General features: G+C 42.4%; 4 protein-coding genes, 2 long non-coding RNA genes and 2 other non-coding genes across 36 annotated transcripts; 3 read left to right on the top strand and 5 right to left on the bottom strand.

The window, feature by feature from the left end:
• Positions 1-25,688: 25,688 nt before the first annotated feature.
• Positions 25,689-42,710, top strand: PDC (phosducin). Its single transcript, XM_017347892.4, has 4 exons — positions 25,689-25,747; positions 37,571-37,655; positions 38,952-39,103; positions 41,793-42,710. Exons 2-4 carry the CDS (start codon positions 37,595-37,597, stop codon positions 42,315-42,317), a joined length of 738 nt encoding a protein of 245 aa, XP_017203381.1. The 5' UTR covers positions 25,689-25,747; positions 37,571-37,594; the 3' UTR covers positions 42,318-42,710.
• LOC103351062 (uncharacterized) lies at positions 27,733-56,274 on the bottom strand. Of its 2 annotated transcripts, none has more exons than XR_518856.5 (5): positions 54,266-56,274; positions 52,930-53,064; positions 52,097-52,177; positions 51,865-51,951; positions 27,733-27,851 (listed from the first exon to the last, which is right to left on the bottom strand). It is a non-coding gene; the product is annotated as an uncharacterized LOC103351062 (long non-coding RNA). The 2 variants fall into 2 exon arrangements; XR_016219457.1 differs by having other exon boundaries at positions 52,097-52,173; positions 54,266-54,402.
• Positions 56,275-67,596: 11,322 nt separating this feature from the next.
• Positions 67,597-113,839, bottom strand: ODR4 (odr-4 GPCR localization factor homolog). Of its 7 annotated transcripts, none has more exons than XM_089311997.1 (15): positions 113,486-113,624; positions 113,124-113,248; positions 111,044-111,164; positions 103,332-103,466; positions 99,073-99,168; positions 96,620-96,726; positions 95,612-95,648; positions 94,697-94,837; positions 93,944-94,039; positions 93,149-93,217; positions 83,265-83,393; positions 82,677-82,765; positions 79,961-80,148; positions 71,810-71,914; positions 67,597-70,452 (listed from the first exon to the last, which is right to left on the bottom strand). In XM_089311997.1, the coding sequence occupies exons 3-15, from the start codon at positions 111,140-111,142 to the stop codon at positions 70,385-70,387; spliced, it is 1,359 nt and encodes a 452-aa protein (XP_089168123.1). In that variant the 5' UTR covers positions 111,143-111,164; positions 113,124-113,248; positions 113,486-113,624; the 3' UTR covers positions 67,597-70,384. The 7 variants fall into 7 exon arrangements, with proteins under 7 accessions (XP_089168123.1, XP_089168122.1, XP_051677011.1 ...); XM_089311996.1 differs by having other exon boundaries at positions 113,128-113,248; XM_051821051.3 differs by lacking the exon at positions 113,124-113,248 and having other exon boundaries at positions 113,486-113,666.
• On the bottom strand, positions 100,563-100,681 carry LOC127483631 (small nucleolar RNA SNORA26). The gene has a single exon (XR_007910069.1). It is a non-coding gene; the product is annotated as a small nucleolar RNA SNORA26 (small nucleolar RNA).
• On the bottom strand, positions 103,790-103,933 carry LOC127483629 (small nucleolar RNA SNORA48). The gene has a single exon (XR_007910067.1). It is a non-coding gene; the product is annotated as a small nucleolar RNA SNORA48 (small nucleolar RNA).
• On the top strand, positions 113,727-177,566 carry TPR (translocated promoter region, nuclear basket protein). 3 transcript variants are annotated; one of them, XM_070056234.2, is made up of 52 exons: positions 113,727-113,859; positions 114,155-114,448; positions 115,203-115,307; positions 116,510-116,583; positions 121,114-121,210; positions 122,293-122,396; positions 123,360-123,524; positions 123,977-124,069; positions 124,459-124,539; positions 124,619-124,706; positions 126,397-126,537; positions 126,747-126,838; positions 127,093-127,290; positions 129,945-130,052; positions 130,869-131,095; positions 131,698-131,861; positions 132,311-132,444; positions 132,522-132,670; positions 133,573-133,735; positions 135,620-135,754; positions 137,209-137,349; positions 138,229-138,388; positions 140,807-140,973; positions 142,205-142,357; positions 142,760-142,876; positions 145,383-145,586; positions 145,689-145,873; positions 146,297-146,444; positions 148,242-148,379; positions 148,464-148,595; positions 149,678-149,808; positions 150,688-150,898; positions 153,070-153,213; positions 153,521-153,719; positions 155,198-155,403; positions 155,606-155,667; positions 156,895-157,103; positions 158,971-159,243; positions 159,863-160,011; positions 160,496-160,579; positions 163,084-163,284; positions 163,959-164,090; positions 164,316-164,406; positions 166,854-167,035; positions 168,561-168,629; positions 168,741-168,835; positions 170,578-170,684; positions 172,584-172,679; positions 172,781-172,937; positions 174,594-174,712; positions 176,399-176,494; positions 177,369-177,566. In XM_070056234.2, the coding sequence occupies exons 1-52, from the start codon at positions 113,790-113,792 to the stop codon at positions 177,422-177,424; spliced, it is 7,296 nt and encodes a 2,431-aa protein (XP_069912335.2). In that variant the 5' UTR covers positions 113,727-113,789; the 3' UTR covers positions 177,425-177,566. The 3 variants fall into 3 exon arrangements, with proteins under 3 accessions (XP_069912335.2, XP_069912332.2, XP_069912331.2); XM_070056231.2 differs by having other exon boundaries at positions 138,229-138,394; positions 168,744-168,835; XM_070056230.2 differs by having other exon boundaries at positions 138,229-138,394.
• PRG4 (proteoglycan 4) lies at positions 177,312-193,149 on the bottom strand. Of its 6 annotated transcripts, none has more exons than XM_089311993.1 (12): positions 192,851-192,981; positions 192,435-192,535; positions 189,996-190,118; positions 188,714-188,833; positions 186,620-186,769; positions 181,752-184,619; positions 181,128-181,205; positions 180,215-180,351; positions 179,806-179,962; positions 178,972-179,163; positions 178,424-178,549; positions 177,312-177,717 (listed from the first exon to the last, which is right to left on the bottom strand). In XM_089311993.1, exons 2-12 carry the CDS (start codon positions 192,508-192,510, stop codon positions 177,620-177,622), a joined length of 4,125 nt encoding a protein of 1,374 aa, XP_089168119.1. In that variant the 5' UTR covers positions 192,511-192,535; positions 192,851-192,981; the 3' UTR covers positions 177,312-177,619. The 6 variants fall into 6 exon arrangements, with proteins under 6 accessions (XP_089168119.1, XP_089168118.1, XP_051676354.1 ...); XM_089311992.1 differs by having other exon boundaries at positions 177,499-177,717; positions 181,128-181,211; XM_051820394.3 differs by lacking the exon at positions 186,620-186,769 and having other exon boundaries at positions 177,499-177,717; positions 181,128-181,211; positions 192,851-193,087.
• A 29,376-nt stretch (positions 193,150-222,525) lies between these two features.
• Positions 222,526-286,982, top strand: LOC149122464 (uncharacterized). 15 transcript variants are annotated; one of them, XR_016219439.1, is made up of 4 exons: positions 222,526-222,708; positions 227,325-227,568; positions 285,860-286,069; positions 286,801-286,982. It is a non-coding gene; the product is annotated as an uncharacterized LOC149122464 (long non-coding RNA). The 15 variants fall into 15 exon arrangements; XR_016219437.1 differs by having other exon boundaries at positions 286,819-286,981; XR_016219440.1 differs by lacking the exon at positions 286,801-286,982 and adding an exon at positions 286,751-286,765.
• The last annotated feature ends 1,376 nt before the right edge of the window (positions 286,983-288,358 follow it).

Below are 288,358 nucleotides of genomic sequence, written 5' to 3'. Positions count from 1 at the left end.
TTTCACACCCAGCAAACCCTTTGTCCAGGAGAAAGAGAGGTGAGGAGGAGAAACGGTGGGAAGAAGTAGATCCCTTTCCTTTATAAGTGCATGTCTGAATACAGACTGCGCACTCAACTCAGCTCTTTCCTTATCCTCCCACCTGGTGTCAGGAGTATTCTTTCCTTAAACTATGTATCCTTGCTTACTCCATTCTGAATGGCTAGGCACTCTCAGATTCTGTCTGGGGAGGTGCCCACCCATTCTGATGGATGCCCTCTCCCATTAAACCTTGTTAACTTGCTACCTTGCTGACCACTTCTGTCTCACATCTGAATTCTTTCTTGCATGAAGGTAAGAACCTATTCGGCTCATCTCTGCTAACAAAATCAGGACAGTGAAAATATTTTGTAAACTGTTAAAAGTGATTCAGATGTGCTTAAGCATTAAATTATATTATTAATAAGCCAGATCTTAAAACAGTTTCACATTTCTTTCAAGAAAAGTTACTTTCTTCATGAACTATTCCTTACAACGTCACAAATGTGACACGTACGTAAGAGCTTGAAAAATGCACTAGGCACTAACCCTGGATTAAGAAGGCTGGTAGGCAATCTCTTATCACCATGACTACACCTCTGCACTCCACTCTTGAAAATGAATGCTATTTATAGATAAAGCCGCCCAGTTAATTCTCACAAGAGGATTACAAGACTGCCAATCTGAACCAACGGCAAACAGAAGACCTTTCTCTCTGTCTCTCTCTCTCTCTCACTGTCCACTCTGCCTGTCAAAAATTTAAAAAAAAAGACTGCCAATCAAACAAAAGCTGGAGCTGATGTGGGCTGATAAAAACAGGTTCTAGCAAAGTGCCTGTAGAAGTGAGTTCCAAGATAGTCTCTTCAACAAACAGTGCTGGGAAAAATGGATGTCTGCATACAGAAATATGAGACAAGACCCTTATCTTACACTTTATACAAAAATCCACCCAAAATGGACCAAGGATCTAAATATACAACCTAATACCATCAAATTACTGGAGGAGAACATTGGGTAAACTCTGCAAGACATTGGCATAGGAAAAGGCCCCAGAAACACAGGCAATCAAAGCAAAAATAGACAAATGGGATTACATCGAGCTAAGAAGTTTCTGCACTGCAAAGAAAACACTCAGCAAAGTGAAGAGGCAACTGACAGAAAGGAAGGAAATATTTGCAAAATATGCAACTGATAAAGGATTAGTACCCAGAATCTATGAAGAGCTCAAGAAACTCAACAACAACACAATCTAGTTAAGAAATGGGCAAAGAACTTGAACAGGCATTTTACAAAAGATAAAATTCAAATGGCCAACAGATACGTGAAAAAATGCTCAAGATCACTAGCCATCAGAGAAATACAAATAAAAACCACAAGGAGGGGCCAGTGCTGTGGGGTAGTGGGTTAAGTCTCCACCTGCAGCTCTGGTGGAACTGGCATGCCAGTTCCAGTTCCACTCCTGGCTGCTCCTCTTCCAATCCAGCTCTCTGTTATGGCCTGGGAAAGCAGTAGAAGAGGTCCCAAGTGCTTGCACCCCTGCACCTGTGTAGGAAACCTGGAAGAAGCTTCTGGCTACTGGCTTCAGACTGGCCCATCTCCAGCCATTGCAGCCATTTGGGGAGTGAACCAGCAGATGGAAAACCTCTCTCTGTGTCTCTTCCTCTGTAACTATGCTTCTCAAGTAAATAAATAAATCTCTAAAAAACAAAACAGAACAAAAAAACCACAATGAGGTTTCATTTTACCCCAGTTAGAATGGCTATCACACAGAAATCAAAAAAACAATAAATGCTGGTGAGGATGTGGAGGAAAAGGTAGTCTAATTCACTGTTGGTGGGAATATAAACAAGTACATTTATTATGGAAAGCAGTATGCAGCTTGTTCAGAAATCTGAAAATAGATATACCCAATTGAAATGAAATCAGCTTATGAAAGAGTTATCTGTACCCTCATATTTACTACAGCTTAATTCACAACTGGTAAATATGGAATCAACCCAGAGGTCCATCAACAGATGACTAGATAAATAAAATGTTGTATATATACACTATGAAATAGCACTCAGCTGTAAAAAAGACTGAAATGCTGTTTTTCATAACAAAATGGATGCAGCTGGAAACCATTATACTTAGTGAAATAATCCAGTCCCAAAAAGACAAATATCATATGTTTTTTTCTGATCTGTGTTAACTAATAGAATACAAAAAAGGTAATGTGTATGAGCAAAACTGACATTTTGAGATCTGATTATTGTTTACAGCCCTTGTCCCTACTGTTGAAGAACAGTGTTTTTTTTTTTTCTTCTAACTACTGTTGAATTCTTTACTTAGTGGTGGGTTAAGCTTATGATTATAAAATAAACTGAAAGTATGTCACTGTAAAAATTAAAAGAAAGAATAAGAAATAAAGGGAGGTTGGGAGCATGGGTAAGAGGGGTGGGAAGTATCGCTATTCTCCCAAATCTGTATATATGAAATTTGTTCACCTTATATAAATAAGAAATTATTTAAAAATAGAAGTGAGTTCCAGAATCACTGACCCTCCCATACTCTTTGTTTATATCTCACCCCAAAAGTGAGGGGAGGATCCCCCAGGTTAGAACAAAAAATAAGAGGCTGGTATTAAACAGATGGAGTCTACCTGAAATCCTTTGCAGGTTATACAGAGAGCATGTGTGTTTCTCTAAACCTAGATTTTGGAAATTGTACTAAGAATTCAAAAGGCCACCCAGTGTTTTCAGAGATCTCAAATTATCTTTCTCAATTGTAACATCAAATACTAGGTTCTTCACTTAAGTTCCAGACCCAATTTCCATCTGTATTCACAGCATCCTTATCAGAACTACTCAAAGGTGCTTCATACTCAGTAAAACCAGAAACATCGCTGCCCCAAACTTCCCTCAAGAGTGTTTGTCTCAGTGAATAGTATCAGTATCATTCTAGCCACCTGATTAGACTTTCTATGTTCTTTCTATGACTCTTCCCTCATCTCCACTCCTACCACATTCATGAATTCATTGCCTTTGGCTTATAGCTCTGAAGTGTCTTTTGTATTAATTCCTTCCTCTATTCCATTCCTTTTTCCTCTGCCCTTGTCCAAGGACTCATCATATTTCAAATAAACTAAACTCTCTCACCTGTTCAAATGTACTTTCCATACTCCTCATTCAGGAGTTTTCTAAACCTTAAGATAGTATCCTTAAAACTCCTTAGCAAGGCATTGAACAAACTAGGCTACACTGGTCTTTCAGTCTTATTTACAAACTGACGTCTCCACAAATCCTATTCCCCAGACACACACCACACCATAGTAGTCACCATTCTCTGAGTACTGGACTTTGTAGTTAGGCTTTTATTTATACCATTCTCCACAAATAGGAAGCCTATAAATAGTAGCATGGTATTTATTTTTCAAGACACAGCTTGAATATCACTTTTTCCAAGATTTTTTATTTGAGCTGCATCCCAAACTTAGGATTTACCACTACTTCTTATACTTTCACAAAGTCCTGGTTTCATTTCTGAAAGCATACTTCTTCTACACACACATATTCTTTACTCAGTAAATATTAAGTCCAAATACAGTAAGCATGTCACTTTTAGCTTTGTATCCCCCATGGTCCCTGTCAGTGTGTGTATGTTTGTGTATTATTTTATTCATCAGTGACATGTTTCTTGCATGTTTACCTACAATAATGACCACTATTTAATAAGTGCTTCTTATGAACTGGACTCTAACATTTCACACTATGTTAACTAAGTCATTTAATCTCCAAAATAAATCTTTGAAGTTGGGCAGCATTAGCTCCATTTTATAAGTGAAGTAATAAACACCTTAAGAAGTGAAATAGCTTACCCAAGGCAAGGTCTTTCATAATTCACATCTTTTGCCTCAACCAACTCACAGCCATCCACATAGGTCTCTGGATACTCACTGCAAGACAAATGTGATTACTGACTTAAAAAATAAAACACTCATAGAGAAGCTTTGCTCCAGAACATTGGTGCCTAAAAGTTAATATGGTTAGAATGCACAAGTGTTAACTCTCTGCTAGAAGATTTCCTGCTTCACAAGATTATTTTGAAGATGAAATGAAATGAAGTATGTAATATGACCAGCACAGTACTTTAAATACAGTAAAAACTCAAACAAGTCTGTAATATTTTAAGAGTTGTGAATAGTGGCCGGCGCCACGGCTCACTTGGCTAATCCTCCACCTGCGGCACCAGCACCCCAGGTTCTAGAGCCTTCGGATCGGAGTGAACCAATGGAAGGAAGACCTTTCTCTCTGTCTCTCTCTCATTGTCTATAACTCTCTCTGTCTCTCTATCTCTCTCACTGTCTAATTCTGCCTGGCCAAAAAAAAATGTGAATAGTACAGAAAGACTAATCCCCTAAATCACAAAATTCTAGAGCAGGAGATAAGATGTAAATTTGGTCATCTGTCAGACAAGAGAAAGTATTGTTTTAAACTTACATTTAAGAGATTTATAAGATTTTTAAGAGATTTATAAGATGTTCCCCAGTATATTTGTTATAGACAGAAAATACACATGGATTTACAATTATTTGGAAACTATTATAAGTGGTGGCCTTATAGGCGACAAGACCAAGACACTGACTTAGCTTTTGAGGCTGATGACAAGACAAAACATCATTTACCACAACACATTCCACCCCTCTTTGCTGGAAAAAGAGTGCTGGAGTCTGTGGTACCTGGACCACAGAGTAGATCCAGCAACAATAACCATAATAACCACTATTCACTGAGCCGTTATGCACCAGACACTGGGCAATGCAGTTCACATGAATGAACATATTCACTTCTCACCAGACACCTATAAGCAAGGATGGTGCTGTCATTATGACCACTGTTGTTGTTAAAAAGGAAACCAGAGTGTGAATATGTAATATAGTTTGCCTAAAATTGCCCTACTGTAAGTGGCATGGCCAGGATTTAAGTTTGCATCTGTCTGACTCTGAAGCTTGACCTTCTACCCACTTAAGCCAATTTCACTCCACTTGTAGTTGAGTTGTCACTTCAGATTTTTCTTTTACAAAGGGAAAATGTTTTAGTGTGATTCATGATACCACAAATACTAGCTTCTTTAAAAAAAAACTCATTCAAGCAAAACACTCATTGTCTAGGCAATTCCACTTCTTTAACAAAAACAGCAGACATTACAAATTATAATTTATGTAGTCTACATTTCAACACCATGAAGCCAGAAGGCATAGTGTACATTTATATTTCCACAGTCTTTTCCTAGACTGGTCTGAAACCAGCATGACATCACTGGGGGCATTCTAACCTCCTACTGTATGACTCTGCTGATGTGTTCTTACATTGTTATCTTGCTTTTTGAAAAGGTCATTAGGGTAGTACATCAAGTAAGATATTTTTAAAACTTCAGCTCTCCCCAAGTCAACCATATTGCCCAGTCTTTATATCTACATATTGCATTGCTGTTTCCTAGGTGATTCTCTTTTTCTAGTTTGATACCATTGTCTCCTCTTCTAAAAAAGTTCCCTGCGAAGAATGGTTCACTTGAAAATTCCAACCCCTGTAGGAGAATTTGTGTTTTGAATGGTTATGGCAGACCCAAACACTGAAACAAAAGCCTGTCCAAGGCAGACAAGCATTGGGGCTTGACCCTAACTGGTTCTGAAGTCCCTCCTCTCCTCCACATAGAGAAGCACAAATACGAACACGGAATTCAGAGGGTTTCCTCTAACATGATGGTGGTTTGGGGGCCCCAGAATCTGATGACACTGATTATAGACTCTTTCTGCCAAATTTAGCATTCTGAAGCTGTGACAAAGCTTTTTTTATTTAACCTACCTTGCAATTATTGATAGTTTGAAGTTATTTTCACTGTTCTGTCACACATTTCACATTTAACATTTCACATAGTTTCTCAGTGATTACAGCATCTTAAAACTCCAAAGATAGCCACTTAAAAAATTCTTTTCTCCTTACAGGCTTTGAAGAGTTAATTTCCGTGCCACAACTCTTACATCTTTTTCATTCTTTGGCCACATCTAAGATCATTACAGTCAAGAGCTCTTCCAAAGGGAATTAAGATTCTAGGCAAGTCATTCCACATACTCTTTTCAGCTACTCTTCCCTAAAATATTTTATTTAGATGAAGCATTTATGTTAACACTTATTTAAACTGGAAAGTTGCAAAATGACATACCATTCAGAAAGGGATATGTGGAGGACAGGATGGGTAATGCCTTTCTGAACATGGACAAGCTTAATTCTGGTTATCTATGTGGGGACTCTCCCACCAATTTCTTTTTTTTTTTTTAACCAACTAAAGAAATACAGAACCCCAAACAAACATCTACCAAAATGTGTGCATATCAATTTACTCCGTTGTTGCTGTGAGAATCAAGGTTCTGATTTAATTTGAACAACCCTTTGGCTGGAGGCGGCGCTGTGACATAGTGGGCTAAGCCTCCGCCTGTAGCACCAGCATCCAATATGGGTGCTGGTTCTAGTCTCAGCTGCTCCTCTTCTGAGCCAGCTCTCTGCAATGGCCTGGGAGAGCAGGGGAAGATGGCCCAAGTCCTTGGGCCCCTGCACCCACATGGGAGACCCAAAGAAGTCCTGGCTTCGGATTGGCCCAGTTCCAGCTGTTGTGGCCCTTTAGGGGGTGAACTGCAGGTGGCAGCTTTACCTGCTACAGTGACTTTTACACTTAGATTTACACAGCTCCAGTCCCTGCAGATATAATTAAATCAAAGGACTTGGGGACAGAGAGCTTTTACCTGGATAATCCAGGGGGCCTGAATCCTAAATATGAGGGAAAGGCTATACCATTGCTGAAGCAGACCCTGGGGAACTATAGCTAGTAAAAGAGGAATGCTGGCCACCTCCCAGAACTTTGAGAAGCAAGGAACACACACTCCCGCGGGGCTGCAGTGGGAACCGTCCCTACTGACAACTTAATTCTAGCTCCCTAAGACTCATTTCAGACTTCCTGCCTTCATATATGTAAAAGGAATCATTTCTGTTCTTCTGGAACAGTGGGTATGGGATAACTCACTATAGCAGCAAGAAAAAACTAAGACAGCCTTTTACTTGCAGGGCTATGATGGGTAAGCAGGAGAATTATTAACAAATACATTCAAGTCAATTTACTTATCATTCAAAAGCAGCACCCTCAAAGGTAAGACATGAAGTCGGGGACATCTCTCCGCTTCAAGCCTCCAACAGCCACCAATTTACCCTCAATTCCGTGAGATCAGCCTTTTAGATTCCACGTGCGAGGGAGCATGTGGCAGCTCACAGTTAGACAGGAAGATGTTTTAAAGTGCCTGGAATCAGCAAACAGCGAGAAACAGAAAGCAGGTAAATGATAACCTGATGCCAGGGAATAGGGAAAGGAGGAAAGGAAATGAGGGATGGGTACCATAGCTAGGAGTATCTTGAGGGGAGCATAAAATGTTCTAGAGTTGACTGTCATGATGGCTGCACAAATCTATGAGCATAATAAAAACCACTGAATCAGGCACTTTAAATAGGTGGATTGTAGGGTATGCAAAATACATCTCAAAGCTGTACAGACAAAAAGAGAAATGAAGTGAAGGAAGTTGCAGTGTGTTATGGAAGTCACCACTGTGTCCTATACAAAGCAAAGTGGACAACTGACAACTCCTCTTAGATCTGTTATAGAAAGGAGGTCACAGGCAATGACCATATATAAATTTGTTGACATGGATTAACTTACTGCAATGGATTAATGCAACTGTCAAGACACAGAAATGCTTAGCAACTTGCTAGACCACACAAAAAGTCAAGCCAGGCAACCTGGAATTGATCATATAGATAGGATTAAATGTCAAAGGGATCACATAAATAAGACCAAGTGTCTGCTAATAACATGAGATAGAATTATAAAGGAGAGAAAGTTCCAACATGGGAAGCAGTCCACACAGCAGACTCACAGAATGGCAAACACCTTAAAAGCACTCTGATCTCAGAACCAGCCCCTGAGGCATTTGGATCTGGCTGAAAAGCCCATGAGAGCATTTCAGGCATGGAAAGTCAAGACATAGTGGCAAAAAAAGTTCTGCATGAAGGATCTCTGTGAGTAAGAGCCCAGTGGAAAGAAGGAGCCATCAAAGAAGGATGTACTTTTCTCTGAAGGAAAGAGAGAACTTCCACTTTGCATATGACCCTGCCTAAATACCGACGGAGTTTGTGGATTCAAAAGGCTTCCATAGCCTTGGCAGCTCATGACAATTGTCTCAGGTGGTCACTGGTATCAAAAATAAGTGTTACTCCTGCCTCAGAATCAACCCTTGGGACATTCGGATCTGACTAAAAGGTCCATGAGAATCTCACAGGCATGGAAAGCCATGACACGGTGGCAAAAAACAATATAAATGAAAGATCCTGATGAACAAGACCGCAGCAGAAGTATCAGGCCATCAAGGAGAGAGGCGCCTTTCTCTGAAGGGAGGAAGGAACCTCCACTGTGATACGGCCTTGACTAAACAAATTCAGAGTTGGTGAACTCAAGGGGCTTCCATAGCCTAGACAGCTCATAGAAAGAGTCTTGGGTGACTGCTGACATCATAAACAAGAGTGCCAATTGTTAAATCAACAACAGGAGTCACGTAGGATCTCTGTTCTTAATGTGTTTAACTATGAAACTCAAAAACAACACTACTAGTCAAACAATACCCTATACCTGGTTCGGTTGTGTGAGTGCAGCCTGTTGAAATCCCTGCTTAGTATATACTAAGTTGATCTTCAGTATATGAAGGTAATTGAAAATGAAACGTGATGAAGGGCGGGATGGGAGAGGGAGTGCGAGAGGGGAGGGCCACTGGAGGGAGGGAGGTTGGGGGGGGAAGCCACAACAATACAAAAGTTGCATTTTATATTCTACTTAAACTATTGGTTGAACTCTGTAATTAATACACAATTACTCTTACGTGTTTAATTAATGCTATAACTAGTACTCAAATAGTATTTTTTTTTTTGACAGGCAGAGTGGACAGTGAGAGAGAGAGAGAGAGAGAAAGGTCTTCCTTTGCCATTGGTTCACCCTCCAATGGCCACCACGGCTGGCGCGCTGTAGCCGGCGCAGCGCGCTGATCCAAAGCCAGGAGCCAGGTGCTTCTCCTGGTCTCCCATGGGGTGCAGGGCCCAAGCACTTGGGCCATCCTCCACTGCACTACCGGGCCACAGCAGAGAGCTGGCCTGGAAGAGGGGCAACCGGGGCAGAATCCGGCGCCCCGACCGGGACTAGAACCCGGTGTGCTGGCGCCGCAAGGCGGAGGATTAGCCTAGTAAGCTGCGGTGCCGGCCTCAAATAGTATTTTACACTTTGTGTTTCTGTGTGGGAGCAAAATGTGGAAATGTTTACTTAATATACGCTAAATTGATCTTTTGTATATAAAAATAATTGAAAATTAATCTTGATGTGAAGGGAAGGGGAGAGGGAGTGGGAGAGGGGAGCGTTGTGGGTGGGAGGGAAGTTACGGGGGGGAGGAAGCTATTGTAATTCATAAGCTGTACTTTGGAAATTTATGCTCATTGAATAAAAAAATCAAAAAAAAGTGTTAATTATTAAAACAACAATAGGAGTCACTGTGCACTTATTCCCCATGTAGGATCTCTGTCCTTAATGAGTTGTACTATGAGAATTAACAGTAAAACTTGTCTTCAAACTGTACTTTATACTTTGTGTGTCTGTGTGGGTGCAAACTGTTGAAATCTTTACTTAGTATAGAGTTGGTCTTCTGTATGTAAACATAATTAAAAACAAACCTTAATAAAGAATGGGATGAGAGATGGAGTAGGAGTTGGGATGGGAGAGGGGGTGAGAGGGCGGGAATGAGGGGAGAAACCACTACATTCCTAAAAGCTGCATATATGAAATTTGTATTCATTAAATAAAAGCCTTTTTTAAAAAAAAAGTTAATTGAATATAGATCTTAGTGAAAAAAATAAAGAATGGGAATAGGAGAGGGAGGAGGAGGAAGGAGGGGAGTGCAGGTGGGAGGGCAGGTGGGGTTGAAGAATTACTATGTTCCTAAAGTTGTACTTATGAATGCATGAAGTCTGTATACCTTAAATAGAAAGCTTCTGGCAGGGGACGGACTTGGAGCACACACTGAGCAAAATGGAAATCTGTAAGTATGAAAACAACTCCTTAAACAGTTAACCCAGATTTTACTTAAACATAGCTCAGTGTTGAATGCATTACATTCCTAAGGTTCATAAAATTATGATTAACATGTAATAATTGTACATTTCATGGGAGACACTGTAATATTTCAACACATGCAAACAGCATAAAGTGATCAAAGCAAGGAACGAGCCTTTCTGTTTCTTTTTATATTTGGAATCTACCACCTCTTCCTCCCCAGTCAATTTTACAGTTTATAAGACAGTGTCGCCACATTTTACGGGTCCACCAAGATTAATGTTTTCGTATTAGTGCATTTTATTAAGTTCTGTAAACATCTGCTCATTCTCTCAACACTTCTGTAGATAGAATCATTCACCCAGCAAACTTCTACAGGAAAGGCACTGTGCCACAGTGAATACTAGTGACTTAAAGATCACTTTTTCTGGCTTTCATGGCCTCACAGTCTAGTAAGGGAAATGGAGATGCTCAAAAAAGAGACTGGTATATAAATATAACTGATAAAATGTTCTTAACAACTACCTTCGCCTCCTACACAGGAAGCAAAAAGAAATAGAAAGAAGTTGAAAGAATTTACTTGTTTAATATTCTCTGAATTTTTATTTTGAAATAATTTCAAAGCTAGAAGTTCCAAGAAAATTAGAGAAAATGATTAAACCAATCCAATAAAATAGTAACAATTGGGACAGTCTTAGAGTAGGGTATACTTGTACAATACTGATGAAACTTTTAGGTATGTTTGAAATTATTTCAAATTTAAAAGTCACAAAATTTTTTAGTATTTACACATACACTTTGCCCTAATCCAAATCATTATACAGATGTGATACCCTGTTAATTCTAAATACTTCCATGTACATTTTCTTTTATAAAATTATTTATTTATTTGAAGGGCAGAGTGACATAAAGAAGTGAGAGACAGAGAGATCTTCCATTAACTGGTTCACTTCCCAAAGGGCTGAAACAGCCAGGGCTGGGCCAAGCTGAAACCAACAACCAGGAACTCCACTTGGAACTCCCACACGAGTAGTAGGGATCCAAGCAATTGGGCCATCATCCTCTGCTTTCCCAAGTACATTAGCAAGATGCTGGATTAAATGTGGACTAGTTGGGACTCAAACCAGCATTCCAATATAGGATGCATGCAGTGCCTGCAGCAGCTTAACACTCTGTACCACACCAATTTCCCAGTGTTTATTTTCTAAGAACAAGAACATTCTTTTTCATAATTATACTATAGTTATCAAAATCAGGGAACTAATACTGTGTAATATTATCAAAACTGAAGACTTTAAACAAATTGCAATAATTATCTTTATAATAACCATAAGAGATAAAAATATGTAATCCTAAGGCCCATAATCTAACATTATATATTGCATTAGCAGCCATATCTCTCCTTTAATCTGTTTTTCATTGTCTTTCACAACTTTCTCATGATGGTTACTTTAATTTCCTTTTGGCCTGATATTTCTTCATGATTACATATAGATGGTGCATTTTTGGTCAAAATACCACAGAAGTGACGCTGCGTCTTCCTCAGCATTAGAAGACACATGACATCAGTTTGTCTCATTGCTAGGGGTTTCAACTAACCACTTCACTGCGTGGTTTCTATCAGGTTTGTCTACTGTAAATCTGTTTTTTCCCTTTGTAATTGACATGTAATTTGTGGGATGTACTGCGAGACTTTGTAAACATCCTGCTTCTCATCAGACTGCCCCACAATAGTTTGTCTCCATTAATAAGATGAGGCCATACCAAAAGACACAATCCAGAACGCCATAATCCTGAATATTGAAATCCCAAACATCAAACTCTCTTATATCCTATATCCCTAAAGTCAAAAATCCAAAATGACCAAAATCCCAAAAATATAATTCTGAAAAAATTAGCTTGCAAAAACATTTAAAAGACATTTATTTACATTTTAAAGGGAGATTTCATTTGAGAAGTACATAAAAACACAACAGAACACTTTATACAATGTAACAGCTAATAATATACATATTTTTGCAAGCATAATCATTCAAGTACACTAACAACAGATCTGTAGGCATAATGGCTATAAGCAGATGAACCATACTTATAAAGACAGAGGTCAAGTGAAATGTACATACACATATGACTATGACTAATAATGTGTGCATCAAGCTTTGCAACTGGTAATCTAAAAACAAGATGGACAACGTAAGTCTTTTGACATGATCAGTCAAAATGCACAGAGTTACCACTACAGTCCATCTAATGATCAAATATACATGTGTAGGGAATTCCTGAAGGAATGGAGAACCAGAATATGTTAGAAAACTAACTCAGTGAAGTAACAGCAGAAAATTTCCCCAATTTGGAGGAAGATGTAGACATCTAAGTAGAGGAAGTACCCAGAACCCCAAATAGGCATGATCAGAAAAGATCTTCAGACACATTACAGTCAAACTTTCAAAAGTAAAATATTAAAAAAAAACTAAAATGCACAAGAAATATCAGAGTACCCTTAAAGGATTGCCAATCAGACTGACAGCAGATTTCTCATTAGAAATCCTGCAGCCTGGATAGAATGGAAAGATATATAGTCTAAGACCTAAACAAACAAAAAATCAATCCAGAATACTATACTCAGTGAAGGTATTTTTTTTAAAGATTTATTTATTTACTTGAAAGTCAGAGTTACACAGAGAAAGGAGAAGAGGCACACACACACAGAGAGAGAAAGAGAGGTCTTCCATCTGATGGTTTACTCCCCAGTTGGCCGCAACAGCCAGAGCTGCACCGATCTGAAGCCAGGAGCCGGGGCTTCTTCCAGGTCTCCCACATGGGTACAGGGGCCCAAGGACTTGGGCCATCCTCTGCCGCTTTCCCAGGACATAGCAGAGAGCCAGATCGAAAATGGAGCAGCCGGGACTCGAACCAGCGCCCATATGGGATGCTGGCACTGCAAATGACAGCTTTATCCGCTACACCACAGTGCTGGCCTGAAGGTATCGTTTATAAGTGAAGGTTAAATAAAAACCTTCAAGACAAACAAAATTGGAAAGAATTTGTCACCACAAATGATATTACCGATGTACTACTCACAGAAAGACAGAAAGATAATCAGCATCATGAAAGAATGTGGGATACAAATTGGAAGGAAGAAGTCAAACTATCCCTCTTTGCAGATGATATGATTCTTTATTTAGGGGATCCAAAGAACTCTACTAAGAGACTACTGGAACTCATAGAAGAGTTTGGCAAAGTAGCAGGATATAAAATCAATGCACAAAAATCAACAGCCTTTGTATACACAGGCAATTCCTCAGCTGAGAAAGAACTTCTAAGATCAATCCCATTCACAATAGCTACAAAAACAATCAAATACCTTGGAATAAACTTAACCAAGGACGTTAAAGATCTCTATGATGAAAATTACAAAATCTTAAAGAAATAAATAGAAGAGGATACCAAAAACTGGAAAAATCTTCCATGCTCATGGATTGGAAGAATCACTACCATCAAAATGTCCATTCACCCAAAAGCAATTTATAGATTCAATAAGATACCAATCAAAATACCAAAGACCTTCTTCTCAGATCTGGAAAAAATGATGCTGAAATTCATATGGAGACACAGGAAACCCTGAATAGCTAAAGCAATCTTGTACAACAAAAACAAAGCTGGAGGCATCACAATACCCGATTTCAGGACATACTACAGGGCAGATGTAATCAAAACAGCATGGTACTGGTATAAAAACAGAAGGATAGACCAATGGAACAGAACAGAAACACCAGAAATCAATCTAAACATATACAGCCAACTTATATTTGATCAAGGATCCACAACCAATCCCTGGAGTAAGCATAGTCTATTCAATAAATGGTGCTGGGAAAATTGGATTTCCACATGCAGAAGCATGAAGCAAGCCCCCTACCTTCCACCTTACACAAAAATTCACTCAACATGGATTAAAGACTTAAATCTACGACCTGACACCCTCAAATTATTAGAGAACTTTGGAGTAACCCTGCAAGATATTGGCACCAAAAAGACTTCTTGGAAAAGACCTCGAAGGCACAGGCAGTCAAAGCCAAAATTAACAATTGGGATTGCATTAAATTGAGAAGTTTATGTACTACAAAAGAAACAGTCAGGAAAGTAAAGAGGCAACCAATTGAATGGGAAAAAATATTTGCAAACTATGCAACTGATAAAGGGTTGATAACCAGAATCTACAAAGAGATCAAGAAACTCCACAACAACAAAACAAACAACCTACTTAAGAGATGGGCCAAGGACATGTCAATAGACATTATTCAAAAGAGGAAATCCAAATGGCCAACAGACACATGAAAAAATGTTCGGGATCACTAACCATAAAGGAAATGCAAATCAAAACCACAATGAGTTTTCACCTTATCCCGGTGAGAATGGCTCACATTCAGAAATCTACCAACAACAGATGCTGGCGAGGATGTTGGGGGGAAAGGGACACTAACCCACTGTTGGTGGGAATACAAACTGGTTAAACCACTATGGAAGCCAGTTTGGAGATTCTTCAGAAACCTGAATATAACCCTACCATACAACCCAGCCATCCCACTCCTTGGAATTTATCCAAAGGAAATTAAATTGGCAAACAAAAAAGCAATCTGCACCTTAATGTTTCTTGCAGCTCAATTCACAATAGCTAAGACCTGGAATCAACCCAAATACTCATCAACAGTAGACTGGATAAAGAAGTAATGGGACATGTACTCTATAGAATACTATACAGCAGTAAAAAACAATGAAATCCGGTCATTTGCAACAAAATGGAGGAATCTGGAAAACATCATGCTGAGTGAAATAAGCCAGTTCCAAAGGGACAAATATCATATGTTCTACCTGATCGGTGACAACTAACCAAGCACCAAAAAGGAGACCTGTTGAAGTGAAAGGGATACTATGAGAAACAGTGACTTGATCAGCTCTTGTCCTGACTGTTGATGTACAATTTAATACTTTATCCCTTTTAGTATTTTTTTTGTTCTAGTTAATACTATTGATTGAACTCTATAATTAACACACAATTATTCTTACATGTTTAAATTTAACTGAAAAGTGATCCCTGTTAAATATAAGAGTGGGAATAAGAGAGGGAAGAGATGTACAATTTGGGACATGCTCTATCGGATTTGCCCCAAATGGTGGAATTAGAAATGTGCCAGGGGATTCCAATTCAATCCCATCAAGGTGGCATGTACCAATGCCATCTTACTAGTCAAAGTGATCAATTTCTGTTCACAATTGATCATACTGATAGGTCTAAGAGTCAAAGGGATCACACAAACAAGACTAGTGTCTGCTAATACTAACTGATAGAGTAAAAAAGGGAGAGAACGATCCACCATGGGAAGCGGGATACACAGCTTACTCATAGAATGGCAGATGTCCTAAACAGCACTCTGGCCCCAGAATTAGCCCTTAAGGCATTTGGATCTGGCTCAAGAATCCATGAGAGTATTTTAGGCATGGAAAGCCAAGACACTCTGGCAAAAAAAAAAAAAAAAAAAAAAAAAAAAACTAAATGAAAGATCTCTGTGAGTGAGATCCCAGCAGAAATAACAGGACATCCGGGCCAGCGCCCCAGCTCAATAGGCTAATCCTCCGCCTGCAGCACTGGCATACCAGGTTCTAGTCTCAGTCGGGACACCGGATTCTGTCCCAGTTGCCCCTCTTCCAGGCCAGCTTTCTGCTGTGGCCAGAAAGTGCAGTGGAGGATGACCCAAGTGCTTGGGCCCTGCACCCCATGGGAGACCAGGAGAAGCACCTGACTCCTGCCTTCAGATCAGCGCAGTGCGCCAGCCACGGCGGCCATTGGAGGGTAAAACAACAGCAAAGGAAGACCTTTCTCTCTCTCTCTCTCTCACTGTCCACTCTGCCTGTCAAAAAAAATAAATAAATAAGAAAGAAAGAACAGGCCATCAAAGAAGGAGGTACCTTTCTCGAAGGGAGGAGAGAACTTCCACTTTGACTATGACCTTGTCGAAATAAGATCGAAGTCGGCAAATTCAAAAGGCTTCCATAGCCTTGGCAACTCATGACTAGAGCCTAGGGAGATTACTGACGCCATAAACAAGAGTGTCAAATTGTTAAGTCAACAACAGGAGTCACTGTGCACTTACTCCTCATGTAGGATCTCTGTCCTTATTGTGTTGTCCAATGTGAATTAATGCTATAACTAGTACTGAAACAGTATTTTACACTTTATGCTCTGTGTGATTGCAAACTGATGAAATCTTTACTTAATATATACTAAATCGATCTTCTGTATATAAAGAGAATTGAAAATGAATCTTGATGTGAATGGAAGGGGAAAGGGAGTGGGAGATGGGAGGGGTGCTGGTGGGAGGGAAGTTATGGGGGGAAAAAGCCATTGTAATCCATAAACTGTACTTTGGATATTTATATTTACTAAATAAAAGTTTAAAAAAAAAAGAATGTGAAGGCAGGAACCCTCCTGGTAAAAAAAAAAACAAAGGAGACACAAAACAAAAACTAGGAATATGGAAAAATGGTAGGACCAAGTCATTACTTACCAGTAATAACCTTGAATGTAAATGGACTAAACTCTCCAATTAAAAGACAAACTGGCTAAAACAAAATCTATCTATATGTTGTCTACAAGAAACACACCTAATTGGCCAGCGCTGCAGCTCACTTGGCTAATCCTCCGCCTGCGGCACCAGCACCCTGGGTTCTAGTCCCAGTTGGGGCGCCAGATTCTGTTCCGGTTGCTCCTCTTCCAGGCCAGCTCTCTGCTGTGGCCCGGGAAGGCAGTGGAAGATGGCCCAAGTGCTTGGGCCCCTGCACCCACATGGGACACCAGGATGAAGCACCTGGCTCCTGGCTTCAGATCGGTGCAGTGCGCTTGCCGCATTGCGCCATCTGTAGCGGTCATTTGGGGGGGTGAACCAACGGAAAAGGAAGACCTTTCTGTCTCTCTCTCTCTCTCTCACTGTCTAACTCTGCCTGTCAACAACAACAATAAAAATACACCTAGGCAACAAAGATACACACAGAATGAAAGTGAAAGGATGGAAAAAGATATTCCGTCCAAATGGAAATCAAAAATCAGCAGGATTAGCTATCTTCATCTAAGACAAAATAGACTTTAAGGGAAAAATTGGTTAAAGAGAAAAAGAATGTCAGTATATAATGATTAAGGGATCAATTCAATAGGAAGAAGTGACTATACTAAATATATATGCACCCAAAGCTAGGGCTTCTAGCTATTTAAAACAAATGTTAATGAACCTGAAGGGAGACATACATTCCAATATAATAATGGGGGACTTCAACAGACTTCAACACTCCATTTTCATCAATGGATAGATCAACCAGACAAAAACATGAACAGCCCATAACCAAAACTGAGTTGAACCAGTATAAAGACCATCCAAACAAAGAAAAGCCCAGGACCTGATGGATTCACTGTTGAATTCTACCTGACTTATAAAGAAGAACTAATTCAAATTATTCTCAAATGATTAAAAATTTGAAAGGGGGAGTGGAATCCTCCCAAACTCCTTCTACGAGGCCACCATCATCTCAATGCCAAAACCAGAAAAAGATACAATGAAAGAGAACTATAAACCAATATCCCTGATGAACATAGATGCAGAAATCCTCAACAAAATACTACCTATAAGATCCAACAACATATCAGGAAGACCAGTCACTTAAACCAAGTGAGATTTATCCCTGGTATGCAAAGGTAGATCAACATTCTCAAATAAATAAATGTAATACATCTCATTAACAAACTGAAGAAAAAATCATATGATTATCTCAATAGATGCAGAGAAAGCATTTGATAAAATACAACATCCTTTCATTATAAAAACTTTAAAAGATTGGGTATAGAATAAACATAGCTCAACACAATCAAGGCAATATATGACAAACCCACAACCAGCATCATATTGAATGGGAAAAAGCCGGAAGCATTTTCCCTAAGATACAGAACCAGAAAAGGATACCCACTCTCACCATTAGTGTTCAATATAGTTCTGTAAGTGTTAGCCAGAGCCACTAGGCAAGCAAAAGAAATCACAGGGATACAAATTGGAAAGGAGGAAGTCAAATATCCCTCTTTGCAGATGACATATCTCATATATAGAGAAGAACCAAAAAACTCCAATAAGAGACTATTGGAACTCGAATTTGGCAAAGTTTCAGGATATAAAATTAACACAGAAAAATTGATAGCATTCACATATACTAAATGCCAATGCCATGGCTGAAAAATAACTTGTATGTCAGTCCCATTCACAATAGGCACAACAAAATTTAAATACTTTGGGATAACTTTAACCAAAGACATGAAAGATCTCTACAATGAGTATTATAAAACATTAAGGAAAGATATAGAAGATATAAAAAATGGAAAAATCTTCCATGTTCATGGATTGGAAGAATTAATATCACCAAAAATGTCTAGGGACCAGCACTGTGGCACAGTGGGTTAAAGCCCCAGCCTGCAGTGCCTGCATCCCATAGGAGCACCAATTCAAGTCCTGGCTGCTCCACTTCCAATCCAGCTCCCTGCTAATGGCCTGGGAAAGCAGTGGAGGATGGACCAAGTCCTTGGGCCCCTGCACCAAAGTGGGAGACCCAGAAAAAACTCCTGACTTCAGATCAGTTCAGCTCCAGCCATTGTAGCCATTTGGGAAGTGAACCAATGGATAGAAGACCTTTCTCTCTGTCTCTCCCTCTCTCTAATTCCACCTCTCAAACAAATAAATAAAATCTTTTAAAGAATGTCTATACTAGCCAAAGCAATTTATGGATTCAATGTGATTTCAATCAAAATATCACATAACTAGAAAAAAATCATAAAATTCATATGGAAATACAAAAGACCTGAAATAACCAAAGCAATATTAAAAAATAAAAGCAAAATGAAGGCATTGCAATACCAGATGGCAAGATGTACTACAGGTGGCTGACACTGTAGCATAGTGGGTAAAGCTATCATCTGCAACACCGGCATCCAATATGGGTGCCGGTTCAAGTCCTGCCTGATCCACTTCTGATCCAGCTCCCTGCTAATGTGCCTGGAAAAGCAGCAGAACACTGGCCAAGTACTTGAGCACCTGTACCCATGTGGGAGACAAGGATGAAGCTCCTGGTTCCTGGCTTCAGCCTGGCTCAGCTTCCACCATTGTGGCCATTTGGGGAGTAAAACAGTGAATGGAAGATCTCTCTCTCTCTCTCTCTCTCTCTTCTCTTTCTCTTTCTCTTTCTCCTTCTCTTTCTCTCCCTCCCTCTTCCTCTCCCTCTCCCTCTCCATCTCTATAACTCTGCCTTTCAAATAAATTTATTAATTAAAAAAGACATACTATAGTGCAGTTATAATCAAAGCAGCCAGATACTGGCACAGAAATAGACATGTAGACCAAAGGAACAGAACAGAAACCCCAGATACAAACCCATGCATCTATAATCAACTAATCTTTGACACAGGAGCTAAAATCAATCCCTGAAAGAAGGACAGTCTTTTCAACAAATGGTGTTGGGAAAATTGAATCTCTGGATGCAAAAGTATGAAACAAGACCCCTACCTAATACCCTACACAAAAGTCAACTCACAATGGATCAAGGATCTGAACCTAAGACTTGAAAGTATCATATTACTAGAGGAAAACATGGGGGAAATGCCGCATTGGCCTACACAAAGACTTCTTGGATAAGACCCGAGAAACACAGGTAATAAAAGCAAAAACAGAGAAATGGAATTATATCAAATGAAGAAGTTTATGCACATCAAAGGAAACAAGTAACAAAGAGAGGACCAACAGAATTCAAGAAAATATTTGCAAGCTATGCACCAGAAAAAGAATTGATATGCAGAGTATGCAAAGAGCTGAAGAAACTCAACAATAACAAGACAAATAATCCAGTTAAGAAATGAGCAAAAGATATGGACAGGCATTTTTCAAAGGATTAAATACAAATGGCCAACAGACACATAAAAAATTATTAGGATTACTAACCATCAGGAAATGCAATATCACAATGAGGTACATCTACATGTATCTTCACAGTTAGTATCTGTCCTCCAAAACCACAAAATAACAATGTTTGCAAGGATGTGGAGGAAAAGTAACATAATACACTGTTGGCTGGAATGGTACAACCATTATGGAAGACCTATGGAGAACTAAAATTAGAACTACAAAGTGATAGAGTTATCCCACCCCTGGTAATATACTCAAAGGAAATGAAATCAGCATATAAAAGAATTACATGCACTCTCATGTTCCTATCAGCTCAATTCACAATAGCTAAGATACGCAATAAATGTAGATGTCCATCAAGTGATACCTGGATAAAGAAAATGTAGTATATATATACACAATGGAATAATACTCAGCCATAAAAAATGAAATTCTATCTGCAACAAAATGGATGCAACTGGACATTATGATGATAAATGAAATAAGCCAGACCAAAAAGAAAAATATCATTTTTTTCTTATTTGTGGGAGTTAACAAATAGAAGATTAAAACTGTATGGAGAGGGGCCAGTGCTGTGGTGCAGTAGGTTAATCCTCCACCGGCGGTGCTGGCATCCCATATGGGCGCTGGTTCGAGTCCCAGCTGCTCCTCTTCCAATCCAGCTCTCTGCTATGGCCTGGGAAAGCAGTAGAAGATGGCCCAAGTCCTTGGGTCCCTGCACCCACATGGGAGACAAGAAGCTCTTGGCTCCAATCGGTGCAGCTCCGGCCATTGCGGCCATTTGGGGAGTGAACCAGTAGATGGAAGACCTATATACATATATATATAGACCTATCTATCTCCTCTATCCCTCATTGTCTTTAACTCTACCTCTCAAATAAATAAATAAAATCTTTTAAAAAGTGCATTTCAATCCACAGTGAGTACCAAAACAAAAACTATTAGGTACTTTGCTGGCTCCTGGCATCAGATCAGTGCAGCGCCAGCCATTGCGGCCATTTGGGGAATGAACCAGTGGATGGAAGATCTTTCTCTCTGTCTCTTCTCGCTGTCTGTAATTCTGACTCTCAAATAAATAAATAAATAAAATCTTTTAAAAAAAACTGTATAGATGTCAGGTCATTTAGTATATAGCTATAAATATCAATGAATCATACTATATAATTTACTACATATTCTTATTTCACATACTATCTAAAAAAAAAAAAAAAATGGGGCCGGCACTGTGGCATAGCAGGTAAAGCCACCACCTGCAGTGCCGGCATCCCATATGGGCACTGGTTCAGTCCTGGCTGCTCCATTTCAAATCTCTCTCCTCCAAGCTCTTCCCAGGACCAGAGGGCATAGTTGTCCTCAAGTGCCCAAAAAACTCACGCTTCTCCTTACATCAAAACTTCTCAGACTTGAAAAAGTAGAGGAGGTAGATATTTATGACAGATATGGAACCAGAAAATCTACGTGGGAGAATGTTTATAATTTAAAGAAAATCTGATGATTTTATCCTTGTAAAGCGTGTTTAATCTGCCTCATGCAGGAGAGTTCACTGGTTAATAGTGTCGGCAATGGAATTAAGTCATGCTTGCATTTCAACTCTGGCTTCTTCATAGACATACTGTCAACATATTGACCATGAGAGTTTTGCTTTCTTGCTGCTGAATTCCTTGTCCACAGAAAAGTGTTTGTTCCATTGTAGGCCTTCCACAAATGTTGGAGAATAAATGCATGAAACTGCACAAATTACAAAATCTATCTAAGCCTGCCTCCTCCTTTATAAAATTATGCTTGACCTCCCTCAGAGGACAGTCACAATGATTGAGGTAAAACACTAATTATTAATATTGCTACACCTGTTCTATAAGACGTTTTCAGTTCATCTATAATGTATTTGTTTTGTAAATTGCCATATTCAAATATTCTTAATATTAGATGTAAAGTCTCAATATTTACTTGTAAGACTTTTAAATAATTTCACATCAGGAACCAAAGGTGTGAAATAAAGGACATTTTGAGCTTTGATTCTTTTTAGAACATATTTTTATGATCTACAGAAATCACTCAATTCATTATTGAAGCAATTGACTCAAACATGTTGTCAAACTGGAGACAAGTATGTGATGTCCATTCGTAATGTCTCCAAAACCCCACCAGAGACAGCACACAGTAAACAGCAAATTATAAAAGTATGTGCTGGACACTCATAGAATGGCAAATGCCCTAAACAGATCTCTGGCCTCAGAATCAGCCCTTAAGGCATTCGGATCTGGCTAAAAAGAATTTCTTGGGCATGGAAAGCCAAGGCACTGTGGCAAAAAATTACCTAAATAAAAGATCTCTGTGAGTGAGATCCCAGTGGAAAGAACGGGCCATCAAAGAAGGAGGTACCTTTCTCTGAAGGGAGGAGAGAACTTCCAATTCGATTATGGCCTTGTCTAAATAAGGTCAGAGTTGTGAACTCAAAAGGCTTCCATAGCCTTGGCAGCTCATGACAAGAGCCTCGGGTGATTACTTATGTCATAAATAAGAGTGTCAGTTGTTAAATCAACAACAGGAGTCACTGTGCACTTACTCCCCATGTAGGATCTCTGTCCTCAATGTGTTGTACTATGAGAATTAATAGTAAAAATAGTCTTCAAACAGTACTTTATACTTTGTGTGTCTGTGTGGGTGCAAACTGTTGAAATCTTTACTTAGTATATACTAAGTTGATTTTCTGCCTTCCAAATAAATAAATAAATCTTTTTAAAAAAGAAAGAAAGGAAAACAACTCTCATAACAGCTGGATGTCAGTCGGTCTGAGAAACCTTGTTGAAATTCAACTTGTTCCTGAGATTGTTAATAAAAGTGCAAGTAGTGACCTCTACAGGTTGCAGCTATGAACTACACAATCAACAAACTGCTGAAATGTGAAATATTTACCTCTGCTAGCAAAGAAAGTAAATTTCAAATTAATTTTGAATAACAGGACATAAATATTAGAATGTGTTTAGACATTATCACTGTTTAAATTCACAAAGACCCATTGAAAGTTTCTGAATGAAGATACATTTGATTAAACTTTACAAATATAGATGCTTTCATTTTAATTACCATTAATAAAGCTTTTTTCTCCTTGCTGATTAAAAACTTCTGGCTTTATGCTTAGAGAAAATTAAAACTTCTATTTTGAGAAGTTAGATGAGACTTTTGCCCATGATGATTGAAGATATAAGGAAAAGATTGCAGATTCAACACAGCCATCTATTTTCTCTATTACAAAAAATATTGGGAAAAGGATATTAAGTGATCAAAAAAAAACCAGAAACAATAAGGAGAAATGGAAAAAAAAACACTAAGAAAATTCTAAAATCTAGAAAAAAAATAGACCATAAATGACAGCCAACTTGAAAGTTTTATTAAAATCCTATAATAAGAGAAATGAAAGCCAACTCTATTTACATCAAAGAATCTCTTATGTATTCCCACTTAAAGGAATCATGCTTTTTCATTGTGATTATCTTTTGTTTTTTTCCCCCACTGGACTCTGAACCCCCAACATAAGAATAGGGCATATTTTGCTTTGCTTCCCCAGTGCCTAACCACTGCTCACTTAACACAAATTAGGTTTCAATATATGTTTATGTGACTAATTTTATTGTAATAATCTTTTTAAAAATTACATATATTAATATATATTATATAGTACATATATAATTATATATACACAAAATATATACAATATATGTGTGTATAAATACACATATTATACATATATGTATATGTATATACATATGTAATTATATAATATTGCATTTATTATATAATATAATAAATATATATTAAATATATTTATTTGAAAGGCAGAGCCACAGAGAAGTAGAGGCTGAGACAGAGAGAGAGGTCTTCCATCCACTGGTTCACTCCCCAAATGGCAGCAACAGCCATAGCTGGGCCGATCCGAAGCCAGGAGCCAGGAGCTGCTTCTAGGTCTCCTATGTGGGCGCAGGGGCCCAAAGGCTTGGGTCATCTTCTGATTTCCCAGGCCATAGCAGAGAGCTGGATCGGAAGTACAGCAGCCAGGACTCCAACCGGCGCCCATATGGGATTCCAGAACTGCAGGCAGCGGCTTTGCCCGCTATGCCACAGTGCAGGCCCTGTAATAATCTTTATGTAATTGCTTTCTATCACCCATTCAACCTTTCCCGTGAACTATAAACCACTCTTAGATCATAAAATATACAACCTATTGGGCAGCCTTGAACCAATGGCCTCATTGATAAGGTCTAATTTCTCTTGTATTAACAATATCTTTTAAAAGTTATTATTTACTTGAAAGGCAGACAGACCGAAAGACAAGCAGGCAGGTTACAGTTGGGGCGAGGTGAGGCTGAAGTCAGAGAAACAACCTGGGTCTCAGATGTGGTGGCAGGGACCCGACGACTGAGTTACCACCTGCTGCCTCCCACGGTGCACATTGCAGCAAGCTGGAATCAAGAACAGAACCCACGCACTCCAAGAAAGGATGTGGGTGTTCCATGTGGTATGGTGACCCCTATGCCAAAGGCTACCCCAAAAGACTAATTTCTGCTAAACTTTACCTTAGGATAAAGAACAGTGATTTCAGGGTTTACACATCATTGAATACTCTAAAAATATGTAAAATATTTCTGAAGACCACAGCTGCATTTTTGGTAAGCACTCCCCAGCAAAGAAAGGCAAGGCAGTTGGTAAAATGCTACTGAATGGAAGCTCATTGTTTAGAATGGCACAAGGAAGAAAAGTGAATAAAACAAGACAGAACACAGCAAAGTGTATTTTTATGTTTATTGAACTCTTATTAACAGAGTTAATCATATGTGTATAAAGTTAACTGAAAATAGATCTTAGTTTAAAAAAAAAAAGAGTGGGTATAGGAGAAGGAGGAGGAAGTGGAGTAGAAGAGTGGGTGGGAGGGTAAGTACAGTGTGAAAAATCACATGTTCCTAAAATTGTAATTATGAAATGTATGAAGTTTGTATTCCTAAAAAAAAGGTTTCTGGGTGGAAAAACAGAAGAATCACTCAATTAAAAAAAAAGACCACAGAGCAGAGATCATTAACATTACTAAACATTTCATTCATAAAGGGGAAGAAGTAGCCAGCTGGTGAATCTAAAAGGGCAAAATAGACCAGGACACATCATGCTGAGGAGGACACTTAATATTGAACAAGAAAGATTTTATGGTCAGAAAAATTTTAACTTTTTCTTTTAGATAACAGCAAATAAATTTCTAAGAATAACTGAAGTCCATGCTAGAAAGAGAAATTTTTTTCCTGAAATAACAAAAATAGGTGGACAAAGATTATAATAACCACAGGATCTAAAGTTCTTTGTATGCTAGTTTGCTAGTTTGTTTTTGCCCTAGTATTAATGAATAGGCTTTGTTAATTCTCTTATGTCAATCCTATTATGTTTTCAGAGCTATTTCTGCAAGGGTCATCAATACCCAGGGATCCTAAGTCTGAGCTTAAACCTTTCCAAGTTCAAAAGGAGTTTAGTAGACAGAGATTCTCACCAACTGAACATAAGCAAGGACACCAGGCACAGAGATACAAACTGTGAGTCTGCAAGTAGTTTTCTTGATAATATAATTCGTTAAATTTTACTTTATAAGAATGGTGATTTTATATGGTATTATTATCTACTTTTAAAATATTTCAATGTTGTATATAGACTTCCTGCTCTTCAAATACTATGTATTTTTCCCTCATAAAATGATATGTACTAGTCATTCAGAGCGAGCACACAATTTTGAGTGATATTCTAGTTAAAATAAGATTACACGTGAGTGGGAAACTAATTTTTAAACATTTAATTCTTCAGGGCTCCCTTTTACTGAAAGGAGAACTGAAGGGAAGAATTAGGTTCTTTATATTTCCTGTGTGAGGCTTTGGCTCCATGTTCTGAAAGGGAAGATTGCATTCAGGCTAATACATTCTCAGATCTCTGGGGCCTTCTACTTATACTGTTGTTGGTATTGTCATTATCATCTTTAGAGTGAGGATAATATCTGTTTTGAAAGGCTAGTTTAAAACTTAATGAGTTAGAAGTAATGTTTTTAAAAGAAAAAAGTATTGAGAGTTTATTATTAGTGAAGTTTGGGTACTTTTTTCTCAAATTGGTTTTATTTTTCTTCTATTTTTCCCCAATAGAAGTGGTTGTTATCACTAATAAACTTTACAGCTTATATCATGAAAATGAGTGTAACAGGTTTCCCCATTGTTTTGCAATGCACTGTTTTTATTAACTGCAAAAACAGCTTTTAATTATAACATTCATTTTAAATACTTTTTCGGTCCATTATATATGCTACTTACAGTCACATAATCTTAGAGCCAGAAAAAACTTTAAATATCATCTAATTTATCATGGGAAAATTTTGTCAAAAAACTATGTTTACAAATTGAATATAATATAGTATCAAGTACTATAGAATCATATATATGGACGATTAATGGTAATATCTGTAATGGAATTCGAACAATACATACTGGAATAAGTATATTTATAAATAAAGATACTCGAAAAAGATAGCTGTCCTAAGTCTCATGCAAGATCTTTTACTTCTGTTTTCTCCAGAAGAACTAAGAGAGTATCTGTAACTGCACACAACCTGAATAGGTTGATGTCTCTTCATTAGGAGTTAAGAATTACAATTTTAAAAACTCATGTTTCCCAGAACAAATATTTCTTACTGATGCCTCAGGATGATAGAGAAGAAAGTGCAATTTACTATGGATTTCTGACACACAAATTTTTCAAAAGGTTCTCTTCATCTTCCATCTGCCAGTCTCTTTTATTAAAAAAGAAAAATGATTTGTGTAGGTTGATGCTAAGGAAACTCATCTGCTTGGCAGTGTCTCCTATCAAAGTTGCTGTGAACTTTACCTACACACATGGAGGAGAGTAGGAGAGTAGGTAATACATAAAGGAATGTTTTCAATAGCATCACGGTGTGTGTTTTGGATGTAAAGAAAAATAAACTAATACATGCTGAGTGCAGACCATTTACTTGGCAATTTCTTACTTGATACAACCATCCTGAAGATTGTGTATTCTGTATTCTATGTATCCTTCCGGGGATTTATTTTTAAAGAAAACTCACTTTACGACACCACAAAAATGTAAAAAGTTGACCTATCCCAAAATTAACAACTAGAATAACAGACGTTGGCAAAAAAAAAAAAAAAAAAAAAAAAAAACCTGAATGTTGTTATTGTCTCTGCAAGTCCTACCCCACCAGGAAACTGAAATTCAAAAAGACACAGAAGGTCCAATACATAAATGCAAAATCTAATGGAAAAATCATTTCTGGTTTGCAAAATCATGAACAGTTGGGCAGGTGCCACAGCTCACTAGGCTAATCCTCCGCGTGCGGTGCCGGCACCCTGGGTTCTAGTCCCGGTCGGGGCACTGGATTCTGTCCCGGTTGCTCCTCTTCCAGTCCAGCTCTCTGCTATGGCCAAGCAAGGCAGTGGAGGATGGCCCAAGTGCTTGGGCCCCTGCACCCACATGGGAGACCAGGAGAAAGCACCTGGCTCCTGGCTTCGGATCAGTGCAGCGCACTGGCCACAACACGCCAACCATAGCGGCCACTTGGGGGTGAACCAACGGAAAAAGGAAGCTCTCTCTCTCTCTCTCTCTCTCTCTGTTTAACTCTGCCTGTCAAAAAAAAAAAAAAATCATGAACAGTCAATTCACTGAAACCAAGTATGTTATATTCAAATTAAATCATTCCTCCCACTTCTCACTTAGACACATATCTTCAGAAAGTCTTTGTATTGTTTTTGAGCAACTCCATGCATGTTTTATTAGTCCTGTATTTCTGATTCCAAAAAAAAGTCCTTTGGGGCCAGCGCTATGGCGCAGCGGGTTAAAGCCCTGGCCTGAAGTGCCAGCATCCCATATGGGCACTGGTTCTAGTCTTGGCTGCTCCTCTTCCTATCCAGCTCTCTGCTGTGGCCTGGGAGAGCAGTGGAGGATGGCCCAGGTCCTTGAGCCCTTACACCCGTGTGGGAGACCTGGAGGAGGCTCCTGGCTCCTAGCATCGGATTGGCGCAGCTCCAGCCACTGCAGCCATCTGTCTCTACCTCTTTGTCTGTCTCAACCTCTCTCTGTAACTCTGTCCTTCAAATAAATAAATCTTTTTTAAAAAATCCCTATTTTATATGTTCTGAAAACCCTTGTGGCAAATAGATCTTACTAGAAGTAAACCATATTATGATAAAGATTTATTTAAAAAATAAAGTATCTATGAAATTATCTTATAAAAATAAGATAATGGGTAGGACAGAAAAAGAGGAAAGTAAGACTTGGATAAAATAATTAGAACCATCTCTAGGATCTGAGTGGCAGTGGAGGTCTCCACAGGTACAGTAATACTTCAGTGATCTGATTCAGCGCCCTCAGAACTACCTTATATGAAATTCCTAAACTTGTCTTACAGGAAAGAAAAGAATTGCTGGCCACAGTTCAGTATGACATTGGGAAGATATCATGGCAGTGGCTGAAACATCCCACATTAATACGTGTGTACTAGTATTGGTGAGCCCATTAGCTTGGCTTAGTTGGTGAGATTAGCTCACAGTCACCTTGAAAAACACAGGAAACAATGACCTAAGATGTGTGGTTAGAGGTAGGAAAAGAGAGAACAGGCAGCCCTGCAGGGTGAGGAGTACAAAGTGACTCCCCAGGAATGCAGAAGCAGACAGAGCCTGGCATGAAGCGCAGAGCAGAGTCCAGTGTGAAGTTCACGTCCAGGCAGAGCTCACATGGAGCACAAATCCAGAGCCTGGTGTGGCGCTGAGATGCAGACAGAGCCCAACCGGCGCTGCACAGCCAGAGCCCGGTGGGTGTGGAGATGGGATCCAGACAGAGCCCAACCGGCGCTGCACAGCCAGAGCCCGGTGTGGAGATGGGATCCAGACAGAGCCCAACCGGCGCTGCACAGCCAGAGCCCGGTGTGGAGATGGGATCCAGACAGAGCCTAGCCGGTGCTGCACAGCCAGAGCCCAGTGGGTGTGGAGATGGGATCCAGACAGAGCCTAGCCGGCGCTGCACAGCCAGAGCCCGGTGTGGAGATGGGATCCAGACAGAGCCTAGCCGGCGCTGCACAGCCAGAGCCCGGTGGGTGTGGAGATGTGACCCAGACAGAGCCTAGCCGGCGCTGCACAGCCAGAGCCTGGTGTGGAGATGGGATCCAGACAGAGCCTAGCCGGTGCTGCACAGCCAGAGCCCAGTGGGTGTGGAGATGGGATCCAGACAGAGCCTAGCCGGTGCTGCACAGCCAGAGCCCAGTGGGTGTGGAGATGGGATCCAGACAGAGCCTAGCCGGCGCTGCACAGCCAGAGCCCAGTGGGTGTGGAGATGGGATCCAGACAGAGCCTAGCCGGCGCTGCACAGCCAGAGCCTGGTGGGTGTGGAGATGGGATCCAGACAGAGCCTAGCCGGCGCTGCACAGCCAGAGCCCGGTGGGTGTGGAGATGGGATCCAGACAGAGCCTAGCTGGCGCTGCACAGCCAGAGCCCGGTGGGTGTGGAGATGGGATCCAGACAGAGCCTAGCTGGCTCATTAACTGAGGTTAATGAGATTTAATACAAGATAGAAATACACCATTCACATAAATACTGTCTTAAAAAAATTTAGGAAGGGGCCAGCATTGTGGCATTAAGAGGTTAAGCTGTCACCTACAACACTGGCATTCCATATGGTGCTAGTTTAAATCCTGGCTGTTCCATTTCCAATTCAGCTTCCTGCACATGGCCTGGGAAAAGCAGCAAAAGATGGCACAAGTCCTTGGGCCCCAGCACCCACATGGGAGACCCAGAAGAAGCTCCTGGCTGCTGGCTTCAGCCTGGCTGACACAGCCATTTGGGGATTGAACCAGCAGACAGATGAGCTCTCTCTCTGTGTGTGTGTGTGTCTCTCTCTCTGCCTTTCAAATAAATAAAATAAATCTTGAAGAAAAAATTTAGGAACATGGTGACTTACTGATTTATTATCTTGCATATTCTAATTTTTTAATGCACACACAACATATTTGGTTAGCCTGTGTGTTTAATATATTCATTAATTAAGATTTTTATCAATAAGCAGAAATAATAAATAGTAGAAAAAAATAAGCATTTAGGAGATTGAAGAGTCAGAGACTTGAAATATGGCTCTATCTACTCCATCCTACCTCTCTGAGTTTTGGCAAGTCACTGGCTCTCTCAGAGTCTGATAATCAGCATATGAAAAATAAGAGTATTTATTTTGTGAGAATTAAAGATAGTCTGTATGAACTACCTAGCATACAATGTATGAAACAAGTATAAGAAAACAATCACAAGTGCAAAACAATTCCAAAGAACTTGCAGTGTTGGAGAAAACTGGTGAAAGTAGATGCTGTCAGCTGTTGTGAATGATAACAAGTCAGCTGAGGGTACAGTGATGAAATGATCCCACTATTTGAAAACCTACCAATAAACTACCAAGAGACTTAAAGCAAAACTCTTCTGAAAGAACTCTAGGATACTCCCAGCTGTACTGTATGCTCTGGTTAAATTAGATCAACACATTTGAAATTCTTAACAATTGCCATTATCACAGTGTGTATAAAGAAGGATAATTAAAATTAAATGGTTAGAGGTGGATTTGAGTATTTAAAGAGTCTTGTAAAACTAATGTTTAAGAATATTACTCACTTGCTTTCTATTCTAGACCACCTGAAACAGAAACAACAAACAAAACTAACTAGATTCATCTATTTTATTTCTTGGCATCACTAAACCATGATTAGGAAGTGTTAGAGTTTTGAAGGTAAAGTTTTTAAAATGTTATTCCACAAAATCCATGCTTTTAAAATCATTAAAATCTCAAATTAAGAGAAAAATAAAACCTTAATTTGGTAAATTTATGCTTTAAAATCTTGAGGGGTCTGGTAATGCCCTTTTAAGTGAATGACAGTCTATCAAAGTCCATCCAAATAAAATTTTTACGTAACACAGATATGAGTAATTAAAACATTATTAGACTCACCTAAATTAAAAAAAAAAAAAAGGAACATCGCATTTTATAACTATATAAGATGAGCAACCGGCGCCCAGCTCACTAGGCTAATCCTCCGCCTGCAGCGCCGGCGCCACGGGTTCTGATCCAGGTTGGGGCGCTGGATTCTGTCCCAGTTGCTCCTCTTCCAGTCCAGCTCTCTGCTGTGGCCCGGGAGTGCAGTGGAGGATGGCCTAGATCCTTGGGTCCTGCACCCGCATGGGAGACCGGGAGCAAGTACCCAGTTCCTGGCTTCGTATAGGCACAGCACCGGCTGTAGCAGCCATTAGGGGAGTGAACCAACGGAAGGAAGACCTTTCTCTCTGCCTCTCTCTCTAACTCTGCCTGGCAAAAATAAATAAATAAATAAATTATATATATATGTGTGTGTGTGTGTATATATATACATATACATATATATATATATATATATATATATATATATATATATGATGAGAAATACAGAGCTTCTTCCAGGTCTACCACACAGGTCCAGGGCCTAAGGACTTTGGCAATCTTCCACAGCTTTCCCAGGCTATAGCAGAGAGCTGGATCAGGAGCAGAGCAACCAGGACTCGAACTGGTGCCCATATGAGATGCTGGCACTGAAGGCAGCAGCTTTACCTGCTTCAGCCACAGTGCCAGCCCCAATAGTAACTCTTCTGGACCACTGTGAAGCAGCAGTTTTTTCTGTCATCTTGCCTTATTTTATCACCAATTTCCAGTCACACAAAAGGCATGCTTACTATCACTCAAAGTCTTAGAATAGTCCTATTGTTGTTTTAAAGCCTTTGACCTAAAGCAGACATGGAATTTTTATTTTTGTTTGTTTGTTGACAGGCAGAGCTAGACAGTGAGAGAGAGAGAGAAACAGAGAGAAAGGTCTTCCATTGGTTCACCCCCCAGATAGCCACTACAGCTGGAGCGCTGCGCCGATCCGAAACCAGGAGCCAGGTGCTTCCTCCTGGTCTCCCATGCGGGTGCAGGGCCCAAGCACTTGGGCCATCCTCCACTGCCCTCCCGGGCCACAGCAGAAAGCTGGACTGGAAGAGGAGCAACTGGGACAGAACCGGCACCCCAACTGGGACTAGAAACCAGGGTGCCGGCACCGCAGGCGGAGGACCAGCCCAGTGAGCCACGGCACTGGCCAACATGGAATTTTTAAACCACTAATAATTTCAACCAGTATTAACTTTTAGCCACTTGAAAATCAAATGTTGATATTTTTAAATACACATTACATACACTTATATAAAAGATAAATTATTTTTTCTCACACAAACACATGAGAGTACTTGCTATACACTAGGTTCTAAACACTGTACAAATATCAATTCATTATTTTAATGATACTAATGTAAATTTTGGAGAAGATAAATTATTTGGGATAATTAGAAAATTCCAGAAGAAGTTGGTGGCAAAGGAAATTAACAGAAATGTAGCGGGGCCAGCGCTGTGACAGAGCGGACAAGGCCTCGCCTGTGGTGCTGGCATCTCATATGGGCGCCTGGTTCAGGCCAGCTACTCCACTTCCGGTCCTGCTCCCTGATAATGTACCCGGGAAAGCAGTGAAAGACGGCCTAAGTGTTTGGCCCCAGTGCCCATGTGGAAGACCCAGGTGAAGCTCCTGGCTCCTGGGTTTGGGCCGGCCCAGCCCCAGTTCTTGAGGCCCTTTGCGGAGTGAACAAGCAAATGAACGATATTCTCCCTCTCATTCTCTATCTCTGGCTCTCTCTCTTCCCCCACCCCTCCCTTGCCCTCTCTTTTACTCTGCCTTTCATATAATTAAAAAATATTTAAAAATTAGAAATGTAGCAATCTATCAATAGCTAATGATTCTCTACTCGTGTCCTCTACAGAAGCTTCAAGCAGAGCAAGCAAGCACACTCATATTGTAATATTTTTCTTTCAGTTTGTTCACTTTTTACCCTGGCAGTAAACAGTAGGAAATTTTCCTAATCCTTGTGTTACGGACTCTAATTTTTTCTTAAGCAACCCAATCAAATTAAGCCTTGGTATTAATCAGAACCACACTGCAAGAGTTTTACTCTTCATTTACTGTAGTGGCCAACATACACTAATCCAATCAACAAACCACGTTTGTCCTAAATAATCAGATTATCTTTTCAGTAAGTTTCTAGAAATTGGTAAAAGAAAGACTTTTCTGAAAAGTGAGGTTTTTTTCTCAGATTGTCAACTACATTAGCAATAAGAAAAAATATACGCTTCTGTCTCTTCAACATTTAAATAAAATCATATTCCTATCTTCTAAAACCTTATATATGTTCATTGACAATAATAAATAACCCACGGTAACAATGTAGTCTAGAAAAATAAAATGGACTTGAGTCTACTGTTCTAGGAATTAAGCAGCTATTAAAGTTATCAAGTAAGTTTCCATTTCTTTGTTCTATAATTTGCTTTTGAAGCAAAATTTTTCATATTTTCTTAGATGCAAAATTTTTTATAAATAACTGTAGTAAATAATTAAATGACTTTTTTTTTTTTTTTTTTGGACAGGAGAGTTAGACAGTGAGAGAGAGAAACAGCGAGAAAGGTCTTCCTTTCATCCCCCAAATGGCCGCTATGGCCGCGCACTGCACCCATCCGAAGCCAGGAGCCAGGTGCTTCCTTCTGGTCTCCCATGTGGGTGCAGGGGCCCAAGCACTTGGGCCATCCTCCACTGCCTTCCTTGGCCACAGCAAAGAGCTGGACTGGAAGAGGAGCAACTGGGACTAGAACCTGGAGCCCATATGGGATGCCGGTGCCGCAGGCAGAGGATTAACCAAGTGAGCCATGGGTCCAGCCCCTTAAATGACTTGTTTTGTTCAACCTTATTTACTTATTTCCATGTTTCATCAATCTTTTTTGTTGTAAATTCATTCAAATTTTATACTTCTTATCACATTTACCATTAAATAAATCTTGTGAAATGGATTGATTTTTCCTTGACAGCCTTTCTTGTTCATGCAGGAAAAATCAAATAAGCAAAATGTTTGCAGTCCACTGATTCTGGATAGGGACTGTGGTAAGGAAAATAAAATTAGAGAACTAGTCCAAGTGTTAGGAACACAAGTCATGAAGAAAAGGAAATCAAGAATTAAGACAAACAGTTCTAGTTTACCATCCTGTGTCTTGGGAAAGCATCAAATAGACTGCATCAGGGACTTAAAGATAAACGTTTATCAAAAATTTTAAAATAAGCATTTTTTAAATATAAGCTCTCATATGTTCAAAACACTTTTGTACGGGATGATAGCAACCATTTACTCCATCACTAAACAATTAAGGGTCCTGGGAATTTAGTCATGTCAAAGTGGTCATTTTTACTACATTTTTTTTTTGACAGGCAGAGTTAGAGAGAGAGAGACAGAGAGAGACAGAGAGAAAGGTCTTCCCTCCATTGGTTCACCCCCAAAATGGTCACTACAGCCGGCGTGCTGCGCCGATCTGAAGCCAGAAGCCAGGCGCTTCCTCCTGGTCTCCCATGCGGGTGCAGGGACCCAAGCACGGACCATCCTCCACTGCCTTCCCGGTCCACAGCTGGACTGGAAGAGGAACAACCGGAACAGAATCCGGTGCCCCAACCGGGACTAGAACCCGGGGTGCCAGCGCTGCAAGCGGAGGATTAGCCTAGTAAGCCGCGGTGCCAGCCCATTTTTACATTATTAACCACAGGGGAAAAGGTAACATTTACAGGTTTTGTAAGATTGGGAAACAAAAAGAAGTCTGGAGTCAAATCAGGGCTGTTAGGAGGACGGTTAATGATTTCTCACTGGAACTCTCATTAAATTTCCCTTATTTTGGCCGGCACCATGGCTCAATAGGCTAATCCTCCACCTAGCAGCGCCAGCACACCAGGTTCTAGTCCCGGTCAGGGCGCCGGATTCTGTCCAGGTTGCCCCTCTTCCAGGCCAGCTCTCTACTATGGCCAGGGAGTGCAGTGGAGGATGGCCCAAGTGCTTGGGCCCTGCACCCCATGGGAGACCAGGAGAAGCACCTGACTCCTGCCTTCGGATCAGCGCGGTGCGCCGGCCGCAGCGCACCAGCCATGGCGGCCATTGGAGGGTGAACCAACGGCAAAAAGGAAGACCTTTCTCTCTGTCTCTCTCACTGTCCACTCTGCCTGTCAAAACAAAAAAAAAAAAATTTCCTTATTTGATGAGAAAAGAATGAGGAGAAGCAATGTCATGTTGGAGAAGGGCTCTGTACTGAAACTTTGTTGGGCATTTTTCTGCTAAGGCTTTAGCTAATTCTCTCTAAACTCTCATAATTAACAATTTTTATCATTTTTGTTCTCCTATAAAAGTCAAGAAAAATGCCTTGAGCATGGCAAAAAAACAAACAAACAAACAAACAAAAAAAAAAAAAACACACAACCTGTAACCACGATCTTTGCTCTTGACAGGGCTACTTGTATCTCTTAATAGTTATTGCTTTGATTGTGTTTTGTCTTCAGGATTATACTGGTAAAGCCATGCTTCATCTCCAATAATAATTATTTGAAGGAATTCTTTGGGATCTTAATCACACTTGTTTAAAGTTTCCATGAAAAACTCTGCTCTTGTCTAACACTGACAGAGGCACAACAGATTTGGTACCTATCAAAAAAAAAGTCTGCTCAATTTCAATTCTTCAGTTGGAATTGTGTAAGCTGAAACCAGTTGAGATGTCTGTGGTGCTGACTACTGTTTCTGCTGTTAATTGTCAGTCCTCCTCAGTTGAAGCTTAAACAAGATCAATATTTTCTTCACAAATTTATATGGATGGTCTGCCACTCAAGGTTTAATCTTCAACACCATCTCATCCGTTCTTAAAATAAGTCATTAATTTGTAAACTGCTAAATTCTGTGGGGCACACTATCACCATAAGCTTTTAGTAAACATCAGTGATTCCACCATTCTTCCACACAAGCTTTTTTAGTTTCATATTTGTTCTTGCTTCAATTTTGGGAGAATTCATGTTGCTCCAACAGGACCTCTTTTCAAACTGATGTCTTATCTTTCTTTGTACCTCAAACCAGATCCTTTTCAGACATGTCATAACAAGTTAGTGTACACGCTGATTGTGAAACAAAAATTTTTTTCAATGCATGCGGTTTTTTTCATATGTATTTTCCATTAACTTTGTGACGAGTCCTCATACAAGTTACAAAAAAAAAAAAGAAGAAATTAAAAGCACAAGCTGAATGACATTAATGCTTAAAGTTGACTTAGAAAGAAAGACACAAAGGGAAACAAGTAAAAGAAGACAGTATAAAAAGATACTATACTCACGGTTAGACTATCTCCCTGACTTGAACATTTCAGAATAATCCTAACCATGTGTATACCTTAGAGAACATATCCATGCATATAACAATTTAGTTTTTCAGATAACTAAATTGTTATCTGAAATTTAAGTAAGCAATTAAGTTGGGATGTGAACTAAGAATAAACAGGGTCTTCAAGAGGTCATTAAGAAGTTCCCTTCAAATAAAAGTCCAATGCTTTTAATAGGTTTTAGTTTCTCAAAGGTACTACAATTCTACTTACTTGATGGGTAACATTTTAATTTGCTTGATGAGTAACACTGCCATCAAAACTTGCTTTATGGTATGAAGAGAAGTTATGGTGTTAGGTATTGAATTGCAGTGTTCCTTAGACCATTATTCTTCAATGCCAACTCAGAGATTGGATTTACCAAGTCACACTGGGAAAAATGACTGTGATATAGTATGTTAACTTCCATAGTAGTTTAACAGTTAAGAGTGGGTTCCAAAGGTATACAATCGAAGTTCAAATCCATTATAGCATTCTCTGTGTGATCATAGATGAGTAAATTTCTCCTACTTCAGCTTCTTAAAGTTGTAAAATAACATTAACAGTTGTCCCTACCACACACAGCTGTGTGAGAACTAAATAATTCTGACAACTAAAATTATTAAAACAATGCCAGGCACCTACTAAGTATTCATAGTAAGTATATACTCATTAGATTAAAATTTCTTGTTATGTAAGATATTGGGCTAGAATTTTATGAAATATAGTAATACACAATAATAAAATCAGTAATAAATAATGTTCATTATGTTCATGGACTTAAAATCAAAGCATAAATAAAAAATGAATTATGTCAAATTATTAGGTCTAGACACCATTAATGACAAAAGGGTTAAATTAATGTCCCATTACAATGCATTCTAAACACTTTATCACTTAGAGGTAAGTCTTCACCTGCCACGGAACCTGTCAGCAGAAGACTATGTACATTTGTGAATATGCATATATAGTAAATGCAAATATAAGTGTATATGCAAGTATGTATATACTGAAATTTATCTGTCCTTATTACTTCTTTGGTTATCCTATAGATTATATCAAATCCAGTCCCTAAAATGGAAGAAGCCAAAAGCCATAGTTTAGAGGAAGATTTCGAAGGACAAGCCACACACACAGGTCAGTGAAGTTAGAAAAAAATGTAATTATTAAGCCAAAACTAAGTGTGGAAATATGTAGTATTCTTTTTTGATACTATTTATCATGGAATTTCAGTAATATTTTCATATAGTCTGATAGAACAATCTAAAAATATTTCAATAAATTAATTTGAAACAGACTCTTAAAGTGGTTTTATCTGATGTCAAACAGCAAGAAAAACACCAACTATTATTTCTTGCTGCCCAAATATCATTAGACCTCTCTGTCTGCGCTATAATTAAACCACTTTCCTCTTTACTTATCCACTCCACCCTCCCAATGAGCTTCCTTTGGTATTTTATAAACAACAGCAGACCAGAGGTAAATAAATGGCCCTTAGTGTTAATTTTTTTGAATCTGAACAAAATAAAGAGAATGATAAAAACATTCTTGAATCAGATGGGTTTCTAAATTCCTTGAAAACACCGAAGACTTCAATTCATTTTCTCCAGAGCCTGTTTTCCTAATCTGTTAAATTTTCTCTGGATAACTCTGTGACATTTCTGAGAGCTCTAAGCTTAAAATCTATGACTTAAATTTTAAAATTCAAATTTCTTTAAGTCTGTTGAATCTTATTTGTCTAGTGGTCCCCTCTCTCTTTTAATAGGGACTAGAGCCTTTATATTTAGCCAGAAGTTTGAATGAATTCATCTAAGTACTAGAAAAGAATGCATAGGTATTCATTTTATAATGAACCATGTGGGGAATATCTTTCTAAATGTAACAAAATCAATGACTATTAAAGACTGATAAATGCAGCTATTTGTTTCTATTTCAGAGAACACTCAGAAGAGATTAGATGGTTTACAAAGATTTTTTCAAAGCCATTTCAGCTTTGCTAACTGAAGAGCAGGCTTCCTTCTCATTGGTTGCCCTGGGTACTATTGTCCTTGTTTCTCCAACCATCCTCGCTTCCTTGATTAACAGTGTAGTGCCAATCTTAGTTTACTATTTCTTCTGCAATAAAAGTGCTCTTTCCTAAAATCTGAGTTGCTTCACTATATTCTAGTTTTTTAATAATTTAAAGTGCATAATTTATATTTTCATTAATGCAGATGTTTCTGAAAGATTCATTACCAAACCTCATTTAGCAAAATTAATGTGGAACAACAATTTTTTATGAGCAGAGCAGTTGGAAATTTCTAGCCAAAACAAGATGTTGGCTTCAGATGCAGAGATGACAAATCTATTCCCATGGCAACATGTATACACATTTCGGTTGTGCAAATAGTTCTTTTAAAATTAAGAAATAATTTTTTAAACTTTTTATTCCAGGACCCAAAGGAGTAATAAATGATTGGAGAAAGTTTAAATTAGAGAGTGAAGACAGTGATTCAGTCCCACCTAGCAAGAAGGAGATTCTCAGGCAAATGTCTTCTCCTCAGAGCAAAGATGACAAGGACGCGAAAGACAGACTGGGGAGGAAGGTGAGATAATGCAAAGTTGATCACAAGCCATTGAGAATACATTGTCTAGTCTGAGTCACACCAAAGAATATACTCAGAATATTACAAAATACAGTGCAGTACTGTTTACACTGGCAAAACCAGAAAATGAACCAAATCCCCATAGAAAACCATTCCATATTAGCATGCAGTTACTAAAGGAATGGATTATAAAAACGAGTTAATTTTAGAGGTCATTTCACAACATGAGAAAGCAAATCACAGAGAATTTTAAATTATATATCTGATGCTATAGAGCAATAAAATGACCTCAGAATATGCATATACAAATATATGGCAGGTGTGTGTATGGAGAGAAACACACAAGGACACTCATCAACTTGACAATATTGGTAATTTGAAAGGATGATATTGGTTGGGAAGTAGAAGGCAGGCAGGATGACCCACAACTCCTTTTTTATAAAAGGTATTAATATTTTTGTACTTTTAAAAACTATCTCAATTACGTTACGTAATATATATTTCTATGTATACTAAGGGATGCCTTAAAACAGGATCTCTAAAGTGTTAGTGAACATTTTCTGAGTATTAGAGTGGCCACATTTCAGTATTTGCTACTTCCTGCTTCAAGCTTTTAGGCCATTTCTGAACCTTTATAATTAGAGTGTATGGTTTATATAATGATGATGACGACAATGACAAAAGAAACCATAGTGATTTTCATTGTGGGGAAAATCAGCTGAGTGGATTGCTTATTTCCCTATCAGCAGGTATGACCTGTGTATTGATTTTTAACAGACTAGATCAGAAGCACGCCTTAGTCCCACGCTTCTGACCATTGGAAAGATCTTCAAGTCACAGATTTTTGGGGAGGCAGTGGCAGAGGTTTGGTTTCTTCACCAACACACTATGTGATGTGGAGAGACAAATTTTCCCATGTGAGGAACTGTAACAACACCTCCCCACTTTGTTTTAAAGAGATATGATGAGAAAATAAATCTGAAAGTGTCTTGAATATGTCAAACACCCATACTATACAAATGTGTGATGTGATGATTACTAAAAGTTTTAAACTAAAATTGAGTTTGGAAATGTATCTGAATGCCTAAGTATTTGTATGCCTGAATATATGAATGAAACAGGTTCATATATGAATGCTCAAATGCATCTCTAAATCAGTATTTGTGTGGTTTGGTATGTGAAATGTCCAGAAGTAGGATAGCAACTTAAAAATTATATAAAACATTTTAACAACATTTAGAGTTAAAACAAGTTAAATTTGGGCTATGATGATAAAATATAAAGAATAAAATAAATAAATAAATAACACATAAGAAGAAGAATGAGGACACTAGGAAGATAAACGTAGGAAGCAGAAACAAGAGAAGGACGCTGAAAGCTTCAGATGCTGTGCTTAATGTAAATCTCAGCATCTTCTGTAAAACGGCTCCTCCCTCAGAGGTTATGGGCTAATATGTAAAATAGTCTATGCAAAGTGCCTAAAACACGGCAGTTCCCCACAAACACTAGTTTCTGGGCTTCTCAATTCTCTACATTACAAACTGACAACACTCGCTGTTTTGAGAGATTACATGATAAGGCAGCCACAGATGACTCAGCTTGGGGCCTCTCCAGCTTCCACGGTTCCAAGTTGTTCCACATTTATTAATCACATTACATCCCATTGCGCCTTTATGTCCTTTTTATTTTTGGTTGGTTGAAGAAGTGCTTAATATTCAGTTGAACACATCAGGAGTGGAGGTAGTGCTATAGTTCAGCTGCAACGAAAACTGTCCCAGAAGATGGGATTCCGCATTTTCTCACTTTTGCCTAAACTAGTGGATAAGAATTACTTGAAGGGCCTGTTAAAACATGGGTTACTAGGCCTCACCCCTACAGGTCCTGATTCAGTTGATCTGGGGCACTGTCCAAACCATCTGCATTCCCAAGTTCCCAAGTGATGCAAATGCAGCTGGGCCTCTTGACTAAATCGAGGAGCATCAGAGCAGGAAAAGCTGTCTTGTACTCAACTTCCATCCTATGCGTTCCAGGAAGTCTGTAACTTACATGATAGAACCCTTTTAACAGCTTTTGTTGAGAGGACACTGATGTCCAGAGGCATTTTCTGGGGCACATTTAAATGTATGTGAATATGTGTACGCGTGTGCTTCTTTTTGTTGAAAGTTACTCCAGAGCAGATCTTGCTGGCTTTTTTCCATGCAAAGTAGTAGTAATTAAGTGGCATATTTCTGACAGACATTGTAAACATCTTGTGGATCAACCACATTCAGCAAGCGTTACATATTCACCAAATCATGAAATGGTCACTGAACTCCAATTATGTACCAGACACCAGGGCAGACAGTAAAGATAAATGAGACCAATAAAACCCCTGCTTCCATGGAGTACAGTTAAAAAGCTATCAGTAAACAAGCAAACACAGGGCCAGCAACGTCGATTGCTCTGAAGGAAGATAAATCTGTATAAAGAATAGAGAGAACGCCGAGGAGAGACTCTCAGGTAGAGTAATCAAGGAGAGTGACATTTGAGTACGAGCTTGAAGGAGACAGAGGAGGACATGTCAGGACTTGAAGAAGGGGTCCAGGTTGAGAGGACGGTAAAGGCCTTGACTTGAGAATGGATTTAGTGTGTGGAAGGAGTACACATTTCTGACTGGACTGTTTCTATTGTTTTTCGCATCTGTTCTCAGATGAGCATTCAAGAATATGAACTGATCCATCAAGACAAAGAGGACGAAAACTGCCTTCGTAGATACCGTAGACAGTGTATGCAGGACATGCACCAGAAGCTGAGTTTTGGGCCTAGATATGGCTTTGTGTATGAGCTGGAAACGGGGGAGCAATTCCTGGAAACCATTGAAAAGGAACAAAAGATAACCACGATCGTCGTTCACATTTACGAAGATGGCATAAAGGGCTGCGACGCTCTCAACAGCAGCTTAACTTGCCTTGCAGCAGAGTACCCGATGGTCAAATTCTGTAAAATAAAAGCTTCCAACACAGGCGCTGGGGACCGCTTTTCCTCAGATGTTCTCCCTACACTGCTCGTCTACAAAGGGGGAGAACTGATAAGCAATTTCATTAGTGTTGCTGAGCAGTTTGCAGAAGAATTTTTTGCAGGGGATGTGGAGTCTTTCCTCAATGAATATGGGTTACTACCTGAGAGAGAGATGCAAGCCCTAGAGCAGACAAATACGGACGAGGACATGGAGTAAGGATTCACTATGTCAATATCTCATATTTACCCTGCACACACTGAATGCTGATTTCAGTAGTATCCATATTCCTTTAGAGAACACCAAGTATGGCCATGCCTGCTCTAATTCAGAAAATAACACTAGTGACACTAAAATTGTGTTATTAGCATTTCTTAGCATTAGTTTATTAAACTAATACAATGTTTTACTACAAAAATATTTTAGTCTTCAGTGATTATTGTCTTTGTTAGCAGACATGGATAATATTGTGACATTCTTAAAAAACTCCTTCAAATTATGTGTTGGCTTTTTTATTCTTTTTTTCTTCAAGATTATTATTATATGTACATTTTAAATTACATTATTAATTTTGCTTGCATAGTAACAATAAAATCTCATGAGGAAATAAAATTTCTTTTTAGTCTCTTGTTTTTCAAGTATTCACAGAAATATAAAGGCCAAAACTCTAAAGTCATCACTAAGTAAAATACTTTATATTTCAAGCAAATCAATGCATAAGAAAACAGAAATATTAGGCTGCATTAAAGTCATAAAAATTTGTATTTGTTAAGGGAGAATGGAGGCAATAATTTTTTTTTTTTTGACAGGCAGAGTGGACAGTGAGAGAGAGACAGAGAGAAAGGTCTTCCTTTGCCGTTGGTTCACCCTCCAATGGCCACCGCGGCCGGCGCACCGTGCTAATCCAAAGGCAGGAGCCAGGTACTTCTCCTGGTCTCCCATGGGGTGCAGGGCTCAAGCACTTGGGCCATCCTCCACTGCACTCCCTGGCCACAGCAGAGAGCTGGCCTGAAAGAGGGGCAACCGGGACAGAATCCGGCACCCTGACCTGGACTAGAACCTGGTGTGCCAATGCCACAAGGCGGAGGATTAACCTAGTGAGCCGCGGCGCCAGCCAAGAATTTTTTAATTATAGTAATTGAAATAATATTTAGCAGTAGCAATTATTACAATGACCACTTATTGATTACCTATTATGGACCAGATGTTATGCCCAACTTCTCTAATTAGTGACTGTAAGTCTACATGTAGATAGTATTATTCCTGTCTTATATACAATGAAACAGACTTAGAGAATGAAATGGATGTTCTACTCCCATTTTCCTTGAGAACATCTGCAAGTCTTTCTTCCTACACAAACACATAGATGTGCAAAATAAAATGTGATTTTAAGCTGTTTTTAAACTAACTGAAGAGCAGGCAGGATAAAAGAATTTCCAAGTGTCTGAATCAGAGTGGAAACAAAATTGATGTGTGAGACCTGGCCTACTGTTGAAGACAACATGCTTCAAAAGCACCAGAAGTGGAGTCCCTGAAAGATACCCACTTAAAGCAGGTTTGCACATTTCCCAATTGGTAGCCCAGGTTTGTCACAAGTTCTAGTCTCTACTCTCCTAAAGGATTATTTTATAGCTTCTCTTCTTTCCTTAAAATTTCTATACCCCTTGATCCCCTCTTAACATTTCAACATTTCACCTTGTTCATATTTCACTGAGAAAACAGAAGTTATCAGTCTTCCCACCACCACATCTGAAACGTGCACCTGTGTGTGAACACTGCACTGCATCATGATAGAGAAAGTGTCCATGCCCCTGTGCTGCGGGGGGTCCTGTCCTTATCCACACAGCAATTTCCTCCCTCCCCAACACTGCAGCATCTCTCCCTCCCTTTCTCCATATTGCATTACTCATACTGACTTATACATGGACTTTTATTGTTCTAAGCTGTGTGTGTGTCTGTGTGCAAATTGTTGAAATCTGTACTTAGTATAGAGTTGGTCTTCTTGTATAAAGTTAATTGAAAATGAATATTAATGGGGAATGGGACTGGGAATGGGAGAGGAGAGGTGGGATGGGAGTGGGGGTGGGAGGGTGGGTATGGTGGGAAGAATCACTATATTCCTAAAATTCTACTTATGAAATTTGTACTCCTTAAATAAAAGATTTCTTTGGGGGGAAAATGAATTTTTAAATAGCCAACTATTTAGAATATTTCAGCCCATGATTTAAAATTGCCAGCCATTATTCCCTTCCCTGCTCTCCCTTAAAATTCCATTTTTCAAAAGAAGTATCTAAGTTCCATCTTTATTCCAACTTCCAATTTTTTTCCTCCCACTCCAATCTGGGCTTTGTGGTGATTTTTTGGTGATTTTTTTTCTCTTTTTCTTTCAATTTTATTTAATAAATATAAATTTCCAAAGTACAGCTTATGGATTACAGTGGCTTCCCCCTTCCCATAACTTCCCTCCCACCCGCTACCCTCCCATCTCCTGCTCACTCTCACATTCCATTCACATCAAGATTCATTTTCAATTCTCTTTATATACAGGAGATTGACTTAGTATATATTAAGTAAAGATTTCAAGTTTGCACCCACACAGAAACATAAAGTGTAAAATACTGTTTCAGTACTAGTTATAGCATTAATTCACATTGAACAACACAATAAGGACAGAGATCCTACATGAGGAGTAAGTGCACAGTGACTCCTGTTGTTGACTTAACAAATTGACACTTTTGTTTATGGCAGCAGTAATCACCTGATAATCTTGTCATGAGTTGCCAAGGCTGTGGAAGCCTTCTGAGTTCGCCAACTTCAATCTTATTTTGACAAGGTCACAGTCAAAGTGGAAGTTCTCTCCTCCCTTCAGAGAAAGGTACCTCCTTCTTTGATGGCCCGTTCTTTCCACTGGGATCTCACTCACAGAGATCTTTAATTTAGTTGTGTTTTGTTTGTTTGTTTTTTGCCAGAGTGTCTTGGCTTTCCATGCCTAAAATACTCTCATGGATTCTTGAGCCAGATCCAAATGCCTTAAGGGCTAATTCTGGGGCCAGAGTGCTGTTTAGGACATCTGCCATTCTATGAGTAAGCTGTGTATCCCGCTTCCCATGGTGGATCGTTCTCTCCCTTTTTTACTCTATCAGTTAGTATTAGCAGACACTAGTCTTGTTTGTGTGATCCCTTTGACTCTTAGACCTATCAGTATGATCAATTGTGAACAGAAATTGATCACTTTGACTAGTAAGATGGCATTGGTACATGCCACCTTGATGGGATTGAATTGGAATCCCCTGGCACGTTTCTAACTCTACCATTTGGGGCAAGTCAGCTTGAGCTTGTCCCAAATTGTACATCTTCTCCCTCTCTTATTCCCACTCTTATATTTAACAGAGATCACTTTTCAGTTAAATTTAAACATGTAAGAATAATTGTGTGTTAATTATAGAGTTCAATCAATAGTATTAAGTAGAACAAAAAAATACTAAAAGGGATAAAGTATTAAGTTGTATATCAACAGTCATGACAAGGGCTGATCAAGTCACTGTTTCTCATAGTATCCCTTTCACTTCAACAGGTCTCCTTTTTGGTGCTTGGTTAGTTGTCACCGATCAGGGAGAACATATATTTGTCCCTTTGGAACTGGCTTATTTCACTCAGCATGATGTTTTCCAGATTCCTCCATTTTGTTACAAATGACCGGATTTCATTGTTTTTTTAGTGCTGTATTCTCTAGAGTACATGTCCCATAACTTCTTCATCCAGTCTACTGTTGATGGGCATTTAGGTTGATTCCAGGTCCTAGCTATTGTGAATTGAGCTGCAATAAACATTAAGGTGCAGACAGCTTTTTTGTTTGCCAATTTAATTTCCCTTGGGTAAATTCCAAGGAGTGGGATGGCTGGGTTGTATGGTAGGGTTATATGCAGGTTTCTGAGGAATCTCCAGACTGACTTCCATAGTGGCTTGACCAGTTTGCATTCCCACCAACAGTGGGTTAGTGTCCCTTTTTCCCCACATCCTCGCCAGCATCTGTTGTTGGTAGATTTCTGAATGTGAGCCATTCTAACCGGGGTGAGGTGAAACCTCATTGTGGTTTTGATTTGCATTTCCCTGATTGCTAGTGATCTTGAACATTTTTTCATGTGCCTGTTGGCCATTTGGATTTCCTCTTTTGACAAATGTCTATTGACAGCTAATCCTCTGCCTGGCGGCGCTAGCACACCAGGTTCTAGTCCCGGTCGGGGCGCCGGATTCTGTCCCAGTTGCCCCTCTTCCAGGCCAGCTCTCTGCTGTGGCCTGGGAGTGCAGTGGAGGATGGCCCAAGTGCTTGGGCCCTGCACCCCATGGGAGACCAGGAGAAGCACCTGGCTCCTGCCTTTGGATAGGCGCGGTGCGCCGGCCACGGCAGCCATTGGAGGGTGAACCAACGGCAAAAGGAAGACCTTTCTTTCTGTCTCTCTCTCACTGTCCACTCTGCCTGTCAAAAAATAAATAAATAAAACTTTAAAAAAGAAAAATGTCTATTGACATGACCTTGGGCCATCTCTTAAGTAGGTTGTTTGTTTTGTTGTTGTGGAGTTTCTTGATCTCTTTGTAGATCCTGGTTATTAATCCTTTATCTGTAGCATAGTTTGCAAATATTTTTTCCCATTATGTCAGTTGCCTCTTCACTCACCTGTTTCTTTTGCTGTTCAGAAACTTCTCAATTTGATGCAATCCCAATTGTTAATTTTGGTTTGACTGCCTGTGCTTCTGGAGTCTTTTCCAAGAAGTCTTTGCCGGTGAGTTCTCTCCCGCACCTTCAGTTTTTCACAGTCTCAGTTTATTAGCTCCACACATTCACTAGGTCCTAACATAATGGGGGTTGTTGGAGGAGAAGTGGGTGGAGACAGTGTGCAGAGGGTTAAGCCATCACCTGTGAAGCCAGGATCCCATATGGTTGCTTGGTCAAGTCCAGGCTGCTCCACTTCCAATACAGCTCCCTGCTAATGTGCCCTGCACCTGTGTGGGAAACCTGGAAGAAGCTCCTGGCTCCTGGCTTCGGTCTAGCCCAGCCCCGCTGTTGCGGCCATTGAGGAGTCAACCAGCAGATGGAAGACTGTCATTGTCATTCTTGTGTGTGTGTGTGTGTGTGTGTGTGTGACTCTGCCTTTCAAATAAATAATAGTTTAAAAAACATGACGACAATTATTGTTCCTTATTTTATTCCCTCTTCTACTAGCATGTAACAGAGTTGACTATTTCATTGTCATTGTTGTTGTTGTTTTTGTTTCTTGGCAACACAAAGCTTGTCTGACTTCTATTCTACTGATTGTTCCTTCTAAGTTCCCTGTGCTGACTTTGCTAAAGCCTTACTCTACGTAGATTTCTCTATTCCATAGTCTGAAATATCATTTTGATTCAGACTACTCTCAAATTCATATGTCCAGCTCTACCTCTTTCTCCAAAATCCTATGTCTGAAGTGGAAGAAGGGAAGAAAAAAGGACAAAAAGAAATGGAAAGAAGAATTTATGCAATTGTACTAGATATTAGTGATACAAAATGGATAAGACAAAATCCTTAATTATGACTAGCTTACATTGACCATTCTCCAACATATGGTCACTGGGTAGTTTTGTTCATGAATCTAAAGCCCCATCCTCTTTTCCTCTTTATAAATTTGGAAAGGCATTTTAAATATACTTTGGCCTATTTGAAAGTTAATGAGAAACAGGTGTATCACATAGAGGAAAACTGCTAGGAGGGGGATAGGCAAGGAATGTTTAAAAATAATCCAATATGTTTTCTCCTACCAAATAACTGCCAACAAGAGTATTAATCCTTTATAGAGTTTTTGCTAATGACTGGACTTTAAAACTATAACATAAAACGGTGTCTCTGTATGAGATAGTTATAATTCAAAAACACAGTAGAACATCTTAAATTGATAATTAATTGTGTGGACTGGAAGTAAACACTTAAAAGGGTAGTGGCAAGGCTGTAAGGTAGGATAATCATAGATCTCAAAAGAGAACAATACTTTAAGAATTTGAAGAATTCAGAATACAATTTTATTGAAAGCTGCAGAGTAGTAAAAACAAATTAGACAGTGAAAGAAAACTCTTATATAAGGAAAAGAAGAATAAAAATGAGTGCTTTGAAAGATTCCTGCTAGAAGAAAGCTTTACTTTTATAAGATATTTCCACCATGCCTTAATTTAGAATAGAGCTAGCAAGATTAAGCAAGATTAAGCCCAGGAATGTATTTAACCCATAATTGTCAAAACAAAAGTAACTAGGTGGCTCCTGTATGGAGAGTAAGTGATGATAGCAACCATCCTCAAAATAAGCACTTGGTGACTAAGGGATGCCAGAGTGAAGCTTTGATCGTAACACTCACCCGTAAGAGTTACACAAAAGGCAGGACTTGACTAGAACATCTGAAGCCACTGCTGCAGAAATCTTGGATGTAAACACTTAATCCACTATTTTATTTGGTAGGAGGAAAGGAATAGTTCATTTTTGTTCAGCAGAAGAATGAAGTTTTAAATGTAAAGGTTTACAATGTTATAACATGTCTCAGAACAAACCACCCAAATAACAACTGGAATAGGCTTGAAAGAAAAGCCAAGAGTGTTGGTTGTAAAATAACAGGAAAATTAGTAAGGAATAGCAAATTTATTTTGTAAGTTGAGAAGCTCATTCATTCATTTGTTCACAGAATATGTACTGATAAGCTGTAATGTACCATGAGTGTCCCTGACCTCTGGGAGCTCACGATGAAGAAAACTGACATTTAAACAAGCAACAGATGATGCATGCATCCGTATTTGTGTGTCTACATATCTGCCGTACAGAGACAGTCAGTATCTCGAGCACTGTTGGCAGACATCTTAGGTTGGAATCCACTTCCTAACTTGGGACCTTGGGTAAAAAAATTAGTTAACCTCTCTGTATCTCTGTTTCCTTGTCTATAAAGGATAATAATGGCAGACTGAGTTGCTGTGGCGGAAAAAAGTAAATCATGCCAACTATTGGGAACAGTACCTGACACTAATTACTCAAATGTTAGTTATTGTGATTTTTAATAGATGTGCATGGGGTCCGGCACAGTGGCGCAGCAGGTTAACACCCTGGACTAAAACGCCGGCATCCCATATTGATGCCGGTTCGAGACCCAGCTGCTCCACTTCCGATTCAGCTCTCTACTGTGGCCTGGGAAAGCAGTAGAAGATGGCCCAAGTCCTTGGGCCCCTGTACCCATGTGAGAGACCCAGAAGTAGCTCCTGGCTCCGGATTGGTGCAGTTCCAGCTGTTGCAGCCAATTGGGGAGTGAACCATCGGATGGAAGACCTCTCTCTCTGCCTCTCCTCTCTCTGTGTAACTCTTTCAAATAAATAAATAAATCTTTAAAAAATAGATATGCATGGAGTTAGATACTACAAATGGATTACAGATGACAGAGTAATGATCATATACTTATCTATTTGAATACATCTAGCAAATTCTTATAATGAAAATTTTATTTTTTTCTCTTTTTCAAATATTCTACAAATGTTTGAGTATCTAACACATATAAGGAATGAGGTTAGATAATGGATAGGGTAATAAAGGTGTATGAGACATAATCATCTTTCTTATGGGAAATTAAATTTCTGAAATTAAAATTAAATTCTGAAATTAATTAAATTTCTGAAATTAAAAAATATAGGGGATATTCTGCTTGCTAATGTTTGAGATCTTACATAGTAGTTCAGTGAAGAAGCTGATACCTGCTCAGGCCCTTCTGATTGGCCAATATACACTCAAAGATCTATCCCATTTTTCTCTTACTGTCACTATCAATGCCCTTTTTGAAATCTTCAGTTTCAGCATACTCTCCTCTGATGACAGCCATTTGCTCTCCCAGTTCTCTGTCCTTTATTCGCAAGACACATGCTCATTAAGGCTACAAATTGTTCAGCTCTGCTTTGTGATGCTGCCTTTTCTCCACTTTCACGGTTTCTGTCCTTACTACGCAGCCTGGATTAACAGGTGACATCAATGACTATCTACAGGCACCTGCCATATTCTCATCCCTTTATTCTTCCTAAGTCCTAATTTTTTTAATCTCCAAACTTCTGATCATTTCAGTTTTCTGTTCCCAAACCACTTTCTGGTAAGTCCTACTCATGAAATAGTAGTTTTCTGCCTGTGATCTTCAGTGGGGTATGTGGCTCATTCAGTAAACAGCTCCCTCTTCCATTTCCCACAGTAGCGTCTCCGAACTGTCACTATTCTCCTTGGTCTCCTCCAAACCTTTTTGTTCTCAATAAATGAAAACACTTTCAATGTCACAGAAGAAACTGAACCCACAGGACATGAATATTCCTAATTCCTTACTCTACATACAGTAACTCATCTATTTTCATTGTGGGAGGTTGATCCTACCATGTGTGCTTTTAACAATATTGTCACATTCAAATCTCACAGCTTTTGTGCTCATATTATATAATTTTAGCATCTCCCTCTATACAGTCATCCCTCTGTGTACATGGTGGATTGCTTCCAGGACCCTCCACAGACACCAAAGTCTGCAGATTCTCAATCTCTTCTATTAAATGGTGTAGTTCCTGAACATAACCTATGCACACCCTACATCTAGATTATTTATAATGCCTACTACAATGTAAATGCTATGTAATCAGTTGTACACAGTATTATTTAGGGAATAATGGCAAAGACAAAAAAGTTAGTACTTGTTTAGTATAGATGCAATATTTTTTTTTGACAGGCAGAGTTAGACAGTGAGGGAGACAGAGAGAAAGGTCTTCCTTCCGTTGTTGGTTCACCCCCCCAAAATGGCCACTACAGTCGGTGTGCTGTGCAGATCTGAAGCCAGGAGCCAGATGCAATATTTTTTAAAAAAATTCTGACCTCGGGTTGGTTGAACCCACATATGTGCAGCTCATTCTTATAGAAAGCCAAGAGTATAAGCATCTTATCCACATCCTAAAAACAAGTTTACATCCTCAATTAAAAACTGTCTCTAGGCCAGCACCGCAGCTCAATAGGCTAATCCTCTGCCTGCGGCGCCGGCACACGGGGTTCAAGTCCTGGTCGGGGCGCTGGATTCTGTCCCAGTTGCCCCTCTTCCAGGCCAGCTCTTTGCTATGGCCCGAGAAGGCAGTGGAGGATGGCCCAAGTGCTTGGGCCCTGCACCCCATGGGAGACCAGGAGAAGCACCTGGCTCCTGGCTTCGGATCAGCGAGGTGCGCCGGCTGCGGCAGCCATTGTGGGGTGAACCAACGGCAAAGGAAGACCTTTCTCTCTGTCTCTTTCACTGTCCACTCTGTCAAAAAAAAAAAAAAAAGAACCGTCTCTGGTTCTTCAAAATTCTCACTAGGTCATCCTCTTTAGCATGTTCCTTCGTTTAATTGACAAACTGCAGGGAAAAAAAAAAGTGTATGTCCTTAATTTTCTCCCCTTTTTGCTGTTTACTTCTCTTCCTGTCAGCCTCAGCTACTCCACTAAAAATGGCGCTGACAAAGATCAGCAACATCTCTATGTCAGGCAGGTCCCTGGCAGGAGACAGACAGCAGACAGCAAAGCTATGACTGAAGGGAGGTAAATGAAGAGTCTAACAAGGGAAGGTTTAGGACAAACAGCAGGACAGAGTGACTACAAACCACAGGCCCTGAGAGGCCCAAGGAAGCTTTAGCTTTTAAGAGAGAAACATTGGCCCTGCCCATCCGTGGCCCGGAAGATAGAGAGCTGGTGTAGTAAATAAGCTGGGCTCCCTCTTACCCTGCTTGCCTATTTTTCCTCAGTCTCTCATTGTCCAAACCAAATGGATGTCAGAGGGCAAGGCATCTCTCCTGATGATCAGCATTGCTTGGACACAAAGCAAGATGGAAAAGTCAGAAAGTGGATCTCGAGAGGCAAACACAGGACACCCACACAATCACCTCACCACAGCACACATCAGACCGACAGTCCACATCTTACATGACCACTCCCAAACTCAGTCTTTCCTCACCTGGCTTTCAGGATACCAGTCCAGATTCTTCTCTGCTTCTGTGACCATTCTTTCTTAGTTATTATCTTCTGACCTTTCTTTCTTGGCCAAGAAAGAAAAAGTGTATTATGAAAAGAACTATCCAGAGATTTTTTTTTAATTTTGCATCAAAATAAACTTATTTTAATTCCATTTTCCATGAACTTTTTGAAGTCCCCTTCTGAAACTCACCACTATTGACATTTTGGGCCAGTTAACTCTTTGTTGTGGGGAGTTGTACTATACATTGTAGGGTCTTAGCAGTATCCCTGGCCTCTGCCCACTAGGTAGCTGCCAGTGGCACTCCTCCCCCAATTATGACAATTAAAACTGTTTTCAGACATGGTCAAGCCAGACATGGTCTTCCGGGAGGTAAAATCACCCCTAATCAAGAATCATTTACCGCTATATACAAATATGTATCATCTGCTTCCTGAGTTACATGTGAATGGGATTTAATTGCCATCAGCAGAGGCAGGCATTGTGGTGCAGCAAATTAAGCTCACATCCCACATCAGAATGCTGGGATCAAGCCCCACCTCTGCTTCCAATCTAGCTTTCAGCTAATGCACTGGGGAGGCAACAGTTGATGGCCCAAGTATTTGGGTTCCTTTCACCCGCAGGGGAAGTCCAAATGGAGTTTCTGGCTCCTAGCTTTAGCCTGGCCCAGCCTGCACTGTAGCAGGCATTTGGAGAGTGAACCAGAAGATGGAAGACCTCTCTCTCTCCACCCTTTTCTCCTCTCTCTGTGTCTCTCCTTCCATTCTTGTCACTCTGCCTTTCAAATAAATAAATAAATCATCAAAAATAATTACCATCATCAGTCACTAGGACTATTGCAAGCATTTCCTGGCTTCACAAGAACACCAGACTGATCTATAACAGATTGTCCAGTGGGTGAGGGAATCCCAAGGCTATCAGCCGCAGAGCTGAAAGTCTTCTTGGAATATCTATAAGACAAATGAAGAGAAGTGGAACTGTACGAATGTTCTGCCTACCTTCCAAAATAGTTGGGGATAAAGACACCCTTCTGATGACCTATGACTTATGGGTGTGAATTAACTATTTACAGAAATACTGGGTCTCCCATTGTAAAGATATTCTTTCAAAAGAACATAAATGCAACAGCAACATTTCTTTAGTCAATATTCAAGACTTTGATCTGTAATTAAAAGTTTTAAACCTTAAAGAGACATAAAGACTACAACAGTATTGACAAATTAAAGATATGCAGCTTTTATTTAAAAAGTTATTATTTTCTAAAACAATTGGACTTCAAAATTTTTAATATAGAATAATTATTTTCCCTTTCTTTTTCAAGATAGGCAATTTTTCAACAACCCTTGTGCCTTAATATGAAAATTTTGAAAATTTATTTAAGAACAAGTACATTTGTATCAGGTAGTTGTTTATATGCCTTGTTATGAAAATAAAATACTTCATGAGTAAGATAAATATTAAATATAAAATTCCTGAAAAAGCATAAAAAGCCAAATACTACATAAGTTTTGTATTATTAAAGAATTTGTGTGAAGGCCATCAGTACTGTGGAACACCAGCTTCGGAGGTCCCAAACACCATCAAGACATTTTTTATAGTGTGTACACAAGCAAATATTCCTTGACGTATGGTGGGGTTACATCCCAAAAACACTTCACAGGCTGAAAACCATAGCTGAAGCGCATCAAGTACATTTAACCTACCAAACACCACAGCTTAGCAACACGGTGCCCTGCAGAATGTCTGTCAGCGTTCCCCTCACCCCGACATGGCTCTCGAGCAGCTGTGCTGCACAGCATCACACTGCAAATCACCAGTCCAGGGAAGATCAAAAGCATGGTTTCTACTGAACACCTATCACTTTCACACCATTATAAATAAAAAACTGTTAAGTTTAATCATCATTAAGTTGGGGACCATCTTATAACAATTTCATAAGTTTCCTCACTTGGAAGAACTGTGGGGACACAAGTGTCCTATCAGGTAAGCAGGGCAGTGTTTTTAATATGTTCTAGTCAAAGATGGAGAAATTGAAGTGTGTGTGGTTAGCTGACTTGTCCAGATTTACGCAAATAAAAAGATGTGGATTCCAACCTAACCTTGGGCCTCCCAGTCCTACTAGCTATGCTTTCTACATTACATCATACTTACCTAGCAGTTACCAACACAAAGAATTCATTAAGAAACGAAGCTGGAATTCTCTATATCTGAATTAATAAACTTCAGATCTGTATGTAAATTCTGCAGGAAAAACAAAACAAAACAAAGTTGCTGGCATCAGTAAATCCAACAACCAGTACAATGGGCTGTTGAAGACAGCAAAACCAGGTTTAGTAATTTCAGTTTTCAATTATGGATTTTTATTATTTGGGCATAACAACTGAAAAAAGCATTAAATTTGATCTTTACTGAAACTCTCAGCCATACCATAACAATTTCAAAAGTCTGTTTATCTTTCAGGGATTTTTTTGCCAATATACAAGAAAATATTCATAAAAATTCATTTTTCATAAAACCAAGTATTTCATCCCAGTCTGTTTTCTCAAAGTGTTCATTCCCTTCTCTCAATCCTATAGCCAATACTAGCTTGATTTAATTATCTCAAAAAACAATTGCTTATTTTTAAATGTTTCCATCTATTCATTGCTGACAATACATAATTATCTCCCCTACAGGAATCCTATTCTGACAAATTGGATGCCCTTTCAACAAACAATGATACGGGCTGGCGCAGTGCATAGAGTGTAAAGCTGCAGCCTGCAGTGCCAGCATCCCACATGGGCACCAGTTTGAGTCCTGGCTGCTCCACTTACGATTCAGCTCTCTGCTATGGCCTGGGGAAGCAGTAGAAGATGTGTGTCCTAAAATATGTACAGTAAAAATTGATAGAACACAGAAACTGCCCATCTACCACCAGAAATTTCAGGACAGTTCTTTCCATCTATGTGATAACAAGTAACAAAAACTAGTGTCTATGTGAGTATTGACCATATAAAAGCTTGAAGTAAATGAATGGCATATATAAAACGCTATAACCAATAATTAGTGAAATAACCACTTTTTTCCCCTCTAAAACACAAGGAATATTTTCAGAAGTTAATAATAAAGGAGGACACTATAACACATCACATTTTAGCGCCATAATGCAATTAAGTACAAATAATATGCATATTTGTTATTAATAACAAATAAATACATACCCCTCAATAATTTGTTAAAACTGAAAATTTTAAAAAACATTTATAAAAACTTCTGTGACACAGCAAAAAGAAAAACATTATTTAAAACACAAATTAAGAAATGGGTATTTGGCTTAGCAGTTAAGATGCCAGTTGAGATGTCTGTGAAATAAATTGTAGAGCCTGAGTTCCAATATTGACTGTGGCTCCTAACTCTAGCTGACTCATGCTAACGCAGACAGATTCTAAGGAGGATTCTAAGGAGTAGCAGAAACTTGATGGCTCAAGTCATTGAGTTCTTGCCTCCCATGAGAGACTGGCATTTGAGTTCCCAGATCTCAGCTTCAGCTGGCCAAGCTCAAGCTATTTATGGGCATTCAGAAGAGTAAACTGGAGTTCTCTGTATCTCTATCTATCTCTATCTCCATCATCTCTATCTCTATCTTTATTTCTATCTGTATCTCAAAATTCAGGGTGCTCAAATAAGTAAATAAAAATTTTTTAAATGTCTAAAAAACATAAATTACAAAAGAAGACTTAAAATAAGTGTCCTGGGTGTCTAACTTCCAAAGTTAGGAAAATAAGATAAACCAACAAAATTTTAAAAATGAAGAAATAAGCCGGCGCCGTGGCTCAATAGGCTAATCCTCCACCTTGCGGCGCCGGCACACCGGGTTCGAGTCCCGGTTGGGGCGCCGGATTCTGTCCCGGTTGCCCCTCTTCCAGGCCAGCTCTCTGCTATGGCCAGGGAGTGCAGTGGAGGATGGCCCAGGTGCTTGGGCCCTGCACCCCATGGGAGACCAGGAAAAGCACCTGGCTCCTGGCTCCTGCCAGGATCAGCGCGGTGCGCCGGCTGCAGCGGCGGCCATTGGAGGGTGAACCAACGGCAAAAAGGAAGACCTTTCTCTCTCTGTCTCTCTCTCACTGTCCACTCTGCCTGTCAAAAAAAAAAAAAAAAAAAAAAAAAAAAAAAATGAAGAAATAAATATAAGCATAAATCAATGATATATAACTTGATAGGCAGATTCCACAATGCCAAAGGTGGGTCTTTAAAAGACTAAAAGAGTAGAGAAATACCTGCTAGATTGATGGGGCATAGTGAAGGTAGGAGTGGGAGAGGAGAGATGTAAATAAACATAAGGAATGGCCAGCGCCACGGCTTACTAGGCTAATCATCCGCCTTGCGGCGCCAGCACATCGGGTTCTAGTCCCAGTCGGGGTGCCGGATTCTGTCCCAGTTGCCCCTCTTCCAGGCCAGCTCTCTGCTATGGCCAGGGAGTGCAGTGGAGGATGGCCCAAGTGCTTGGGCCCTGAACCCCATGGGAGACCAGGAGAAGCACCCGGTTCCTGCCTTCGGATCGGCGCAGTGCCCCGACCACGGCGGCCATTGGAGGGTGAACCAACAGCAAAAAGGAAGACCTTTCTCTCTGTCTCTCTCTCTCACTGTCCACTCTGCGTGTCAAAATAAATAAATAAATAAACAAACAAACATAAGGAATTTAAAAAATATATGCACAGATGAAGGTGAGACTAAAAAATGAAGATACATTATAAGCAACTTAACACCAACAAACTTGAAAATAGACAATGTGGGATATTTTCTAGAAAAATACAACCATACTAATTTAAGAAAAAAAGAAATTCTGAGACTAGAAAAGAAACCAGAACAGAACATTTTAAAATACTACTTCCCAAAAAATACATCTAGATGTATTCAAAAGTTAATTCTATCAAGCTGATAAGAAATAAATCATTTTGTAAAGTGTTGTTCAGAGAACAAAAACAATAATCACAGCTCATTACTAAACTTGCATAACTGTGGGGCCAGTGCTGTAGGGCAGAGGATTAGGCTGACATCTGCAGCACTGGCATCCTACATGGGCACCAGTTCAAGTCCCAGCTGCTCCACTTCCGATTCAACTCCCTGCTAATGGCCTGGAAAAGCAGATGGCCCCATTGCTTCAGTGCTTGCACCCATGTGGGAGACCTAGAAGAACCTCCTGGTTCCTAGCTTGGGCCTGGGCCAGCCTTGGCTATTGTGGTCATTTGGGGAGTGAACCAGCAGGTAAGATCTCTCTCTTCTCCTCCCCTCCCCTCCCCTCCCCTCTCTTCCTGTCCTGTCCTCTCCTCTCTTCTCCTCCCCTCCCCTCCCCTCTCCTCTCTTCTCTTCTCTTCTCTCTCTTTCAAACAAGTAAGTAAATCTTTGAACTAGTATAATCTTGATACCAAAACTGGGAAATGACAGACTAATGTCACTTCTGATACAGATGCCAAGATTCTAAATAAAATATTAGCAAATAAAATGCAACACTTTATGTAAAAGATGAAACCTGACCAAGTTGGATTTATTGCAGGAATACAAGGCCACAGCTACAGTTTGTGTTCCTCCTCTAGTAGTGATGTCTTTTGCTGCTGGCAGCACTGCCTAGGCCCCCTCCAAGAGCAGCTACCCAAAGCTTTCACAAATGCAGTAACTACTCTCTCAGACTACATGAGCCAAATCGTCTGTCCATCATGCGCAGAAACCAACCATCTCAACTACAATGAGACTAAAGCAGCCCTGATTCTTAACCTTGCACTTCTTTATCACAGCATCCAACATGCAAGCTTTCCTGCCACCCCTTCTCTGCCCCTTCCCACAACCTGCTCCTTGCCCATTCCCAGTTAGCCCTTTGCCATAAAACTCTGCTGAGCCCTAATCCCCATCACAATCTGCAATGCCAAGCTCTCTGAAATCAGCACATTTCCCGTAATTTTTACCGTTTTCTCTGAGGATTCCTTCCATAGTTCTACCATAACTAAAACCCGGCTCTTCAAAGAAAGTACATTTTTTTCCCTTTAATAGCTTTCAAATGGTGACTGTGTATTATTTCACTCTGAACACTCTCCCTTGCCATGGATCATTATTCCCACGGACTCTATAAAGATCTTTTGTATATTTAAGGCTCATGCTATTTGTGTGTAGCACTTTCTTCTCACCTTATGTCAACTCTTGGCCAATAGCTCCCTTGCTTTAGAGTCCAATTTCCCATCTCTGAGGAATCTTACACTCATATGTTCTTAGTTCTGTACAGTCATCCTCTCTTACTTCTACATGATTGTTTCATCCTTATCATTCGCTTTAATATGTATATGCCAACAGCCAGTAGGTATAGCAAGTCCCTTTCCTGAACTTCAGCTTCTCAATTGTTAAAGGTCTGATAAAAGTGAAATTACTTTGTAAATTATAAAGCAACATTTAATAAGATTTAACATTGTTAGAATTCATTCCAAGCTAAAGATCAAGAGAATTAACTGACTTCCCAAGGGTTTATTATATCTTATTTGGCAGACCTAGGGATATAACTCAAATATCCATAATTAATAATTAAAAACTTGAAATATTTTCAGTAATGCTACCTTGAAAGCACAGAAAAATTTTACTAAAACGTTTAACTATTTTTGTTCAGAGAAATACTGCAATCTATCATCTCAGCTTATTGACATTCAGAATTTTAATCACAGGGTTAGGCATCTGGTGTATCTAAACGAAATTGGATTTGACTAAAATAGAACATAAGACCTGATTAAACTACCTTCATCCCTATCATTAAGATCTCCTTCACAATTATGTAAACGAAATATCTCCTCAACACACTGAACAAACCAAGTGAAGGAGATTTTTTTCCTAAAATGTCACATTTTTTAACTAAGAAGTTTTCTACAGGGCTCTTTTGAAATCAGAATTTCAGAAGTTCCATGGTATAGTAAAAAAAATAGCTTTATTTGATGGCTCTAAGTATATTTTTAAGATGTTTTTCAAACATGAAAAAATAAGGAGTAATATATTCTGATTATTGAGACAAAAATAATTACTGGTTCATATATCTACCGTTCTTAACTATATGTGCTTCTGGATAATACTTAATGAGTATTTCAATCCTATCCATCAAATTTGAATCTACTTAATAAAACTTTGCTCTGCTTACAATGTATTATATAAATGCAATGGGATAATGAACATGAAGACACTTCTAAAATGGCAAAAGCAGAAACAAATTATCACTTTTACTCACCTTTTATCCTTTGTCCTTCATAATTACTAAGTGAAAACCGATTAACATTAGTTTACTTTTGTGTAAAGATTATAAACTTTGTAAGAACTCAGTGCATATTTATTAGCATACTTGATTTTCCCAGTGTATCAGCATAAAGATAAAATGAAGGACAATTTGTACAAATTTATTGTGTATTACTTTAGACAAACTTAATGAAGTTCCTTTTAATGGAATTCAACCATGATGTTCATATTGTGAGAAATGCATGCACATGTTGTACAGTCATGTGAGGGGGAATCAGATAAACTGTTAAACTTGTGGACAAGCAGAAGTCTCAGTCAACATGTGGCACAGAAGTATCTCCCAGCTAAGTCAGCAGATTTCCATCTATCCACAGAATCATGCAATTTAATGATTATGGAAAGCCACTACATTTTGAGGTTGTTCTAGAGTACAATTAGCCAAAATAGAAAATGGTACCAAGAAGTAGGATTCTCCAGGCACAAACTCAGAATATGTAGCCTTAACTTTGGAAGTGAGTAGGATATGGGAAGCTTTAGGGCTTTCTGGAAACAGTGGTAGCCAGAAGAATGGGGAGGAAATTAAAAGGCAACCCTTGTTATGAAAGGCAACACTTCAGATCTGCTAGAATGTAAAAGGCAAAGCCAATTAGTTTGTGGAAATTGCTTAAGAGATAAACTAATAAGTTTGCTTATCCAGTTAATCCTGAAAATGTCAATTGACTTTCTATGATCAAACAAGAGAAGAGAAAAATGAACTAAAGAAATCGTTTCATGTTGGAGCAAAATTTATAAGAGCTATAAATGTCCAGAACATCTTTTCCCTGAAAAAAGACAAACCTGAGGGCAAAGACTAAACCCAGGGAGTTCCTAATCATAGAATATAAGGATGCAACTGTAATACTCTCTTAAGACCTCAGAAATATGTAAGTTAGTAGCTTACGGATCTCATAGGTAAAGACTTTTAAGAATCTTATAGACACAGTTTGCAAATCACTCAGCTAGACAATGAATAGATACGTTTCTTAGGAGTATTGTTCCTCAACTACTGACTCCTAGATCAAAGCAGACTTTTGAAGATCCATAGGTTTGGCTACACTGGAATGTATTACAATTCAATTCAAAGGAAACAAGAGATGTCTTAAAAGGAATTACGTCATCTTAACTAAAGGGATAGACTCAGTTTAAAAATGAAGACACTCTGACCCCTGACCTTCATAAAATACAAAGCAGTTTGGGGGCCGGTGCTGGGTTGTAGTGGGTAAAGCTGCTGCCAGCAGTGCCGGCATCCCATATGGGCACTGGTTCAAAACCCTGCTGCTCCTCTTCCGATCCAGCTCTCTGCTATGGCCAGGGAAAGCAGTGGAAAATGGCCCAAGGCCTTGGGCCCTTGAACCCTTGTGGGAGACCCGGAAGAAACTCCTTTCCTGGTTTCAGATCAGTGCAGCTCTGGCCCTTGTGGCCAACTGGGGAGTGAACCAACGGATGGAAGACACCCCTCTCTGTCTGTCTCTCTCTGCCTCTCCTTCTGTATGACTTTCAAATAAATCAATCTTAAAAAAAAAGAGAAAGCAGTTTGACAAAAACTAATTTTTCAAGGAAAAAAATTTGACAAAAAGTCAAAATCCTTCTATACCCAATTTGCTTAAGGTTTTCATCATGAAAGGATGTTGTGTTTTATAAAATGCTTTTTATGCATCTATTGAGATAATCATATAGTTTTGTTCTTCAGTTTGTTAATGGGATGTATCACATTAATTGATTTGCAAATGTTAAATCATTCCTGCATGCCAGGGATAAATCCAACTTGGTCTAGGTGAATGATCTTTCTGATATGCTGTTGGATCTGATTAGCTAGTATTTTGTTGAGGATTTTTGCACCTATGTCCATCAGGGATACTGGTCTACAGTTCTCTCTATTCTATCTTTGGTTTCACAGAATGTGGAAGGACTCCCTCCCTTTCAATTGTTTTGAATTGTTTGAGAAGAATTGGAATTAGTTCTTCTTTGAATGTTGGATAGAATTCAGCAGTGAAGCCATTCGGTCCTGGATTTTTCTTTGTTGAGTCTTTATTACTAATTCAAAGTCGGTCTTCATTATTAGTCTATTTAGGTTTTCTATGTCTTCATGACTCAATTTTAGTAGACTGAATGTGTCCAGGAATCTATTTCTTCTATTTATTTATTTAATTAGTTAGTTTTGGTTAGTTGGGCCAATGGTCAATCAATTTTATTTTTCAAAAATGAAATTCTTCATCTTACTGATTTTTGTTTCAATTTTATGACTTCTCTAATTTTAATTATTTCTTTTCTCCTACTAATTTTGGGTTTGGCTTGTTGTTGCTTTTCTAGGTCCTTGAGATGCATTCATTCAGTGCTTTTCCAATTTCTTGATGTAAGCAACAAACTCTATAAACTTCCCTCTTAACACTGCTTTTGCTGTATTTCAATAACTTTTGATATGTTAACTTCATTTGTTTCAAGAAATTTTTTGATTTCTCTTTTGATTTCTTCTATGATCCACTGCTCACTCAGGTGCATGTTGTTCAGTGTCCAATGTGTGTGCATATGATCTAGAGATTGAGTTGACATTCCAGCTACATTCCACAGTGGTCAGAAAAGATGCATGGTGTGAATTCAATTATTTTGAATTTGCTGAGACTTGCTTTATGGCCTAGCATATGGTCTATCCTAGACAAAGTCCCATGCACTGATGCAAAGAATGTGTATTCTGCAACTGAAGGGTGAAAAGTTTTGTAGATATGTTAAGTCCTTTAAGTCCATAGTGTAGATTAGCTCTTTTATTTCTTTGTTGATTTTCTGTCCAGATCATTTGTCCATTGTTAAAAGTGAGGTCCCCCATTACTAATGTATTGGCATTTGTCTCCCTTTAGATCCATTAACATCTGTTTTAAATAGCCATATGCCCTGGCATTGGGTGCCTATACATTTACTATAGTCACATCTTCCTGTTGAATTGATTCCTTAATCATTACATAGTGCCCTTGTCTCTTTAAACAATTTTTGAGTTAAAGTCTATTTTGTCTGATATTGGATGACTGTTCTTCATTTTTTGCTTTCCATTAGTATGAATGGGGAAAAGTTAGAAGCATTCCCACTAAGATCCAGAACCAGAGAAGGATACCCATACTCACCACTGGTATTTAATATAGTCCTGGGAAGTTCTAGTGAGAGCCATTTGAGGCATGGAAAAGAAATCAAAGGTATACAAATTGGAAATGAAGAAGTCAAAATACCTCTATTTGCAGATGGCATGTTCTATATATATAGGGTAACCATAAGACTCCACTATGAGACTACTGGAACTCATAAAAGAATTGGTAAAGTGGCAGGATATAAAATTACACACAAAAATTAACAGCCTCAGTAAACATAGCCAATGCCATGGTAGAGATGAGAAATAACTTCTAAGATCAATCCCATTCAAAATAGCTATAAAAATTAAATATCTTGGAATAAATTTAATATAGGATGTCAAAGATCTCTACAACGAAAATTACAAAACAGTGGAGAAAGAAATAGAAGACACAAAAAAGTTGACTTATCTTCCATGTTCACGAATTGGAAGAATATCAAAACGTCCCTAATACTGAAAGTAATTTTTTTTTTGACAGGCAGAGTTAGACAGTGAGAGAGAGAGAGAGAGACAGAGAGAAAGGTCTTCCTTTGCTGTTGGTTCACCCCCCAAGTGGCCGCTACGACCAGCGTGTTGCAGCCAGCGTGCTGCGCCGATCCGAAGCCAGGAGCCAGGTGCTTCATCCTGGTCTCCCATGCGGGTGCAGGGCCCAAGGACTTGGGCCATCCTCCACTGCACTCCCGGCCCACAGCAGAGAGCTGGACTGGAAGAGGAGCAACTGGGACAGAATCCAGCACCCCGACCAGGACTAGAAACCGGGGTGCCAGCGCCGCAGGTGGAGGATTAGCCTAGTGAGCCGTGGCACCAGCCATAAAAGTAAATGTTCAGAATCTTTGTTATCCCAAACAAAATACCAATGATATTCTATTCAGAACCAGAAAAAACAATACTAAAATTTATCTGGAAACACAGGAAAATTTGAATAGCTAAAGCAATCTTATACAACAAATAAAAAGCTGGAGGTATCACAATATGAGATTTCAAGACATACTACAGGGCAGTTATAATCAAAACAGCCTAGTATTGGCAAAAAAAAAAAAATAGACATTAGATCAATGGAACAGAATAGAAACTCCAATCTACACATCTACAACCAATTGAACTTTGATAAAGGAGCTAAAATCAATTCCTGGAGCAACGACATTCTCTTCAACAAATGGTGCTGGGAAAACTGGAGCTCAGTGTGTAGAAATATGAAACAAGACTCCTACCTTACACCTTACACAAAAATCCACTCAAAAGAGATCAAGGACCTAAATCTATGACTCAATACCATCAAATTACTACAGAACATTGGGGAAACTTCAAGATATTAGCATAGGCAAAAACTTCATGAAAGACACCAGAAGCAAGGTAATTGAAGCCAAAATTGACAAATGGTATTACATCAAATTGAAAAGCTTCTGCCCTGCAAAAGAAACACTCCACAAAGTGAAGACACAACTAACAGAATGGGAGAAAATATTTGCAAACAAAACAGCTGATAAAATATTAATATCCAGAATCTGTGAAGATCTCAAGAAACTCAACAACAAAACAAACAATCCAGTTAAGAAATGGGTAAAGAACATGAACAGCATTTTTCAAGAGAGGAAATTCAAATAGTCAACAAACACATGAAAAAATGCTTAGGATCATTAGCCAGCCATCAGAGAAATGCAATCAAAACCACAATGAGGTTTCACCTCATCCCATTTAGAATGGGTCTCATACAGAAATCAACAAATGCTGGCAAGGACATGGGGAAAAAGTAACCCTAATCCACTGTTGGTGGGAATGTAAGCTGGTGGAGCCATCATGGAAGACAGTACAGAGATACCGTAGAAATCTGAATGCAGACCTACCATAAGACCCAGCCATCCATTCCTGGGAATTTACCCAAATGAAATGAAATCGAAATATGAAAGTAATCTGTACCCCCTGCTCACTGCAGCTCAATTAACAATAGCCAAGATATGGAATCAGCTCAGATATCAACATCAGCTGATGACTAGATTAAGAAATTAAGATATATGATGTGTATACACACACACACACACACACACACACACACAATGGACTACTCAGTGGTGAAAGAAAAAGAGAAAGAGAGAAGGAAGGAAGGAGGGAGGGAGGAAGGAAGGAATTTTGTTGCAACAAAATGGATACAATTGGAAAGCATTATATTTAGTGAAAGAAACCGCTCCCAAAAGACAAATACCATATGTTATCCCTGATCTGTGGTAACTAACAGAGTACCTACAAGGTAACGTATAGGAGTGAAATTAATGTTTGGGATTCAATGATTGTTTATAGCCCTTGTCTCAACTGTTGAGGCAGAGTGATTTTTTTTTTCTTCACACTATTTGTCAAACTCTTACTGTAGGGTTAATCTTATGAATATAAAATAAATTGAAAATAGATCTTTGTAAAAATTAAGAGTGAGAACAGGAGAGGGAGGAAGAATGGGAGCATGGGTGGGAGGGAAGAAGGGTAGGGAAGTATAACTATGTTCCTTAAGCTGTCTATTGAAATACATGAAATTTGTATACCTTAAAAATTTTAAGAAAAATCTTTCGGGAAGAACCAGCAGATAAGAGCCACTCTTAGGAAGAAATTAGGCCTCAATCTGCATAATTTCTCTATTGCCAGAATCACATGGAATATGTGCCCAGTTGGGAGTTCAAAATTGCTATGGAACATTCACCACTCTGCTCCTCTTATGTACTCCCCTTTTTTAAAAAAATATTTATTTGAAAAGCAGATTTACAGAGAGGTGAGGCAGAGAGAGAGAGAGAAACGTCTTTCATCTGCTGGTTCACTCCCAATATGGCTGCAATGGCTGGAGTTGCGTCCATCCAAAGCCAGGAGCCAGGAGCTTCTTCTGGATCTCCTATGTGAGTGCAGGGGCCCAAGCACTTGGGCCATCTTCAACTGCTTTCCCAGGCCATAGCAGAGAGCTGGATTGGAAGTGGAGCAGCCAGGACTAGAACTGGAGCCCAGATGGGATGTCAGCACTTAAACAGTGGCTTTACCCGCTACACCACAATGTTGGCCCTCTTATGTTACCTTTTTATTTTAAATAGTACTGTCTGTTGACTGCTTTGTACCCTGGGTAAATATAGGGAAGAAAATTTTCATTTATCTTCAGATTGACAGGCATCTCGGATGTATCCATAACAGATTTAGATAATGAGATTCTGGGCCTTGAGCTTGAGCTTGGTGCCAAACTGAGATGAGACTTTAAGGTTTCTTGAGGGGTGGTGAGGAGCACGAATTGCTATGGTCAGTGCATTACAGCTAATCCAAGATGGCTACCATCAATCCCTTCCCTTTTCATTAGAAGGTAAAGATTTTTTTTTTTCTTTTGTTTTTCTTACGTTTCCTTTTGTCAAGGCTGACCCTGTGGATTACTTTGTCCAATACAATGTAGTGGAAATGTTCTGAGACATCCAAATCAGGGCCCCAAGAGGACCCAGCTTGTCTTCCAATTCCTGGTATACTCACATTTAGGATGCTACTTCTTGCATCCCAGCCATTATGACAGAAAGTACAACCACCATGATGAAAGAACTCTAAGCCACATACTGAGAGAATATATAGCTCAGCTATTGGCTATGATCAACTGCCAACCAACCACATAAGTTGTCTTTGATGTTTCAAATTCAATCAAATCTCTAGAAAACTAGCTCCAGACCCTACAGAAACAGTTCAAAACTGAAGAGACATCTGGACCTTTGTTCACTTGGAGTAATACTTTTCCTTGAGAAATGGCTTGTTTAAAGCTGAGTACCTTTTTCAAACATCTTCCTGATTTTTGGAGGTGCAGAACTACCAAGCTAGTATCTATCAACTCAGAATTATAAGAAAAATGAAATGGCTGGGTTGTCAGCTAAGTTTGGTATTAACAGACAACTAAATCAATATACATTATTAAGTAAATAAAACATCAAGAAACCCATTACTCAAGAACAAAACCATCACAGTACTGTCTCCATTCTCTTAAAATACCTGGTTTCTGTCTTCTGCTCATTTTTCTACAGAATAATAACAGAAGTCTTCCTGATATTTAATGTATAAATTTAGTCTTAATGCATCACCCTATGTGCTGAATTCCATTTACTAAGTGCTTTTGACTTCTACATGTTAGTGCTGCTAACCTAGAGTGATTTCTGCTAGTGGATGTATTCTCTTTTTAGTAAGGTGTACCAGCCCCAAACAATACAAAGGAAAATAGTCCCTCTTTATCTGTTCTTTAAAAATGTTTGCATACAATGTCAGAATACTATGATTCTATTCCGGTAGGGGTAAAACATACCTGAAAAGGGGTAAAACATACCTGGGCTAGGTGTTGCAAAAAAACTTTAAGTGTTCCATTGCTCAAATTAACTTTTCAAATCTTCATGTTATGCAGTTAGTCTTTTTCCTTAATTTAAGCATTTAAAGCCATTTCCCTTAAAGTGGCAAGTCTGCTGCATCACCTAATTCTAAAGTATTTGATTTCTTCTTTCAGCTACAAAGATTTTTAAACTTGTTCAACACATTATTCTAAACATTCATTTAACCTACACAAGTACTCTTGGTGTTTGTGGGATGCATCTTTATCATACTTTTCACTTTCAACTTCCTCATGTCTTATATTTTCAGTGTCTTAAACAGTCTTTACAAGCAGTTACAGAAACTTGACAATCTGGGTAATTCAGCCTATTCATATTAACTTTTAATATTAGATATAACTATTATTTTCTAATCCTCCCACCCTTCCCTACATATTTTCTTTCCTTATCTGCAATGAGTTATTGCCTTCTCACTCCGCATTTTAAACTTCTTTTCCTCTGGAATGATTCATCCTCTATTCTTTAGTAGTTAACCTTGAATGTGACTAGATATAGTTAACAATCAATTTTAAAGTTAAGCAGTTCTTCAAGAGTTTCTCAGAACTATTTAAATCTATTCCTCCTCCTACCATCTGAAAAGCTGTTTGGTTTTAAAATTACAATCTCATTTTAAAATTCCTAAATATTAATGTTACATGTTTGTTTAGTTTTACTTTTTTCATAACTTTATAAAGTTTTATGATTGTTCTATACAAACAACACTTGAAATTCATATATATATACCACTTTATTTGTTCATTAATTTTATTAAAAACATTTTATTTATTTGAAAGAGAGATAAGTAACAGAGACAGGTTATCTTCCATCTGCTTTTTCATTCCCCCAATGCCCATAACAGCCAGGAATAGACCAGGAGCTTGGAACTCAATCTGGGTCTCCCACATGGGTGGCAGGAAACTTTGTATTTGGGCCATCAACCTGCAGCCTCCAAGGGTGCACATTAACAGGAAGCTGGAATTGGAAGTGCAGCCATGACAGGAACCCAGGCACTCTGAAATGGGATGTGGGCATTGCAAGTGGTTCCTTAACTGCTGCACCAAACTTCCACGCCAGCTCATTAACTCTTCAATTTCATATAATCCTCTTGGAGATGTTTTTCTAAACCTTTTTATTTTTCCTTTTGAAAGGCAGCAACAGAGAGAGAGAACATCTCTCATCCACTGGTTCACTCCCTAGATGTCCACAACAGCCAGGGCTGGGTCATGCCAAACCTGAGAACCAAAAACAATCCAGGTCTCCCTCTTGGGTGGAAGACATCCAAATACTTGAGTCACCACCTACTGCCTTCAGTATGCATTAGCAGGAACTTGGAATTGCGAGTGGAGCCAGGGCTCCTACCAAGGCACTCTGATGTGGCCTCTGATCTTCCCAAGCAGCATCTTAACCATCCTCCAAACACCTCCATTCTTCTTCTTGAACATCACTCTTTTGTAGTTTCCAGTGGTCTCTCCACAGTTAAACCTGTTTTTCACCTGAACATGTTCATTTCAGTTTTACGTGGTGCAAATTCTCAAGCTAATTAGTTTATCTCAGAATTCTGAGGATAAATTCTATTACCTTTTGAGTACACTGCTGCTACTAAGAAGCCTATTTCAGTATCCTGCCTTCAAGAGTCTTTTTTTTTTTCTCTCTCTCTTTGGTTGCTCTGTAAAAGCTTGTTACTGCAATGTACTACATCTGGTCTCAGCATGGATTTTACTTAAATGTTTGGGATATACTATGCTTTCTGAATTTATGAATTCATGATTTTCAAATAAAGCAAAACTTCTGTCATCTCTTCACATATTGCCTCTCCTCCACTCTCTGCACCAAGCCCTCCTCAGCTTTTATAGTTCTTCCACCTTTCTGAACTTTCTAGTATTTTCTAGTTCCTTGCATCTCCTTGCTGCTCAATGGAAAATTTCTTTAGATACAGCTTCCATGTCACAGTCTCTTCAGCTGAGTCTAATATTTTAGTCAACATGTTTGATAGTTTCCTTTTTCTGATTTCAATAAAGATATTCTGAACAGCTAGGAGTTTCAGCTGGTTCCTTTTCAGATCTGCCCAATGCAGTTCCATCTCTCGCTTTACATTGGTGGTGAGACCTTAGAAAACTGAATCCAGTGTTTTGTTGTTTTTTTTTTAAACGGGTTCTTTCAACTTGCGCCTGGTAGTTTTCAGTCATGACATAATACTGCTGGATCACAACATGAGAATCTTGGGTCTAGGTCAGGAATGCTTCCCGTTTCTTTCCACCAGCAGTGATAGAGAACTACACACTGAAGTTATTTAACTTCAATTGTCCCAGCCAGAACAGCATCTCAGATTTAGTTCTCTCTCCTTGTTTTGGCTTGAGGTGCAGTGCATTTTATTTTTTTAAAGATTTATTAATCTATTTATTTGAAAGGCAGAACAACAGAGAGCAGTGGAGAGAGAAAGACCTGTCTTCATCCACTGGGTTCACTCCCTAAATGGCCACAACAGCCAGGTCTGAGTCAAGTCAAAGCCAAGAGCCAGGGAATCCATCCTGGTCTCCCACTTGGGTGGTAGGACCCAAGTTCTTGGGACATCCTCCATTGCCTTCTCAGGCACATTAGCAGGAAGCTGGTTCAGAATCACTGTACTTGGAACTCAAACTAGCACTTTGATATGGGATGCAACATGGCAAACAGGGCTTAATCTGCTTCACCACATCAGTCCCAAAGTATAGTGCATACAGGGCACTGCCATTGGTATTAGCCATCTGAGAAACTTGGATGCTTGATACAATATTCAATGATTCTCAACTTGAAATAGGTTCACTTTTCTAGGGGGAGAAGATGGTGGTGTAGGATTGAAGATTTCTCCTACTTCCTTAGCGCCTATTCAAAAGTAGACTTTACCCAGGATTTAGTTCTTTTACAGTGTCTGGTCTAACACACAGCTGGAAGCAAAAGTCTTAGGTAGCAGATTAAAATAGCTATGACACACTAACCTGAGAAGCATATGATTTTGGCATTTTTTATGGATTCAAACCTCTCTAGAAAGGTTTCTTACTCCTCAGTCAGAATAAAATACACAGTATACTGGACTAGTATAAATTAGAAAGATCTTAGAGGATGAACTTACCCATAAGTTGGTAGAAATTTCTCCTGATGTCCTGTTACTAAGATATTGTAATCAACCCTCACTGCTCAAATTTTTAACATCTTGATCAATGTATGATCCAGATCAACAGGATTAAAATCTACAATAATATTGTATTATTTTGAATCCTTTTAAAAAGAGGTAATAATGATTTGTTACATGGAATCTCCATCTGGATGCATAACTTTATTTTTATGGAAACCTGGGCCACCTATAATATAAGCAGAGCTAAAAAGGGCAATTGGTGACTTAATTTTAGTCTGAAACACACCTAACAGGCATTATGGCAGATCAGACTGTTTTGTATTAAATGCAGATGAGCTGTTTATATCTTTATTATTCATTACTGTTGGTCAGTGTTCTCTGGATGGTCAGGAAGCTCTTTGTGCCTCACCCTAATCACTGAAGTAATGAAAGGAGATACCAGCAGCAAGAACTGCAACTGCAAATGCGGCGATCACACCTAAAAGTAAAACAAACACAAAACAAAAGCAAATGTAGTAAGCAGGAGAAAAGTTTAACTGATCCTAGATTCTGAAATGTGGGTAATCAATAGGCACCAACATAATAAGCATGCATATATGTACATGTATACACACATACACACACATATATATGGTGTACACACACACACACACACACACACAAAAAGCCAGTAAAGTTTTAGAGGAAAATGTAGCAAAGTTGAAAATTTAGACTGCAAATGTTGGACTAATGTTGGACAAAGTGTTTCTCTTAGATGTGTATTCAGATATAACTAAGGGAAAAACTAACAAACATTTGTAAAGCTTTCTATAATTACTTACATTGGCATAGGAGCGGTTACATGCTATTTAGCTTAAACCCAAAAGACAGCTCCAATAGGAAGTGGCTATCTACCATTATAAATGGAAAGTCACTGTGTAGCTATTGAAACCTGCAGAAGTCCAGGTTCTACTGTTATAAAATCTAAGAATTAGTTAAAACTGGGTTGCTAACTTTCATTTTTTTCTCTGATGATAGCAATTTAACAAGAGAAACTAACCATAGTAGTCCAGGAAAGCACACATTCATGCTGACCCAAAGACACACACACACAGAATTTAGGAAACGAACTTACGCTTAATAATGAGCAACAGGAGCTACAACTATATCTTCCATCTTCTCTCAGTCAAGTCTTAATACTTACTGTTTCTCAAATTTTTACTCCACTAAACAACAGCCTACATGTTCATTCTTCAGAAAGTCAGAAAAATATCACTGCGACATTTCTTAGAAACTCTGAAAGCATTTTATGTTTCCAGACTTGAGTCTGACTTTATTTCATAGAATGCATACAAGGCTACTTCCAAAAAGTTCATGGAAAACGGAATCAAAAGACAAGTTTATTTCGGTGCAAAAAAAATTTGAAATCCATGCAGTTTTTACAGAATCATGCATTTTCCACGAACTTTCTACAAAACAATTACAAAATTTTCTTATGGCCAAATAATCTTTTAATTTCATTTTCCATAAACTTCTTGAAGTATACTCATATAAAAATCTCCCACAACAGTAATTACAGGAATATGAGCTTGGAAACGATCCCCTTACTACTATAATAATCTCTAAAACTGCACGTTTATCCTCTAAAAACAACAAAAATATTAATAAGGATGAGTCATCATGGTGGGTACCTGAACAATGACAATGCACTGCTATAAATGTTTCTCTATCTCTGTGGCTTGGCACTTTCCCAAACAGTCAATATTTGCTTAATCTAGTGCTTTTAAGAAAGCAAAATGAAATGAAAACTCAGATCCAAAATGTTATCTTTTCAATGTTGTGAAAGAAGTAAATACCTATGTTTTGCTGAATTTTCAATATTGTACTTTTAATTGGCTGTTTTGGCTGCTCTTCATCCGTGTTGTCCATTAAGGCTTCATTATTCACAGAACTCACACAAGCTATAAGGGAACGTAATAAATCTTATATAAAATGAGGATTACCATTTTAAACTCAGTTTCAAAAAATACTATAATGAAAATATACAATCAATGCCATTTCTCTTATACCTGTCTTTTTATAATCAACAAATTTGCTCATTATCAAATGTAGGTGAATTTCATGGAATATATGTCAAATTGATAGTTTTCAAAATACTTACTGTAGTCTTATCTCTGACCCAAACCAGAGAGCCACAGGGTCAGTTCTGACAGACTCCTAAAAACTATAAATTTGTTTACCATGGAATAGTAAAGACAAATACTAAAAAATCAACCAGACAGTAGCAAGATAAATTTCACTCACTTGAGATCAACTTGTGTTATTCTTACTGGTGGCTTTGGTAATTAATAATTTGAAATAATTAGTTATTAATCATAAAACAGGGATCAGCCAATTGCAGTCCAAGGATCAAACCTGGTTGATGGCTTGCCTTTGTACAAGCACTTGCATTAATAATGCATTTTAAAAAAGATATATAAAAGAGAACTTATATGGCCTAAGAAAACTAAAATATTTACTATTTGGTTCCATACAAAAAGTCTGCTTACTTCTGAGTGTACCTGAAATTTGTAATACGTAAGTAAAATATGATCCAAACTTTTGACGTTAAAATAACTCTAAATATTAAACAAAGAAAATACATCAGCCCAATTTAAACACAGAAAACAGGGGCTGTCACCGTGATTGTAGGTTAAGCCTCTGCCTGTGATGCCTGCATCCCATATGGGCACTGGATCAAGAGCCGGTTGCTCCACTTCCAGTCCACCTCCCTGCTAATGCACCTTGGAAAGCAGAAAATGGCCCAACTCCTTGGGTCCCTGTACCCATGTGGGAGATCCAGAAAAACCTCTGAGCTACTAGCTTTGGCCTGGCCCAGTCCCAGCTGTTGTGGTCATTTGCAAAGTGAACTAGCAGGCAGAAGATCTCTCTCTGTATAACTCTGCCTTTCAAATAAATAAAAAATAAATCTAAAAAAAAAAAAAAAGAAAATGAAACCTGGGAGGATAAGTGCATATTTGCGGGTCATGGGCAGTTGACTGAGGACTCAAACAGTAATCTTTCTACACAATTATGATGATAGCAATTTATGTAGGTTGGCTTATCTGAATTTACTTAACGATGCTTACAAGTGAGCTGAGAACATCCTTAGAAATCACACAGACCACCAGTTTTCAATTTTTTTTCTAGTGCTAAAGAATCCTATGAAGATAAATAAAATCTGACAGAAAATGTCAGTAGGTGAACAGAAAAAAGTGGTACTAAACAAGGAGGAGCAGGAATGGAGAGCTCCTGGAGCCAGAACAGCTAGCTCCTCCTCACCCCAACCCTCACTACGCTGGAGGAGGTAGTGGAGAGCTGCTCTGTAAAGCCTATGGATTGAGGTTGGAAAACTACTTCAGACAGATCCCTTTTCTTCCAAAAGAGAGAGAAACAAGATTGACTGATGGTATATCCTACAGTTTAAATTCACAGTCTTTTGTACGAATTTAAAGTGCCTTGACCGACTTTATTGCATCCCACTATATCCAAACACAGGCTTACAAGGATGACAAATAAACCTGTTGAAATACGTGCTTATGGAACCAAACTGGATAAAAGAAAAAAAAAAATACCTACTTCTGATTAGTTTACTATAATTCTCAGAAATACTTCATTAGATCAAGGGAGACACTGTTCTTTTTTCTCCTTCTTCAAGTGTATAATGAAAGTCATTTAAAAACAAACAAGCAGCCGGTGCCACGGCTCACTAGGCTAATCCTCCACCTGCGGCGCCGGCACTCCAGGTTCTAGTCCCGGTTGCTCCTCTTCCAGTCCAGCTCTCTGCTGTGGCCCAGGAAGGCAGTGGAGGATGGCCCAAGTGCTTGGGCCCTGCACCTGCATGGGAGACCAGGAGGAAGCAACTGGCTCCTGGCTTTGGATCGGAGCAGTGCGCCAGCCATGGCGGCCATTTTGGGGGTAAACCAACGGAAAAAGGAAGACCTTTGTTTCTGTCTCTCTCTGTCAATGGCCGTAGCAGCCATTGGGGGATGAACCAACAGAAAAAGGAAGATCTTTCTCTCTCTCTCTCTCTCACTGTCTAATTCTGCCTGTCAACAACAACACACACACACACACACACACACAAAACTGCTCAGTCATAATGGTCAAAAAATTTCTATGAACGGTCTAGAACTATCTGGTCTTTGGTATTTCAAGTTATAGTTATATGAAGGGATATCAACACTGTAGTTTTAGATTATGTTAGTTTATGGGCTTTGAATTTCATTCACTTCGCTCTATAAATCTGAAAATGAATACAATTTTTTTTTTGACAGGCAGAGTTAGACAGTGAGAGAGAGAAAGAGACAGAGAGAAAGGTCTTCCTTTTTCCTTTGGTTCGCCCCCCAATGGCCGCTGCGGCCAGCGCACCACGCTGATCCGAAGCCAGGAGCCAGGTGCTTCTCCTGGTCTCCCATGCAGGTGCAGGGCCCAAGGACCTGGGCCATCCTCCACTGCACTCCCAGGCCACAGCAGAGAGCTGGACTGGAAGAGGAGCAACCGGGACAGAATCCGGCATCCCGACCGGGACTAGAACCCGGGGTGCCGGTGCTGCAGGCGGAGGATTAGCCTATTTAGCCGCAGCGTTGGCCATATAATTTTATATTAAAAAAAAAATTCGGGTGGACATCTGGTGCATCAGTTAAGATGCCAGACACCTGCATTCCATCAAAGTTCCTGGATTCAAGTCCTGGCTGTACTTTTGATTCCACCTTCCTCCTAATGTAGACCCTGGAAAGCAGAAGGAATTTGTTCAAGTACTTGAGTCCTTGCCACCCACATGAGAAACCTAATTGAGTTCCAGGCTCCTGGCTTGGGCCTGGCCCAGCCGTTGTTACTGTGGACATTTGGAGAATGAACCAACAAACCAATAGTCAGATGATCTCTCTGCCTTTCAAAAATAAAATGAAAATAAAATTTTTAAAAATAATTCTTTAATATAAATCAAACAAGAAACACTGACTCTTCTATTAGCAAATATCTAATAGTTTTTTTTTTTTCATCTTCAGGTCAATAGAATTCTATTATCACCAACAAAAATAGAGGATGAACTATCAAACCTATTTGTTGTAGGAAAGTTTTTTCTTGTCTACAAAGAGTACAAAACTTTATATTTGCCTTGATATGTTACTTATACATTTAACATATTATAAATAAAGATTATACTCATGAAGGTCAAGTCTTCTACACAAGGAATTTATTCTATAAGAGATATTCTACTACCCTTCTATTTCTGGTTTTAAATCTGCCATACAAAATCACGTGATCTGACACAAATTCAAGATAATTTTCAGAAGAAAAATATTTTTCAAGGATGAATAAGGCTTTGCTACAAAATTTATTTGTCTATTTTGGGTTGGGGCTTATAGTGTTTTAAGCCTCAGAAGCTGTGTCATTTCACCAATATTTCACTATGTTAACTTAAATACAAAAAACATGATGATTCAATAGGAAATTAGATCTTAACCATCACTTAAAACCAAGTAATTTTAAATTCAACAAATTCAAAATTAATCATGTAAGAAAGTCATGTTCTTTAGCAATTGTTAGTATGAGAAAAACAAGGGCCATGGAGAGTGAGAGCAACATTGTAGCCTTGCTTGGGATTCATCCCAGGCTGCTGAAAGGTAGATGGGACTATTTAGAAGCTTAGAAAGAAATGTTAGGACTTGAACTCCTTAGCTGGTTGTCCTCCCTATCCCTGAGACCTAAATTAATGATACATCATGACAGTCAGCAATTTAGCCCTAAAATCACATCTTCAGAAACACCTGTTTTTCTTTATAATTAAATTATCAATATTCAAACAAAAATTAACATCAGCTCCGATATCAAGACACAATTAGCAAAGATAAATTTCACCAGATTTTAAAGGTGTGTCTCCAAATGTTTTAGTTGATACTGTGGATAAAGTACATTTGAATTATTAAGTTAATGTCTACTAGGAGATGACTAATACATCTAAGAAATGTTAAAGCCATCGTTATCCCTCACCTTTAGTGAGTCATTTTGACAAACACATTTTTCTTCATCTCTTAAGTCACATAAAAGTATGTTATTTTAAGATACTTACTAGGCAAAATATGTATTTTAAACATAGCAACTATTTGGCAACTATATTTTAAAACAGAAATAATTAAATAATATTCCAGCAAATAATGTCAAATATTGAAAAAATAAAGTCAGACATGTGTAATGAGTTCCCAAATATGTAAGTGATTTCAAGTTTTGAATTTGAACATGTGAACATACTTTTTATGGTTGGTTTATCGTACCTGGAAATCCTAATTTCAGATATGTAGGAAAACCTACATGTAACTACTTTTATACCTTCATGCTTTTTCATTGTAATTCAGAGGGTTCATAATTTAAAAGTCTAATAAAAATGTTAACATCACCCTCAACTTACGTATCTCTTTCTGTTTACAAGGTATATTCCCTGGAGTGGGTGGTTAGCCTAGTAAAGACATCTGGGTCCCACATCAGATCACCCAGGTTTAATTTGTGGCTCTGGGCCGGCGCCGCAGCTCAACAGGCTAATCCTCTGCCTGTGGCACCAGCACACCGGGTTCTAGTCCTGGTTGGGGCACCAGATTCTGTCCCGATTGCCCCTCTTCCAGGCCAGCTCTCTGGAGGTTGCACAGAGGATGCCCAAGTGCTTGGGCCCTGCACCTGCATGGGAGACCAGGAGAAGCAGGAGAAGACGAGAAGACCAGGAGACCAGGGGAAGACCTGGCTTCGGATCAGCGCGATGCATCGGCTGCAGCGCGCCGGCCGCAGCGGCCATTGGAGGGTGAACCAACAGCAAAAAGGAAGACCTTTCTCTCTGTCTCTCTCTCTGTCTACTCTGTCAAAAATAAATAAATAAATAAATAAAAAATAAAAAAAATAATTTGTGGCTCTGGTTCAAGACTCCAGCTCCCTACTAATGCAGACCACACGAGGCAACACTGGGGGTTCCAACAACTGGATTCCTATCACACATGTGGGAAGGAAGCTTGTACTGCATTCCTGACTTCATCCCTGGCCCAGCCCTAGCTGTTATAGACACTTGAGAAGTGATCCGATGGACAGGAGCTCTCTATATATTTGTCTCTCTCTCTCTCTCTAATACGTGTATGTGTGTGTGTGTGTGTGTGTGTGTGTGTGTGTGTGTTTTAAATGTAGATTATCTAACAGTTTAACCAAATTCTATCTTCAACTCCAAGACAAGGTGGGATTTGGAGTGAACCTGTCTAAGGTTATGTATCTGTAAATGGCAAACCTGGACTCAAGCTAAAACATGCATTTTCCAGAAACTTTTTAAACATCCTCTCTTCATCGATTTCAAAAATGTTTTACTTCCAAACTTATCCTTTTAATACCCTCACATTTTAACTTGGAATCCTAATTCCTAACACATAGCCAGCGCCGCGGCTCACTAGGCTAATCCTCCGCCTTGCGGCGCCGGCACACCGGGTTCTAGTCCCGGTCGGGGCGCCGGATTCTGTCCCGGTTGCCCCTCTTCCAGTCCAGCTCTCTGCTGTGGCCAGGGAGTGCAGTGGAGGATGGCCCAAGTCCTTGGGCCCTGCACCCCATGGGAGACCAGGATAAGCACCTGGCTCCTGCCATCGGATCAGCGCGGTGCGCTGGCCGCAGCACGCCGGCCACGGCGGCCATTGGAGGGTGAACCAACGGCAAAGGAAGACCTTTCTCTCTCTCTCTCACTGTCCACTCTGCCTGTCAAAAATAAATAAATAAATAAAATAAAAATAATTCCTAACACATAATAGAAAATAAAGAGTAATCAATCACACACGAGAGTCATGTGAGTTTCAAAAACAGCACGGAGTTCAGAAAGGATCATCCATATGGTACTGACGCATGTATCTTCAGTACATTTTATTCTATTAGAGAAATATTTAATGTAATACCATCCAGAAACCACAAAGCTGATACAGCTTGCATAAGCATACACCCCTCAGCTTTCCAAATCTTGTTTCCTTTGTTCTTACAAAGGAACTCTCCCTACTAGTTAATTATCTCTGTATTAGACTGTCAGCTTAAAATAAAGAAATAGAGGCAATAAATATAGTGTAAAACATACACCTAAATTAGTATTAAAAGCACATGAAAATAAACAGACATGGATTAATATTTATATATTAAGATTTTTTTTTAAACTTCCTATTTACTGGTTCATGCTAATATTTAACACAGTTCTAAAAATGGCAATGATAAAGCTTACTGAAGGAAAACCAAGAAACAAGATTAAAAAGTACTTGATGTACATGTAAATAATAAGTCATTAGAAAATAGCATTTAAATGAAATGTTAATGGATAACTAGTATATTGTTGAAACTAAAAAGTTATTGATTTGCAAACTGACCATCATTCAAAACTACAAGCTTTTTAACATAATTGGGACTATTCCCTGGATTTATATTTATTTAATTTATTTGACAAGCAGAAAGACACACACACACACACACACACACACACACAGGGGCGGGGAGAGAGGGAGGGAGGGAGGGAAGGGTAGGGAGAGAGAGAGAGAGAAAATGAGAATAAGAATGAATATATATATATATATATATATATATATATATATATCTCCCATCTACTGGTTTATTTCCCAAATGCTTACAACAGCCAGGGTTGGGTCAGGCCCACCAGGAACTCAAACTTGGTGTCCAATGTGGGTGACAAGGGCCACTACCTGCTTCTTCCCAAGGTGCACAAAGGCAGGAAACTAAAATAGGGAATGAATCTGAGACTCAAACTCTGGCCCTCCATTATGGGATGTGGCTGTCCCAAGTGGTATCTCAACCCCAAAGTTAAACACCTGCTCCATGTGCTGCAAACAACAGTGTATCCATTTATAAAACAGGTATGGAACACTAAGGAAAAATAATCAATAAATGTTTGGTGACAAAGAAAAATGACTGAGAAATTAGAAACGGGACCTAAAATTGCTATATTCTGATTTTACAAACACACATATTCAAAAGTAACCTGAAGATTGCTAAGAGACTAAATTTCAAGAATGATAAATACCCATTTACCATTTACAGATATTTACGAAGAATTGCTTTTAATTTACTTGAGAGAGAAGATAGAACTGGTATTCAATGGTTCACTCCCCAAATGCCCAAAACTTGTGCCAAGCTGAAACCAAGAATCTGAAACTCAATCCAGGTCTGCCATATCTGTAGCAGGAATCCAAGTAACTAAGCTAATACTGTTAACTCCGAGGGTCTGCACTGGCAGGAAAGTGGAGTCAAGAGCCAGAGCAAGGAATCACACCCAAGCACTCCGCTGTGAAACACAGGGTCTCTCAACCACTAGTCTACATGCTTGCTCCCAAATTATTTTATCACATATTTTTAAATGTTTCAAATTATCACTACTTACATATTTATTTATAGATATGTTTCCATATCTTGCACTCAGAAAAATAAAAACAAAGCAAAGTCAAACAACAAATAAACACAGCTCTCCAAATAAACTGATGGCCAGGGGAAGAGAATATGTTATTCAGTTGGATGGTGTACAAATCTACACTCTGCAAAAATAATCTTGATCTAATTTTTAGAACTACCCATTTTTAGCTTGGTGTCCCAATTATACGACAGAGACATGAAAAAAAGGCAAATAATATGGAGACAATGTTTAGTAAATAATGCTTAAAAACTTTATGACCTGAAACTTAACCAAATAATTAAGATAATTTTTATATTAAAAGAACCATCTTAAAGACATGAGTATATTTCCATCTATTTAAGGGTAACCCTGTTTTATGAAGATCTTTCAAGACTGGAAAAACACCTGCAGTAACTTATATTTAAAAATTTTTAAATGCGTCAATTACATTTTGAAATGTCAAGCAGAATTAAAGGAAATCTAAAGTTATGATCTTGAGACCAGACTTCTCATTGGTAATCTCAGCTGTTGTCAAACCAGGCTTTAAATAACATCATGTAATTACCTGTGTTTATATCCTCTGCAATTTCCAGATCTTCTATTTTAATCATATGATCTAACATCTCTATAAAATGATCTCTGATTTCCTCAGCTGATTCATCACCAAATTTATAATCACATAACATGACAGCAGACCCAGGAATGGGGACAAAAACTCGATGAGGGAGGATGTGGAATTCTTTTTCAGAATCTAAAAAGAGAAGGAATGTAATCAATATTTAGACAGGTCCGTCACTGGTATCTGTACGTATTTTAGAAGTGTATGACAAATCTTACAGAAATTAAGCTAAAAAGTCAATGCTTTTTCATTGCTGACTGGCCACCCACAATGTTGCTCTTACTGAATTCTACCTGAACTCAACAGCCCTGGCCTCTGCAAGGGACCCAAATGAAACTCCTATGAAACTTACAAACATATCACTGCCTTCAAATAAGGACCCATTTTGTTCTATCATAGAACACTTGGCGTTGTTCTAGATATTATTGTCCTACTTGTTTAACTTTCTGAGAACATTGAATTTTATAACCAAGTTTTCCCTTCTTCATACAAGTGTGGAGAAAAATTAGTGGCTTGCCTACCTCAAAGGTACAGGACAGGAAAGCAAACATTTTTGGACAACTGTCACTGCTGACTTCATCCTACTAACTGTAGCCCCCTCCCAATATCGAGCGTGTTTCGGACACCTTCTGGGTAGCAACCTCATCTTGCTTTGCTTTTCATCTTCCCTTTGCCTCTTTGTTTTGTTTACTTTTCTCTTACACACTTGTAGTATCTCTTCATAAACTGCCTTTAAGTCATTTTTAGCAAAAAGAATCTGAATCTAAATAATGAAAAGTGTATTTCATGATCCTCTTTAAATATTTATAAACTAGAATATATTCCCCCAATTTCTGTCACTAGTTCACATGAACACATAATATTATTTAGTTCAAAACTATGATTCCAATGGAACTATAAGATAAAGATATGTGTATAGAATGGCCTCTGTCAGCAACTTGTAAGATTTAAAAGCTACAAATACAAAGATTAAGTAAAAAATAAGAGTTCATCTTAATCTGTCAAGAATCTAGTGGTAATGTCATGGTTACAAACAGAGGAAGATGTACAATGCTTAAAGCGTCCTAAGAAATGCCATGACTTATACTTAGTTTTCCTTCCAGTCTGTACATTATCTTGTTTGCATATGAGGAATGGAGATTAATGTTACTCTTTGACCAGACTGCCTCCCAGCTGTGGAATTAAGTACTACAACTTGTACTACAGCACATAAGTTGTCTATAGACTGAAATTACAATATTTTATTTTGAGCCAGTCACTTGAAACAGAAATAGTGCTATGATGTGCATGTGTGATTGGCAGGAAAAACTTCAAACCATTTCAAACACTATCAACTCTACATTTTCCTATAAAAGAGTAACATGCTATGAAATCAAACACTGAAGAATTGGTGACAATATACTTCAACTACTCATTGAAAAAGAAGCAGTACTTTTTACTTTCAAATTAAAAAGTTAAGTTAGCAACTCAGTACCTAAATAAAACCAAATTTTCTAGTTGGTTTGAAGTTGAAAGTGGAAGGAGGGATCATTTGGAAAAACACATCTCAAAATCAAAATAGTATTCCAAAGAATATTCTTTTAGGGAATTCCCCATAGAGGAGTACCTCAATTGAACATCACTTCAGGAAGTTCAAAACAGAGAAAGGAATTTTCAGCCTAAGTCAGTGTGGTAAGAACTGGGTTTCTGCTGGCTAGAAAGAGAATTCTGGCTCACACTGCAGTATTACAGAAACTTTATAGACTAGGCAACACCTGAGCTGAATCTCAAAAGCACCTGCACACAGCAGTGGTGCCCAGAGCAAAACCACAGGCACAGGCAAGGAGGATTACAAACGTTCTCAGAGGACAAGTGGCGGGAACGGATTTTGATGCAGGGACGCAGGAGATAAGATATTCCACAATTAGTGACGTCAATTTTCACAATGAGTAGGTCATTGCTGACAGTAAGCTGGGCAGGACTGAACGGCTTACAGTGCATAATTAAGGTCTGTAACACGAGCTTAGGGAAATCATGTGGTTAGTAAATGGAATCGCAGCATTCTTTCTGAATTATGAGGGTATAGCTTCAAAAAATAGTCATTATTATAATTCTCTTTTCAAGTAAAAAATATTTTCAATACAAATTGTTGATATGGTATAAATTGATAATATTTCCCAAAAAATCGAATAGTTATTAAAGGGTAAAACATTATGACTCAGCCTTTTTTAAGCCAAATAAAGTCTGTTTAGAGTAATAGCTGAGAAGTATATAAAATATTATGGTCTACAGAGAATCTGCTATAAAATGTTCAACACTAATAAACTAATAAATATTTTGATTATGCCTAAATTCTTGAAAAAACTCATTTAAAAAAAATTTGCTTTAAACCGCCACCATAGTTTACTCATTCTAGCAGGGGCAGTTCACTCAGAATTAATGCTTTAAAAATTCTCCCTGGAAATGTTAAATTTTGGCAGATTTGCTATTATCAAGTGCTCAAAAAATTTTTGGAGGGCAGAAGCAAATGAAAAGTTTTCATTTAATAACAAAGACAAAAGATGACACCGTTTTAAATGATAGGTATACAGCTATAAAATATGATATATCCAGTATATCTTCACATCCAATACTACATCAATTGAACACATGCAAAAAAAGTACTTATGTTATACTCATAACTTTTTTTTCTGGCATTTCATTCAAAAGCAGATCTTCAAATAGTATTTCACAACGATCGGCAACTGTGTTCAATATGTCTCTCTTCACTGCCTAAGGAAAACACAAAAACAAGCATAAACACAGGAATAAATAAAATACTTCAGATTTATGGTACTTAATTTCCAAAAAACACACAACTTGTTTCCCAGTACAATCATATCCACTAAATAACTGATACATATCATTTTTATTATCATTTATTTAGTATGATTAATACAATTTAATGACAAATCTGCCCAGACATCTCAACAGTAAAAGAAAACCAAGTGAATGAAGCTTCATTTAACTTTTGTTTTCATTTAAACAAATGATGCTACTGCTCTAAATTAAGAAATATATTACTATGATAGAAATGCCAGTAATTTTTTAAACTTATGAATTATATAGTTTATAGAATACTACCCTAATAAACTAGTTCCTATTAATACTTTCATTTTTATTTAAAAAGTTCAATTTCTCACAAAAGAAATAACATGTGCTAGTACATAACAATTAAGGAGCACGTACTACAAGCTCTCATTTGTCTTATTCCAGTTATTCCCTTTTGTACCTGCACAGCATCTTTAACCTTGGGCTTACTGCTGTGAAGGTAAGCTCTGCACTTAACCGCACCCTTCAGGTTTACAGAACCACTGCAGATCTGGACTGCGGCCGTCGATCTGTGGTCTGAACTCAGCAGCTGAAAGACAAAATCTGTTTAAGTCCTAACAAACATCAATTACTGACTATAGGAAACATTTAAACATTATATAAGCCTCTTCTGGATAGGACTGTAACTACTCCAAGTATTTGAAAATATTCTCCATAAATTATTCAAAGGCCTTCATAACATTCTTTATGAATTATTTTACTGTACACTAAAAAAATTACATGACTACATATAAATTTTTTACTAATATAACCATCTAAAATACCAGTGTTCATTCAAGATATTCATTAAAATGCATTTTCTGAAGATTACTCAGATAAGTACTGTGAAGATAAATAAACTAGAGTACTTCAAAAATTTGTAGGAAGTGAAATTAAAAGAAGTTTATTTTGGTACAAAAACATTTTGAAATCCATGAATGATTTTTTCACATTATACATGTTCCATAAATTTTTTGAAGATCCCTTGTATACATGGATTTCAAAAAAATTTTTTTAAAGATTTATTTATTTTATTTGAAAGATCTACAGAGAAACAGAGAGAGCCAGAGAGATCTTCCATCCACTGGTTCACTCCCCAAACGGCCACAACAGCGGGAGCTGGGCCACACCAAACCCAGGAGCCAGGAGCTTCTTCCAGGTCTCCCACATGGGTGCAGGCGCTCAAGCACTTCTGCCATCTTCCGCTGCTTTCCCAGGTGCATTAGCAGGGAGCTGGACCAGAAGTGGAGCAGCCGGGAATCGAACTAGCGCCCATATGGGATGACATCACTGCTGGTGGTGGCTTAAACTACTACACCACAGCACAGGTCCCCAAAAATTTTTACACCAAGATAAACTTATCTTTTAATTCTATTTTCTATGAGCTTTTTGAAGTCTCCTGGTATAATCAATGTAGTAAGAGACACCAGGTGTCCAAAAGAAGAAATATATGCCCCAAAATAACCAGAATACAAGGTAATATGTAATAAATATGGTAAAATCACAAAACATGCACTTGCATTTATTTATACATGTCCAACTCATAATTTTCATATACTCATCTCAGAGCAAAGACAAAGCAAACCAACAAAGGCACCATAAAAATGTTATCAGTAAGTATAAGCAGCCACTTTTTTTTAAAGATTTTATTTCTTTATCTGAAAGGCAGAGTTAGGGAGAAGGAGAGATACAAGAGAGAGATCTTCCATCGACTGGTTCACTCTCCAAATGGCTGCAATAGCAAGGGCTGAGCCAGGCTGAGCTCAGCAGGCAGAGGCTTCATCCAGGTCTCCCATGTGGCACAGGCGCCCAACCACTTGGGCCATCTTGTGCTGCTTTCCCAGGTGCATTAGCAGGGAGCTGTATCAGAAGTGGAGCAGCTGGGACTTGAACCAGGGCCCATATGGGATGCTAGCATCGCAGGCAGCAGCTTTACCTGCTATACCACAGTGCCAGCCCCAAGCAGTCACTTTTCACCTCACAAACCCATCTCTTGTGGTCTGAGAAGTGTTAGTGCCTGCTTGGTTTTCTGGTATTACATAGATATTTTTAACCTGATCATCCTAGTAAGTGCCTAAGCAGAGAGCACTGGAACTTTATAGGTACTACTAGAGAGGCCAGTACTGTGGTGCAGCAGGTTAAGCTGTTGCCTGTGACACTGGCATCCCATATGAATGCTGGTTCGAGTCCTGGATGCTGTACTTCTAATCTAGCTCCTTGCTAATGTGTATGGGAAAGCAGTGGAAAATGATCCAAGTGCTTGGGCCCCTGCCACCCATGTGGCAGACTCAGATGGAGTTACAGGCTCCTGGCTTCAGCCTAGCTAGCCCTGGCTTTTATGCCCATTTGGAGAGTGAACCAGCAGATGAAAGATCTTTCTCCCTCTCTCCTTGTCTTTCAAATAAATCTTTAAAAATAAATAAAAGTACTACTAGATGCTGATAATCACAATGGAAACAAAAACTATAAAATTTTAATTATAACTATAATTATAAAAAACTAAAAAAACAAAAACTATAAAATTTTAATTATAATTTTGATTCAAAAAAAACAAAACAGAATATAAGAAAGTAATTTAAGTATACTTGGAAATCATTCTACAATATGGTCAATCCTGAAGAACAAAAAGAAACTCCTACAACTAGTCAAGATAAAATAAGAAAAAATAGTGAAGGTTGCAATAGGAAGCATCTGAATACTAATCACAGCACCAATAGTCAACGTCTAAGGTAATTCAGACAAAGGCTAGTTTTTTAAAATATCAAGGTCTTGTTGGCAAAAATGTGTCACAGATCAAATAGGTCCCAGATCCATTACAAAAATGTCTATCATCAAACCAAGCAGCAAGGTGGCAATGCTGACCCTGTATCTGGAATAAGCATCCTATGACGCTGCAGAGTTCACCAATAATGAATAAGGTTGGGGTGATAGAGGGGTATGGGCTTCCCTTACACACCCTACCAATATTTTCTGGAAACAAAGATCTATTTTGATAAGTAATATCCCCTTTTAACTACCCAATATACAATTTACAATATATAAGATTCATAATACTTATGAGAACCCAAAAGTCAATGAGAAAATGGAATTATCCTAAATATGGGGGGGCAGGCATTTGGTACAGCAGTTATAACAGACACTAGTGCCTGGGGTACAGTTCCAGCTCTACTTTCAATTCCAGTCAGCTAATGGGTAGCCTGGGAAACAGCAATGAAGGCTCAAATAGTTGGGTGCTACCACCCACATGGGAGACCTGGACTAGGTTCAAGGCTCTTGGCTCTGGTCTAGCCAAGCCCCATGTGTTGCAGGCAGTTGAGGAGTAAACTAGCAGATAAAAGATCTTTTTTTCTGCCCCTCTCTCTCTCTCTCTCTCTCTCGGTTTCTTGTCTTTCAAATAAAAATGAAAGCATACACACACACACACACACACACACACGCCTATAGGCAGGTGTTTGGCCTAAAGATAAAGCTACCGCTGAGGGACACTCCACATCGGAGTTCCTAGGTTTCAGTCCTGGCTCTGCTCTGGATTCTAACTTTCTGCAAATGCACACCCTGGAAGGGAGCAGTGGTAACTCAGCAACTGGGTCCCTGCCACTCACATGGGAGACCTGGATTGAGTTCCGAGTTCCCAGATCCAGCCTGGCCCAGACCTAGCTATTGGGAACACCTGGAACTCAAGAGTGAACTGGGAGATGTCTGTTGTCTCTCTGCCTCTCAAATTAATCAACCACAAATAAATATAAACTTCATTTCACAACATAAACTACGAAAGTTCAAGACACTTTCAAGACAATAATATCATGTAGTCTATCCCTAAAGAACTACATGTCCTGGAAATTAAACCATGTCAATCAAGTTGTAAGATTTTTTAAAATTAGAAAACCAGGGGCCAGCGTAGTGGCATAACAGGTTAAGCTGCCACCTGCAATGCCAGCATCCCACATCAGCGCTAGTTTGACTACCAGCTGTTCCACTTACAATCCATCTCTCTACTAATGTGGCTGGGAAAGCCCAAGCATTTGGGCCCTTGTCACCCACATGGGAGACCCGGAAGAAGCTCCTGGCTTCTGCCTGGCTCAGCCCCAGCTGTTCTGACAATTTGGAGAGCAAACCAGCGGAAGGAAGATCTCTCTCTGTGTGTCTCCTCTCTCTAACTCTGCCTTTCAAATAAAAAGAAATCTTAAAAACAAAACAATTTTTAAAAAAGATTAGGAAATAAAAGAAATCAGAAGGAGTCAAATCAGGACTAAGGTGGACACCTGCTGATTTCCCATAGAACCTCTCACAAACATTGCCCTTGTTCACCAAGAACATTGTTGTGGTGGAGACAGACTCTGAGTGACACTTTCCTGGTAGCGTCTCTGCCAGAATCTTGGCTAATTCTCTCCAAACACTCTCATAAGAAGCAGATGCTACTGTTCTTTGACCTCCAGGAAGTCAACAAGCAAAATGCCTTGAGTATTCCCAAAAACTGGTGCCATGATCTTTGTTCTTGACAGCTGTTTTTGCTTTGACTAGACCAATTCCACCCTCGGTAGCCACTGATTTATGTTTTGTCTTCTGGATCACAGTGGTAAAGCCAAGGTTCATCTCTGGTTACAACGATTTGAAGAAACTCTTCAGGATCTTGATCTCACGTGTTTAAAACTGTAACTGAAAGCTCTGCACTTTTCTGCAGCTGATCTGTGTGCAGCAGTTTTGGTAGCCACAAAGCAGAAGTTTGCACCACTTTCTCAGTAAGAGTTGGATAAGCTGAACCACCTGAGATGTCTATGGTGCTGGCTATTCTGCTTAAATCACCAGTCCTCTTCAACTGGGCCATGAACAAGATTAAGCTTTTCCTCACAAACTGATGTGTATGGTCTGCCACTGTGGGCTTTGTCTTCAACATCACTTCAAACCTTCTTAAAACAGGTTATTTGTTTGTAAGCTGCACCTTTCTTTGGGGCACTGTCCCAATAAACATTTAGTAAATTTCAATGACTTCACCATTCTTCCGATCGATGTTTGTTCTTGCTTCAGTTTTAACAGAAGACAAGTTGCCTGTGGGGAGCAACTGAGACTAGACTAAGTTACTGGAATTAAGACTTATTCTGTGCATCTGCTCTCCCACAATATGGCGCTGGGAGGAGCAAACAACTACACAGCTGCCTCATCAGTTTGACTGATAAGCTGCAGGAGCTGATCCTGCTCCTGATTGGAGGAGAGCAGCGTGCTCGGCGTGTGGGTAGCAGAGTTGGGATTGGTGGAAGAGGACTATAAAGGAGGAGAGAGACAACATGCACCAAGAACATCTGAAGGAACATCCGGATAACATCTGAGCAGCCCCCGAGAGAGCCGGCCGGCGGTGTGTCACTCCTCCGCGGAAGCGGGGAAAGCGGCGGGGGGGTGCCGCCCCTCCACGGAGGTGGAGGGGCTGACAGCCAACCCGGGAAGGGCCAAGCAGACAAAAGAACAGCGCAGGGTCCTGTGTCGTTCCTCCGCGAATGGGGGAGCGACAGTCGCTCAATAAGGGGTTATATTCAAACTGAAGTCCTATCTTAGTGCCTCAAATTACATCCTTTTCAGACATGTTATAACAAGCTAATATACACTTATTTGGGTGCAAAAAACTTTTGAAATCCATGAAATTTCTTTTCTTAATAGACATTTTCCATAAACATTTTTTAAAAGATTTATTTTATTTATCTGAAAGAGTTACAGAGTGAGGTAGAGACAGAGAGGTCTTCCATCCGCTGGTTCACTCCCAAGAACTGCACTGATCTGAAGCCAGGAGCCAGGAGCTTCTCCAGGTCTTCCACGTGGATGCAGGGGCTCAAGGACTTGGGCCATCTACTACTGCTTTCCCAGGCCACAGCAGAGAGCTAGATCGGAAGTGGAACAGCCGGGACTAGAACCGGCATCCATATGGGATGCCGACACTTCAGGCCAGGGCGTTAAGCCGCTGTCCAACAGCACTGGCCCACCATAAACTTTTTAAGATCCCTCATATATAATAACATTATGTATTGATTGGGCACTGATTTCCAAAATAGACTAAAATAAGACTACGAACATGTCTCATACTCACACACACACACACGCAAACACCAAGTAAAAGAGTTTTAAAGAACATAGGACTTGGGGCCAATGCTGTGGCACAGCAAGTTAACGCCCTGGCCTGCAGTGCCAGCATCCCATATGGGTGCTGGTTCAAGACCTGGCTGCTCCACTTCCGATCCAGCTCTCTGCTGTGGCCTGTGAAAGCAGTGGAGGATGGCCCAAGGCCTTGGGCCCCTGTACCCATGTAGGAGACCCCGAGGAAGCTCCTGGCTTCAGATTGGTGCAGCTCCAGCCATTGTAGCCAGTTGGAGAGTGAACCATCGGATGGAAGACCTCTCTCTCTCTCTGCCTCTCCTCTCTGTGTAACTCTTTCAGATAAATAAATAAATCTTAAAAAAAAAAAAAAATTGGACTCATTCTTTTTTTCTGTTGAAAAAGTAGTTGGATTATATAAATGCAAACTCCTCCTGGTTACTTGGACATGGGAACAATTGTCTTAGAAATGAAAATTCTATGAGACTGATAAGGTATTCTGTAAAAGTAAAGATTCCTGTGGCTATGGTGAACAAATGGAATAGCAAAAGTGGTGGCAATTGAGCTAGATCTTAATGTACGGTAGATTTTAACTATCTTGGCATTAGAATCACAATGGCAAGACTCTTGGTTCAAGAAAAAGTGTAAACAGAAAATGAACAGTAAGAGAAAATAAGAATGAAAAGCTATTCTGAGACTCTAAAGAGCCTAACTAGTCAATATAGAGCAATTAAGGAAATCTGAGCAAGAATAACACCATCTGTGCATGACCCTTATATATACTCAATCGTTTATGAAAAAAATTAATGAATAAATGAATGGTAATTGATTTTGAAAAAACTTGAGGTTATATACAGGATAAAGCATAAACGTGAAGAAATTCCAAGAAATGTAACAATTAACAACATAAAGGTTTTCAGAGAAAATAATCATTTTGGGCAAGAATGTATACATGGAGCAAGCCCAGGTAAGAGTCAATCGTGGGAGCAGCATTGTGGCACAGTGGGGTAAGCCACCACCTGTGCTGCCAACACCCTGTATCAGAGCACCAGTTCGAGTCTGGTCTGCTCCACTTCCAATTCAGCTCCCTGCTAACTGCAAGGCAGAAGAAGATGGCCCGAGTACTTGGGCCTTTGCCACCCACGTGGGCAACCCAGATGGAGTTCCTGCTTTCTGGATTTGGCCTTGCCCAGTTCTGGCTGTTGTAGCCATTTGAGAAGTGAACAAGCAAATCAAAATTTCTCTCTTTCCCTTCTGTTCTGTCACTCTGCCTTTCAAATAAATAAAAGAAAATTTTAAAAAGTAGTAAACTGAGGACCCGAGCCGTGGCATAGTGGGTAAAGCCACCACCTGCAGTAGGCATCCCATATGGGTACCGGTTCAAGATCCGGCTACCACACTTCTGATCCAGCACTCTGCTGTGGCCTGAGAAATCAGCAGAAGATGGCCCACATGCTTGGGTCCCTGCACCCCTGTGGGAGACCTGCAAGAAGCTCCAGGCTCCTGGTTTTGGATTGGCCCAGCTCTGGCCATTGCGACCATTTCAAGGAGTGAACCAGCAGTTAGAAGAGCTCTCTCTCTGTTTCTGCCTCTCTATAACTTTGCCTTCCAAATAAATAAATTAAAAAAATGTAGAAAACTGCAATTAAAAGACATATATTTTTAAAAAGAGTTACTTGTGTTAGTCTAGGTAAAATAATACTGTTGTAAGGCTAGTAACAGAAGGAATGTAAGGGAAATAAAAGATATGTGTAACACTGAAAGAATCAGTAAGACTATAGTAGAAGGAAAGTGGCACCAAGTATTTAGGATACTACTATGACTTGGATTGGGTGTGGTTCCCAAGGATCCATGAATTAAATGGAGATGTAGTCCTCACTGTGGCTTTGGCAGTATTGAGGTAGGACCTTTCAATAAGAGATGAGGACAGGTGGGAGGCTCTTAAGGCAATGGGGAATGTGCCCTCCATCCTATTGTCTGGTTTCCTGTTTTAAGATGTGATCCTCCCACCAATGCCATCCACCAGAGTCTGATGCACGCCAAGAGGGCTTCTCAAGTACTGAGCCAATGCCAGCACCCTGTCCTCCAATCTTCAGAGCTGAGAGCTATATAAACCTCTTTCCTTCATAAAGTTAGACTGCCTCAGGCATTTCATACGGCAACAAAAAAACTTCAAAATTTCCATCTAGGTGACCAATGGAATCAGACGAAAAATATATTACACTATATCATATTAAACTTTACTACAACAATTTCTCTCTCACACTACTGACTTGTATTCTTCTCTCTATATTCTCATATTCTGTATGTTCCCCAATAGTAATTTTATCACTAAAATAATTACAACCAAACTTTAATAAACCAAAAGGTAAGCCTGAAAAATAAAGAGCATGTAAGCAGAGGAATAGGCAGCCCTAAAACAAAACACATTTCTAAAATCAAAACAAAGGTATATCATAAGCCAAACTGCTTTTAACTCTAAAAACATACAAGTCTTGGTAGTATTTCTCTGCTTCAAAGTTCAGTATAATACTGACTTTAAAAGCTTCTTACAGGCCGGCGCCATGGCTCAATAGGCTAATCCTCCGCCTAGCGGCGCCGGCACACCGGGTTCTAGTCCCGGTCGGGGCGCCAGATTCTCTCCCGGTTGCCCCTCTTCCAGGCCAGCTCTCTGCTGTGGCCCGGGAAGGCAGTGGAGGATGGCCCAAGTGCTTGGGCCCTGCACCCCATGGGAGACCAGGAGAAGCACCTGGCTCCTGCCTTCGGATCGGCGCAGTGCGCCGGCCGCAGCACACCAGCCGTGGCGGCCATTGGAGGGTGAACCAACGGCAAAAGGAAGACCTTTCTCTCTGTCTCTCTCTCTCACTGTCCACTCTGCCTGTCAAAAAAAAAAAAAAAAAAAAGCTTCTTACAGACACAGTTCTGTTATTTCAACTCTGGTTTGTTCCCTATGATAATTTTGGGTAGGATTAAACACAAAGGCATGCATACTGTTAGGAATAATTAGTTTTTGTTTTTGTTTTTGTTTTTTATAATTTGAAAGGCAGAGGGAGAAGGGTGGAGAGAGAGAAAGAGAAAGAGACAGAGAGAGAGCACACGACAGAGAGCGCTCTATCCAATGGTTCACTCCCAAATGCCTCCAATAGCTAGGGTTGGGCCAAGTTACAGCCAGGAGCTCAGAACTCCACCAAGGTCTGCCACATAGATGGCAGGAACCCAAGCACTTGAACCATCATATGCTGCCTCCTTGGTGTGCACTAACAGGAAGCTGGATCTGAAATGGAGTAGCCAGAACTCAAAACAGCACTCTGATATGGGATGCAGGCACCCCAAGCGGCAACTTAACCTGCTGTGCCAAATACTTGCCCCTAATTAATGCTCCTAAGTTCTTATTCTTCAAATTACTGAGCTTTAAATTTCCAAAGAAATTTATAATATAAAACAATAGTAGGAAACATAAAACTTGTTAATTAGTACTTTGTGATTTTTATCCAAAGACAGTATAAATCTATTTCAAATTAAGGATATAACTCTTGACATACCTGTGTACATATTTTATTTTTAAGTTTTTAAGAATTGCAACTGTACTTATAAAACCCACAACTCAGGGGCAGCTGTTGTGGCACAACACCTGCATTCCACATCACAGTGCCAATCCAGGTGCTGGCTACCCCATTTCTGATTCAGCTTCCTGCTAATACATCCTAGGAGGCAACAGAGGATGGCTCAGGTACTTGGGCACCTGTCACCAACATGGGAGATCTGGATGGAGTCCCAGGCTCCTGGCTTTGGCCTGACCCAGCCCTGGATATTGCTGGCATTTGAGGAAGGAACTAGTAGACAGAAGGTCTTTCTCTAGTGGATAGGTCTTTCTCTTTCTGTCTGTCTCTCTCTCTCTCTCTTTCAGGTAAATGAATAAAAAAAAACTTTTAAAAAATCCCAGAATTAAAAATATTTACATACAAGTACGTGCACATATACATATGTGTGTATATATATTTAGAATTGCTATTTACTTGATATTAAAGTATTAATAGACTTGAGGCAAAAGATCCAAAAAGGCTTCATTAAAATTACTTGGGGATATTTTTCCACTAACTGGAGACTATACATTCTCTTACGTCTCTAAAATTGTTTTATTCTCTAATTACAACCATTAAAACAGAATCAAATTCTTTAGTTATTCTAAGAAATGTATTTTAAAAAGTGCAATTTTAAAATATTTACCAGCTGTGTTAGCACTCTGACATCAAAAGAATGACCAGATGCTTGGGTATTTCCTCTAGATGACTTTTTCTGAAGAAACACAAAAACAAGACTGTTGAGATTTTAAGCAGAACATGAAAGACAATTTAGGAACCACCCTATATGTACACTAAATAACAGAGTAAAAATAAGCCATAATTTATTTTGTTTAGTTTCTTATACGGGTATGTTACTTTACAATATATTCCATATTAATCAATATGTACTCTGTGGGCCAAATCCACATTGCCAGCTGTCTTTGTAAATAAATTTTTACTGAACACAAACATGATCATGCATTCACACATCATCTCTGCCAGTTTTTGTGCTACAAGAGGAAAGATATAGACCACACAGCCTCCAAAGTCTAAAATACTCGCCGCTTCACTCTAGGGAGCTTTCTAGCCCCTGCACTAAAGGGAGAGATCACCAAAGCCTGTTCCTGCAAGTCAAAGCCGTTTCAGAAGCCCTCAGATGCCACGCTATCAAACGGCTGCAGTCACCCTCCAAAACACTATCAGGGAAGCACAATACGCAGGCTTTAGTTTTAAGTTAGCAATTCACAATATGGAGGTAAGGTGGCATTTAGATGACATTCTGATGTAACATCCTAGTTATATCAGAAATCCCACCAATTTCTGGGAAAAACATTTGTCCTTTAAAAAGACTTCAGAAATGAAAAGTAGATGAAATCTATTCTCATGCAGGCGAGAATTAAAAAGGAGTCTTTTTCTTTAAGTATAAATAATTGTATAAAATTATTTTCTCTTAATTCACCTGTCCTTCTAATAGGTCACAATCTTCATCTTTCACTTGTCCATTTATCAAATATACTCCATTTTCTATTTGCTTGGCCCAGCGTGTGAGTCCATTCTTAAAAGAAACACAACATGGAAAGCTTTCAGGTATGATACCATCTCAATCAAACTCCTCAGATTCTACTTTTTTCCATCTAATACATTAAATATTAAACAGCCCTTAGTATCACTAATGCAGTACTTAAAACCAGTCTCATAAATTAAAAAAGAGTAGCTCCAATACTTTGCACTTTTTCCATATTTATTAATAGTTTTTCTGATCTTTATCCCAAACCAACATTTACTCCAGACTCAGGACATTGATTAACTATATGATTTCAATAAAATAAAATTCAATATGCCCCAGTATCTTTTTTTAAACAAAAGGTGAGAATAGGAATCTCTAACAAGTTTATAAAGTAGCATACATGATTACAGAAGAAAAATAAGGAACCAACAGAAAGCCAGATGACTGAAAAATATAGCTCCATACATAACTATATTTTACATAGGCTAATAAACACTTACTGAGCGGTTATTATGCTAAATATATTAGTATTATGACATCTCTAAAAATTCATAATTAGGGTATGATAGTAAGCTACTCACTCATATAACACCATAATAAAGAGAATGTAATTTTGGAGGAGTATAAAATGAATGGCACTGACAACCAGAGTAAGAGCAGATCTCCCACTCAGCAATCATTGAAGCAATCATTTTACTCTGATACCTTCATATTTTTTTCCAGAGTGTAGCTGATAGAAGTGGTAGAAAGTGGGATGTGAATATTAATGTGAACAGTACCCTCCAAGGAAAGCCAGGAGGCTGACAGTCCATTTTGATACTTCCAATCTGCAGGCCTTGCTGAACTCTAGCAATAAAGGGAAAAAACAAAATATGATGTGGTTTAGATAAAATATATGGATTAATAAAACATTATTAAGTATACAAACTAACAATTCATTCAAGCTGATATTCAACATATTTGGCCTGGCCAAATTCCTTGATCCCAGGGCTGCAGATTAGAACTGAATAAAAAGTAAAGGGTACATTAAGCTCAGTCCTCCTCAGTAAAACCTAAGCAACCCTCCTCCTGCCCCTACCACAAGCAGTAGGCAGAAAAAGAAGAGGTTTCATGGCTAGGATTCTGACGTGTCCTCTGGGCCTCTAGCTGAAGCGGAAGCTTCAGCAGTGTCACTTCTGAAGGTTCTGATGTGAAGCAAATGGTCACGGTGCCACTACCCACGGCCAGAGGGTCAGTTTTATCTCATCCTTGCCGGAAGTACTTCATAGACACTTTTTCCCTGTCTTCAGACACCTTAACAAAATGCTAATCTAGGTTCTGTGGCATCCCTATAGCGCATTTTTACCAGTCAGTGCAGCTCTCAAATGTCCTCAGTCACTTTCAACTATTAGTCTCCCACATATAAAGCCAAACACAAAAGCAAGGCAAAAAGAGCTTAACACAAATATTTTAACAACTGAAGAAAAAAGTTCATTATCTGTAATCAAATTAATCAGATTTCAAATAAAAACTACAGGTGGCTGAGGATACCAACAGCAAATGATGGCACTGGAAATTACTAAAACAAATTTGAATTTGAATTTAAAAGTAGAAACCTCTATAAGGAGTCATTTTTCTTACCTTTGGATCGTGGACATCGTAAGTTCGACAAACTATTCTTTATTAATTAAGGACAGAAATGACCTTAATTTTTGGTAATCAACAGAGTATAACCCATCAAAACATAAATGCTTGTGTCCAAGAGTTCCTACAAAATCATAACTTTATTAACTTCAAGACATATAAACATGTGTATACATGTGTACAATTATATATGTGCATTCACACATACATAAATCGTTCTGACTATACTGCTTGAAAGCAATTACCTGCTGTTTATCAACCCTGTTAATCATAATGATAGAATGGAAGCACTTGTGAAACTTTCTTCAAATATGCACCCTCCAAAACAAAACAGGGTGCTATCTTAGACAGCATCAACTTCACGAATGCTGACTGGGTCGAAAGGCTTGCAAACCAAACATTCCACTTAGTACCAAAGAAGCTAACAAGCCATTTTCTGCAGGCATGACTGCTTTCTGAATTTTGTCTCCTGACACTCTAGGTACTGAGCACTTGGACTGCGTCACTCTCTTGGTGAGGCTGTGCTGGCCAAGTGCAGAACCAGAGAGGCCCTGAAAATGATTTCAGTGGTACAGCAACAGAGACAAAAGCCTAAGAACTCCTTGGATGTCCTACACCTTAAAGCACAGCACACCCGTGCTTTGAACTGCATATTCTATCTATAAGTGAAGGTGAGGACTTCAATATAAAACATGATTTTGCCAAAACTATCATCTGGGATTTTCTCTTTTTGTGCCTAGAACATACAGGAGTAGAAACCTAGGAAAGGATCCAGAAGCCTAAATCCTCTGCTTTCTCTCAAACTCTTTATAACACTGGAACTCAACTTAATAGCCAATATTATTACTTTTTATTACTGGCAGCATTAATTATATGTTATGGAAACCTATGCCTATTTTAAAAACAAAGATGATTTAAATAATATGTATGGAGGAGAAAAACCCTTGAGGACACACTGTTTTGTTACCATACACTCTTAACCATAAGCACCTAAACAAAAGATACTTTTTTGTAGAAGAGCAAATGTGCAGGGCTACTCTTTCTGAGACCTCCTCCTCTGTGAAATTCCACAGTCTCTTTCTACACACGGACTTTTCCACAGCAAATATGAGCTGAAAGAGAGAAAAACACACATCAACTGAATGCAGAAATGAAAAAAAAAAAATCAAAGATGAGTGTGGAAAAAGGTAACTGCAATGTCCCTAAGCTCCCATCTAGCTATAAAACATAAAACTTGGGTTTTAAATAGAGAAACATAATTCAGTGTCGTTAATGACTAACTGAACATGAAAAATCAATGGCAGGCAACTAGCATTTACATGAAATGTAGACATTTTATTTTATTTAGAAGGAGAAAATGTTATCTACCCAAAACTTCTGGTGAGTTCAATCAAGAAATTCACCAAAAGGAAATGTCACGAAGTTATTTATTTGTAGCAAATAAGACCATGGGGAATGGTTTCCAGCCCTGTGGCTCCCCAAGCCAAAGGAAACAGGTATCTTTTATTCTAGGGGAAAATGAATACATAAGAGGGAAAGCTTTTGTCATTGCATTTAGGGGTGGTTACGAGTTCAAGCACGCCCAGCTGAGAAACATACCTTGACAGGGATCACGTGTTACGCTAGTATGGTTTAAGCTCAATTGGAATGAAGCTCTTACTACTAAAATGAAGCAAACAGCCACCCTTCAATGTTTTTCTACCCATCTGTGCAGGCCTTGCCCATACAGTAGGGATCCCTCCCTGAACGCTAACGGAAAATCCGACAAACAACTTCGGGGAACATCAGGTGCTTTAGAAGCTTTAGGGTCTGGAAGCAGAAATGAGTCATGACAAGAACATTAGCAGGTGATAAAATGACAACTGATTTTAAGTACAATAACAGAGCCTGTCACCACCCAGCATTTCAGATTTAAATGTCACAAAAAACTAAGGCAATAGGTGAAGACACACAAAATATATTAATCACATAAATGAAAAGTAAAAAAGTCCTAACAATTATAAATTTGTCAGAAATAAGAATTATAAAATACATATTTGATACAGGGGAGCACATAAACTTGGTTCTAATCTATTACCTAATTCACATGGTCAAAAAAAAAAAAAAACTTTTCAGAAGAGATACAATTTTCTTGTTAATATCAAAAGAAATTTCTCATGCTAGCCTAACGGTGGGTGCCAGTTCATGCCACAGTTTCAATCTCGCTCCCTGCTAATTGCCTGGGAAAGCAGCAAAAGATGGCCCAAGTGTTTGCACCGTTGCCACCTACGTGGGAGACCTGGATGAAGCTCCTGGCTTTGGCCTGGCCCAGCTCCAGCTGTTGTGGCCATCTGGGGAGTGAACAAGCAGATGCAAGAGCTCTCCCTCCCTCTCTCTCTGTCTCTCTGTAACTATGACTTTCAATAAATCAATCGTAAGAAGAAAAGAAATTTCTCCTCAAAAGAAAATAACTACTAAGGGGGAGAAAAGTCATTCAGAATTAAAATCTGAAAATAAACAGGTTGTAGAACTTAAAAAAGGGAGAGAACATAAACACAATATTATATAATACAAAAAAACCAAGTTCTTAATCATAAACCTTTTAGGCTAAACTGGTAAGCACTACCAGTTATTACGGTCATTTCTTATAGCGTCTGTTAATGCCAGGGCAATGTTTCCTCTTTCTTCCTTCCCTCCCATTGCTGCAAATATCAAGGGCTTTAGGGTAGGATAGAAGTTACAAAACTAGAAGAATCAAGCATGTGGGTTCTACACTGCACACTTTGTATCTGCAAAAGTTATTGGGCAACTTTATGAGGTTTTGTACTTCTCAAGATGATCCGGCCCCCTCTCTAGGGGTGTGACATTCTTTGGAAGGCTCACTGGGGTCCTGAGGGATAAGAAGTGAAAGCTGACTACACACAGTTGGTACTAGATTCGAGTTTCAGGAAAAACAGCTTCTGGGCCTTTGCATTTACTTTTAGACTAAGCTATTCAATTTTCTGGTACAATAATAAAACAAGACATGAAACAGTTACTCTGTCCAAGAGTAAGTATTCAATTGTTGTTTATGTTTTACTCTCAGAGTCTTGAGAGAATTTAACAGAAGGTGAAGAATATCAGCAACTATTAATGTCTCTCACATTACAACAATCACTTGGTACTAAATGGAAGATATAGCAGAAAACTATCACAGGAGAAAAACTGTTAAACTACCATAACTCGTTTCATACTGCTAAGGAATGACCTTTAAAATAAAGACAACTTTAAAATATGTAGTTTTGAAAATAAATATTTACATTTATGACATTCGAGATATTCAAGCACCTGGATGGGAAAAGCTGTTTTAACAAAATCACAGCATGAAAAACACATAATGGAGCACTAACCTGACAAGGCTAAGATCACTACAAAGTCACATAATCAATTAAAAACAGCAACTCTGATCGTATTAAGAATTTTTAGTGTAGTAAACTTACTCTGCGCAGGGCATTTTGAAAATCATTTGCCAGTTCTAAAGTTGTAATAATAAAAACTCCAAGAACTAAAAGTCCCCCTGGTAGCATTCTGGACACCTAAAAACAGAAGCGAGCATTAGCTAAGATAAGCATTCTATATGAAACTTTCTGTTTGAGAAACTAAGTATCAAATCAGCAAACACCTACTGAGCACAAACTACATGCAGAGCAGGAGGCTGGGGCTTTCATAAGGACTTAGGTTAAAATACTAATAGGGGCCGGCACTGTGGTGCAGCAGGGAAAGCCACTGCCTACAGTGCCAGCATCCCAGATGGGCACCGGTTCAAGTCTCGGCAGCTCCAAGTCTGATCCAGCTCTCTGCTATGGCATGGGAAAGCAGTGGAAGATGGCCCAAGTCTTTGGGTCCCTGCACCCACGTGGGAGATCTAGAAAAAGCTCTGGGCTCCAGGCTTCGGACTGGCCCAACTCTGGCCACTGCGGCCGCCTGGGGAGTAAACCAGAGAATAGAAGACCTCTCTCTCACTCTGCCTCTGCCTGTGTAACTCCGCCTTTCATTTGAAATAAATAAATCTTTCAAAAAATACCAAGTAACAGATGATAATGAATAAAGAATGAGCAATCTTCCCAGACTCTTTAACTTTTTACCTTAAAACTACTTTATCTTCTAAAATGTTTCAACAGCTATCCATTATCAGCTAATAGAATAAAGGTTTTACCTTAGACTGATGTTTCAGATTTTCTAAAACCTTGGCCATTCTGATGTTAAGAGGTTCATTAGACATTACTTTTCCTGAGATATTTAAGTATCAGTCAAAAAATACTGCTTTCCACACATTTCCTGACTTTTCTCTCTTCTTTTATTTATTTATTTGAAAGGCAGAGTTCCAGAGAGTGAGACACAGAGAGAGAGAGAGATCTGAGATCTTCCATCTACTGGTTCACTCCCCAAATGACCGCAACAGCCAGAGCTGGGCTGATCAGAAGCCAGGAGCTTCCTCTGGGTCTCCTACAAGAATGCAGGGGCCCGAGCACTTGGGCCATCCTCGGCTGCTTTACCAGGCTCACTAACAGGGAGCTGCATCAGAAGTGGAACAGCCAGGTCTCAAACTGGTGCCCACAGGGGATGCCAGCAGCTTCAACTGCTATGCCAAAGGGCCAGCCCCAATCTGACGTTTCATAACTCTGTGCCTTTATTCTCCTGTTTTTTTCTCTTCTACTCATCTGAACTCCATTGGAAACCTCAAACTCAGCTTCAGGAAGCTGCTCCCATAACCTGTTGATCTCTGAGCTCCCACTGGACTTTGGTAGTTTTTCCCATGCACCTAACCACATAACCTTGTGTTATAGTTCTTTGTGACTTTACTAACTGGTCAAGGAGCTCCTTGAGGGAAGAAGTAATTCTTACTCACCTTTGTAGCCTTAATGGAGGAACTCTGACTTGAAAATTGTTTTCTATTGTTGAGGTTTACCTCAAAAAAATTCTTTTGTTCAGCTGTGACTCGACAGGAACCAAAGAAGAGGTGACAATCTCTTCTCTGCATTTTATGGAGACTTACTTTCCCCACCTGTGTTAGCCTCTTAAAGCACTCCATCAGTTCTAAAAGGTCACAGGAAATGGTGACCTCAAAAATTTTAAACTATATACAGAAATTGGGCATTTATGCTGTATTCAGTCTTTCTTCACATTAAAGTAAGACTGAGGTGGGCATCATGGCACAGCAAACCACCAATTGGGATGCCTGCATATTAGATGCCTGGGCTCGGCCGGCACTGCGGCTCACTAGGCTAATCCTCCGCCTTGCGGCGCCGGCACACCGGGTTCTAGTCCCGGTCGGGGCGCCGGATTCTGTCCCGGTTGCCCCTCTTCCAGTCCAGCTCTCTGCTGTGGCCAGGGAGTGCAGTGGAGGATGGCCCAAGTGCTTGGGCCCTGCACCCCATGGGAGACCAGGAGAAGCACCTGGCTCCTGCCATCGGATCAGCGCAGTGTGCCGGCTGCGGCAGCCATTGGAGGGAGAACCAACAGCAAAGGAAGACCTTTCTGTCTCTCTCTCTCACTGTCCACTCTGCCTGTCAAAAAAAATAAAAATAAAAAAATAAAAAATAAATAGATGCCTGGGCTCAAGACCTGCCTCTGCTTCTGACCCAGCTTCCTGCTCATGTACACCCTGGGGGTAGGGATCAGATGATGGTTCAAGTACTTGGGGTCCCTGCCACACACAAGGGAGACCTGACAGAGTTCCTGGTTCTTGGCTTCAGTCTTGCCCAGTCCCAGCTGTTGCAGGAATTAGGGGAGTGAACCAGGAAGAGAAAGATGCTGCTCTTTCTCTCTCTCTCTGTTACTCTTTCAAATGAATGAATGTTAAAAATAAATAAGACTAGCCGGCGCTGCGGCTGACTAGGCTAATCCTCCACCTAGCAGCGCCGGCACACCGGGTTCTAGTCCCAGTCGGGGCGCCGGATTCTTTCCCGGTTGCCCCTCTTCCAGGCCAGCTCTCTGCTGTGGCCAGGGAGTGCAGTGGAGGATGGCTCAAGTCCTTGGGCCCTGCACTCGCATGGGAGACCAGAAGCACATGGCTCCTGGCTTCGGATCAGTGTGGTGCGCAGGCCGCAGCGCGCCGACTGCAGTGGCCACTGGAGGGTGAACTAATGGTAAAGGAAGATCTTTCTCTCTGTCTCTCTCTCTCACTGTCCACTCTGCCTGTCAAAAAAAAATAAAAAAAAAAAGGATTGTGATTTATCTATTGTCAAGATTGTAATTGATATTAGTTTCCCTTAGGTCTCAGGTCAGCTTGACCCTAGTAACCACATATTCCCCCTTCCCACAACCCTTGTGGTTTTTGCATTTATAAACCCTGTTGCTTTGAGCTTCAGGGTCAAGAGTTCTTTAGAGTACGAGCCATCTCTCTACTGCCGACAATAAAGGACCATCAAATTTTATCAATGTGTGGTGCTCCTCTGTTTGCACTTGCTAAGATACACCATACGTATATAAATTCATAGTGGATCAAAAGCAAATTAGAGTAAAAATGATTTATAAACTTATAAGAATTCAACTTAAAATATTCAAGACTGAAAAGGTGAAGAACACAATCTCAGGAAGAGTTAGGGAGAAAACTGCAGAGGAAACTCCACACAAATTAGAGGGACACTGTGGATCTATGTGGAGGGTGTAGATGTGCACAACTCAGTACCCTAGCAGCCAAGAGCCTTAGCACCAGCCTGGAGGGTAAGTGAGACCAGACTGCACCAGCACAAGCTACCAGTGATACAGATGTATAAAGAGACTGTCAGAGTCTGGCTTGTAGCCCTGTAGGGGACAGTATACCTACCAATTTATAGAGAGAATAAAAAGGGGCACATTTCTCTCTCCCCAACCACCCAGCACCAGCATCTTCTAATTAGCCGAGAGTGTACTGGTGCCATTTTGGACATACGTAACAGCTGTGTCAGCTTGTATCTGTGTGCCCAGCAACCAGCTGAGAGGAGATGCTGAGTCTGGCTGGGAGAACTGACGGGGGCTGGGTGTTCATGACTCTGGGAGCCTTGTGTGCTGGGACTGTGAAAACAGTGTGGCTGCATGGAAGGGCACAGGGTGTAGCTGGGTCAAAGCCACCACTTGCAAAGCTGGTATCCGATATGGATGCCAGTTCAAGTCTGGCTGTTCCACTTTTGATCCAGCTCGCTGATAATGTGCCTGGGAAAGCAACAGAGGATGGCCTGAGTCCTTGGGCCCCTGCTGCCTATGTGGGAGATCCAGAAGAAACTCCTGGCTTCTGGCTTTGGCATGGCCCAGTTTGGGCCATTACAATCATCTGGGGAGTGAACCAGCAGATGGAAGATCTCTCTTTATGTATCTCTCCCTCTCTCTTTCTGTAACTCTTTCAAATAAACAAATGCTTTAAAAATATGCTTTTTAAAAATAGTAACAGGGGCCGGCACTGTGGCACAGCAGGTTAAAGTCCCAGCCTGAAGTGCTGGCATCCCATATGCGTGCCGGTTCTGGTCCCAGCTGCTCCTCTTCTGTTCTAGCACTCTGCTATGGCCTGGGAAAGCAGTAGAAGATGGCCCAAGTCCTTGGACCCCCACACCCATATGGGAGACCCTGAAGAAGCTCCTGGCTCCTGATTTCGGATCAGCTCAGTTCTGGCCATTGTGGCCATTTGGGAAGTGAATCAGTGGATGGAAGAAGAATTCTATGTCTCTACCTCTCTGTAACTCTGTCTCTCAAATAAATAAAAATAAATCTTAAAAAAGATAACCTGGTTGGCATGTTCTGTGGCCCATTCTTCATCCACGTTATCCAACTGAGCTTTGGGATGTTTGGGATTCTCATTCTGTTCTTCTTTGGGTGGCGTTCTTGAGGCAAGAATCACATAATCCTTTTGGGAAGAACACTTTGAAACAAATTATGAACGCTTGTTAGAGCAGTATCTTGTTGAGGAGTTTGGCATCTTAGCTCTTACACAAAAACACAGCAATATTTGTAGCAGGCTAAATTGTTGAAACCCATATTATAACAGAATCTGAAGCAAAACTAATTTGCAGAGAGCTTATCCTATTCCCCTCACGTGTTGTTTATCTTGTAAGGCATTTAACATCAGCTTCTTATGTATTTGGGCATCCTACATGTAAACCACACAGTGGTCCTTAAAAATGGTTTACTAGATGAGTGAGCAAACTACATGAATTAAAATATAATATGCTTAGTGAATTTTTCTTTTGTGCCCTAGGCATGAAACAGCTCTGGCCACCAACAAGCCATCAAGCTAGGATGAACAAAGGACTGTGCATCTGCCCTGGCCCTGACTGATATAAGAGCAATACCACAAATGAGATGTCTCTTTGCCCATTGCCAGGGTAAAGTAAATTTACCAAATAATTTAAACACATTGGATGTTTACTGACTGTAAAATCTCAATAAAATAAAGCAACAAATGACCTTGGGTTTCTTACTGTAATTGAAATGAGAATAGTAGAGAGCTTGCACATATGCATCTAGTAAAAAACACAGGGCATGTGAGACATACAATCCCAAGTCTTAAGTTTACTTTTATTTTAATTAGAGAGAGAGAGAGAGAGAGAGGGAGGGAGGGAGGGAGGACTGAGCTGAGAGAGAGAAGGAATCCCATGCCCAGTTCCCTTGGTTCTCTCGAAATGCCTTTAACAGCCAGGACCAGAGCCAGGAACACAATCCACATTTCCCACCTGGATAGCAAAGACCCAGCCACTTGCACCATCACCAGCTGCCTTCCAGAGTGCACATTAACAGGTAACTGAAATTAGGAGCTGGGGCCAGGTAACACACCCAGGAGCTAAGATATGGAACGTGGCATGTTAACCACATGCCTGCTTGTACATTCTCCAGTTTATAGTAGTTATATGGTAACCAAAGGTGGGAGATCTAAAGATAAATGTGGGGAAACATTTGACAGCCCTGTTTTAGCACAGTGAATGTGTCTTTGAAGAGCAAAAATAATGCTGATGATGCTAGCTAGCACGGTGTCAACCTCAAACATGACTCAGAGCTCACATCATTACTGCCATTTCATGCACAAACCACAAAGGTATATAATTTCTCCAAAAGTAAATGCCAGTAATCTATGTTCAGAGGAACACAAGAAAGCAGATCCTGATTAAGAAGACTCCTCCTATATCCTAAAAGAGAACTCTGACAGAAAAATTGACAAAAGTGATGAACCACTAAAAAACAAGAAAAGCACAATGATGCTGAAGGGATAAAAAAAGGCAGGATGAAGATACTGGGAGGAAGGCTGACTCATGAGGCAATGGCTGTGCCTCCACCTGGTCAGCAGGTGTGGAAGAGGGTCCGCCTCACTGACCTCTACTCTACTCATCATACATTTCTCTAAGGCTGGTTCCTACAAACTTTTTAAATAAAGGAAGGGGGGAAAAACTGAAAAATAAAAATTCCTTAAAAAAAAAAAAGAGCTCCACATTGGAATCCTAAAAAAGTCTGATTCACTGTTAAAAAAGTGGTCTGGTTGCTTAATGCGAGGCAGCACAGGATGGTACTTCTGGTGAACCATGGAGACCTTCCCCAGTCTTTCAAATTAAGAAATCTGACTTGGGCCAGCGCCGCGGCTCACTTGGCTAACCCTCCACCTGCGGCGCCGGCATCTCAGGTTCTAGTCCCGGTTGGGGCGCCAGATCCTGTCCTGGCTGCTCCTCTTCCAATCCAGCTCTCTGCTGTGGCCCGGGAAGGCAGTGCAGGGCCCTGCACCCTCTTGGGAGACCAGGAGGAAGCACCTGGCTCCTGGCTTCGGATCGGCATAGCACCGGCCGTAGCAGCCATCTGGGGAGTGAACCAATGGAAAGGAAGACCTTTCTCTCTCTCTCTCTCTCATTGTCTAACTCTGCCTGTCAAAAAAAAAAAAAAAAAAATCTGACTTGTGAAATCTCTAAAAAGTAAATTTGTCTTTTAGTGCTGGACTGTCATTAACTAAGCTCACCCAGAATGATGCAGAAAACAAGAATGCATGGAGGGGTCTAAAAATGTGAGACCTCTGGGCCATGTGTTCTTAGCAAGCAGGAAATGTCAGACATCACATTATAATGGAAAGTGGCTTGGGAACATGAATGGAGTCAGAACAAAGTTAATTATGCAATTTGAAGTTCATAAGGCATCAGAATATGACACCCAGAAAGAAAATTTATGACAACAATTTGCCACAAGGTCTTAAAATCAAGTCCTTGGGTCACAGTGCACTCTCCCCTCAGTGTCCAGATGGATGCAGCCAGTTGGCCTACATGAGGTTCCTATTTTTCTGCATATACTGCTGACCAGCCCTTCCTGCTGAATAACACACTGACACAACATGTAACAAAATATGACCATGTTGGCTACAAGTTTAAGATCCTACAAGACAAACTAGAATGGGAATAAATTTGTAAAAAGTTTCTTTTATTAAGAACTGGAAAACCAGGAATTAATGGGAGTACTTCAAAAAGTCTGTGGAAGAAATGGAATGAAAAGATAAGAATTTTGGTACAAATTTTTTTGAAATCCATGCACTTTTTTTTTAATAATATACATTTCCCATGAACTTTCTGAAGGCCCTTGGTAAAGATCAGAAAGGAATACAAAGCACTCTGTAAAGATGACAAGGGTAAATAACCTGGTAAGTAAAAATGTTAATTATGAATTCCTTCATGATAAATAACACTGTCAAAAAAGAATGTCAAACGAGATTTCAAGATGGTGGAATATGGAGGGAGCTTACTGCTCTAGTCTAGGGGAAGACAATTTAAAAAAAAGAGGAGAGAGTGCAATCTAAGGGAAAAGTTAGGGATAAAACTACAAGTAAGAGGGACACTGTGGATCTCCACGGATGGTGTGGATGTGCAGCACCAACATGGGCACAACACAAGACTCCAGCGACCAAGAGCGCAGCACCAGCTTTACAGAGTGAGGGGAGACCAGACTGCAGCAGCCCAAGCCACTGGCAATCCAACTGTGGCAAGAACCTGGATTGAGTTCACTTTGGAGCCCTTTGGAGGAAGAGTTTACCTCTCCCCAACCACCCAGCACCAGCACCCTGTAACTAGCTGAGAGAGGGCAGGTGCCATTTTGGACATACATTAACAGCTGTACCAGCTTGTGTCCACACACAGCAACCACCCAAGAGGAGACACATGAATCTGGTTGAGAGAACTGACAGGGGGCTGGGCTCCTGTGACTTTGAGAATCTTGTGTGCCAGGACTGTTAAAACACTGTGGCTTCACGTGAGGGCACAGGATGTGGCTGGGTCTTTGGGCAGGGACTGTGGGCAGCTCCACATGCTCGGGGCACCCTGATTCCTTGGTGAGGGTCACTGCTATGGGTTCTGTGCTCACAGTGAAGACTGCAAGAATCTTTTGTGTGGTTCCTGTGGCAGCGTGGATGAATACTGCACCCACAGGGGATAGCTCCCGGGCATTGGTCACCCTGGAGGAGAGGAGGTGAGCATGAGACTACACCAACAGAGCTGATCAAACCTACCCTCTGATTAAAAAGAAAAAACAGCAGATTTACCATGCACAACTTGGGTGTCACCTTGGACACTCCTTACACCCTGCAGCACTGAACAGAGCTCCCTGGCCACACCCACTATATGAAAGAGCAGACATCCCACTAAGCCACAGAGGCATAATCCAAATAAAGCCATCACAGGGAAACAAAAAACAAAAAACCAACAAGTATCTCCACAAATGCCTAAAACTAAATGCAGCAATACAAGAAATACAAATAAGGAAGACAAAATGACACTCCAAAAGGAACATATAACACTTCAATACTAGAATGTAAAAATGATGAGACTGAAGAAGTGCCAGAAATGGAATTCAAAAAATTAATGACAGTATTACTTAGAAGCAATCAGAAGCAAATCCATGAATTAAAGAAATCCATACATGACATGGAGATTTTAAAGAAAAATCAAGATGAAATATTGGACATGAAGAATTCAACAGATCAAATAAAAGTGCAGTGGAAGGCCTTAACAACAGACTCAGTGAGGCAGAAGAATATTCAAGTTAGAATACAAATCTCTGGAAATTTTATAGTCAGACCAAAATAAAGAAGAAATTAGAAAACTAAAAAACAGTGTTGGAGACTGTTAATGCTACCAAATGACCCAGCATTCAGGTCTTACGAGTTCCTAAAGGCGTGAGAAGACAATGGATTAGAATGCCTTTTTAATGAAATGACTACAGAAATCTTGCCTAATTTGGAGAAACAATAGAGACCTCCAAGTACAGGAAGCACACCAGAAAAGATCTTCACCAGGATACATTGTAGTGAAACTCTCCACAGGAAAACATTTAAAAAAAAGATTCTAAGAAAGTGCAGGAGAGAAATTATTAGATTACTTTCAGAGGATCTCTAATTAGACTCACAGAAGACTTCTCATCAGAACTAGGAGAAAATGGTGAGATATATTCCAACTCTTAAGAGAAAAAAACTGTCAACCCAGAATACTGTAACCTGCAAAGCTTTCATTTATGAATGAAGGTGAAATAAGACCTTCCATAATGAACAGAAATTGAAAAAATTTGTCACCATTCATCCAGCCTTCCAAGAGATGCTTAACGATGTTCTACACACAGAAACACAGAAACATAGTCATCACTATGCTAGAAGGTGAAGGAAGAAAATCTCCCAGTAAAAGTACAAAGGAAATCCAAAGCAAACAATAGGAATATTAACGGAAAAATAGCAGGGCCAAGTCATTACTTATCAACAGTCACCTTCAATATAAATGGCCTCAACTCTCCAATTAAAAGGTATAGACTTCCTGAATGGATTAAAAAACAAGACCTATCAATTTGCTGCCAACAAGAAACACATCTCACCAATACAGACACATGCAGATCAAAAGTGAAAAGATGGAAAAACATTCCTTGCTAACAGACACCAAAAAAAGCTGGGATAGCCATCCTAATATCAGACAAAATAGACTTTAACACAAAACTGTAAAAAGAGAGAAAGGGAATTATGCAATGATTAAGGGATCAATTCATTAGGAAGATGTGACTATAATAAACGTACCTAATTACAGGACACCTGGCTATTTAAAAGAAATGTTAATGGATCTAAGGGATACATAGACTCCAATACAATAGTAATGGGGGACTTCAATATCCCACTTTCAGCAATGGACAAATCAACCAGACAGAAACAGTTAATCAAAATTATAGAACAAATGAACCTAACATACTATATCTACAGAACTTTTCTTTCTACAGTTGCAAAAAAACACGTTCTTCTCAACAATGCATGGAACTTTCTCTAGGATAGACCACATATTAGCCCATAAAGCAAGTCTCAGCAAATTCAAAAAAATCAAAATCACACAACACATCTTCTCAGACCATAATGAAATGTAGCTAAAATTAACAACTCAAGAATCTGTAGAACATATACAAATAGACAGGGACTGAACAACATGCTCCTGAATTAACTGTGGGTCAGAGAAAAAAATCAAAAGAGAAATAAAAAATTTTCTGGAAACAAATGAAGATGACAATACAACATATCAAAACTCATGACATGTAGCAAAAGTAGTGTTAAGAAAGTTTATAGCAATTGGTGCATATATCAACAATTTGGAAAGGCATCAAATTAAGGAGCTATCAATGCATCTCAAGGATCCAGGAAAACAATAGCAAATCAAACCCAAAATTAGCAGAAGAAAAGAAATAATTAAAAATAGGGAAGGGCCAGCGCTGCGGCTCACTTGGCTAATCCTCCACCTGCAGCGTAGGCACTCCAGGTTCTAGTCCCGGTTGCTCCTCTTCCAGTCCAGCTCTCTGCTATGGCCCAGAAAGCCAGTGGAGGATGGCCCAAGTGCTTGGGCCCTGCACCTGCATGGGAGACCAGGAGGAAGCACCTGGCTCCTGTCTTTGGATCGGCGCAGCGCGCCAGCTGTGGTGGCCATTTGGGGGGTGAACCAAAGAAAGACCTTTCTCTCTGTCTCTAACTCTGCCTGTCAAAAAAAAAAAAAAAAAATAGGGAAGGAATAAACAAACATGAAACCAAAAAAACAATACAAGAGTTCAGCGAAACAAAAAGCTGGTTTTTTTAATAAATAAATTTGATGCACCACTGGCCTAACAAAAACAATTAATTAATTAAAAAAAGCCCCTACCTTACACCTTACACAAAAATGCACTGAAAATAGATCAAAGACCGAAATCTACAAACCAATATTCTCAAATTAGAGAACATAGGGGAAACCTTGCAAGACACTGGCACAGGCAAAGACTTCTTGGAAAAGCCTCCAGAGGCACAGGCATTCAAAGCCAAAAATCAACAAATGGGATTACATCAAATTGAGAAGCTTCTGAACTGCAAAAGAAACACTCAGCAAAGAAATTATTTGCAAACTACTCAACTTTTAAAGGACTGATAACCAGAATACATAAAGAGCTCAAGAAACTCAACAACACCAAAACAACTCAGTTAAGAAATGGACAAATTACTCAAACAGGCATTTTTCAAAAGTGGAAATCCAAATGACCAACAGACATATTAAAAAATGCTCAGGATCACTAGACACCAGAGAAATGCAAATCAGAACCACAGTGAGGTTCCATGTCATCCCTGTTAGAACGGCTCTCATACAGAATTCAACAAACAACAAATGCTGGTGAGGATGTGTAGAAAATGGTACTCTAATCCACTTTTGGTGGGATTAGCATATGAGAGTTATCTGCAACCCCAAGTATACTGGTGCTTAATTCACAATGGCTAAGGTATGGAATCAACCCAAATGTTCGTCAACTGAAGACTGGATAAAGAAATTATGGGATATGTACACCTTGGAATACTACACAGCATTTACAAAAATGAAATCCTTTTGTTTGCAACAAAATGGATGAAACTGGAAAACATTACACTTAGTGAATATCATATGTTCTCTCTGATGTGTGGTAAGAATAGAGTACCTAAAAGGTAGTCTGCAGAAGTGAAACTGACACTTTGAGATGCAAAGACTTTGAACAGTCCTTGTCTCGACTGCTGAGACACAGTATTGTTTTCATACTGTTTGTTGAATTCTTTACTTAGTGTAAGGTATCTTATGTGTATAAAGTTAACTGAAAATAGATCTTAGTAAAATAAATACAAATGGGAATAGGAGAGGGAAAAGGAAGAAGGGAGGGAAGTAGGTAGGGTGGAAGAACCATTATGTTCCCAATTTTGTATTTATGAAATTCATGAAGTTTGTATACATTAAATAAAAGGTTAAAAGGTAAAATAAATAAAGTAAAATAATTTTTTCTGACTTAAGCAGACTGGATCTAGGTTTGTCTTACTTCTCCACATTTCCTCAAAGATCCACTTTAAATTTACTTGTTCTGCATCCCATTTGTCTGTCCTTCAATCTTGAGTTTATTACTAAGGAGCATCTTTTAACCTTAAATAAACAGGCCGACTGCTTTATTAAATAATGTAGGGTAAAGGATACATACCTGTCCTATTAAAAGCCCAGAGACAAAAGCCTTTCCTTGGAGACTGATGTTTGAAAGATACTGGCCAACAGTCTCTTCTACAATGTAGGTTCTTCCCATTATTGAGATTTAATGCAGCCTCCTAAATTATAAGAAAAACATATATAGCATTTTTAGGTAAATATACAATTGTGATATTTTCAACATGCGTAGTATAGCAAGTGAAGTGGAATCATCCTATGTTTATAGTGACTGCTTATTCAAAGGAATTTTTCCTTGCAAAGTTCAAATGTGGCTTCAGAATCCTTTTCCACAAAGTGCCACAGAAAATAGCTACCAGAGTTCATGAGATGTCAAACCTATCTCACGCTTAGGATAAGGGAGAGGACACTGAACTCAGAGTCAGCACACCTGATTTGTTATTTAGATGTGCACCTTTAGATCATGTTTGATCAACTGCTGAGCTGCCGTGTCATGAATTTCTGAATAGTTCATTCGAAGTAGAGAGAATCAATCCATTTACTCAATAAGCATATACTGAAGAATTATTATTTGCTGAAAACTGCACCAGATGGGATGACACGTTTTATCTCTGCCCTTGAGTACTTCAGAAGTGGTATATAGGCAAATAACAGTAATAGCAATGTTTATACATCTTGTCTTGTACAGGTACTTCATATATGTATAACATTTAACAGATGCACAGACTCCATGAAGTAGGTACTACCATGATCCTAATTTTATAGATTAAGAAACTGAAGTAAAAAATGTTGGTTAAGTAACTCTCCTGTATGACAAGGCTGGTAAGTGGACAAGGCGGGACTTACATTCAGGCAGTCTGCCTCTAAAATCCAAGGTCTTCAATATTGCTCTCACCTGAGAAATTGCACAGAGTCCCTCAATTAACTCATTACTAACAGTAGTTCTTATTCTGCACTATCCCTCAGTCTGCAGATGGAAGTCAGTATGTTCCTCTCACTGGCCAGTTTAGAAGTAAGAGCCGTGGCCGGCGCTGCGGCTCACTAGGCTAATCCTCCGCCTTGCGGCGCCGGCACACCGGGTTCTAGTCCCGGTCGGGGCGCCGGATTCTGTCCCGGTTGCCCCTCTTCCAGGCCAGCTCTCTGCTGTGGCCAGGGAGTGCAGTGGAGGATGGCCCAGGTCCTTGGGCCCTGCACCCCATGGGAGACCAGGAGAAGCACCTGGCTCCTGCCATCGGATCAGCGCGGTGCGCCGGCCGCGGCGGCCATTGGAGGGTGAACCAATGGCAAAGGAAGACCTTTCTCTCTGTCTCTCTCTCTCACTGTCCACTCTGCCTGTCAAAAAAAAAAAAAAAAAAAAGGTAAGCGTTACAGAGAGAGCCATCTTCTATCTGCAAGTTCACTCCCCAGATGGCTACAACAGTCAGGGCTGGGCCTGGCAAAAGCCAGGAGCCAGGAGCTTCTTCCAGGTCTCCCATATGGGTGCAGAGGCCCAAGCACTTGGGCCATCTTCTACTGCTCCTCCAGGAGCCGGATCAGAAGTGGAGCAGCCGGGACTCCAACCGGTGTCCATATGGGATGCGCGCGTCGCAGGCCCGCGGCCCAACGCTCTCTGTCCGCCCCATGGATGATGGGTTGGGGGCCTCAGTGCCGGGATCCGAGACGAGTTAGCCTCCTGGACTCCAGTATCCTAATCCAGGAATCAAAGGGCCCGGACCCTGGTGTCCGCCGCGGGCGGCTCTCAGCACAGCGCCCAGGTCGGATCCTGAAGCCCCTTACTCACCTACCTCAACCCCCACAGGCCGTCTTCTGAGCACCCGGGGGTGGGGGCGGGGTGGGGGCACACGTCTCCGGTGAGCGCTCACTCAGCCAGGCGGGGGCCGGACCCTGGTGTCCGCCGCGGGCGGCTCTCAGCACAGCGCCCAGGTCGGATCCTGAAGCCCCTTACTCACCTACCTCGACCCCCACAGGCCGTCTTCAGAGCACCCAGTGTGGGGGCGGGGTGGGGGGGTACACGTCTCTGGTGAGCGCTCACTCAGCCAGGCGGGGGCCCGGACCCTGGTGTCCGCCGCGGGCGGCTCTCAGCACAGCGCCCAGGTCGGATCCTGAAGCCCCTTACTCACCTACCTCGACCCGCACAGGCCGTCTTCTGAGCACCCAGTGTGGGGGCGGGGTGGGGGGGCACACGTCTCCGGTGAGCGAGCACTCAGCCAGGCGGGGGCCCGGACCGCGGCGACGCCGGGAGCACCTGAGGAACGCCCGGGCTCAAGAAAGACAACCCGACAAATTCTGCCAGAAGAGCAACCAGCCCGAAGCGGTTCCTACTCCCGCTGCCCGAGCCCCAGCGCGCCCGCCCGCCAGCCCGCCCCGGCCGTCGGGTCCGCGGTTGCCCGCAAGGCGCCTCCCTCGGCAGCGGACCCGAGCGAGCACCGGCGGGAGTCCGCCCGCTCCCTACGCCTCTCCGGACACCCTCAGGCTGACTGACCTCCCGCAGAACGTGCACGCGTGGCGCTCGAGCCCGACCGACTTGGCTCCGCCGCGGCCGTGCGCTCGCGTGCCGGGACCGGCTTCTAGCGGCCAGACTCCTTCCAGGTGCCAACTCCACGGCCCCTGAGTTCATCAGCAAGCGACTCACGCCTATCCCCGGGGGGTCTCGGTCAGGCGGCGCAGATTGATGACGCGCGCCTCCGCCGGAGCGACAGCGGTCGCCACCCCGCCCCCTTGCGGACGCCATTGAGAGCGTGGCGGTAGCCCGGCGCCGGCCCGCCGACTCGGCCCGGGACCGACCGATGCCCTCTAGTGGCTCAGTGTCTCGAAGCCGCCCTAGAGGACGACCCATGGCCAGCCGCGGCTGGGACGGTAAGGACTCCCCGCGTTGCGGGGAGGGAGGTGGGTTGACGAGTCCGAGTGTGGCGCCACCGCGCGGACAGTGGGCTCCGCAGCTGAGAGAAGAGCCCGGGGCGAGGAGGAAGGAAGAAGCGGAACGGGCGGTACGGGACGGCGTTTGCGGCAGGAAGGGAAAGAGCGAGACACCACTTCCCCGGGGGCTGCGAGGCCGGAAGCGGCCCGGATCCGGAAACCGGCGCGCTGCCGCAGTCGGGCCGCGGGCGCTGGGGGCGTTTCGGGCCGCGGCTCACGGGACTCGCCTTCCCAGGTTGCCGCCGCGGGACCCTCCGGCGGGCGGGCGCTCGAGAGCCGCCGAGCGAGACGGCGGAGGCGGCCCAGGCGCCCGGGCCGTGCGGGTCGTCGCCCTTCTCCTCGGACGCCGCCGCCGCCGCGGCCCCCGGCGCGGTCGACATGGCGGCCGTGCTGCAGCAAGTCCTGGAGCGCGCGGAGCTCAACAAGCTGCCCAAGGCCGTGCAGAGCAAACTGGAGAAGTTTCTCGCCGACCAGCAGTCGGAGATCGACGGCCTGAAGGGGCGGCACGAGAAGTTCAAGGTGGAGAGCGGTGAGTCCTCGGGCCCCGGGTTTGCGGACGGCGCGGCCGTTCGTGCCGGGAGGGGTGGTCGCGGGACCCCGGCCGGCCTCCGAGGAGTGGGGTTCGTGGACGGCGGCGCGGCGGGGCTCGGGTGCGCTCGCTGGGCGCCGCGGCGGTCCGCGGCGGTCCGCGGGGGCGGGCAGCGGCCGGGGCGCCGCCGCCGCGAGCGGAGACCGGGACGGGCAGTGCCTGCCGCCGCCGCGCGCTGCGAGGGGTCGGCTCCGGCTTTTGTGCTCGCTGCCCGGGAGCTCTGAGTGAGTGGCGCCCCCGGGGTCGGCTCGCGCCCACGGCTGGTCTCGCGACCCCGCGCGTTCCGGCCGCGGCTGCGTGCCCGGCGCGCCGCCGGCCCCTCGCCTTGGGACTCCGGCCATTTCACTTCCACCTCCGTGTGGTCACTTGATGTGTTTGGCGGGCGTTGCGTGGACTGTCTTACCGCAGGTTTTTCTAAGCAAAGCAGTTTCAGTCTGAACGGTTCTTCCCTGCACTGGGTTTTCTCTCCGGTCGGCTGCGTGCTGGGCACTCTGGACGCGCGGGGAGCCCGCCTCGGGGTCCTTCCTTCTTGGAGGCCTTCGTCTCTGTCGTGTGAGATAGGGTAGAGAAGTGCTCTGTCAGTTCTCAGTCCATATTTATTCAGTTTCTGCTAGCCTGCGCTTTAAAGTCAAGGCTGTTAGACGTATGTACTGGCTGCACGGACCGGTGTTTGAAGCCGTCTCTTCTTCTGCAGAACAACAGTACTTTGAGATAGAGAAGAGGCTGTCCCACAGTCAGGAGAGACTTGTGCATGAGACCCGAGAGTGCCAGAGCCTAAGGACGGAGCTGGAGAAGCTGAGTAAGTATTGGGTGGCATCTTTCTACGTGTTGTTAGAGCTTTGGCGTCTTCAGACTTGCTTTATTTGCTTTGGGAACGTTTACTTACTGTTTGTGAAAATGCTGCTTAGGCATCACTGGTTTTGTTTAGAGCAGCATTTTGATTTTTCACTTCAGCAGTAAGGACTTGGTATGCATGTATAGTCGGGAGACCTGGGGTCTAATTTTGACTTTGCTATTAAATAGAGCAGTTTCGCTGGGGCTGGCGTTGCATCGCATTGAGTTAGGCTGCCACTAGTGACGGCAGCATCCTGTGGCAGACACCAGGTCAGGTCCCAGCTGCTCTCCCTCCAATCCGGCTTCCTACTGATGTGCCTGAGAAAGCAGCGGAAGATGGCCCACACACTTGGGTCCCTGCCACGCATGTGGGAGACCTGCAGAGCGTTCTGGGCTTCCAGCTTTGACCTGGCCCAACTCTGGAGCCCCTGACATTTGGGTAGTGAATGGGTGGATGGGAGATCTCGTCTTACCCTCTCTGTCACTCTGCTTTTCAAATAAATAAATTTAAAATTTAAGGGCAGTTTTTCGATATGTAGATCATAGGTATGTGATTGGAGTTTATAAGGTAGCCTGACCCACAGGCCCATCTAATACAGCTTTGCATATCAAATAAGATGATATATTTTCTTCAGAGATTTATTTATTTGAAAGGCAGTGTTACAGAGAGGCAGAGGCAGTGAGAGAGATCTTCCATCTGCTGGTTCACTCCCCAAATGGCCTCAATGGCCAGGGCTGGGCCAGTTCAAAGCATGGAGCCAGGAGCTTCAGCCAATCTCACACGTGGGTAGAGGGCTCCAAGCACTTGGGCCATCTTCTGATGCTTTCCCAGGCACATTAGCAGGGAACTGGATCGGAAGTGGAGCAGCCAGGACTAGAACCAGTGCCCATATGAGATACCAGCAGTGTGGGCAGTGGCTTTACCCATTATGTCACAGTGCCAGCCCCCATAAGATGATATTTTTGAAAGCATTTTGGGAAAGTGTAAGTGTTATGCTATTGAAGAACATTCTGGAGACAGGGCAGCGTATTTTAAATGTTGCTGTATAATACAGTAGATGAGGAATGCATTCATGAAGTTCAGTGTTTTGGGTAGCTGTTGAGTAAAAACATCCATTGTAAGTTTTAAGCTAATGTGTGCATGTTTATAAAACTCCATTTATCTAGACAATCAACTGAAGGTACTGACTGAGAAAAACAAAGAGTTGGAAAGTGCTCAAGACCGCACTACTGCCATTCAGGTGAGTTATTTCTATGAATTTAAATTAATTGTAACTGTGGTACTTAAGATTTTATATTCAAATTGTCTTATCAATTAGTAGTAGGAAGATGCATGAAGTGTTCTATTAGAAGAAGCTACCAATGAAAACATGTCTATACAAGTTCCTTAATTAGGTCCTTTAAGTTTTATCAATAGATTGGACATTGCTTTTATTCAGTAGAAATTATCTATGAATAGTTACTATAGTCCAGGCATTGTTCCAAGTGTTTTGATATCGTTAATATTGAGTGCATCCACATTGGCCACCATTTCCTTAGAGCAGCAGTGAGGGTAACAGGTTGAATATAATCACCAGGATTGCTGACTAACTGATTTAGTGAGTGGTTATGACCAGTGATTTGTTAACCAGATAGAACGTTAGGTTCTACTATATTCATAGATACGGATATAGATATATGTTTTAATTTGTATTTGATTTAAGGTGTAGAGGTAGCAATTTCTTCAGATTTCTAAAATAAAGAGAAAAAATTTCTCCTTCCAGAATCTTGCAACATGAAAGCCCTATAATATACCTAGAAATAACTTTGCAAGAGAGGTAAATTGCTTACAGAAAGAAAACCTTTCAAGACACTCCTCAATTTTACTAAAAACATTAACAGTACGAGTATGCATTTATAGATGGAGGTGTATAGCATGCTCCTAGATGGAGACATTGTCAAGATTAGTATGTTTTTGATATCAAACGTTTGACTCCTCTCTCTTTTTTTTTTTTTTTTTTTTTTTTTTTTTTAAGATTTATAGATTTATTTGAATAGTTACAAAGAAAGAACTTGCATCTACTGGTTCACTCCCCAAGGTGGTCATGATGGCCAGAGCTGGGGCATTCTGAAGCCAGGAGCCAGATCCAAGTCTCCCACATGGGTGGCAGGGGCCCAAGCACTTGGGCCATCTTACATTGCTTTCCTAGACCATTAGTAGGGAGTCGGATCAGAAGTAGAGCAGCTGGACCACGAACTAGCATCCAAATGGAATGCCAGTATGGCAGGCAGCAGCCTCACCTGCTATACCACAGCACCAGACCGCACTCATTTGACTCCTAAACCAAGTGAGAGAGATTAGGACTTGGTAACATAGCTTTAAAGGTGTTGGGAAAATAACCAAAATAACTAGATAATTTTGAAAAAGAGTATCATTTTAAAAGTGCTTACTGTCCATGCATTAAAATATTTTAAAGTTGTGTTTGGTAAAACATGGATGTAAGAATCCGTGTAGAGAACAATAGAACAGATAGGCCAGAAGTAAAACCCAGAGTTTTAACCTCTTGTGTAAGATTACTGTCATAAATTCTTTGTAAATCTGATAACAGCTGTGAGTCGGCAGCACAGGAAAATAAGCATCCAAATACCCAAATAAAATTTTGGGGGGAAAAAGGCAAGAAAGAAACTGTGAAGCTACTAGAAAGTAATAAAACACATCTAAATCAGAAAAAGGAAAAAGTGACCTATATTTACAAATAATGTGAACCCGTTTAGTAAACTCCAGAGATTCCATAAAAAGACCATTAGAACGAGAAGATGAATTCCATACAGTTGCAGGGTACATAACGAAAAGCAGTAGCCTTTCTACTCACAAATGATGACATAGCTGAAAAGAAACCAGGAAATAATCCCTTTTATGATAAAACCCAAAAACAAATTTAGAAATAAATTTACTAAACAGGTGAAAGATTTGTTCACTGAAAATTATAAAACATTGATGGAAAAAGTTGAAGACAGTACTGTGTGCATGGGCCAGAGAAATTACTGTTAAAATGTAAAATGTCCATACAACCCAAAGCAGTGTATAGCTTCCACACAAAATTACAATGACAGTCTTTGTAGTAATAGAAAAACAAATCCCCAAATTCATGACGTAACTGCAGAAATCTCTGAAAATAAAGCACAACTGAAGGGGGATAAAATGGGAGCATCACATTTCCTGATGTAAACGATGACGAAGATAACAGCAATCAAAGCAGTGTGGTGTTGGCATGAAAACAGAAACATACCGATGGGAATGGACCAGAGAGCCCCGAAATCCAAATCTTTGCGATCAAGTAACTTTTGGCCAGGGACCATGAGGACTCTGAGAGGAGGAAAAGCTCTTTAACAAATAGTGTTAGGGAAACTAGATTTCTACATGCAAAAAAATGAAGGCAGACCCTTGTCATTTATCGGAGCACGAAACTTAGACCAAAGTGGGTAAGAGACCTGAATGTAAGTCCTGAAATCATAAAACTCCTTGAGGGAAATGTAGAGGAAAAGCTCATTGACATCAGCTGTAACTGGTTTTTTTGGATATTACACTAACAGTTAAGCTGCAAAAGTCAGTAAAAGAGACTACAGTCTAGTAAAAGAGCTGCCGCACAGCAGTCAAGAAGTCAGCAAAGTGAAAAGGCAGCCGTGGTCTTAGGAAAAAATAGTTGCAAGCCATGTATCTGAAAAGGAGTCAGCATCCAAAATTCATAAAGAATTCTTATATCTTAATGGCGGAAAAATGACCTGACTTGAAGATGGCAAAGAACTTGAATAGACACTCAGATAACCACTGTGAGATACTTTGTATACCCATTTAGGAAGGCTGTTATCAAAAAGACAGGAGTTCATAAGTGCTGGCAAAAATAGGGGAAAGGGGGAAACCAAATGACAGTGGGAATCTAGATTGGTACAGCCATGGTGGAGAAAGTGTGGAGGTTCTCAAACCAGCTAGGAACATATGACCCAGCAGTCCTAGAAGAGAGAAAGTTCACACCTTGTTGGTCTACCACATTCATTGAAGCATAACTTACAGTAAGTCAAGATATAAAATGTGTCAACAAATGGCTAAAGAAAATGTATATAAGTATTCAGTGGAATAGCAGTCAGACTCAAGGAAATCCTACCATATACTGCAGCATGAATGGTACTACTAGAAAACGTGAGGTAAGCCAGGCCCAGAAAGAAAACTGCTACATGATCTCACGTGAGAGTTATCTTTTAAAATATATTCAGAGAGAAAATAAAATGCTGGGGAGACACAGGTCAAAGCTTACAAAGTAGCAGATTTGTAGAATAAGTGGTAGGGATCTAATCTAATCTATAGCATGAAAATTATACTTAGTAAAATGAGGGTGTGTGTTTTGTTTTGTTTTGTTTTGGGCTGTTGTGAATGAGATTGATCTTGGAAGCTCTTTCTCAGCCATGGCATTGTCTATGTATACAAAGGCTATTGATTTTGTGTGTTGATTTTTTTGTTTGTTTGTTAGGTAGAGTTATAGACAGTGAGAGAGGGAGAGAGAGAAAGGTCTTCCTTCCGTTGGTTCACTCCCCAAATGGCCGCCATGGCCAGCACTGTGCCGATCCAAAGCCAGGAGAGCCATGAGCCAGGTGCTTCCTCCTGGTCTCCCGTGAGGGTGCAGGAGCCCAAACACTTGAGTCATCCTCCACTGCCCTCTCGTGCCACAGCAGAGAGCTAGACTGGAAAGGAGCAGCCAGGACTAGAACCCGGCGCCCATATGGGATGCTGGCGCCACAGGCAGAGGATTAACCAAGTGAGCCATGGCACCGGCCCCAGGGATTTTTATTAAATAGATAATATTTGCTAGTGTAAAAACAATTGTGAAATAAGTTAATTTCACTGTTGTGAGCATTCTCTGCATATGTATTATGTAAACCTCATACGCAATAAAATTTATCTTAAAAATAATTCTAAGCCTAAAAACAGTGCAAGACTTATAATGGGAAAGAATGGTAGACTCAGTCCAAGAAAAATTCAAAATTTTATACATAAAAATGGCGAAAAGGAAGTTACTATTAAATATTCAGTAAAAATATGTAGTGTTCATATGCTTGATATATAACTACTTAAAAAAAGAAAATCATCAAAGAAGTAAACAAAGGACATTTTAAGTCAGAGAGAAGTCTGTATAAATGGCCAATGGCAGCGTGAAACATTTTTGTACTTTGCTTGTAATCAGACAAATGTAGACTACATAAACTGGTAAAGTAATCATTGTTTACCTCCCCATGTTAGAATTGATTTTGTTCTCTCTTGCCGCACCCCAATGCATTCTGGGATGAATGGCTTTAGGTTGGTACTTAAAACTCAAAGACAAGCTCTGAAAGTCCATTGTCCTGTTGCAAAGCAAATTTGCTGAATACATTAAGAGTTTCAAGTAATTCCATCTCTAGGGATCTTTTTTAAGATGTAATTTGAACTAAGGTATAAATGCAGTGATTTTTATGAGGGAAAATTCTTAAAAGTACATCAAGTGTCCTATAACAACTTGTTTCAATAATAACATTTTCCCATAGTGTGACAGAAAACTTTTGTGAGCATATAGAAAGTATTTTAAAGATTCAAAATATGAATGGAAGTGTCCAGAGTGTGAGTAATCTTTAAACTTTTTGATACATAAAAGGAAATCAACCATGTTTAAACTATAACATTAACTGTTAAGTGACAGCTGCATGTTCATGTATTGATAGCACAACTTGATTTTCTCGTCTAAAGTTATTACTTTGTATGACAGAACCAACTTACAAGAACAAAGGAAGAATTAGAAGCTGAGAAAAGAGACTTGATTAGAACCAATGAAAGACTATCTCAAGAACTTGAATATTTATCAGGTATGAACAAGTGCTTTAGCCTTTAAGTCCGTTGTTTCCCTTCTGTTCTGATTGTGCCAGGAATATACCCCAGTCTGTTCCTCCTTTGATGTTTTTTTGTTTCCACTTACCGTAGAGTTCAGTGTGGTGTCTCAAAGGTTTAAAGAAGTAAAAGGGCACAAATGAAAAACATCTCAAAAAAGCAGTAATTTGGACCAAAGTTTATATACAAGGATTTTTACTATGGTTATAATAAATTGGAAGCAGTTTAAATACTCAATCGTAAAGGCTGAACTCCCATTCTTCAGTTTACACAGACATCCTTGCTGTCCATAACATTTAATATAAAAACCTAAAAATGGAGCCCATATTTAAAAACAGACTGAATGGAGTTTAGGAGATAGGAATGTAAACTGTGTAAGACCAGAGTAAACTCTAGTGTGTACTGTAGCTGATATTCTTAAGTGAATGTGATTCCCGAGGTGTTAATGCTATTCTTTGTTTGCTGCTATTTCATTTTTGAAGGTTTTTGGAAATTTTTATTAATGTAAAATAAAGGAGAATTTTCAAATGTTTGTATTAACATACAATAATGTTCAGCTAACTATACTTTTTCAGGGTCATTTTGCAGTACTGGCTGATAAAAATTAAAGGACTTATTTTCATAAAAATCTAGATGTTAAGGAATATTTGAAAAGACATGTATATTCTAAGTGAAGATTTTTATCTTAACAAGTGGTTATTTGTTAAAATTTAATAGCTCTTTGGCTATGTATCAGGCAAATTAAGGTTAAATGCGGAATGTTTAGCTTAAGATACTGTATTTAAAACAAAGTAACGCATATAATTCACATGTTTGGTTAGATACACAAATTTCAGTTATTTATACTCTGGTTTCTCTTTAGATTACATAAGTCTTTCACCTTTTATTTATCTATCATCTGTTGGTTAAAATTTGTAACTGAATGTAACAGGAACAGATTAAAATAAGGGACTTGAGAATGACTTCTTTGTATTTAAAAGATTTATATTTCTGGAGATGGGTTTTTCATGTTTGGTTCCTCTGAGTGTTGTCATTTCAAATTCTCTTTTGATCTTTCTAGAGGACATTAAACGTGTAAATGAAAAACTGAAAGAAAGCAATACTACAAAGGGTGAACTTCAGTTAAAATTGGATGAGCTTCAAGCTTCTGATGTTTCTGTTAAGGCAAGTAACAGATGATTCCTAATGAATAAAGTATAATTTTTGCTTAAAACTCACCTAAATTAAATTTTAAATATAGGCAAATTGCCTGTAAAGTAATTAAAAGTTGTGGTTTTGTTTTTAATCTTACGGAGTTGAGCATTAGGACAGTGTGGTTTTTTTTTTTTTTTTTTTTTTTTTTGACAGGCAGAGTGGACAGTGAGAGAGAGAGACAGAGAGAAAGGTCTTCCTTTGCCGTTGGTTCACCCTCCAATGGCCGCCGCGGCCGGCGCGTTGCGGCCAGCGCACCGCGCTGATCCGATGGCAGGAGCCAGGAGCCAGGTGCTTTTCCTGGTCTCCCATGGGGTGCAGGGCCCAAGCACCTGGGCCATCCTCCACTGCACTCCCTGGCCACAGCAGAGAGCTGGCCTGGAAGAGGGGCAACCGGGACAGAATCCGGCGCCCCGACCGGGACTAGAACCCGGTGTGCCGGCGCCGCTAGGTGGAGGATTAGCCTAGTGAGCCGCGGCGCCGGCCTAGGACAGTTTTAATTTAACTTTTTTTTTTTTTTTTTAATTCAAGTCTGTTGTAGTTCTTTATGATACATATTTCTGTTTTAAAATTAAAAATATGCTTCTGTCCCTTACCTACAATCTTAAAAAACATACTCATTTTTATTTGCAAGAAGCAAGCTTCCATCTCTCTGCTGCTTCATTTTCCAAATGCCACAGTAGCCAATGCTAGGCACTGCCAAAACCGTAAATGTAGTCCAGGTCTTCCACATGTATGGCAGGTACCAATTTCTTGAGCCATCACTACAGCCTCCCATGTCTGCATTAGTAGGAAGCTGGCAACAGAGACCAGAGTCAGACTCACACTCTGATGGGAAATACACACATCTTAACTGCTAGGCTAAATGCCCACCCCTCCAGACAATTTTTGAATAACTGTATGCTATCTTCATAACACTTTCTTGGATTTCTTTAGTATCGGGAAAAGCGCTTGGAGCAAGAAAAGGAATTGCTACATAATCAGAATACATGGCTAAATACAGAGTTGAAAACCAAAACTGATGAACTTCTGGCTCTTGGAAGAGAAAAAGGAAATGAGATTCTAGAGCTTAAGTGTAATCTTGAAAATAAAAAAGAGGAGGTAAATTTAATAAAATAGAGTCTGTCTTAATGTTGAATATAACTTGGGTTTGTTTTTTAGTTTTGTGTTCAGTGGTGTTTTTTAGATGTGTATTCAGTGGTGGTAAAATCAGTGGTTGAAATGGAAGATAGAACTGATTAAATTTGTTGTAAGGGAGCTACATTGCTTTATATAAAGAATTCTAAGGTCATCTTTTGATGACTCCTGACACAGTCTACTATAGTGTATCTATCCTAAGTTAGCATCTCTAAGAAATACTGAGTGTTTAAAAGCTAAATCTAAACACGATGTTCCATGAGCTATTTTCATTTTCTTAAATATGTAGATTTTTTGTAAATTACTTTTTGGGGTAGGAAGATTATTTTGTGTTTTCTTAACAGTGTAAACTTTGTATCAGATTAATGTCAGTCGATATGATAACCACTCCACCTCCACCCCCTTTTTGTTTCTAGGTTTCCAGGCTGGAAGAACAGATGAATGGCTTGAAAACATCAAATGAGCATCTCCAAAAGCATGTGGAAGATCTGTTGACCAAATCGAAAGAGGTACAGATGAGTGTTTTGTGATTTATTCATGTTACTGAAGTGTTAATGCACTTAGGACACTATTAGTTCACAAAATCATGCTGTGTTATAATCTAGCCCTAGAACTACATAGCTACCAGAAGTCTTCTATATGTTGTAGTTTGGCTAAAATCATATATATGTGTATGTGTGTGTGTATAATTAACTGCTAAACTTTAAGATAAAAATATCAGTAACATTTTATAGTAATTCATTTTCATCATGAAAACTGATTTTTATTTTAGTCATTCTCTTCACAAAAAATGAATTTTTTGAATCTTGACATTAGGTAACAATGCAAAATTCAGTTCAAACTAGACTACTAAATTGGGTTTCTTTCTGTTTTGTTTTTTGGTGGTGGTTTTTTCCAGGCCAAGGAACAACAGGCCAGCATGGAAGAGAAATTCCACAATGAATTAAATGCTCACATAAAACTCTCTAACCTATACAAGGTAAATATCTTACCACATATGTTGGAATCCTAATGTTACATTAATGGCTGTCAGCTAACTTTTTCACATTAATGTTTAGAGTGCTGCTGATGACTCAGAAGCAAAGAGCAATGAACTAACCCGTGCGGTAGATGAACTGCACAAACTTTTGAAAGAAGCGGGAGAAGGTGAGTGTTTTTTTTACAGGAAGACTGTTTTGGTTGTAAATAGAGGTTAATATCTTCTTGGGGCCGGTGCTGTGGTGCAGCAAGTTAAACCTCTGCCTGCAAAGACAGCATCTCATATGAGTGCCTGTTAGAGTCTTAGCTGCTGCACTTCCAGTCTCGTTCCCTGCTAATGGCCTAGGAAAGCAGCAGCAGATGACACAAAAGCTTGGGCCTCTGCCACCCACGTGGCAGACCTGGATCTGGCTCCTGACTCTTAGCTATGGCCTGGTCCAGCCCCAGTCATTGCAGTCATATGGGAAGTGAAAAAGTGGATGGAAGATCTCGCACTCCTTTTCTAACTCTACCATTCAAATAAATACACGAACCTTAAGGGGAAAAAATATAATTTTTGATTCCCTTTGGACAGATTGTTGGATTTAGAAGTTTAATTTTATGAGGGACAAAATTTGGAATAAAGATCCCTTGGATTAAGGAACTGAGAATTGTACTTTAATCAGACATCATATTTTAAGATATAAGTAACAGTTTTCCTACTTATTTCACCCAATAGCTATAATTTCCTGATTTCTAATGATAAAAATTCCATTTTTAATACATTTATTTTGCAGAGTACATGCAAATTTATAATTGTGTACTGTCAGCTCCATAAATAAGCCACCCTTTCTAAGTTGTCACTAGAATATTGTGAAGTCTTTTTCTGAAATCTTCCTCTGCTTTAGTGTAGTAGATTTACAGTTGTCCCATAATGCCCACAGGGAATTCATTGGTTCCAGGGACCCTGAAGGATATTGAAACTTGAGGATACTCAAATCCCTTATGTAAATTGGCATAGTGTTTACATATAAGTTATACACATTGTCCCATATACTGTAAATCATCTCTATAGATTAATTTAACACAGTGTAAATGCTATGTAAGTAGTTGTTGAACTGTTTGGTTTAGGAAATGATAACAAAGTCTGTGCATGTTCTGTACAAACCCAACTTTTTTGTCTGAATATTTTCTGTCCAGTTGATTGAATACACAAATGCAGAACCCATGGATGTGGACAGCCAATAGTATTTTTTTGTTTTAAAGATTTATTTATTTATTTGAGAGGCAAAGAGAAAGAGAAATCTTCCATCCGCTGGTTCACTCACCAGACGGCCACAATGACCAGACGTGTGCCGATCCTAAGCCAGGAGCTGGGAGCTTCTGGGTCTCCCACACAATGGGTGCAGGGGCCCAAGGACTTTGCCATCCTCTACTGCCATCCCAGGCCACAGCAGAGAGCTGGATCGGAAGTGGAGCAGCTGGGACTTGAACCAGTGGCATATGGGATGCCAGCACTGCAGGCAGCAGCTTTACCCACTATGCCTCGGTGCCGACCCCACCAGTATTTTTAGTCTTATACAGACTAAATCAAGGTTGAAATCAAAGGTGTGCTTAGAGCCACTTTTTTACCATTTGAGTTTCCTTATTTATATGGTAGATAAGAGATACCAAAAAGAAAAACTCAACAGAAAATACTCACCAGGCCAGCACATTTCAAAAATTACTAGTGAAGGAAGAGCTCTCAGTAGAAAACAACTCTCAGGTGCAGCATCTCTGGAAATCAGTTTTGTCTGTGAGCAAGAGAAAAAGGCCATTCTGCTAGGATTTATAAACTGCAGTGTAGTAACTGGATATTCTGTCTTTAATAATATTTTAGCCAACAAAGCAATACAAGATCATCTTCTAGAGGTGGAGGAATCTAAAGATCAAATGGAAAAAGAACTGCTTGAGAAAATAGGGAAATTGGAGAAGGAACTGGAAAATGCAAATGACCTCCTGTCTGCCACAAAACGTAAAGGTATGACTGACAGTTGATTTTTAATATCTTGAAATACTAGAAATTCCTTGTATTTTAGACATTTTGTTTCACAATATTTATCATGCTGTGATAGGAAACTCCATTAAGTTATAGCATACGAATTTATTCTTACAGAAGCTTCAGCTATAAATACCTTTAGCATGGAGTTTAGAAAACTGTAATAGTTTTATTTGTATGTATTCACACAGGAGCTATACTGTCTGAAGAAGAGCTTGCAGCCATGTCTCCTACTGCAGCAGCCGTAGCTAAGATAGTGAAACCTGGCATGAAATTAACTGAGGTAAAAATCATATTAGAGCTTATTAGAAAAGTACTCAAATCTCTCTGAAACATAATTTCTCCCCCAAAATGACATTTAAAATAATCTGGTGATGGATTGATTATTCTGGGAAGGGCTTTTGTTCATTCCTAATTCTGTATAACATGTAGCAAGCATTTCCCCTCCTGTGTAAATGCTAAAGAATATTAAGAAATTCAGTAAACTACAGACTTCTGTTAGGTTTCAGATTGAAATGACCCCTCTTCTACTTTCAGCTGTATAATGCTTACGTGGAAGCTCAAGATCAGTTGCTTTTGGAGAAACTAGAAAACAAAAGAATTAATAAGTATCTAGATGAAATAGTGAAGGAAGTTGAAGCTAAAGCACCAATTTTGAAACGCCAGCGTGAGGAGTATGAACGTGCACAGAAGGCTGTGGCAAGTTTATCTGTTAAGCTTGAACAAGCTATGAAGGTTGGTTCCATTCCTTGATTTCAGCTATGAGGAAGACACAAATAAAAGATCATTCATTGGGTAGTTCTTAAGGTGTTTGAGTCAGATAAGGCTAAATCGCTCTCAGTGATTATTAATTACTAATTAGTAATTACAGTTTGATACTTCCCATTACATTCAACATTTAATCACAGAATGTTCTGCCTTTGTTCAGCTAAGATTGTGACAGCCTTTTGCATTTCCTTAAGCGCTTGGTATGTTTTCTTCAGGAACCTGTGGTAGAGGATAATAGCCAAATCTTCTCTTCAAATCTCAGTAATAGAACTCTCCTCGCTTTATTTAGTATTATTCTTGGACAGACAGTTGTGATTATCTGTCTAAAATGATGTTTTCTGACACAGGTAAAGAGTTGGTTTTTTAAACCATTTTACAATTTCGCATATCCAATAGACATTATTTTGTTACTGCTCCTTTATGTATTGAAGGTATCAGGGAAATTTGGGAATATTGTTTTTCTTTGAAAATTGTTTTTTAATAGTGATTAAATAGTGTTTATACCTAAATATTTTGCTTTTAGGGTACAACTATTAATATATTTAGAAAACCTTTCGCCTGCACCGCGGCTCACTAGGCTAATCCTCCACCTGCGGCGCTGGCACACCAGGTTCTAGTCCCAGTTGGAGCGCCAGATTCTGTCCCAGTCGCTCCTCTTCCAGTCCAGCTCTCTGCTATGGCCTGGGAGTGCAGTGGAGGATGGCCCAAGTGCTTGGGCCCTGCACCCGCATGGGAGACCAGGAGAAGCGCCTGGCTCCTAGCTTCGGATCAGCGTGGTGTGCCAGCCGCAGTGCGCTGCCCGCAGCGGCCATTGTGGGGTGAACCAATGGAAAAGGAAGACCTTTCTCTCTACCTCCCTTTCTCACTGTCCACTCTGCCTGTCAAAAAAAAAAAAAAAAAAAAGAATAGAAAACCTTTCAAAGTTTATCAAACAAATTTTCTTGAAGAAATTTAACTATGAATTGGTATCCACTATTCTTTTTTTTTTTTTTTTTTTTTTTTTTGGACAGGCAGAGTGGATAGTGAGAGAGACAGACATAGAGAAAGGTCTTCCTTTTGCCGTTGGTTCACCCTCCAATGGCCGCCATGGCTGGTGCGCTGCAGCCGGCGCAACGCGCTGATCCAAAGGCAGGAGCCAGGTGCTTCTCCTGGTCTCCATGGGGTGCAGGGCCCAAGCACTTGGGCCATCCTCCACTGCCTTCCCGGGCCATAGCAGAGGGCTGGCCTGGAAGATGGGCAACCAGGACAGAATCCGGCGCCCCGACCAGGACTAGAACCCGGTGTGCCGGTGCCGCTAGGTGGAGGATTAGCCTATTGAGCCGCGGCGCTGGCCGATATCCACTATTCTAAAATGATAAGTTTCTTTGTCTTTTGGGATAAGAATCTAAATAAATTATGTCCGAAATTCAAAATTAAATCTCTGCTGATAGTGCAATTTAATTGAAATACACAGATACTGTAGCTAATGACTTCCTCCCCTGAATCAGCCTGCAGCCCAGATGGTTTGCTGAGCTGTCCAATCTTCAGAGTCTCACTATATAGAGAGAGAGTGAGTTTGTCCTGGAGTTTGGGTTTTCTGAAGCAGAATAGTGAGTTGGGTGCCTCAAGTTAGGTAACGGCAACCATTCTTTAGTGTACAGTAACAGTAATAAAAATTCTAACTACTAAAGAATTCAGACATAATTCTGCATCTTAGAGCTGAATTTTCTGCCCATTACACTTCATGCTGTCTTCCAGTCTAGATTCTATAATGTTAATTTGTAAAGTTCTAACAGTTTTATAACCAGATTGCTTTGTCATCGGAATCTTGTTTTAACCCCAGCAGAGTTGTATCATTGCCATCTTTCATGAATGGTTACCTACTTGATTTCTGTCACATATCTGTTCTTACTAAAATCAGTTTATGCATACCTGTAGAGTGTTCATTGTGCTCAGAGGTACTTGAAACACCAGCAGCAATACTTTGAATAATATTTAAAACATTATCATTGAAAATACATTAAGAAATAAAATTGGATGAATTTGATACAAAGATGTAAGATTTCAAAGTTTTAATTCTTTGTGTATGTAGCAGGCTCTGTAAAACTGTACACCTGTAGTGTGGTGTAGCACAACTTTGCAAAACACTGCATAGCCTCTGTCACCATTTAGCAGCCTTGTACATTGACTGTTACTTCTTTAGCATTAATTACTGATGCATTTTTAAGTAAGTCTTTTTTGAATCTTAAAATATTTTACTTTTGATGTTTATTTCCATGTTGTCATTGTAATAATAGTTATCTCAATGTAGTCCTTTGATTTTGTCTTATAACAGCTTTTAAGAGAATTTGTATGACATTGTTTGGTAATACACTGGATTCGGTGTGGCTTCTAAGATTGTAGTTGACAGTGAATCTGATGGAGGATTGCAACCTCCCCGTTATCATGTAGTGATAAATTTATAATGATCAGTATTCACAATAATAAATAATATGTTCATATTTGTAAAGAATTTTTACTTTAGATACCACAGTGTTTTTAGTTTATAACTTGATTACTGTAGTTTTGAGTGTGACGTATCTGTTATCTATGTAAGTCCTAGAAGAAAGTACAGAATTGACACTTGACATTACGTTTTATAGGAGATTCAACGATTGCAGGAGGATACTGATAAGGCCAATAAACATTCATCTGTACTTGAAAGAGACAATCAAAGAATGGAAATACAAGTAAAAGATCTTTCACAGCAGGTTAGACATTTTTGTTTCTTTTCCTGTTTTTTTTTTTTTATTTGGTTGCCCAGTAACATTTCAGTCCCTTTTAAGGTAGCCAAAACAGAACTACAACCACATAAGAAATTCTAATCAATTAGAAATACTACTCTGGTAGAGTTATAGCCTAGTCATTGATTTGGTTTGATTTTGTTTCGTTTTCTAGCAGTTTTTTTGAAGTATTTGATGAATTTTCAAATTTTAGGTATACATTGGGATAAGAGAACAAGCAGTTCAATGATAAATAAAAGTTGTGTTAAGTTCCTTCTCTCTAGCCCCCAAATCTTAGAGGGTAACCAGTATTAAGAGACTTGTATATTCTTTCTCTTCCTCTTTACATCTACAAACACATGTGACATATGTAAACATATGTTGATTTTTTTTTCCAGAAATAACAATCATGTGATGTAAACTACCCTGCCACTTGTTTTATTTTCAGATGAGCACATCAGTAAATAGATCTCATCCTCAGGTTTTACTCAGTTTTTTGTGTATGTGTATATTCAGTACACATACATAAAAATGTCCCACGAGTGGCATTATGTGCACGCTTTTGTTTGCAGCTATATCCTCCTGGTCTCCCTTTGCCATTCATTATAGTACACACATAAATTGCACTGTGTATCTGTGAAGCTTACTTAATCATTGTTTTACAGATGGGGAACTGTGTTTCTTTTGTTGTAATTTGGGTGCGTTTTAATAGATAACTGCCTTCAATATGTACGTAAAAATAACCTAAGTATTTCCAGAATCAAACCCTGATATTATTAGTAACATATTATACTTTGTTTTTAGATTAGAGTGCTTCTGATGGAACTTGAAGAAGCAAGGGGCAACCATGTGATCCGTGATGAGGAAGTGAGTTCTGCTGACATAAGCAGTTCATCAGAAGTGATATCACAGCACCTGGTGTCCTACAGAAACATTGAAGAGCTCCAGCAGCAAAACCAGCGGCTCTTAGTGGCTCTTAGGGAACTTGGGGAAACCAGAGAAAGAGAAGAACAAGAAACTACGTCATCCAAGTGAGCCACTGTCTACTTCAGTTTCCTAACAGACTTCTATTGAAGCTTCTTATGTGCCCCCAGAAGTACCTTCAGCAATAACAGTGATTTGGGAGGGAAGGGGGAGATTGAGCAGCAATACAAAAATGATAATTTTGTTCATAGGACCCTCAATTTATGAGATATAAAAGATAGGGGTAATAGGCAATAAAATGGATGCATAAGTAGATAATTTTTTCTGTGGGAACATTGAGGTAGAGGACACAACCTAAATTTCAAAGAACAGACCAGGTATCTTGGAGAGAATAGGTAGCAATTAAGCAGAATGAAGAGTTTTTCGAAAAATTTGTATGATGCTAGAGTTGGAGAAATACTGTGAAAGCAAGAAAGAGCTCAGTGGAATTGGTACAATTTTTGCAAACACATTTTTGAGATTACAGCGATGAATCTGTGAGTTTTGGGAATTACAGAGTGCTTAAAATATTAGCAGTAGGAGACAAAAGGAGGCGTGAATTGACAGAAATAGTGTGCTGGGGGGTAGACGTTGCTGAGGTAATTCATGGTAGAAATCACGCATCCTCTCAGTGCAGTCTTGCAGCTGAACGATGGCTGTTTTCCCACAGGATCACTGAGCTTCAGCTCAGACTTGAGAGCTCCCTCACGGAGCTGGAGCAGCTCCGCGAGTCGCGACAGCATCAGATGCAGCTGGTCGATTCCATAGTTCGTCAGCGAGACATGTACCGTATTTTATTGTCGCAGACAACAGGAGTTGTCATTCCTTTACAAGGTGGGTTTTCTATGTTGTTTTAAGGGGGCATTTCAGAAACATATTTTAGGGAATGGGTTTTGCAATATAAGCAATAAGTAAGCACACTGATGCTGGAAGCTTCAGATTTCACTGCCTCCCATTATTCATTCGAACATGTCTCCAGTTCTGAGCACCATTATTTTGTATATTACTAAGGAAGAACAAAAGCTGACTTTAGAAAAATGTACATCTTGGAATTAATGAGTTCCAGTGTTTGATTACATTTAAACATTTAATCTGTTATTTCTAATCATAAATCAAAAACAATATATTGCTTAATAGGCTTTGCTTCAAAACTTCTCTAACCTTACGATTTCTTTTAGTAGAGCCTGTTAACTTGGTAATAGTGTGTTTACAAGGGAATATCAGATTACTGCTGACTCAGGAGTGCCTGCAAGCATTTGATGAGTCTTTTTACTTTCCCAAAGCTTCCAGTTTGGAAGATATTTCTCTCATGTCCACTCCGAAACGGTCAAGCACCTCACAGACTGTTTCTACTCCTGCTCCTGGGCCTGTTATTGAATCAACAGAGGCTATAGAAGCCAAGGCTGCTCTCAAACAGGTAAGATCATATCTGTTAGGGATCACAGATTGGATTGAGTTTTTAGAGAAAAGTGTCCTCTAATCTCTAATATTTAGTTGCAGGAAATTTTTGAGAACTACAAAAAAGAAAAAGCAGATAATGAGAAAGTACAAAATGAACAACTTGAGAAACTTCAAGAACAAGTTACAGATTTGCGATCACAAAACACCAAAATTTCTACCCAGCTAGATTTTGCTTCTAAACGGTAAATTTCCTTTTGTTGAAAAATTAGTAAGGCCCAAGTGTTACATATATCTGTATATATCAGCATTCAAATCAGTCAAATCCAAGGATTAACATTCAGTGGTGTGATTTCGAGGGTTGTGTTCCAGGCTGAGTTTCAGTGTTGTTTAATGATTCTCCTACGCAGTGCTGAGGTGCTTTTTAGTGGGTTGAAGTCCATGTGAGAGATGTTCCTGGCTTTCCTTCTTGAGACATAGAGACTTGTTACAGTTGGACTTCATTCTTTGGTGCCCCAGAGGATGAGAGAGAAGTAGCAACATCTTTTATCCATTCTTTGTTCTAGGTGAGAGAGATGCCAAGTGCCAGTAATTATAGGAAAATTTAGTTTCTCAGTCATTTTACTATGGTTTACTGTGGTTGTCTGCTACAAGATTCATTGTTAATTTAGCATTTATTTTTTTATGGAACATGATAAATTTGTTTTTTGTAAGGAAATAGCAGTTACCCCTGTCTAATAGTTGAACACTTGAATTGGAGCATCCAAGAAAACAAGATAAAGGATTAAGGAGGGGAAGAGGTTTAGCAATCTCAAACTATACATGAGTATCTTAAATTATAACCTGCATTATGTGTGTGTTCGAGGAGGCGTGCTGTGATGTGATCTCTCAATATTGTATTGGTACTTCTTTAAATATGATTAAAAAATGAATAAGATTAAAAATTATTGTGAACTACATGTTTCTTTAGAACTTGAATTTAACTGCTAAATTTGGGGGGGAGGGGTGAAGGATTTAGGTTATGATAGAGGCCAGTTTTTCATATTATTAAATAATGTAAAATTAAGCTGTTACAAAATTCTTTAGTAACCTGGACACTATATATAGTATTTCAGTTGTTTATTGAATTCTCTTTCTTTTATGTAAGTTATGAAATGCTACAAGATAATGTTGAAGGATATCGTCGAGAAATAACATCCCTCCATGAGAGAAATCAAAAACTCACTGCAACAACTCAAAAGCAGGAGCAGATCATCAATACGATGACTCAAGACTTGAGAGGAGCAAATGAAAAGCTCGCTGTTGCAGAAGTGAGATCAGTATTCCTCCTGCATTATAAATTGCAGTTTACATTTTAATTATTACTTTGAGATTACTGATTGATATGACTTAGATATTTGAGAGCTTTGTCTTTGATTACATAGTTTGCATATAGCTAGCTAGCTATTCATTAATGGGTGGGTCTTCAATTCTCTTAAGATTGAAGAGTGGTAGCAGTGTTGTGGTGCAACAGGTTAAGCAACACCATAATCCCGTATCAGAGCACACATTGGAGTCTGAGCTGCTCTGCTTCCAGTCCAGCTCTGCTGGGCTTCCTGGGAAGACAGCAGAAGGTGGCCCAAGTACTTGGGCCCCTGTAACCACAGGAGTTTGAGGCTCCTGGCTTTGGCCTGTCATACCCTTGACTGCGTGACCGTTTGTTTGACAGTGATTTAGCAGATGGCAAATCTCTATCTCCCCCTCTCTGACGTTCTACCTTTCAAATAAATAAATAAATTTCATGGGAAAATGGAATTGAAATATAAGCTTAAATTTGAACACAATTTTAAAAAAACAATTGAAGAGGGAAAAAATAATAAGATTTCTTTACAAGGCTTCCATTTCAGAATTAAACTGAAACCATTGGGCTGTAATATCAACTGGTACTTATCCATTTTTGCCCATGTCCAATAAGAGAATATTCACATTAGCTTAAATTAGATTTCTGAATTTTAATTTGAATGTAAATGTCTATCTGAAATTAACAATGCTTTGAATTAAATACTAAATTCAGTGATGATAAACTTTTTATATAGTGTTTTACTTTTTTAAAAAGTTCCCCTCTCATTTTTTTTTACTGCTTTTGAGCTCAGTGTGATTGTTCCACATTTAATGTGTGAGAAATCGACTTAAATTAATAAGTAATCTGCCCATTTTCAATCACTCAAAAGAGATGAATAGGTTGGTTCTTGAACCCAAGTTTTGTTTTGTTTTGTTTTGTTTTGTTTTGTTTTTTTACCAAACAGAGGTAGACAGTGAGAGAGAGAGTTACAGACAGTGAGAGAGAAACAGAGAGAAAGGTCTTCCTTCCATTGGTTCACTCCCCGCAAATGGCCACCACAGCCGGCACTGTGCCGATCACGAAGCCAGGAGCCAGGTGCTTCCTCCTGGTCTCCCATGGGGTGCAGGGCCCAAGCACTTGGGCCATCCTCCACTGCACTCCCAGGCCACAGCAGAGAGCTGGACTGGAAGAGGAGCAACCGGGACAGAATCCAGCACACCGACCGGGACTAGAACCTGGGGTGCCGACGCCATAGGTGGAGGATTAGCCTAGTGAGCCGCGGTGCTAGATTTGAACCCGAGTTTTCTAACTCTACCTGCTCTGTTTTACCATTAGATCTTGTTCCCACTCATCATAAGCCATAAATATCAAGCATGAGTGTTCTGGTTAGTAATTGATGTGATACATCAACTGTAAATTTGAATCCTTTGTTGAATTACACCCTCCATTGGGAAGTTGAAGGAGGGAGGCACTTTAAAAAAATCAGTCACCATTTTTAGTCAGGTACTTAGAAACCAATTTGGACACAAACTTGAATTGTTTAATAGTGTGCATGTGTGGCTGTAGGTGTGGCTGTAGCATAGGTTTGCAATTTTGGTTTTTTACTGTCATTGTAGTGGGGTTTTTGTTTTGTTTTGTTTTTTGCTGTTCTTGTTAACGTGGAACATGAGTAATTGTGGTGGTTGAAATAATTTTCCTTCATATTTCAGCACACAAAACTAACAGCTATATTTACTTACAACAAAGAAATAGTCTCCAAGTAGCATTAAGGAAAAATGTAGTAATAATGGTATCATTTTAATTTGTAACTATATTACTAAACTTGGCACCATGTCATCCAGCATTCTTTTCTTTCACTTGTATATGCCTCAAGGTAAGAGCAGAAAATTTGAAGAAGGAAAAGGAAATGCTTAAATTATCAGAAGTTCGTCTTTCCCAGCAAAGAGAGTCTCTGTTAGCTGAACAAAGAGGGCAAAACCTGCTGCTAACTAATCTGCAGACAATTCAGGTAACCAAATAAAAATCGTGTGGGGGAAAAAATTGATAAAAGTTGAATTTGGGTAGTTTGTTCCTTTTGTTTTCTCAGTTTTTTTACTTTGAAAAGTGTTTTTGTCACTTTTATCATCCATTATGATCAGTGAGTTTGGGAGCTTTTTAAGACATTTTAATGGTTTTTTTAAAAAACCTGTTAAGTGGGGCCGGCAAGTGGGGCCGGCACTGTGGTGTAGCAGATAAAGCTGCCACCTGCATTACCGACATCCCATATGGGCGTTCACTCGAGTCTTGGCTGCTCCACTTCCATCCAGCTCTCTGCTATGGCCTGGGAAAGCAGCAGAAGATGCCCAAGTCCTTGGACCCTGCACCCACATGGGAGACCCAGAAGCAGCTCCTGGCTCCTCTCCCTCTCCCCCTCCCTGCCTCCTTCTCCTTCTCCTTCTCTCTCTGTGTAACTCTGACTTTCAAATAAATCTTTTTACAAAAAAAAAAAAAACCTGTAAGTGAATGGATTGAGAGACCAGCCCTGTGGTCTAGAGGGTAGAGCTACTACCTGTGACGTTGGTATCCCATGTTAGCACTGGTCCACTTTCCACCCAGCTCCCTGTTAATGGCCTGAGAAAAGCAATGTAAGATAGTCCAAATGCTAGGGTTCCTGTCACAAATGTGGGAGACCTAGAAAAAGTTCCTGGCTCCAGGCTTTGGCCTGGTCCTGGCCCTGACCATTGCAGCCTTCTGGAGAATGAACCAGTGGAATGAAGATGTCTCTATGTTTGACTTTAAAATAAATAACTGTTAAAAAAAGAGAGAGAGAGAGAATGGATTGAAATCATGGAATTGGCAAGTTTGATATTCAGATCTATAATTACAAGATCCTATGCAGCTTAACTTTTTCCAGATTAATATTTTGGGTTTTGTTTTTCATTAAAACTTGAAAATCTGAATGAGTATTAAAACTTGTTTTTTTTCCCTGTTATATAAATATTTTCTTGATTAATACTTTATACTGTTCATGTAGAAAAATGGATTATGGGCCAGTGCCATGGCTTACTTGGTTAATCCTCCGCCTGTGGCACCAGCATCCCATAGGGGCGCCGGGTTCTAGTCCCGGTTCCTCCTCTTCCAGTCCAGCTCTCTGCTATGGCCTGGGAGGACAGTGGAGGATGGCCCAAGGTTTGGGCCCTGCACTTACATGGGAGACCAGAAAGAAGCAGCTGGCTGCTCCTGACTTCGGATCAGCACAGCGCTGGCCGTAGTAGCCATTTGGGGGTTGAACCAACAGAAGGAAGACCTTTCTCTCTGTCTCTCTCTCTCACTGTCTAACACTATCTGTCAAATAAATTAAAAAAAAAAAAAAGGAAAGAAAAATGGATTATTATCCCCTAAATCCCTACAGCTTATAATTATCTTTGTATTGCTTCTTTTACTTTGTTGGTAAACTTAACTAAACTCTCTCTTTTACCGTAGGGAATACTAGAGCGATCTGAAACAGAAACCAAACAAAGACTTAGTAACCAGATTGAAAAACTCGAACATGAGATCTCTCATCTAAAGAAGAAGTTAGAAAATGAGGTGGAACAAAGGCATACACTCACTAGGAATCTAGATGTGAGTCCATAACCATCGTGAGTTTCTGTAGCTTCTTCATGTTTCATAATAAACCTGGAGTGTGGACATATATGCAAGTTGAAGCATGGTTTTGAAAAAAATTACTTAAAAACTCTGTTACCCTTTATTCTTTGTTTGCAGCTAAATTTTGTTTGGGTGCCATATATTGTGAGTTTTGCCCCGTTAGGTGCTGGGTAATTTTGTATTCCTTTGAATCTGCTTAAGCTGTGTTCTAGGATTTTAATAAAGTTAATTAGACATAGTTTGAGTCCTACTTTTGGTGATGTATTAGGCAGGCCCAGAGCAGTGCTTAGCCTAGGACGTGTTTCCCACTGCTGAGGCAAGACCTTCATGAGGACTGGGCCCAGTGTCCAGTGGATTGTGATTTCTTCCAGGCGGGCTGCTGAAACAGAAGTTATTCTGAGTGCCAGCACCCTTCACTCTAGTCACTCTGGGTGATTCTTTCCCCTGCCTGGAGTCATTTTCTCACGTGTGTGCACAGATCACTCCTAATGTTCAAGGGGCACAGTGCAGAGTGTTCTGTCTTTGCCAAGTCTTCTATGAACTCGAGCTGCTGTAGTCCCTGTGTTACTGATGCAAGGAGTTGGCAGGCCTGTGCCTCATTTCCCTTTCCTTGTGTCATAACGTGGGAATTTGTAAGTCCGTACATCTGGAGCAATCCCAGAGATCACCTCTTTTGTTTCCCTTCTCTGGAATTGGAGTTGTTTAATGTCTGTTCTGCTTTCTTGGTTGCTTTGGGAGAGGAGCAGAAGTCCATTCACTTGACTCTGAGCGAGTTCTGGGGGTCTGTAAAAAAACCTCTGGTTTCTTACGAACCTGAAAAAGGTTTTATAGGGATAATGTATTTTTTTCTTACAGGTTCAACTTTTAGATACAAAGAGACAGTTGGATACTGAGATAAATCTTCACCTGAACACAAAAGAGCTATTAAAAAATGCTCAGAAGGAAATTGCTACATTGAAACAGCACCTCAGTAACGTGGAAGTCCAGCTTGCTTCTCAGTCCTCACAGAGAACTGGTAAAGGTAGAAATGAGTGGAGCTTGAAATACTAAGTAAACGAAACATTGCTTCAATTCTGTAATGTATGCTGTAAATAAATAGCCTTATTCGTTGTGGATGCCAGTAACAGAGTTTTTACTGTTTATATATCAAAGATTAATTTTGTTTTAAATGAACAGATTTGTAGTCTTCTAACATCCAAAATAGTTCTCATGATACCAAAGAAGGGATGTTCTGAGTTTTTCATTTCTTGAACCATTTATGAGGCTTTCAAAATTGTTCACTTTACATAAAGCTAAGGGGTTTGGGGTTTTCACCCTTTCCTTTTAGAGAGAAAATTTTTTAAATCTATAATGATAGTGTTCACTTAAGGAAATAATTGTTTGGTGTTTTTTGTTTGTTTGTTTGTTTGACAGGCAGAGTGGATAGTGAGAGAGACAAAGGTCTTACTTTGCCATTGGTTTACCCTCCAATGGCCACTGCGGCCTGCGCACTGCGCTGATCCGATGGCAGGAGCCAGGTACTTATCCTGGTCTCCCATGGGGTGTAGGGCCCAAGCACCTGGGCCATCCTCCACTGCATTCCCATGCCATGGCAGAGAGCTGGCCTGGAAGGGGGGCAACCGGGACAGAATCTGGCGCCCCGACCGGGACTAAACCCGGTGTGCCGGTGCCGCAAGGTAGAGGATTAGCCTAGTGAGCCGCAGCGCGGGCCAATAATTTAGTTTTATGTAAAGCAGTATTCGTAATCTGTACTTGTTGATAACCTTAGGTAAAATATTTGTTGCATCAGATTTTCTCTCCTTTTTATTATACTATTTCAAATTCAGAATGTATCCAGATAATCTTTCATACAAGGTTTTATTTCTTAATGGAATGGAAAAAAAGTTTGGATTTAAGTGTGTGTATAGCTGTAGATTTCTAATACATGTAATAGATATGTAATTACTCAATAGTCCTTTCTTATTAACTTATGATATAAAAACTTTTCAACCTCAACTTTCTTCCTTTTCTATACATTTTTAATAACAAAATTTAGGTTGAATTTTTTAGACTTTGTATTTTAGAGTGATGTTTAAACAGTAAATCAAGAATCTAGTTAGTTCTTCAAATAACAACCTCAATTTAGGAGAAATGCTTGATATTCTCTAAATATACTTTTCAAATAGTTGAAATTTTTTGTAATAGTAACATAATAGCAAAGTACCTAATAGTTTTTGTTTTGGTATTCAGTATGGATTGAAATGTACTTTTTTAAAGATTTTATTCATTTATTTGAGAGGTAGAGTTAAAGACAGTGAGGGGTAGAGGAGATAGAGAGGTCTTCCATCTGCTGGGTTCACTCCCCAAATGGCCACAATGGCCAGAGCTGCGCTGATCCAAACAAAGCCGGGAGCCAGGAGCTTCTGCGGGGTCTCCCACACAGGTGCAGGGGCCCAAGCACTTGAGCCATCCTCCACTGCTTTCCCAGGCCACAACAGAGAGCTGGGTTGAAAGAAGACAGCTGTGGCCAGTGCCACAGCTCACTAGGATTAGTCCTTCGCCTGCAGCACTGGCACCACGGGTTCTAGTCCCGGTCAGGGCACTGGATTCTGTCCTGGTTGCTCCTCTTCCATTCCAGCTCTCTGCTGTGGCCCAGGAAGGCAGTGGAGGATGGCCCAAGTCTTTGGGCCCCTGCACCCGCATGGGAGACAAGGAGGAAGCACCTGGCTCCTAGCTTCATGATCGGCGTAGCGCACCAGCAGTAGTGGCCATTTGGAGGGTGAACCAATGGAAGGAAGACCTTTCTCTCTCTCTCTCTCTCTCTCACTGTCTAACTTTGCTTGTTAAAAAAACAAAAGCAGGGCCGGCGCCGTGGCTCAATAGGCTAATCCTCCACCTTGCGGCGCCGGCACACCGGGTTCTAGTCCCGGTCGGGGCGCCGGATTCTGTCCCGGTTGCCCCTCTTCCAGGCCAGCCCTCTGCTATGGCCAGGGAGTGCAGTGGAGGATGGCCCAGGTGCTTGGGCCCTGCACCCCATGGGAGACCAGGAAAAGCACCTGGATCCTGGCTCCTGCCATCGGATCAGCGCGGTGCGCCGGCTGCAGCAGCGGCCATTGGAGGGTGAACCAACGGCAAAGGAAGACCTTTCTCTCTCTGTCTCTCTCTCTCACTGTCCACTCTGCCTATCAAAAAATAAATAAATAAATAAATAAATAAATAAATAAATAAATAAAAAATATATTTAAAAAAAAAAAAAACAAAAGCAGCAGTGACTCGAACCAGCGCCCATATGGGATGCCAGTGCCACACGCGGAGGATTAACCTACTGTGCCATAGCGCCCACCCAGAAATGTACTTTATAGATAATTCAGTACTTCTGTATTTGAGCTTTAATTCTAATTGCACAAGTGTTTGGAGAACAGTTACCTGTAATACTATTTATTGTATCTTCTAGGTCAGTCTAGTGACAAAGAAGATGTAGACGATCTTCTAAGTCAGCTTAGGCAGGCAGAAGAGCAATTGAATGACTTGAAGGAGAGACTCAAAACAAGTGCAAGTAATGTGGAACAGTATCGAGCAATGGTTACAAGTTTAGAAGAATCCCTGAACAAGGAAAAGCAGGTATGAACTATTCCAAGTTAAATGTGAATATGTATACTAACTTTTATGTGTATGAAGTACTGTGGTATGAACTGTACTGATATCATTACACTGACAGTAATTTGAATCTAATATGCCAGGTAAAACAAAAGCACACAAAGTCTATACAGAAGGGGAAGTTGTAATTGAAAGATAAAGATAAATGCTAAAAATTAGAAGCTTTTAGAAAAGGTTATTTGTCTCCTGGATGTACATGGCTTTTTAGGAGAGACAGGATTTGTGCAGTGACTTGAATGAAAGTCAGATAGTAGAAAGAGGTAGTTGACCCCCAGCCAATGTAGAATGGCTTCAGATATTGATAGTGTGGCTGTTGTACTGAATTTGCAATCAGTCCCTGAGGAGTGCAATTACAAAAGTAATCCTGAACCAAATGTGAAAGGTTTTCAATATCATGTTAAAGTACACTCCATATCCTTATTTAGAACCAATCTGGTTTTTAACATATGACCAGAATTTGTTACTCATTTGAAAAAGATTAATGTAGATTGGACAACACAAGTTTATTTTTGGAAGCTGTAGCAGTAGGGGCCGCAGTTTTAAAAGATCCTTTTGTGGTTAGTATCAGTGGAAATCAAAATATATATGGAAAATAACTTCAGTTAGGTAGATGTAAGAGTTGAAGGTGAGGTGACAGATTGGAATTCTGAAGCCAGAGTTGTGGTGCCGCGAGTTAAGCCACTGTTTGGGACATTGACATCCCATATCATAAAGCCGGTTCAAGACCTGGCTACTCTGCTTCCAGTCCAGCTCCCTGTGTTTGATCCTGGAAAGCAGCAAGTAACAGGTCGAGTACTTAGGACCCAACCACCCACATGAGAGACTTGGATGGAGTTCCAGGCTTCTGGCTTCCACGTGGCTCAGCCCCAGCCATTGTAGCCATTTGAGGAGTGAACCAACAGTTGGAAGATTGATTCTCTCTCTCTGTCACTCTGCCTTTCAGTAAATAGTCTTTTTTTAAAAAATTCAAATTCCACTTCAAAGGAGAAAAATGGCCAGTAGGCATGTTGAGAGCAAACAACCCTGTAGTTTTGTGTGTGGTGTCCTTACTTGTTTTGCATCTTTTAATCAGCATTAATGGATGCTTTTTCTGATATAATGCAAATATTAATTTTAATGCCTCTTTTGAGAAACTAATCATCTACTTTGAAGTGTATATAATTTTTGTGTCTTACTGTTTTCTAATACGGTGAAGGTGACAGAAGAAGTACGTAAGAACATTGAAGTTCGTTTAAAAGAATCAGCTGAGTTTCAGACACAGTTGGAAAAGAAGTTGATGGAAGTAGAAAAGGAAAAACAAGAACTTCAGGATGACAAGAGAAAAGCTATAGAAAGCATGGAACAACAGGTAAGTTACTAGCATTGTTCATCTTTTTTTTTTTTTTCCTTTGTATAAAGACTTGGATTCTTTTAATGAGCTCTTTAGTTCACATTCAGTTCATCGTGACAAATTGATGAACACAGAGGAAACAAAACAGTTTTCGTTTTCTTTTACCCTGTGCTGTATATGTGGCTGTTGCCTCTGGTGTCCTTGTTTCTTTGATGAAGTCTCTGCCTAAGGTGTGACTTTTGCTAACAGCAGAGAGTACATCCAGATTTGCAAAGCTTGCATAGTAGATTATACCGAGTTATAACAGTTTTTAAGTTTAGCAGCAGTCCTTTGGGTTAGTTAGGCTGTTAAAATTTTGTCTTCAGTATTTTCCAAATAAGTTAACAGTTAACTGATGTTAATCTTATTCTCACTGTCTAGTTATCTGAGTTGAAGAAAACACTTTCTAGTGTGCAGAATGAAGTGCAGGAAGCTCTTCAGAGAGCCAGCACAGCTTTAAGTAATGAACAGCAGGCCAGACGTGACTGCCAGGAGCAGGTAAGTGCTGCTGTCCCTGCTGCTTTGAGACAGGAGCCTCAGTCCCGAGGCTGCTTCTTGGAGTAGGTGCACGGGAAGAATATTTCCAAGGTTACAGAACTTGGATTAAGATACATTGCAAAGCGTAGGTAAAGGCTAAAAGTAAATTCTGCAATGTCTCTAACAAAGGAATCTGGGAAATGGAAAAAAGGATAGAAACAGGATTAGCAGATCAACTGTGCACTTGTTCTCATTCATAAGCATTTTCTTGCTGTTGCTGTTCTTTTCTGGTGTGATTGTGAACCTGTGTTGTAGACAGCATAGTCACAGAAACCTTCCCTCAACTCAGCAAGCTTTTTTTTTTTTTTTTTTTTTTTTTTGTGGGACGTACAGCAACTTCATTGCTGTTCAGTACCTGAAAACACAGTTCGGGGATGGGTGACAGTGGGCAGGGGACGGGGTGTGGGCAGCAACAGAAACGGCCACAACGGCGAGGGTTTCTTTGACACTGGCCACAGGGCGTTTATTGGCGCGCCACTCTTGAACACGGGGGGTTCTCGCAGGTCAGTCCCCGAACGGTCCCGTGTGGGTTACCGGGCGAGAGTCACATATGTACAGGGAAGGCAGCCGGCCAGGACGATCATGCTCGGTCCGCGTCGCCTGTCTTGTGCCACTGACTCACCAGCATTGAGAGTAGAATACACAAGAAAGTCTTAAGTTAGATAAAAATGAATTATCCTTGGCCATAATGTATAGGTAGAAATATATCTAGAGACCAGTGTTGTAGTGTAGTGAGTAAAGCCACCACCTGCGATGCCAGCCTCCCATATGGGTGCTGGCTTATGGCCCAGCTGCTCCACTTCTGATGCAGCTCCCTGATAATGGCCTGGGGAAAGCAGCTGAAGGTGCCCCCAGTGCTTGGGCCCCTGCACCCACGTGGGAGACCTGGAAGAAGCTCCTGGCTTTAGCCTAGTTCAGCCCTAACTGTTGCAGCCACTTAGGGAGTGACCTAATGGGTGGAAAATATCTCTCTTTTTCTCTTTCTGTCTCTGTCTCTGATTCTCTAACTCTGCCTTTCAAATAAATAAATTTTTAAAGTTATTTATTTAGGCCGGCGCCGCGGCTCACTAGGCTAATCCTCCGCCTAGCGGCGCCGGCACACCGGGTTCTAGTCCCGGTCGGGGCGCCGGATTCTGTCCCGGTTGCCCCTCTTCCAGGCCAGCCCTCTGCTGTGGCCCGGGAGTGCAGTGGAGGATGGCCCAGGTGCTTGGGCCCTGCACCCCATGGGAGACCAGGAAAAGCACCTGGCTCCTGGCTCCTGCCATCGGATCAGCGCGGTGCGCCGGCCACATCGCGCTGGCCGCGGCGGCCATTGGAGGGTGAACCAACGGCAAAGGAAGACCTTTCTCTCTGTCTCTCTCTCTCACTGTCCACTCTGCCTGTCAAAAATAAAAAAAATAAAAAAAATAAAATAAAAAATAAAATAAAGTTATTTATTTATTTATCTGAAAGGCAGAGTTACAGAGAGCAGAGAAAGAGATCTTCCATTTGCTGGTTCACTCCCCTAGATGACCACAACGACTGGTGCTATGCTGATCCAAAGCCAAGAGGAGCCAGGAGCTTCTTCTGGGTCTCCCACACGGGTACAGGGCCCAAGGACTTGGGCTATCTTCCACTGCTTTCCCAGGCCACAGCGGAGAGCTGAATCGAAAGTGGAGCAGCTGAGACTCGAACCAGTGCCCATATGGGATGCCAACACTGCAAGTGGAGGCTTTACCCACTGTGCCACAGTGCCAGCCCCAATACATAAATCTTTAAAAAAAAAAATCTATCTGGGGCCAGCACCATGGCACAGTAAGTTAATTCTCCGCGTATGGTGTCGGCATCCCATATGTGCGCCGGTGCTGTTCCCAGCTGCCCTTCTTCCAGGAGGCTTTGGATGGGCGCAGCCTCAGCTGTTGCAGCCACCTGGGGAGTAAACCAACAGAAGGAAGACCTTTCTCTCTGTCTCTCCCTCTCAATATCTGTAACTCTACTTCTCAAATAAATAAAATCTTTATAAAATATATCTAATCTGAATTTCAGAATGCTGCTACACCCTGTTGTTTCTTGTGCAGTTTTAGATTAAGGGACATTATGGATTTTCAGCTTAGAGATGGTCAGCCCATAAAATCTGTGCATATAGTCCAAGACCCAAGAAATCCGAACTGTGAAATACTTCCCAGGCATTTCAGATAAGGGATGTTCAATCTGTATCTAATTCGCCATCAAGTCTCGTTTCCTTTGTTCTCTTTAAGTATGTATATATGGCTATATTCTACATAGCTGAGTCACATTTGGTTTTTTATTCCAAATTGCTATATAGTATTGTTTTAACAGTTTTTAAATATTTTCTTAAGTGGATACAGTATAGCATTTAGATAGTCTTCACTTGTTTTAAAAAGCACAGTATGTGTATTTTCTGAAAGCACTGCCCAGCTTTGAGGATTGTCAGTCTCGTGTGTCCCTGGGCAATGACGTCTTGCAGGCCAAGATGGCTGTGGAGGCCCAGAACAAGTACGAGAGAGAGCTCATGCTGCATGCCGCGGATGTGGAGGCTCTGCAGGCTGCCAAGGAGCAAGTTTCAAAAATGGCCTCAGCCCGTCAGCATCTGGAAGAAACAACCCAGAAAGCGGAATCACAGTTGCTGGAGTGTAAAGCATCTTGGGAGGAGAGAGAGAGAATGTTAAAGGTATTTTAACGGAGCATAATAGAATGGTGTGGAGAATTGGGAGAGCTGGGGTCTTTATCATGCATTGGAAACCTGCTGTTGTGATACCCTCCTGGATTACAGGATGAAGTTTCTAAGTGCATGTCTCGCTGTGAGGATCTGGAGAAACAAAATAGATTACTTCATGATCAGATTGAAAATTTAAGTGACAAGGTTGTTGCCTCGATGAAGGAGGGTGCACAGGGTCCATTGAATGTCTCTCTCAGTGAAGAAGGAAAATCACAAGAGCAGATTCTAGAAATCCTCAGGTAAGTCAGGTGTCAATACTAATGTCTCTAGTGCAGTTATGAAATGAAAATATAAATGTATAAATTGGGAATTTTATCTGTAGGTTACATATGGATATTACAGTTTTCTCTCTTAGTGACCAACAAATGCACTACTATCCAATTAGTGGTCACTGTTAGCATATTAAATGCCTTGACAGTCAAATCTGATAGTAAGAACTTACGTGAATTCTTCCTGAAGCACTAAATGCCTCCAGGCCACTTTAAGTATATCAATTTCTAAAGATACTGTCTAATAAAAAACAAAAATGTTGTCTCCCATTGTTTATAATTAGTCAAAACAGTCATTCATTTGATTTTTGTATTTTAAAAATTACCCATGTTTTGAAGTGTTGTGTTGGCCTTATTTCTTAATTCAAATAAAATCTTAACATATTCTTGTAGATTTATACGAAGAGAAAAAGAAATTGCTGAAACTAGATTTGAAGTGGCTCAGGTGGAAAGTCTACGTTATCGACAAAGGGTTGAACTGTTAGAAAGAGAGCTGCAGGAACTGCAAGACAGTCTAAATGCTGAGAGGGAGAAAGTCCAGGTATGTGTACTAAGCTTTCAGAATGTGATTGTTGAAAGAAAAGAGCTCATTTATATAAAATTTAATTTGTACAACATTCTTTTTTTGACAGGCAGAGTGGACAGTGAGAGAGAGACAGAGGGAAAGGTCTTCCTTTTGCCGTTGGTTCACCCTCCAATGGCCGCCACGGCTGGCGCGCTGCGACCGGTGCACTGCACTGATCCGATGGCAGGAGCCAGGTACTTCTCCTGGTCTCCCATGGGGTGCAGGGCCCAAGCACTTGGGCCATCCTCCACTGCACTCCCTGGCCACAGCAGAGAGCTGGCCTGGAAGAGGGGCAACCGGGACAGAATCCGGCGCCCCGACCGGGACTAGAACCCGGTATGCCGGCGCCGCAAGGTGGAGGATTAGCCTAGTGAGCCGTGGCGCCGGCCCAATTTGTACAACATTCTTACTGAACCAAAATGCTTGGTTTCAGATTTAGCTTCATACCATTACCTATATGCGCTTGGGTATATTGTTTAACTTGCTTGCCCTTGGTTTCATCTATAAAATTTGAATAATAGTAGTAAAGATTTAGTTAGTGCACATGGAACGTTTGGAACCATTGCTAATGGGTAGTATGTGCTTAATAAATTCCAGCCATCTTAATTATTTATAGTTGCCAGACACATCTGGAAGTCATTCTAGAATGGAATGATGTATTGCAACGGTTACAGAATTTCACACAAAGGGACAGTATATTGTCAGAAAACAAAAGGTACTGCAGTGGGACTATAAGGTGAAACCAAATAGGGCCTCCAGTTCATGGCACTAACTTGGAACAAAAAGAGTGGAATCAGAATTTCTGAGAAAGATTATATGTTATCTGAGTCTGTCTTGTTTCCTTTGCTGTTCCTTTGGGAAAAGCAAGTACTAGAAAATGTCCAGCCCACAAGCAAGTTCAGAGGAGAAAACCAACTTTTAGATACAGGAGAAAGAAGGTCAGCTAATCCATGTCACATCAGAAATAATATGACATCTGACCAAGAATGAACTATGTAGCATGGCACCATGAAAACTATTGTACTTTTAAAACTGGTGTGGGGAACAGTGGCATCACGTGCAAAAGATGGATAATTTTACCCACAATAAAAGAGATCAGAGTTCAATAGATACTCAGTAAAATTCCTTGAAACCAACTGATCAAACAACAGAAACAAATAATGAGGGATATCTGAACCACAGGGTAAAAAGTGAGCATCAAGATGATAGCAGTTTATCACAGCGGTTAAGTTGCTGGTTTAGATGCCTACATCCCGTATCAGATTGCCTGGTTCAGGTCCAAACTCCTCTGCTTCCTGTCCTGCTTTCTGTTTATGTGCACCCTTGAAGGGGGCAGGTGATATCTCAAATATCTGAGTCCCTGTTACCCACATGAGAGACTCATGGAATTCTGGACTCTTGGCTTTGGCCTGGAACATCTCTCCACCTTTCAAATGCTTTTTTTTGTTTTTTGTTTTTTTAAAGTAGCATCACTTTAGAAACATTAATAAAAGCATCGTAGCAAGATAAAAAATAAACAGTGTTTTGATATAGTGTTAGTACTGCTTATTTTTGGGATGATTTGTAGTGTCTTTCTTTGTAATTTCTTGTATTTTTTTAAACTTTCAGTAACATCACAGAAAAAACAAACTATAAATTTTTAAAAGTGCTAATTTTGAAAGTTGACTTAACTAAAAGTTGAAAATGAAACCCTTTATACTGTCAGGAGAGGTAGAACTAGTAAAAAGCAGCTTTTTTTCAGCTATTAGATGTGTATGTGTTTACAACCTTCAGGTGACTGCAAAAACGATGGCTCAGCATGAAGAACTGATGAAGAAAACTGAAACGATGAATGTAGTTATGGAGACCAATAAGATGCTACGAGAAGAAAAGGAGAGGCTAGAACAGGATCTGCAGCAAATGCAAGCAAAGGTTTGTAGTCAGAGTGCAAGCATTTACTGATTTTAGGGTTGTTATAAATTAATGTTTACAAGAAAATACTGGCTCTGTTTTCAGGTGAGGAAACTTGAGCTAGATATTTTACCCTTACAAGAAGCAAATGCCGAGCTCAGTGAGAAGAGTGGTATGTTGCAGGCAGAGAAGAAGTTGTTGGAAGAGGACGTCAAACGTTGGAAAGCACGTAACCAGGTAAATGAAGGTAGCACCCATCCCAAAACATGGAAACACTGATTTTAAATAATGGAGTAAGTTACAGGAGATAAATAGTTGTGGAACTAGTGTTTATCAATGAATATGTCATGCATATATCTGTGATAGATAGTAAACTCAATTTTGAAAAAAAAAATTTTGGTTACATTCTCTATTTTTTTTAAAAAATAGGTATTTATTTCCCTCAAATTCCAAAGTTTTAGCTAGTACGCTATTTCCACAGTGTTTTTTATGAAACATTATATAAGAACTTGAAGCTTACTGAAGCACTGTAGGAAGACCTGTCCTTTGGAGAAATGAAACCATCTAGCATGGTATAGCTGGAAACTGTGGTTCCTGTAATTTGACAGAAGGCTGGAAATCTGCCTGACCCATACCAGTTTGGTGACTTGTGAGAGTTCTTCACATTTCTGAGCTTCAGTTTTCCTTATTTATAAAATGATAGAATATCTCTCTTCATGTGACAAAAGTAGACAAATGTAGAGCAGTTTACCTAGTACCTGGCACCTAGAAAATGCTCTAGAATGGTGACCATTATTGCTACCTGCATAGAATTGTAGAGTTACAGAGTCTAAGTTATTTCTGTTTTTATTACACAAACTATAAAAATCAAGAAGTGAGGATAATCTGTCCTTATCCTGATACATTTGTGTTACATTGTTCTGCCTTTCCTGGTTAGTGGAATCAGGAATCATGTGTTAAATTGTAATGCATTATACATTTTTCATTATAAAGTTATTTGTATGAAATTAGATATTTAAAATTAAAAGCTTTTAGATTCTTTGGATCCTTTTATTTGGCTTCATTGAACTAACCTAAAACGTTTGTTCATAACTCTGAAAAAATAATCAACAGTTAATGACATTTGATTTTTTATCCCTCTTCCTTTTTTCCTAGACTTCTTAGCTTAAAAAAAAAAATGTTTTATCTTAACATCTCAGAATTTGGTACTTGCTCATTTTATATGCAGAGCACCTGATGTAAATAAGCATAATTATTCTGTTAAAGCACATTTATTTCATAAAATCTAAAAAGCCAAAATATAAATTTTTGCCATCCAGCATCTAGTAAGTCAACAGAAAGATCCAGATACAGAAGAATATCGGAAGCTCCTTTCTGAAAAGGAAGTTCATACTAAGCGTATTCAACAGTTGACTGAAGAAGTTGGGAGACTGAAAGCTGAAATTGCAAGGTATGTGGAAATAAGCTTTAAATCGTATATGAAATCCTTGAAAAGTTGATTTCTGCTCTTTATACGATTCCCCAGATGCTTCATGACTTTCAAGTTTTAGAAAACATGAAATTCCTCATATGTGGCTCTCACTCTATTTCCATGGTATTTGTGAAGCCATGATTTAATACTATGCCTAGCCACATAGTATAAATCTAAAAGTAAATTTATTTTCTAAACACTCAATAACTTTTATGACTAGGTTTTCTTATTTTCCTTTTGGTAATTAGCTTGTATTCATCAGTCTTTAAGGCAAGTTTTCAGTTCAAAATTTTCTGATAGGCATACAGTTAAGTATTACTCTTTAAAATATAAGAATTAAATATTAAGATTAATGTTTCTGTTTTTACCTTTTTAAGTTTAGTGTTACTTGTCCACATCATGGCTCATGAGTTGTTTTTATACAACCTGTAGGCAAAGAATAATTTCTACATTTTTAAACCTTTGTTTAAAAAAAATACAGCGAAGATTAGTATTTATTGCATCTGACCCTTTACAGAAAAAGTTTAACAACACCCAGTGTAGCAGAAAGAGTGCAGCTTTTGCTCTCAAGCCTATCAGAATTTAAATTTGGGTGCTGTTATTTGATTGACTGTAAAGTTTCAAATGTTAGTTGACCACTTACAGCGCAGTTATTCTCGCCTCTAAAATGGACATGTAAACTTAATGTAATGTGATCTTCCTGAAGGAAGTGTCTGTAGATTGAGTTTTGGTGTTTTTTTAAGAATTTTTTATTAATAAAAACTTACTTAAGCAAAGCAATTTAAGCATAAATTGAGGTATTTTAAATTTTGAAGCAAAGTCTCATTTAGTCTTTTTCCTTTACTCCATTTGTTAAAGATCGAATGCATCCTTAACTAACAACCAGAATTTAATCCAGAGTCTGAAGGAGGATTTAAATAAAATAAGAACTGAAAAGGAAACTATTCAGAAGGATTTAGATGCCAAAATAATTGATATCCAAGAAAAAGTTAAAACTATTACTCAAGTGAAGAAAATTGGACGCAGATATAAGACTCAGTACGAAGAACTGAAAGCACAGCAGGATAAGGTATTTTGGAGGGTTTGTTTAAAAAATGAGTTAATGTTACAAAAATCCTTTTTCTTATAGAATTTTGAATATTACTGTTTTTTAGAGTCTAAACTCATTTTTGAGCTTACATGATAATCTTTATTTGGTTTCACATTAGTTCTATAATATATCGAAAAGTACATTATAAGCACAAACAAATTTTGGTAAATGCTAGGTGCTTTAGTTCAATTTCCAAATTTTTATACTGTCCCTTTTCAGAATTACATTCTCATAAACTCATTGCTAATTTAAATTTTATACCTCAAAAAGTGGTACATTTTGGTGTGTTTTTTTTTTATTTGAGAAAATTACAAAGAGTGGGGGACAGGCAAGAAGAAATCTCTCGTACACCGATTCTCTCCTCAGAGGGCTTGCAAGGTCCAGGGCTTGGCCAGGCTGAACCAGGAGCCAGGAGCTATGAGCTATGAGCTACATTTCGGTCTTCTATGTGGGTGGCAGGGACTCAAACACATGGACCATCTTCTGCTTTTCACAGACCATTAGCAGGGAGCTGGATTGGAAGTGGGGCAGTTGGAACATGAACTGGTGCCCATATGTGATGCTGATGTCACGGGGAGCTACTCTACCTGCCATGCCACATTGGCACCAAAAAGTGGTAGCTTTTTATAATTAATCAAGCTCTGTGAAGTTTTGTTTATGTTTAGGGCCTATCAAAAAGAGCTTTAAAGTCTTTGTTACATTTTGATTCTTACATCTTGTTTTCAATTCCTAAAAGTAAGGAACCTGGGCATTTTTCATACATTAGATTAGAAAATAAAGAAAAAAATGCAAAATGTTTACCTTGTAGTGCTAACAAGTTAGCACTTTTATGCTTTTCTTTACATGTATTTGTTGTTTTTCTAGAGAAAACATGTTTGCATGTATTTTTTAAGAGGTTTTTATTTTATTTATTTGAAAGGCAAAGTTACAGAGAGGGAGAGACAGATCTTCCGTCTGCTGGTTCACCCACCAAATGACTGCAGTAGCCAGGGCTCAGCCATGCAGAAGTCAGGAGCTTTATCCAGGTCTCCCACGTGGGTACAGGGGCCCGGGGACCTGGGCCTTCGGCTGCTGCTTTCCCAGGCACATCAGCAGGGAGCTGGATCACAAGTGGAGCAGCCAGGATTTGAACTGGCCCATATGGGATGCTGGCATTGCAGGATGTGGCTTAACTTGCTACACAATTCTAGCCCTTGCATGTGTTCTTTTATACTCTAAATTTTCACTTGATTCATTATTATGAAAATATAATCCTATCACAAATTGTAGTGCATCATCAGTTTGATTAACTAATAACTTAAGTGGGAGACCATTTTGGGACAATAAAGTTCCATGGAAAATTCATTTTGTGGGTAGAGTGAACATTCAGCCTAACAGTTAACCTGTATTCCATATTGGGGAACTTAATTTGAATACCTGCTCTGGCTCATGACTCTAGCTTCCTGCCAATGCTGACACTAAGAGGCACCAGGTGATTTCTCAAGTAATTGAGTTCCTGCCACACAGTTGGTCGACCTGAACTATGTTATTTCCTCCCAGCTGTATCTTGGCCTAGCTGGAAGACCTTTGGGGAATGAACCAATGATTCTCTTTCTCTTTTCTCTCCCCTCCTCCCCACCTCTTTTTTTTTTTTTTTTTCAGGCAGAGTGGACAGTGAGAGAGAGAGACGGAGACAAAGGTCTTCCTTTTGCCGTTGGTTCACCCTCCAGTGGCTGCCGCAGCTGGCGCACTGCGCTGATCCAAAGGCAGGAGCCAGGTACTTATCCTGGTCTCCCATGGGGTGCAGGGCCCAAGCACTTGGGCCATCCTCCATTGCACTCCCTGGCCACAGCAGAGAGTTGGCCTGGAAGAGGGGCAACCGGGACAGAATCCGGCGCCCCAACCAGGACTAGAACCCGGTGTGCCAGCGCCGCAAGGCGGAGGATTAGCCTAGTGAGCCACAGCGCCGGCCGTCCCTTTCTCTTTCATTCAACCAGAGGACTGGAGTTCTTTCCCTCTCTCTCCCTTTCAGAATAATTAAGTAATTTTTAAATAGAAAATTCCTTTTTTAGTACCCTCAAAGCAAATATCTACTTAATAGTGATTATTTTCTTAGATAAGCATGCAGAAATAAAATTTTGTAGGTACATAATTACTGTTCGTCATCTTAGGTCATGGAGACTTCAGCTCAGTCTTCTGGAGACCATCAGGAACAGCATGTCTCAATGCAGGAAATGCAGGAGCTCAAGGAAACCCTCAACCAAGCTGAAACAAAGTCAAAATCACTTGAGAATCAAGTAGAGAATCTGCAGAAGGTATGGGTGTGAGAGCAATGAAAAGCATCAGTCCCTAATCTTTCCATCTTACATACCTAAAGAAATGTGGGTTGAACACTGGCACTTTACCTTATCATATGGGAATGGAAATCTTTCAACCGTCTTAACTTTGAATGGCTCACACTTATAAACAGTGTTCAGTCATCTTCAGGTATCCACTTTTTGATTTGAACCATTTTTATGGAAGTATTTATTATATTTCAATGTAATTTAAGATTAGTGATAAATTTTAAATCTATAGGACACAGTTACATTCCATGGTTAATGCTTTCTTTTCCTTTAAAAGACATTATCAGAAAAAGAGACAGAGGCAAGAAATCTTCAGGAGCAGACTGTTCAGCTTCAGTCTGAACTGTCCCGACTCCGTCAGGATCTTCAGGACAGAACCACACAGGAAGAGCAGCTCCGACAGCAGATAACTGAAAAGGAAGAAAAAACAAGAAAGGCTATTGTAGCAGCAAAATCAAAAATTGCACACTTAGCTGGTAAATTTCTATTTACTTCAAGTATTGAAATTGATAGTAAAAATTGGATCATGTGACACAGGCTAAAGATTAAACTGGCATTGTGGCATAGCAGGTTAAGCCTCTGGCTGCTCCACTTGCAGTACAGCTCCCTGCTAATGAAACTGGGAAAAGCAGCAGAAGATGGCCCATGTGCTGGGCCCTTGCACCCACATGGGAGTCCTGGAAGAAGTAAAGATCCAGGCTCCTGGCTCAGCCAAGGCCCGCCCTAGCCCTTGCAACAGCCATTTGGGGAGTAAACCAGCAAAAGATCTCTGTGTCTGTTCTCCTCTCTCTCTAACTGCACTTCAAATAAAAAAATCTTTTTTAAAAATGTTTTTATAAATAGGAAAGAAAAAAGTAAATGCTGTAAATGGTTTTTGTGTGTGTATGGTTTAAATGTTAGGTTTATTAGCAGTCTTCAGATGATGAATATTCCTTGGTATTTTTTTTTTATTTGACAGATAGAGTTAGAGAGAGAGAGACAGAGAGAAAGGTCTTCTTCCTTCCATTGGTTCAACCCCCAAATGGCCTCTATGGCTGGAGCTACGCCAATCCGAAGCCAGGAGCTAGATGCTTCCTCCTGGTCTCCCATGTGGGTGCAGGGGCCCAGGCACTTGGACCATCCTCCACTGCCTTCCCAGGCCACAGCAGAGAGCTGGACTGGAAGAGGAGCAACCGGGACTAGAACCCGGCACACAGATGGGATGCTGGCGCCTCAGGCAGAGGATTAATCAAGTGAGCCATGGCGCCAGCCCCTCCTTGGTATATTTTATTGTGAACTGTTTTTATTTATTTGAAAGGCAGAGTGGCAGAGAAAAAGATCCTCCATTTACCAGTTCACTCTCCAAATGGCCACAACAGCCAAGGCTAGGCCAGGAACCAGGCAGGAACTCCAATGGGTCTCCCATGTGTGTAGCAGGGACCCAAGTACTTGGGCCTTCATCTACTATTCCCCAGCACATTGGCAGGAAGCTGGATTGGAAGCAGAGGAGCTAGAACTGGAACCAGCCCTTGGATGTGGGTTGCAGGTGTCCCAGGCCGCTTAACCTGCACCATTGCACTTGCCCCATGATCTCCAGGATAGTGTCCCAACTGCTTATTTCAAGAAATAGTTATTGAACATTTAATAAATCCTATTATATGAAATGAAAAATTAATAACCCGTTATAATAATAGAGATATTAAAGTCCAAATAAAAACTACTGCCAATTAAGATTCTTCAGCTTTTTGAAATTTTAATTAGGAAAAGTAATTAGAATTACTTTGTGTTGGAATAAGTATACTTTAGATAGAAGTAATCAACATGGTTGTGTTTAGAACTTTGTTCATTGAGATGCCTAATATATGAACTAGTACAGATGGTGAGGTCTAGTTGTAGAAGGTTTGTGTGCCAAGTAAACATGTAAATGTTTCCAGTGTTTGGTTATAGTATTAATATAATCATATTGTTGCTTTAGGTGTGAAAGATCAGTTAACTAAAGAAAATGAGGAACTTAAACAAAGGAATGGAGCCTTAGATCAGCAGAAAGATGAATTGGACGTTCGCATGACTGCCCTTAAGTCCCAGTATGAAGGTCGAATTAGTCGCCTGGAAAGAGAACTCAGGGAGCATCAGGAGAGACACCTTGAGCAGCGGGATGAGCCTCAGGAACCCACTAATAAGGTGAGTATGGCATTCTGCTGAAAGGGCAGGTCTTTGTACATTTTAACTAAAAGTGCTGGTGACTTGGGCGGCTTTGTCGCAGTGAATTTTGCCTGAAGTTCAAAGTATACAGGGAGAATTGGCAATTATAAAAGATCTTGATGGCATTATTTAGTGACTTTTTCTGGAATAGACACAAAAATCAGTATTTTTCCCCTTATAGGTCCCAGAACAACAGAGGCAGATCACATTGAAAACGACTCCAGCTTCTGGCGAAAGAGGAATGTGAGTTTTAGTTCTTTTCACTGTTTCTGAAGTTCAAGGAAGACCTGTGATCATTAGGGAGAAAATAGAGAAGGATGTATTATAAAACTAGATCCTGAAGAACTGTTTATCCAAAAGCTATGTCAGTTAGTTGCTGCTCTTGTGTTCAGCCTACCGTGTGCCCTATGGGGTAGACCTTTGTCACAGAGAAAATCTCATCTTGGAGTTTGTGATTGGTTTCTGAGATAGGTTACTACCAATTGCCCTGTGATATTGCATGATGACAATTATGAAAAACAGGCTGATGAGGTTGAGGTTCAGGCTTTTAACAGTCAGATACATTCTACTTTGTAAGGATACACACCAGAACATTCTCTGCACAGGTTTTTTTTTTTTTTTTTTTTTTTTTTTTTTTTTTTTTATGTTTGTTTATTTCAAAGAAATACGTTTTCCGTCTGCTGGTTCATTCCCAGATTCTTGTAACATAGGGCTGGACCAGGCGGAAGTCAGGGACCAGCAGCTCCATCTAGGTTTCCCACATGATTGTCATCATGTGCTGCCTTCCAAGGTGCGTGGATCTGAAACAGGCTGGACTCACATACAAACACTTGATTGTGGAATGTGGGCATCTCAAACCCCAGCTTACACCACTGCACTACAACACCCTCCCTCAACCCATTTTTAATGCTTAAATTCAAACGTTTTGAAACAGTTTGCTTTTTTTGGTAAAGATTGATTTATTTATGTTGAAAGCAGTCAGAGTAGCAGAGAAATCTTTTATCCTCCTGTTCACTCCCCAAGTGGCCTGGACAGCCAGGGCTTAGCCAGGCAGAAGCCAAGAGCTTCATCCAGGTCTCCATGTGGATGGAAGGGAGCCAAACATGGGCCATCTTCTGCTGCTTTTCCCAGGCTATTAGCAGGGAGCTGGGTTGGAAGTGGAGCAGCCAGGATATGAACCAGCACCCATATAGGATGCTGGGGTTGCAAGCAGTAGCTTTACCTGTTAAACCACAACGCCAGCCCCTTTCACTAAATTTGTCAGGTACTCACTTTAAATCTGCCAGAAATCTGCCCAAAACAATGTTTAGAAAAATTTCATAAGGTCTGAACTCTGTTAAACCTTAACCTGGCCATAAACCTACTTTAGGAAAATATTAATGTTTTGTTTTTGGTAGAGTGTGTGTATTTTATAAGCAATATTTTAGTAGTTTTTATGAGTCACTACTCTTCCATTTTCTCCTCTGTAAGTGCCAGCACGTCAGACCCACCAACAGCCAATATTAAGCCAACTCCTGTTGTGTCTACTCCAAGTAAAGTGACAGCTGCAGCTATGGCTGGGAATAAGTCAACACCCAGGGCTAGCATCCGTCCAATGGTCACACCTGCGACCGTCACAAACCCTACTACCACCCCAACAGCTACAGTGATGCCCACCACACAGGTGGAATCACAAGAAGGTTAGTACAGATGATTGACCAACTGTTTTAGATTTCAGAGAAAAGATGACAGTAACCTCGGGGGTACATGAAGCATCCACTGAAGCTTAAGTCAGGCACTGTAAAAATGAGTTGGTGATATTTTGAAGTACATGATTCCTGAGATACTTGTTAATGCATCAGATTATGTCCTTCACTACCTTTCTTGCTATGTTTGTTTTTAAACAGAAAAGGAAAAATACACTCTGATTTTTTTTTTTAATTAGTAATTATTTATTTGAAAGACTTAGGGAGAGAGAGATCTCTTCCATCCGCTGGTTCACTCCCAAAATGGCAACAACAAATAGGGCTGGGCCAAGCCAATGTCAGGAACCAGGAACTTCTTCCTAGTCTTCCACATGGGTGGCAGGAGTGTAAACACTTGTGCCATCTTCCATTGCTTTTCTCAGGCCATTAGCAGGCAACTGGATCAGAAGTGGGGCAGCTGGGACTCAAACCAGCACCCTTGTGGGATGCCAGAGTCATAGGAGGTGGTTTTACCTGCTATATCTCAATGCCAACTCCCACCCCTATAAGTTTATAGCATGCTCTTCTAGGAACAGTATTTTTTTCGCTTCTAATAAAGATGATATGAAATCCACTTTGAAAAACCATATTAAATCATTGGTTCAACCCAAGTGTCATTTTTCACTGAATCTGACCGTTTTGTTGGTTGCTTTCTCTGGCTTGTTCCCATGGCATTTTGTTATTCATCATAGACATTGAAAGAGAAATAAAGATCACCCATCTGTTGGCTCACTCCCCTAAATGCCTAAAGTAGCCGAGGATGTGCCAGGCCCGAGCACAGAACCTGGAACTCATCCAAGTCTCCCATGTGCGTGGCAGGGACCCAAGTAATGGAGCCATCACCACCTCCCAAGGTGCACATTAGCAGGAAGCTAGATTGGGAACAGAGGAGCCAGGACTCAAACTCTGATACAGGATGCAGGCACCTGAAGTCCGCAGCCTGCTGCACCGCATGCCCATCCAAGTGTCAGAGTCCAGTACATTTTTCATGTGTAAGATACGTGTGTGTGCTGTGAAAGTACAGCAGGTGCATTCATTAAAATAATTATCAGTCAAAAATGTCATGGAACAATGAGTTACGTGAAAAAACAGGTATTATAAGTTTTTTGCCAAAATAAGAAAAACTTTTAATTCCATTTTTCCAGAAACTTTTTCAAGGACCTGTGTATTCCAGTTTAAGCTTAATGTTTGTTTTATGTCAATTAAAAATAAAATGTTGCTTAATAAAAACTTCAGGTTTGACTTTGGGTTTTTCAATTTGATTAGTTTTATTTGGTCATGCTTTAAGTGGGATAATGCATGCAAAAAATAGTTCCGGATACTTACTTAGTTAATGTAGTCAGCAATTTACTACATGATACTGGGGCAGGCATTTGGCCTAATGGGTAAGACACCAGCATCCCATATTGTAGTGCCTGGGTTCAAGCTTATTTCCGGTTCCTGACTCTTATAACTTGTGTGGTGACCCAGTTAATTGGATTCTGCCATCCCATGTAAAACCTTTGGCTTCAGTTCCCAGCTCTCAACTTGGGCTTTAGGTCGGCCACAGCTGTCAGAGGCATTTAGAAGTGAGCAAACAGATGGAACCCCTCTCTTGCTCACATGCGCATGCACTGTCTTTCTCTTTTCTCCTATTTTTGTGTCTCTGCCTCAAAAAAATAAAAAATAAATAGTTTTAAAAATGACTAATACATTACCTTTACCCATAGTATTTTTGTCTGATAAGTGGTGAGAAATGTAAACAAATAGCTACAAAATATAAGAGGATAGGGAAAAATAATCTGTGGTAAAAGTAGGTGACATACTAAATATTGTTTTTCAGCTATGCAGTCAGAGGGGCCTGTTGAACATGTTCCAGTATTTGGCAGCACAAGTGGATCTGTTCGTTCCACAAGCCCTAATGTCCAGCCTTCCATCTCTCAGCCCATTTTAACTGTTCAGCAACAGACACAGGCTACAGCCTTCGTACAACCCACTCAACAGAGTCATCCTCAAATTGAACCTGCAAATCAGGAGCTGTCTCCCAACATAGTAGAGGTTGTTCAGAGTTCACCAGTTGAGCGGCCTTCTACTTCCACAGCAGTGTTTGGCACTGGTAAGATTAATTTTAAAATGAATTTAAGGGTAGGCATTTGGTACAGTGGTTAAGACACCACTTAGGACACCGACATCCCATATCGTGTGTGTGGGTTTGAGTGTGCCTGGGTTTGAGTCCTAGATCTGCTCTGAATTCCAGCATTTCTTCTATTGCACACTGTGGGAGGCAGCTAAGTGATGAATTCAGCAACCCAAAATATACTGGTAACTTAATGCAGGTCCTGGGTCTGAGAGACACCCATGTAACAATTTATAGTGTGACTTATTCATTCAAGTAGCCCTAGGTTTTATGTATTGAAACTTGTGAATAGCAGTTACCAGTACAATCATAGTGAATCAGATTTTTACTGTAAAAGTGGTTTTATTAACCACAGTTTAGGTTTTATAAAACCACTGACTCAGAATATAAGCTGCCCTTTGTTTACACATTATTAGCAAGAACAGATTATGATAATGGACATTGATCCAGGATCTCAATAACCAGTAACCTGGTTACTATGTCCTCTTTTAGTTAAATGACCACCTTTGCTAATTTTAAAAATGTTTTTGAAATTCTTTGTGTAAAATGCAGTTGTTATCATGCTCTAATTCAAGATTTCAATTATGTAACTTCAAAGTTTCGGCCACTCCAAGTTCTTCTTTGCCAAAGCGCACACGTGAAGAAGAAGAGGATAATGCCATAGAAGCACCAGACCAAGTCTCTGATGATACAGTAGAAATGCCTCTTCCGAAGAAGCTGAAAAGCGTGACACCTGTGGGAACTGAGGTATGCTGACTTTCTGCTGACTCATGCTTTCAGTGATAATTCAGTGCAAAAAACACTCTGGGGTAAAAATGCCTTGTCTGGAAAACTCTCACTGTCTTGAACTTATTGCAGTTTCCACTGACATCCCCATTCCCATTTCAGTAAAAAACTTAGAAAAATATAAGTTGAATCCCATTTCAAAGTTACTTCTTAATTCAAAGCAAGTTCATGCATGCACATTTTAGACTATTATCTACCATCTTTTTCTAAGATTATCCAGAATTACATTCTTTTACTTTGTTTGTTAAACGTAAATTATAATTAGGTTTTCAAATCAAATATTTAGGACTTAAGATATGAAATTTTATGTGTGTTATTTTAATATTTCTGATACATAGCTTCATAAAATTATCAGTTTGAGTTTTGTTTTATTGAGAATTCTCACAGAATGGGTAACTGTCCACTGCATTGGTACTGTTAATCATACTTATGTATTGTGATTCAGGAAGAAGCTATGGCAGAAGAAAGTACTGATGGGGAGGTAGAGCCACAAGTGTATAACCAGGATTCTCAAGATTCCATTGGAGAAGTAAGAACAAACATTGACAATAACAAATTTTTGATTAATGAAATTAGCTTTAACAAATTGAAACCTTTTAACTTGTTTTAGATCAGTGAAATATTTAAAATGAACCGGTACACTTTCTGCTTTATTTTACTCCTATAGGTATACTGCCTTTAAAGGAATGATTTTGCTCCTACAAAGCACAGATTTCCAAGTGCAGAGTTGTAGTTATTCGGAAGGCCCAGAGTGCTGATTGAACACTGAGTTAATCCATGATGCCCCACTGGCTGTCCAGTATTGTGTTCCTTACAAAATGAACCCGTGGAAGCAGATGCATTTGTACACTTCTTCAGCTTTTGAACTCTCCTTTCAGGCTCCTCCAAAGGCTAAGAGCGTAGACTCTGAAGCTGCAAAACACTGGGTTCTTAGTTCTACCACTTGAAGCTGTGTGGCTATATCTCACTCATTCTCAGTTGTTCTACTTGTTGCAAAAATGTAACTTAAATTTTAGTATTATAATGTACCTGAAGAAGTTATCAGCGATAAATTAGACTTTTGAAATGTTGCTCCTTTTTTTTCTCATCATCTGCCTTGCAAGATGAGAGAATTCATACATAATACTAATTATTAACTTTTAATACTTACCACAGAACTCATAAATACCAGTTTTGTTCTAAGACATTTGTATTTAATAGCTAATATAGACCCAAGTTCACACAGCATCTGAGCTCAGGCTGTTTAGTTTCTAGCTCTACTCTTAAGCTTAAATGAATAGTTTCTGAATAACTTGAGGATAATTTTATTCTGATCTTGTGTAAAATTAAACAATTATCTGAAGCTACTCATTTCTTAAGTTATTTTTCTTGACTAAAAACACAAAAGAAAATTCTTGATGACATCATACATGATGACATCTGTCTTATACATCTGAGGAACATAAAAACAATTTGAGATCATATGTGAATTTCTATTGTATTTCCAGACTTTACTAAATTATTCTAAAATCTTACAGGAAAAGCATTTTCTTGAGATTGGCAGTAGTCTGTGACTTGTGCCACTTGGCTTCCCACTCCACCATGCTCACACTACTGAATGAGTTGCAGCTATGTCTTCTGTTTTCTGATGATGAAGCATATGTTCTTCATAAATGTTGCTTTTCATGAAATAAGCATGTCAGTTTGAGGCACATTTTTTATTAGGATATGACTTACTCATCTCTTCCATTATGATATACATAATTTTCTGGAATGTCTTAGTTCAAAAGACACTGTTGCTGGCTTATGTAAAAATTTGATTTGTATGGAGTACTTAGCCAAAAAGAAGATACAGTATAAAGCTTTATAGTAACTATCAGGAAAAAAGTAAAAATAATAGTGTATAAAATGGATAGAACTGGAGGTCATTATCATATCATAAGTGGAAACAGAGACAGACAATTAACTGCATATTCTGTCTCTTACGGAATATTCTTTAAAGTCCAGCTGAACTTAGAGTAGAAATTTATGGATACCGGGAAGGGGTTGGGAGACAAGGAAGTTAGATAATGGGTACCAAAACACAATTACATCAAAGACTTTCTAGTGTTCAGCAGCACGGTGGGTTGACTACTGTTCATGATCATGTACTCTATGAAGAACTAGAAGAGAAGGAAATCAAAGTGCCAATTCCCTGATTTAAAAGTTTATGCTGCCTGGGTGTTGAAATACTACACTATACCCTATAAAAATATACAGGTATAAATGTTAGTTGAAATTTTTAATGCATAAGGGGCCGGTGCTGTGACACAGCGGGTTAACACCCTGGCCTGAAGCTTCAGCATCCCTTATGGGCGCTGGTTCAAGACCCGGCTGCTCCACTTCCGATCCATCTCTCTGCTATGGCCTGGGAAAGCAGCAGAAGGTGGCCCAAGTCCTTGGGCCCCTGCACCTGAGTGGGAGACCTGGAAGAAGCTCCTGGCTCCTGGCTTTGGATTGGCGCAGCTCTGACCATTGCAGCCAGTTGGGGAATGAACCATCGGATGGAAGACCCCTCCCTTCCTCCCTCACTCGCTCGCTCTCGCGCGCGCGCGCTCTCTCTCTCTCTCTCTCTCTCTCTCTCTCTCTCTCTCTGCCTCTCCTCTCTCTGTGTAACTCTGACTTTCAAATAAATAAATCTTTAAAGAAAAAAAATTTTTAAGACATAAAAATAGAAACAATGGTTTATTTTAGTAGCTAACAAGATAGAATTATGGGAATAGATTGAGCAAGAATTACTTTAATAGTAAATATAGGTATATGTACATAATGTTTTCTCATTGGAGTGTTATCCAGTAAGATTTAGAAAATACTCTTTTGTAGGAAGACAATGAAGAAATCAAAAAGCTTATCTGCATTAGTGTATATTTCAAATTCTATTTTTGCAGTTGTATATATAAAATGCTACCAATCCATTCTTTAGTCTTTACTTTGACCTATAATATCTCACCAAAACTTTTAAGTATATTTGATTTCTTCCTATCTAATTTTCAAATTTTTGGTGTATTTACAAAGGGAGTCACCCAGGGAGATTATACACCCATGGAAGACAGCGAAGAAACCTCTCAATCTCTCCAAATAGATCTGGGCCCACTTCAGACAGATCAGCAGACAACTACTTCATCCCAGGATGGTCAAGGCAAAGGAGATGATGTCATTGTAATTGATAGTGATGATGAAGAGGAGGAGGAGGATGAAAATGATGGAGAACATGAGGTAATATAAATTTAGTTTAAAATTATCCAGTGTTTTTAAACTGTTTGATGAAAGTGCCCAAATCCTGGCGTTCATACATTGACTACTAAATCCTGAGTCTGTTTCAATACATCATTTTTTTTTCTATGTCCTGATAAATCAACACAATCTCATTTTTAAGTGAAATTGAAAGCACTATAGTTTTTGGAGATAAAGAAGAAAAAACTGGATGTTTTAGGTTTTTTGTTTGTTTGTTTTTCCTTAAAACCCCATAGTCCACTTCAGAAGTAATTTGTAGCATACGTAGCTTAATGAAGTATATTTTTGTTAAAATTTTGTATCTTATTTTAGAATTCAGTCTTATGTTGACAGCTTCTATTTGAGATTTTCATTAATAAAGCAACCTTTTAAAAAACTGTAAAATATAATTGTGCCATTTTTCCCTCAACTCTTTAAATTTGGAATTAAAAATGGACTCCTTGATACTTTGATCTCATGCAAATAATTAGCATTCAGAAGTGATTGTTGTTGTGCTAATTCTGGTGGGTGTACAAGTTGAGGTATTTGGTGCCACTGACCTGATCACACACAACTCTCGGGACAACTCTGTCCTGACGGAAGTGTGTTGTCACGATGTGCAGGACGTATGGGCCACATCCTACATCTTTATTTATACTTGGGGATTTTTCTACCAGGACTATGAAGAGGATGAGGAAGATGATGATGATGATGAAGATGACACAGGGATGGGAGACGAGGGTGAAGATAGTAATGAAGGAACTGGTAGTGCAGACGGTAATGACGGCTATGAAGCTGATGATGCCGAGGTAACAGGCTAGAATTCTGACCATTTTCTTCAAGAGCTTGCCTAGAAAACTTGTTATTTTCCAGAGATATAGAAAGGCCTTTATTTTCAGGACACTAAAATTTTTTATAGTTTTGAAGTTTGTTTTATTGGTTTTTGCTGTGGTTTGGTTTTGTTTGTTATTGCGTCTTTTCTTAAAAGATACTCGTGATGTATTTAAGCTTAAGTCATCACATTTTGTTCTTAGGGTGGTGAGGGGACTGATCCGGGTACAGAAACAGAAGAAAGTATGGGTGGAGGTGAGAGTAATCAGAGAGCTGCTGATTCTCAAAACAGCGGTGAGATATTTGCATTTTGTATAATTCAACATTTTTGGTAATGTTTTCTAAACTAGAATTGCATTGTTACTATTTAGGTAATAAAACACAGTGGGTAGGTGTTCGCCCTGGTGACTAAGATGCTCTTGGGATGCCCACATGCCATACTACAGTGTCTGGGTTTGAGTCTCGCTCTGCTGCTGCTTCCGGCTTCGCTGGGAGGCAGCAGTGATGGCTCCAGTACTCGCTTCCCTGCCACCCACATAGGAGACCCATGCTGGGTTCCTGGCTCCTGGCTTTGGCCTAGTGCAGCGCCAGCTGTTGCAGGCATTGGGGAAGTGTGAAACAGCAGATGGGAGCTGACTCTTTGTATCTCTTTCACACTTTGTCTCTCTGCCTCTCAAATAAACAAACAATTTTTGTTAGAGAGAGAGAGGGGGAGGGAGGGAGGGAGGGAGGGAGGAGGGAGGAAGGGAGGGAGGGAGGTCTTCCATCCGATGATTCACTCCCCAATTGGCCGCAATGGCCAGAGCTGCGCCAATCTGAAACCAGGAGCCAGGAGCTTCTTCTGGGTCTCCCACGCAGGTGCAGGAGCTCAAGGATTTGAGCCACCTTCTGCTGCTTTCCCAGGCCATAGCAGAAAGCTGGATCAGAAGTGGAGCAATCGGGATTCAAACCAGCACCCATATGAGATGCTGGCGCTGCAGACAGTGGCTTTACACACTAGCCACAGTGCTGGCCCCAATAAGCAATTTTTTTAAAAATTTAAAAACCATATTTAATAAAAATTGGCAAACAGGATTGATTCTTAACTCACTTTTATTGCCATTCTGCTCATAGAAGTCTATATTTATGGCTGTTAGGTATCATTATATTAACTCATTGAATGGCTGTAAAATTCAAACATTTTGAGATCTCTAAATTATTTTAAGTGCCATATGTTACTGTTGCTATTAGTGAGTGGGAAAATTAAATCAAGGGCTTCTAACAGGAATAACAGCTTACAACCAGAAGAGGTCAGTCTCATCAAGCTGCATGTTTCAAAATTTGTGAATATTGAAGCTTTCCAATATTGCCTGGTTTTCTAGTAGGGGAAAAACAATTTTATTATCAGTGTAGTATGAATGTTGTTAAATCTTTGAAAAAATAGGTCCTACAGGTTCACTGAAAATTAGTAGGTATTGGGGGGTTATGAAAATTAGGGAAAATTATTTTATTTTCTATTATTTTAAAATATGTTTTATATGTTTAAGAATATATTTATTTATTTGGAAGGCAGAGTTAGAGGGAGAGACTGACAGACCTTCCACCCTCTGGTTCTCTCTGTAAATAGCTACAACAGCTGGGACTGGTCCAGAACTCCATTCAGGTCTCCCAGGGAGACCGAGTGCTTGCCCCCTTCCAGTGCTTTCCCATGCACCTTAGTAGGGAGCTTAATCAGAAGTGGAGTGACCAGAACTCGAACCAGTGCTCATAGGATGCCAATCTAAAGCATTTGCTTACCCCCACTGTAGCCAAGCACTGACCCTTCAAATGTGTTTTAAAGAATTACTGATCATCTGGTACAGCATTGTTGGTTTCATGGGTAATAGTACTGAGTCAGCATCAGTAGTGATTCAATAGTAAAACTATATAGATAGACTAATGGGAAGACATTGAGTTTTTTGGGTTTTTTCCAGATACAGGATAGGAGCTTACTGCATACTTGGAGGAGACTTTGTCTTCCTCTCTCCCTGCTCTCCCTTCTTTCGTTTTTTTCTTCTTTTTTAGGGGGAGTCAGTGTATCAAACAATAGATGTAGTAGTTTAGTTAGTGGATGGATTTGGCACATTGCTAAAGGTTACTTGAATGCTTTTATGAGCAACTTGTAATGTGTTACAACCCTAAACCTAGGTTTAGGTATCAGTGAAGAATCTAAATCACATTATAGTGGCTTCACCAAGGTCATTCATATTATACCAAGGATCTGATTCTGTGATACCCTGTTCAACTTTTCATCATGGAAGACAGCTTCTGTTGTTTCTGCAGTGTGCATAGAAGCTGTTAACATTTGAAGAGCCATTGAAATTTGAATTCAGGAAAACTAGAATATAAAGTTTCCTCGGAAAGCATTTGCCCAATCTCCTCCTCCCTGTTTGTTAATTAAGGCCTCGTTGGCCCGACTTCTGGGTAATTTGCCCACTCTATAAAGGAGGATAGAAGCCACCATTATTAAATGCTGGTCACTTGTTGAGGTAAGTGCTTTATGTCCAGCATTTGAAATCTTCAGGTACTTGCCTGAGGCCCCACAGCTGATCGTGGGAGACTCCACTGTCTGTGAGTCTGGAGCCTGTGTTCTTTCCCCCCACACCTTGTAGTCGTGAAAATAGTTGTGAGGTGAACATTCCTAACGGTGAGATTCACACTTGCAGGGTTTCTCTTAAGCTATTTTGTGGTCAGTGTAAAAGTGAGCATCTCTTCTCCCGTAGGTGATGGGAATACAGGTCCGGCAGAGTCCTTTTCCCAGGAGATTTCTAGAGAACAGCAGCCGTCATCCGCATCTGAAAGACAAGCCCCTCGAGCACCCCAGTCCCCACGACGCCCACCACACCCCCTCCCCCCTCGACTGACCATTCATGCTCCCCCACAGGAGCTGGGACCACCAGTCCAGGTAGTGGAAGTACTGGGTGCTGGTCATCCAAGAGAATGAGCTCTTTAAAAATCTTGATTTGTCCCTTTCCGAGACACTCCTGTTTCTTTTTTTTTTTTTTTCTTGGTTTTTTTTTTTTTTTTCCAGAATGAAATAAACTTTTTTTTTTTTTTTTTTTAAGATTCATTTATTTATTTGAGAGGTAGGGTTACAGAGAAAGAGAGAGAGAGGTCTTCCATCTTCTGGTTCACTCCCCATATGGCCACAACAGCTGGGACTGGGCCAATCTGAAGCCAGAAGCTTTTTCTGGGTCTCCCACATGGGTGCAGGGGACCAAGAACTTGGACCATCTTCCACTGCTTTCCCAGGCCATACGCAGAGAGCTGGATCAGAAGAGGAGCAGCTGGGACTTCAACCAGCATCCATATGGGATGCTGGTGCTGCAGGCAGTGGCTTAACCCACTACACCACGGCGCTGGCCCCTGAATGAACTTTTTAATGTTTGACATGGCTTTATAAAATGTGTTGAACTGAAACTAATCTGATATCCTTGAAACTTATTTCATACATTGAGTGCACTGTAAAGGCAAAGTTATTAAACGTTAAATACAAATTAAAATGAATAGGTCACAGCAAATAAAATTATGGTTAGTATTTCTACAGGTGACGTGCTCGCAGCTCACTACTTGTTTTGACAACTTGTTTCTCCAAGAAGCACATATAAAAGCACATACAAAAAAAATAAGGACATTTCTGTTCTACTTAAGGAACTCATTTGATCACAGATTATTTCCATTTTTTAAATTAATGAATGAGGTCAGGCATTTGGCACAGCAGTTAAGATGTATGCTCTTTGAGATGCCTGCCTTCCATATTGAAGTGCCTGGGTTTGAGTCCTGGCTCCACTTCTAATTCCAGCTTCCTGCTAATGCACACCCTCAGAGGCGGCAGCTGGTGCTGGCTCAAGTGCTTGGGTCCCCTGGGAGACCTGGATCAGTTCCTAGCGGCTGGCATCTGCTGACAACGCCTTGGTGTTTTGGACATTTGTGAAGTGAGCCAGCTAGCCGATGGAAGATAATCACTTTGTCCTTCTTTCTTTCTGTAACAAATAAAAAGTATTTACGAAATTAATGAGTTGTATATAATTGGATAAATTTAGAAATAACCAGGAAACAATTTATGAGAAGTCAAACACTGCCATTTGAATGTCGAAGTTTAATCACCCCTTAAGATCCACAAGCATCTGTCCACATTTTCAGTGAGATAGGAAATGAATCCCTTCACATCCATAGATTGTTTTTCATTTAAATATCAGTTAATGTTTTATCTGTTGGTTAGTAAAATGTTTTCTGTTAATATTGTAGTCTGTGTGATTAAAAATTTCTCACTGATTTTGTGGCAGTTATTCTTGAGAAAATAACCTGATGATCACGTATCTGCTCAGATTTCCAGTTACTTTTATTGCCAACATAGTAAGCTGTATCTTTTGATACTGTTTCATTGCCTAATTCCTTAAAACAAATGTGATTCCTTTCTTGGCATACAGAGAATTCAGATGACACGGAGGCAGTCTGTAGGGCGTGGGCTTCAGTTGACTCCAGGAATAGGTGGCATGGTAAGTGCCTACCCGCCTTGTGGAAGTAATTCATTTGTTCAGCATGTGTTTGCGTGGCTCACAGCATGCTCTGGAATGCACCTGGAACTCCTGCCCTGTCTCTCTGTTTAGCAGCAGCATTTTTTTGACGACGAAGACAGAACTGTTCCAAGTACTCCAACTCTTGTGGTGCCACATCGCACTGATGGATTTGCTGAAGCGATTCAGTAAGTTAGTGAAAGAAAAACATATAATCTTCCTACTTCCATGTTCATTTTATTGATTTCATTATTTGTTCTGCCAAACACTAATATCCCCTTGGGGTAGGAGGGCTGAGGGTGTCACGTTAGGGAAAATTATTCAGAAATGAATGAAACATTTGTATCACAAAAATAGGTACTAGAGATGACTTTGAATGTTCCCAACACAAATGATAAATGTTTTGAAGTGACAGATAACACCAGTTACCCTGATCTGATCATTTAAAATTGTTTACAAGTGTTAAAATGTCACATTGCACATTTAAAATTTTTTAAATTTTAAAATTCTCTGGACATGTCCATAGACCAATGGATAAAAAGTCATAAAAGATTAATTTTTATTTTTAAAAAAATTATATTTAGGGGCCAGCACTGTGGCATAGCGGGTTGAGCCACCGCCTGCAGTGTTGGCATCCCATATGGGCACCAGTCCAAGACCTGGCTGCTCTACATCCAATCCAGCTCTCTGCTGTGGCCTGGGATAGCAGCAGAAGGTGGCCCAAGTGCTTGGGCCCCTACACCTACGTGGAAGACCTGGAAGAAGCTTCTGGCTTCGGATAGGCACAGCTCCAGCCATTGTGGCTAATTGGGGAGTGAACTAGCAGGTGGAAGACCTACCCACCTCCCTCCCTCCCTCTCTTTCTTTCTCTCTTTCTCTACCTCTCTTTCTCCCTCTCCGTAACTCTTTCAAATAAAGAATCTTTAAAAAAAAAATTTTAGATTTAAAAGCAATATAACAGTTGTTAAGAGCAGGTTCTTTAGAGTCAAAATGCTTTGTAGACCCTGGGTTCTGCCATTTACCAGTGTACCAAGCTCCTTAGGTTCTCTGTTCCTGGGTACCCTCATTTTTTTTTTTTTTTTTAAGATTTATTTTTATTTATTTGAAAGCTTACAGAAAGAGGTAGAGTCAGGTCGATCTTCCATCTGCTGGTTCACTCCTCAGATGGCGCAATGGCTGGAGCTGATCCGATCCGAAGTCAGGAGCCAGGAGCTTCTGGGTCTCCCACATGTGTTCAGAGGCCCAAGGAGCCAGGAGCCAGGAGCCAGGAGCTTCTTCCAGGTCTCCCATGCAGGTGCAATGGCCCAAAGACTGTGTTCCCAGGCCATAGCAGAGAACTGGATTGGAAGTGGAGCAGGCAGTGGCTTTACCTGCCTGCTATGCCACAGCGCCAGCCCTGGTACCCTCATTTTTAAAACGGAAGTAACAGTGCCATAATTCCTGCCCCATAAATTGTGAGAATCAAAGAGCTTAATTTGTATTAACACATTTAGAGTATAGATGTTGGTAGTTTTATTGATCACCATTTATGGTGTTATTATGAAAGCCAACTTGAAAGCAGCTAACTACAACCTAAACACCTGGAAGTCATGCTGGAGACATAAACAGTGGACTTGTTAATTCAAATGAAGAACTAATTTATTCCTAACAGTTACAGAAGTGGAATCAGAATCAGGTAATATCTCAAGTACATTAGCATAAATTAATTAATTTCACTAATTTGTCTCATGATGTTACTCCTATCTCTATTCTACCTACTTCATATTAAGTTTGTGTTGCTTCCAGCAAATTCAAGAAATGAGGCATAGTTTAGGAGAACTGAAAGTTATTTTTATAAAAATCACAGGTTTGCTTCCTATATTATTTACATCACTGAGATTTAAACAGAGTTAAGTTTAAATTTATCTTAAATTAATTTTTATCCATTTAGTTCCCCACAGGTTGCTGGTGTTCCTAGATTCCGGTTTGGGCCACCTGAAGATATGCCACAAACAAGTTCTAGTCACTCCGATCTTGGCCAGCTCGCTTCTCAAGGAGGTGAATACCATAAATAAGCTCTTAGAGTTCCTGGATTTGTATGTTTGCTAATAAGCTGTTGTGATGAGATTTTAAAGGAGGTAGGAACAATTAAAAAAATTTTTTAGAGGTGATATGAAAATAATCCCTATGCTAAATTATGGAGAATTTTGTTTTATGCTTACTACTACTAAGTGTTATATCTTAGATAGGATTCTTATCTTCCCAACAGTTGTAACTTCTGTGAGCATAAGGACTGGCTTTTACATTTGTATCCCTGCTCCTGGTGTGATGTCACATGTAGCATGTGTTCAGGAGTATATGTTGCACCCATCAGTATACATAGGCACTGCCAGCTGTTTTAAAGGTGAGAGATGCAGCCTATAGTTTGGTACTTAGAACATTTCTAGTTCAACATGTAAGACTGGTAGGATTTTCTTCCCTTAATATTATTCATTTTATTTTATTTATTTAAGGTTTATTTGTTTTATTTGAAAGGCAGAGAGATAGAGATACATCTTCCATCAGCTGGTTCATTCCCCAAATGCCACAAAAGCCGGAGCTGGGCTAGACTGAAGCCAAGAACCTCTTCCTGGTCTCCGACATGAGTACAAGGGCCCAAAGACTTGGGCAATTTTCTACTTCCTTCCCAGGCACATTAGCAGGGAGCTGGATCAGAAGTGGAACAGCTGGGAAGTGAACCGGCACCCATAGGGGGTGCTGGCACTGCAGGTGGTGGTTGAACCCACTACTCCACAGCACCAGCCCCAGCATTATTCCATTTAAAAATATGTGGAATAAAAGGATCCCTGAATTAAGAAAGAGGAGTTGATTATTTGCATATGAATGATGCTGGTTGTGGAATTGGTTACCTTTTAATCCTCAGCTGGGGTTGATATAACCCTCTGTATTTCTGTGATGCTAACGTTCTGTGCGTTGATTATGCATGAGATTTATATATAAAATGCATATGTTTTACATTATCTCAAAATGAAAGATTAATCTGCATCCCTCAATAAATACATGTGATGTAAACTACTCCCAATCATTTGGGATGCTAATTCTAACATAGCAAGCCTCTGTTAGTGTGAAATTGGGAGTTAACTTTATATAAAATTAAAATGTTACATGACTTTGTATGTTAGGATGATTTCTTGGACTTGAGATATGGGCTTAAATTGGAGTATTACCATTGATTTTTTGTGACTTTAAGGAAAGTTAACTTTCTTAAGTTTCAGTTTTATTACCAAAAGGGGGAAATAATAATATATTGCAGTTTGAGTAAGAGGTAGATTCTCACATCATACCTAGTTCGTAGTTACTCAATAAAGTTAGCATGTACGAAACTGCTGAGAGCATCTTTAATAATTGCTTTTTGAAGAATACGTGCTGGGGCCAGCGCCGTGGCGTAGCAGGTAAAGCTGCCACCCGCAGTGCCGGCATTCCATATGAGCACCGGTTCAAGTCCCGGCTGCTCCACTTCCAATCCAGCTCTCTGCTATGGCCTGGGAAAGCAGTGGAAGATGACCCAAGTCCTTGGGCCACTGCACCTACATTGGAGACCTGGAAGAAGCTCCTGGCTTCGGATCGGATCGGTTCAGCACCAGCATTTGTGGCCATCTGGGGAGTGAACCAGCTGATGGAGGATCTCTCTCTCTCTCTCTTTCTTTCTCTCTCTCTCTCTGCCTCTGCCTCTCTGTAACTCTCTTTCAAATTAAAAAAAAATCTAAAAAAAAAAAAAAAAGAATAGCCTGCTTTAAATAGTGTTAGGGCGTTTAAAGAATGGATGTAAATCCTGTTTGAAATTTTGAGAGGTAGACTTGTTTTACAGAATAAATTGTGGGTTTCAACAAACTTTACATCTCTAATTTTTTTTCTTTCTGATAGCTGGCATTCATTAACATTCAGAATTATCTTTAGGTTTAGGAATGTATGAAACACCCCTCTTCCTGGCTCACGAAGAAGAGTCAGGGGGCCGAAGTGTTCCCACGACTCCTCTGCAAGTAGCAGCCCCAGGTGGGTCTTGAAGGCACATCAGTAGATCTCGCGTTTCATGAAATACCTTCTGGGTAAAAATTCAATGAACCACGAAGTTAAAGCTTCTTTCCTTTCTAAAGTGACTGTGTTTACTGAGAGTACCACCTCTGATGCCTCGGAACATGCTTCCCAGTCTGTCCCAATGGTGACAACATCCACTGGTGCTTTATCCACCACAAATGAAACTGCTGCAGCTGATGATGGAGATGAAGTATTTGTGGAGGCAGAATCGGAAGGGTAAAAGTTCATTTGTACTCTTTTCTTTCTTTGGATGTATCTAACTGTTTTCCTTGAGCCAGGGAGCAGTCTGTTATGCTTAATTCTCAGTAGCATTCTCCTGAGAAGTTAAACCATACATTAGAAAACTACTTTGAATATAGTAACACAGTTTAGAACTTTGAGATCTTAATTGAGGATAGTTCTTAGAACTGTTATATCCCTGAAAAACACATGAATATATGCTAAAACAAGGTATTTCACTAAAAATACTGGTACCCTTCCATTGATACAGCTGCTTGAACTTTTCCCCTCAAGGAAAGAGTCTTTCTATAAAAATCAGGAATGTTAAGAAATGACTTACTTTCTACTTAGTGGGCTCACAAGTAATTCTCACCCTTATTTATGTATATGAAGACTTTGATGCCTGAAATACTGACTTTGTACAAATTAGATATTTTTCTGGTATTTTTCAGGATAACTTAATAAAACAGAGACATTGGTCTGCTCCATGGTCAGAGGCAGGCTAGAAGTAGGACCCAAACTTCCTAGGTAGAGGTCCAGGATTTACTTGCTTAGTAACATCTTAGAAAAATTGTAGGTCAACTCTAGCATATAAGGGGAAATGCAGGTCTGTTAGTGCCTGATGTTTGGTAGGTTACAAACCTTGGGGAGAATGCTGTCTGCTATTAATTCTATACCGTGTGTGGAGGACATTTTACATATATTATTACTAAGCCACACAGTATTCCTGCAACAGATTCTCCCATAAATTATACGAACGGTAACAGTTGGACTCAGAGCTTAGACTGTGCTACTGATAACCAGCTCAACCTGGATTTGAAACTCTGGCATCCGTCCCACACTCTTTACACTCTCCTGTACTCAACTGCAGCCCACAATTCTGAGATGCCCTCTGCTGATTGTTACCAGTAACTGTTAGCGTTTATGTATGCTTGAAAAAACTGAGCAGATTCCAGCTCTTCATACCCATAGCCTGTTAATCTAACTCTGTGGCAAGGGTCTGGTGACCTGTTAATAATTGTGACTATATGAATTACTTTAGTACTCTGCTCCCCTAAAAGTTGTTCTGGGATTTATGAAAATCTAGATAACGTGTTTCCTGTGAGTAGCAAGAATGTGAACATCCTTGTTAACAGGAAGAAAGTAACCAATAAAAGTAAAATAAAAACTAAATTGAAACGTCTACAATTGAGATAAGAGTTACCAGTATCAGAGCGTGTAATTTTTAGTTAGAAGGGAGTTGGAGTAATTTTTTTATTGCTTTCTATTTGGAAGACACATATTACCCATCTACTGTTCACTCCCCAAAATGCCCTTTATGTCTGGGGCTGGGCCAAGCCAAAGCTGGGGACCTCATATGGGTCTCCCACACGAGTGGAAGGGACGCACCTATTTGAGCCATCACTTGCTGCTTCCCAGGGTGTGCATCAGTAGGAAGCTGGAATCAGAAGCAGAGCCAGGACTCAAATCCAAATCCAGACATTTTAGTATGTGATGCGGGCATCCAAGCTTCTTAACCAGTGTGCCAAACAGCCCTGGCTGCTATGGGTCATATAAGTAATAAGCCATACCGAAAAGAGTTTGAGAACAATTTAAGATGCATTCTAAAGCCAGTTTTATATTTTCTTATCAAATTTTGTTCTCCTTTCTTAGTATTAGCTCAGAAGCCGGCCTAGAAATCGATAGCCAGCAAGAAGAGGAACCCGTTCAGGCATCTGATGAGTCAGATCTCCCGTCCACCAGCCAGGACCCTCCTTCCAGTTCTTCCGTAGGTAAGGCTGCAGTGCTGCTTTTAGAAATCAAAGTTGTGTGAGAAGACAGTTTTATTGGTAACAAATCAATGATTTTTTTTCCTCTGAGTTTTAAGATACATTACATAAAGGAGAAGTTTTGTTATTAAAGGAAACTTGCTTTATATTTACATCGTTTCATATTGACACTGGCAGTCAGAAATGCAGACACCACACCTCCACCTGTTTGATTCAGACAGCGGATTGTTAGTATGTCTCCCGTAGAGCTGCCGGGCCTTCAGAGGTACTACAGGAATAGTGGGGGTGGGTGCTCCAGAAGGAGGATAAAGAGCCATACTGCTGTCTCTGTTGGAACCAGAGTAGCTTCTATTTTTATGTGTTCTACAGGTCAGGGTCGCGCATGAGATTCGATTTGGAAGGTTGAAAGGTGGGGCACCATTGCTTCATAAAAATGTTGAACTTTACTGATATAAACCGTTTCAGAGTTTGGCGTTTCAAATTTTTGAGCCAACTTTGAACAGGGTTATCATGTATCTTTCTATACCCTTTACATACATTGATTCATTGGGTTGTCACCAGCAGTTTCTTGTGGTAGATACGCATCCCCATTGTGTAGATTTGCAGACAGAGGCACAGAAAGGTTCTCCAAGGTGACATAGCTAATAAGTAATAATAAAATGACTGCTGTTCTGTGCCCCTAATTATAGTCTGACATCCTATGAGAATTATCTTTCCTCAGAAGGAGAATTGGTACCAATTTTATCTTACTAAAGCCTGCATGAGAAATGGTATTGTCTGTTGAAATTATAATGCCTTTAAATTTATTTGAAAATATTAAACACTCTACCTTCCCATATGAGCAATAGGCTAGCTAATATTTGAGTATCTATACTAGCCATGCAGTTTCATCAAAAGCGTCACCAAGAAGATAACATTAGAGGCCAGCATTGTGGCGCATTTGGGATACAGCACCACCTGCAATGCCTGCATCCCGTGTGACCACCAGATAGAGTTCCAGCTGCTCCACTTCTGATCCAGCTCCCGGCTAACGTGCTTAGGAAAACAGTAAAAGATGACCCAAGTGCTTGGGCTTGTCGCCCTTATGGGGAAACCCTGATGGAGTTTCTGGCTTCAGCCCAGCCTTTGCTGTCATAGAGAAAGACTGAAATAAGCAATGCACAGAAAAAAGAAAATTTGGAGGCCATTGCAGTGCTTTGCACTAAGAGATGACAGTGGTTTAGACAAGATGGTAGAGTTAAGGTTATAAGAAATGGTCAGATCTGGGATACAGATTTAAAGTTGCGCTAGCAGGCTTTGCTAATGATTGGATATGGGGTGTCCAAAGAAAGAGCAGACTCAGATACCGCCAGTGTGGTGTGCTCACAAGTACCCGCTGTGAGGCCTGCCAAGTTCCCCTCACTTAGCACCATGTCTGATGCACGTGTAATCACCAAGTAAATATTCATTAAATTAGTGGAATGAATAAGTGAAAGCAGCAAGCATTTTTATTTCCTTAAATAAGAGTTTGGGGTTTTTTTTTTAACCTTTTACCCTTTTTTTGTTAAATGACCTTCATTTAAGGGGGAAAAAAAGCTTAAATACTGAAAGCAAATGGGCATATCTCATTTTACCCATGCAGATTTTTTGGCCTTGTAACTGCTTTTCTGTTTTTTGATTGTTTTTCTTGTATCTTAATGTTTTTCTTAGATACCAGCAGTAGTCAACCAAAGCCTTTCAGACGAGTCAGACTTCAGACAACGTTGAGACAAGGTGTCCGTGGTCGTCAGTTTAACAGACAGAGAGGTAAATTTCTGACATAGTGAGTACCTGATAGAGTGTGGGATAATAATAAATGAAATAAATTTTCTAATCCTTAGGCTTACCACTTTTTTTTTTAATGTTCCAGGGATTGATTAATAATATATTGAGTATATACCCACTAGTCAGTAAGCCTCTTGTAAAGATACAGTTGTACACCATTGGTACATAATGAATGTATGCTTATGCTTTGTATTTACTGGTTCTTCCTTAAGTCTAGAGTAAGAATTAGAAGATCTGAAGTGTTCCAGTGCTGCATGTTCATTTATTACACTCTACCTGTTGATACTATTTTGTTAAATATTTTTATGCAACAGAAAGAAGCTTTGTGACTTTTTGTTAGTAAGAAAATATAAATTATAATATTTTCATTTTCTCCTGTAACGGTTAGGTTTCATTCTTACCATAAAATATTAATCTAACTTATAGTGATTTCCATCAAGGATGTGGAATATTTTAATGGTTTTATATCCGTGTTGCTGAGATACTTCACATTGAAAATAAAAGATACATTCAGGGCTGGTGTTGTGGCATAGCGGATAAAGCAACCTGTGATGCCAGCATACTTATGGGTGCTGGTTCATGGCCCAGCTGCTCCTGAATAGTGGCCTGGGAAGGGCAGCAGAAGATGCCCCAAGTATTTAGGCCCTTGCTACTCATGTGGGAGACCCAGATAAAGCTCCTTGCTCTTGCCTTCATCCTGGCCATTGTGACCATCTGGGAAGTGAAACAGCAGATGGAAAATCTCTCTGTCTCACTCTTTCTCTCCACTTAACTCTGACTTTCAAATAAATAATAAATCTTTTTAAAAAAGAAAGATACACTCAATTTATTTCGTTTGTTTTTTGTTTTCTCATAGGTGTGAGCCATGCAATGGGAGGAAGAGGAGGAATAAATAGAGGAAATATTAATTAAATGATCTGTAAACTATAAGTGTGAATAAGATCATCAAATCTCTTTTAGTGTAATGACTGTCAAGTTTAAAAACATTTTTATATTTAAATTGGTATGCTTGTCTCAACATGCTTTATTAATAAAATGTATTTGAATGTCAAAATGTATCATTCTTTTCTTCATTTTCATTAGTTGACTGTTCCTTTGCCCATCAGTCTAAGGACAGTTGTACCAGATCTTGGATAGGGTCTGCCCAGAACGAGTGGTAATTGCTCTTGCAGTTCTGGTAGGCACATCAATGTTGTAGTATTGATCTAAATGAAAGAGAAATTGTTTTTTAATTAGAAAAACACATGAATTCAAAATAACTGGTACTGCATTCATTGTTTATCATTTTAATATCAGATATATTTTTATTACTAGATTTCAACTTTCTGACGAAAACAGTTACCTTGACAAAGTGATCTTTCAGTAAAAGTCATGTTTGAATCTTTTTATAGTAAGCATTTAAGAATAACCAAGTTGGTCTAAAAAATTTCACTTGGATTTTATCCATTTTTAAAAAGTACATTCTGATGTCATTTATATTATAGACTCATAAGCAAAATAATAATTTCTAAGCTTTCCAGAGAAATATCCTGAATAATAAATTCAATTAAAATTTCTCAGAGCATCTTTTATCTTAAGAACTCTGTAATGCAGCAAGTCAGTGTAACTGTGGCAAACAAGGCAACCGTTGGATGCCATGGTTGAGACAAGTAAAGGACCGCCTTCAGCAGCAGTTTTGCTCGAGTAATTGGATGCTTTATTATAATCCCATGAAGATGAGAGCAGAATGGGCTACAGTATCATCTGGTTTAATTGAAATGAAAGCAGAAATCTAAACTGGCTTCACAGCAACTATGTAACTCCCCACTCAATCACCATTGCACATTTCATGTTTGCGCTTTCCTTAACATTCATGTTTTCAAAAGTGAGATTCCCTTGGGATGCTGTTAAAATGTTAACTTGAGAACTTACCCTTAGAAAAAGCATAGTAATCGTAGCCATCAGGTTTTCTGATGTTGGGCAGTGATATAGCTGAGGTGACCACACTTGGAAGCCCTCTCCATATTGTACTCACTTTAACTTCATTATGGAGGAAACCTACAAATGACATTTTTAATAAAAGGCAGATTTAAGAGTATCTTGTCATTCATCTTACAAAGAACCAGGTAAACCTGCATATTGATCTCACTGTGTTCACTTATCACTGTTACATAGTGAGTTGATTTCTGTGCTACAGTTTTTGCCCTCTGATGTAGCACTAATCCCCGAGTATTGAAATATTGAGAAATAATTTTGAAAGTGACAGATTTGTATTCAGTGCTGTTGGTAAGAGGTACTTGATAAGTAGTATTTTTTATAGTGAACAAACTTAAGAAAACTGCTTTTACCCACCCAAAAATAAAAGATTGATCTTTGTTTACTCACTCAAATTGATGTGTTTTACATTAGAAAGCTTAAAAATATTACAGCAATTTGATGAATAGTCATGTGTAAGAATCTATAAATCAGTTAAATGTTACCTTTGTCTTGGTAAGCAACTCTGACTGGTGAGTAGTGGATTCTGATGGTATGTGTCTGTGGTCCCAGGGCCCGCTCGAAGCGCCGCCTCCTAATCTGGGCCGTTTCTCCATACACGGAATAATTTATAGGCGTCCGTCTCGTACACTTTCTGACAGGTTCCTGCTTGTAAGTGTACTGCTGGATGCTGCCACCTATTACGTATTAGGAAATAGAATGCGAAAATGAATTTTAATCCTCTAAGAAAAGATAGTTTTACAATGTGAAGTAAATGGTCAGTATTTTTTCTAATTTTGCATAAAAATATTTCCAGATATTAATAATGGGTATTGAACAAGTGTGTTACTCAGTACTAAGCCCTGAAATACAGGTTGAGTAAATTCAGCAAATTGCAAAATCATGTATTTAAACTTTATTGAAAGTAAATGATGATATTCTTTTATTAGTGACCTAAAAACTCAGAAGAATTGATATGCATGTCAAGAAATGAAGTCACTACTCCGAAGGCAACAACTCTTGCACCCAAAGTAACCACGTCAACCAAAAAGACAACTACCACTGAAGAGTCCGCGAATAAATCTGAAGTAGTAACACCTGCACCGAAAGACACAGCTACTGGTGCTAAAGCAACTCCTAGCCCCCCCAAACCAACCAAACCATCCAAAAAGCCCACTTCTACTAAAAAGCCAACCAAAGCCCTTCATTTTTATTTTCATTGGAAATATTTGATTCCAGCTCTTAAAGATACCCTTTGATAGTAAACCCAAGTAATAAAATATTAAATAAAAATCAATTTGTAAAAAGCTTTGTAATTGTTTCAATTATATAACACATACCTCTCTTGAAAAAATACACAGATTCAGGCCTGTTCTTGTATTTAGCTATTGAAAGAGCTGCCACTATTTTTCCAGTTAGTCCTCCAAATCCTTTCACAATTTGTTTGGGATACCCTGCATCTTTTATATCATTGGTGAATCGCCAGTATTGAGAATCCTGATATTTTAAAAGAAAAAATTATGTTAACAGTTTTTTGGGGAAAAAGAGATCCTTAGATCTAAGTGTAGGGGGAAAGCATTAACTTAGATGTTTGAATTAGTTAATCATTAATGTTACCAAATTAAGTGTTAACTAAGCTTTGAACAGTTTGTTAAAATAGGATACTTCTAAATTGTAGATTAGAGTGATTTATGCTGGCATAATAAACTGCAGTTACTGTTTGCTACCACCCCTCAGTATTTTTGTTACCTTAAAGAAGAAAGTTTTTCCTTCACAGTTGCATCTGGTAAAAACAGTATCAATGGGGGAAGGTATGCCCCAGACATCGGTAATTCTGCGAGGTGGAGATGGTGGACTGAATGGGTTCAGCATCCAGAAATAATGACCTGAGAGAAAGATACGTCAGCCTACAAGCTGAATATTAAAACTTCTCTCCCAAGGAAGCCAAAACAAGAACATTTTTAATGGTTATCATAGAGAAATACAGGCTTAATGTGTTCATGAGCATCATATTTCTAGAAGCATAGGCAGACACAGAAGGTAGTATTGGAGCATTTCTGAGAACAGGTATTAAGTCAAATTTAGCATAACCTTTGAAAGAAAAACCTTTAGCCTGTAATTTACAGAAAGTCATTCACTAAACCTCAGTTTCTTTTTTAAATTAGGCAGATATAAAAGCCTCCAGCCACTACTGTGTAAGTATGATTTGTTTCTGTACAGGTTTAACCCAAATGTTTCAGGACTGGACCAGCAGAATACAGGAAAGAATTAACATGAAATGACTGCTGTTTGTTTCTCTCCCACAGCATGATGCTTCCCAATAGCGATGTTATTTTCAAACAGCAAGGAACACAAACCCTGAAGTCCTATTTTTTTTCTTTTTTGTAAGAAATTAAAGCTTGAACTAACTGCCTTTTAAATCCTAATAGTAGGAAAAACCTCAAGAATTCGTTCAAGGTCTTTATTTTTTTGGTGTTTTATTTAATGTGTCTCATTTTGCTAACCTGTTATTTTAGTTACTCTCAGGTTCTCATGGTTAAATCAAGGTCATCTGTCAATTGCCCTGCAGAAAGTTCGCCCTGACTAGCACCCTCTCACTGCTTGGTTTTTACAAACACTTGGGCAGAATGACAGCAGGAACGCAAGGGTGCACCCAGCTCACCTCGAAATGCAACCAGTGTCCCGTTGCGCAGCGTAGTCAGCCCGTCTACTGGCTTACCATTGCACAAATTGGTCTCATCTAAAACTGATAAAAAAAATTCATGCAGAACAGAATTATCTTTTTGAATCCTCCACAGAGTTCCACTTCTTGTTCATCTTTTCCTAAGTTCTTTAAGGGCACAGTTTGAAGTTTTTGAATTCCAGAGGTTGAAAGAGAAGAGATGGTACTACTCAAAGGTATTAGATGAAAGTAAGTTATGAATTGGAGTGGGCCAGGTTACCTTGGTCATGTAAATTAGATTTTCATGTCAGAATGTGAACACGTGTTCAGTCTGAGTCCCTTTGGAATGGTTTGGAAAAGGAAGTAATAGGAATTTTTGATTTGCATTGTACTTTGAGGATAGACTCCCAGCTAAATTTGACTGACACTCTGTGTCATCTCTGCACCTTACAGGCACAAATGGACTGAATTCCTACCCCCAATTATTACTCCACTTCCTGAAGACTGAGTAAGCTTACATGACTAGTCTTTGGCTTGCTTACAAGGCCAGGGTTCTAGGTAATGTATCTGGTGAGTGGTAGTAAGACATTATCAATTTTAAAAATATAAGTAGCTGGTGATTACCTGAGAGCATGGGGTTGGTGATGATGCCGTCACTGGGTCCTCTCACTATGTACTCAGTGCCTGGGACAAGTATAGGGATGAAGCCAGGGGGCCTGGGGATCACATAAGGCTTCTCTTGCTCCTCTGCACCTTCGTTCTTTGGGTGTGCTTCGACGGTTTCTGTGTCTCGAGTTGGGGTGGGGCTTCTGGTGGCTTGGAGCATGGCTTCTGCCACAGAGGCAGGGTTCAGTTCAGACAGGGTTGGTGTAGTTGTCTTTGGCAGGGGTGGGGTAGTCTTTGGTTTCTTCACTTTTGGTGTGTTTGGCTTCTTGGTAGAAGTGGGCTTTTTGGGCACTTTGGTTGGCTTTTTAGTAGAAGTGGGCTTTTTGGATGGTTTGGTTGGTTTGGGGGGGCTAGGAGTTGCTTTAGCACCAGTAGCTGTGTCTTTCGGTGCAGGTGTTACTACTTCAGATTTATTCGCGGACTCTTCAGTGGTAGTTGTCTTTTTGGTTGACGTGGTTACTTTGGGTGCAAGAGTTGTTGCCTTCGGAGTAGTGACTTTGAATGACGTGGTGTCTTGAGTTGTGGCAGATGTCACTTGCCTGATTGTGCTTGTGATTTTGGCTTCGGGAGTCTTGTCTTCTGTTTTAGTTGCAGCTGTTGTCATTTCAGGTGTAGTGTGTATGTCTTTTTCTGTGTTCTTGTCTTTAGCTGTTGTGATCATTTCAGATTGGATCACTCCAGGAGTCTTAGTTGTAGGTACAGCAGGCTGCTTGGGGCTGTTTTCAAGAACCTTTGGTGTGGGTCCTGTGGAAGACTCAGGAGTTGATTCAGCAGGAGTCTTGGTAGTGGGAGCCCCCATGGTGGTAGTAGGAGCAGGTGTCAGAGGCGTAGTTGGAACAGGCTCCTTGGGGGTGGTGGGGGCAGGTTTCTTGGGGTTTGTGGGTGCTGCTACCTTGGGGGTGGTTGGAACAGGTTCCTTGGGGTTGATGGGAGCAGGCTCCTTGGAGGTAGTGGGTGCCAGTTCCTTGGGGTTTGCGGGTGCTGGTTCGTTGGGTGTGGTTGGAGCAGGTTCCTTGGGGTTGGTGGGGGCTGGTTCCTTAGCACTGGTGGGTACTGGTTCATTTGGTGTGGTTGGAGCAGGTTGCTTGGGGTTGGTGGGTGCTGGTTCCTTGGGTGTGGTTGGAGCAGGTTCCTTGGGGGTGGTAGGTTCTTGTTCTTTGGGGGTTTTAGGTGCTGGTTCTTTGGGAGTAGTGGGTGCTGCTGGCTCTTTGGAAGTAGTGGGTGCTGGTTCCTTGGTGGTGGTGGGAGTAGGCTCCTTGGGGATGGTGGGTGCTGGTTCTTTGGGGATGGTGGGTACTGGCTCCTTGGAGGTGGTGGGTGCTGGCTCCCTGGGCGTGGTGGGTGCTGGCTCCCTGGGCATGGTGGGTGCTGGCTCCTTGGGGGTGGTAGGTTCTGGCTCTTTGGGAGTGGTGGGTGCTGGTTCCTTGGGCGTGGTGGGTGCTGGTTCCTTGGGCATAGTGGGTGCTGGCTCCTTGGGGGTAGTGGGTGCTGGCTCCTTGGGGGTGGTGGGTGCTGATTCCTTGGGCGTAGTGGGTTCTGGCTCTTTGGGAGTGGTAGGTGCTGGTTCCTTGGGCATAGTGGGTGCTGGCTCCTTGGGGGTGGTGGGTGCTGATTCCTTGGGCGTAGTGGGTTCTGGCTCTTTGGGAGTGGTAGGTGCTGGTTCCTTGGGCATAGTGGGTGCTGGCTCCTTGGGGGTGGTGGGTGCTGATTCCTTGGGCGTAGTGGGTTCTGGCTCTTTGGGAGTGGTAGGTGCTGGTTCCTTGGGCATGGTGGGTGCTGGTTCCTTGGGAGTGGTGGGTGCTGGCTCCTTGGGGGTGGTGGGTGCTGGTTCCTTGGGGGTGGTGGGTGCTGGTTCCTTTGGCGTGGTGGGTGCTGGTTCCTTGGAAGTGGTGGGTGCTGGTTCCTTTGGCATGGTGGGTGCTGGTTCCTTGGGAGTGGTGGGTGCTGGCTCCTTGGGGGTTGTGGGTGCTGGTTCCTTTGGCGTAGTGGGTGCTGGCTCCTTGGGGGTGGTGGGTGCTGGTTCCTTGGGCATGGTGGGTGCTGGTTCTTTGGGGGTAGTAGGTGCTGGTTCCTTGGGCGTGGTGGGTGCTGGTTCTTTGGGGGTAGTGGGTGCTGGTTCTTTGGAAGTGGTGGGTGCTGATTCCTTGGGGGTGGTAGGTGCTAGTTCCTTGGATGTAGTAGGTATTGGCACTTTGGAAGTGGTAGGTGCTGGTTCCTTGGTGGTGGTGGGAGCAGGCTCCTTGGGGGTGGTGGGTGCTGGTTCCTTGGGAGTGGTGGGTGTAGGCTTCTTGGTGGTGGTGGGTACTGGTTCCTTGGTGGTGGTGGAAGCAGGCTCCTTGGGGGTAGTAGATGCTGGTTTTTTGGGGGTGGTGGGTGCTGGTTTCTTGGTGGTGGTGGTGGGAACAGGCTTCTTGGGGGTCGTGAGAGCAGGGGCTTTGGTTGTAGTTTCTGTTTTGGGTGTAGGTTTAGCAGGAACTTCCGGTGTGGGTGCAGAATCTTTCTCGGCAGTCCGTGTCTCTTTAACTGAGGCTGTCTTTTCTTTTGCGCTAGTAGACGTCTGTTTGTTTGTTTCAGTAGTCTCTTTAGTTTTAACTGTTGTCTCTTTATTTGATGTTGAAGGTTTCTCTTTGGGTTTAGGTGGAAGACTGGGTTTAGGATTTGTTGGTTTTACTGTTGTAGTCTTGGGAGATGTGGTGACTTTACTGCGGGGGGTGGTAGGAATGTCAGGAGCTGGGGCACTGTCCAGGCCACTTCCAGCTTCATCTGTGGCTGGTGGCTTTGGAGCAGGTTCCTTCTTAGGAGTTCTTTTCTTCTTGTTGTCTTTTACTAGAGAAAATAATACACATCTTGTTAGTTTGGAAAAACTTTTTTTTTCTTGAATGGTGACACAAAGATCCCATCCTTATCATTGACCAACGTGTTTCTAGGCAAATTGCTAACCTCTAATAGGTCCATTAATTTACTGTTAAGATGGTAAATACTCAACCTATCTTATTGGGCTGTTTTAGGGAATGAATGAGGTAAGGGATGGAAAACCCAAGTGGAACTCGATACAGTTAACAGATGGAAGCCAGTGGCAACTGTGAAATTACCAACATGACCAGGAACAATAATCCATCTCTTTGTTTACCCTTTCTCCCCTCCCCTAATTCCCCTCATTCCTCTTTGCCTGGTGCTGCCCCTTCCTTGTAGAATTCTAATTCCAATTTATGGTTTCACTGCACCAATGACCCCAGAGCCCTCTAGCAGCCACTGAAGGGTCTGCCATGTCACCCCAAGTCCTGGCAAACCCTGTTCCCATACACAGGGCAGTTAGCTGCTGTCTGTCTTTCTCTGCCAGTCCCAGGGACATGAGGTGATTAGGATGTCATGGCAACAAGACAGTGTAATGGAATTTCCTATTGTAGCAATGCCATTGGTGAACTACAGAGCCCAGCGGCACTGCACTGAGATGGATTCCGTTGGGCAAACATGTGTTGCACTCATTGTGTTGCAGGATCCTCTGGACAACCCAAAAGCTAATGATCTGACTCTTAGGCTAGAGAGAATACTTCAGAGGGAGTCACAAACCTAGCATGTCCTGGAGCAAGAGAACATATATTAGAATTTCAGGGGATATTAAAGAGCAAAACAAAGAGGATATTTTCCAGAAAGTTAAAAGCCTGCTCTGTAGTACATTCTCCACTAGAAGGAAATCAGCCAATCATCAAAGAAAATAATAAAGAGGCTCTGTGAGATGGATAATGATAATGCCTTTCCACTGAGGTTTATGAGAAGTACATAGAGTGATAGTTATGAAACAGTTGAAATCATGTATGTGTTAAACGAAGCTGCAGGAGGGAAAATGAGGACAAGGAAGGTGCAGGGAGGGGAAGGAGGCGCCATGGTGTCAGGAGACAGGAACTGCAGTAGAACAATGTAGTAACCGTCTCTGCAGCCTCCCAGGGGGCTCCATGGTCACCACGCAGCCTCTGAAGCTTGCTTCCATGAGTGGTTTCTTGGCAGCTTGGCGCTGATGTCCTGCCCACCTCTAACCTGATGCTTTCTAAAATGACTTCTGGAGTTACACACCCCCTCCCCCCAGATATCAGGATACCCTCAGGTCATTCTGCCAGCACACACTATTTTTCAATAATTGGTGTTAATACGGCATTGATATAGTCTTTGATCTTTATCAATGCTCAAACCTTTGGGTTTCTTCTGTAATTCTCTATTAGCAGCTGAGTTTTTGGAAGACTTGATTTTCCGAATAGTTGAAGAGGAAGAGGAAGAGGAGGAGGAGGACTCTTGATTTTCAGAAACAGAGTGTTCTATAAATCAAATAAAAAGGTTGATCATAACAATTGTGATTTAAAACAAAAAAGAACCGCCAGTCTAAACACAGTTAGAAATGCTGTTTACTTTCTGATCTGCAAATGTCTGAGTTCTGCTTTTAGTTTATCAATCATACGATCAGCTGCCTTTTTAATTACTCAGTAAAAGCCAAGGCACCTGAGCTCATCATAAATACCAGCAAAATAATTTTTTCTTAACTTTCCTACATCTCCAGAATTTCTCACAGAATCTGATTATTTTGCAAAGAAAATCATGGGTTTTTATGTTACTTTTTTTATAGTAAAATGTATCCTTCTGATTATTAACCCGAAGTCATACTGGGTTAGTAAATCAGGAAAGTATATAGGTACTTGCAGGTTCATCCTTTGACTTCAGCTTTGACTTACAGTGAGCAAACAAAAAGTACAGTGAGCCTTTCAGGACTCATGAGAGAGCAGTCTGATCTAAGTAGTCCGCCTACAGGCCTTTTGTCACATCTGTCATCTTCCTACCTTCCGTTATTTCCTCTGATTCTATAACTTTCTTAGTCTTCTTCTTGTTTGGTGATTTGGGTGAGCGTTTAGTTGTTGATTTGATGGTTTGAGATGCTCCTGGAGGCGGAGGTGCAGGCTTGGAAGATGGTGGTGATGTGGGATTATGCACTGAGGCCAAGCAAGACAGGTGGGTTAACATTAGATTCATCAGCAACCGTAACTGTGAAAAGCATGAGTGTATCTGGCTTCAAAGAGGAGATGCTGGTGAAATGCAGTGCGGGCCGAATCTAGCCAAAAAGTAATCACACTAAACCAGCCAGTTCTGAGGACGCACTGAGGAAGTAAAGCATCAGCCCTCAGATGACCAAGTTAGGACATGGCAAAGGCTCAGCAATCAGAAGACCTGGGTTCCGTTCTAGACCTGGGTGACCTCGGGCAAATAGGCTGAATTTCATGTTCTTGTCTGCAACTAGATGTTCATGCAAGATGATTTCTGAAGGTGTTTGCCCACCTTGAAAACACTTGATCCTGAACTTCATCTGCCACGCCACCCTCATGTGATCATAAAGACAGTCATGCATGTCGATGACAGTCAAGTCTGCACATTCAAGTCATCAGCGATGGCTCTTGCTGTCTGCCTTCCCCTACCCCTTTTCATGTCAAGAAGACAAGACACAGAGCACCTGTGGAGGGTTTGGAAATGGGAAGCACAAGAGGAGAGGGGCTCCTGGGCAGCAGGGACTCTGGAGAGAGGCCATGAGCCTCCCGCTGCCCACGCTGCATGTGCTCAGCTCTGCATTGCTATGACTCTGAGCTGACCACTGGAGCTGTCCCTCTGCCCCCTCTCCCCCCAGAACTGTCCAGAGCCCAGTGTGAGGAGCAGCTCTGCCTGAGCCAGCCGTCCTGGAGTGGACCAGCTGCCCTGTGGGCTCAGTTCTTTAGCCACACTCAGACTGCTACGCTTCCCGCGTTCTGGAGAGGTTATGATCTTTATAGAGATACCCACGTCACTAAGCGGGATCTGCAGCAACCCTGAAACAGGTTTGCTTGTTACTGAGTGAAATAAAGTGCAGATGCTGTGTGTGGCTCAGTTATTTTCAGCTGAAGCCCTGTGAATCCTGTAAATGAAGCTCCACCTGAACCTCAGGTAACCTGACCCACCACTTCGTAGCATTAAGTATTGTCCTCTCACTCACCTTCCTCCCTGCCCACCCCTCCTCTGCCCCAAATGCACGCTTTGTTTTTTGTCTCACAGCCAAGACAATTATCAGGGCAGTGCCACTCATCATGGGGCTCTGGGGAAGCTTGCAGGAGTGCTGAGCCCTGAGTTTTCTGATTACGAGGGTGTTGTCTCCGCTGTTTTTGGAATGCTTTCCAATGGAAACATTGGACAGTTATCAAAACTCTGCTGATGGACAACCTTCCACCCATTCTGTGTGTGTTCTAAAGAAGCAGGTGGTGCAGGCTTGTTTAAATAAAACGATAAGGTTATGCAAGCAATGCTTATTCTCACTTTCACCTCCACATGTCTCCTCCTTTTAACCAAGCAGGAGTTAGGAACAAGCTTTTACTCAAGGAAAGCAATTCGTAATCCAAGTATGCTTTTCAAATATTTTTTTGGCAGAATATGGAGAGTTGTGTCAGATACCAAGAACCCCTCCAGGGCTAAAACCAGAGAAGAGGACTCTCAGGTAGGACTCTCCTTTTCCAATGATCTGTCAGACCCGGGCATTGGAATAGGGGCCCCTGTGAGGACTGCAGACATGGGAAGGGACGTGTAATTGACTCTCAAGAATTTCTTAGTACATTTGCCTGTTCACTTAACCTGAATCTGAGCCACCTCTGAAAAAAGTAGTATTACACTCCATCCCTTGCCTGTCACCCAGCAGCCACCTCCTGTGCCCCTGGGGCCTGGCTGAGCCAGGGGCTGGCGCTGCTAGAGGACACTTCTCTTCTTCAATTCGTCTTCATGAAACAAAAGTGTTATTAGCAGCTCACATGTGAGTAAAATCAAGGGTGCAGACAGACTGCTGCTTAGGCGTGACGGTGAGGATGACAGGGGAGTGTGCACCTGGCAGTGCTGGGAAGCACGGACTGTCAGGAACCGCTTACCTTCTTCGCAGAATTTCTCGTAGTCGGAGCAGCACTTGCCATACTTCTTGCACTGGGCATCACAGTCACATTCCCTGCCTCGTGCAAAGGACTCGAAGCAGCGGCCCTTACAGGAGAGCTCTACCCAGAGCAGAACAGAACGTTAAGGATTAGTGATTATGAACCTGGTCCCCTGTATACGTAGCCCTTTCCTGCTTTGGCTGACCAGAATTCTAAGGAGCATTTCTAAGTCTTTTATTTGGAGTTTGGACTACATCATCCAGCAGCCAATGGATGATGTTCCAAATGGAGGCAGCCCAGGTCAAGAAAGAAATATGGCGACTGGGAAACTCTGCTTGCCTGTGCAGGCTCCAAGAGACACCCCAGTGCGTGGGAGTCGTTTCTGTGCTTGGCCAACAGGAAACTCCTCCTCACGCCCAGCTGTGGAGTGCATTTGTAGCACCTAGACGTTGTAGAGGCCCCACAGCAATGTATTTCAAAACTGGCTTAGCACGAGTGGGTCATCTCCAGTGCAGAGACCTTTACTGGGACGAAGTGGACGAGGTATTGAGGTGAGAGGTTCCCACCTAACCCTGTGGTGTGGACCACGTAAGAGAGCCCTGCTCACCACCCAGGAAGCCCTGGCTCGAGGTGCAGTGACTTGCCAAGGCCTGCTTGACATAACGACCTCACCCAACACGGAAACTGTACAATGTGTTTACCAACGTCACAGGCAAATTCTAAAGCAGATATAACTTGGAAATTTTAATTATCACTTTCATAAATGAAATATGAAATACTTCTGTGTTAATAACAGTGACCTTAAATATGTTATAGTAAGACACCAATCATAATTTGAAGTTCAGATTCTTTGCATTTTAGCTGGAACTCATCATTACAAACCCTGGTGCTTCACCTCTGAAGTGCCTTGTTCAGGCAGTTTTCAAACATCTTACGTTCAAAGAACACAATAGAGTCTGGCTCCTCACTACGCCATTCCATCTCTGATGGTTGGTCAAACAATCTCTCAGTACCAGTTACCTAATGATTCCTGAGTCACATAATAAGTTTCCATTTTAAAGAAGACGTTTTACTTGAGTGAGACAGGGACTTGCTGCAAGTGGCTTCCCATCCCCCAGCAGTGCGCACACGTCCTCAGGTGCAGTGCACAGCAACATTTAGGCGAGTGAAGGGAGCAGCACTCAAGCAAAGGAAGTGGAACAGGTGGGAAAAGAGCTCTGCCGGGGTGCAGCGGGTCACAGACAGTGCTGCACGACAGGAGGCGCCAGCACTCAGCACTTACCCACCGTGCAGACTTTCTTGAAGTCAGGGCAGCACTCCATGTAGTGTTGACAGTTATAATCACAGTTGCAGGTGGCATCTCTAGAATACCCTTCCCCACATCTCCCTGCACAGCTTGGTAAATCTAAAATGATACAACACTGGGATGAACATGGCCCGAGCCCAGGGAAGGCAGGGACAAGGACAGCCATATGGTGAGGTGCAGCTTTATCCACTGTAGCCTGCCGGGGATCATGGTTAGCAACAGTCCAGGTGCTACTCGGGCCTGATTTCTTGTGAGACCTTGATAATGCCAATTTATTCTTCACTTGACCAGATAATGGCACTTTTGAAAACCAGGCCAAATACAATGTCTTTGCACAAAGAGGGTGAGATTTTGGGGCCGGCAGCAGCGTCAGCTTCGAGGGCTCCTGCTGCTGATTACCCGCAGCCAATACCAAGCACGTCAGGGCCAGTTACGGAGTCATGCAGGGTCCGTGAGAGCCACAGAAGCCCCTGTTTTGAGGTAAGGAGGCTGGAACACAGAAATTGTACTAACTTGCACAATGGCACATAGCTAGTATTAGTTCCTGTATACATGTGTTGTAAGTCAACTGTTATCTGTTAATTATTGGTGCTGACCTCTTTCATGCTTATAAGTGCTATGATTTGGATAATAACTTACATGGTCTTCCTAAGAAAATAGCCCACCCAGACTTTGAACTCAGATCTGATCCAAAAGCCCAGGTTTTCTGCTCAGTTGGCTTGGCTTCCCACACCTGAGGAGGAGCAGCTGAAATCTGGCTGTACTATAAATCTGACTATACTAGGAGTTCAGCTCCTCTGTTGGTGTGGATGATAGAGAACACTTAAGGCAGCATCTAGATATTAATATAAAGTCATGATCAGAGTTCTTCTAGGCCAAAACCAGATGTAATCATGATTACCCTCAAATATTTTTTAATTCACTTGAAAAACAGCACCCTAAAAATCTAGTAGAGATAACCACAGGAATGTAACAACGGAATCCATCTCTGGAATAGAAATTGGCAGGTGCAATGTCCTAAATCCATAGAGGGACGTTGGCACACACTGAAAAATCTCAAAAGAGTCCAGGAAAGTTAAAATTAAATGACAAATACAGGGACAACTTTCAGAACTTTTTGCATACATATATATGAGCACAATACATACAAAAATGCATATATAGTGTATGTATATAAATACATATATTATATATAAAGAAAAGAAGAATGAGAAGAGGTCCAGAAAGCAAGAGAAGCAGACAAGACAACATCAAGAGATTTTTCTCTTACAGTTGGTAGAATTCTGAACTAAGAAACCAGTTCTTTACAGGAAAAGCTTATTTTCAGAGAGCAGAACTCGGTCTTACTTTTTACTGCTATTAGTTTTAACAATTAATTTTATTTAAAGGAAAGTAGAACAAACAAAAGTCCTGCAGTGGAAAAGGTGGATTGGGAAATGTAGCCAGCAGTGTGAGCCTTGAATGCTCTTATGCGCTTCCAGGGGGGTCAGCATTCCTCATTCAGTATTTACGCTTGCTTCATGTGCTTTCCCACCTTTGCTTGTCTAAGCAGTTCTGTGGCTACACCAGTGTAGGCTGTTATCTCTCACGCTCAGATCTGGTGAGAATGTTAGCTGTTTAAGGGAAATGTCTAGTTTAGAAATGTAAGTTCACTCTTCGTGAATCTCGGTTTTTCTTCTCTTGGATTTTGCTTATCAAAAGAAAACGAAGGGAAGGAGAGGAGGGAGAATCCCCTGACTGGCGTGTTTACGCTAGTGCTCCTGGATCGCGTGCTGCAGGCTTGGGTTACTGTGGTTGCGCGGATGTGCCTCCACTGTGCTGCCCGTCCAGGACTGACTGCTTCGTGAGGACTGTGACTAGCTCAATATCGTAATACACGACGGCACGCACATCAGTACACATCTGTACGCGGATGAACAGGCCTTGCGAAAAATGCCGAAGAGAATAAAATGCCATTCGAAGCACTGTCAGTGCTCAAAGTAACCTAGGGTCTGTGCTTACATGATGCCAATGTAAGTCATTTATTGATTTATTAGATGTAAAATATTCATTTGTCAATATATATTAAAAATTATATGCTATTTAAATACTGTTCTTCTCAGTCTTTTGATGATACTGTATATCTCAAGCATGAATGTCATGTAAGTATCTTTACTATTTAAACTTGGGGAGAGAGCCACAGAAATAATGTGTGCCAAAACTATTTGGTTTGAGAGTTCAAAACTTCTTGAAAGTATCATAACACAGGAGGAAAAAGTGAGAATACTGAAAGACTTAAAATATGCTGCATGTTTTGCATAATTTTAAGGTTATACTATGTATTAAATATACATTTTTAGAAATCTTTTGTACTATCAATCAAAACTAAATGATTAGCAATAGTTGTAAGTCCAAGTGTTTAGATGACTGAGGTACCTTGAGACGAAACTTGATCAACCAGGACAACAGAAAGCAGCAGCAACAGGTACACAGGAAGCACTTTCCACTCCATGGCTCGTTCAGACGCTGCTCCCTCCCTGAAATAAAGAAAGGAAAGTATCAGAAAAGCTGTTCCTTAATCTCCCCACTAACGTATGCTTCTCTCACACAATATTTCAGTAACTTTTAAAACGCAATTTAATTGTTTAAAAAAAATCCCACTCCTGAAACAAGTCTTTTAAAAGCAGTCAGCTTTAATGCTATAAAAAATACTTAACATCAGATTTTATCTTAGCAGGAGAATCATCACGTCACCCTTAATCATGTCCTTGATCATTTTAACACTTTAGAAATCTCCAAAATGGAAAACACACTTTTCTTAAAACTCTATTCAAAGTATAGCGTGTACTTACAGTGCAATGCTATCCTGGGTGGAAATAACTGGCTTCAATAAAACCTAATCTAACTTCCCCCTAGCTCTCAGAAGAAAGTGACAGGCTTCCCACAGGTGTATCGCACCAATATGATTCCTTTCAAAACTCTCTAAGTGCTGTCCTTAAAAATATTTGTCAAACACCTTTCATAAAAATACATTTAATTCCATGAAGCAAGTTAGCTTTGACACTCACCCGTGAAAGGATAGATGAGTTTCTCCAATGTCCTGGATGTCTTATATATCAGTGCAAATCTATTGGGATGAACCAATTCGTCCAAAGGTTAGGCAAAGTCAACAGTGACAACCTATGAAATCAAACTTTCCTCATTTATTGGAAGCAGGCCCAGACGACTAGACTTAGGCAACATCTGGAAAACACTTCCATTAAGAAAAATGACTACTACAAAATAAATTTAGATTTATTAGCCAAAACACATCTCTAATTTCTAAATGAAGTGAACAAATTGTTCTGAGCTGGAAGATGGCTCTGGCAGACCTTACCTAAGTCAGATCAAAGCGGCAGCATGAAAACATTTGGAAGCTGGTATCATTTCCTCTTTTCACTTAGGTCTAGCAAAGGTGGTTTTGAAATTTATCTAGAGTTAGCTGATGGCATAAATGTTCCAAACTGATGCCATTCGGTTGAACGCACCTGTCTTGTTTTGAGTGTTTTCTTTTGGCTGAGTACAGATACCATTCAGTCAAATGTACTGTCTCTTCTTGACTATTTATTTCCAGTGAGTACAGAGAACATGCATCCTGTGGATCCCACTTTCAGATTTCATTTCTCACTGAAGATATTTCTTCAGTGTTCACTTGGATCTCATTTAATTGGGATACAAATTATCCGAGGGTTGGTTTTTGACGTGGACGAGATGGGGTGGGAAGAGGGCTGGAGAGGACCTGCTATGTCTCATCCTGTCCTTGTCTTTGATGGAGACTTTCACTTGCTTCACCCTCATGGACATTTGACCCTGTACTTGGCAGCAACACAGTGATGCCTTCAGAGAGCTTTCGAGTGTGTTCAAGGGTATTCCCCTGCATTAGATTACCCAAGACTGTTGTGCCCTTCTATCTGGTGTGTTCTACCTCCATGTCTGCTGCTACTGCCACCCTGCCCTGTAGCCAGGGTGTCTGCACCTGGTGGCTTCCCCCCACCTTTCCACGCCTTTGTTGTGTCTCACGTCCTTCCAACAGCAACCCCAGAAAAACAAGCAGCCAGGAGAAAACCACAGATGCCAGCCTGCTCTTTCCTGCTCTGGTTTCACTCTCAGTGCTTCGTTCGTGGACTCACAAGTGGAACAGTTTCCTCCTTGAACCAGAGACCAGGACTCTGGAGTGCCTCTGTCCTCTCTTTCCAGGTATTTGCAAGGTAGCTCTTTTTCTAGATGTTTGGTCAAGAGTCTCTTGGAGGATGTAGTGGGTGGATAATTGGGGCCAGTCTTCTCTTTCTCCAGCTGCCCTGCTGGGTAGAGTGCATTTCCCAGCTTCCCTTTTAGGGGAGTAGGACCATATACATGCCTGTGTTTTGCCTGACAAAACAGGAAGGGAGGTGATGTGCTCAGCACCCAGCTTCAGCTTGCAGATGAGAAGGGAAACACCAGAGAGCAGCCTCGCTCCTGCAGACCAAGCGGCCTCGGAAGTCAGTTCCCAAGGAACACACTCACCTCCCACTCCTGCACCAGTCAGTTCCATGAAAGAAAATGCACTTCCATTTTATATGAACAACTCAGGTTTGAGGTCTTTATTAGCCAGTATCATAACATAGAAATCATCAGAAGTTCTCAAATATTTAAAGGAATTGTATTCCAAAAATGGACTGGTATACTATACAGCAGTATAATAAAAAGAAATACTGGTGATGAACTATTGATATTGGAAAGAGAGAGGTAAACTTTCTTTTATTTGCAGATGATGTGATTGTAGAAAATCCTAAAGAGGGGCCGGTGCTGTGGCGTAGGGGGTAAAGCCATGGCCTTCAGTGCCGGCGTCCCATATGGGTGCCAGTTCAAGTCCCGGCTGCTCTATTTCCGATCCAGCTCTCTGCTATGGCCTGGGAAAGCGGTAGAAGATGGCTCAAGTCCTTGGGTCCCTGCACGTGGGGGACCTGGAGGAAGCTCCTGGCTCCTGGCTTTGGATCGGCCCTGCTCTGGCCGTTACAGCCATCTGGGGAGTGAACCAGCGGATGGAAGAACTCTCTTCCTCCCTCTCTCTCTCTCTCTCTCTTTCTCCCTCCCTCCCTCTCTCTCTCTTTCTCTCTCCCTCCCTCCCTCCCTCTTTCTCTCTCTCTCTCCCTCTCTCTCTCTCTGCCTCTGCCTCTCTGTAACTCTGCCTTTCAAATAAATAAATAAATCTTTACAAGAAATAAAATCCTAAAAATCCTGCAAAAAGCTGTAAAAGCTAATTAGTGAAGTTAGTAAGACCACGGGATCTTTAAATTTTCAAATTTATTTTACTTGAAATGTAGAGAAACACATGGAAAGACAAATCTTCCATTCACTGGTTCACTGCTAAAATGTTTGCAATGATCAGGGCTGGTCCAGGCTGAAGCCAGGAGCAAGAAACTCCATCTGGACCTCCCATGTTGGTGGCAAGGACCCAAGTACTTGAGCCATCACCTGCTGTCTCCAGGATTTGCATTAGCAGGAAGCTGGAATCAGGAGTAGAGCCTGGACTTGAACTCAGGCACTCTGATATGGCATGCCCACATCCCAAGGTGTCTCAACTGCTATGCCAAGCACCCTCCCTAAGATCATAGGATTTAATACCAGCAATAAGGTCCATGTTGATGCCATTTCAGTGCGTGAACTTTCTTGTGCATGAATAAAGAACTTCTAGGATTTTCTAAAAATAAGATTCATTCATCCCATTTGTTCATTCAACCCCTTTGACGAACAGTTATCAAATAGCATCCAGTGTATGCCAGCCTAGTGTCAGTTGTTAGAGACATATACATTCATATGTACAAAAATGAGTCCCTGGGCTCTAGAACTTCTGGGACCAGTGAGACAGCCAGAGATTTAAACAGAGAGTTCAAGTATCATGTGGAAGGAAGAGGCAGTGTGGTTAACAGCTAGAGCTGGGTTTTGGCATCGGTCGAACCATTGTTCAAATCCAGGCCTCTGACTCTTCTCCCTGGTGGCTCACATAATCCCTGTGCACCAAAGAGACGGCCATATTGAACCATCCGTGGCATGTGCTCAGTAAGCTGTAGTCTCACACTTGTTACGGTTTCGTCTCCAGAGCTGTACACCAGCTGCTATGGCGACCCGGTGGGGGAGGTGCCAGCTCCACCAGAGGCATTCTGCACACCTGAAGGACAGGTGGCCTCTAGTCTGAAGGTTCCCACCCCAACAGGTCACAATAACAGAAAAACCAGGAAAGCACCTCTGCTTTCGTCCTAATTGTTCTGTGGTTCCTGATAATCTGGCTTTTCTTCCTCCATGAAACAGAACTTTGGAAGATTAAAAACGATTTTATAGTCGTCCTAATATAGGCTTTTTCTTTTTTAAAAGTGATTATTATTTATTACTATTATTGCTATCATTAGTGTTTTAAAGGCAAAGATCAGAGACAGAGAGATCTTCCATCCTTGGGATCACTCCCCAAATGCCTGCAATAGCCTGGCTGGGCCCGGTTGAAGCCAGGCACCAGGAGCTCCATCCTGGTCTCCCACATGGGTGGCAGGGATCCAAGTACTTGAGCCATTGCTGCTGCCTCCAAGGAAGTGCATTAGCAGGAAGCTGGAGTCAGAATCAGAGGAGCCAGGACTCTAACCAGGCTCTCTATACAACAGGTGCACATATCCCAGCAGTATCATATGCTCCATCAACGCCTGTCCCATGCCTTTTTCTAATGGACCATTTTAGTACTATAATAATAGGAAACTTGTGTTGAGCACTTGTTTTATTATGTGGAACACATCCATGACTTAAGTGAGGTTCACAGTGAGCCTATGACCTAAGTATAATCATTAGACCCATATTACATTTGAGATTAGCTGAGGCACAGATGAGTCACTTGTTCAAGATCACAAAGCCCAAAAGCCAGTTAATATTTTACTCCAAGCTTGTCTGACACCAAAGATCTTGACCTTAACTAATTCTGTGACCCACATGCCACATCCAAGGCCAGACCCATCTTCTTGGTGCTGCTACACAACGGTGTGAGCTCACTGTTATCACGTCCACCTTTCCCACTGTGTTGTAGCTTCTATAGGCCTGAATAAAGAATGATTACCTCTTGTTCATCTCGTACGTTTTCTATGGATTATGTGATTTCTTCTTAAACATGATAGGTACCACCAAACTGTTTTACTAAACTTAGGGTTTCTGTCTTTCTTCCAACAGCCCCTTTGCCCGCATATCTGTTTTCTAACCCGTAACACTATAGCCTTGTGATCAAGCCCAAGTCCCTTAGATTCATAGCAGGGGTGTATGCTATGTGACACCCAGACAAAAACATTGCAAACTTATTTTTCAGTCACCAACAACATGAGTAATTTCCACATAGCCATTTGAGTGAGTGAGGATGAACTGGGGTGCTATAATAACCCAGTGTGACAAATTCTTGGGAATTGGGAAATTCAGAGAGTCGGGGCAAAGTCTGGGTGTGGTTCCAGGACCACAGATAGGTGGGACAGGGGGAAAGTCTCCCAAGAGAGGCTGTGTGGAGGACGTCTCGGTGAGTCACTTGCAGCCTGAACACCAGACTCTCTAAAGATACTGAGTAGAATGCAGTTTGGCCGATTGTCAGCATTGCATAATGATCTTTTTAAAATCCCTTTCCCTGTGGTGGTAGCTAATTCCTATGAAAAGGATTAAAAAGCAGGACAGTTGCAATGAATTGCCTCTAAGAAATGTTTAATATTTTAAGATTTATTTATTTTCAGAGAGAGAGCTTCTATCCACTGCTTTACTCCCCAGATGGCTGCAATGGCCAGTGCTGGGTCAGGCCAAAGCCAGGAGTGTCGCTCCCCCATTCGCGGAGGAACGACACAGGACCCTGCGCTGTTCTTTTGTCTGCTCGGCCCTTCCCGGGTTTGCTGCTGGTTCTTCCCGGGTTGGCTGCCAATCCTTCCACCTCCGTGGAAGGGCGGCTCCCCCTGCCACTTTCCTCACTTCCGCGGCTACTCAGATGTTATCCGGATGTTCCCCTTAGATGTTCCTGGTGCATGTTGTCTCTCTCCTCCTTTATAGTCCTCTTCCACCAATCCCAACTCTGCTACCTACACGCCGGGTATGCTGCTCTCCTCCAATCAGGAGCAGGATCAGCTCCTGCAGGTTATTGGTCGAACTGGAGGCAGCTGTGTAGAAGTTGTTTACTCCTCTCCCAGCACCATATTGTGGGAGAGCAGATGCATAGAATAAGTCTTAATTCCAGTAACTTAGTCTAGTCCGAGTTGCTCCCCACACAGGAGCTTCATCCAGGTCTCCCATATGGGTGGCAGGGGCCCCATCAGTTGGGCCATCTCCCACTGCCTTTCCCAGGCTGTTATCAGAAAGCTGGATCGGAAGTGGACACTAACTGGTGCCTATGTTGGTTGCTGGCATTGCAGGTGGTGGCTTTACCTGCTATGCCACAACCCCAGCCCCAAGAAATGCTTAGTAATACAGATACAGAAAACCCAACATTTTCTCCCTCTTGGCCCTTTTTGCTGATCCCTTAAGAACCTGGACTCCAGTGGCTCTTTACATCTCTGATGGTTCTGTAGATGTTGGTTGAATGAATTAATGGATCAGCACTGTGGCTAATGTTGGCACTTGGCTCTGCCTCTCCCTTGGCCTGGGTCAGAAGCCCTTGCTACTGGCTAGTCCATGGGTTCCTTGTACATGGCAGTCAGGCCTCACGATTGAAGGGCTGGAGAGTGGAGAGGGGATAGGTACCCTGTGCTTTTCTGCCAAGCAAGCATTTATGCAGGGTGTGCATGGAGGCCAGCTCCTCTGTGCCACTAAGTCCTTCCTGAAGCACCACAGTGATGGAGACAAACTCAAGGGTGCACCTGTGCCTTGAAATCTCTTCTAGGCTCTCGACAACACTCTCACCATCGCCACCACCTACTGAGTGCTTAGTATCTACCAAGCATTTGTTCTGATTAAGGCAAAACAAACAAGAACAGAACCAAAATAAGACAAAACAACAAGGAAGGTGGGAGGGCTGGCATTGTGGCACAGTGAGTTAAGCTGCCGCTTGCAGTGCTGAGATCCCATATCAAGTACTGGTTGGAGCCCTGGCTACTCCGTTTCTGATCCAGCTCCCTGCTAAGTCGCCTGGGAAAGCAGAAAATGGCCCAAGTACTTGGGTCCCAGCCACCCACATGGGAGACCCAGATTAGAGTTCCTAGCTCCTGGCTTCAGCCGGACCCGGAACCAGCAGTTAGGGTTAGGGTGCCTACATCCCACATTGGAGTGTCTGGGTTCAAGTCTTGGCTTCAGCTGCTGATCCCAGCTTCCTGTTAAAGCAAACCCCTGGAGATGGCAGGGATGGTTCAAGAAATTGGAATCTTGCCACTCAAATGGGAAACCTGGATTGGTGGGTTCCCGCAGAATTTTGGGAATTTGGGGAGTGAACCAGTGGATGGGAGCACTGTCTCTGTCTCTCTGCCTTTTCAGTAAATAAATAAGTAAACAAACTTTAAATAAAAACTGTTACAGCCCATCCTCCATCCTGGAGACAGGAACTACGCTCTGTGCTGTGGTTCTTTCTGTCATTTTCTTACCTTAAAGCATGCATATTAGCAGATGAATGTAGAAGGTCAAAGTTGAGGCAAGCGGCCAAAAGCTAATTTATCCCTTATCTCTCCCATGCTTTCTGTAGCAAAGGAATGCGAGGGCATTAAGGAGAAAATAAATGAAAGGCCAAAAAGATAAGTCCTGCTCTAATAGATGGCACAGGCTTGCCCAGAACCGCCCGTCTCCTAACTGGTGGAAGGCAGGCGGGAATGCCAGAGGGCAGACGTACAGTAATTCGGGTGAACACCAAGAAGATTAATTTGATATTGTCGAAGTTTCTTGGAAACCCACTGAACCATTTTGTGGCTCTATTTTTTTTTTAACCTAAAAAATAGGTCAACATAGGTCAGTAAGGAAACCACGTTTCATGTAATACACAATCTGGAGAAATCATTATTTTTTAACTGAAACCCACTTTGCCTCCCATCTTGCCTTCCAGACAAAGACTGATTTTATTGATGTAAGGTTGTTAACAGGCCCTCAGCTGCCCAGCACCAAGGTGCTCAGCCTAACAGCAGCAGGAGATGAGGCAGCAGCGATGGGTTGGAGGGGAAGGGGAGCAGATGGGGTTGCGTGTGGAAGCAGCTTAGTGGGAGTTCAGATAAACAGCAGCTGACACAAGGGACATAGCAGGCCTGTGCTGTGCAGCGTGCACAATAGCTCCTCCCCACTCCTTACACAATCTGCAATGGACCCCAAAATGTTCACAAATGCTTTTGATAATTTTATGGTGATTCTGAAAATTAAAAAGTAGATTCTCTCTGGTTCATACGTGTTAGGTCACCATCGGCACTGGGCTAACCAGAAGCTACATCTGGGAGACTGCTGCTCAGACTCCACAGGTGCTGAGTGATGGGCGTGCATCTGACACGTGGCGTCCCAGGAGCTTGCGGAGGGAGGTGTGGTAGCTTAACAGTCCCAGTAAAGCAAGGAGCAGTTAGAGGTCCCTGCCATCCGTCCCAGGGGCTGTCAGGTGCAGAGTCCTGGTGGGGGCTGACCCCTGGCATGCCCCACGAGGCCGTTCTCATGTCCTGGGTTGAGATATCTGAGGACTGGGAAGATAGCAGTCTGGATTTGTGTTTATGTTTTGTTTTATTACTGAATAACACAATATTAGGTTCCATATTAAAAAACAACAACAACAATGCAAGGAGTGGGCATTTGGCCTAGTGGTTGTGCCACGGGTTGGGATGGCCAAGTCCCAGATCGGCAGTTACGTGGGTTTCATGTCCTCTGCTGGCTCCTGACTGCAGGTCCTGCTAATGCAGACCCTGAGCAGAAGTGATGCCGGCTCAAGGTCTCACATGGGAGATGTGAATTCAGTTCCCAGCTTCAGCCACACCCGCATACAGGCATTTAGGGAGTGAACCTGCGGGTGGGAGATCTTACTCTCCATAGATATAGATATAGATATAGATATAGATATAGATAGATGCATGTGTGTATATATGTATATATCACTCTATCTTTTTACCAAATGAATTTTTAAAATTTGTTAAGAAAGCCAATTCCAACAGCAAGTGAAAGTATCAAGATATAGGACAACTGTTCTAAAGGGGAAGAAAAGGTGAGGGTGGCTGTTGTTCCTGGATTTTGGCCAGTTCCTTCCTTGTTGGTGATTCTTATAAATGATGCGTTGTTATGAACTGGAACTATGTCTGACGGCCAGGGTGAGTCACGGGAGGGATGCTGGGAAGCTGGTCAGCAATCTACACAGACTCTGGGGGACTTGGTCACTTTATATCTGCTGGCATGAGCTTCACTCCCTCACCCTTTGCTCCTCGAATTTCACCTGGACATCCCTGTGCTGCTTTATTGCATCCAGGAAAGCTGGACTTGATTCTAACTGGTTACAGCCTCTTACAGGAAGCAGACCTATGAATCAAAGGCTCGCAGGGTGACCTAATTGCTAGCCTAGGCTTCCTGCCACTGGCAGCCCACCAAAGCATTCACTCCCTCAGAAGATTTCTTTATAGAAGTTGCAAGTGCTAATTATTTGCAGCTGTTGCTGAACGCCTCCAACAACGCAACAGGCTCACGCTGGCAGCCTGGCACACGGACCCGCATATAGGAGCTCTTGACCAAATGCTATGGAAACCAGAGATTGGGAGAAGAGGATGGAGATTTGGCAGGGGGGAAATCCTAAAGCAAATGTCAGTAGGCGTGGAGATTTGGCCTAAAAGCCGCCAATTCCAGAACTGCTTGCTTTAGAGAAAAAGTACTAGCAGGGGTGTGAGGAAAGGAAGCATGAGCCAGCACTGGACTGAGCCCAGGATCCAGGATAGAACGGCGGCTGTTCTCGGGGAGGCAGGTCAGGAGTGGGGCCCAGCCCGCTCTCTGACAGCCGGGGAGCAACCGTAGTTAGAGCTGACTGTGACCTCAGCGTAGGAACGGCCCAGGACCACCAAGGGGGGACGTGAGCACCTACTGCGGCCATCCCAGTGGAGTGCCATCTACAGGACATTCTCTGCCTGGGAGTGTGCACAGGACTCCTGCTGAGCAGACAGAAGGGCTGTGCTGGGAGGAAGAGGTCAGGAGAGCTGATTTTTATGTATTTCTTTGTTACTTTTTTGAGGCGAGGGTTTTTGATTGGTGCCTCAATCTTTATGACATGAATTTTGTTGTATTTTTGAAAATGTATGTATATATTATGTGTAATATATGTATATCATGTATAAATGTACATATATATTTTCAAAAATGTAAGTTTCATACTTCAAGTCAAGATAGACTATTCCCATTATTCAGAGAGCAAATGTTCGAGGTAAGTTAGTGAGCTTAATGAGTATAGTCCACAGGGAATCAGCAAACAACACCCTAAAATAAATGATGTGTAGGGAAATTTACATTTGTTTTTCAAAAGTTAAGTTACATTACATAAGTAAACTCTCATAAAGCGAGGAGGCCACACACCAGGTCAGCCCTGGCTCTGTGGCTTTACGGTCACAGAGCTGCAGACGGCCCCAGCTGTGTTCTGGCTTCTCGCTGCTCTCTCAAGTGCTTTGTTCTCCTCTCTCAGGCATCAGCCAGCTGAGGTGCTAAACCCTCATCAAAGCCATCCTATTGAAAGCTGGTCTTTTACACGGAGTCAACTCAAAACTGCAAAAATTGAAAACACTCAATTGCTACGGCATCAGGCATTCAGTCTAGGTTAAGACCTCTGTGTCCCATATCAGAGTGCCTGGCTTTGATTCCCAGTTTCAGCTCCCTACTCCAGCCTCCTGCCGACACAGACCCTGGGGGCAACAGTGATGGCTCAAGTCATTGGTATAATAACTCAAAGTCATTATAAGACGTCGGCCGGCACGGTGGCTCACTAGGCTAATCCTCCGCCTGTGGCACCAGCACCCTGGGTTCTAGTCCCAGTTGGGGCGCCAGATTCTGTCCCAGTTGCTCCTCTTCCAGTCCAGCTCTCTGCTGTGGCCTGGGAGTGCAGCGGAGGATGGCCCAAGTCCTTGGGCCCTGCACCCCATGGGAGACCAGGAGAAGCACCTGGCTCCTGGCTTCGGATCAGCGCGATGCGCCGGCCGCAGCGCGCCGGCTGTGGCGGCCATTGGAGGGTGAACCAACAGCAAAGGAAGACCTTTCTCTCTCACTGTCCACTCTGCCTGTAAAAAAAAAAAAAAAAAAAAAAGACCCTTCTTAGATTGGATAAGAAAACGTAGTTTAAAATCATTAGCCCCTGACTTGCCCCAATTGGTAGAGTTGGAAACATACCAGGGGATTCCAATTCAATCCCATCAAGGTGGCATGTGCCAATGCCATCTCGCTATTCCAGGTGATCAATTTCAGTTCACAATTGATCATAATGAAAGGACTGAGAGTCAAGGGGAGCACATGGGCAAGTCTAGTATCTGCTGACACCAACCGATAGAATGGATAAAGGGGAGAGTGGTCCAGCATGGGAAGTGAGATGCTCAGCAGACTCATAGAATGGCGGATGTCCTAAATAGCACTCCGGCCTCAGAATCAGCCCTGAAGGCACTCGGATCTGGCTGAAAAGCCCATGAGAGTATTTCAGGCATGGAAAGCCAAGACACTCTGGCAAAAAGATCTCTGTGAGTGAGATCCCAGTGGAAAGAACAGGTCTTCAAAGAGGGAGGTGCCTTTCTCTGAAGGGAGGAGAGAACCTCCACTTTGACTATGACCGTGTCTAAACAAGATAAGAGTTGGAGAACTCAGGGGGCTTCCATAGCCTTGGAAACTCATGACTGGAGCATAGGGAGATTACTGATGCCATAAACAGGAGTGTCAATTTGTGAAGTCAACGGCAGGAGTCACTGTGCACTTACTCCTCATGTAGGATCTCTGTCCTTAACGTGCTGTACACTGAGGCTTAATGCTATAACGAGTACTCAAACAGTATATTTCACTTTGTGTTTCTATGGGGGTGCAAACGATTGAAATCTTTACTTAATGTACACTAAACTGATCTTCTGTAAAAAAAAAAAATTAATTATCAATTCCCAACTTGACTCTCACTGGGATTAAACATGACAATAGGTCTGATCTGATTTCATCATCATTTAAAAAAAATCATCTATTATTTTTCACTTTATGTTTCTGTGTGGGAGCAAACTGTTGAAATACTTACTTAAGGTATGCTAGGCTGATCTTCTGTATATTAAGATAATCGAAAATGAATCTTGACGTGAATGGAGGGGGAGAGGGAGTGGGAAGGGGGGGGTTGTGGGTGGGAGGGACGGTATGGGGGGGGAAGCCATTGTAACACATGAGTCGTACTTTGGAAATTTATATTCATTAAATAAAAGATAAAAAAAAAATAAATAAAAAAAAATTTAAAAAAAAAAAATAAAATAAAATCATTAGCCCCCTTGAGCCGGCGCCGCGGCTCACTAGGCTAATCCTCCGCCTAGCGGCGCCGGCACACCGGGTTCTAGTCCCGGTCGGGGCGCCGGATTCTGTCCCGGTTGCCCCTCTTCCAGGCCAGCCCTCTGCTGTGGCCCGGGAGTGCAGTGGAGGATGGCCCAGGTGCTTGGGCCCTGCACCCCATGGGAGACCAGGAAAAGCACCTGGCTCCTGGCTCCTGCCATCGGATCAGCGCGGTGTGCCGGCCGCAGCGCGCCAGCCGCGGCGGCCATTGGAGGGTGAACCAACGGCAAAGGAAGACCTTTCTCTCTGTCTCTCTCTCTCACTGTCCACTCTGCCTGTCAAAAAAAATAAAAAATAAAAAAAAAAATCATTAGCCCCCTTGAGAGATCGAAGGTTACAAGTTACTGGGTTGCTCCCAGGGCCGGTGGACAAGGGGCAGGGCTCTTAGAGGGGATCTTACTCCCACCTGCCACGCAGAATTCTGCTTTCTTCTCAGAACAACAGCAAATTACACAGGTTTGGACTCTGGTCTCAGCTCAGGACTGGGACCGATTTCTTTCTTAAACACAATCTGAGTATTTTCTCCTACTTTCCTTTGATTTGCCTCTGTTGGACAGTAATAAATGTCCGACTAACGAAGAGAAAGCTGTTTTCAAAAAAGCAATGAAACTCATTACTACAATCACGGCATCAACCTTTCTCATGGCTTCTTTCTATGTGAATTCAGCACCCTTGGCTTTTCATCTTGTTTTTAAACTTTGAGCAAAGGAGCTGTCTCTAGCTTCTGACCAACTCAAGAAAACAGAGAATTGGGGGCCAATCTGAGTCAGGTTCTGACTACTGGGCTTTTAACTTATACAGTCACAGCACAGGGCCTCAGAGTATAAATCTGGAGGCAAATCAGATCTAAAAGAACACTTTACAAATTTAAACAATGCTCAATGGCATCTAATAAATAGACATATTCTGTAAACATAAAAATTAAAAGATAACACATCATGTGAGGATACTTCAAGAAGTTCATGGGAAATCAAAAGATGTTTATTTTGGTGCAAAAATTTTGAAATCCATAGTTTTTTCGTGATACACATTTTTCATGGACTTTTTGAAGACCCCTCGTATAGACGAGGTATTTGTTTTGTTCCACACAAGCTTGCCAAAGGCATCCTGCTACACCAGGAACTAACCAGGAAACGTGAGTACACCATCTCACCCGTGGTCAGCTTTTGAAAAGCTGCAGAAAAACCTGCCCCCACATATAGGAAGAATATTATCTGAAAAGCCCTGTAACGAAAGTCACTCAGATGGAGGTGCTTCCGATCTCTAGCTCTGTGAAATTAGGCAAATTACTGAACCACTCTGTGTCAGTCATACTTGTAGTAGGAAGATGCTGCAATGATCCACGTGGGTTGGTGCATATGAAGCATTTAGAACAACACCAGCTACACAACGAACACTCAATATAAGTTAACTTTTGTTGTCATCATTGTGTTTATTACATGAGTTTAAGAGTTATTTGATGTGATATCAAATTCCATGGCAAAAAGCCCGAGGTGGGCGTTACGGCTCAGTGGGTTAAGCTGGGATGCCCTTATCCCGTAAGGGGTGCCTGAGATCCAACCTCACCTCCACTTCTAAGCCAGCTCCCTAGTGCATCCTGGGAGGCAGCAGAGATGGCCCAAATGCTTGGGCTCCTGCCACCCACATGGGAGACCCAGCTGGAGCTCCTGGCTCCTGGGTTTGGCTTGGCTCTTGCAGGCATTTAGGGAGTAAACTAGAGGCTGGAAGGTTGATCCCTACCCCCCAACACACACACCTTTCAAATAAGTGAATAAATAAATTTTCAAAAGACTGGCTTCAGAGCCTTAAGAGATCATCGCTCGAGGAGTTTGCCATTTTCTCTCAGAAAATGGGTTTAAAGCAGAGAAGGACAGACATAGGTGAAAATCACATGCGTTCCCTGGAACGTCGTATGCTTCTGTCACAGAATCTTTTTTTTTTTTTTTTTTTTGCAAAAATGAAAATCAGTACGTACAGCATCTCCAGGTTGGCTAGCTTTTGTGACAGTTTCAGGGCCTTTTTTTGTTCCTTCTGCCAACTCAGAATTCTCCATTTTCATTAATCTTTCCATGTACTTTATGACAAATGATCTTGATGACAAATAATTAAGATCCTTTTATGATAAAATAGCACTTAACTATGCATGTGGGCTGCTGTAAGGGTTAAAGCTGGGTTTATGGCTTAACTCTAGTAAGAATCTGCTGAGTCACATACTGACCTGTGAAGTGCTGTGTAATTCAAACTCCTCATGTAATAAATTCCCTGTTAAATAGGAAATACACAGGGTATATGTTCAAATCCATTTTATAAACACTGTTCTCTTGTCTGCCATATTAAATTAGTTCAAGCAGCAAATAGTTTAAGAGAAAGCAAGTGTTACTAACCAGCTACTTATGGCCCCTCCAAATGTATATGTTGATCAAAGCAGGAGGTAGAAAATGGTGAGGTTTATCAGATGAACGCATAAATCATGACAACATTCAATCAACATCTGAATGATAACTACAACAAGATCTGGAAGGAAAGAGTACTGTGACAAGTGTCACCAAACATTACTGAAATAAGTCAGAAATGGAGTCAGCTGGTTCAAATCTGCACACGGACATTCAGGAAGAAAAAGTGTGTCCCCTCCTCTCCCCGGGCACATAGCTGGGTTGTATTCACCAGTATCCTGTAGAGTTCAGGGGGTGTCCTGCTTGATGGAGCGCAGGCAGGGGTGTTGTCCACCCTTTCACTCTGGACAAAGCAGGAGGCTAAAAGCCTTGGAAGCAGCAATCCGCCCTCACTGATGGAGTCCTCCCTTGATGAGGGCAGAGCCGCCCCATCGAAGGAGCCTGGACCCCTGAATGGCTGTGGCTGGAGGCCCCTTCTCTTTCCCACCCGGGACTGTGTCATGAGCCATAAATAAACTTTAACTGTGATAGAGAAATTTGGGAGTTGGTTTTTTTTTTAAACAGCAGTTAGCATAGCCTGACTAATCCAGAAATTCTACAAAACTGGTAAAATGTAAATTGATGTTTCCTCTGGTGAAGCGGAATGCACCCTCTTGAAAACATTGAAAAGCACTCCCATCTCTGGTGAGTAATTTTATGAGGTGCCTGTGGCAAGTGGTAAGAAGAGACTGAAGGCAAAACACCCTTGCATCAGTCTGAGTGCCATTAGCTCTTTTCAGCTTGGCCATCCAAAGCCGACCTGGAAACCTTACACTATTAGAGTGACCAGTTTCAATTGTAATATTCCACAAGGCAATACAGTTTTAAACTATTAATTTCATCACATATGTGTGTGTGTGTGTGTGTGTGTGTGTGTTTAATTTGAGAAGCAGAGAGACATGGGGCCAGTGCTGTGGCATAGCCGGTAAAACCGCCACCTGCAGTGCTAGCATTCCATATGTTCACTGGTTTGAGTCCTGGCTGCTCCATTTCTGATCCAGCTCTCTGCTGTGGCCTGGGAAAGCAGTAGAAGATGGCTCAAGTTCTTGGGCTCCTACACCTATGCGGGAGATATGGAAGAAGCTTCTGGCTTCGGGTTAGCCCAGCTCCAGCCACTGCAGCCATTTGGGGGAGTAAACCAGCTGGTGGAAGACTTCTCTCTCTGCTTCTGCCTCTCTGTAACTCTGCCTTTCAAATAAATAAATAAATCTTAAAAAAAAAAAAAAAAACACAGAAAAACAAACAGACTGAGAGATCTCCCATCTGCTGATTCATTCCCCAAATGTGCTTGCAGCAGCTGGAGTTGGGCGGGCTGGAGCCAGGAGGCAGGAACTCCGTCCAGGTCTCCCTCATGGATGTCAGGGACTCAACCATGTGGGCCATCATTTGCTGCATCCCAGGTATACATTAGCATGAAGCTGGACTGGAAACATCTGGGACACTAGCCCACACCAATCCACATACTGCAACATATCGGTATGCCGGATGGTATCTAAGTCAATGTACCAAAGGCTGGCCTCACTTCTGTGTCCTTGTTTCCACTGATATTCATGTAAAACCTGCACTTCTTCATGGAAATGTGTAAGGAGAGATACACCGGGCTGGCCCACTGTACCCAGGTACTCAGGGGCTACTGCTTGCTGACCGTAACATTGGCCAACTGTTTCCTTCCCTTCTTTTCTTTTGGTATGAGGCCACTCAGAAAAAAATTGGCATGATTATGACTTGCATTGTTGAATTAAAAATAAAGACAAAAAAGTAGATTCATAAAAGGCAAATAAGTGGAAGAGGATAGCAATAAAAAGGGTACTACTTTAAGATGAGATTTTTTGAAATCAGCATATGAAAGAGTTACCTGTACTCCCATGTTTATTGCAGCTCAACTCACAATAGCTAAAATATGTAATCAAACCAAATGCTCATCAACTGAAGACTGGATAAAGAAATTATGGGATATGTACACCATGGAATACTACACAGTGGTAAAAAAAATAAACCAACGAAATCTGGTCATTTTGCAACAAAATGGATGAAACTGGAAACCATCATACTTAGTGAAATAAACCAGTCCCAAAAGGACAAATACCATATGTTCTCCCTGACCTGTGATAACTAATAGAGCACCTAAAAGGCCATCTACAGAAGTGAAACTGATACTTCGAGAAGCGATGATTTTGAACAGCCCTTGTCTCAACTATTGAGGAACAGTTTTTTCCCTCACACTATTTGTTGAACTCTTTACTTAACATAGAGTTAATCATATGTGTATAAAGTTAATGGGAAATAGATCTTAGTGAAAAATAAGAATGGGAATAGGAGAGGGAGGAGGCAGAGGAGTGGAAGGGTGGGTGGGGGGACAGTGGGAAGAATCACCATGTTCCTAAAGTTATAATTATGAAATGTATGAAGTTTGTATTCCTTCAATAAAAGGTTTCTGGGGAAAAATAAAATAAAATGACATTTTGTTTATTAAGATTTATTTTATTTGTTTGATTTATTTTATTTGTTTGAAAATCAGAGTTAACAGAGGGGGGGGGGGTCTTCCATTCACTGGTTTACTTCCCAAATGGCTACAACAGCCAGGGCTGGGCCAGGCTGAGGCCAGGAGCTTCATTTAGGTCTCCCACGTGGATGTAGGGGCCCAAGGACTTGAGCCGCTGCTTTCCCAGGTGCATTAGCCGGGAGCTGGATCAGAAGTGGAGCAACTAGGACTCAAACCGGTGCCCATATGGGATGCTGGCATCGTAGGTGGCAGGTTAACCCTTTATGCCACAATGCCGGCCCATAAAATGTCATTTTTAGCTTTTCATTTGAAACCATTTCAGATTTACAAAGAAGTTGCAGTTTCCCCTTACATATATATTTCGCCTAAGTTTCCTGAGTGCTAACATCCTACAATTCTCAAAATCAAGAAAGTGTTATTGATAGACTACTTTCATTAATGCACAGGCTTTATCTGAGAGTTCAGCTGTCCCACGAGCGTACTTTCTCTGGCCCAGGACCCCCCCCCCCCCCCACAGCGTCGGGAACTCTGCATCTGGAGGCCTGCATTCTAGTCTACTGTAACTGGAAAAGTTCCTCAAGGTTCTATCTTCTTTTTCTGGTTTTTAATGACATGGACATTTGCAGAATTCCTCTAAGTTTAGGCTTGCCCGAGTGGTCCTCATGCTGAAGTTCAGGTTTTGCATCTCTGTTAAGATTAGCACAGAAGGGATTCCCCGCGGCCTCACGGGGCAGTTTTCATCATTTAGCTCTTATGCAGCTGTCGGCGTCTCCACAGTAAAGCTACTCTTTCCTCCTTTGCAATTAATGACCCTCTTGTGGGGATACCACGTAAAACTGAATGTAGGGGTGGGCGTCGTGGGGCAGCAGGTTAAGCTGCCCCTTGCGAGGCCGGCATCCCATACTGGGGTGCTGATTCCAGTCCTGACTACTCTGATTCTGATCCAGCTCCTTGCTAATGTGCCAGGGGTGGGGGCAGCAGATCACGGCTCAGGCACTTGCACCCCTGCCATCTATGTGGGAGACTCAGATTGGAGCTCCCGGCTCCTGGCCTCAGCCTGGCCCAGTCCTGGCTGTTGCAGCCATTTGGGGAGTGAACCAACATTGGAAGATCTCTCTCTGTTCCTCTCTGTCTCTCTCCCTGTTGAATAAATAAAGCTTTAGAAAAAAAAGAGAGACTGTGTGTACACTTTATTTCTCTTGATAGTTTCATCCTCAAATGTCAGCATCCATTAATGATCTCTGCCTAACAATTATTGCTATAATTGGAGTTGGACAAACAGTAATTTCTTTCTACATTTATTAGTTGGAATTCTACTAAATGGAAAAGTTTCCCTATTCACTCATTCAGAACAGATGGGTTTATTAAATAGATTACAGGGGCTGGCACTGTGGCACAGCGGGTTAACGCCCTGGCCTGAAGCACTGGCATCCCATATGGGAAGCAGTTCTAGTCCCGGCTGCTCCTCTTCCGATCCAGCTCTCTGCTGTGGCCTGGGAAAGCAGTAGAAGGTGGCCCAACTTCTTGGGCCCTGCACCCACATAGGAGACTGGGAATAAGCTCCTGGCTCCTGGCTTTGGATTGGCGCAGCTCTGGCCATTGCGGCCATATGGGGAGTGAACCATCAGATGGAAGACCTCTCTCTGTCTCTACCTTTCTCTGTAACTCTATCTTTCAAATAAATAAAATAAATCTTTTTAAAAAATAGGTTACAATGCAGTACTATCATTATTTGCTTATTCTTCAAATCATTCCAGAGTTGAGGTTAAAGTGGATCCTAGTTTTATACCTCCACAATGCTTGCCACAGGCGTGCTCACACCATTGGCTAAGCTGTGGAAGAATCTAATGGGAGGAGATACCAATCAACCTTTCTTTACAGAATTTTTTCTAAACAATTCAAACAGCCTGACAGTTGTTAAGGAGGCCATTGTCTGGGACCAGGGCCATGCATGGAGGGGTGAGGGGCAAGAGACCAGACTGTCATGTTGGGGTTGCCAGGGCCTAAGTTCCACCTCAAACCCAAACTGTTATGCGACTTTTCCAGAAATCAGGCGAATGAGAGCACAACCTGTGGGGAGCAATCCGGACTGGACTGAGTTACTGGAATTAAGACTTATTCTATGCATCTGCTCTCCCACAATATGGCGCTGGGAGAGAAGTAAACAGCTTCTGCACAGCTGCCTCCAGTTCAATCAATAAACTGTAGGACTTGCTCCTGATTGGAGGAGAGCAGCGTACTCGGCGTGTGGGCAGCCGAGTTGGGATTGGCGGAGGAGGACTATAAAGGAGGAGAGAGACGGCATGCATCAGGAACATCTATGGAGAACATCTAGCTGAAGGAACACCTGTGCAGCCCCCGAGAAGAGCCGGCCGGCGGTGTGCCGCTCCCCTGCGGAAGTGGGGAATGTGGCCAGGGGGAACTGCCCTTCCACAGAGGTGGAAGGGATAGTAGCCAACCCGGGAAGAACCAGCAGCAAACCTGGGGAGGGCCGAGCAGACGAAAGAACAGCGCAGGGTTCAGTGTCGTTCCCCCACGAAGACGGGGAGCGACATAGTGGTGCCGTGACTCGGATAGGAAACCTAGGACGGATAGCAAACTTAGGAGGGAAGAAACGGGAAGAAGCAGGAAAATACCAGAGAGAGAGACTAGCAAACAGCCTAGGGAAAAGCCGGACGAAAAGGGTGCTGGAAGAAGCTATTGAAAGCCTAGGCATAGACTCGAAACAGCCTAGGGAAAAGCCGGACGAAAAAGGAGCCGGAAGAAGCTATTGAAAGCCTAGGCATAGACTCGGATACGGACTACGGGGGGAAGCTGGGAGAAATCTTTAAGGTCGAAAGTGAAAGCTAGAACAAACAGACTCGGATGCGGACTGTGGGGAGAGGCCAGGAGAAATGAGAGGAATATTGTTGGAAGAAAACTTAAGGAAACATACCGGGTGGAGAAAAATGTTAGGGAGGATGAAGCCGCGAGTGCAGGCCGAGGCGGAGACATAAGCCACCTTGGAATTCTTCAAGTCACCCCGGGGAGCAAGAGGCGAAGATCTGGAACCAGAGGCAGAGACGTGGGCCGCCAGGTTGGAATTCGCCAGGTTAGTCCGGGGAACTTGGACTGAATGCCGGTGGTGGCGGAAACATTCGCGGAAGCCGCCGCATGCAGAGAGAGCACGGGGCGTGAATAGATGGGGAACGCCGGGGCTGGCGCGAGGCCGTGGTGCGGGCGCGAAGTGCGTGGAGACCGCGGAGCGTGCGCGCAGAGCCAGGAACCCGCCGAGCCAGGAACCCGCCGGCGGGGCGAGGCGCCGGGAAGCTGCGCGGAGCCGTGAAGCTGCCGGCAGGGCGAGGCGCCGGGAAGCCGCGGGGATAAGAGAAACAGAAGTTTAGAAGTAAAAGAGAAATAGGAATGCTGGAAGATAGAAGTAAAATGGGAGAAATAGGAATGCCCGGAGATAGAGAAATAGAGAAAAATAAGGCCTCCCCTCAACATGGCAATGAGAAAGCTTGGATTTGGTCTGCCTGATTAAGTGAGGCGATGAGCACGATGAGCACCTGCGGCGGCTAGCAGCTTATGCGCCGCAGGCCACCGAAGACAGGCACGAATTAACATCAGTAAGGCCTCCCCACAAAAAGGCAATGAGAAGGCTTGGATTCGGTTTGCCTGATAGAGCTTGTAAGCCCCTGCAGGCAGAGCAAAGCATGCGCTGCAGGGCACCGAACACAGGCACGCATCAGCGCCTAAAAACCTCCTCACAATGGCGAAGAGAGGACCCGGATTCGGTTTGCCTGATAGGACTTGTAAGAGCCTGTGGCAACTCTAGCAAGTAGAGCAGAGTGTGTGCCGCGGGACACCGAAGACAGGCGCGTATCAACGCCAAAAATAAAAAGAAAGGGGGATCTGTGGGGAGCAATCCGGACTGGACTGAGTTACTGGAATTAAGACTTATTCTATGCATCTGCTCTCCCACAATATGGCGCTGGGAGAGAAGTAAACAGCTTCTGCACAGCTGCCTCCAGTTCAACCAATAAACTGTAGGACTTGCTCCTGATTGGAGAGCAGCGTGCTCGGCGTGTGGGCAGCCGAGTTGGGATTGGCGGAGGAGGACTATAAAGGAGGAGAGAGACGGCATGCATCAGGAACATCTATGGAGAACATCTAGCTGAAGGAACACCTGTGCAGCCCCCGAGAAGAGCCGGCCGGCGGTGTGCCGCTCCCCTGCGGAAGTGGGGAATGTGGCCAGGGGGAACTGCCCTTCCACAGAGGTGGAAGGGATAGTAGCCAACCCGGGAAGAACCAGCAGCAAACCTGGGGAGGGCCGAGCAGACGAAAGAACAGCGCAGGGTTCAGTGTCGTTCCCCCACGAAGACGGGGAGCGACACAACCTTCCCCACCAAGCACACCCGCGGGATGACGCGGTGTTCCTCAGCCTAAACCCTGCGCAGGGGAAACAGCTGGAAGTCACCTGGTGCTCACCGGTCACTTCCTTTCCTCAGGTCTGTGTCCCTGTCCCCGCTATACAAGAAAAGCCACTTCTTAAAAATGCATTTATTTATTTGAGAGGCAGAGCAAGAGAGAGATCTTCCATCTGCTGGTTCACCCCCCAGTTGGCTGCAATGGCCAGGCTGGACCAGGCCAAAGCTGGGAGCCTGAGCTCCATCCAGGTCTCTATGTGGATGGCAGGGGCCCAAGAACTTGGGTCGTCTTCCACTGCTTTCACGTGTATTAGCAGGGAGTTGGATCAGAAGTGCAGCAACCAGGACTCAAACCAAGGATCTGATGTGGTATGCTAACATTGCAGAGGGGTGTGCCACACACTGGACCCAAGGAGCATAATTTTGAAATGACCAATTCGCTTTTTTTGTTCTTTCTTTCTGCCTTTTTTTTTTTTTTTGATCCCTCTGCATAAAACCAACTCTTACGCTCAGCCGATCAGAACACTCACTCTATTTATGGAGTGAGGTGGCGCCCAATTCTAGAACACACAAGGCAGCCAATTAAGACTTTAAATGGTTGTAATTTTGTTCTTTGACACTGGAAACACACAATAAAAAGCATAACGTAATTTAAAAGTAAGAGGGAAAATTGGTACAAAGGAAAAACTGAAGCTGAAGATTTAATGAGAATAAGAATGAGGCTTGTGCTCAAAATGGGAACTTGGCCATCTATGCACTGCTGAGAACGGAAAGCAGGTCTTTTGTGTAATAGGGTGCCATTCTGTGATGATAGATAATGAAACCAGTGTTGCTGACTTCTCCAAGGTCAGTTTGAAACTAGCTTTCAGAGCAGGGATGAAGGGGTAAGTTTGAAACCAGCTTTCAGAGTGGGGATGAAGGGGTAAGTGTGTCTTTTTGGTTTTGACTTTTGTTTTAAAGAAGCAAGTGTAACTACCAAAATCTTCCAACTCAAATTGCCTTAATTTTAAACAGATGTCCAAAGGGCAAAGAGTGGTCAACAAAACAGAGCATCACACAAAGAATGAGCAAGAACAGAGGGAAAGGGGGAGGGATGGAGTGGGAGACTATGGAAGCGGGGAGGAGGGGGGGGGCTGGGGAAGGGAGAGGGAGTCTTGCTGATGAACCCCACTTGTGCCAGCTTCTGAGCCTGCACAGCTTATTTCTATCGGGACTCACAACCCCACTCTGTTTATGGAAAACAGCAGCGTAAAGCCAAGCTCTCCTCCAGAGAACTACCAGGGCAAGCGGGGCCCGGGGACAGAGCAGTGCACCATGCCCCACGAGAGGCAGGCAGCTGTGCCCTATATAAAGGCCAGTAGCAGCCCAGCAAGGCAAAAAGAGAACCCAGTGATCATCAGGAAGATGATTTCTGCTCTGCCGAAAGGATAAACAGATTTTGTCCCTGCAAACTGAAGTTACAGCTCCAGGAAAGCAACCCACCAGGGCCTGCTCCTGTCCTACCCCGGGCTCACAATCCTGCTCCTGTCCTACCCCGTGCTCACGTTCCTGCTCCTGTCCTGTGCCCACGCTCCTGCTCCTGACCTGCCCCGTGCCCACATTCCTGCTCCTGTCCTGTGCCCACGCTCCTGCTCCTGACCTGCCCCGTGCCCACATTCCTGCTCCTGTCCTGTGCCCACATTCCTGCTCCTGTCCTACCCTGTGCCCATGTTCCTGCTCCTGTCCTGTGCCCACATTCCTGCTCCTGTCCTACCCCGTGCCCACATTCCTGCTCCTGTCCTGTGCCCACATTCCTGCTCCTGTCCTACCCTGTGCCCATGTTCCTGCTCCTGTCCTGTGCCCACGCTCCTGCTCCTGTCCTACCCCGTGCTCAATTCCTGCTCCTGTCCTGTGCCCACGTTCCTGCTCCTGTCCTACCCCGTGCCCACATTCCTGCTCCTGTCCTGTGCCCACATTCCTGCTCCTGTCCTACCCTGTGCCCATGTTCCTGCTCCTGTCCTGTGCCCACGTTCCTGCTCCTGTCCTACCCCGTGCTCAATTCCTGCTCCTGTCCTGTGCCCACGTTCCTGCTCCTGTCCTGTGCCCACGTTCCTGCTCCTGTCCTACCCCGTGCTCACGTTCCTGCTCCTGTCCTGTGCCCACGTTCCTGCTCCTGTCCTGTGCCCACGCTCCTGCTCCTGTCCTGTGCCCACGCTCCTGCTCCTGTCCTGTGCCCACGCTCCTGCTCCTGTCCTGTGCCCACGCTCCTGCTCCTGTCCTACCACGTGCCCATGTTCCTGCTCCTGTCCTACCTCGTGCCCACGTTCCTGCTCCTGTCCTGTGCCCACGTTCCTGCTCCTGTCCTGTGCTCACATTCCTGCTCCTGTCCTACCCCGTGCTCACGTTCCTGCTCCTGTCCTACCTCGTGCCCACGCTCCTGCTCCTGTCCTGTGCCCACGTTCCTGCTCCTGTCCTGTGCCCACGTTCCTGCTCCTGTCCTGTGCCCACATTCCTGCTCCTGTCCTACCCTGTGCCCACGTTCCTGCTCCTGTCCTGTGCTCACGTTCCTTTCACCGCAGGGCTTCGCAGCGGATGTGAGTGTGGCTTTCTAAAGGGGACCGCTACATAACGCGTTTTCCAAAGGTGTCTGGGGTGTGCTGCAGCGACCACATAGGCCATGGTTCTCAGACATCAGCGTACTTGGGGATCTCCTGGGAGCCGTGTTAACACACAGACTGTCCCGCTCCACTCTGGGGTTTCTGATTGGCCAGGAGTGAGGGGCACCCAGGAATCCCCATTTCTCACTTGGTCTCTGGTAACACTGAAGCCGCTGGCCCGGGAACACGGGACACACTGAGTTCCCACATGTTTTCAGGGTCCTTTGTATCTTACAACTCCAACTAGGAGTTGGACAAAAGTAAGTCTCACCTCATTGGAAGTTGCTGCGAAACCTCAGTATGGTGTGTTTCAAGGTGTGGACCGAGAGCTACTCGTGAGTCCCTGCAATTCTCACTCACAGTTGCTGTACACGACTGCACGTTTCCACCATAAAGAAGCATTCATTGGCTTACAGCCAATTGTTTTGGACTGCATCGCATTGGTGAGCTATTGAGAGAAATCATAGATTTTTCATGGGGATATTTTTCAACAGGAGGTATTCCAGGTTTTGGGTTTGTTTTCTGCTTTTCTTTAAAATGTTTGGTTTCATTAAAATGTTTTCAGGGATTAAACTACTTCTAGACTCTTCTTGGAGCTATTGAAGTTTCTTTGTCACCATGGTTAAGAGGGAAGATAGGGAAAATATCAACCAAGAATTTCGAGAGCTGTAAATCCTGAGTGTTAGGACCAAACCTAGTTTACAATCCAATTTTTAATCGAAGACCTCTGCGTAGATACTGCCTTTGTGCCATAAGTGTCCAGGAGTGTTTGCAGCTCAGCTAATCCAATATCTGCCTTTTCACTGAACGTGCTTCTCTTCTGCCGGTCTCGGGCGCAGGAGGGAAGCCAGCACTGAGGTTCGGTATTTGTTATTGTGCTAGCGATGAGCAATCGCAGTCTGGGTTCATACCTATTGTTCAAAAGTGAGTATTTGGCCAAGCCCGCAGGTTGGGACACAGGCAGAGGGTGTGTTTTGTGATGTGTAACACTTCCAGCCGCGTGCAGCAGCCCCTGGTACAGAAAGGAATTCATATTTCTTCAGGAAAATACGTGACTCTTTCCAGTCCATGGCAGCAAGACACGGAATAGTTTTATAATGGTTGCAACTTGCTACCAAATTAGTTCAAGTTATATTTCTCTTTTACTTTAAAATCAGCTTTAATGAAATATGATTATCTGGGCTGGCACCGTGGCTCACTTGGCTAATCCTCCACCTGTGGCGCCGGCACCCCGGGTTCTAGTCCAGGTTGGAGCGCCGGTTCTGTCCCGGTTGCTCCTCTTCCAGTCCAGCTCTCTGCTGTGGCCCAGGAGTGCAGTGGAGGATGGCCCAAGTCCTTGGGCCCTGCACCTGCATGGGACCAGGAGGAAGCACCTGGCTCCTGGCTTCCAATCAGCGCAGTGCGCCGGCTGTAGCAGCCATTTGTGGGGTGAACCAATGGAAGGAAGACCTATCTCCTCTCTCACTGTCTAACTCTGCCTGTCAAAAAGAAAAGGAAGGAAGGAAGGAAGGAAGGAAGGAAGGAAGGAAGGAAGGAAGGAAGGAAGGAAGGAAGGAAGGAATATAATTATCTGGGGCGGGCGCTGTGGCTCAGTGGGTTAATGCCCTGGCCTGAAGCGCCTGGCTCCTGGCTTCGGATCAGTGCAGCTCCAGCCGTTGCGGCCATCTGGGGAGTGAAGCATCAGATGGAAGACTCTCTCTCTCTCTCTCTCTCTCTCTCTCTCTCTCTCCTCTCTGTGTAACTCTGACTTTCAAATAAATAAATACATCTTTAAAAAAAGAAGTATAATTGCCATCCCATAACGTTCCCCATTTTAAAGTGTACAATGCAGCGGTTCTCAGTATATACGCATGAGCTGTGGATCCACCACTCCTGTCTAATTTTAGAATACATTAACCATTCCGCATGTCTCCCTCTTCTGGCCCTCGGCGGCCAACAGTCTACTTTCTGTCCCTGTGAATTTGCCTGTTTGGGGCAGCTGGTACTAACGCAGTCTCAGTGGGCCTGTTGTGACTGCCTTCCTTTGCTGGCCATGATGCGTTGAGGGTTCCTCCACACTACAGCCTGTATCAGCACGCGGTGGTGCAGTGCTCCTCCCTTTGCATGGCAGGGTAATATTCCACTCTATGGCTTTCCTACATTTTGCTTAACCATTTATTAGTGAACATCTGGGTTTCCCACATTTTGATTATTCTGAATACTGCTGCTATAAGAAATCAGATACAAGTTTTTGCATAATCATGCAGGTGTACACCCTGAGTGGAATTGCTGGGCCACATGGTAGTTATTTTGAATTATTTTGAGGAACTGGAAACTATTTTTTTCAAAATTGATCGCACCATTTTACATCTCCATCAGCAATGTATGGGATTTCCAGTTTCTCTTCATCTTTGCCAATACGTGCTCATCACGGGTGTCGACTAACTTTGAAGTGGTGTTTCAATGTGATTCCTTGTTTTTTAAAGATTTATTTATTTATTTGGAAGGCAGAATTACAGAGGCAAAGGCAGAGAGGGAGAAGTCTTCCATCCACTGATTAACTCCCCAAATGGTCACAATGGCCAGAGTTGAGCTGATATGAAGCCAGGAGCCAGGAGCTTCTTCCAGGTCTCCCACACGGGTGCAGGGCCCAAGCACTTGGGCCATCTTCTACTGCTTTTCCAGGTCATAGCAGAGAGCTGGATCGAAGTTGAGCAGCCAGAACTCAAATTGGCATACATATGGGAATGCCAGCGCCGCAGGTGGCAGCTTTACCTGCTAAGCCCCTCAATATGGTCTTGATTTTTATTTCCCTAGTGGCTAATGATGGTGACCTTGTGTGTGTGTGTGTGTGTGTGTGTAAACTTATCACTCATGTCTATATCTTCTCTGGAGAAATGTTTATGCAAATTCTTTGTCCACTTTTAAAGTTATTTATTTACTTTGTATTGCTGAGTTGTAATAGTTCCTGCAGTTTCCTTGGATTGTTATAAGCTTTTGGTTAATTTGCAGCATTTTGAAAAAGCAGATCCTACGTGTTTCCATCTCGTAACCGTCATGGAGTACCTGATTTCCCAAGGCTCTTTTTCTGCCATTGCAGGGGTGCTTCCCAAGGCCACATTTTATAAGCTTATAGAAAATATTTCATTTCCAGGCCGGCGCTGCGGCTCACTAGGCTAATCCTCCGCCTTGTGGCGCCGGCACACCGGGTTCTAGTCCAGGTTGGGGCGCCGGAGTCTGTCCCGGTTGCCCCTCTTCCAGGCCAGCTCTCTGCTGTGGCCAGGGAGTGCAGTGGAGGATGGCCCAGGTGCTTGGGCCCTGCACCCCATGGGAGACCAGGAAAAGCACCTGGCTCCTGGCTCCTGCCATCGGATCAGCACGGTGCGCCGGCCGCGGCGGCCATTGGAGGGTGAACCAACGGCAAAGGAAGACCTTTCTCTCTGTCTCTCTCTCTCACTGTCCACTCTGCCTGTCAAAAAAAAAAATTTCATTTCTCAAAACTTTCTTGAACTGTAGAATTGTGAATAAGGTTTTTCTGTAAATATAAATAATGCCCTCATTTTTACATGGTAATTCACCACCTCGGTGTACATGTAATTTGAATAAAAGAGATAAAAAAAATCATGTAGCTGACAACTAGTCTTTTCACAATCCCATACAAGAGGTAGTTAGAATGCAAAGCCCCAATTTTTTATGTGGTTCTTTGTAATAATGCTTCCCTCATGAAGAGGGAAAATAATACCAGTGCTAATGTAGACTCATTTTATATTAAGAAACATTTGTGGGGCCGGTGCTATGGTGCAACGGGTTAAGCCACAGCCTGTGGTGCTGGCATCCCATATGGGTGCTGGTTCAAGTCCCTGCTGCTCCCTGCTAATGCACCTGGGAAAACAGCCGAAGATGGCCCACATCCTTGGGCCCCTGTGCCTGCATGGGAGACCCGGAGGAAGCTCCTGGCTCTTGGATGCAGCCTAGCCCAGTCCAGGCATAGGCAGCCATTTGGAGAAATAACTAGCAGATGGAAGACTGATCTCTCTGTCTCTTCTGTCTCTGTAACTCTTTCAAATAAAAAAGAATAAAATTTATTAAAAGAAGAAACATTTATTAGTTTTCATAGAACAAACTAAAATCCAAGTATTTTGGTTTTTACTGCCATAAAGTAGAGGTAATATAAAATTTAATTAAAGCTGTAATTCTTGGGGCTGGCACAATAGCCTAGCAGGTGAAGCCTCTGCCTGCGGTGCCAGCATCCCATATGGGCACCGGTTCAAGTCCCGGCTGCTCCACTTCTGATCCGGCTCTCTGCTATTGCCTTGGAGGGCAGTGGGGGATGGCCCATGTGCTTGGGCCCCTGCCCCCACGTGGGAGACCTGGAGGAAGCTCCTGGCTCCTGGCTTTGGATCATCCCAGCTCTGGTTGTTATGGCCATTTGGGGAGTGGACCAGCAGGTAGAAGATCTCTCTCTCTCTCTCTCTCTCTCTCTCTCTCTCTCTCTCCCCCTCTCTCTCTCTCTCTGCCTCTGTGTAACTCTGCCTTTTAAATTAATAAATAAATCTTTTTTTTTTTAAAAAAGTTGCAGTTCTTTTACAAATTTACTGTGACAAGGGACTCAAAGTTCAATAGGTTATTTTGCTTGGGTGTTTTAAAACAAGGCCTGTTCATAAAATTAAATGTGAGTTTGTAACTGGCCCATTTCTAGCTTCTATACCTCTGCTTGCTTGATTATGGCCAAGGCCACTAGACTGTGGTTTCTCCTGTCTACTCCCAGCTGCAGACACAGGATAGCACAGGTGGCGTCAAGGTTACAAAAAACCTGGCGAATTAGCTAACTGCTTCTCGCTTCTGTGTGCCTGCTTTCTGCTGGCACAGGCTCACACGCATAATCAAATGTCTGATGAAAAGTAGGTCCTGCCTTTACAAAGCCCCCACCACTGCTCGGGCTGTCTCTCCGGACCTGCTCTGTGAGAGCGCAGTCGCCAGCTGGCTAATGAAGACTCCTAATTTGACTTCAAAAGTCTCCTGTGTTTTAATCCGTGTGCCCCACAACATTACAAGTTTCACTGACAACTAATATCTCTGTGGTTTTATATATATACATATATATATATTTTCTGTTCTTTAAAAATATAAGCTTTTAAAAATTGGCTTAGTTGGGGCCGGCACTGTGGCACAGTGGGTTAACACCCTGGCCTGAAGGCATCCCATATGGGCGCCGGTTCAAGACCTGGCTGCTCCGCTCCTCTTCCCATCCAGCTCTCTGCTGTGGCCTGGGATAGCAGAAGAAGATAACCCAAGTCCTTGGGCCCCTGCACCCGTGTGGGAGACCAGGAAGAAGCTCCTGGCTCCTGGCTTCGGATCAGCACAGCTCCGGCCGTTGCGGCCATCTGGGGAGTGAACCAGCGGATGGAAAATCGATCTCTCTATGCCTCTCCTCTCTTTGTGTAACTGTGACTTTCAAATAAATAAATACATAAACAAATCTTTAAAAATATTGGCTTAGCTAGAACTTCAGGTGTCATGTTTTGCTTCTGTTTTTGTAGATATCAAACGAAGATACAAGATTCAGGCTTCCTAACTGCTTTGGCTGCGCAGAAGTTGGATCGACCTCAGTCAGCAGCAAAGCCAAGTTTAGTTATGTGCATGCTCACGGAATGCACGCCAAGGAGGGACGGGAAGCAGGCTCCACGCTTGCACAGCGCCCGGAGCTACGGAAGGGAGCGGGCTTGGGCTTTGGGCAAGGGTGGGGATAAGCCGAGGGCGGGGAAGGGGAGCAGTGCCCTCTGCCTGACCCACAGACTGTCTCCTGTGGGGTTGCTAATGCCCTTGCCTTTGTAGACGTCAGTTTCTTTTGGAGATGTCAACTTCTTTTACCAAAAGGCAGCTTTTCACAGCTACTCTGAGAATAACCAGCCTGAAATACGCCTTTGGGGTAGCATAGTCCAGCCTGCTCCGGGCCTGTCCCCAGCTGCGTTCCCTGAGCCCCAGCACAAGTGACGCAGAGCTCTCTCTGGAAACGGCTGAGGCTGAGCTGCGGGCCCAGCCCCGTGGGAACGTGTTTAGAGAGCGAGCTTGAAAAGAGATGATTAAAGTAAAGCGAGGACACGCGGGGAAGCCTGGGCCACACGATTGGTCTCCCTATAAAAGGAGGCGCCCAGCCGCACAGGCTCAGACCCAGGAGTAGCCAAGCGCCCGCCGTCGAGGGGCCGCGGGAAGAACCCAGGCTGCCGGCGGCTCGTCTTGGACTCCAGAACGGTGAGGAAGTTAATTTCTGTGGTTTTCAGCTCTCCGTCTGTGGTCTTGTGGGTTTTTATGGCGTCCTTAGAAAACTAATACAACGGGGCAACAAGATGGTGGAATCACAAAGGACGTGTGGCAGCGGCAGATAACTACCAGGAGATGAGGCGGGAAAGTGTCGGGGATGGAGAAGGGTGGGGGCTGCGGGGCGTGACGGGCTCACGGAGGATCTCTGGGAGTCCTAGGTATAGTGTCAGGAGGCGCCGTGGGCATCAGAAAGCATGGAGGAGGGAGCACGTGCAAAGGGCCTGAGGCTGAGCTGCTCTCATCCCCTTGTCCTGGCTGCTCTCGCACCCCAAGACCTGGGGACAGATGCACCTTTCAGAGCAAGTGGGCATAGGGTGCCCTGGCCTGAGAGCCAGCACGACGCAGCCTTGCAGGTCTCGTCTGCACCTGGACAGAGAAGCCGCTGGAGGCAGGGAGAGTCTAGGCCTGGGTGTCTGGGGGCTCCGGGGGGAGAGCAGAGCAAGGAGTCAGGACTGGGCCACGGCGAGGGCCCCTGCTGGCTCAGGAGCCTGGCACCTGTGGGGGAGCCTGGCACCTGTGGGGTCGGTGTTCCTGGAGGAGCCCCAGGTGGGCCTCTGCACCTCTAAGAAGTGGCTACACCTGGAGGAGCAGCCGCTCAGCCTGGCAAGCTTTTAAAGAGACCAAAATGTTGTAACATACAGAACTTTCTTTAAAACCCATGATTCGGGCAGCGCACAGGAAGGTGGGGGCAGGAGCCCTCCTCCCCAGGCTGGGTGCTGGTGTCCTCTGCCTACCTGGGTCTTTAATGATGTTTCCAAGCCCCCACCCCACCCCCATCTTAGCCACAGCAAATTTTATAACCTCCAGGGGAATCCGCAGTCCTGTTTTTGTCCTATAAACTTTTTTTTTGAAAGGAAAGTGTTCTGGATGATTCCTTTGTATATTTTTTTAAGGATTTGTTCTATTTGAAAGAGTTATGGAGAGAGAGAGAGAGAGGTCTTCCATCCACTGGTTCACTCCCTAGATGGCCACAACGGCCGGAGCTGTGCCGATCTGAAGCCAGGAGCTTCTTTCGTGCCTCCCACGTGGGTGCAGGGGCCTGCTATCCCAGGCCATAGCAGAGAGCGGATCGAAAGAGGAGCAGCCAGGACTAGAACCGGCGCCCATATGGGATGCCAGCAGTTTAGGCCAGGGCTTTAACCTGCTGTGCCACAGCGCCAGCCCCTGAACTTTTTTTTTAAAGTGAGAATAAATATTTCAAAACAAAGCCAAAAAGCACTTATCAAGTTGAAGACATGATTAAAGTGAGGTTTGGAGCAGTTAAGTCACTTTCATAAAATGGAAAGTAAGATTTTATCTGTAAAATTTTTCATTTTTTTTTTAAATTAGTATTTTGGAAAACAAACTGAAGTGAGTTTCGGGCCCCTGGGGAGCAGTCTGGGGGTTTGCTGAGGCAGTCCGTGCTGGCATCTAGTGGCCGTTCCATCGCAGTTCATCCACGTGCCCAGAGGCTGTGCTAAGTCGCTGGAGAGGATGACTAAGCAAATGCCTCCAGGGAAATGACTGTCCAGTTGAAGCCACCACTTCTCTGACGTAATGGTAGACTCGGAGGAAGTTGTAAAGGTAGCACAGGGAAGACGGCACCTTCCTCTGGCTTCCTCCACGGTTAGATTTTATGTAACTACAGCAATGTGTCAAAGCCAGAAAGTGGCACTGAGGCCACGTGGGCTCCTTCCATGTCCTCTTATCTCGGGTGCAGACTCCCGAGGCCCTTCACCATCAGGGCACAGACATATTCCGTCCCCAAGCACCTGCCTGCTCACACCCAGCCCTCTCTTCGGTGCCATCTCTGCCACGACGTTGTTCTCCACCCTAGGATCCTGTCATTTGATTCCTTGAAATGGCCTCCGCTTCCACAGGGTGTAACTCCCTGGAGAGCCCAGAGGGTCCTGTGCGTAGCACTCGTTTTTATTGCTGTGTAATAGTCCAGGGTGTGGACCTGTCACAGCTGATTTGCATCTGCCTTTTGAAATTCATCTGAGTGATTTTTTTTCTTTGGCTGCTACACATGGAAACATCACTCATGGTACCGTGAAGGCCTTGTGTGCTCTCTGGAGTGGACACTCAGGTTCCCGCTCTCTGGAGCCACGTGAGGCGTGTATGGTTAGATTCGAAGGAACTGACAAAGTGTTTTCCAGATAGAGGATACCCGATGTGAGTGATCCAGGTACTGGCTTTTCATCAGCACTGCGTGTAGTCATCATTTATTTATTTATTTTTTTTGTGTGTGTGTGTGTGATAGGTGTACACCAGTAACTGATCATGGCTGTGACTGCTGTTTCTCTAATGACTAGTGACATTGAACCTGCTTCCCTGTCCTTATCAATTATCCTCTCTTCAGTAAAATCTCTTTGCATCTTTTTTTTTTTAGATTATTTTATTTGAAAGGCAGAGTTACAGGGAGGGGGGAAGACAGAGATCTTGCATCTGCTGTTTCACTCCCCAAATGGCTGTAGTGGCCAGAGCTAAGCTGATCTGAAATTGGGAGCCAGGAGCTTTTTTCAGGTCTCCCACATGGACTTGGGCCATGAGCTGTTGCTTTCCCAGGCTCATTAGCAGGGAGCTGGATCAGAAGTGGAGCAGCTGGGACTTGAACCGGTGCCGATATGGGAATGCCAGCACAGCAGGAAGCAGCTTTATCTCTATGCCACAGTGTTGGCCCCATCTTTTGTCTTTCAATGCGGTATTTTATGCTGTTGCAACCTGAAAATTCTTTAACATTTTAGTTATAAACGTTCTGTAGGACTTGCGGATTGCAAGTGTTTTTTCTCCTATGTATAGTTTGCTTTTTCATCACCTTACCAGGAACTTCCATGGAGTGAACGTTTTAAATTTGTGTGGCATCCAATTTATTAATCACTTCTTTTTAAAAAGATTTTGTTTATTCATTTGAAAGATCCACAGAGAGAGGAGAGAGCGCCACCCATCCGCTGGGGCACCCCCAAGCCTCTTCCCTCCCAGGCATATTGGCAGGGAGCTGGTGTAGAAGCAGAGCGGGCGGGCCCCACGTAGGACGCCAGCAGTGTAGACGGCAGCCTAGCCCACCAGGCCGCAGGGCCAGCCTGACCACTTTGCTGCTGCTGTTTAATAGGTCGCGTTTTTGGCGTCATGCCTGATGACTTCACTGTGACCCAGGCCCGTAGCTGTTCTGTTAGGGTTCACTCATTCTTGAATTGGCAAGTTTACATCTGCTGTCAAATCTGTCCGTTTTCAGCCATTATTTCTTCAAACACTTCAGTCCCTCGTCCCTCTCCTCTCTGATACTACAGGGGCACAAGTGCCAGGTCCTTTGCTGTAGTAGCACAGGTCGACAACGTTGTCCGTCTACTCGCGGTAGTTCAGACTGCGCAATGAGGTTACGTTCTCCTAACTGCACTGACTTTCCTCATCTTCCGCCTTGTTGAACCCAACTCATAGGGTGTGTGTGTGTGTGTGTGTGTTTATTATTAAGGTTATTGTATTTTAAAGTTCTCGAATCTATTTTGCTCTTCATCTGGCTGCCATGAAATCCCGCTTGGATAACCTGTGTCGCCTTGGTTTTGGTGTCTGCTGGTCTCAACTGATTTCCTGGTTCTTGGTCTTAGACAAACAGGTCCTGTCTGAGGCCTGGCCATTCTTGTCTTCAGAGACCCTGGCTCTCACTTACACTTTTCATCTTTGCTGGCCTGCTCTGACGTCACTTGCCACTCTGGTGGCCGTTACTGCTGAATGGAGGTGGCCAGGTGGAGGTGGCGGTCCCAATCTGCTGCCCAGCCTCCACTGATACACAGGCTGGGAGGGGCTCCTCTACACAGCTGGGGAGTTCCAGCCCCACCGGGCTCCCTCATGTCAGCTGGCTGGGGAGGGGAGCAGCTTCTCATTCCTGCTCCCTGCCGCTGTGGGCGGTGGCCCTGTCACACTGCTTGGTGAGAGTCCTGGCGCTGCACCGCGTTGACACCAGCTCATCACAGAGGGTGGGGTGGGAGGGCAGTGTCCCACTTGGCCTTTGTGGTGAGGGTGGGAAGTGGCTGCATTTATCTCCACGCAGTCTGGCAGGAGCCGGAGTTATTGTCCAGTAGTTTGTGTCTTGCTGGGCCATCCCTCTCCTGGTCTCTTGACTAAAAGAGAAGACTTCTCATTGAGGAATTCTGCCTGTACCTTTGGGATTTCCAGGTGATTGGCTTCTCATCTCAGCCCATCACCCCATAAGTGTGTGAAGTAAAACAAAAACTCGGACTGTTCCATCACGTGGCTTGTCCAGGTCCACGGTCTCCTGGCAGTCTTTCTTCTTCCGCCTCAGTGTGGTCTTAAGCTTGTCTTCCACAGAACACCCCAGTCTTGGTTGTGTTTAGTGGGAAGAATGGGGAAACTGTATTCGGCACATCCTGCCTAGATGGGAGTGGAAATCGGTCGTCACTTGAAAATGTTGCTTGTTGAGGTGAAACTCGGGGAATAAAACTGAGTACCTTCACAGTGCTGCATCTCTACCTGGTTCCAAACCGTCTCCCTTAGCCCAGAGCCCAAGCCCTTCCCCACTAAGTGGTCTTTCCTCATGCCTGTCTCCCCAGCCCTGGGACCCCCAATCTGCATCCTGTCTCCACGGATCTGCTCATTCTGGACACTCCATGTGCATGAAGTGAGACAGGTGTGACCTTTGGTGCCTGCGTCCTTCGCTTAGCCTAACGCTTCCGGGGCTCGCCCGCATAGTAGCGTATGCTGCTAATTCACTGCTGCATAATCTGCCGCCATGCATCTAGATCGCCCTCTGGAGTTGGGGTTGCTTCCGCTTGAACAGTGCTGCTATGAACCTAGGTGAGCACCTGTTTCCATTTTTGTGGGTGTATTCCTTGGTGTGGAATTGCAAGCAGAGTCAGGAGTAATTAAGCATCTTCATGTTTGAGGAGCCACCAGGCTGTGTTCCACAGCAGATGACCCAGTTTGCATTCCCAGCTAGATATCACGCTTCGATATCTCTACGTCCCGACCAACACTTGTTTCTTATTAAATGCGTGTTCAAGTCCTTTGCCTATTTGAAAATTGTGCTTTTTGTTGTTGAACTATTGGAGTTCTTTATATATCTGGATACTGGGCCCTTATATGACTTATGAATACTGTTCCTATTCAATATTATTTTAAACTTTCTTGATAATGTCCTTTGGACAAACTTTTTTTTTGGACAGGCAGAGTTAGAGACGGAGAGGAAGGTCTTCCTTTCGTTGGTTCACCCCCCAAAATGGCCGCTACGGCTAGCGTGTTGCGCTGATACAAAGCCAGGAGCCAGGTGCTTCCTCCTGGTCTCCCATGCGGGTGAAGGACCCAAGCACTTGGGCCATCCTCCACTGCCCTCCCAGGCCACAGCAGAGAGCTGGCCTGGAAGAGGAGCAACCGGGACAGAATCTGGAGCCTTGACCGGGACTAGAACCCAGGGTGCCAGCGCCGCAGGTGGAGGATTAGCCTAGTGAGCTGTGGCACCAGCCTGGACAAACTTCTTAAAAATTTATTTGAGTGGTAGAGTTACAGAGGAAGAGACAGAGGTCTTCCATCTACTGGTTCACTCCCCAAGAGGCCACAGTGACTGGAGCTTTGCTGATCTGAAGCCAAAAGCCAGGAGCTCCTTCCAGGTCTCTTATGGTGGTGCAGGGGCCCAAGCACTTAGGTCATCTTCTACTGCTTTCCCAGGCAATAGTAGAGAGCTGGATCGGAAGAGGAGCAGCCAGGACTAGAACCGGCATCCATATGGGATGCTGGCGCTGCAGGTGGAGGACTAACCCACTGCACCATGGCGCCGGCCCCTTGATGAAGTTTTAATTTTTTTTTTTTAAGATTAATTTATTTGAAAGTCAGAGTTACCCACAGAGAGAAGGAGAGGCATAGAGAAGTCTTTATTTGCTGGTTCTCTCCCCCAGTTGGCTGCAATGGTGGGGGCTGTGCCAATCCGAAGCCAGGAGCCACAAGCTTCTTCTGAGTCTCCCATGCAGGCACAGCGGCTGAAGGACGTGGGCCATGTTCTGCTTTCCCAGGGCATTGTAGAGTGCTGGATTGGAAGTGGAGCAGCTGGGACTCGACCCGGCGCCCATATGGGATGCTGGCGCCGCAGGCGGTGGCTTTACCTATTACGCCACAGTGTCGGCCCCTATCTTTTTATTTATTGTTCATGTTTTTGGTATGCTATCTAGGAATCTATAACCTAATTCAAGTTAATGAAGATTTACCTGTATGCATTCCAGTAAAAGGAAAACATGATTTTAACTCTTAAATTTAGGTTTCTGATCCTTTTTTTTTTTTTTTTGAGAAGTATTTGAGAGGCAGAGATCCCATCCGTTTTTTTTTTTTTTTTTAAGATGTATTTATTTGAAAGGCAGAGGTAATGACAGAGGGAGGAAGAGACTGAGAAGCAGTGGGTGAGAGAGGGAGACAGAGGTTGGGGGGAAGAATCGTCCGTCCACTGGCTCATGCCCAAATGACCTCAACAGCTGGGACTGGGCCAGGCTGAAACCAGGAGCTGCACCCAGACCTGCACCCTGGGTGGCAGGGACCCAGCCGCTTGAGCCATCCCCTGCCGCCTCTCGGGGTGTTAGCTGGAAGCTGGAGCTGAAGCAGAGCCAGGACTCAGACAGGGTAGTGACCCGTTTTGAGATGCTTTTTGTGGGAACTGGGGATCTGACTTCATTCTTTTGCGTGTGGTTATCCGGTAATCACAGCACTATTAGTTGAATAAACTGTTCTTTTCCCCGCTAAGTGGTCTTGGCATCCCTGTCAAATCAACTGGCCATAACATTAGGATTCATTTCTGGACGCTCTGTACTGTTGTAGTTCTGTCTGCCCTAATCCCTGTGCTGCACTGAGTCGCCACCTTTTGTAGCAAAAATACCTGCATACTTAAGAAATGCAAAAAATAATTTCCTTTAAAATATGTGATTATAAAGTTGATTTAAAGATCATGGATTGATGGAGCTGGCACTGCAGTGCAGTGGGTTAAGTCGCCACGTGCAATACTGACATTCCATATAAGTGCCAGTTCAAGTCTCGGCTGCTCCACTTCTGATCCAGCTTCCTGCTAATGGGCCTGGGAAACAAGCAGAAGATGGCCCAGTGCTTGGGGCCCAGCTTCCCCTGTGGGAGACCAGATGAGGTTCCAGGTTCCTGGCTTCAGCCTGTCCCGGCCCCCGCTGTTGTGGCCATTTGGGGCCTGAGCCAGTCGATGGAAGCTTGCTCTCGCTTGCTCACTCTCTTGCTCTCTTGAGCTTTTTTTGATCTCTCTCCCTCCCCCTCTTTAACTCTGCCTTTCAAATAAATTGAAATACATGCTACCTCTCTACCTCATCAAAATCCCTACAAAATATATGGATTACTTAATAGATATATATCTAAGCTCAAAATAAGGAAAATCAGGAATGTGGAGAATGACTAAGAAAGGAAACAGTCTGGGATTTCATAGTGTACATAATCCTCTACAATCATGAAGACTGAAGGGACCATTAGCTGTGAGGAAAAACTTACCCATCCTCCAAACCAGGCTGTGAAAGGGGACTCAACTGTCCAGGAAAAAAATACTAGGGTAAGCGTCAGATATCACCATCACCAAATACTTGAGGAAAATCTACATCTTGTGAAAACTGGCAGAATGTATCTTTGGATAAATAGAGCTAATAGAGCAATTAAAACAATTTATAAGACATATCATTAGAAATTTGTCTTTAAACTTACATGAAGTATTTATAAAAGGGAATCAACTGAAATACACAAATTTTATTGGTAAATTTAAGCCCATTGCTTACTTTAGTGATGTTTTGGACCCAGGTAAGGAAAAACATTTAATATTGATAATTCACAGTAAAGATTTCCCCAAAATACAGTATAATAGGATAAAACATAGATAGTATGAAAGGAAGAGTCAGAGGATAAAATTTACTTTGGATCCATCTAGGAAAAAAATATGCAGGGGAGAAAAGATACAATGAAGTGGACACAATTTTTTAATATTAGCTAAAATGTTCCTGGAATTGAGGAAAAGCATTTGACACACTTAAAGGATCCACTAATTGCTAAGTAGCATTCATTAATTAAACTTCACACATAAATATAGAAAACTAATTTATAATGATGGGAAAAGATTAGAAACAGATCCAAAAATGACAAATTATTATATTCTAGGATTTCATAATATATTAACTGTAAAGAAGAACCAAATGGATGGGCCGGCACCATGGCTCACTTGGCTAATCCTCCACCTGCGGCGCTGGCACCCCGGGTTCTAGTCCTGTTTGCTCCTCTTCCAGTCTAGCTCTCTGCTGTGGCCCAGGAGGGCAGTGGAGGATGGCCCAAGTGCTTGGGTCCTGCACCCACATGGGAGACCGGGAGGAAGTACCCAGCTCCTGACTTCGGATCAGCGCAGCGCTGGATGTAGTGGCCATTAGGGGAGTGAACCAAAGGAAGGAAAACCTTTTTCTCTGTCTCTCTCACTGTCTATAACTCTGTCTCTTTCTCTCGTAACACTTCCTATGAAGCAGCCACTGGAGGAGCTTAATGTCAGATGGGATGCTGTTGAAAGGATTGGGTAATTGAAGACTGGGTGTCAGAAATGGCCAAACTGGGGCCGGCCTCATGGTGTGGTGGGTGAAGCCACTGCTCGCAGTGCTGCCATCCCATATGCCTTCCAAATAAATAAATCTTTGAAAAAAAAATGGTTTATTTACTTGAAAGGCAGAGTTAGAGAGGCAGAGAGAGAGCTCTTCCATCCACTGGTTCACTCCCCAGATGGCTGCAATGGCCAGAGCTGAGCCAATTCATAGCCAGAAGCATCTTCTGGGAAAGCAACAGATGGCCCAAGTGTTTGGGTCCCTGCCACCCATGTGGAAGACTCAGATGAAAGTCCCGATTTTGGCCTGGCCCAGTCTCAGCCGGGGAGTGAACCAGTGGGTGGATGATGTCTCTCTCTCCCCCACCCCCTCTCTCCAACTCTTTCAAAATGAGTAAGTTAAAAAAGGCTTGTTGACCTCTGGAACACTACCAAATGGTCTAAAATATATGTAATTTAAGTCTCAGAAGGAGGGGGTGGAAGGGAAAAAGTATTCAAAGAAATAATGGCCAAACTTTCCTGATTTGATTACATATATACATACACACACATGCATATCTATTGTATTACATAGCCAAGAATTTTTTTAGAAAGCTTTTATTTAATAATATAAATTTCGAAAGTACAACTTTTGGATTATAGCGGCTTTTCCCCCATAACCATCTTCCCACCCACAAACCATCCCATCTTCTACTCCCTCTCCCATCCCATTCTTCAAGATTCATTTTTAATTAGCTCTATATACAGAAGATCAATTTAGTATGTACTAAGTAAAGATTTCAACAGTTTTCACCCACACAGACACACAAAGTATAAAGTATTGTTTGTAGACTAGTTTTACTGTTAATTCTCATAGTACAACACATTGAGGACAGAGATCCTACATGGGGAGTAAGTGCACAGTGACTCCCGTTGTTGACTTAACAATTGACACTCTTGTTTATGATGTCAGTAATCACCCCAGGCTCTTGTCATGAGCTGCCAAGGCTATGGAAGCCTCTTGAGTTCACAACTCTGCCCTTATTTAGACAAGGCCATAATTGAATTGAAAGTTCTCTCCTCCCTTCAGAGAAAGGTACCTCCTCCTTTGATAGCCTGTTCTTTCCACTGGGATCTCACTCAGATCTTTCATTTAGGTCATTTTTTGCCACAGTGCCTTGGCTTTCCATGCCTGAAATACTCTCATGGGCTTTTTAGCCAGATCCGAATGCCTTAAGGGTTGATGCTGAGGTCTAAGTGCTGTTTAGGACATCTGTCATTCTATGAGTCTGCTGTGTATCCAGCTTCCCATGTTGGATCGTTCTCTGCTTTTTAATTCTATTAGTTATTATTAGCAGACACTGGTCTTATTTATGTAATCCCTTTGACACTTAATCCTATCTTTATGATCAATTATGAACTTAAACTGATCGCTTTGACTAGTGAGAAGGCATGCCAACTTAATGGGATTTGGAGTCCCATGGCACGTTTCTAGCTTTACCCTTCGTGGTGAGTCCACCGAGTGAGCATGTGCCGAACTGTACATCTCCTTCCTCTCTTATTCCAACTCTTATTTTAACAGGGATCAATTTTCAGTTGTTTTAAACACCTAAGAATAATTGTGTGTGAGAGTTCACCCAATGGTATTAAGTAGAAAAGAAAATACTAAAGAATAAAAAAGTAAGCTGTTCCTTAACAGTCAGGACAAGGGCTGATCAAGTCATCGCTTCTCATAGTGTCAGTTTCACTTCTACAGGTGTCCTTTTAGGTGCTCAGTTGTCATAGATCAGGGAGAACATATGATATTTGTCCCTTTGGGACTGGCTTATTTCACTCAGCGCGATGTTTTCCAGATTCCTCCATTTTGTTGCAAATGACCAGACTTCATTTTTTTTAACCACTGTATAGAGTATATATTCCATAATTTCTTATCCAGTCTTCTGTTGATGGGCATTTAGGTTGATTTTATGTCTTAGTTATTGTGAATTGAGCTGCAATAAACAGAGGTGCAGATAGCTCTTTTATTTGCCAATTTAATTTCTCTTGGTAAATTCTGAGGAGTGGGATGGCTGGATCGCGTGGTAGGGTTATATTCAGGTTTCTGAGAAATCTCTAAACTGTCTCCACAGTGGCTCTACCAATTTGCATTCCTACCAACAGTGGGTTAGTGTCATCACCAAGAATTTCTATGAAATTATGTAGAATACCTACCCTCACCCCACATAACCACATGTGAAACTCCATTATAATAACACTGAAGATATCAATAAATAGAAAATTGTGAAAGACAATAGAAAAGGGTACATTGTATATGAGTTCAAAGATAAGATATTACTGATTATCACTGGAGATAATACTAAGTAGAAGTAGTGAAATAACATTTTAAAAGGAAGATTATGTTAAAAGGAAGAAAAGATACCACATGTCCATCCAGAAGGCATGCCCACTGTTATCCTTCAAAACAAACGAAGACATTTTCAAACAAACAAAAGCCGGGGGATATCATCAGCATGACGGTGCCACAGAGGCTGGAAAGAACGTTCTTTAAGGAAAACCAGACCAGATGGAAACTTGAGTTACACAAGGGAGCAAAGAGCACTGGAGATGGTGAACACATTCTGGTGTTCTGTTTTCACTACTGTTGACATTATTGATCTCTTCACGTCTTTAACAATAAAATATCCAATTATGTTTCAGAGTTGAATGCAAACTTCAAGGTAATCTGGTTCAATTTATGCCTAATCCAGGACTTGTCTCATTTTTAATTACTCCCAGTGAGCTGGCCACGTGGAAACCAAGACACGCAAACTGGATGGCTTCAATCAACAGAACCTTACTCCTTCAGGGTTCTGGAAGCTGGAAGTCCCTGGTGGAGCTGCACGCTCTGATCCCCTCAGCAGGGCTTTCCCATGCCTCTTCCTGGCCTCCGTGGTTGCCAGCAACCCTTGCCTGACTGTGGATCTCGGGTGTCAACTGGACTGAAGAACACCTGGAAACTTGGAAAAGCATTGTTTTGGGTGTGTCTGAGAGTTTCCCAAAGAGATCAGCATGCAAGTCTGGGTGGGCCAGGTGGGAAGATCCAGCCTCAGTGGTCTGGTGGTCTAGGGAGAACACACGGAGGAGGGCCTTGGTCTCTCACTCTGAGAGCTGGGACACTGCCTGTCTGGAATGTCACAAGCCCAATGTAGCTGGCCCTGGACTCCAGGACCTCCCCGGGGCCCTGTCCCTGGGCTCTTGGGCTTTCAGCCTCAGGCTGGAAGCTGCATCCTCGGCTTCCTTAGTTCTGCCCTTGGACTGCGCCACGCTACCGGCATCCCAGGGTCTCCAGCCTGCAGATGACCTGTCGTGGGACGGCTCAGCTGCCAGGATCATGTGAGCCAGTTCTCCCAACAGGTCCCCCTTCGTGTCTCATGAGTCTGTCTCCCTGAAGAGCCCTGATACCCTTGGCCTTCCTTGGCTAGTAGTTGCAACACTGTAAGCTCTGCTGTGTGTTGCACGTGCTCCTCCCCTGTGGGTCTGGGGTCCAGTGTCTAGTGTCGACGCTTGTTACCTTAGCAATACCTGCAAAAATTGTTTCCAAATAAGTCCATGTCCACAGCTACTGAGCGTTAGGGCTTCAACATATCTTCTTGGGAGACAATTCAACCTGTAACAGTGGCCCATTCCATTTTTAAAGCACCATAATTGCCAAAAATCACAGGCTCAGAAGACACACGTCAGTCTTCCTGCTGCTATGAAGAGCTTGACCCGGATGTCCCCTGCGACTTCGAGCAGAATCCGAGCACTCTGGGCTTCACTTTGCTGGTTCAAGACAATGGACAGCTTGGACGAGAGCAACTCTCAAATCCCAGCTTCCAGGAGCACTCCGGCGGGGCTCCCGGCGTCCTGGGGGCACTCCGGCAGGACTGGAGGCCTTTGGAGGCAGCAGTTAGCATGCCTTTAGGTTTTCCTGTGTCCTACACCTCTCAGCTTTTTTGTGGATGTGGTTTCTGATCTCATAACCCCAACTGTCCTTGCCTTCAAATTATTTGTGGTCCAAGATGCGTCAGCCATGAATGAACAGGTAAATGTTTCATGTGTAGTCACCATCCTTCCGAAGATGGAAAACAGGGAGCAAGAGAATGAGCAGATGAGAGACGACCAGGCAAACCATAGCCCCAAGGGTGCAGGTTAACAACTTAAACAGAGCATGCCGGGCACCAGGGGAGAGACACAACCTGATAAGAAATGTTAGTCTGCCAAGAAGGCTATGAATTGTTACCTGTCACCACGTCACTTCAAAAATGTAAAAGAAATGGCCAATAGAAGAAAGGAACTATCAAGTCCTACTGGGAGAAGCTTACACACTTCCTACAGAAATCTGAGTAACGAAGGACATGAAGGCTGTCGTTATTTGAACAGTTTATGAAGTCTGATTAATCTGAACCTCAGGACAGGTGTTGGGGTGCAGGTGTTGGGCTGCTGCTTGGGCTGCCCATATCCCCTTATCGGAGTACTGAGTTTCTGTTTTCCATGCTTCCATCAGCTTCCTGCTAATAGGTCTGGGAGGCAGGGGGTGAGGGTTCAAGTGCTTGGACCCAGATCACTCATGTATGCAGGAAACCAGGATGGAGTTCCAGGTTCCTGGCTTAGGGTGGGCTTAACCCTGGCTGTTGTGGGCACTCGGGGAGTGAACTAGCAGATACAGTTAATCTCTCTCCCTCTCCCTGCCTCCCCCCCCCCGCCCCCCGCCTTTCAAAGTAAGTCTTAACAAAATGAACTTGATCTCAAAAATATGAGAGGGGCTGTTGTGACACTGCAGATTAAGCCACCATTTGTGAGCCAGCATCCCACATCAGAGTGCTGGTTTGCATCTCGGCTCTTCCCCTTCTGACCCAGCTCCCTGCTAACATCCCTGGGAAAGCAACAGGACAGCCCAAGGACTTGGGTGCTTACCTCCCATATGGGAGATCAAGGTAGAGTTCCTTTCTCCTGGCTTTGCCCTGGCCCAACCCTGGGTTGTGGCCATTTGGGGAATGAACCAATGTATTTCAGATCTGTCTGTCTCTCTCACTCTACCTTTCAAATAAGTAAATTCTTAACAAATATATAAGAATCCTATGTTTACACGAGGCACGTTCACTATGCTCAATCAGTAAATACTGAAACCTGTCAAATTCTACATCTAGAAAATAGAAACGCTTCTAAATGACTTTGTAGTTTTAAAAAATGCAAAATATAAATTAAACACTTTGGAGTGTGTGTGTGGCTATTTAGCCTAGCAATGATAACATCAGTTAAGACCCCTGCATCCCACATTGCAGTAGCTGGTTCTTTGCCCACTTTTGGCTCCTGACTCCAGCTTCCATAGAACGTGGACCTGGATGGGCAGCAGGCGATGGCTGCAGTAGCTGGGTTCCTAGACTGAGTTTCCAACTCCCAACTTTGGTCCCAGCATAGCCCCAGCTCTTGTAGGCATTTGGGGAGTGAGTCAGCAGAGGGAGTTCCATCTGTCTGTCTGCCTCTGTGTCTGCCTCTCAAAGTGAAAATCAAAAGAGAAAAACATTTCGGGACAGACCCTGCGAGCAGGAGCCTGGGGCAGACTCTGGAGCGTGAGTCAGAAGCTCACCAGCTCTTCCCTGTCCTCGCCCTTGCACGGAGTTGTGGACCACGTGCCTGCGACAGTGAGCTTGTTGAGTTAGCTGCAGGGGAGAAGTCACAGGGAAGGCATCGTGTGTTCAGCCCTGGGAGCAGGGTCAGGATCCCATGTGGCCTGGGTCTGTGCCAGGGGCCCTGCGGGGTGTCGGGGAGAGGGCCGTGTCCTGGGTGGGCACTGGGTGGAACTGGTGGCTCCTGGTCCAGAAGGCTTTTCCTTTCTCACCTGCATAGCCCCGGAGGTTGTCAACCCTTTTCTTTCTTTGCCCAAACCTAGCCGGACAGCTCCTCCGTGGGAAGCCCACGCTGCTGCTTTTCCTGCTGGCTTTCATTCCTGTTACGGGGTCCCTTTGTGACACTGGCTGTTTCTCTGAGGCCAGACGGGGCATTTGCAGAATCGTAGAAACATCCGGGGTCCTTGGCAGCCATGGTCTTCCTCCGGGTGGACGTGGGCTGGTTCTGTCCCGCTTGCTCAGGTTGTTGGGTTTGAGATGGTCTGAACTGCTGCTTCTCTGGGCTCCGCCCAGCCCCCAGCACAGCCCTCTCCATCTGCAGCCAGAGGAGGAAGACTTCCCACACACTCTCTCTTGGTGGATTCTGGGTCTCACCTCCTGCTCCCCAGCCCTGGGGTCTGATGGAGCAGTGCCCACCCTTGACCTCCCCTTTGGGTTGGGCATTGGGCCCTCCAGCCCTGGCAAACTCCTGCAGGGGAGAAGAGACGCCGGACTCCAGGCTCCCTCCTCAGCCCTCTGTCCAGCCCTGGCTCTGAGCTCGGAGATTGTTCCCTGTTCGTTCACTCTACAACTTCTTCAAGCTGTTAATTTTTGAGTTTTTCTGTCCCGCTTTTCTGTTTTCAGGGGAAAGCAAACCATTCTGAGAAGCGCAAGTCTGTTGGGTATTTTAAAATTTTATTTTTTTAGATGTATTTATTTCAAAGAATGGGAGAGGGATGGGGGAGAAAGGTCTTCCATCTGCTGGTTTACTTCCCAGATTGCTGCAACAGCCAGGGCTGGGCCAGGCCAGAGCCAGGAGACCGGAGCTCCACTGCAGTTTCCCATGTGGGTAGCGGGGCCCACACATCTGGGCCATCATCCACTTTCCCCAGGCTGTAAGCAGGGAGCTGGGTCAGAAGTAGAACAGCCAAGACACCAACTGACACCCCTGTGAGATGCCAGCATGGCAGGTGGCAGCTTAACCGGTTATGCCACAATACCAACTCCAATGCCGGGTATTTTTTAATTAAAAATTTTTAATTGACAATAATGGTACATCATGTATACACATACCATGTGTAATGATCAGAGCAAGGTAACTGGTATATCTGGCGCTCATTTATCATCTCTTTGTGTTGGGAACATGCAAAATCCCACTTTGAAATACACATTTGATGGTTGAAATATTTTGAAATGTACATACTTTTTAACAATTCTGTTTTGTTGTCCTTAAAGTTCTTGCAGAGAACTTCAATTAAGGTGTGGTGTGTTTACAGATTCTGCCTTGGTAAGACTTGATTGTCACCCAGTGCTTCATTCTCTGCACCACAGGGAGCCCTGGAGTCCGGAAAGACAGCTTGTGTTTGCTCACAGCAGAGCTGCCCGAACACCGTCCCATCCTGGCGCTTCACTTTCCCCTACTGGGTCCTCTTAATTAATCTAGGATGCTGCCCTCAATAATTCAAACACAAAGGCACTCCTGGGAGGAAATAGCAGTTTCAAACCTCCACACACTGAGGCAACCGACTTACTCAGCGTTTGTAAGACTTGTCACCAAGAAGGTGAAATGCTGATGGCAATTTAGAGACGTTACTTCATTACGAGTGGATCTGAGGCTGTAATTGGTTTCCTTTTGCTAAGCCGTGTGTATCATGTACATCTGCTAAAAGAAGGGCTGTTCAGAGTCAGTGTGGTTTTGCCATTACAAAATCCAGAGGGACAGGACAACACGGTGTCGTCCAGACTCACAGCTGAAACATAATATTTTTCTTTACCCACTTTGCTGCTGCAATTAATTTACAAACTAAGCTAAAGGATGTTTATAGTTTGAAGGAAAAAACCCAGTTGGAGCCACAGGGCCGACATAGCAAAGATGGAATCTTTCCCATCTGAAACCGTGTCATGGTATGATTTAATGGCGACAAAATAGGAGTTCCCAGAAAAAATAATTTCCATGGCCCTCGCTGTAAGAGCTCATCCAGTTTGAATTGTTAATATCCCTGAATCTCGACCAACATCAGGAAGAGTCCTGAAAATAAGTGATTTTCCAGTTATTTTCCCTAGATGGGATGGGTAAAAGAGCAGGGGAATAGAAATGGGCACAGTCTGTTTGTATTAAGTGTGTTCTGGGGAAATTACTTTGGGAGAGGCCAGTAGTACCATTAGGGATGAAAAAGTGCTCATTTAAAGAACATTAGAAAAATGCAAGATTAATGAGAGTGTTCATGGCATCTTAGTGACTGGACGAAGTTAGAGCAGATGCATATTCTGAATAAAATAAACATAGAAGGACATCAACTATGGACGTGTATTCAAACAGTACATTAGAAAACAGAAAAGGAGCCAGTGGAAAAATTGGTTATATTTTTGCCTCTTGAGGTTAAAGACCAAGAAAAAAACAAAAGCATTGGAAATTCAAATGTTTTTGATCACTCTAAGCTCCATAGAGGAAAAATGAATTACCAAACAGTATTTGCATCTGGGCCCTAGCAGGGAGGTGGCATGGAATTGCTAACTGCTTGGTCTCTACCCTGTTTCTGGGAGGACTGTCCATCATTCTTTGCCCTCAGTAGGTAGGGCCTTTGGAAGGTTCCAGAAGAAGCTGTGGTGCGTCTACAGCTATGAGCACAGCTGATGGAGTGTGTTAACCTAGAGTTGAACAGTTCCCTTTTCATGTTGATGTATTATATTCTGCATGAAGAACTGGAAGAGGAGCTGGTAGGCTCCAAACTCAAAGGAAATGGAAGGGCTGATTGCCTGACCAGCTTATGCTGTGTGTGTGTGTTGAAATATCACACTGTACAGCTGTTCCATGTTAATACAGAAGTTTAAAAAATATATCCCTACAAAAATAGCAGATCTGTCCTATGTTCCTGGCTGAAACTCTGATATGAGCATCTAAAATATAAATCTTCCCATAATTACATTGTGAAATGAGTCCGTTTCAGGAAGGATGAATCGGCCCTGTTAAATGTGCTGAGCAGAATGACTGTGTTGAACTCTGCTGGATGCTGGGCCTCTTGTGAGGGCTCTGGGTTTAGTGTGTGCTGTGTACTCCCAAAAAAGTCTGATTTTGAATCGTGGGTCTACTTGAAGATCTGTTCTTTCAAAAAAGCTGATGCCAGTCTGCCACTTTCTCATGGTCTTCCATGGTCAACAGTCCGCGCTATCAGTTGACGACTACTCGGGGCAGTTACTTGAACACTCACTGGGCTAACCATGTTGCATGGCTGGTGTGCTAGTTTCCCGTTGCTGTTGGACACCCTGCTGAAAACTTAGTGGCTTGACATGGCACAATTTCATTGTCTTCTAGTTTTGAAGGTCAGAAGTCTCCAAGGGGCCTTACGGGGCCAATCGCAGGGCTGCACCCACCCCCTCTGGAGGCTGCAGGGAGAATCCGCACTTCCCACATCATTGCATCACTCTGACCTCTGCTGCTGTCACCGCGTGTCCTCACTCCTCCCTGCCCTCCTGCTCCCTCCTAAAAGGACTCTTGTGATTTTACTGAGGGCCCGTTGTCAGAGATGAACACAGCTGGACGAGGGTTACAGAGGTGAAGCAAGGGCTTGGCAGAGGGAGGGGTCCCATTGATTCTGATCTGGGCAGAGCATGCGTCTTACAGGGAGGATGAGGGAGTAGGGAGGGCAGAAGTGGGGACTGAGAAGAATCGGAAGTGAAAAATTACAAAGTGGGGTGGGGGTTGCTCCCCATGAAACTCATCTGGGTTTGCTGACTGGTGCTTATCGATGTCCGGCTCATCCTAACTGTACCAGGCCCTGTCTTCCGGATTGCACTGGAACACCCAGTAAACTCTCCCAGGCCCCTAGAAAAACCATCTTAGTGTTGTTCAAGTCTAAAGAGGCCAAGGGAGGCCTTGTCCACAGAAGGGCCTGTCTAGAGCTTGGTCAGGGAGAAGCTGGCCACTTGGGCAGGCTGGTACCTTAATCCCGTGTACAAAGTGCCCTCTGTGTAGCGAGCTATATCAGACTGTGCAGTTAGCACCTGGGCACCTCTGGGGAGCAGGACAGTCTTCCTACCATGGCTGGCAGGGCAAGGATTCCACTCACTGAAATACGTTTCTCTAGTCAGTCTCAAGTTTTGATGGACTTCCACATCTGCAGTTACAAAATTGAATCTTGTAGGTTTTTTTGGGGAAAGAGGACAAATATCTGTGACCCGTTTGCAGGTGGATGAACTGAAGCTGAGCAATGCTAAGATGCTCCCCTGGGCTCAGCGCTGTGGCGTAGCAGGTAAAGCTGCTGCCTGCAGTGCCGGCATCCCTTATAGGTGCCGGCTTGACTCCGGCTGCTCCACTTCCAGTCTGGCTCTCTGCTATGGCCTGGAAAAGCAGTGGAAGATGGCCCAAGTCCTTGGGCCTCTGCACCTGTACGGGAGATGTGGAAGAAGCTCCTGGCTCCTGGCTTCGGATTGGCTCAGCTCTGGCCATTGCAGCCATCTGGGTAGTGGACCAGTGGATGGGAGACAGCCCACCCCTCTCTCTCTTCTCTCCTCCCTCTCTCTCTCTCTCTCTCTCTCTCTCTCTGCCTCTCTGTAATTCTGCCTTTCAAATAACATTAAAAAAATGCTCCCCCAAAGAAGTTCTGAATGATGACTTTTCTGGTTTCTCAATTTTAGGTTTTTTTTTTTTTTTTTTAAGATTTATTCATTTATTTGAAAGGCAGAGCTCCAGAGAGGGAGAGGCAGAGAGAGAAGAGATCTTCTACCCGCCAGTTCACTCACCAAATGGCTTCAACTGTTAGGGCTGGGACAGTCGGAAGCCAGGAATCAAACTCCATCTGGGTCTCCTACATGAGTAGCAGGGGGCCAAGCACTCAAGCGGCCTTCTGCTTTTTCCAGGCTATTGGCAGGGAGCTGGATTGGAAGTGGAGCAGCCAGGACTTAAACCAGTGTTCACATGGGATGCTGGCATTGCACGTGGCAGTTTAACCTGCTGCACCACAGTGCCAGCCTCTCAATTTCAGGTTTAAAAAATTTATAATACAGTGCCAATTTTCAAAGCATTGCACATACATGCAAACATGAAAACTAAATAAGAAGGGGCCCGTGCCATGGTACATGTAGTAGGCTGAGCCTCCACCTGTGGCACCATCGTAACAAATAGGTGCTGGTTCGTATCCTGGCTCATCCTCTTCCAATCCAGCTCCCTGCTGTGGCCTGGGAAGGCAGTGGAGGATGGCCCAAGAGTTTGGGTCCCTGTACCCACATGGGAGACTTGGAAGAAGCTGCTGGCTTTGGATTGGCTCCGCTCCAGCCATTGCGGCCATTTAGGGAGTGAACCAGCAGATGGAAGACCCCCCTCCCTTTCTCTAACTCTGCCTCTCAAATAAATATATAAAAAACTCAATAAGGAACAAAATATATTTATGACCTGAAAAAGGAACTCCTATGGTGCTGTGAAATGCATTTTCAACTTCTATAAAACACTCATCTTTCAGTTCTGACTGCTTTTAGTGCTGTATTCAAGATCCGAGGTCAAGGGACTTCTGAACATTTTTTGGCTTTCAGAGGCTTCTGTATGCTTTGCTGAACCGATCACAGAGGACACCATAGTCACCAAAGCTGCTGTTTTTATGACTAATTCTACGATTGTAATTATTCTGTCTAGTTTCCAAATAGCTTGATTTATTCGTGCAATTAAAGAGCATTGCACATTAGCTGTAAAAGCTCAGATGCAGATGTCTTCTCACTGCTGTCCCCCAGGCACGGTGCCTTTGGGGACCTTAATCATCTGGGGCAGGGAAGTAGACAAGTTTGATGCAGCTGTGACAGATGAAAGCCCACGGACATGGTGGCATCACCCTGTCCAGGGGCGAGAGGGCAGCCATGAGGGGATCCCCCAAAATACACTGTGGGAAATGAGCTACAAGAGAAAACTAACAGTGGACCCGGTGGGTGATGGGGCAGAGCAGTCCAAGGCATGAGAGGAGAATGTAGCCAGGCTCAGATCGTAGGGCCTCCCATGACTTTGTCACCTAAAATATTACTGCCCATTTTCTCTGGGTTTAAGGAGCGCCAGTTCTCAAGGATGTGAGTATGGAAACGTAATTCACCTGTCTGGAATTGATAAGTCACAACAACCTAGGCAGTCTTTTCATAACATTGTGTGGATCTGTCGATAGCCAACAGAGACCATTTGAAGGTGACCTTTAATCTGTTAGATTGAGATGGTCTCTCACCTTCAAAGCACCAAGGCAATTAGTTAATTACCACCCAGGTGTAGGCTGTGATTATAATTAGAGGAAGCTTGGAAGCCTTATTAAAACTATGCAATTAGCGAAGTGGATTTGAGAGATCCTATAAAATGCCTCTCAAAACCTCCACCTAATTCAGCATCTCAGGCTAAGAAATTCAAACCCAAAACCGCAAAGAACTACCAAATCTGGAAACCCATCAATACATTTTCTCTGGTAAATAGTGCCTAGCTCATTAAACCAAGAATTGGCTTCCTTGTTCACAGCTTTTCAGCCCTGTGCCAGACCCGATGACCCCTTCCCTTCCCGGGAGCCATTTGGAGGACGGCCCTCAAGGCACTCAGCATGCTTGAAGCCCCCGGTCCTCCCCAGCAGACATGGCCTCCTAGCCTCTCGCACGGCCTCTGTCCTGGCTCCTGTCTCTCCCCACATCCGACTCAGCAGGGCTCTTTAGCTTGTTTATTTTCTGTCTGCTCTCCTTGAATGTAAGCTCTGAACGAGCGGGGATCTAGTCAGTCCTGTTCATAAACAAATCCTCAACGTCTAGACAGAGTAGATATTAGCTGCATACTTATTGAGTGAATTAATAAAAACAATGACATCTTTCTGTACAAAATGTGCATTCTGTTATGTGAGTTTTTCAAAATAGACTATTTGGGGGGGTAGTTTTAGGTTCACAGCAAAACTGGGAGGAAGATATGGAGGTTTCCCATGTACCTGCCCCTCCTCCCCCCGCCCTACACATACACAGCTTGCTCTGTCAGCAGCATTGCCCACCAGACTGGCGCATTTGCTGGAATCAGACCTACACGGCATTGCCACCCAGTGCTCAGAGTTTACATGAGGGTGCGCTCTTGGTGTTGTGTGTTCTATGAGTTTGCACAAATGTGAAATGATGTGTCATTGCAGCATCAGTATTTTCACGGCTCTAAAATTCCTCCATGTCCTACGTGTCCATCTCTCCGCATCCACTACCTGACGGCAACCACTCATCTCTGCTCTGTGTCCCTGGCGTTGCCTTTTCCAGAATGTCACTGAGAAAGGCCCAAGCGTTGCACAGCCTTCTCAGATGGCTGCTTCTACTGAGTAATACGCAGTTAGAGTTCCTCTGTATCTTTTTGTGGCTGAATAGCTCGTTCTTCTCAGTGCTGAGCAGTTGTTTGGATGTACCACACTTTATTTAGCCATTGGTTGCTTCCAAGATTTAGCAATTACAAATAAAGCTTCTATAAACATTGGTTTATAGCCTTTTGTGGGGCATGTTCCAGCTCCTTTGAGTTAATATCAAGGAGCTGGATGGTATGGGAAGAGGACGTCTAGTTTTGTAAGAAGCCATCACATTGTCTTCCCAAGTGGCCGCACCATGTGTTTTCCCTTCAGCAGTGAATGAGAGTTGTGGTCTTCCTTGTCCTCAGTAGCCTGCGGTGCTGTCAGTGTTCCTGATGTGGGCATTCTGATGGGCATGGAGTGTACTTGTTGTAATTTACATCTCCCAAATAGCTGTGATGTGGAGAGTCTTCTCATGTGCTTGTTTGCCATCTGTATGTCGTCTTTGATTAAGTATCTGTCAAGATCTTTGGCCCATTTTTTAGTCAGGCTGGTTCTGTTATTGTTGACTACATGATATTTTGAAATGTTCAGAAAAGCATAAAGAAAGAAATGGTGACCCCCTTAATTTTTGTATCTGAAAGTAATACCTATCAATATAATTTGACATATTCCTTCTAAAAATCAAAAAGTAAATATTACCATATGCTTTGCAATAGATTCCTAAAACACAAATTAGAGCATCAGAAAATTAATTTTTAGGGCTTTTAAGACATATTAGGATATTATAGAAACATTTCAGACTTTCCCCTGACATGAAATTATTCTCATTAAAATTCGAGTAACTCTTTTAATGCTTGCACATTTCAAAACATGAATACCATGATTTAATCAGTCCATACTTCCGTGTTGATACAAAATTGTTTTATATTAATTGAGTTTATAAGAAATGCCATGGTGAATGTCAGTACATGATCTCTATGTATACTCTTTAGGTAGCTAGAAGAAGAATGACTTCAAATTAAGAAAGCAATTTTTAGGCTCCTGTTGCACACTTGCAAATTACTCTCTAAAATATTAAAGTGGGCACTTAATAAGCTAAACATGAGTACTTGACGCATTACCCCTTATGTGTATGCATTTGCCTTTTGATAATTTAATAGACAAATTTTTCCTTCATTTTCAGTTATTTGATCACCAGTGGGCTAAATGTCTCCATACTGTTTCTCATTGATTTACATGCATGTCTAATTAAAATAGTACACATACAAAGGGTATATGAATTTAAATGTGTACTGTAAAAAGTAGTCATCGGCCTGTGCCGCGGCTCACTAGGCTAATCCTCTGCCTTGCGGCGCCGGCACACCAGGTTCTAGTCCCGGTCAGGGTGCTGGATTCTGTCCCGGTTGCCCCTCTTCCAGGCCAGCTCTCTGCTGTGGCCAGGGAGTGCAGTGGAGGATGGCCCAAGTGCTTGGGCCCTGCACCCCATGGGAGACCAGGAGAAGCACCTGGCTCCTGCCATCGGATCAGCGCCATGGCGGCCATTGGAGGGTGAACCAAAGGCAAAGGAAGACCTTTCTCTCTCTCTCTCTCTCTCTCACTGTCCACTCTGCCTGTCAAAAAAATAAATAAATAAAAAATAAAAAAGTAGTCATCAATGCTAATAACAAAATGTCTTTGTACCTACAATTCAGTTAATCCTGAGATCCATAAATATACTTGTGTGACTTATTTTCATCATTCAGAAGACTCTTCAGAGATTGATCTGTGTTGCTATATGTAGCAACTGTTCATTGGTGGTCCAGATCTCTGTAATATCCCATTACAGTAATTCATACAGTTTCATTCTACTTTTGATGGAAAACTGGATTATTTCCATTTCTTAGCTACTTCAAATGATATAATTTTAGACATTTTTGTGTATTGGTATTATATAAAGGAGGAAGGGTTAGTATATGTTTAGGATAGAATAGTTATATTACCTTTTCATTACTATAATGAAATATGGAAGGAGACTACTTATCAAAAAAATTATTTTTGAATGTTTATTTGAGAGGCAGGGGGAGAGAGAGAAAGAGACGGAGATCTCCCATCTCTGGTTCACTCCCCAGATGCCTGCACTAGTCGGCCAGGCAGAAGCCAGGAGCTGCGAACTCAATCCATGTCTCTCATGTGGGTGGCAGGGATCCAACTACTTGAGCCATCACCTGCTGCCTCCCAGGGTGCACACTAGCAGGAAGCTGGAGTTGGGAATGGCGTCAGGACTTTACCCCCAGTCCTTCAGTAGTGGATGCGGGCATCCCACGTGGATACTTACCTGCTATGCCAACCACCCACCTCAGAAAGAGGCTTATCCAACTCACAGCTTTGGAAGCTGAAAACCCACAGCATAGCAACGGCTTTGGTGAGGTGCCTGGAGGATGGAGGGAGCTCAGAGAAGGTCACATCTGGAGGAAAGCTGCAGACGGCTGGGCGGGGCCTGGCTTGCTCCTGTTACCACAGTCTCTCCTGAGAACCAGGAAGGGTCCCTTCCTAGACAGGTGCCCAGCGAGACCTCAGGACCGGCCACTGGGTACCTCTTCTTAGAGGCAACACCACCACCCTGGAGTCCAAGCCTCCTCGCAGGCCGAGCACAGAGTATACACGTCTTTAGCGTCTTTGGTAACCCCACATTGTCTTCCATGATCATACAGGGTACACCGGGCCCATCATAGGTCTCATTGCTTCAGAACCTTGTCAATAGTTGGTATCAGACTTGTTGTTGCCAGTCAGCTAGTGAGAAAATGACAAACTATGGTAGTTTTATTTTTCATTTCCCCGAGTACTAATACTACTGAATACATTTTCACATTTTTCATTTCATGTTTTTTTTCTTTTCAACTTTTATTTAATAAATATAAATTTCCAAAGTACAACTTTTGAATTATAGCAGCTTTTCCCCCTATAACCCCCCTCCCGCCCACAACCATCCCATCTCCCACTCCGTCTCCCGTCCCATTGTTCATCATTTTCTTTTCATGTTTGCAAAACTTTTTTAATTTTGTCCATTTGACTATTGGAATGTTTTTATTTCTCCTGTTGATTTACCAGAATTATGTAAAAGTATTTTTTTTGACAGGCAGAGTTAGACAGAAAGGTCTTCCTTTTCTGTTGGTTCACCCCCAACATGGCCGCTATGGCCATTGCGCTGCGCTGATCCGAAGCCAGGAGCCAGGTGCTTCCTCCTGGTCTCCCATGCGGGTGCAGGGCCCAAGCACTTGGGCCATCCTCCACTGCCCTCCTGGGCCACAACAGAGAGCTGGACTGGAAGAGGGGCAACCGGGACAGAATCTGGTGCCCCAATTGGGACTAGAACCCGGGGTGCCAGCACTGCAGGTGGAGGATTAGCCAAGTGAGCTGCAGCACCGGCCTAAAAGTATTCTGAAGACTAATCTTTGTTATATCTATAGAATGTATACTTTCTGTATTTATGCATTAATTTTTTGTCTTTATTATATCTACGAATGAATAGTAATTCCTAATTTGAATGAATTATAACTTATAAAATGTTTTCTGCAGGTTACATCTTTTTGTCTGCTTAGAAATCCTTTCTTTTCTTGAGGGCTCAAAGGAATTGTAAGTTTTCTTCCAAATAATTTAAAGTTTTACCTTTCACATTTAAACCCTTAACTCTTTTGGCATTTAATTTTGCATATAGTATGGGGTATGGATTGAGTTTCCTTTTTTTCTATGAATTACAAGTTCTCTCACCATTGTTTGTGGGTTAATCCCGCTCTTCCTCGTGGATCTATCACACCGTTAGTTTATCTCCTTCATAGGTCTGTTTACTGCCCCTGCAGTCACACCACACTGCCTCATTATCAGGAAACTGAAGTAGAGGCTACTTGGGAGGGCAAATAACCACATCCCTTTCTGCTTTTGCATTAATGTTCTTAATAATATTCATTGTTTCATGAGTATTTCAGAATCAACTTGGAGGCCGGCGCCACGGCTCAATAGGCTAATCCTCCGCCTTGTGGCGCCGGCACACCGGGTTCTAGTCCCGGTCGGGGTGCCGGATTCTGTCCCGGTTGCCCCTCTTCCAGGCCAGCTCTCTGCTGTGGCCCGGGAGTGCAGTGGAGGATGGCCCAAGTGCTTGAGCCCTGCACCCGCATGGGAGACCAGGAGAAGTACCTTTCTCTCTCTCTCTCTAGCTGTCCACTCTGCCTGTCAAAAAAAAAAAAAAAGAAAAGAAAAATCAGCTTGGATACTTTTGTGAATTACATAACTTATTTTTTAGTTTTACCTTATGCATATTTAAATAGACTTTTAAATTTGAATAGTCTTAGATCTATAAAAAAGACACAAATGTAGCACAGAACTCTCCCATACTCCACATGTTGTTTCTTGTGTTAAGATTTTGCATTACTGTGTAATAACTAATTAATCAATATTGATATATCATTAAGAAAATGCCACAGAAATAAAGGTCCTCTTAGAAGTATGACATTTTAAAAAGATCAATTAATTTGAAAGGCAGGGTGGCAGGAAAAAAAAGGATCTTCTGTCTTCTAATTCCCTAAATGTCCTCAAGAACTAGGACTGATCCAGGCTGAAGTTGGGAGCTTAGAACTCTATCCAGTTCTCTCATATGGGTGGCAAGAACTCAAACACTTGAGTCATCTTCCACTGTTTCCCCAGCGTGTTAGCATGGACCAAAATTGAAAGTGAAATCTCTGGGACTTAAACCACCAATCTAATGTGGGATGATGGCTTCACCTGTTGTGTCACAAAGCCAGCCCTGGAAGTATGACATTAAAAACATAAGCCAGGGGGCCAGCACTATGGTGCAGCAGGTTAAGCCACTGCCTACAATGCTGGCATCCCTTATGGGTGCTAGTTTGAGTCCTGGCTGCTGCACTTCCAATCCAGCTCCCTGCTAATATGCCTGGGAAAGCAGCAGAGGATGGCCCAGGTGCTTGGGCCCCTGCGTCAATGTGGGAGACTGGGAGGAGGCTCCTGGCATTGGCCTGGCCAAGCCCTAGCCATTATAGCCATTTGGGGAGTGAACCAGTGGATAGAGGACTTTTCTTTCTCCATCTCTCCATCTTTCTCTCTGTAATTCTTTCAAATAAATGAAGTAAATCCTTAAAAAATAAATCAATAAACCAGAGGCAGGGATTTGGTCTAGAGATTAAGATGCCAATTAAATGCCCACATCCTGTATTGGAGTACCTGGGTTTGCTACTCGGCTCTGGATCCTGGTATCAATTAGCTTCCTGCTGGCACAGACCTCAGAAGACGGCAGTAATTATTCAAGGAATTGGGTCCTTACCACCTATGTAGGAGACTCAGTTTCTAGTTCCTAGTTCTGGCCTAGCCCTGCCCCAGCCATTATGGGCACTTGGAGAGTGAACCAATGATGGGAGCTAGTGTGCTTGCTTCCCCTTCCCAATAAATTAAATAAATAAAATTGCAAAGACCACTCAATGATGAGAGCTTCCTAAATTGGGAATAAAGAGAAACTTCCTTTAAGCTATAATATATACATATGTACAAAAACCTACAACAAAGGTTGTTTTTGATGATGAATCACTAAAAGCATCTCCTTCAGATTCAGGACCACGCCAGGAGTACCACTCCAATCACTTCGTCAACATCGGGTTGTTGTTGTCGATGCAGTTGTGTGTCATTGTGGGGTAAGCCTAATGGGTTATTTGTGTTGTTTGTGTTTACGTTGTCTGGAATGAGGATTATTTTTCTTCCCATGAGAGAAAGAAGGCATACGTTAAGATTGGTGAAGTTAAATAATACTTAAAAATTCTATTTTGAACTGGAGTTAAATGTATGAGTTCCCAGTGTGCTTTAAGAAGTGTTAATCCACTTATTGAAACAACAACTGCACAGGAGAATTGACCACACTCACTTCTGAGTACCGTCTGCTTTAAAGTTACAAGAGCCGGGTCAGACATTGTGCCTAGGGCTAAGGTGTGCTGGGATGCTCACCTCCCATATCTCAGTGTTCAAGTCCTGTTACTGAAAGCTGGGCCCCTGTCCCTGGTGCTGAATCTCAACAATGAAGCAAGGATTGAAGGTAAAGGAAGGGGAAGGTCTGATCTATGGCCGGATGAGCATGGTCTGGGCTGTGTGCCAGCGGCTGGAAGGGAGCACTGCACTATTATATAATAGATAATGGCAGTTTCCTCCTATTAGACTGCTTTACGGCATGAACACTTCAATGTTTGAATATGATCGTTTGGTTGTCACAGTCCTGCATTCAACACAGGAGTTATAAGAAGGATATAATGTGCCTCCCTCATTTACGAGGTGGTGTAAAATGGGGAGAATGTGCAAGGCCAAGAAACTGAGACAGAGGCCATTGCAAACATGCGTCTGGAGGGCATTCACATTCGGTTGAAAAGGATGATGAGTGATTTAATGTGATTATTTTAATCAAGTGTCCTGAGTTAGAAGTCACAGCTCGATACACCCGTGATGAAAGTGGTCAGCAGAAACACACAAACATACTGTAATAAATGTGCATTTCCCTTTCTTTTCTAAACAGATGTTCTGGGGTTTGAAACTCACTGTTTACGCCAACATATCACTTGGGAGTAGTAAAACTGCTCCTCACATCAGAGGAAATCTGTCACCGCAAGGCCCTCCCCACTCCCCACCCCCAGAGGGCGCTCTTGATGGCTGCATCCTCAAAACACTGGGCACATCTTTGGGGAGGTCAACTCTTGCCCTCATTAAGTGGTGGTCACCACATGCTCGGCCAATCATAACAAACACATGTGGCAAAATATTTGCACTGGAGAGGAAATGTGTTCCTGGGCCTGCAGCTTCCTTGGGGTCATAGAGGAGACGTTTGGGAGGACGACAAGTGTTGGTTGGCTCTTACAGGATAATTGAGGCCTTAATTACACTAAATCTGTGGCTGGGCAAGCAGTGGTGCTGAAAGCTGTTAGTGTCTTTGGCCTTTAGGATGCTTTCCTGTAGCCTGACCTCACAGAGGGCTGTGCAAACATGTGTGGCCGCCTACTCGCTGGGCCAGGCCAAAGCAAAGGCCATTCCCCTGGTCCAAATGCACAGTTCGTTTCTTCATTTGTTCTGTTTGTAAATCTTGGCTTTTAAACATTGTCATCTACTTGAAAGTCAGAGTGACACACACACAGATTGATTGATTGATTGATTGATCAATCTATCAATCTTCCATCTTCTGGGGGTCTCTCCAAATGCCTGTAATGGCCAGGGCTGGGCCAGGCCAGAGCCAGGAGCCAGGAACTCCATTCAGGTCCTCATTTGGGCCATCTTCTGCTTTATCAGGTGCATCAGCAAGGAGCTGGATCAGAAGTGGAGAGCTGGGGTAGAACCAGTGCCCTCATGGGACGTGGGCACTGAAGGTGGCAGCTGAACCCGCTATGCCAGTGTTGGCTCCTGTTCCATTTCCAATCCAGTTGCCTGCCAATGCATCTGGGGAAGCAGCAGATTGATGGCTCAAGTATGTGGGCCTCTGCCACCCTTGTGGGGAACCTGGAAGGAGCTGGCTTTGGCCTGGCCCAGATCTGGCTGTTGTGGCCATCTGGGGAATAAACCAGCAGTAAAACCACTTTGCCTTTCAAATAAAGCTTAAAAAACAGAAATCCTCATTTCCTACAGTGGCTGCATTAATTTACATTCCCACCAGCAGTGTGTAAGAGTCCCCCTTTCTCTACCTCCTCCCCAGCATTTGTGACTTTGCTTTTTTGATGGTAGCCATTCTGACGGGGTGAAATTACACTGTGGTTTTGATTTGCCTTTCCCTGGTGTCTAGTGATGTTGAGTATTTTTATATACATTTGTTCACCAGTTCATCTTTTGAGAACTGTCTACTCAGATCCTTTGCCCATTTCTTAACTGGGTTTTCTTTGGTATTCAGCTTTTTGTGTTGCTGATATATTCTGGATATTAATCTTTTTTTGGATAAGCAGCTTGCAAATACTTTCTCCTATTCTATGGGATGTCTCTTCACTCTCTTGTTTCCTTTGCTGTGCAGAGTTTGATATAACCCAATTTGTCTAATTTTGCTTTTGTTGATTGTAGTTTTTGGGTTTTATAAAATGTGGGGAGCAATCCGGACTAGACTAAGTTACTCGAATTAAGACTTATTCTATGCATCTGCTCTCCCACAATGTAGCGTTGGGAGAGAAGTAAACAGCTTCCGCACAGCTGCCTCCAGTTCAACTGATAAACTGTAGGACTTGCTCCTGATTGGAGGAGAGCAGCGTACTCGGCGTGTGGGCAGCCGAGTTGGGATTGGCGGAGGAGGACTATAAAGGAGGAGAGAGACGGCATGCACCAGGAACATCTATGGGGAACATCTAGCTGAAGGAACACCTGTGCAGCCCCCGAGACGAGCCGGCCGGCGGTGTGCCGCTCCCCTGCGGAAGTGGGGAATGCGGCCAGGGGGAACTGCCCTTCCACGGAGGTGGAAGGGATAGTAGCCAACCCGGGAAGAACCAGCAGCAAACCCGGGGAGGGCCGAGCAGACGAAAAGAACAGCGCAGGGTTCAGTGTCGTTCCCCCACGAAGAGGGGGAGCGACATAAAAGAAGTCATCACCTACCCCAATATCTTAAAGTGCTGTTATCCCTTTGTATTCTTGTAGAAATTTCATAGTTTCAGGTCTTATATTTAGGTCTTTGATCTATCTTGAGTTGATTTTTGTGCATGGTGAGAGGTAGGGATCTAATTTGGTTATTCTACATGTTTATGTCTAGTTATGCATCATTTATTGAAATGACTATCCTTTCTCCAGTGTATATTCTTGACAACATAGTCAAAAATCAGATGGCTGTATGTATGTGGATTAATTTTTGGGCTATTTTGTTCCATTGATTTGTGTTCTGGTTTTTATCCCAGTAACACGCCATTTAAATTACAATAGCTTTGTAGTATACTTTAGAATCACGTGTGTGATGCCTCCAGCTTGATTTTTCCCCTCAGGATCACTTTGGCTGCTCTGTGTCTTCTGTGGTTTCATATGAATTTTAGGATAGCTTTTTCTAATTCTTTAAAGAATGTCATTGGTATTCTGATAGGGATTACTTTGAATATATTGCTTTAGATAGTGTAGACAATTAAATTATATTCTTCCAATACATAAGGAATATCTTCCTTTTTGTGTCCATGATGATTTATCAATATTTGATCATTTTCATTGTGAATATCTTGCATTTCTTTGATTAAATGTATTCCCAAATATTTATGATTTTTTATAGTTACCGTGCATGAGATGTCTTTCTTGATTTCTCTTTCAGTGATATCATTGGTATATAAAAATACTGCTTTTTGTATGTTGATTTTATATTGTGTGACTTTATTGAATTCATAATTAGTTCTAACAGCTTTCTGGTGGAGTGTTTGTTTCCGTGTACGATATCATGTCATGTGCAAACATAGATATTTTGATTTCCTCCCTTCCAATTTTATTTTTCCAATTTCAGTGCTCTTTCTCCTCTGTTTTTGTGAATACTTCCAATATTACAATGAATACAAATGGTGACAGTGGACATCTCTGTCTTGTTCCAGATCTGAGGGGAAATGCTTTCAGCTTTTCCCTATTCAGTATGCTGTTGACTGTTGTCATACATAGCTTTTTTAATTCTGAGTCATGTCCCTTCTATACCTAATTTGTTGAAGTTTTTTTAATCATGAAAGAATGTTGAATCTTATCAATTGCTTTCTTTGCATTCACTGAGATGATCAAATGGTTTTTTATTCTTTCTGTTGCTGTGATTTATGATATTTATTGATTTGCAAATGATGAAATACCTTTGCAGCTCTGGGCTAAATCTCACTTGATTGTGATGTATGGTCTTTGTGATGTAATGTTGGATTGGGTTTACTAATATTTTGTTGAGAATTTTTGCATTTGTGTTCATTAAGAATATTGATCTGTACTTTGGTTTTGTATTTTATCTTTGGTTTTAGTATCAGACTAATGCTGGTCTTGTAAAAAGAGCTGGCAGAGTTCAGTCCTTTTCAATATGTTGCAATAGTTTGAGAGGTATTGGAGTTAGTTCTGTAGGATTCATTAGTAAAACTGTCAGGTCCTAGAGTTCTCTTCGATGGAAGACTCTTAATTACTGCTTCAGTCTCACTATGTGTTATGGGTCTGTTTGAATTTTTATCTTCTTGATTTAATCTTAGTAGATTACATGTATCCAGGAATTCATCCATTTTCTTGAGGTTTTCCAGTTTATTAATGTATAGTTGTTCATAGTAGCTTTTTAATGATCTTTGTATTTCTATGGTATCTGTTATGATGTCTCCTTTTTAATCTCTAATTTTGAATTTTCTGTTAGTCTGGCTAAAGGTTTGCCTATTTTGTTTATCTTCTCAAATAGTTTATTTTGTTATTTTGTATTTTTTGGTCCCAATTTCATTTATTTATGTCCTGATTATTACTTTTCACCTCCTATTTTTGTGTTTGGTTTATTCTTGTTTTTCTAAGTTGTTGAGATGTATCATTAGATTGCTTATTTTAGATCTTTATTTTTTTAAATATAAGCACTTATCACTACAAAATTTACTCTTAATCTTGATTTTCCTGCATCCTACAAGTTTTGATATATTTTCATTTGTTTCAAGAAATTTTTTATTTCCTTTTAAATTTCTTCAGTGATCCATTGGTCATTCAGTAGCAAGGTCTTTAATTTCCAAATATTTGTAATTTTTTATTGTGCCTACTGATTTCTAGTTTTACTCCTTTGTGATCTGAAAAGATAAATGGTATGAATACAATCTTTTAAAATTTATTTAGACTTGGTTTGTGGCCTACTGTATGGTCTATCCTAGAGAAAGTTCCATGTTCCTATGAGAATAATGTGTATTCTGGAGCTGTTGGGTGAGATGTTCTATAAATGTCTGTTAGGTCCATTTGTTCAACAGTGTGGCTCAACTGTTGATTTTCTGTCTGGATGATCTGTTCATTGATGTATTCTGTTATGTCTACTTCTCCCTTTAGATCTAATAACATTTGCTATAAGTATGTAGGTGGTCTTGTGTTTGGGGTGCATATATATTTATGATTGTTTATCTTCTTGCTGAATCAATATTTTACCCCAAAGACTTATGTAAATTAATGTTAGTGGAGACTTGATGTAGTCATGGCATCTGGGAGACGGGGCTAGTCAGGTCACTGGGGGCTTCTCCTTGAGGGTAGACGTTCGGAAGACTTGGTTATATCAGCAGAGTGTGCTCCTTGTGTCTCTCTGCTTCCTGGCTTGCCTTGCACCATCCTCCAGCCTCACCACATCCCTGAACCAACGGGGCAACCCAATCTTGGACTGTCAATCTCCACACTGTTAGCTGCTATTAGCCGTCTTCCTCCCTAAGAAGCTTCTCTTGGTGTTTCAGTTAAAGCAATGACAGCCGACTTCCACAGGTCTTGTTCTGGCAGCCACAGCAGTGGTTGTGGGGCACTGTCTTTGCCAGGGGTCTCTACACTTAGTGGGTGTGAAGAGCCTTGTGGGTGGTAGAATGTTTCTCTCCCCAGCATCTTCCATGAATGCCTGTGTCTTCTGACATTGCAATTCCACTGCTGTCGGACAGCCTGGTTCTACCACAGCAATTTCCACAACTTCAGGCCTGCAGGAAGATGGGCATTGAAAGGACTTTAGTCAGTAGGAACTGCTAGCTTGGCTGGGAACCCCTCTACTGAACATAATCCTGGGGCGTGAGCAGCCCAACACAGAGACTGGTTTCTGTAGGAGACAGTGCTAGTGTGTGGGTAATGGTTTGTCAGGGCTGGGTTCTGCCACCATTGTTAACAGAGAAGAACTGGTCATCCCTCTAATACTTTAAAAAAAGATTTATTTATGTATTTTAAAGGCAGAGTTAGGCAGAGGCAGAGAGAGAGAGGGGTCTACCATCTGCTGATTCACTCCCCATACGGTTGCAATGGCTGGAGCTGGGCCAATCCAAAGCCAGGAGCCAGGAGCTGCTTCTGGGTCTCCCAAGAACATGGGTCATCTTCCATTGCTTTTCCAGGTCATAGCAGAGATCTGGATCAGAAGTGGAGCAGCTGGGCCAGCGCCGCAGCTCACTAGGCTAATCCTCCACCTTGCGGCGCCGGCACACCGGGTTCTAGTCCCGGTCGGGGCACTGGATTCTGTCCTGGTTGCCCCTCTTCCAGGCCAGCTCTCTGCTGTGGCCCAGGAGTGCAGTGGAGGATGGCCCAAGTGCTTGGGCCCTGCACCCCATGGGAGACCAGGATAAGTACCTGGCTCCTGCCATTGGATCAGCGCGGCGTGCCGGCCACAGCGTGCTGGCCGAGGCGGCCATTGGAGGGTGAACCAATGGCAAAGGAAGACCTTTCTCTCTGTCTCTCTCTCTCACTGTCCACTCTGCCTGTCAAAAAACATAAAAAAAAGAAGTGGAGCAGCTGCGACTCGAACCAGCACCCATTTGGAATGCCGGCACTACAGGTGGTGGCTTTACCTGCTACCCCACAGCACTGGCCTCCACTAGGTAGGAACCTAGAAGGTGACAGACTGGATTCCTAGAAAACCTGCTATTGCCAAAGATATGGGCTCAAGAATTTTTATTTTGGAATAAAATACATAGGGAGAAGCTAATAGGGATGGAGACCTCACATACCACATGTGTACAGCCCTATGTCAGTACATGACAGAGTACATATTTATGCATATGTTGACATAGGGAAGAGAAAGTGCACTTTTTTTAAAAAAATTAATTTATCTGAAAGGCAGAGTTATAGAGGAGAGACAGAGATCTATCTCTACAGAAGTGCTGGTTCACTCCTCAAATAGCTGCAATATCTAGGGTTAGGCCAGGCTAAAACCAGGAGCCTGAAACCCCATCCAAGTGTCCCATGTGGGTGGCAGGGGCCCAAGTACTTGGGGCATCTTCTGTGGCTTTCCCAAGTGCATTAACAGGAAGCTGGATTCAAAGTGGAAAAGCTAGAATTCAAACTGGTATTCATGTGGGATACTGACATTGCAGGAGGCAGCTTAACCCACTGTGCCACAACGCTGACCCCCAGAAAATGTGCTTTTCATGCTAACACATGATCATTGGGAAAAACAGGATACATAAGGTCAAAACCTGGGAATATGATTTTCTTCTGCAAATAAATTCAAACTATTAGTTGCAACATTAACTCAAGAGTGACACTGCATAGGCACATGAGAATCATGATGCAGCAAAAAAAAGTGGAGCAAAATTTTAGAGTATATTACAGTATATTCTGTCCTTTCTTCCAAATTACTGAATATGAAACACTGCCGTATCTGCTGACACACTGGTGCTACTTAATGTAACACTAGCTACTGTAACAAATAGGTACCAGCGGTCAGTGGCTTAGCGTTGAGAGCTTCTCTCCCTTTGTGATAAACACACCAATGCATGGGCTCCGGGTTTGATGACAACCAACTGTCCTAGTTGGCTCAGGATGAAGGGGAATCAGGGAAATGAGGGTTTTGGTGTTAAAACTGGGAAAGTTCTTAGGCCGGCGCCGCGGCTCACTAGGCTAATCCTCCACCTTGCGGCGCCGGCACACCAGGTTCTAGTCCCGGTCGGGGTGCCGGATTCTGTCCCGGTTGCCCCTCTTCCAGTCCAGCTCTCTGCTGTGGCCAGGGAGTGCAGTGGAGGATGGCCCAAGAACTTGGGCCCTGCACCCCATGGGAGACCAGGAAAAGCTCCTGGCTCCTGCCATCGGATCAGCGCGGTGCGCCGGCCGCAGCGCGCCGGCCGCGGCGGCCATTGGAGGGTGAACCAATGGCAAAGGAAGACCTTTCTCTCTGTCTCTCTCTCTCACTGTCCACTCTGCCTGTCAAAAAACAAACAAACAAACAAACAAACAAACAAAAAAAACAAACAAACAAAAAAACAAACCTGGGAAAGTTCTTGTTAAACCAGGACAAGCAGGTTATCCTACTGGTCCCACAGCCCTTCTTGAAGGTGAGACCCAGGTACTTGGCTGTATTAGGCAGCCTTTTTGTCACTAGAACACATACCTGTGGAGTTAAGTTACCAAGGGAAAGGTTTATTTTTACTCATGGTTTCATGACCACAGTCATGTGGTGTTTGATGAGGGTAGAGGATGGTCAAACAGGTGCAGAGGAAGGGTCCCATGGCAAGCCAGAGAATAGAGGGGCATGCTTGTTCTCCATGTCCATGTATGTTTCTTTATGGAGCCACAATGATTAAAACCCATTAATGCAAGAGGTTGGGGACCAAGTCCCTAACACACAGGCCTTTGGAGAGACATCTAAGCCATCAAATGACTGAACACTGGTCTATGGCTCCAACATCTTTGCACTTACAAGTTTGTCCTGAGGGTGGTAACCACGGGTGGTATCATGGAACGTTTGCTGGCTGATGCTGACAGTGGTATTCATCACTTCCCCTCATTCCATTGTCCAGACTCAAGAGTGTGCAACACTTAACCACAAGGGCAACTAGAAAGTATCATCTGTTTTTTTTTTTTCCCCAGAAAGATCTTATTTGTTGATCAACTAGTAATCTCTGGGAGGCCAATGCACATACAGTGTGCCGAATATTTGTGTGTAGATCCCAATCGGTGATTTAGTAACATGTCGGATCTTTTGGAATATAGTTATAAATGTTGATTCACTGACTTATACCATCTAAATGACAGTGTACTCTTGTTTCACACATTAGCAAAATAAACTGAAGAGGAGTAATAGTGAGGACTATTGGGAGTAATGCTGTGTTCTTAATCTGGGTGTTGGTTATGAAGGTGATCTGTACACTTAAGTGTATTTCTTGATATGTATGCTGTATTTTAATAAAATATTAAAAAACAGATTTGATCTATGTATACAAAGCCAAACCTACAATTGCAGAGTAGAAACTGTGTTTCATCATTTAGATAGAAATTCAGACATCTTGACAGTTACAGTTTCTGTTCAGTGACTAATTAAATTATTTCTTCCCCTTTTTTTGCAATCACCACATACAATTATGGGTTAAAAAACCATGCCACATAATATCCCCCCCCCCACATTTTTGTTCTCAGATCACACTGTTGAATGTTTGCTTGCATGTTCTTAAGTTACTAAATGACTATAAGCATAATTATTATTTTTCTGTTGCTTTCATTGAATCTATCCCAATAGAAGCCTTTTTAAAAAACAGGAAACACTGTCTTCATCAAGTGGAAGCGGAGTAGGCAGCTGGCAGGGGAAGGGAGGAATGAAGTCAGATAGTGTTATCTGCTTGCCCAGGGTGCTGCAGCAGGCAGTCAGGGTCCTCGCCACAGGGCTGTGCAGCAACTGAGTAGGAAATGGTATTTCAACCCAGACCAGAGCAGGAAGAGTGTCTCAGGAAAGGGTCAAGAGAGTGCAGCTGATAGGATGGCACATCTGATAGTTAAGGGTAATTACCAGGAACATATCACAGGACACAAAGACAATGGAAATCTCAGTAAGAGATAAGTATATGAAGATACATGTAATCATACTTCTTGGCTGGTAGGTGACTATATGCAGTCATGCATAGCTTGACGTATAGGGGGATGCATTCAGAGAAATGCACTGTTAGGTGATTCTGCCATTGTGTGAACATCCGTGATGGTACTTCCATGAAGTAACACAACCCCTGACATCACCAGGCAATGTAATCTGTTGAACATGTCAATGGATGGTGCATGCTGGTAATTATAATTTATAATAGCACAAGTAATGGAATTTCACTAGAAATATGGCAAAGGAAGGTTGGACTTAGTGTAAGAAAAGGTCATATTCTCATCACAGTGGAAATTATATGTGTCTAAAACTGATAAATCAGGAAATAGAATATAGGCATATTGCTTGGCTATATGAGATAATTACTATAAAACTCAGGGAAAAGAGTTAAAGTAGTTTAAAGGGGAGTAGAAGAGGGATGGGGAGGATAGCATCAGGAACAATCTTTTTTTAAAAAATATATTTATTTGAAAGCAGCATTAGAGGGAAAGAGATGAATTATAAATGAATGTAGTGTAAGTATGTCCCAAATATCGCATGGTATGTAAATAACTGTTGTGAACATGAAATTTAAGTTGAAATGAGAACTGTGTATTTCACTTTGCTAAATTTCACAAACCTGCGTAGGTATCATTTCTCCAAAAAGAATGTGGAGCTGAAAACATAACATACAGTAGATGCAAGAGTTTGCTAATGGTGCTGTAACAAATGACCACACACCTCGTGGATTAAAACATCTTACAGTTCAGGAGTTCAGAAGTGTGAAATGGGCTTCAGTCAGAGAAGGTGGAGGTCCTGCCAGGCCAGCATGCCTCATGGAGTTCCAAAGGGAACCTGTTCTCTTCTCCTTTCCAGCTTCCAGAAGTCTCCTGCCTTCTTTGGCTTGCAGTCCTTGGTCTGTCTCCACAGCTATTTCGTCTTTCTCTGTGTCTGATCCTTCTCCCTCCCTCACAACAAACCTGTGCTAATGGTGGTGCCACACAGCTAATCCAAGATCACCTCCTCATACCCACACCCTCGAACTAACTGCATCTGAGTTCCTTTAGACATGTAAGTGAACATTTTCACAGGTGCATGGATTAGGGCATGCACATTTTTGTAGGCTATTGTTCTGCCTACAACAGGAGTGTTCTAAAATCTTAGACTCATGGATGCCAAGTCCATGTTACTGAACTAGCGAGGCTGGCTGCCCGATGTGCACGAGGACTGATCTGTGATTCCAGAGTCGTCTTTGCCCCCAGAAACCTTTTATTGGAGGAATAATGAGTAGTGACAGATTCTTTCAATTTTTGTTTGTTATGGAAGGTCTTTATTTCACCTTCATTCCTAAATGAGAGCTTCGCAGGGTACTATATTCTGGGTTGACAATTTTCTCTTAAGGCTTGGAATATATCTTGCCACTCTCCTAGCCTGTAGGGTTTCTGATGAGAAATCTGCTGTGAGTCTAACTGGAGATCCTCTGAAAGTAATCTGGCATTTTTCTCGTGCATATTTTAGAATCTTTTCTTTGTTACTGTGGTGAGTTTTATTACTACATGTCATCATGAAGGTCTTTTCTGGTCATGTCTATTAGGAGTTCTATGTGCTTCCTGTACTTTTTTTCTCCATATTAGGGAAGTTTTCTGTAATTATTTCACTAAAAAAGGCCTTTTTCTATGCCTTCAGGAACTTCTAAGTGCCATATTTTGGGTAATTTGATAGTATCCCATCAGTCTCTAACACCATTTTCTAATTTCTTCTCCTTCTCCTTCCTCCTCTTCCTCCTCTTCCTCCTCCTCCCCCTCCTCTTCCTCTTCTTTTTTTTTTTATCTTAAAAACGTCTGAAAATTTGTCTTCTGATATTCTTCTGCCTCACTGATTCTGTTAAGGCTTTCCATTGCATTTTTAAATTTGTTCTATTGAATTCTTCATTTCCAATATATCACTTGATTTCTTTAAGATCTCAATTTCATGGGAAAATTTTTCATTCATGTCATGGATGGATTTCTTTATAGTTTGTGGATTTGCTTCTGATTATTTCTAAGTAATCCTATGATATATTTGTTTGAAGAAATGCCAGAAATGAAATTCAATCTCATATCCTCACATTCCTTTGTAGAAGTGTTGTGTTCCTTTGGGGGCATCATGTTGTCTCCCTTATTATTGTTTCTTGAATTGCTGTGTTTATTTTTAGGCATTTGTGGAGATACTTGTTGGTTTTTTTGTCTCCCCTATGATGGCTTTTATCTTTGGACTGTGCCTCCATGGCTTAGTGGAGTGTCTGCTCTTTTAGTGAATACCCAGAGGCATGTGTTGGGTGTGGTTAAGGAGCTCTGTTCATTGTTCCAGGATGAGGGGAGAGTTCAAGGTGACACCCAAATTGGGTGTGATACATTTTTTAAATCAGAGGGGAGGTTGGTTCTACTCTGTTGGCATAGTCTCACGCTCACCCCCTCTCCTCAAACAAGACCAATACCTAGATGCTAGCCTCAGTAGGTACAATATTCACTTGTGCTGCCACAAGAACCACACAGATATCCTTGCAGTCCTCAGTCTGGACACAGATCCCACAGCAATGACCCTCATCAGGGAATCGGGGAGCCTCGAGTGTGTGAACTGCCCACAGTGACTGTCCAAAATCCCAGCCACACACTGCATCCTGACATGCAGCCACAGTGTTTTCACAGTTCCAGCTCACACACTTCCCACAGTCATGAGCACCCAGCCCCCATCAATTCTCCTAGTCAGATTCAAGCATCTCCTTTTGGCCTGTTCCTGGGTGTGCAGACGTGAATTGGCACAGCTATGACATATGTCCAAAATTGTGCCTGCTCCCTCTTGGCTAGTTACAGGATGCTGGTACAGGGTGGTCTGGAAGAGAGAAATGTGCCCACTTTCACCTTTTTTTCCCCTCTAGGTTGGTCAGTACACTGTCCTCCACAGGGCTCCAAGCTCTTTTCCCACCAGGCAGCTGCAGTCTGGTCTCACCTCACTGCTAGCTGGTGCTGAGGCACTCGGCTGCTGGGTCCTGAGTTGAGTGCATCCACACCCTCCATGTAAGTCCACAGTGTCCCTCTAATTTGCATGGAGTTTCCTCCCTAATTATTCCCTGAGACTACACTCTCTCCACTCTTTTGAAACTATCTTTCCCTAGACTAGAGCAGTAAGTGCCCTCTCCATTCCGCCGTCTTGGAACTCCTTCCAGAAGCTCTTGATAAAAGAAAGGCTTTATGGTAACAGCAAAGGAGTCAGGAGGTGAGGCTCAAATCGTTCCCAATCATGAGGATAATGCCATGTTCTGTTATCAACAGAGCAAAATGTTTTAACGTCCTGTTATCTACAGAGCTGACTACATTGCGTTGGCTCTGTGGCTCCAAATCCGCGCTTTCTGTTGTGCGTTCCTCAATCTTGAGGCCTCAGTGGCCATGGGGCGACAACTGCTGCTCTGGCTGCTGCCCGCTGAGTCGGGGCATGAATCTCACTGGGGCCAACAAGGAATGAAATTGCTTAGCATTTATTTGAAGTATTCTTCGGTTCCTGGGTTTGGCCCTGGGACAAAGTGATTTTTTCCCAAAAGGCCTTAGTGGAAGTTGTGGCAGACATCTTGAAACACCAAACATGATCAGTTTGAAGACAATGCCAACAGGTAAAGTGCTTACAAGGAGCATCATCATAATTCTGCCCTGAGCAGAAAAGGTTGCCAAAGCCTGAGGTAGCCACTCAGCAGGTCATGCGCGGGAGCATCTTGTTCTTCCATTTCTCATTCCATCTGATCCGGTGTCTGCTTCCGAGTACAGCCAGTAGAGCAACCGCACAGACTCCTCCTTATGTGGTCAGTAGGTAATCTAATGCTACCTGATTGTCTAAAACTGTGTAGCAAGGAAATTTAGAGATGTCTGTTGTGCAGCTGGGATTTAGCAGTGTATGGTTGTCTGCCCTGGTGGTAGTGACTGATTTTGAATCAGGTCTCAGTTTAGGTAGACTCTGGCACCAGGTATGAGGACACCAAGAATGTCATTGTGTCCTACCAGTACCTCTCTTTGGAAACCACGTTCTTTAGTACCTATGAGATGCACAGTGACTCCTGTGACAGTGTTTTTGCCAATAGATGTGTTACAAGGCAAGATAGAAAGCGCAGCCTCAAGCCAGGAATAGGTTTGAGTTTAGTTGTAGCCTTTCCCAAGTCTGCCACTCACATGACACTTTACAGGAGAAAGGCCTCCACATGGCTTGGTTGTATGCTGTTCTTGCTGACATTCAGGTCCCTAATAAGGACTGTAGCTCAGGATATAGAATACTTCTGGAAGATTCACCTTTGACTTGAGGGGACATCAGAAAAGTCACCTCAGACATTTGTATAATCTTAACTTTAAGAGTGATATTGGATGGGGATAAACCTGGAAAAGCTGTGGTGTTTGGAAGAGGATCAAATTCCACCATAGGAATCAGAAGAGGCACATAGCCTTGGATTGATGGAGGGATCACGTGACACTGCTCTAGGAAGGCTGAACTGATACAGATTTAGAATCATAATAGAAACTCAAAATTAGTCCTATTAGCCATTGACAAAGCTGCTTAAATGTGTAAACTAATAAGCTAGGTTCAGATCCAAGCAAGCACACAGCCCAAGTCCTTTACGAGAGCTTGGGGGTTGCTGGAAAAGTAGTTAAGGGTTTCAGACAGAGCACAGAAGTGAAACAACCAAACAGGCAACCAGTCCCACCAAGGCACAACAGAGAGATCACTTTTCCGTATCTGTCTGAAGGCCCTCTTTTCCCAGTGAGGAGGTATCTGAGGCCGTCGACAGGTTCAGGGGTGTGTGTTAGTCTGCAGGAATCCTGACCAGGTTTCCATGACCATCCGATGTGAGGGCATTTGGGGCCCTGGCTGTGCTCTTCACCTGCACGAAACCCAAAGCCAGTCCTCTGATGATTTACTGGCCTTACTCCTGGGTTCTGGTCAGATAAAGGGACCAGGTTAATGCTTGTGTGATGTATTCACAGTTTGACCCTCTAGGTTTTTTTAAGTTTTTTTTTTTACATTTAAAGAATTTTAAAACATTTTGTCACATTCACTTTATATATGGACATCATTTTTAAAAGATTTTTTATTTATTTGAAAGAGCTACACAGAGGAGAGGCAGAGAGAGGGGTCTTCTGTCTGATGGTTCACTTCCTAGATGGCCACAACGGCCAGAGCTGCGCCAATCCAAAGCCAGGAGCCAGGAGCTTCTTCCAGGTCTCCCACATGGGGCAGGGGCCCAAGGACTTGGGTCATCTTCCATTGCCTTCCCAGGCCATAGCAGAGAGCTGAATTGGAAGTGGAACAGCTGGGACTAGAACTGGCGCCCACATGGGATACCAGCACTTCAGGCCAGGGCGTTAAACAGCTGTGCCACAACGCCGGCCCCTAGATATAATTTTTGATACATACTATTTTTTTTCTTGAAAAATAGGGATATTAATATCCTAAGGTGAGAAATTCATGACAATATTATATCAAGGGGAAAGAGGAGTATATTATCATGTACATGGTATAATTTGATGAAGCAATATTTGTAACTGTTCCAAATCAAAAGAAATACACCCAATATTTATATTAACTTCCCCAGAGAAAAGTGAAATCTGTGTTTTGCTTATTTTTCTTAGCATACTGATCTCTACTTCCTCTGTATTTTTTAAGATTTACTTTTTATTTGCAAGGCAGAGTTAGAAAGAGACAGAGACACAGAGATCTTCCATCCTCAAATGGCCACAATTGGCGGAGCTGGACCAATCTGAAGCCAGGAGCCTCCTCCAGGTTTCTCACATGGGCGCAGGGGCACAAGCACTTGGGTCATCCTCCGCTGCTTTCCCAGGCTCATAAGCAGAGAGCTGGATCAGAGTGGAGCAGCTAGGACTCGAACAGGTGCCCATATGGGATGCTGGCAACACAGGCTGCAGCTTTACCTGCTATGGCCACAGCACTGGTGCCAGTGATCTCTGCTGCTATACATTTTGTTACAGATGTCAGGACTTCATTTTTTAATGACTGAATAATAGTCCATCGTGTAAATATACTACATTTTCTGTATACAGTCAGTTGATGGACAGCTACCTTGATTCCATATCTTTGCTTTTGTGAATTGAGCTATAAGTGCAGGAGTGCTGGTATCTCTTTCATATGCTGATTTCACTTCTATTGGATACATTCCCAGGAGTTGGATAGCTGGGTCATATGGTAGATCCATTTTTAATTTTCTGAGCAATCTCCATATTATTTTCCATAGTGGCTGTAGCAGTTTGCATTACCACTGACAGTGTATTAGGTACTCTTTTCTCCACAACCTCACCAGCACTTGTTTTTTTATTTTTCAAAAATAACCAATCTAACTAAAGTGAGCTGATATGTCAGTGTGTCTTTATTTGCATTTCCATGATGTAGTGAGCCTGAGTATTTTTTATTTAATTTAATTTATTATGCATCTAGTCTGTATCCTTTAACTTAGAAATTTAGTCTATTTACATTCAAAGTTATTATTGATGAGTGATAACTTGGTCCTACCATTTTCCCATAAATACTACTGTTTCTTGTTTTAAATCTTTGTTCTTTTACTAAGCAGTTTTCTGGTTTCACATTCTTTCATGATATTGCCTTTCTCTGTAAGGATTACTGGGTGGTGACAAATTCTTTCTATTTTTGCTTGTCTTGGAAGGTTTTTATTTCAACTTCATCTATGAATGAGAGCTTCTGGGATAGTAGTTCTGTTGAGAAATTAGCCCTCAATTCAGCGAATCTTTCTTTACAAGAGACTGCACTTTTCTGTTGGAAATTTTAAGATACACTCTTTACATTTTACTTTTGAAAACTTGACTGTAATTCATCATGGTGAGGATCTTTTCTGATCATGCCTATTGGGTTCTGTGTGCTTCCTGTATTTGCAAGTCCATGTCTTTCTCCAAATTGGGGAAATAATCTGCAGTATTGCATTGAATAGGTTTTTTAGATCATTCCTTTTTTCCCCTTCCTTCAGGAATTCTCAAGACTCATATAGAGGTCATTGGATGGTATTTCAGATCCCAAACACTGGTGTTTTTTTTTTTTTGGACAGGCATAGTGGACAGTGAGAGAGAGAGAAACAGAGAGAAAGGTCTTCCTTTTGCCGCTGGTTCATCCTCCAATGGCCACTGCGGCCTGTGCACCGCGCTGATCCGATGGCAGGAGCCAGGTGCTTCTCCTGGTCTCCCATGGGGTGCAGGGCCCAAGTTCTTGGGGCATCCTCCACTGCACTCCTGGGCCACAGCAGAGAGCTGGACTGGAAGAGGGGCAACCGGGACAGAACCCGGTGTGCTGGCGCCGCAATGTGGAGGATTAGCCTACTGAGCTGCGGCGCCGGCCTCCAAACACTGTTTTTGTTTTATTATTTCTTTTGCTCCTGTGCCTCTGCCTCCTGTCTTCTATATTGGGTAGTTGTTTCTTCTGCCATATTTAGCCTGTTATATTAACACATACAGTGTTCCTTTTTGGGAGTCATAGTGCCTTGCTTGTCTCTTGCATTTCTGTTAATTTGTGCACATATGGGGGATCTCTTACTTCTGTCACTTTTCGAGAATAACTTTTGTTGATTGAAGATTCTTTCCCTGGGAAAGTGATTCAGGACATTGGTTTGAGAGTGCTTTATTTCCAGTTTGATTTTGTAGTATGGTCTCTCTATGCCCTTATTTGCTATAGTTGATGGTAGCCCTGGTAGGATCTGGGCTACTCCTGTGGCTCCATGTGGTCACTGAGATTGCTGTTACACAGGTCTCCAGAGGTTTCTTGAGGGAGAGACTGGCAGGATGAGCTTCTCAGGTATTGGGAGCAGGCCTTGCTGGTGCTGTGGCTGTGCTGGCACACAGATTCCCAGCCAGTATCCAAGTCAGGCATGGAGTTGTGAGGTCAGTGTTGGCTCGAGGAGCTGGGTGGACCTAGAGACTTCTAGCTGCTTCCCAGATGCAGAGCTCCAACAGTTGCCCTAATGCTGGGAGGAGGAGGTGGGACCTAAAGATGGCTGGGTCTGTGAGAGGACTTTGGCTTTGTAAGACATTCTCCACGGACTGCTTGCTGGGTTGGGTTGGGGCAGCTACCTCAGGCCTAAGCAACAAGTGAGCAGCATCACCTAAACTCCGAGTTTCCGTAGGATGGGCTGGAGTCCAGAGCCTTGAGCCCACCACGGGCTTGGAGAGAATGCCGAAACTCTGGGCCAGACAGCCTCCAAGCAGTCGCTCACGTTGCACACAGTCCAGTTCTGAGTTCCTGTGAACAAGCTGTTGCCAGGTAGAGCGCTTAAGGCTCACCCCAGAGCTCCAGGGTCATGTTCTGGGTGGGGCCGTGACTGGTAGGTGGTTAAGAGTCCAGAGTGTTATCTGAAGTGAGTATGGCATAGTACCTCTGGCTGTCACTGGAGGGGAGGGGGAATGTTAGAGCAGAACTGGTGTGTTCGATCTCCCAGCACCTTCACTGTGCCACAGAAAACAGCTGCCTCACTGCTCAGACTGATCACACACTGCCCGCACACTTGACCCACACTGACATGCATACCACCCAGGGAACTGACACGCTCTGTCATGTGCTGACTTTACCGTGAGACCCAGCCCCTGTGTACAGGGAACTCGGTCTCCATGGCAAACTAGGCAATGTATAGGGATCCAGCTGCAAGGTATAATTTTTGAAGTGGTCAGGGAGGGGAGGCGGTGTGGAAATCTGATGGAACAGGCCCCCTTATCCATAGTCTTGGGGGTTATCTATCCAAGCTGCCCTTCCCACACTGGCACCACCGGGCAGTGGCTTGGGGCTGCCACTGCCCTGTTGAACTGCAACTTGTGGAGCTCAGTCTCACCTGCTAGAATGCAGGCATGTCTCTGGGGTCCCTGGGAAGAAGAAAGGAAAGGGCGTCTGTCTCCTAGCTTGGTGTTGACTGCAACAGCGCCTCCCCGCTCAAGATGGCGCCTCCCAACTGCAGTCCATGCTTTGAGGGGTGTGGAAGGGAACTGTGCACTTTTCCAGGGTCTGTGGCGGTTGGACTCTTCTCTGAGGAAGATTGCTGTTCCCCTCTCGCTGCTGCTAGGCCCGTTAGGGATGTCCCACCATTCTCCTACCTCGTCAGTGACAAGTCCTCTTCCCCGGGCAACCACCTCCAGACTCACCTGCCTCGGGCTCTCTTGGTGAAGGAGGAGGTGTACTTCTCTACGTGCCATCTTGATTCCTTCAGGCCCCGTGGGTTTTATAGAAGAACATGTTATTAAAAGAGCCTTATTGGAGCCATTCCAACTGCAATGCAGCTGGGCTTCAGGATACTGGCTTCACCAACAATTAAGGGGCATCAGGCAAAGAGGGACACTGGTAGGAAACACTGACCTGTCAGACACTCTTAATAATAAAATACTCAGGGCCATGCCTAAAAACTGTATAGTTCTGACAGTGTCTAATTTGCTAACACATATTTGTTCCCACAACGAGTACTGATTTCTTTTTTTCTTTTATCTTTGATAGGCAGAGTAGACAGTGAGAGAGAGACAGAGAGAAAGGTCTTCCTTTTGCCGTTGACTCACCCTCCAATGGCAGGTGCAACGCGCTGATCCGAAGGCAGGAGCCAGGTGCTTCTCCTGGTCTCCCATGGGGTGCAGGGCCCAAGCACTTGGGCCATCCTCCACTGCACTCCCGGGCCACAGCAGAGAGCTGGCCTGGAAGAGGGGCAACCAGGACAGAATCTGGCGCCCTGACCGGGACTAGGATTAGTTTATTGAGCCACGGCGCTGGCCACGAGTACTAATTTCATCTCGAAGGGAGGGCTTCCTATTCACATTTCATAGGTGCTCAACTGGAGCTGATCCTCCTCTTCCCCAAAGCAGGGCAACTGGCAAAGCCTATCACAGCTCAGGTTGGCTTCTTGGTCTATCTTCTCCACAAAGCCAGTACTTCTTGTTGGATTCCCAAAGCCCCTGGAGTTTCCTGAGTAACTTTAACTGCAGATGCAACTCCACTGTCGCTATGGGTGGAGTAAGGCACCCAAGCCTGGGCGTGATCTTTTAGTCCTGCAGGCAAAGCTTTCAGCGTATCTGGTAAACGTGTCCGTGAACACTAGCAGAGACAGGTGCTTTCCTCCAGTCCAAGGCAGTGGTGCAGCCGACTTGCCAGTCTCCCTGTGCCTCTGGTTTGCACTCCCTTAATGATGGGAGGGGGCATCTTGGGATTATTGTTGATGCGTGTAAGACGCTTTCTGAACTTCACGTAAGGACTTCTTCCATCAGGGACTTGGGAGCTGAAACTTATTTTATAAATTTAACCATTGTGTGGTCAAATACTGCTGAGCATCCGTGTTGTGTTCTGTGACATGAAATCCCCATTCCTCAGGTCTTTCCCACTACTGAGGCTTACACGCAGGGACCCTGGTACTGGGGAGAAGGGCCAGCAATCTTTGGGTTTTCCATTCTTGCTGTGTAATCAATAAGGCTGTCCCCTTTCGTGACACAACTGTCAGTCCTCTGGTAACCCAGACAATGCAATACAGCGACCTCTGAAGGAAGTTTTATTGCTACCAAAAAGTCAAGGATTTCTTTGGCTTGTTTGACTTTTTTCCTTCAGTTTGGAAACCTCTCTTTTTGAAATGCCCTTTGTGCATGGGTGACTCAAAAAACGTAGTTGAGTGTGAGTACGTATTGACCATTTTCCTTGTGGCTGAGTGCAGTGTTTGGGTGAGGGCTATGAGCTTGGCCTTTTGGGGCCAAGCACCTGCTGGGAGGGCTGTGGTGCCGAGTCTCATGCAGGGCCCTTCCTGCATACTTGGCCTTTCCAAGTCCTTGGTCCATGAAGCTGCACCCATCAGTAAACACTCCCAGGCCTGGATCCTCTAGAGGCTGCTCAGTGAGGTCCTGCTGGCTGGAATATACTTCTTTACTATCTGTATAAAAAGGAATTGCATCTCCTGAAGTGGTAAGTCAAGTCATGGGACAAAGTGGAGATGGTTTTCAGTTTTACATTGGGATTGTCCAATAATATGGTCTGATAGTTGCCCAACATCTCAAGGTAAGCCAGCACCCCCTTCCACTCCAGGGATGGTAGGACACATGAAGGGTATGGACAGCAGTGGGCCAGCCCAGTGTGAACTTTTCAATGCCCTGTAAAATTTGCAAGTGGCAGTGACCACTGGGAGGCAAACGGGCCCTCCTTGTATGACCACATCCAGCTATTCAGAGAAATAAGCTATTGATTATTGAACATCACCCAGATTTGGGGTTTGCCCTCCCGGGTGAGCATAGGTAGTTTTCCTGACTCAGCAACTGGGATATACTTCTGAGGGGTGCTCTGTGAGGTTGCTATGCATCGCAGGTGAAGGTCTAGACGCCTGTCTAGGCAGTGAGCTGCCTCCCTGCACCCTTGCTCGCAGGGGACCCTTGTACAAGTCTAGCCAGAGTGCTTCAGCTGTTGTACCCACCTGGGACCTGCTCATCCTCACTCCACAGCAATGACACACGCAACATGGGCAACACACAATCCGAGAGGCCACTGGACACTACCAGGTGCCAGGTACTGGAGCACAACGCCAGTCTACACTGCCTCTGACAAGCAGACTGGGGTTCCCCTCACCTGGATCCATGAAGGGACCAACCCAGGAGGCAAGGAGAAAGGGAAAATTGCCCTCTTGAGATTACTCACCCAGTGACAAGACCCCAAGCTCCAGAAGTAGTTCCTTTTCTCAAAAAGCAGGAAGTACCAAGGGTTCAGACTGCTGCAGTAGAGAGGGGCTGCCCCACCTGGGACCCCAGAGTAAAGGTCTGGGGAGCCCCTCCAGGCATGGTGGCGGGAGCAATGCCATGGGAAGGCCTTCTGTCCCCTTGGGGATGCCAAATCAGTTATCAAGTGAGGCAGGTGTGCTGCCTGATGCATAAGGAGACCCGACTGGTGATGCCAGTCTTCTGAGAAAAGAAAGGCTTCATTTTCATGGCATCAAGGAGCAGTGTGGACAAGGTTACTAAAGACTGAGTCAGAATGGTTCCAAAGCAACTGATGAATCCGGTCACTTCCCAGGCTGGACGGCTTCTCCTGATGCTTGAAAGTACACCAAACCAGAGCATCAAATAGAAAAAGCAAAACCAGTTGCTCACCTTTACCGTGTCACTGCACGGGGCCACACGGCAGCTCTGTGAGGCACCTATTACGCCCTGGGTACCACGCCAGATGATTTTACCATTATTTTCTTTGTTCCTCCTAGCAAGCCTTCCAGGTGGGTGTCCCATTCACATTTCACACCAGCAGAGGCAGCTGAGTGTCTGTTTTGATGGCTGAGTGCTGGGTTCAGATACGGTTTGTCTCAGCCCCAACACGCTCTCATGCTCTGGCGTTGTTTCTAGGTCTTTGTGTGTTGCTTCAGAAGTTGTAAAAAGGAGTGTGGACGTGCCAATTAGGGAATTTTAAATTGTTCTTGGTTTCTCCCTGGAGGTGAGTCCAGCCAGTCACATGTCAATTTCCTGCAGCTACTTGCAGACCCGGTCAGCCTGTCCCTCTCTGGGGGTGGGGGTGGGGGTGGGGTCCGGCCACCTCATCTTCCATCTGTGGGCATTCCCTTCTCCCTCCGGGAGCTCCATACCTGCTTTGTGAGAAGGCGGCGCTGAGGTCACACGTCTGAACGCTGACACACGTCTTGGCCTTCTCTGGAGGAGCCAGTCATTTCTGTACCTCCCAGTTTCCTCTTTTGTTGTGAGCACAGGGTAGCTCCAAGGGAGTCTTCTCTTTGTCTCCCACTAGGATTTCTCTGTCTTGAGGCTCAGGGATTGGAAACCCCAAATGCTGATGAGCCAGTGAGGCAGCTGCCCACGGCTGGACCCAACCCAGTGACGTCAACGGAGACGGCCTCCCTCTGCCGCAAATGTTTCTCTGAGCACACCCAACTCCCAGAGGGTTTCATCTTCTCTGGGCTCCCCCCTGCCTGCTTTGTCAAATCACAAGTTCTTACAGAACAAGTCCGGTCCACATTTCCATCAGGACCTCCTCCTGGAGACAGTCTTCTCATGACAAAGTATTGACCGGCAATGAGTTTCATCGTTGTCTTTGAACACTTTACTGGCCAAAGATTTGTGAAGTCATTTGTTTCTGTTGAGTGAGTCAGAGAAAGGAAACTGGTGTGGTGTGGGGTTCTCCAAATATAAGGGTTCTCTAGCAGCAGGTAACTTAACAAACATACAGAGTTTGGAAAGCAAACTTGGCGGTTTCTTTTCAATCCTTGACTTTGAGTCTCTCTTTTTTAAACATATATAAGATTTATTTATTTAAGGGCATAGTTACAGGAAGATGTGAGGGGAGAGAGAGAAATCTATGTGCTGGTTCACTTCCCAAATGGCCACAATGGCTGGAGCTGGCTGAGCCAGGAGCTTCTTCTGGATCTCCCATGTGGGTGCAGGGGCCCAAGCACTTGGGCCATCTGCTGCTTTCCCAGGCCACATTAGCAAGGGGGCTGGATCAACAGTGGAGCAGCTGGGATTTGAACCGGTGCCCAGATGGGATGCCAGTACTGCAGGTGGTGGTTTTACCTGCTATGCCACAGCATCAACCCTGCACTTGAATCTTCTTTGCTGTACTTGCTGGTTCAGGCTTCCAGTTTAAGCACCAACTGATATGGAAAGGAGCACACAAGACAAGCTGGGATTCAGTTCTAGCTCCATCCCTTATCAGCAATGTCACCCTAGATAAACAGCTTCACAGAATCCCAGCTTTCTCAGTGGTAAAATGGACACATAACAGTCTTCTTGGGATGCTACTTGAGGGGCACTTCAAAATGATCATGGGAGAATGGAATTAAAAGGAAAATTCTGATGTAAAAATTTTGGAAACCCATGCATAGGTTTTCATACTATGTAGTATCAGAAGTCCTTGAAGCCCTCCTTAGACGCATGGATTCCCAAAGTTCTTTAAAGTGGCTCCTCTCTTAATTCCACTTCCCATGAATGTTCTGAAGTGTCCTCATATGAGGATTAAATAAGATGCCACATATGAAGAGCCTGGTTCACAAGAAGTGCCCAGTGAGTGTGAGCGTCTTAGTTTTTCCCTTCTTCCTCCTTAGCACCTTGAGCGCAGTTGGCCTTGATCAGTTTTCAAGACAAGGAGCGCAGTCCCCGGGCTCTGCACCTGCTCTGCCTTGCTGTGCGTGCACACCTGCTGCCGGCGCTCAGCGATCCTTCTCTGCCCCATCACTCGGCCAGGCAGCGTGGAGAATGCATACGTCCTCCAAAGCACTTCCTGCCTCCTGTCTGACAGAGAAGACGCCCATGCAGTGAAGCCGTGTGCTGGGCGGCAGTGGGAAGAGCTTCCTGAAGGGCGGCGTGGGTGCTCATCCTTAGCGGATGTGTGCTTGGATACAAGGAGCCTAAGCGATGCAGCGGCAGAGGCAGAGGGTTGCAGCCATCCTTACAGTAACTACTGTTCATCAGTCACCCGCGAGGTCAGAAAGCAGTCCACGGGCTTCCAAGGCACAGCTCCATTCTGTTATCATGAGAGACTGCGGGGGGAGTCTGAGCTTCATTCCCGCTGCCCCCCGCCAGCACTGCTCAGGGACCTCCTTGCCTTTGCTTGGCCCACCCTGGGGCTAGTGTGATGGTCACTGTGCCACGTGCAGCCCTTCGGCACGGCACGTATTTAACGTAGATGTTCTCCTCGGTGTTTTTCCCTTTCTTCATTAGCATGGGGAGCCAGCGCTGGCTTTCCTTGCTCCAGGGGAGACGGGTGGCGTGGCTCCTTGTGTTTCATTTTGATTTTTCCACAAGTCCCTGGAAGAGGTTCTGTGAGGCAGTCGGGCAGCTCTGAGGACAGAGGGAGTGTCTGTGAGGGAAACTTGGCAAAGAGTTCGTCTCTGGATAGAACAAAATACAATAAAGGCCCTGGTGGGGAGAGGAGACAGGTCCTGTGGATTCCAACATCCCCAGGGGAGGAGGGCTGGGGAGAGAGCTGCTGCCAAAGGGCTTGGCCAATCAAACACAGGCGCACAGCCAAGGCCGGTGCCCTGTGGAGTGCAGAGGTAGTGATGGGGAAGAACCAGCGTCCAGGCCACTCTTCCACTTGGCTCTGAAATCACGATCGGACCTCTTTGAGGTTCAAATTCCTCACAGACAGAGACGATGATCAAGGGGAACACCGGTTATATCCACAGCCTGGGGCTCGGGACAGACAAAGCACTCGGCACCGATGAGTTTCACATTCCCTGTCAAGGATGCAGCCGTGTCCCATGTAGCGTGTCACCTGCAGGCTCTGTCGGTGCGGGTCTCTCGGCAGAGACGGGCTGTCAGGCTCGGCTTTGATCTGTGTTATCTGGGAACAATCCTGGATGTATCCTCCGAAGGGGAAGACTGGAGCACTAGCGGCTGAGTGAGCACACCGGGTCGCCCACAGCGTGCGTGCACAGTCTGCCCCAGCACCACCTTCTGGCCTCTCCAGTGATTCCTCTTGAGACCAGGCATCTTTTTGTTTGAGGACTAAGTGCCTTTTAGGCATTCGAGAATAATTTTTGATCAATCCTTTAACATTATTCATGCAGTCAGTTTTCATTCTGATTCTGATTGGAAGGCCGCTCTGCTTGTCATGAAAGCATGGACCTTCTGTGTGGAAACGTTCATTGGCTCAACTATAGCCAGGCCTTGCAGTCAGCATTCTGATGTTTAGTGACTCATTCTTACAAACCTTCTTATACTACATAATGGTTACTTTTTAAAAATGAATGAATGAAGGGCCGGCGCCATGGCTCACTTGGTTAATCCTCCGTCAGCCCCGCCGGCATCCCACATGGGCGCCGGGTTCTAGTCCCAGCTGCTCCTCTTCCAGTCCAGCTCTCTGCTGTGGCCCGGGAGGGCAGTGGAGGATGGCCCAAGTGCTTGGGCCCTGCACCCGCATGGGAGACCAGGAAAAGCACCTGGCTTCAGATTGGCGCAGCGGCCATTGAGGGGTGAACCAACAGAAGGAAGATCTTTCTGTGTCTCACTGTCTGTAACTCTACCTGCCAAATAAATTAAAAAAAAAAAAAAAAAAAGAATGAATGAACGAATTTGAGAGCTGGAAGGCCAGGCAGCTCCCATTTGCTGGTTCACTTCCCAAATGCCCACAACAGCTAGGAACCGGGAACTCCGTCCAGGCTCCCACATAGCAGGAGCCCAATCACTCCCACTATCACTGTGCGTCCCAGGCTCCGCCTCTGCAGAAAGTGAGTCAGGATCCTGAGCTGGGAACGGAACCCAGGTACTCTCACATGTCCCAGGCTCCGCCTCTGCAGAAAGTGAGTCAGGAACCTGAGCTGGGAACTGAACCCAGGTACTCTCACATGTCCCAGGCTCCGCCTCTGCAGAAAGTGAGTCAGGAACCTGAGCTGGGAACTGAACCCAGGTACTCTCACATGTGACACTGCATCTTAACCGGTGTCCTGGCCGCTAGGTTAAATGTCCACTCCTTGTTTTATTTTAAGAATTCCTTCCCCTCAATAACAATTTTCAATAGGGCAAAAACTCCACGGGTTGACTTAATCTCAAAATAACAAACTTGTTGCAGGACCTCAGCCTCCTTGCCTGAGGCATGGCGAGCCTGGGTGCCCCACAGGTTGGGGAGAAAGTAGGTATTCATTTGTCAAGTGCAGAGCAAGGAGGATGGCGGCTACGGCTGAGCTCCTGGACTCCCAGAAGGGTTAAGGGCTGGGCTTCAACTCACCTGCAGGCCCCCGGTTGGTCTGCAGTGCTTGTGGTCCTCCTCTGGTCTGTGAAGGGAGGGCCACTGTGATCTTTCCGGAATTCGGAAGGTAGCAAACTGGGCTCTGGCCAGGCTGGGGGCCATGTGCAGGCAGCCGTGAGCTTATTTGCTGAGGGCTTTGGATTCCTGTTAAAACAAAGAACAAAACCCCTCTTGATGCCGGCGCTGCGGCTCACTTGGTTAATCCTCTGCCTGCTGCGCTGGCATCCCATATGGGTGCTGCGTTCTAACCCCAGTTGCTCCTCTTCTCCCAGTTGCTCCTCTTCTCCCAGTTGCTCCTCTTCCAGTCCAGCTCTCTGCTGTGGCCCGGGAGGGCAGTGGAGGATGGCCCAAGTGCTTGGGCCCCTGCACCTACGTGGGAGACCAGGAGGAAGCACCTGGCTTTGGATTGGCGTAGCTCTGGCCATAGTGGCCATTTGGGGGGTGAACCAATGGAAGGAAGATCTCTCTCACTGTCTAACTCTGTCAAATAAAAATAAAAAATATAAAAAAAAAAAAACCTTGGAAGGGCCTACCATCATGAGGTTGTGTATGCAGGACATAAATGACTCATGGGTCCGGTGATCGGGGACCCTGGGGGCTGACTGGACCCCCCTACCTCCTCCCTCGATTTAGTGAGTGCCTCTTGACTCGGGATGTGCAGTCATCAAAGCAGGGCTGAGGGAGGGAGACTGGGAGCCCAGGGGCCGAGGCATCCGTAAGGCGCCTTGCAGGGGCTCCACTCACACGCCACACTTGGATTAAGTTCCACCAGGATGACCAGCTTTTAGGGGCGAAGATCCAGGATGTTTGAACTTGGAGTATACAAACGGCAATTATGCGATCAACTGAAGTCATGATGAATCACACACAGATTTCAGGGTCCATGGTGAGGTTCAGCGGCGCTTCCTCTTGCTGTTCATAAATCTCCTATTCATGATAGAGGGCTAAAAGCTAGGATATCTCATTATCTAAACAGTCACATTTTTGCAAATGGGTAACAGTCTATTTTTGATCTGCCATGTGATTTATTCTGAAAGCCACCATTTTGAGTGGATTATAACAGGAAGAATTAGGTAAACTCAGATTTTAAATAAGGTTTTCAGACTGCGGCCAGCATTTCATTCTGTGCTGAAACTTCCTTAAAGCTGTGTTTGGCTTAACATTTTTTTTATAAGAATTAAGTTGCTTTTCATTAATCAAATAAGAGTTTCTGTGAGAGCCCCCAGCTCTGAGAAGCAGATTTGCAAATGGCTGAATATAAAAGAGTGTTTTGCAATGGGCACCCCCTGCGGGCCAGGATCCTGTGCTGGCGATGGCTCCAGGTGGGCCGGGGTGGGGGGTGGGGTGGCAGGGAGCTTCGCAGCCTCCAGGGTGGTCTGCACGGGCTGTGCCTCCAGGACTGCCACAGGTGTGTGTGGAAAGCCCACATGGGCCCTGTGTAGGCGGAACCACACTCTGCATAACTGCAGGGAGTAGCCTCAAATTCCAGCTTCCTAAGGTCATGGGCTGACCTCATGTTGTCAGTGGTTGAAGCAAACAGAGCCCTGGCCTCCTGCACTGGTCTCCTGCCCCTCCAGCCACAGTGCTACCTGCTTCCTGGGTAGGATGGCCCAGGAGGAATTCAGGCAGATACTGGAAACACTGAAGAATCTCTGCTTTCTTGGAATGCATATGGTTTTTATGGCTGGTTTCCATTTCTTTTTTTCCCTAGCATACTTTCTTTGGGTGAAATTATGTGTTCATGACATCATATACTTATTATCTGGCCATTAGGTTAGAACTGCTGTATTAATTCAGCTAAGTAAGATAAACTCTACCTTAGCTATGGCTTAGAGAACACAGTACCTCGTATTTAAATAACACAGCTTGCAAACCAATTCCACGTGCACGTTGTGTTTTGCTCTGTCTGGGTCCACGTTTCCCAGAATTTCCCTCACTGCATAGTTCTAGGTTGGTGGGGGTCAGGAGACCTTCCGCCCAGGACTGGAAGGTGGAAGCCACAGTGGCCATGCATTTGTATATTCAGTTAACAAGTGTGAGTCACACCGTGGTGCTGGGTCTGCTGGCCCATTTTGTTGGCAGAGACAGAGCTGGGCATGTCCAACTCCCACTGGACCCTTGGCTTCTACTCCCAGCCAAGGGCATGCTTAGTTCCTAACGCAGGGCCCCTCCTGTAGACACTTGCATCCCCATGGCTGGAGGCAGGAAGAGGCCAGCACGGGTTCCAGCTGGCCACTGCTCTCCCTCACTTTGCCCTGCTGCCTGCAGGCTCAACAAGAGATGTGGCAACAGCAGCAGAAAGTGCACCACTTACCCAGTACCCACCACTGTGAGGCCAGCTCTCTGTGATGACCTGCCGCACACACACAGCTTCCGAGAGGCTTTGCTTCTCCAACCAAGCCATGACTGGCACAACTGCTACTGGGTGCCTGGCAGTGGATAAGCCAGAATTTCTTTCCTAGGAAAGTGTGGATCACAAGGATTGACACAGGAATGATCTGTGTTGATGCAACCCATTTGTTCATAGATGAGCTGGCAGGAAACCAAGAAAGAATGCTTTACCGACGCTGATGGCCTTCCAGAGCTCTTCTCCTACATATTTATAGTCTGTTCCTGGTGGTAGTTCCAGGGGAGGACCATTCTACAGGAAGAGAAATTCTCTTCTGAATCTGATAGACACAAGATCCATGGATATGCTCCCGTAATCCTCTTAAAAAGGTTCATTTTTACTTACCCTCCCCCATTGTTCTGCCTTTCAAGTATCTTCTTTCTGATGTTTTACTCCTCAAATGCCTGCAACAGGCCAGGCGGGAGCTGGAACTCCATCCTGGTCGCCCATGTGGGCGGCGGAGACTCAAGGACTTGAGCCACAGTCTGCTTTCTCCCAGGAATGCGCATTAGCATGAAGCTGGATCAGAAGTGGAGCACCAGAACTAAACCAGGCACTCCCACATAGCATGCAGGTGTCCCGACTGCGGCTTCACTACTCTGAATGTTGGCTTTTCTGTCTGTGGAATTCCCCTGAACACGCTGTAAAGTTCTGAGTGGTCCAAAGTCACTTTTGAGGACTATACGCAACCACAGGTCAAGACTTTTGCACGGTGGACAAAGGCTTTGCCATGGACCGCTGCACCCAGTGGTGTCTGCACGTCTCACCTCTTGTCTTGCTTGAACGCCCCGACAGTGGGGCTGTGCTTGCTTCATCGTTGTTCCAACGTGACCCGAGGTAACGATGGATGCCCGAGGCACATCTCCACTGCCGATGCACCACTCCTACTCCGCTGTCCCTCGTGTCCTCTCTTCTGGGATGTGCAGTGGGTAAAGCAGGCCACCATGCGAGACGAGGAGGAGGAGCACTGCCGTGTGGGGCAATGTCTGAGGGCAGGATCCCTTGTGAGCAGACCGCGGGAGGCCTGGTCAGTGCAGTTTTCACTGCACGCCAGCGGATGGCACCCTTGGAACACATAAATGTGCTGGGTGCGCTCTTTGGGAAGGCGGCAGAGCTGGCCTCTCCTTCCCCAGGGTGCTGTCCCCAGAGACAGCGTCAGTACCAGCACAGAGCCCAGCAAGCTGCAGGCTCCCCCAGGGTGGAACGGGGAACTGAGGAAAGTCAGTGGTGCTCCTGATGGACGGAATCTGGACAAGGCCTCCCTGAACCACACGTTAAACCATGTCCTTCGGCTGCCTGCAGGGAAGCAGAGTGGGACACTCGTGCACAGGAACTGGTGCGGAGGCAGGCATCGCACTTCCGTTTCTGCAGTTCATGCTTTGTTAAAAAATCACTCGTTCAAAAGCAAAGCAAAGATTTTGTTGTGCAGAATCTCAGAGAGTGTACTCTTTGTTCCCTGAGTTGTTTGTCCTGTTTTTTTCACATGGAAATTTCTGTTCTGAAAACAGTACTGGGGCTGGCGCAGTGGCTCAACGGGTTAAAGTCTGTAATGCCGGCATCCCATATGGGTGTTGGTTGGAGTCCCGGTTGCTCTACTTTCTTTTTTTTTTTTTATCTTTTATTTAATGAATATAAATTTCCAAAGTACAGCTTATAGATTACAATGGCTTACCCCCCCATAACTTCACTCCCACCTGCTCCCTCTCCCCTTCCATTCACATCAAGATTCATTTTCAATTCTCTTTATATACAGATCAGTTTAGCATATATTAAGTAAAGATTTCAACAGTTTGCACCCACATAGAAACACAAAGTGAAAAATACTGTTTGAGTACTCCTTATAGCATTAAATCACAATGTACCGCACATTAAGGACAGAGATCCTACTTGAGGAGTTAAGTGCACAGTGACTCCTGTTGTTGACTTCACAAATTGACACTCTTGTTTATGGCATCAGTAATCACCCTAGGCTCTTGCCATGAGTTGCCAAGGCTATGGAAGCCTTTTGAGTTCACCGACTCGGATCATATTTAGACAAGGTCGTAGTGGAGGTTCTCTCCTCCCTTCAGAGAAAGGTACCTCCTTCTTTAATGACCTGTTCTTTCCACTGGGGTCTCACTCGTGGACATCTTTCACTTAGGTGTGTGTGTGTGTTTTTTTTTTTTTTTTTTTTTTTTTGCCATAGTGTCTTGGCTTTCCATGCCTGAAATACTCTCATGGGCTTTTCAGCTGGATCCGCATGCCTTAAGGGCTGATTCTGAGGCCAGAGTGCTGTTTAGGACATCTGCCATTCTATGAGTCTGTTGTGTATCTCACTTCCTATGTTGGATCATTCTCTCCCTTTTTTATTCTATCAGCTAGTATTTGCAGACACTAATCTTGTTTATGTGCTCCCTTTGGCTCTTAGTCCTATCATTATGACCAATTGTGAACAGAAATTGATCACTTGGACTAGTGAGATGGCATTGGTACATGCCACCTTGATGGGATTGAATTGGAATCCCCTGGTATGTTTCTAACTCTACCGTTTGGGGCAAGTCAGCTTGAGCATGTCCCAAATTGCACATTTCTTCCCTCTCTTATTCCCACTCTTATATTTAACAGCAATCACTTTTCAATTAAATTTCAACACTTAAGAATAACTGTGTATTGATTATAGTATTCAACCAAAAGTATTAAGTAGAACAAAAAAAATACTAAGAGGGATAATGTATTAAGTTGTTCATCAACAGTCAGGGCAAGGGCTGATCAAGTCACTGTTTCTCATAGTGTTCATTTCACTTCAAAGGTTTCCCCTTTGGTGCTCAGTTAGTTGTCACCGATCAGGGAGAACATATGATATTTGTCCCTTTGGGACTGGCTTAGTTCACTTAACATGTTTTCCAGATTCCTCCATCTTGTTGCAAATGACTGGGTTTCATTGTTTTTGACTGCTGTATAGTATTCTATAGAGTACATGTCCCATAATTTCTTTCTCCAGTCTACTGTTGATGGGCATTTGGGTTGGTTCCAGGTCTTAGCTATTGTGAATTGAACTGCAATAAACATTAATGTGCAGACAGCTTGTTTGCCAATTTAATTTCCTTTGGGTAAATTCCAAGGAGTGGGATGGCTGGGTTGAATGGTAGGGTTATATTCAGGTTTCTGAGGAATCTCCAGACTGACTTCCATAGTGGCTTGACCAGTTTGCATTCCCACCAACAGTGGGTTAGTGTCCCTTTTTCCCCACATCCTTGCCAGCATCTGTTGTTGGTAGATTTCTGAATGTGAGCCATTCTAACTGGGGTGAGGTGAAACCTCATTGTGGTTTTGATTTGCATTTCCCTGATTGCTAGTGATCTTGAACATTTTTTCACGTGTGTGTTGGCCATTTGGATTTCCTCTTTTGAAAAATCTCTATTGAGGTCCTTGGCCCATCTCTTAAGTGGGTTGTTTGTTTTGATGTTGTGGAGTTTCTTGATCTCCTTGTAGATTCTGGTTATCAACCCTTTATCTGTTGCATAGTTTGCATATGTTTTTTCCCATTCTGTTGGTTGTCTCTTCACTTTCCTGACTGTATCTTTTGAAATACAGAAACTTCTCAATTTGATGCAATCCCAAATGTTAATTTTGGCTTTGACTGCCTGTGCTTCTGGGGTCTTTTCCAAGAAGTATTTGCCGGTACCTATATCTTCCAGGGTTTTTCCAATGCTCTCTAATAATTTGAAGGTGTCGGGTCATAGATTTAAGTCTTTAATCCATGTTGAGTGAATTTTTGTGTAAGGTGAAAGGTAGGGGTCTTGCTTCATGATTCTGCACGTGGAAATCCAATTTTCCCAGCACCATTTATTGAATAGACTGTCCTTACTCCAGGGATTGGTTTTGGATCCTTGATCAAATATAAATTGGCTGTAGATGTTTGGATTGATTTCTGGTGTTTCTATTCTGTTCCATTGGTCTATCCATCTGTTTCTGTACCAGTACCATGCTGTTTTGATAACAACTTCCCTGTAGTATGTCCTGAAAGCTGGTATTGTGATGCCTCTGGCTTTTTTTTTTGTTGTACACGATTGCTTTAGCTATTCGAGGTCTCCTGTGTCTCCATATGGATTTCAGCATCATTGTTTCCAGATCTGAGAAGAAGGTCTTCGGTATCTTGATTGGTATTGCATTGAATGTATAAATTGCTTTTGGGAGAATGGACATTTTTTTTTTTGACAGGCAGAGTGGACAGTGAGAGAGACAGAGAGAAAGGTCTTCCTTTGCCGTTGGTTCACACTACAATGGCCGTCGCGGCTGGCGCACCGCGCTGATCCGAAGCCAGGAGCCAGGTGCTTCTCCTGGTCTCCCATGGGGTGCAGGGCCCAAGCACTTGGGCCATCCTCCACTGCATTCCCTGGCCACAGCAGAGAGCTGGACTGGAAGAGGGGCAACTGGGACAGAATCCAGCACCCCAACCGGGACTAGAACCCGGTGTGCTGGCGCCGTGAGGTGGAGGATTAGCTTGAGAATGGACATTTAATGATATTGATTCTTCCAATCCATGAGCATGGAAGATTTTTCCATTTCTTGGTATATTCTTCTATTTCTTTCTTTAAGGTTTTGTAATTTTCATTGTAGAGATCTTTAACATCCTTGGTTAAGTTTATTCCAAGGTATTTGATTGTTTTTGTAGCTATTGTGAATGGGATTGATCTTAGAAGTTCTTCCTCAGCCATGGCATTGTCTGTGTATACAAAGGCTGTTGATTTTTGTGCATTGATTTTATATCCTGCTACTTTGCCAAACTCTTCTATGAGTTCCAATAGTCTCTTAGTAGAGTTCTTTGGGTCCCCTAAATAAAGAATCATATCATCTGCAAAGAGGGATAGTTTGAGTTCTTCCTTCCCAATTTGTATCCCTTTAATTTCTTTTTCTTGCCTAATAGCTCTGGCTAAAACTTCCAGAACTATATTGAATAGCAGTGGTGAGAGTGGGCATCCCTGTCTGGTACCAGATCTCAGTGGAAATGCTTCCAACTTTTCCCCATTCAATAGGATGTTGGCCGTGGGTTTTTCATAAATTGCTTTGATTGTATTGAGGAATGTTCCTTCCATACCCAGTTTGCTTAGAGTTTTCATCATGAAAGGGTGTTGTATTTTATCAAATGCTTTCTTGGCGTCTATTGAGATAATCATATGGTTTTTCTTCTGCAGTCTGTTAATGTGGTGTATCACATTGATTGATTTGCGAACATTGAACCATCCCTGCATACCAGGGATAAATCCCACTTGGTCTGGGTGGATGATCTTTCTGATGTGTTGTTGCATTCTGCTCTACTTTCTATCTGGCTCTCTGCTATGACCTGGGAAGGCAGTGGAAGATGGCCCAAGTCCTTAGGCCCCTGCCCCCACATGGGAGGCCCAGAGGAAGCTCCTGGTTTCGGATCAGCTCAGCTCTGGTCATTGTGGTCATTTGGGGAGTGAACCAGCAGAATGGAAGACCTCTCTCTCTAACTATCTTTCAAATGAATAAAATAATTCTTAAAAAAAAAAAGAGTACTAAAAAAATTCTCTGAAATGTTTTGCTCTCCCTGTGTCCAAGTGGCCTCTCATTCGGACACTAATGCATCTTCATAGTTGGAACACTTACCACACACATCACTGTGTGTTAGGTGTTGAATAGGTCCTCGGCTATGGTGATAAATAAAATACACACAATTTCCCAAGAGAAAACTAACAAGTAGTTTTAAGAGAACTCATAAAAAAAGAAGTTGGCGGCCGGCGCCGTGGCTCAGTAGGCTAATCCTCCGCCTTGCGGCGCCGGCACATCGGGTTCTAGTCCTGGTCGGGGCGCCAGATTCTGTCCCGGTTGCCCCTCTTCCAGTGCAGCTCTCTGCTGTGGCCAGGGAGTGCAGTGGAGGATGGCCCAAGTCCTTGGGCCCTGCACCCCATGGGAGACCAGGAGAAGCACCTGGCTCCTGCCATCGGATCAGCGCGGTGCGCCGGCTGCAGCATGCTGGCTGTGGTGGCCATTGGAGGGTGAATCAATGGCAAAGGAAGACCTTTCTCTCTCTCTCTGTCCACTCTGCCTGTCAAAAAAAAAAAAAAAGTTGGCTTCAAAATTCTTTGTCTGATTTCTAGTTTATAGGTACACTTACAAATCAACTCACCATACAAACAGTTTATATTTAATGAAGGTAATTAATTATTATGGTATTAATTATTATGAAGCTGCCAAGTACTTCCCCCCTGAAGTGCTAATTGGTACAACCTGTTCTCAGAAATCTCAGGAGTCACAATTTTTGACCTAGAAGCTCCACGTCATTCACCCTGAGTGGAAGGGCGGCCACTTGGAGCACGGCACACAGCTCCCTCCTAAGGCAGGACTGCATGGGCGTCTACACTCCTGTACAACAGTGGTCGTTGTACTTTTTACTTGAACTTCATGGTTAGTGGTTCATTAAGCCTGTGACCATAAAGTAAATTGAAATTATATTACAGCAAAAATTAAAGGAAAAAAATGAAAGAAGGAAACAGGGGGAGGGAGAGAAGTATAGTTATCTTCTCAGAATTTATGGAATATATGAAATTATTCTGTATATTAATACAATTTAAAACAGTACTACTTCTCATTCGTTCTCATTCTCAGCTGCCGGAGCAAGTTTCTCTGCTACCTGGGAATACAGATTTTATATATATAATGAAATATATTCATAGAGTGCAATCAGATCATTTGAGTTGTGGTTTATTTCCAGGTAAAATAAAAAAATTGCAAGCTATAACACTGACTTGATAATGTCAGGTTAGTAAGTTTTATTCTTGCTTTAATCTTACTTAATAGCAAGCAAGTACTTAAGACATTTGCCTGGCTATGGAATAATGTTCAGAATGCTGCCAAATTCTCTGTTTCTTTCCACAGTTCTTTCACAATTGCTGCTACTTTTGATCTCAGCCCAGCAGCGAGAATCCTCACGAAGCCAAGCCTCTCCAGGCAGCAGCTGCACATACTGACCACGCTGGCCGTTCCGTGGCCAGGTTCAGATTTTACCTGAGATGCAGTGGTTGGGCAACCCCAGTTTCTCAAGGGAATCACATTTCTGAGCCAGACAGCTCTGGATTTCTGGTGTTGGTGAGTTCACCTGCAGTGCCCTGGACCCTTTGCTAAGTGCCTGGCATGTTCTCATGCAATCGGCATGAGACTAAAACGCATGGGACTTCACCATCAGGAATAAAGGCATTGCTCATTTTGCTTAATGGAAAATAAATGAATCCCACCAAACTGAATGATAATCCTTTCCTAAACACTTCTCAATTTGGGACGAGGACCAAATTCCCAGAGTTGTTCTCATAGAGTTCATACACTGCAAGACTCTCAAACTCTTGTTTCACGTTACTTGGAAATAAAGTCCCAAACTTCCAAACTGAATTTATAGGCATCTCCACGTTTTGGGAACTGCTGCACCCAGGAGCCATTCTCCTTTCCCAAAGTGACCTTTTTCACCTGGCCCTTGCCCCTTGCCCCTCCTTGCTGTGCATGCAGAGGTCAAGAACCAAAGGTAACCTGGCTTTGCTCCAGGCGCGACCACTCACCATCCATATTAAGTCTGGGCAGGTGAGTGTTTTATGCCTCTGGCCCTGTAAATTGGGAATAAATGGCAGTTACCTAAATTGAGGTTGTCAAAGAAATCGTTAACTAACTTAGGTAACATGAGGGGTGTTCAGAAAGTTCACAGAAATGAATACTATCAAAAACAATGCATGGGGGCTGGTGCTGTGGCACAGCTGGTAAAGCCACTGCCTGTGGTGCCAGCATCCCATAGGGGTGCTGGTTGAGTCCTGGCTGCTCCACTTCCAATCCAGCTGTCTGCTACGTCCTAGGAAAGCAGTGGAGGATGGCCCAAGTCCTTGGGTTCCTGCACCCCCATGGGAGACCAAGAAGAATCTCCTGGCATTAGAACGGTTCAGCTCCCGCCATTGCAGCCATCTGGGGAGCGACCTAGAGGATGGAAGACCTTTCTCTCTACCTCTCTGTAACTCTGCCTTTCAAATAAATAATTTTTTAAAAAAAACATGGATTTCAAAATTTTTGTGCCAAAAAAATCTTTGAATTCAAATTTCCAGAAACCTTTTAAAGTCCCCCACATGTGAAGCATGTAGAAATGGCCGATTCAATAAGGGTGAGCTGATGTTACTGTGATTCCGCTTGAATGAATGCAGTTGCCTCATTCCCATGGTCCCCTTCAGTCCTCGCTCTCTGCCCTCTGCATGCCCCCACTGTGCCCTGCTCTTTTCCTTTTAGCTCTTACATGAAGTGATGTCATGTGGGAAAGAAGACTGGCTTTGAGGCGAGCTGGAACAGACCTGTGTGTGTAAGGAGACTTTGAAAAGGTTATGGAAAATGGAATGAAAAGTTTATTTTGGTGCAAAGAAAAATGGAAATCCATGCAGTTTTCCACAATATAAGTTTCCATAAACTTTTTATGGCCCTCATATACATGGGTTTTAACATCTTTTACATCAAAATAACATAATTCCATTTCCTTTTCCACCATCATCACACAGTGCTGACTTCTTACTCTTTTCTGCATTGACGATTCCAGACACCTAAAGAATACTCCTTAGGGTCCCAAGCTACTGATTCTCAAAGACCCCACGTGGAAAGTCTGGTTTTCAAGGCAGAAGATAAAGGCCACACCTGCACCTCATTTTTCCCTGCTGGCCCCAGAGAAGTTCCTTCCCAGGCTGACTCACTACATTGCATTGCAGAAGTCAGGTCCCATGCTCAGCATATAACACCTTTCTCCCAAGGTGTTTCTGCACAAGAAGGATGTGAGTTCACTGTGTTGGAATCTGCTTGTCCTAGACTTGATCCTAGTCTGCTGAATGCTTGGTGGTAACCACCAGAGGGATGTGACACACAGCCAAGCATGAACCTCGCATGCTGCACCTCTTACTGCAGGTCCTGTCGTCCACACGCTGCAAATGCTATCAATATGCACAGTCCCGCCCTTCACTGGGTACCAAGATCACTCTTTTCAGGCTCTGGACTCACTGGGAGATGAGGGTGTGAGAGGCATGACTGAGCCTGCACACATAAGAGCCACATGGCAGAAAGAGGAAGCATTCATAGTACAATGATAACAGCTGCCATAGCAAAAAATAAATAAAAAACCAACAAATATTTCCACAAATTCCAAAACATCAAATGTACAAATCCAAGAAACAAGAATAAGGAAGATGACCCCAAAAGAACATGACACTTCAATACTAGATTGTGAAGATGATGAGATAGAAGAAATGCAAGCAATGGAACTCAAAAATTTGATCATAAGATTACATAGAAGTAATCAAAAGCAAATGCATGAACTACTGAAATCCATACAGGATATAAAAGAAAATTTCTCCCATGAAATTGAGA

This window comes from Oryctolagus cuniculus, chromosome 13 (genome assembly GCF_051225735.1).
Source record: "Oryctolagus cuniculus isolate XC-2025 breed Fujian yellow rabbit chromosome 13, ASM5122573v1, whole genome shotgun sequence".
In the NCBI taxonomy this organism is placed as follows: Eukaryota; Metazoa; Chordata; class Mammalia; order Lagomorpha; family Leporidae; genus Oryctolagus; species Oryctolagus cuniculus.
This window is presented reverse-complemented; position numbering and strand designations above follow the sequence as displayed.

Bases quoted from the DNA above. Each gene is read 5' to 3' on its own strand.
- PDC (XM_017347892.4), top strand. From the start codon at position 37,595: ATGGAAGAAGCCAAAAGCCATAGTTTAGAGGAAGATTTCGAAGGACAA. The intron at 37,656-38,951 runs GTCAGTGAAGTT...TTTTTATTCCAG, and splicing joins AGGACAAGCCACACACACAG to GACCCAAAGGAGTAATAAAT. The intron at 39,104-41,792 runs GTGAGATAATGC...ATCTGTTCTCAG, and splicing joins AAGACAGACTGGGGAGGAAG to ATGAGCATTCAAGAATATGA.
- TPR (XM_070056230.2), top strand. From the start codon at position 113,790: ATGCCCTCTAGTGGCTCAGTGTCTCGAAGCCGCCCTAGAGGACGACCC. The intron at 114,449-115,202 runs GTGAGTCCTCGG...CTTCTTCTGCAG, and splicing joins GAAGTTCAAGGTGGAGAGCG to AACAACAGTACTTTGAGATA. The intron at 142,358-142,759 runs GTAAGTTACTAG...CTCACTGTCTAG, and splicing joins TAGAAAGCATGGAACAACAG to TTATCTGAGTTGAAGAAAAC.
- PRG4 (XM_089311992.1), bottom strand. From the start codon at position 192,510: ATGGAGTGGAAAGTGCTTCCTGTGTACCTGTTGCTGCTGCTTTCTGTT. The intron at 188,834-189,995 runs GTAAGTGCTGAG...TGCTCTGGGTAG, and splicing joins CAAGAAAGTCTGCACGGTGG to AGCTCTCCTGTAAGGGCCGC. The intron at 177,718-178,423 runs GTAAGTTCTCAA...TCTTTCATTTAG, and splicing joins TTACTATGCTTTTTCTAAGG to ATCAATACTACAACATTGAT.
- ODR4 (XM_089311995.1), bottom strand. From the start codon at position 113,839: ATGGGTCGTCCTCTAGGGCGGCTTCGAGACACTGAGCCACTAGAGGGC. The intron at 103,467-113,485 runs GTCAGTCAGCCT...TTTGTTTCAAAG, and splicing joins GCGTGCACGTTCTGCGGGAG to TGTTCTTCCCAAAAGGATTA. The intron at 95,649-96,619 runs GTATCTTTTGTT...TAATTAATAAAG, and splicing joins ATTTGCTCTTCTACAAAAAA to AATAGTTTGTCGAACTTACG.